Source organism: Saimiri boliviensis, chromosome 12 (assembly GCF_048565385.1).
Source record: "Saimiri boliviensis isolate mSaiBol1 chromosome 12, mSaiBol1.pri, whole genome shotgun sequence".
Lineage (NCBI taxonomy): Eukaryota > Metazoa > Chordata > Mammalia > Primates > Cebidae > Saimiri > Saimiri boliviensis.
This window is the reverse complement of record NC_133460.1, coordinates 74533503-74821860: the sequence shown is the minus strand read 5'-3', so window position 1 is coordinate 74821860 and position 288358 is coordinate 74533503. Positions and strand designations below refer to the sequence as shown.

At 38.4% G+C, this 288358-nt stretch overlaps 2 protein-coding genes and 2 long non-coding RNA genes across 10 annotated transcripts; 2 read left to right on the top strand and 2 right to left on the bottom strand.

The window, feature by feature from the left end:
- Positions 1–96249: 96249 nt before the first annotated feature.
- KIF20B (kinesin family member 20B) lies at positions 96250–167187 on the bottom strand. Of its 7 annotated transcripts, none has more exons than XM_074382557.1 (34): positions 167079–167187; positions 163968–164115; positions 158839–158925; positions 158631–158747; positions 158037–158175; positions 157018–157202; positions 153991–154027; positions 152888–153115; positions 151863–151974; positions 150922–150993; positions 150390–150536; positions 148624–148786; positions 147795–148082; positions 143420–143559; positions 142371–142509; positions 140690–140918; positions 139455–139495; positions 137099–137218; positions 132390–132540; positions 126467–127697; positions 125989–126127; positions 121175–121294; positions 119460–119520; positions 114758–114883; positions 113522–113646; positions 111637–111792; positions 107323–107499; positions 105625–105735; positions 103428–103625; positions 102278–102346; positions 100833–100934; positions 100338–100488; positions 97939–98081; positions 96250–96496 (listed from the first exon to the last, which is right to left on the bottom strand). In XM_074382557.1, the coding sequence occupies exons 2-34, from the start codon at positions 164112–164114 to the stop codon at positions 96419–96421; spliced, it is 5529 nt and encodes a 1842-aa protein (XP_074238658.1). In that variant the 5' UTR covers position 164115; positions 167079–167187; the 3' UTR covers positions 96250–96418. The 7 variants fall into 7 exon arrangements, with proteins under 7 accessions (XP_074238658.1, XP_074238657.1, XP_074238662.1 ...); XM_074382556.1 differs by having other exon boundaries at positions 167071–167174; XM_074382561.1 differs by having other exon boundaries at positions 140690–140798; positions 167071–167174.
- Positions 167188–167281: 94 nt separating this feature from the next.
- LOC104650497 (uncharacterized) lies at positions 167282–215052 on the top strand. Its single transcript, XR_744123.3, has 4 exons — positions 167282–167624; positions 179882–180147; positions 182250–182352; positions 200112–215052. It is a non-coding gene; the product is annotated as an uncharacterized LOC104650497 (long non-coding RNA).
- A 5637-nt stretch (positions 215053–220689) lies between these two features.
- On the top strand, positions 220690–287935 carry PANK1 (pantothenate kinase 1). The gene is given in 8 exon segments (XM_003922409.4): positions 220690–221275; positions 221278–221722; positions 256758–257110; positions 270300–270553; positions 276019–276195; positions 276689–276812; positions 281987–282112; positions 286458–287935. Coding segments are annotated over 8 exon segments (2055 nt in total). The 5' UTR covers positions 220690–220759; the 3' UTR covers positions 286518–287935.
- LOC141580624 (uncharacterized) lies at positions 269662–277949 on the bottom strand. The gene is made up of 3 exons (XR_012512884.1): positions 277813–277949; positions 273354–273412; positions 269662–269944 (listed from the first exon to the last, which is right to left on the bottom strand). It is a non-coding gene; the product is annotated as an uncharacterized LOC141580624 (long non-coding RNA).
- Positions 287936–288358: the final 423 nt, after the last annotated feature.

Here is a 288358-nt window from a genome sequence, read left to right as displayed (position 1 = left end):
TCTTTTCCTAGACACACACACATACATACACACAAAGGCATACATACACAAACACTGACTTTCCTCCTATATAAAATATTTCCACCTCCAACTCCTGACTTGACATTGCATGGATCTCCACCCCCAGTTCCAGCCTTCTAAGCTGTCACAGCAAGAAGGAAACTTGTTTAAACAGAATCAAATCAGATAGAAATTGTCACTCCAATGAGACTGACTCATTGACACAGCCCTCTGAATGCATTTTCGTGCCTTTGACTCTACCATAAAAGTAGAAATAAAAGGGGGTAAGAAAGCTACAAGGAATAGATAAATGAAGCTCAAAACCGATTTGGGCTGAACTCTGGATCAGTCGAATTTGTGGTGATGCTGCTTCTGAATGTATGTTTGCCATGCAAACCATCAGACTGGCGAAGCACTGGTTCTTCATTTCATCTGACGGAGGAAAATGCACTAGTTTCCTAATTATTACCACAAACATTGTAGAGATTTATTCTTTTCAAATTCTGGAGGCCAGATGTCCAAAATTAAAGTTTCATCAGGACCACGCTCTCCCCAGAGGCTCCAGGGGAGAGTCCTTCCTTGCCTCTTCCAGCTTCTGGTGCCTCCTGCTGTTCCTTGGCTTGTGGCTGCACTACTCAACTTTCTGCCTCCACCTTCAAATGACCTTCTTCCCTCGGTCCCTTTGTCTTCTCTTTTTCTGTCATAATGACAATGTCATTGGATTTAGGGCTCACCCAGTGGACAGAAGGATATTTATTGCGGGGCTGGGCCTGTATGGGTCCAGCTCTGGGAAGGCTGAGTACAGCGTGAAGATTGAGCTCAAGCGGCTTGGAGTGGTTCTGGCCCAGAACCTGACCAAGTTCATGTCGGATGGATCCAGTAACACTTTCCCAGTCTGGTTTGAACACCCAGTCCAGGCTCACCCTAAATCCAGGACGATCTCATCACAATATTCTGACCTTAATTACATCTGCAAAGACTATTTCCAAATAAAGTCACATTCACAGGCATGTGGCGTAAAGGTTAAGACTGGAACATGTCTTTCAGGACCTAAACCCTACAGAATGCATTTTCTACTAAACCCTACAGAATGTATTCTCACCTGACCAGATCCTCCACTTTGTCTTTGAGACAACACAAGAAAGATTACACCAAAGACACTTAAATCCCCCAAATAATCTGAGAGAGAGGATACCTCAGTCTCTTGAGAATGACCCTGTAAAAAGCACACTGTAAACAGTGCCTGTGCTGTTTTTAAGCTTCTCTAGCAGCCTGAGGCACAGAGCACGGTGCTAGAAACAGATGGCAGCATTTCTCTTAAATTTTCTATAGTAAACAGAGAGGACTGGGAGAGATGAAGATTGAACAAACAGATTATAAAGACTTCTTCCCATTTACTAGCTGCTGCACCTCCACTCAAACCCTGCATAAATCACCTTAACAGACAGACCAAGGTAGAGTACCTAGCAGGTAAATATATGACAAGTGAATGCATAAATTAATAAACAAATTAATGATTTTTATAAAGCCCTGAGATTTTTTTTCTTTTTCTTTCTTTCTTTTTTTTAAGACAAGGTCACACTCTGTTTCCCAAGCTGGAGTACAGTGGCACAATCATGGCTTGCTGTGCCCTTGACTTTCCAGGCTCAAGCGATCCTCCCACTTCAACCTCCTGAGTAGCTAGGACTACAGGCATGTGCCACCATGCTTTGCTAATGTTTTTTTGTTTTTTGCAGAGATAAGGTATCACTGCCCAGGCTGGTCTCAAACTCCTGGGCACAAACTCCTACCTTGGGTTCCCAAAGTGCTGGGATTAAAAACGTGAGCCACCACGTCCAGACCTGAAATTTTCTGATACATAATTTATACCCAAAAGAAGTGACCAAGAAGATTATGCTATCTCGTTTCACTAGTATTTATTTTTTTAAATGCCTACTTTGCCTCATACCCTGATGTTGGGACTAAATTAAGAAACACACGAATATGGGAGCTTAGTTCAATAATGATGGTAGTAATTAACTGATTAGCAACATCAGTTAATATTCATTAAGCCTTCCCATGGGCCAGGTGCTGTGCTTAATGTGTGGCCACCATCAAAAACATTATGGTTGGCCAGGTACGGTGGCTTTTGCCTGTAATCTCAGCTACTAAAAAGGCTGAGGCAAGAGAAGTGCTTGAGGCCAGGAGTTCAAGATCAGCCTGGGCAACAGAGCAAGACCTCATCTCCACATACAAAAAAATAAGAAGAGCAACAAGATCTAGTAGTAGGCCTAACTATAATTTCAAAATAGCAAGAAGAATAAGTATTTAGAGAAACTTGTAAGAACTGTGATGTAATGTGAATATATTTAAGATTTCTATTACTGACAAAGTAATGGGTTCTGCTCAAACTATGGGGTCTGCTGCTACATGAATAATGGAAGGAAATGCTAAATTTCAGCCTGAAGTTAATGAAAATAGAGATGCAATTTTCATTCCCTTTCAAGTTCACAGACTGCCTGAATTTTCTCCATGGATCCCTTGTCCATAGTCCCTTTGATCTGAATATAAACTAAGCCAAGCTTCCCTTTTAGTGTTAGATAATGTTTTTTAAATAACCTGTTCTTTAAAAATGTCAAGAGTACTAGAGAATCACTAGCAGTCAGATCATTTTCTTGTCACCTTAAAACCAAGGTCAATGTTTAGGAGGCAGCTACTAGACAGGTCTTCTCACTGTTGGTCCTGTACACTGGAGTGGTGGTTGTCCACTGATATGTGCTGAGCTATCTTATCCCCAGGGGGTCCTGGGAGACACTAGTCCAGTGACATACTCTGCTCTGTGGTCAAGGAAACTTAGGAGACATCAACTCTGCCTTTTAGAAATTTACAATGCAAATTAGCATAGTAAAGGTTCTGAGAGGTACTACAAAGCAGTTAACCCAAACGTGGTCTGACCACAGAACCACCTTCTTTCTTTTTTCCACTGTCTAACTCAGGCGTCTAACACAGGGGGCCAGTTCACTGTCCCTCAGACTGTTGGAAGGGCGCCACATACTGTGCTCCTCTCACTGACCACCAGTGAAAGAGGTGCCCCTTCCTGAAGTGCGGGGGGGGGGCCAGATAAATGGCCTCAGGGGGCCGCAGGCCATAGTTTGGGGACGCCTGGTCTAACTACTAGTTTCATTGTAGAGAATTCACCTTGGGAAACATTTGTTTGAATAGTGTTAAAAGTACCACAAAACAACTCCCCAACCGACCAAAATAAACCAGCTCCAAATTAAACAAACCCATAGGCTTTTCCTAGAACAAATCCAGAGCAAGCTCTAGATGAAAAAGGGAAACTATGCACCAGGGTAGTTTATGTTACGCTCAGCAATGCATGCACTCAGTTTAACAAAAACCATGCTTCTCCTATTTGCCATGAAGGAGGTCCTATGATCATGTTCTACCTACTGAGTAAATATCCTTCCTGTAATCACCACCAAACCCTAACAATCACAGCAGGTCAATATGACTTTAGTGATCTGATTTATTAATTAGTACTCTTGTTTAAAGTAACAGAACCCACTGTAGTGATCCTAAGCATAAAGGCAATGCATTAGAAGGTAAAAGGTCATCTCACAAACCCAGATGGAATGTAAAAGTCACTTTAGGAAGGTAATGACCCCAGGGATTGCACTACTTGTAGGGCTTGGCTCTCAGCCTCTCTCCCTCCCTCTCCCTTCTCCAATTCCCCTTCCTCCTCCCTCCTTCCTTCTGCCTCCTTTTCACCCGCCTCCTGTCACCCTCTCTTTCCCCCTTCTTTGTCTTCATGTTTCATTCTCTAACTAGCATGCTTTTGCTCTAACACAAGTGCACATACTCTCCCCCACCTTCACTGAATTGCTTCTTCAGTGAATTCCATAGTGTTGACTGGCTTTCTCTGATTTTGCATATGGCACAAAACAAACAAACAAACAAAAAATCATGGCTACCACAAGCTCCTGAGTTACCAGCACAACCACAAAGGAGACTGAATTCTGCCTGGTCCAGCTTGGGTCAGGTGGCTTCCCTGGCCTGCCAGGAGCCATCTCTATGATATAGTGAAGATCAGATTCCACAAACAGAGAAGGGGGTATGAAAGACAGACAACCAGCATCGATGACATCTAGAAAACTACTTAAACAGACTTGCTCAGTTCATCACACATGTTATTAATTCCATTACTGTTAATAACTTAAATTCTTCCTTCAGGCTGGAATATAATAAATATATGTGGCAAAATGTGCTCACTCCCCCTTCTCAACTAAACAACTGGACAAAGGCATCCTAGAAACAATTAAAATCAGCAAGATAAAAGAAAGAATTACTCAACATAATGGTTAATAATTAATAATCATCCCATCCACACACTAGGATTCCACCTTTATTGTTAATGAGCTAAGGATTCAAGGATTACATATTTTCTGTGTGTCTTTTTAAAATTTCTTTACAAGCGTTCAATAATTATTCTCAAATTACCCTTCAATATGAGAAAGAGGCTACAGGGAAGATCCTTATTCTCTCATAAGCATTCACATCATGATCCCAATACACCCCAGACTCGCCTCTGCCACTATCCCACATCCATCTGTGTTCCAGCCACACAGGATGCCTTGCCCTTCCCAAGCTATGGAACATTGTTTACCCGAAATTCAAATTGAACTGAGTGTTCTCTATTTTTACTTACTAAATCTGGCAACCCTATGCAGATCACACTCTGCCCTCAAAGATCCCTGAGCTTGTCACACTGCTTCTTTCATTTAGGATGCCGTCCACCAGTCCCCTCCCCTAGGTAAACTGAGTCTCCAAAAAGGGGAGGTGCAGAGTTTAGGGGAATGAAATGGCAATAGAGTACAGCACACATAAGTCTTGTCTTGTTAAGCTTAAGTTTCTCTGTGTGTGTGTGTGTGTGTGTGTGTGTGTGTGTGTGTGTGCTTGTGGGGGGTGCACACGCATGCATGCACACATGCTGATTTCAACGTAAAATGTATTTCTTATGGTTAAGTTATGGTTAAAGTAAAATGAAAGCCACTGCCTCTGAGCAACCTCAGGACCAGCTATAATTCTGTTTTTATTTCTTGTGATCTCCAAGCATTTCCTTCCAACACTTTCAATGGCTCCTCATTTCATACATGCTAGGTCTTCCATAATCTGTCCCCAACCTCTTCCCCTCTCATCCCACAGCTAACTCCATTACACAAACCATCCACCTCAGATAAATGGTCTGCTGCCTGCCCACCCCTGCCCTGAATGTATGACACATACTCTACTTCATGGTGTTTGCCTTCTCCCACAGTCACCCCACCATCCCTTCCTCCCCAGTGGCCTCTCTTCTCTCTCTTCTCCTAAGGCCCACACTTACTTAAAGTTCAAGTTATGTTTGTGTAACCTTAACCAAGTCACTTCCCATCTGAGCACTGGGTCTTTGTTGACAGAAAGAGAGAACTGGAGAAGAGATCTGGAAAGATGACCAAATAAGAACAGCTCTGGTCTGCAGCTCCCAGCGAGACCAACGCAGAATGTGGGTGATTTCTGCATTTCCAACTGCAGTACCCAGTTCATCTCACTGGGACTGGTTAGACAGTGGGTGCAGCCCACGGACGGTGAGCAGAAGCAGGGTGAGGTGTCACTACACCTGAGAAGTGCAATGGGTGGGGGACCTCCCTCCCCTAGCCAAGGGAAGCTATAAGGGACTGCACCATAAGGGACTGTGCTATCCAGCCCCGATACTACACTTTCCCCACAGTTTTTGCAACCTGCAGACCAGGAGATTCCCTGGTATGCCTACATCAGCAGGGTCCTGCGTTTCAAGCACAAAACTGGACAACTATTTGGGGAGACACTGAGCTAGCTGCAGGAGGTGTTTGGGTTTTTTTGTTCGTTTTTGTTTTTTTTCATACCACAGTGGCTCCCGGAATGCCAATGAGACAGAACTGTTTACTCCCCTGGAACGGGGGCTGAAGCCAAGGAGCCAAGTGGTCTTGCTCAGCAGGTCTCACCCCCATGGAGCCCAGCAAGCTAAGATCCAATGGCTTGAAATTCTCACTGCCAGCACAGCAGTCTGAAGTCAACCTGGGATGCTCAAGTTTGGTGGGTGGAGGGGTGTCTGCCATTACTGAGGCTTGTGTGGGCTGTTTCCCCCTCACGGTGTAAAAAAGCTGCCAGGAAGTTTGGACAGTGCAGAACTTACTGCAAAGCAGCAAAGTTGCTGTGGCCAGACTGCCTCTATAGATTCCTCCTCACTGGGCAGAGCATCTCTAAAACAAAGGCAGCAGCTCCAGTCAGGGGCTTACAGATTAAACTCCCATTTCACTGGGACAGAGCACCTGGGGGAAGGGGCAGCTGTGGGCTCAGCTTCAACAGACTTAAACATTCCTGTCTGCCAGCTCTGAAGAGAGCAGGACAGCACTCGAGCTCTGCTAAGAGACAGACTGCCTCCTCAGGTGGGCCCCTGACCCCCGTGCCTCCTAACTAGGAGATATCTCCCAGCAGGGGTCAACAGACAACTCATACAGGAAAGCTCCAGCTTCATCTGGTGGGTGCCCTCTGGGGTGAAACTTCCAGAGGAAAGAGCAGGCAGCAATCTTCGCTGTTCTGCAAACTCTGCTGGTGATATCCAGGCAAACAGGGTCTGAAGTGGAACTCCAGCAAACTCCATCAGACCTGCAGAAGACGGGCCTAACTGCTAGAAGGAAAACTAAAAACCAGAAATTAATAACATCAACATCAACAAAAAGGATGCCCACACAAGAACCCCATCCAAAGGTCATCACCATCAAAGATCAAAGGTAGATAAATCCAGGAAGATGCGGAAAAGCTAGCGCAAAAATGCTGAAAATTCCAAAAAGCAGAAAGCCTCTTCTCCTCCAAAGGATCACAACTTTGTACCAGCAAGGGCACAAAACTGGATGGAGAATGAGTTTGACAAATTGACAGAAGTAGGCTTCAGAAGGTGGGTAATATCAAACTCTTGCAAGCTCAAGGAGCATGTTCTAACTCAATGAAAAGAAGCTAAGAACCTTGAAAAAAGGTTACAGCAACTGCTAACTAGAATAACCAGTTTAGAGAACATATGTGACCTGATGGAGCTGAAAAAACACAGCACAAGAACTTTATGAACTCACACAAGTATCAATAACCAAATCAGTAAAGTGGAAGAAAGGATATCAGAGATTGAAGATCAACTTAATGAAATAAAGCATGAAGACAAGATTAGAGAAAAAAGAATGGAAAAGAATGAACAAAGCCTCCGAGAGGTATGGGACTATGTGAAAAGACCAAATCCATGTTTGATTGGTGTACCTGAAAGTGATGGGAGAATGGAACCAAGCTGGAAAACACACTTCAAGATATTATCCAGGAGAACTTCCCCAACCTGGAAAGACAAACCAACATTCAAATTCAGGAAATACAGAGAACACCACTAAGATACTCCTCAAGAAGAGCTACACTAAGACACATAATTGTAAAGATTCACCAAGGTTGAAATGAAGGAAAAAATGTTAAGGGCAGCCAAAGAAAAAGGTCAGGTCACCAACAAAGGGAATCCCATCAGACTAACACTGGATATCTCTGCAAAAACCCTACAAGCCAGAAGAGAATGGGGGGTCAATATTCAACATTCTTTAACAAAAAGAATCTTCAACCCAGAATTTCATATCCAGCCAAACTAAGCTTCGTAAGTGAAGGAGAAATAAAACCCTAACAGACTAGCATATGCTGACAGCATATGCTGAGTCACCACCAGGCCTGCCTTACAAGAGCTCCTGAAGGAAGCACTAAATATGAAAAGGAAAAACCAGTACCAGCCAACTGCAAAAACATACCAAAATATGAAGACTAACAACACTATGGAGAAATTAGATAAACTAATGTGCAAAATAACCAGCTATCATCACGATGACAGGATCAAATTCACACATAACAATATTAACCTTAAATGTCAATGGGCTAAATCCCCCAATTATAAGACACAGACTGACAAATTGGATAAAGAGTCAAGACTCATCAGTGTGCTGTATTTTGGAGACCCATCAAACATGCAAAGACACACATAGGCTCAAAATAAAGGGATTGAGGAATCTTTACCAAGAAAATGGAAAGCAAAAAAGCAGGGGTTGCGGTCCTAGTCTCTGATAATACAGACTTTAAACAACAAAGATCAAAAAGGACAAAGAAAGGCATTACATAATAGTAAAGGGATCAATGAAGAGCTAACTATCCTAAATATATATGCACCCAATACAGGAGCACCCAAATTCAAAGAGCAAATTCTTAAGAGATCTACAAAGGGACTTAGACTCCCACACAATAATAGTGGAAGACTTTGACATTCCACTGTCAATATTAAACAGAAAATTAACAAGGATATTCAGGACTTGATCTCAGCTCTGGACCAAGCAGACCTAATAGACATCTGCAGATTTCTCCATCCCAAATCCACAGAATCTACATTCTTCTCAGGACCACATGGCACTTATTCTAAAATCAACCACATAATGGAAGTAACACACTCCTCCACAAATGCAAAAGAATGGAAATCATAACAAACAGTCTCTCAGACCACAGTGCAATCAAATTAGAACTTAGGATTAAGAAACTCACTAAAACCACACAACTACATGGAAACTGAACAACCTGCTCCTGAATGACTACTGCGTAAATAATGAAATTAAGGTAGAAATAAATAAGTTCTTTGAAACCAAAGACACAACATACCAGAATTTCTGAGACCCAGCTAAAGCAGTGTTTAGGGAGAAATTTATAGCACTAAATGCCCAATTCAGAAAGTGGGGAAAATCTAAAATCAACATGTTAACATCACAATTAAAAGAACTAGAGAAATAAGAGCAAACACATTCAAAGGCTAGCAGAAGACAAGAAATAACTAAGATCAGAGGAGAACTGAATGAGACAGAGACATGAAACACCTTTCAAAAAATAAATGAACTCAGAAGCTGGTTCTTTTTTTGTTTGTTTGTTTGTTTGTTTGTTTGTTTATTGCATTTTAGGTTTGGGGGTACATGTGAAGAACATGCAAGATTGTTGCATAGGTACACACATGGCAGTGTGCTTTGCTGCCTTCCGTCCCCTCACCTGTATCTGTCATTTCTCCCCATGCTATCTCTTCCCACCTCCCCACCCCCCCATCCCTCCCCCATTTCCCCCCAACGGACCCCAGTGTGTAGTGCTCCCCTCCCTGTGTCCATGTGTTCTCATTGTTCAACACCCGCCTATGAGTGAGAATATACAGCGTTTGATTTTCTGCTCTTGTGTCAGTTTGCTGAGAATGATGGTTTCCAGGTTCATCCATGTCCCTACAAAGGACGTGAACTCATCGTTTTTGATGGCTGCGTAATATTCCATGGTGTATATGTACCACATTTTCCCTATCCAGTCTATCATCGTTGGGCATTTGGGTTGGTTCCAGGTCTTTGCTATTGTAAACAGTGAGAAGCTGGTTTTTTAAAAGATCAACAACATAGGTAGACCGCTAGCCACAATAATGAAGAAGAAAGGAGAGAAAAAGCAAATAGACACAATGAAAAATGATAAAAGGAATATCACCATTGATCCCACAGAAATACAAACCACCATCAGAGAATACTATAAACACCTCTATGCAAATGAACTAGAAAATCTAGAAGAAATGAATAAATTCCTGGACACATACACCCTCTCATGACTAAACCAGGAAGAAGTCAAAGCCTTGAGTAGGCCAATAACAAGTTCTGAAATTGAGGCAGTAATTAGTAGCTTACCAAGAAAAAAAAAACCCAGAACCAGATGGATTCACAGCCAAATTCCACCAGAGGTACAAAGAATAGCTGGTACCATTCCTTCTGAAGTTATTCCAAACAATAGAAAAAGAGGGACTCATCCCTAACCCATTTTATGAGGCCAGCATCATCCTGATACCATAACCTGGCAGAGACACAACAAAAAAAGAAAATTTCAAGCCGATGTCCCTGATGAACATCGATGCAAAATTCTTCAATAAAATACCAGCAAACCAAATCCAGCAGCACATCAAAAAACTTTTCCAACACGATAAAGTTGGCTTCATCCCTGGGATGCAAGGCTGGTTTAACATATGCAAATCAATAAATGTAATCCCTCACATAAACAGAACCAATGACAAAAACCACATGATTATCTCAATAGATGCAGAGAAGGCCTTTGATAAAATTCAACACTCAATAAACTATGTACTGATGGGATGTACCTCAAAATAATAAGAGCTATTTATGACAAACCCATAGCCAATATCAGACTGAATGGGCAAAAGCTGAAAGCAATCCCTTTGAAAACCAGCATAAGACAAGGATGCCCTCTCTCACTCCTCCTATTCAACATACTACTGGAAGTTCTGGCCAGGGCAATCAGGCAAGAGAAAGAAATAAAGTGTATTCAAATAGGAAAAGAGGAAGTCAAATTGTCTTTGTTTGCAGACAACATGACTGTAATCTTAGAAAACCCTATTGTCTCAGTCCAAAAACTCCTTAAGCTAATAAGCAACTTCAACAGTCTCAGGATACAAAATCAATGTGCAAAAATCACAAGCATTTTTATACACCAATAAAAGACAAACAGAAAGCCAAATCGTGAGTGAACTTCCATTCAAAATTGCTACAAAGAGACTAAAATACCTAGGAATACAACTTACAAGGGATGTGAAGGACCTCTTCAAGGAGAACTACAAACCACTGCTCAAGGAAATAAGAGAGAACACAAAAAATGGAAAAACATTCCATGCTCATGGATAGAAAGATTCAATATCATGAAAATGGCCATACTGCCCCAAATAATTTATAGATTCAATGCTATCCCCATCAAGCTACCATTGACTTTCTTCACAGAATTAGAAAAAAAACTACTTGAAATTTCATATGGAACCAAAAAAGAGCCTGTACAGCCAAAACAATCACAAGCAAAAAGAACAAAGCTGGAGGCATCATGCTACCTGATTTCAAACTACACTACCAGGCTACAATAACCAAAACAGCATGATACTGGTACTAAAACAGATATATAGACCAACGGACCAGAACAGAAGCCTCAGAAATAACACTACACATCTACAGCCATCTAATCTTTGACAAACCTTCCAAAAACATGCAATAGGGAAAGGATTCCCTATTTAATAAATGCTGGGAAAGCTGGCTAGCCACATGCAGAAAACAAATTGAACCCCTTCCTTACCCCTTATACAAAAATTAATTCAAGATGGATTAAAGACTTAAACATAAACCTAAAACTGTAAAAACTCTAGAAGAAAACCTAGGCAATACCATTCAGGACATAGGCATGGGCAGAAACTTCAAGATTAAAACACCAAAAGCAATTACAACAAAAGCCAAAATTGACAAATAGGATCTTATTACACTAAAGAGCTTCTCCACAGCAAAAGAAACTATCATGAGTGAATAGGTAACCTACAGAATGGGAGAAAAACTTTGCAATCTATCTATCTGACAAAGGGCTAATATCCAGAAATTACAAGAAACTTAAACAAATTTACAAGAAAAAAACAAACAACCCCATTAAAAAGTGGGCAAAGGATATGAACAGACACTTCTCAAAAGAAGACATTTATGTGGCCAACAAACATGTGAAAAAAAGCTCATCATCACTGATCATTAGAGAAATACAGACCAAAATCACAATGAGATACGATCTCATGACAGAATGGCAATCATTAAAAAGTCAGGACACAGACGCTTAAGTGGATGTGATGAAATAGGAATGCTTTTACACTGTTGGTGGGAGTGCAAATTAGTTCAACCATTATGGAAGACAGTGTGGCGATTCCTTAAGGATCTAGAAACAGAAATATCATTTGACCCAGAAATCCCATTACTGGGTATGTAGCCAAAGGATTATAAATCATTCTACTATAAAGACACATGCACATCAATGTTTATTGCAGCACTGTTCACAATAGCAAAGACTTGGAACCAAACCAAATGCCCACCAGTGATAGACTGGATAAAGAAAATGTGGCACATATACACCATGGAATACTATACAGCCATAAAAAAGAATGAATTCATGTCCTTTGCAGAGAAATGGATGAAGCTAAAAACCACTATTCTCAGCAAAGTAAGCCAGAAACAGGAAACCAAATACATGTTCTCACTCATAAGTGGGAGTTGAACAGTGAGAAAGCATGGACATAGGGAGGGGAATATCACACATGGGACCTGTCAGTGGCGGGGGTAAAGGGGAAGGAATAGCATTAGGACAAATACCTAATGCATGTGGAGCTTAAAACCTAGATAACGGGTTGATGGGTGTAGCAAACCACCACGGCAAATTTATACTTATATAACAAACCTCACATCCTACACATGTATCCCAGAACTTAAGGTATAATAAAAAAAAAAAAGGAATTAAAATTTTAAAATTTTTAAAAATTAAAAAAAAGAAAGAACTGGTTGGAAAGCTAATATGGTTTGGCTGTGTCCCCACAAAATTTCAATGTGAATTGTATTTCCCAGAATTCCCATGTGTTGTGGGAGGGACCCAGGGGCAGGTAATTGAATCATAGGGGCTAGTCTTTCCCTATGATATTCTCATAACAGTGAATAAGCCTCATGAGATCTAATAGGTTTATCAGGGGTTTCTACTTTTCCTTATTCCTCATTTTTCTCTTGCCACCATCACGTAAAAAGTGTCTTTTGCCTCCCATCATGATTTTGAGGCATCATGAGAGAATATGCTTTCTCTCAAACCACAGTGAATAATAAACCCAACTTATTCAACTACAAATGTGTTGCCAGTGGTCTTTGGCAAGAAGGCATTGACACCTGGCTCATGGTAAGTACGTACCCAATGTTTACTGTGAATAGCACTAAGATTTTTGTATCACCAGATGATTTCTTGCTGTTCAGGTGATGAAAATTGTCTAAAATTGCGTGCTGAGTGCTGTTTAGAAAGCACAGTGAGAAGTTGTTTACATAGACATTCCAGGTTATGTATGTCAGATTTGCACAGAATATCAGGCCAACTGCAACCTAAAAGTTATTTTAATTGGCTATGGTGTGTTCTCATAGTTACACAAATATCTCAAAATGCTAACCACACTGCTTTGTGACTGATGTCAATAAATGATAGACAACTAAAACAACCTTTTTTTTTGTTTGTTTTTTTTGAAACTGCTTTGAAGCATTTTGGAGAGAGATGCAGTACAAATGCATTTCAAAATAAAAGTGCATTTCAAAACAATAATTACTTCCTGGTCATGTCCAATTCCATTAGTCATGACTAAAAGTGGCTTGCTTAGCATTAGTGTTCAATGTTAAACAAATTAATGTAAATCCAGGCAGCAAATGTGTTGTTTTCCCAAAAACCCCTGCATGTTCTTCATAAATGCTGAAAATCAGCCTATACATAAAAGGATGAATTCAGAGTAGGCTACCTTAAAATATGCCACTTTGGCATAAGAATTATTTTGCACTGAGGGCTATTAAAAAACATAGACACAAGAAAAACTCTCTGCCTTCCCCTTCTCTAACAAGAAGTGCAGGGCAATATTTACTCCTTAGAGACAAGGAATCTGTATAACAAACCATGTTAACTAGCCCTCATATTCCCTTAATTTCCCCCAAGTTTGCCTTCCCATAATTTGCCACTCCTAGACATTCAAAGTCCCTTTTCCTTTGTCTTGTCACTTCTCTACAAAATTATTATAAAAATTATTACATAGCTAAAATGCTCTATAAACCTGAGGCTCTAGTCACCTCTTTGAGTTACTCATCTCTGAGTATTGTCAAGTGTATGTATGATGCACATGTTAATAAACTTCTGTTTGTTTTTCTCTTGTTAGTCACTCTTTTATTAGTCTAATTAACGGGGCTTCAGCCAATAAGTCTAAGATGTATAAAGAAAACAAGAATTTTTTTCTTCCTGTACATAGCAGATGCATAATCTACTCTAAGAGTAGATATAGGAATTCTATAGGGATTCTAAATTCATTGCAATATCTCCCCTCCCTCTGATAGTATAGTACATAGCAGTGTTCTAATATATAGATAGATGTAATCTAAAAATCTTGTACTAAATATTAAGTGTCTACCACACAAATATTTGATCTTCACAGATACTCAGCAAGGCACATATGAGGAAACTAAAATTAAGTAACATTTCTGTTATGGACTGAATTGTGTTCTTCTAAAATTCATATGCTAAACTCCTAACTTCCCAGTCTGACTATATTTGGAGATGAGGCCTTTAGATGTGTAATTAAGGTTAAATGAGATTGTAAGGGTAGAGCCCTAATCCTATGAGACTAGTATTCTTAACAAAGTGAAAGAGACACTATAAATCTCTCCCTCTTTCTCTCCACATACACACAAAAGTAAATCATATAAGGACACAATGAGAAGGTGGCCCTCTGCAAGCCAGGAAGAGAGGCCTCACTAGAAACCAACCCTGACAGCATTCTGACCTCAAGCTTTCAGCCTCCAGATCTGTGAGAAAATAAACTTCTGTAGTGTAACCCATTTTCCATTTAGAAAAAAAAAAAATTCTAGTTTGCTGCCAGCACTCATTTAATTTTACATAAACATGCTCTTTGAGGCTGAAGCAAATCTGACTGATTTTCAATGTGAAAATAAAATAGAAAAACTGTTACTGAAGTTATTTCTAAACATAACTTGTCTCTAATTCTAATGCAACAGAAACGTATATGATGATTAGTATTTAATAATTTCTTTTCATGCGGTAAATTTCAAAGCAAGGAACAACATGGAAAACATAGAATGCTACATTTTCTAGTATTTGGCATTTTCAGCCATCAAGAATTACCATATTTTGTAAATGAAAATACCACTGCTATAACCAGAATGCCATTAATAGAATGATTTATTTTGTTTCCAAAGTCAATATACTAGAGCAATGCGAAAATATAATAAAAGCAAGATATTGCATGGTAATATTTGGGGGTAAGATTAGGACTGTAATCTGTGAGTTATCTTGGGGTAAATGCTGCAGCTGCAAGTGTCACCAGTGAGTATTCTTGAATGGGAAATGTGATATTTCTGTCACTACAGACTGAGAAAAATAATACAATTTCCAAATTCAGAAAGATAATAAATAAAGATGGGATTTGAAATAAATCTCTAGATACCAAGTCTAGAATACTAACACACCACACAAAAGTTTTTACTGTCAATTTGAACATGACTTTAGACTAAATTCTGCATTTTTCAGGAGCTCAGAAAGGTAAAATGAACTATTTCCTTTTTGTATGTATGCAACACCTATACAATGGTTTGCTATCTGTTGTTTTGACATATTTTTTTCCATTAGAAGTGATTAAGACTGGTTGCTGTAGCTTGAGTTACACAGTGTCATGACATGCCTTATCACTTTTCCTTTGCATTTCTTTTAACTTCATCCAGTGGCAGTTGCCTGAAGTTGGAAGCAGAAGTTCAGACCAGGCAAACTCCACCTGGTCATTAGAATCCACCCTGCATTCTCCATTACTTTCATTTTAGCTATTACAGATAGCAACAACCAAAGCACTGTATATTTCTTTTTCTTTGTTTTCATTTTCTTATGCATCAGTGAGCCAATTTCCTGAGACTTGAATCCATCATTCCTAAATTCCATTGGTAACTTTTACTTTCAGTAACTGATTATAGCACAGCTGCTGTTTTATACCACAGATGACCTCATGGCCATACAGGAATTAAAAGTTTGTTAACCCCTACCCTCTCATCCTTCTTCTTCCAAAACCATGTTTCAGTGAATAGAGGTTGTTTTAGCAAGTCCCACTCCTGACACCAACTACTTGGATTTAGCCCAATGTGAGGTGCTGTGGACTTAATGTGTCCCCTCAAGATTCATATGTTGAAACTTAATCTGCAATGTGATGGAATTAAGAGGTGGGAGCTTTGGGAGGTGGTTGGCTCATGAGAGCAGAGTCCTTGTGAATGGATTGGTGCCCTTATAAAAGAGGCCTGAGGGAGCTTGTTTGACCTTTCCACTACGTAAGGACGCAGAAGGCACCATTTTTGAAGCAAGCTCTCAACAGATACCAAATCTGGAGCCTTAATCTTGGACTTCCCAGCCTCAAGAACTGTGGAAAATAATTGTTTATAAGCTATTTGGTTTATAGTATTTTGTCATAGCATCCTAAATGAACTAAGACATGAGGTTTGAGGGTTTAGTTCTTCAGCTTCAAATCTCCCCAAAGCTTCTACATCACCCATAAGAAGCTGGAGTTCAACTAAAAAATTAGAGGGCATAGTGTCAGGACCACTCTCACTTCTAACACTAATTACAAGTTGAAAGAGTCCTAAAACCATTTCTCAGTTTTATAATTCACTCAAATAACTCATAAAACTCATTTAAAGCTATTATACTCCCAGTTATGATTTACTACTGAGAAAGGATACAGATCGAAATTAATCAAAAGAAGAAACACATAAGGCAGAGTCTAGGAAAGCTCCAAATTGAAAGCTTCTATTGCCCTTAGAATATATTACCCTCCAATGGAATGCATGTGACGGTATCCATACAAGATAATATGTATGAAATGTGGCCAACCAAAAAAGTACCACTAATATTTAATGGCTATACTTTTTATGGGAGCTTCATCTGAAAGTATGATGGAGTGATTCATTGACTACCTATGTGGATAAACTCAGCATTCAATCTTCCTTTACCGGAAAGGTAGGGCTGATATCACATGGCCCAAGGGGCCCACCATTAGTCACCTTATTAGCATAAACCATCATATGTGGCCCAGGAAGACCAGTATAAATAACAAAGACATTCCTAGCACTCAGAAAATTCCAAGGGTTTAGAGGCTACTTTCCAAGAACCAGGGACAAAGGCCAGATTTCTCTTAAGAATAATACTTTATTATGCAGTTTTTTGCTCTGCTTTACACCTCACAAATATGTCTTAGAAAAGCAGTTAAAATGTAAAAAAAAAAAAAAAAAAAAATTACATTAAGAGTGTACCTGCTGCCAGGCACTAAACATATATTTTGTCTAATTCTCAAAATAACCGTGAAAAAGTTGGTATTATTCATCCCAAAAAGTTGCCTAAAATTCCAAAGAGGGAAACAAACAGATTTGACCATGTTTGTACAGGACACCTCTTGAGCTGTAACATGTATTATTTCACAGTAAGCAGGTCTATGCAAACCTACCCCAAAGCTGAGGAAACTGAGAGGCCAAAGAAAGAGGCTGACGAATCCAGTTTCTTAGAAAGAAATATTTAATAGGAAGTTACAAACAGAACTAATCATGTCTGTGTCTCAGGTGGTGGTAAGACAATACGGTGGATCCCTGCATCATTACCGGTAAGACCCAGGCCTTTCATACCATGGAGGAAGGATGGTTCATAAAGCATGTATAGGACAACTGAAGTACAAAAACATCAAAGTTGTTTCGACCCAAGGGTCAGATTTATGGTAAATATTTGCTATTACACACGAACAGTAGGTAAACTGGAAATCTTAGAGGCCTTCCCAGAAGAGGGACTAATCAGAAATCACCATGTTGAATTAGAATCTAAAGATGGACTTTCTTTAGCCTCCTCATTCATGTTGCCAAGTGCAGTCATCCATTCATTCTACAAAAGTTTATGCTTATATGTACCAGTAACTGTTCCAAGTGCTAGAAATACAGCAAGGAACAAACAGACAAAAATCGTTGCCCACATGGAGTGGGTAGTATCTCTAATGGAAGAGAGAGTCAGAAAAAAAGCAAATGGATATTTTTCAAGATGGCTGACTAGACACATTGAATACCAGTTGTCCTCAGAAAGAAGATCAGATCTACAGGTGATTGATCATGTTCCAAGTGGAAAGCTGAGAGTACCGAAGCCTGTCAGAGAGCCCATGGGAAGAAGCTAGGGCACAGAAACTTGGGGTCCTGCAGAAAGAGAAGTTAGAGGTACTTCATTACACTCACCCCTGCAACAGACTGCTGACCAAACTATCAGAAAGCCCTTCTGCCCTCACTAGCCTGGGCAATGCTGCTGATGGCAATTTAGGAAAAGCAAGAGTCAGCTCATGCACTCACCTCCAAACTGAACTGAGGCACTAGGCACCATATTGGTTGTGCACCCATTGTGGGCTACTGCCCAACCTGGGGAATCTCAGCCATGTGTCATTGCATCCCCAGATCCCTTGCAAATATACCCTAGAATGCACTGTGACTTTGGCAACCACAGGGGACCAGCAGGACTCTGGGGAGCTGCAGGGGCCTTGGAGACTTAGCTTTCAGCATGGGCAGCATTTAGGGGAAAGGAGAACATAGCCTGCCAAAGCATCCTTCAGAAAACAACAAAATGCAAATATAGTGCCAATCTCTGAAGCAGGGAGAATCTGTTCTGTCTCATCAGAATGGTGGTGTGATGGATAATACTGAGTGTCAACTTGATTGAAGGATGCATAGTATTGTTCCAGGGTATGTCTGTGAGGGTGTTGTCAAAGATTAACATTTGAGTCAGTGGACTGGGAAAGGCAGACCCACCATCAATCTGGGTGGGCACAATCTAATCAGCTGCCAGAATAAAAAGAAGACAGAAGAACGTGAAAAGACTAGACTGGTTGAGTCTTCTGTCCTCTTTCTCCTGTGGTGGATGCTTCCTGCCCTCAAACATCAGACTTCAAGTTCTTCAAGTTTGGGACTCTTGGACCTTCAACCACAGACTAACGGTGGCACCACTGGCTTCACTACTTTTGAGGTTTTGGGACTTGAACTGGTTTCCTTGCTCCTCATCTTGCAGACAGCCTATTGTGAGACTTTGTCTTATGATCTTGTGAGTCAATACTCCTTAATAAACTCCCGTTTATATACGCATCTATCCTATTAGTTCTGTTCCTCTACAGAACCCTTACTAATGCAGGTGGCACTGGTGACCAGGAACTGATGTGGAGAGAGGGTTATCTCCCACTCCAGTCCACTGCTGCAGAAGCAGCCCAGGCTTTTCCCATTGAGGGCTGCCGTAAGTACACTTGGAGAGAGCTTTTTCAGCACTTTTCATGACAGCTGCATACCCCTAAAAGTGTGTCTGCCACCATCTGGGATTGCAGAAAGGGTGAAGCTTATCTCCCCCATCCCTAGGTTGAGCAATAGTGCCCCTGCAACAGAATGCAGATCAGCCACAGAGCTTTCTGTTTTGGGATGGGGGAAGAAGTTCTGGCCCAAGGCCATTTCTGTGGCAGCTGCCAGAGGGGAATTTTCTGCAAATCTCAGTCAAATTGTAGCCTAAGATAAAGGACAGTGTCTACCTGAACTAAAAGTCATAAGCTCTGCAACAGGAGTGAGACAGAGAAGCAGATCCTGTTCCTGACTTCCCAGGATGAGAAGCTGGTGCAGACCCCTCCCCTTCCCAGATTTCCGCACATTCTATCATGAGCTCCCTCTGACCTCCACCCACTTCTATCAGGGTGGCTGCTTCCACTCCTCATTAGAATACCCAAGGTCAAGTCAGCTCTTACTTTTAATTGCTACCTTCTGGGCTGGAGACTGATCTGCACCACAAAATTTAAAAACCTGCTGACAGAAGGGCATAGTGCTAGAGTACAAGATAAGATTCTGACACCTCCATACTCAGCCTCACAGATGATAGTGAGTCAGCTCATATGGCCAATACATTAATACAACAAGCAGCATTTGAGAAAGCTACCACATAAAAGATATCTGTAACCCAGGAGCCTTGGCTCCTTGAACTCACCCATAAATGAAGCCAAGCGATCATGCACAACATACAGTCATGCCCTCAAGGAAGAAAAGAATTTAAAATATTGAGTCCTAGTCAAATGATAGCAAATTCGAAAAATAATAATAATAAGTGAAAGCTCCTTCAGAAGAGCAGCAATCAGAGCAAAGACTCTGGCAGTACAAAAAGACAGATTGTTTTTATACCCCCAAAGGATCATATAAGCTCTCTGACAGTAGATCCTAACCAAAACAAAAATACTGCAATGAAAGAAAAATAATTCAAAATATGAATTGTAAGGAAGCTCAAAGAGATCCAAGAGAAATTTGAAAACCAACACAAAGAAACCAGAAAAACAATTCAGAATCTGAATGTTAAAATGATATATTTTTAAAAAGAAACACAACTTCTAGAAATAAAAAATTGGTTGAAGGAATTTCAAAATACAGATGAAAATTTAACAGAAGATGAGAATGAGCAGAAGAAAGAATTTCAGAGCTTGAAGACTGGTCTTTCAAATTAACTTGGTAAGTTAAATTAATTAATGGACAAGGCCTTTGAGAAATATGGGAATACATAAAGCAACCAAACCTATGACTTATTCCTGAGAAAGAAGAAAAAGTAAGAAATTTGGAAAATGTATTTGAGGGAATAAACCAGGAATATTTCTATCATCTTGCTAGACGTGAAGACATTCAGATAGAAGAAAATTCAGAAAATACCTAGAAGATACTGTATAAGAAAAATATCACCAAGGCATATAGTCATCAGACTATCCAAAATAAAAGTGAAAGAAAAATCTTAAAGGCAGCTAGAGAGAAGCCCTAAATCTCCTATAAAGGAAATTCCATCAAACTAACAGTGAACTTATAAGCAGAAACCTTACAAGCCAAAAAAGATTGGGAGTATTTTTATTAGCCTTCATAAAGAAAAAATATTTCCAGTCAAGAATTTTATATTCTGCCAAACTAAGCTTCAAAATGAAGGAGAAATGAAGTCTTTTCCAGACAAGCAAACATCAAGGGAATGTGTCACCACTAGACCAGTCAGTTGCTCAAAGTTCTAAACACGAAAATGAAAGGACAATACTCACCACCATAAAAGCACATCTAAGTACAATGCTCACAGATCTTATAAAGCAATTACATAATTGAGACTACAAAGCAACCATAGCTAACAATACTATAACAGGAACAAAACCTTGCATGTCAATATTAACCTCGAATGCAAATGGCCTAAATGCTCCAGTTAAAAGATATAGGCTGTTAAAAATTGGATCTAAAAATAAGACCAAACATCTGCCGCCTACGAAAGACCCATCTAACTGGTAAAGACAACTACAGACCCAAAGTAATTGGGTGGAAAAATATATGTCACATAAATGGAAAATAAAAATGAGCAGGGGTAGCTATTCTTATATCAAATGAAACAGATTTTAAACCAGCAACAGTTAAAAGTGATAAAGGGCATTATATAATTACAAAGGGAAAATTCAACTAGATTTAACTATTCCAAATGTATATGCACCCAGATTCATAAGACAAATACTATTAGACCTAAGAAAAGAGAGTGACATCAGACCATTAATAGTGGGAGACTTACTGACAGCAGGAGACAGATCATCATACCAGAAAATCAAAAAAGTAATTCTGGACTGAAATTAGACTCTAGACCAAATGGACCTGATAAACATTTACAGAATGTTCTACCCAACAACTACAAAATATTCATTTTTCTCAACTGCATATGGAACATTCTCCAAAACTGACCACATGCTTGGCCATAAAGCAGGTCTCCACAAATTCAAATAAACTGAAATCACATCAAGTATCTCCTCAGACCACAGTATAATAAAATTAGAAATGAATACCAAGGGAATATCTCAAAACATACCAATACATGGAAATTAAATAATTTGCTCCTGAATTACTTTTGGATAAACAATGAAATTAAGACAGAAATCAAATAATTTTTGAAATGAGTGAAAATACAGACACAACATACTAAAACCTCTGGAGTACAGCAGAAGTAGTGCTAAAAGTAAAGTTTATAGTGTTAAATGTCTACATCAAAAGGATAGAAAGATCTCAGATTAACAACCTAACATTGCACTTCAAGGAACTAAAACAATAAGAACAAACCAAAACCCAAAGCTAGCAGAAGAAAAGAAATAACAAAAACCAGAGCAGAACTATGAGATTGAGACAAAAAAAAAGAGAGAGAGAGAGAGAGAAATCAAATAAGCACAATCAGAAATGATAAAGGTGGCATTAGATCTGATACCACAGAAATACAAAAGATCATCAGAGACTACTATGAACATCTCTGCACACAAACTAGAAAACCTACAGAAAACGGATAAATTCCTGGAAACACACAACCTCCTAGGATTGAATCAGAAAGAACAAATTCTGAACAGATCAATAGCAAGTAATGAAATTCAATCAGTAATAATTTTTTTAAAATTCCAACCAAAACAAAAAGCCCAAGACCAGATGGATTCACAGTTCAATTTTACCAGACATGAAAAGAACTGGTGCCAATCTTACTGAAATTATTTCAAAAAATCAAGAGGAAGAAATCCTCCCTAACTTATTTTATAAAACCAGTATCGCTCTGATACCAAAATCAGACAAGGATGCAACAAAAAAAGAAAACTATAGGTCAATATCCCTGATGAATATAGATACAAAAATCCTTAACAAAATACTAGCAAACTGAATCCAAAAGCACATCAAAAAGATAATACAGAATGATCAATTGGTTTTATTACAGGGATGCAGGGATGGTTGAACATGCACAAATCAATAAATGTGATTCACCATATAAAGAGAATTAAGAACAAAAAACATAAATCATCTCAATAAATGTAGAAAAGGCATCTGATAAAAATCCAGCATCACTTGATGATAAAACTAGACACTGGAGGAATATACTCCAAATAATAAAAGTCACACACATTACAAACCCACAGCCAACATCATATTTAAAGGAGAAAAGCCAAAAGCATTTACCCTATGAATTAAAACCAAACAAGCTTGTCTAATCTCACCTCTATTCAACATAGTACTGGAAGATCAAGCCAGAACATTCAGTCAAGAGAAATAAATAAAAGGCAAACTTAAAATATATATATATAAGATTATCTCTTTTCACTGATAACATGATCTTCTACCTAGAAAACCCTAAAGATTCCTTGAAAAGGTGCCTAGACATAATAAATGACTTTGGTAAAGTTTAGTAAAGTTTCTGGATTCAAAATCAATGTATAAAAATCAGTAGCACTTTTATACCCTAATAACACTCAAGCTGAAAACCAAATCAAGAACTCAATTCCATTTATAATAGCTACATATAATAAAATTAAAATTAAATACCTAGGAATGCATTTAACCAGAGAGGTTAAAGACCTCTACAAGGAGAAATACAATACCAATAAAAGAAATCATAGATGACACAAAGGGAAAAACATCCCATCTGGGCACAGTGGCTCACACTAGTAATCCCAACACCTTTGGAGGCCAAGACAGGAGGATTCCTTGAGCCCAAGAGGTTGAAACCAGCCTGGACAACATAAAGAGACCTTATTTCTACAAAAATAAAAATAAAAAATAGCCAGCCATAGTGGCTTACAATTGCAGTCCCAGCTATTTAGGAGGCTGAGGCAGGAGGATTGCTTGAGCCTGGGAGGGTAAAGTTAACAAAGTGAGACTCTGTTTCAAAAAAAAAGGAATAAAGAAAACCTTCCATGCTCATGGAGTAGGAAGAATTAGTATCATTTAAATGACAGTAATGCCCAAAGCAATCTACAGATTTAATACAGTTCCTAGCAAATTACCAATGTTATTTTTCACAGAAAAAGAAAAAACAATTCTAACACTCAAACGGAACCAGAAAAAAGACAGATTAGCAAAGCAATTCTAAGCGGAAAAAAAAAAAGCTGGAAGTATCACATTACCTGACTTCAAATCATACTACAAGACTATAGTGACCAAAACAGCATGGTACTAGTTTAAAAATAGACATATAGATCAATGGAACAAAATACAGAACCAAAAATAAAGCCACATACCCACAACCAACTGACCTTTGACAAAGGAAACAAAAACAATGGGAAAAGGATACCCTATTCAATAAATGGGAAAACTGGCTAGCCATATGCAAAAGAATAAAATTGGACCCCCATCTCTCATTATGTATAAAAATTAACTCAAAATGAATTAAAAACTTAAATGTAAGACTTGGAACTAAAAAAATCCTAAAAGAAAACCTAGAAAATACTCTTCCAGACATTGGCCTAGGCAAAGAATGTATGACTAAGGCCTCAAAAGCAAATTCTACCAAAACAAAAACAGATAAATAGGTTTAATTAAACTAAAAAGCTTCTACACAGAAAAAAAAAAAGAATAAAAAGATAACCCAAAGAACAGGAGAAAATATTTATAAATTATGGCTCCAACAAAGGATTAATATCTAGACTCTACAAGAAACTCAGACCCCTCAACAAGAAAATGACTCTATTAAAAAGTGAGCAAAAGACAAGAACATACACTTCTCAAAAAAGGACATACAAACAACCAACAAGTATATGAAAAAATGTTCAACATCACTAATCATCAGAGAAATGCAAATTAAAACCACAATGAGACATCATCTTACATCTTTTTTTTTTTTTTTTTTTTTTTTTTTTTGAGACGGAGTTTCGCTCTTGTTACCCAGGCTGGAGTGCAATGGCACGATCTCGGCTCACTGCAACCTCCGCCTCCTGGGTTCAAGCAATTCTCCTGCCTCAGCCTCCTGAGTAGCTGGGATTACAGGCACGTGCCACCATGCCCAGCTAATGTTTTGTATTTTTAGTAGAGATGGGGTTTCACCATGTTGACCAGGATGGTCTCGATCTCTCGACCTCGTGATCCACCCGCCTCGGCCTCCCAAAGTGCTGGGATTACAGGCTTGAGCCACCGCGCCCGGCCTATCATCTTACATCTTATATGAGTCAAATGACTATTATTCAAAAGTCAAAAAACAGCAGATGTTGGTGTGGATGTGGAGAAAAGAACATTTATACACTGTGGTTGAGAAAGCAAATTAGTATAACCTCTATGGAAAATGGTATGAAGATTTCTCAAAGAACTAAACATGTAACTACCATTTGACCCAGTAATTCCACTACTGAGTATTCACCCAAAAGAAATTACATAAAAAAGATAACTGTACTTGTATGTTTATCACAGCATTTTTCACAATAGCAAAGTCATGGAATCAACCTAAGTGTCCATCAACAGACTGGATGAAGAAAATGTGGTACATATACACCATGGAATATAATGCAGTCGTAAAAAAATAAATAAAATCATGCCTTTTGCAGCAGCATGGGTGGAGCTGGAGGCCATTATCCTAAGAGAAGTAACTCAGAAACAAAAAGTAAAATATCACATGTTCTCACTTATTAGCTGGAGCTAAACAATGAGCACATATGGACATAAATGTAGAAATAATAGACACTGAGACTACAAAAGCAGGGAGAGTGGGAGAGAGGTGAGGGTTGAAAAGTTCTCTATTTGAGTGATGGGTACATTAGAAGTCCAAACCTCACCATTATGCAACATATCCATGTAATAAACCTGCACATGTACCCTCTAAACCTAAAATAAAAATATTTTTAAAACTTAAGACAAATTTAATAAGTAAAATATACAGTATTTTGCATGGTGATATTGCTATACAAAAAAGTAAAGTGACATGTACACCTCGTTTACATTTTTATTCAAACATATTAACTGTAACAAGACATCTTTGAGATAACTGGGAAATTTGAATATGGACTGGTCTTACACAGTACTATTAATTTGTTAGATTTGATGATGGCATAGTGTCTGTGTTTTAAAAAAGATATTTATCTTAAAGTTGAATACTTAAGTATTTATGGGCAAGGCTGCAAAATATTGATAATTATTGGTGTCAGATGATAGATGCCTGAAGAAGGGGCTTTATACTAATATCCTACGTATTTATATTTCTCATTTTGTGTATGTGGACCCCTGGAAAATAACAAACATTCCAGGCATAAGATGGAGATAGCGCAGAGCCCTGGAGTAGGAATATGGCTGGCATGTTCAAGGAATAGAACTCAAGTGGCTAGAAAAGGATGATCCATGGGTAAAATAGCAGGAAGTGGCATCAGAGAGTTAACAGGGATGAGTAAGGAAAGAAGAAATACAGGGACATATCAAATAAAAAATACTTAAAATATTTAAAGAATACCCACAAACCAGTAAAAAAAAATGCCGGCCATCCAACAGAAACATGGGCAAAATGTTGAAAAGGCACAACACAGAAAAAAATATGTCCAATAAGCATAAGAAAAGGTACTTTATTTTATTAGCCACTGGAAAATGCAAATTAAAACCACAATGCTATACCAGTACACACCTACAGACAAGTTAAAATTAAAAGGCAGGCAATATTAGGTATTCATATTGGTGGGTGAGTAAATCGGTGCAAACTGCAATGTCTACTAAAACTAAAAATATGCACACCTTATTAAGACAGCAATTCTATTTCTAGGTATAAGTAGCCAACAGAAAGCCATGTATATGCTCACCAAAAGACCTAAATGTTTACAGTAACACTATTCTTAGCATCCAACACTGAGAACTACCCAAATGCCCAATAACAGTAAAAATGATAAACAGGCCGGGCACGGTGGCTCAAGCCTGTAATCCCAGCACTTTGGGAGGCTGAGGCAGGTGGATCACGAGGTCAAGAGATCGAGACCATCCTGGTCAACGTGGTGAAACCCCGTCTCTACTAAAAATACAAAAAATTAGCTGGGCATGGTGGTGTGTGCCTGTAATCCCAGCTACTCAGGAGGCTGAGGCAGGAGAATTGCCTGAACCCAGGAGGCCGAGGTTGCGGTGAGCAGAGATCGCGCCATTGCACTCCAGCCTGGGCAACAAGAGCGAAACTCCGTCTCAAAAAAAAAAAAAAAAAAAAAGGATAAACAAATTGTGATACAGTCACAAATGGGCATTTAGGATAAACAATATAGAAGAATCTCATGAACACTGAGTGAATGAAGCAGACACAAAGGATTCAGTACTGTGTGCTTCCATTTATGTAAAGTTCAAAAACGAGTGAAACTATGCTGTCATAATATACAATAGTGGTTATCACTGCAGAGAAAGTGACTGAAAGCGGGGTTGGGAGGCTTGTTGGGATGTGTAATGGCCTGTTTCTTATTCTGGAGGCTAGTTAGATGAGTTCAATTTGTAAACAGTCACCAAGCTGTAGGATGACAATTTGTACACTTTTCTGTATCTATACTTCAATAAAGCATTTTAAAAAATCATGTAAGAGCATCTTGGTTTCCTCCCTGAGGTGCCAGTGACATATCCAGTACCTTGAAGTCCCCATCCCATGCTGAGTGAAATGTACTTTCTCAACTCACAGCTGCAATCTCTACATTTAAAGGTACTGAAACTGACATCGTGGGTTCTCTGGCTCATGGAAGGGGTAAATCTACTACAAAGAAACTAGACAAAACTTTAAATAATATGATAAAAGCTATCTTCCCCTCAATGTTATAGAGTTAATAATGTACCTTATTGTGTAAACACTGATAACTATAACCCACATAAAAAGCTCTTTGGGGTCCTCAATAATTTTTTTAAAGAGTTCTTGAGACCAAAATGTGAGAACACCACGTGAATTAATCCCAGCCTTGTTACTAGGAACCATTGTTTTGGAATTCCAAGATGTATGTAAGTCTCTGACTTGGCTGAGGTTGCCAGTCCTAGTTCTTTATTCTTTTCACTCAATTTTTCCTTATCAGTTTGTTGCTTTTTCTAACATTTTATCCAGCATTGTTTTGATTCCATTATAGAAATCCATTCCTCAGGTGAACTATGCAAGTGATTTTCTTTTCAAGTGATTTGAACCAAACTTCTCACTAGCTTTTCCCAAATTTAAACCAACCTAAAAACCTTGACTCCAAATCCGGCACTAAGTCCCACATGCCACAGGGTCTCTCAGCCATCTCTACTAAGGAGGGACCTTTACTGGCAGCTAGGATCCTTGAGACCATCATCAAGGACAACCTGGCTAAGGTGAGGTTGGCCCAGGTCATCTTGACTGGGAAAGCAACAGCTGTGAAGCTCATTGATGAGACTCAGCAGATCTCCTCCAGCCTGCAGACACTATTCACAAAATAGGAATCATGAAGGCTCAGATCACTCCAACACAGTGAAATAGTTTCAGTGATCGATATGGAGGAATCTCTCTGCCTCATCATGAAGCACACTAGCAAGGAGAGGAATTTGCTTTAGTCCTCTTTTTCTTTCCTGCTCATGGCAGCAGGAAAGAAAAAGAGGACTAAAGCAAATTCCACCAAAATTTCCTGCTGCCATGAGCAGGAAAGAAAAGAGGACTAAAGCAAATCCCACCAAAAGTGTCTGCTGTACAAGCTGTCACCAGAAACGTATTGTCCACAGAGATTTAAAGGCAGAAAACACGCACTTGGATGTTAACAGAAACATCAAGACTGCAAATTCTGGTTTCAGTTACAAATTCGGCTTTTACAAACTGGATACATTCTGTGGCAGTCACCTCTGGTCAGCAGATCCTGCCTTTGATGGACAGAATTTCAAGGAGCTGTAGGAGGGATACTGAGTAGAATATACTCCCTTCTACATGTCCACTGAGTATAAACACCTACTCAAAACATTTATCCTTCTCAATCCCAGCAGGAGAGGCCCTTTAAAGCACATCATGACGGATCCATGAATGATTATGAAGCATGAACACCAGGAACTTAAGTCCCAGACCACCGCCATACTGAATCACGCTGTCCGTGGGTTACAGACAGGAAGATCCAGGACTCCCTGAGAAGTATGATGAAGCAGTCATCACCTACCTGCTCCTGGGTCCCAAGAGATGCGAACTGCAAGGTTATCCCATCACCTGAAATCACCCTCAGCTGATCTGACCCACAGCGGTGCACCTTCCCCATCCCAGGACGTACAGCTCTGGTCTCTGCTGGCCCCAAGCAGCAGTGTTTCAGCAACCTGCCTTTCCCATCTCTCACGACCTAAGAAGGCTCAGAGGAGCCACAAAGACCCTGAGCAGGATAAGGAGACAGGACAGAAAGGCAGAACACAACACTGCGCCCGCCAGCCCCGTACTCGCTTGGAGGGGACAAAACCCACCCCCGGCCCTGAACAGTGACCTTTCCACCAACACCAAAAAAGAACAGGAATTCCTCACTCGGGGCAAAAGCCAGTTTGGTCAGAACTCCATCTTCCAGAATGGCAACACCAGCCTCACGGCGCTGGGCCTTGTATAGTTTGAAAGGTTTACTAATTTTTGTCTTTTAAAGAGCCCATAATATCTTCAACTCACCTAAGCAAGGCCTTCTGGACTCCTGCTTCTCGCCGCTACCCGTCGTCTCCGTCTCCTTGCAGCCCAACCAGGCCTCGTGCCGCACCTCACAGAGAGCAGCTGGCGGGGGGCGCCCGCCGACTCAGCCCCCCAGAGTGCTCCTGAGGCCTCTCTTGATCCAGGTCATCAGCGGAGGGGGCAAAGCAGAGCTCCGGCCGGGACCAGGTAGCGAGGCCAGGCAGCCCCGGCCAGGTACCACCCCGGAAATGTGGCCCAGCGGGGTGACCCCAGCCTCTCCCTCCGGCAAACGCCGAGGCCAGCAGGGGGCCGGGAGCTTCTTCACCAAGTTCAGGTTCCAGTTCACAGATTGGACTCTTAGCTGCGGGTTTGCCCGAAGGAACTTGAAAACGAAGACAGGGCAGGACACTCCGACATCCCGTGGGGAAGCACAGACAGTGATTTTAAAATGGCTTTCCAGGGGCGCAGCCGCGCTCCCTGCCCTGGAGGCGGAGGCTGGAGGCCGCGAGTGCGCGGAGCCCCCGCGGAGCTGCGGGCGAGGCGCGCGCGAAGGAGGCGGCTCCAGCGGCCTCTCCACCTGGTCCCCCGACGCGCAGGTCCAGCAGCTCCTCGGCCTCCACGGAAGTCGCCGCCCGGTCACCACCGCCTGGGGGCCCAGAGGGTCCGCCGCTCGCACGCGGACCTCCGCGTCCCGGCCCCGCGCGTCTCCCAGAGTCCTTCTCCCCTCACGCGCCAGTCTCCACCTCCGCTTCCGCCTTCCCCCGCGGCAAAATAGATGAGTAGGAAGAGAAGGAACAGGTGTTGAGAGCGCCCGCTCCCCGCCATTTCTCCTCCCATTCCTGCCCCTTAGTTGCGTGTATCTGGGCTCCAGCGAGTTCACAGCAGCGACTACCCCCACCCCACCCCGCTGTCTCTCACCTCTGTCTTTCTGGCCTTCCCTTCCTGACGGTGTCACCCCTCCAAGGGCGGAGTACAAGCAGAGCAAAGTGGCTCCCGTCTGCTAACTCCACACGGTCATGGGAGTGGATGGTTACGGGGACTTGGCTGGTGGTAGCCCCTGAATCTCTCAATTTATTTATCTGCTGTTACTGTTCTTGAGAAACCAGGGTCCAGACCAAGGGATTCCCCTCCCCCGGCTCTGCCTGCTTTCAGCTCGGAGGGGTCCAGGAGAAAATGGCTTGGCTCTTGAAGGGGACAGGGGCTGGGGTACCCTTGCAAGTGGCCCCTCCCTGCCTAGCATCACCTCTTGAACTTGGGTTCCCCTAGGGATCAAAGGCAAATTAAAGAGAACAGGTTTTCTCGGAGGGAGTGGGTACCACGTACAGCCTTTAGGCTTCTATAAGGACTTTTAAACTGAGAGAATGAGGTTTTCACAGAGAATTGACATCATCTGATTATGGTTTAACAATATTCCTGTGTTTGATAAAGTGTTTACAGAAACAAGGACAGGAGTAGGCAGACACCAGGAAATATGGCCATGGTCCAGGTGACATCATGGTGCCCTGGACCAGGGTTGTGGAAGCAAGTGTGGGTGTAGGACCCTGTGGCTGAAGGCTGGTGCCTGCTGAATTCACTTTCTGAGGCCAGTAGGACTCTCTCTGCCTACCAGGCTCAGTATGGCCTTACTTTCTGTTCTCTGCCTTCCAGACCCCCTTCTTCAGCTGATACCAGAAGATTCAGGTAGCCGAGGCTGAAGAGAGTAATATGAGATTTAAGTTAATAAATACAGAGCTAAAGGAGAGATGACACAGTGAAAGAGAAGGTCATCCATTCACGGATCTCAGCTGCAAGCAACAGAAGCCAACTCAGGTTAATTTCAATGGGAAAGGAGTTTATGATAATAATATTGGGTGGATTACATTACCAGCATGTATGAAGAGCCAGGTTCTATGAAACACAGGCTCACTAAGACATCCCACAACTCATCTAATGTGGACATCCCTACCAGCACTAGCAAGCAAAAGGCTCTACAGCCTTCACCACCAACCACCAACCCCTCCACTACTGCACTCTGACACTGCCCCTAGCTCTGCTGTCACACCTCCACTAGGAATTCAGTCTGAATGGAGGTTCCCAGTCCTTGCTTCTTTGAGTCACTGGCTCCTGCTTCCATGCCTGAATCTGATTCGTGGCATGTATCTCACTTGGCCATGTCCTAGCTGCAAGGGAGTCTAGGCAAGCAAGAGTTTGGCATTTTCATCTCCCATTGGGTGAGGCAGTCTGTCCTGCCCACTATGGCTAATAATATTGAGGAAGATTCCAAAAAACACTGGATTTCAGATGCTAAGCAGACCTAAAAATTCACAAATGTCCATAAGAAAATGTAAATTAGATTGGGACCAGTGAAGGTCCTGTAACATTGCTAGATTGATCACCTTCTGTGACTGTGACCTACAGTACCAGAAAGAAATTACAAAAATATGAAAATGTTCCATTTTGTGAGTGATTTAGACTTCTGAGAAAACTCAATAATTAATATTATTTGGGTATTTGTTTAAATATTATTGTCAACATGGTAAAATTTTTATAAAACATTTGTGTGATGTATTTTATCTATATATGTAGGTATAGATATATATGTATGGATAGATACATGATAGATAAGACACTCAGACACTAACAATATTGTTATACCATTTGACACAGACTTTGATCCAGTGATAACTAGAGGTAAATAAACTCTTGGAATTTCCAGGTATTGAAACAAATAAATTACCTTTCATGTTTCAGTTAGTTTGAGATGAATTTCTGTGTCATTTGTACCCAATAGAGTCTGAAATAAAAAATATATATTTAAATATTATTGGTACTTAACATTTATTTATTCTATTTGTTTAGATTTATTAAATGGACTTACATGAGAGTTTTTTGTTTAGTATCAGAAGTAAATGAGGTAACAAAAACTGAAATGATTGTAGATTTATTTTTAAACTTTTATGTCTAAGCTATGACAAATTTTTATATTTTAAGTTTTCCATATATATAGTTTTGCTTTTGTTTTTGTTTTTTTTGAGACACAGTCTTGCTCTATCACCCAGGCTAGAGTACAATGGCATGATCTCGGCTCACTGCAACCTCTGCCTCCCCAGTTCAAGTAATTCTCATGCCTCAGCCTCCAAGGAGCTAGGATTACAGGTGTGTGCCACCACATCCAGCTAATTTTTGTATTTTTAGTAGAGACAGCGTTTCACCATGTTGGTCAGGTTGATCTTGAACTCCTGGCCTCTAGCGATCTGCCCACCTAGGCCTCCCAAAGTGCTGGGATTACAAGTGTGAATCACTGTACCCCACCATAAATTTTCCTTATTTGTAAGGTTTAGTTTTTCCAGATGTGTGTAGGTAGGACATAATCATGCTTTACAAAAAGACGAAATGTTCTGCTGGATTTTGCAAAATTATTTTGAAGTTCTAAGCAAGACAGGTTTTATTTGTTCCTGGAAAGGTAATTGTTTTGACATAGATTAATATCATTGTGTGAAGAAAGAATATATTTTAAAACTTAAGATACTTATATGTGAGGAAAAGGAGTAAGGAAGATAAGTTTGTGATTAAATAAATGTAGTAATAGCATAAAATTAAGGCTCAACTAGTCATCAGACTCTAGGGATAACGCCATCTTATTCTTAATATAAACACAACACACACACATTTAGTTACTTTGACCTAAGGATTCTAGAGCACTAAAATAGTATATAAAAATGTATATAAGTCTGGGCATGGTGGCTCACACCTGTAATCCCAGCACTTTGGGAGGCCAAGGCGTGTGGATCACTTGAGGTCAGGAGTTTGAGACCAGCCAGGCCAACATCAAGATACCTTGCCTCTACTAAAGATACAAAAACTAGTTAGGCAGGGTAGTGTGTGTGTGATTCTAGTTACTAGGAGGCTGAAGCATGAGAATTGCCTGAACCCAGGAGGCAGAGGTTGCAGTGAGCAGAGATCAGGCCACACTGCACTCCAGTCTGGATGACAGTGAGACTCCATCTCAAAAAAATAAAAAAAAAATGTGTACAATAACGTTATGAGACACATTCCACTGATCATCAAAAAATGAACATGGACATATACCTTTACTCCCTCCTATAACTCACTATTAGGATCCTAAAGATATTAATTTAAAAGGTCAAACCACAGAATGAATAGAAGTGGCAAAGAGACAATAGCAGTACAATTTTGGAAGCAACAATGCAGATGTTTTAGTGATCATTTTTAACAAACATGAGAAAGCCAAAACCTAAGCCAACAGTGGCAGAAGTATAAACAGAGTAGTTTCTGCTATAAATCCCTCAAAAGCCCTGAACTGGAGGTGGCATGTACCTGGTGGTAGAACAGGTAGGATGAAAAATTGGGGAACTAACTGGAAGTCTCAATACTTAGAAGCCCATATCCACTCCTCACTGGCGGCAAACTGGTTTATTCTCCAGAAACATCAATTCAGCAAAGCTCTGGACTTTAGGGCCAGGGTTACCCTGAAGGCAGTAAGACTGTTCTGAAAACAAGGGAACAAGTGACAGTGTATATTACAAACCATGAGACTCTTTGGCCCCCCCGTCAACTAGGATCCCAGAATATTGATGGTTAATTTAGGGTGCATCATTCAGGCTTAGTTTACTTTCTTCTTTCTGTATGTTTTGTATTCTTTAATATGAGCACATATCATGTACACTGTTAAAAAAATTTAGGAGGCGAATAATTTCCAACCCATAATTCTATATCTAGCCAAACTATCTGTTGTGCTACTGCACAATACAAAGGATTATTGAGCTGCAGATAAAGAAGAAGCAGATGCAGAGATGCTCTCTGCCCTCCCTCTATTTGCCTAAAAGCAGGACATACAAAACAAAAAATATTCTGCCTCACTTCTACCAGGGAGACCAAAAGTTAACCATAGAAGACTACTTTAAACCTTTATCACCTGGAGATGATACCAGAGGAATCTCCATTAACGATCTTTACTAGCTAGCCTTTATTTGCCATGCATTTGCCTTCCCACAAGTTGCCACTCCTAAAGTCCTTTTCCTTCACCTCTCCAAAAATTTGCTGTTTGTTATTGAAGATGCTACATAAGCCAGAATTCAAATACAATACTGAGAACTTCTTATTCCCTGGGTGTCTCCCATGTATGTATGAAATACACATGTTGATAAACTTCTGTTTTTCTTTTGTTGATCTGTCTTGTGTTACAGAAGTTCATTTCAAGTAAGAACTTACTAAAGAAAATAATGATTAGTCTTCTTCTATACAACCAATTATGAGAGTAGATTGAATATTTATCTCACATGCAAGTCCCCATATTTACCTCCAGATACCCTAGATCAGAGCCTTCTGAAAGATACACTCCATCAAAATGAAGAAATCGTACCAGAAAGAAGACAACACAGGATCCCAAAAATAGGGGATCCAATATATGAGAGAAACAAATGGAATTGTCAGGATAACAGTAACGAAACATCTCAGAGCCTGCAGAATAAGTAGTCCAGACTGGAAAAAGAGAAGAGAGGGATTCAGAAGCTAAGAATGCCTTCCTCAGGGCCAACTCATCCATTAGGCTTAGTAGGCATAGTGCTGAGGGTCCATGATGCTCTTAGGAACTTACAAAAATGTTGTCATTTTAATTTCCTTTAAAATTAGGAGAGAAAAGTAATATAATTAACAGTGACTACATGATAATGAATGTAGCCTGGATTATATTTAGGTTTATACCAATGTGGCTATAAAATAATTTTTATTTTTTATGGGGGAAGGAGCTCATGAAGGCAATTTACCTAGGACCATGACCTCCAGGAAGAAAAGGAAAATAAAAGAAATTGGATAGTTTCATTTGAACATATCAAAAGGTACTTAATTAAGACTTCTCAGAATTTGGCAGAATGAATTGGTAATAACTAAGAAAACTAAAGAAAAGACGATGCGTAGTCAAGGAAAATAAAAAGGGTCTACAAAAAAGAGCTAAACCTAATATACTACCAGTTCATCTGTGAATAATATTTACACTGTCAAAATAAACACTAAACACTGATAAAATTTTTTAAAATATAATATTGCAAGAATAAGAAGATGAAAAAAGAAGATACACGCCCAGTTGTAAAACAGCCAACTCCTCATCTTCTATAGAAGAAAGGCAATAGATAGGAACCAAACTGAAAAATCAAGAAATAGTATGAGAGGCATATTATAGGCTTGTGAAAGTAAATAATAGGAAAAAAAAGTTAACGGAAACAAAAGTTGTTGCCTTTGGAGATTAAGGATCTGGGGATGGAGAAGAGTGGATAATGGTGTAATTTGCATTATATGACATATAACTTTCTGACTTTGTGAACAAGATCATAGGTTACCTTAATGAAATTTACAATTAAAGAACTTTAAGGATTGTTGAGAGTTAATATACTTAAATGAAGAATTTTGTACTTTTCTAAGGGTTTATTTATTACGTGTTTTTACATTTAAGAAGTGTGAAAAAATATTGAATTGCATGGTAGACTACTTAGATACCATGAAAGATGTGCTCATGGGACATTAAGGAGATTGAGTAGACTGTGAGGCCAAAGTGAAATTCCTGATGAAAGTGAACAGGGAAATACTTCAAAAGAGAAGAATGACTGAAAATGAGGAAAGTGAAAAATGCTAAAACTAGTTAAACAGAAGTGTCAGAAACAGTCAATATATCATAGCCAGTATGGAAGAATATAATATACATTATATATGTGAGCTTTTCATCAGAAGATATGAGGGAAGAGTTAAACAACAGAATAAAACCATCATATTTTATTAATAAATATTATGAGCTGCTAAAATGGCATATATTTGGTGGATTTTAGTATATAAAAAGCCTCAAGGTATTTAAAAATCTGTTTCCAGAAAATTATCCCAAAAAGTCAAAATATACCTTTCATAGTTCTTTTAAATCCCTAATAACTTGTCAGCCACATACTCACACCACAATGCCGTATACTAATCTGTAGATGGTTGAGCTGCATGATTTTTGAAAAGAGAATAAAAGTAAATGAAAACGATACTCTTAGGTAAAACAAAAAGAAAACATTTCTCTCAGACCATTTAAAATGTAGGTAGTATAAGAGAATCAGGGTTTTTAAAGAAGTCACTTTTCAGAAGAAAGGAAATAAAATTTTGCTGACCATAGCGTATTTACGAAAACAAAATCCAAGCAAAGAAGGGAAGCGTTATGATGAAGACTGAATGAGCCTCACAATGAGCAGTGAAGTATAAGCCAACACTTTTCAGCCCACTGAAGAGTCCTGCCTACAGAACTCAAGGCAATTTTAGACTTCCTATGGACTGGCATAAGTTTAGGGGTGAAGGAAATGACTCAAACGCTGCCCAAAATACATTTTTAAAAGCTTTTTCCCTGATAAACTTTTTAAACCAGACAATGAAAGCAAGTTGCTCGTGTGCCCTCTTTCTCAAGTGACACCCTCATATTTGAGAATCTAAGTGCTGGATAAATAATAAGGGCTATCAATTATTGGGGGCTTTAATAATTCTTCCAATATTTAATGAGTGTCTCCTGAGTGCCAGGTACTGGGACTACAGTAGTAAACTAAATAGATGGCTACCTCCACAGAGTTTATAGTCTAAGGATTAAAAAATTAGACCTTGCACAATAGTGGGAGGAGACAGGGAAGTAAGGCCCAGGTTGGAAAGTCGAGAATAAAAGGAAAGTCTCTACTCACCTCTCCTGAAGTAGACAAGTGAAGGAAAAGTCACAACTTACATGTAGAGAACTGGGCACATCTAGTTGCAAGAGTGAGACCACAACAGGAGCTAGTGAAGAAGTACATGGAAGGCTGTTGACTCCGCATTGACTGTAGGCGCTGTTGGTCAGCAGGGCAGGCAGAGAAGGACCAGGCGGAGTCAAGACAGAGGCAGGCAAGGACAAGCTACAGCCCACAAGCAGTACACCTGCGCCTGTCTCCTTCTCCACCAGCTACACAGGGTAAGGGTTGCTCTTTCACTTCTGCTTCCCAAATCTGGCATAGATACATCTTTTGGCCAACTCTAATGTGGAGCCATAAAGGAAATGAAGTTCTAGCTTAAGCCAGTTGACACAATACAAAACCAGCAGGGTTCGTCCCTTGTAAAATTGGCAGCCAAGAGCACCTCTTTTAACCATATTTAACTTTCAGTAGCAAAATCTTGCTTCCATCTAAGGTGCAAGTAACCCTGCTACAACTAAAAACACCCGAATCCGCTCTCAGATGAGGATATGAAGTCCCATAGGACCTACAGCATAGGTCACTTTATCTGTCTTTAGGGAAAATGCATTCTTTTTCTAGCTGAGTCACACTGCCCTTTTAATATCCTGAGATATATGCTGAACTATAATACTATTAACACATTTTATGCTCAATAGTAGAATGGATGCAGAAGGAGGAAGAAAAAGAATCAGTATTTATTTGCAAGGCAGGCACCCAAAACAAAAACCAATCCTTCTTTAATATTTAAACGGTTTCTGCCTTTGCAGGCGACGTTTGGTAACGTTTGATACGTTTAATAACGTATCAAAATCTTAACAACTGTGGTGTGCAAACGCGTGGCTGCTGGGGTGGGGGGGGCCTCTCTGCCCTCCTCCCCACTCTCTTCTGTGCTTCATGGGATCGGAAGGTCCTCGTGCCCCTGGCTTCGACTCTCCAGCTCCTGGGACTTTGGGCCGAGGAGCTTGGCCCAGCTGTGGAAGGCATTAAAGCACCAGGAGAGACTTTTGCATAATGACCTCCAACCTTTACTTTGAGGACTTTACCACAGTAAAATTACCATGGCTGTGTAGCTTATATCGTTTTTTTTTTGTAAATGAAAATAGCCTAATTATGTAACAGTAGGAGGGTTGTTGAGTAAATTATTGTTAACTCCAAATGACAGAATGATACGTGAAACCATTAAAAATAATTTGTTAAAGAATAAATGACTTAGAAAGACTGTTATTACTAAGTGGGAATAAAAGCAGAAACCTAAATGATAATGCTCAGTACAAGCTCATTTCTGTAAAATGATGTATTTTACAGAGGAGAATAAAGGTTAACTTTATTATACCTACTTAATAACAGGACGCTATTAATAATAAATAAGTTGAATTTACAGAAAGAAATTTACTGTAACAAAAAACAAAAGGATAAACAGGAAAATATTTGGAAAACAGATAATCTCATATATAACCAATTCCTTCAAATCAATAAGAAAATAATCCAATAGCAAAAATGAGGACATGTTTAGAAAAAGAAACAAAACGTTTTTAAACATGTGAAGTGTTTATTTCATTCATACTAAGAAAAAGCAAATTAAAACAAAAATCTAATATTTTAACTATCAGAAAGCTCAACACATTGAGTTAGCAAGAATGAAGAGAAATAGGCACTCTGCTATATCATCAGTGGGAGTATAAATTGCTGAAACTTCTATAAAAAAAATAGGCAAACCAAAATTTTAAATAATGTGCCAACAATTTTACTTAAAAGTATAGACATTCATTGCAGCATTTTTCATAATCTGAAAAAAAAAAACAGAAACAAATGTACAGATGGGAACCGGTTAAATAAATTATGGCAAAGCCATACAATGAAATATTCTGTGATGATTAAAAATAATAAGGCACTTCATGCAATTATATGGAAAGATCTCCAAGATATACTAAGGATTTTAGGGATATAATGGTATAATTGAACCCTACCATTTTTGTAAAAATAAAGTATGTGTGTATACATACATATCGGATACTCACACTCACATTCCTATATGGGCATAGAATATCTCTGAAATGGCACAACAGCAGCAACAAAAATGATAAATTGCTTCCTCTATAATTTTGAGGAAGCTCCCAACAGCTAATTGATTTTTTTTCTTTGCCCTAAACTGGCTCCTTCTTTCATTTTTCTTTTTTTCATTTCCAAAAAGCTACTACCATTAATTGTCTCAGAAAAGTAGAAATGTGATTTGTTCCTTCTCTTGTCCTCACCTGCCCCCATTAAATCAATCATCAAATCCTGCTAACTTTACTTTCAAAACATATCTCAAATTTGTCTACCTTTAATTGCAGATGTTGGCTGTTTCTCATAGTTTTTTGTTCATTTCAACCTTAGTCATAGAACACCTGATTTTCAACTAGACCTGTAGTATCCTAGAGTAACCATTTTATTTTCGCTCTTCCCTTGCAATCACATGGGGGCATGCAACTGAGTGCTTTCCAATGAGCTGTAACTGCAAGCATCACATATAATTTCTAGAAATTCTCTTACAGGGAAAGGGTGTATCTTTTTTCCTCCCTCCCTCACTCACGTTGTCTGGGATTAAAATAACATGACTGCGGCCGGGCGCGGTGGCTCACGCCTGTAATCCCAGCACTTTGGGAGGCCGAGGCGGGTGGATCACGAGGTCAAGAGATCGAGACCATCCTGGTCAACACGGTGAAACCCTGTCTCTACTAAAAATACAAAAAATTAGCTGGGCATGGTGGCACATGCCTGTAATCCCAGCTACTCAGGAGGCTGAGGCAGGAGAATTGCCTGAACCCGGGAGGCAGAGGTTGCGGTGAGCTGAGATCGTGCCATTGCACTCCAGCCTGGGTAAAAAGAGCAAAACTCCGTCTCAAAAAAAAAACATGACTGCAATTAAAGCAGCCACCTTCAATGAGGAAGTGGAAGTCATAAAGATGGAAGAAATCCGGTCCCTAAGAATGGTGGAGCCACCAAGCAAATTCTAAGCTATGTACAGATTTCAATTATGTGAGAAAGGAATAAAATCTATCTGTCCAAGCCGCTGTAATTTGGAGTTTTCAGTTACAGTTACTCCAAATCCCAAAAGATAAAATATCTCTGCATTTCAACAGCCAACACCTGACCCAACCCCAGCCGATTTCACCTGAATGGCTGCAATAGCTTCTTTTTTTTTTTTTTTTTTATTGCATTTTAGGTTTTGGGGTACATGTGATGAACATGCAAGATTGTTGCATAGGTAAACACATGGCAGTGTGCTTTGCTTCCTTCCGTCCCCTCACCTGTATCTGTCATTTCTCCCCATGCTATCTCTTCCCACCTCCCTGCAATAGCTTCTTAACTGTTCTCTCCACATCCCACCTTGACCTCTCCCTCTATTTAAGTCTCCACGTCTCAATAAGGACATCTTTGTAATATATATATGTGTATATACATATAAACATATGTATATACATACATATATATGTATATACATATATATGTATATGTATGTATATATGTATGTATATACATATATACATATATGTTTATATATGTATATACACATATATATTTGTGTACATATATGTGTATATATATATAAAACAAAGGAAGGATGTGACTATATATATGTACATATATGTATGTATATATGTACTATATATAGTCACATCCTTCCTTTGCTATATATATGTATATGTTATATATGTATATATGTACATGTACATATATACATATATGTATATGTGTACTATATATGTACATGTATATGTATATATGTATATGTGTGTGTATACATGTATACGTGTGTCTGTATATATACATATATGTGTATGTACATATATAAGACAAAGGAAGGATCTGACGATATATACATATTGTCAAATTCTTCCTTTGTTTACAACCCTTTGAGAAATTCCCATTCGTTTTAGAGTAAGTTCAAATTCTCAGCATAGCCTATTCAATCTCACATTGTCTGTCCCCTAAAACATCAGCTCATCCCTTCCCCCATCACTCACTGGCCTCTAATCACATTGAAGTTTTACATATCCTGTGCCCTCTACTGTTTAAATCACCTTAAATCTTCTGTCCTCAGTCCCTACTGCCTAACTAACTCCACTAATCAAATCTTTTGGTCTCTGATAAAATATAACTTCCTCAGGAATTACAGTCAAGAACCATGACTATACTTTCTCATGACATCTTGGACTATGCCTTATAGTCCTTATTTCCACCTACATGATTATTTGTGAAGTTATTCCTTTAATGTAGAGATTTCAAATGGTATGTCAGACTATTTTGCCTACAGATGCATTCCATGAACCACACAATATTTCTTTTGAAAAACTTCAATCAGTTCATTCTCTTTTTGGTTTGTCATGCTTCCCATCAATTCATGCCATTTCACAAACTTAGGTCCCTTTCCTATCTCTTGCATGCCTTTGAACCTTTGGCTTGCCTCCTCTACTAAGCTAGAGGCTCCGTGAGAGAAAGGATGGTGCCTGTCTTCCTCATCACTCTATGTGCACTGTCTAACATCCTTAAGACTTATCAAGGTGCTCTGGAAATCCTTGCCTAAGGAATAAAGCCAGTGAATGAGCTGCTCTTATTGCCATTATTAGCAACCTTTTTCTACCTTTGGTTTTATTTTTAATACTGGATACCATAAGTAGATAAGAGTGGGGAAGTATCCATTTGGTAACTATTTCACATCAAATTTTGAACAAATTTAGCACAAGACTCTGAACCTTGAGGCAAACTTTCACTTTTTTTTCTACTGGACTAAATAGAAAGTAAATTCACATAGTTACACTTCTGAATTTTGAGAAGATTACAAAAATATTTTATCCGGGCCATTCTATTTCTATTCCCTAGGAGTTAGGCACCTCACTGACAGTGCCCCCAATTCTCTAAAGGCTTTTTAGCTCGAGCTTTAAAAAATGAAATGTAACTTTTTAAAAACGAATCTGTCCTCCCTGGTGGCAACTCCAAAAAATAAACCCAGATCACACTGCCTAAAAGTCTTATGACAGCAAACATGGTACTTAGTACAAAACAGGAATTTTTAATTTGTCAAATATAAAAAAATGAAGATACAAAACATGTCTCTGTATTTTCCATATATTTTATATTGCATGTTGTCTTATCCTTCAAAGTGACAGAAGTTTGAGGCTTTGCATTTATTTTCTAAAGCTGTTGACCTTCTATATTTTGACAGAAAGTATGAAGGTTGAATTACTTCTAAAAATTCCAGGTTCTCCACTCTTACATTCATAGCAAATTTACATTGACTTGAAAAGTTTTCAATACACCTAAAAACACATTTTTTGTAGGTTTTCCTCACTTGGTGAAGACCGCAATTTTGTTAATACCTCTGAAGCATTTCAGAGTTACCCAAACTCTAGATGAAAATTCTACAGTCTTTTCTAAAATTTTTACCTCACCTGTACTGAGAGAAAGAGATCAGTTTAAATTTACAATGGACTACAAGTAGACTCCTTTTAAAAACACCTGGATGAAAAACGTTTCCTTAAGCAAAACAGTAAGAATTTTCATTTACTGCTATTAAAACAGTAAATCTACTAATGTTGACTAAAGTTGATCATAAATTTGACAGAACTGATGTCAGGATTGTTGTTATTTTTCCACCAATATAATATTTACCAAGTATAAAACCTAAGTTTCAGACCACCAGTTTTGTTCTGTTTGTTCAAATAACCAAATGGCTTGGTGCAACATTACATATTTTTCTATTTTTCTTCCTCTCTTTTCTACTCCTCATACTTTGTTGAATTGATTTGAAGAATGAAAGCAATCAAATTCTGTAACTTTGGCTCTTGTCTTTAAAATATCTCCACTGGCTTTTCCTTCAACTCATTGGAAAAATGAATCACATCATCTAAAAGTTATGAATTATGTGCGACCATGGAGATACTAATAAATACTATTTTATTCTTACTATTAGTTTTGTCTGAATTTTTATAACTGATCACTTTTATATTAATAATTTTATTCATCATCTTAATAAACAATATTTGTTATGATTTTAAAGCATTATTATTTAAATACATTTACTATTTTTAAATGTTCATACCATCCAGGACCTGTATCTCCACTTACCACTGCTCATTTCTTTTTTTTTTTTGAGATGGAGTTTTGCTCTTGTTACCCAGGCTGGAGTGCAATGGCGCGATCTCGGCTCGCTGCAACCTCCGCCTCCTGGGTTCAGGCAATTCTCCTGCCTCAGCCTCCTGAGTAGCTGGGATTACAGGCACGCACCACCATGCCCAGCTAATTTTTTGTATTTTTAGTAGAGACAGGGTTTCACCATGTTGGCCAGGATGGTCTCGATCTCTTGACCTCGTGATCCACCCGCCTCGGCCTCCCAAAGTGCTGGGATTACAGGCGTGAGCCACTGCGCCCGGCCTACCACTGCTCATTTCAAGGTCCTGAGGTAGTTCTTAAAATTTAGAAAACACTTTAACACCAGAATCTTAGGCAATGGTATTGAAACACTGAGTTCCCCACACCTCGGAAGTCAGGCAAAGTCCCAGATCAAATGCCATTCTGAGCGAAGTTTTCACATACAAAAAGAATGTGTTGGTAGAACTGTCTTCCCAATAGCCCATTGCCATGATAATCTACCAAACAAAATAGGATCAAAGAAAATACTTTTAATGCTTTCTTGTTCCAAGGCCTTGGCTTGCCATTGTCTTCTTAATAGACTATTAGCAAGTTCTTAGTGCCCTGTGCCAAACATCAAAAATTCAGATAAACTCAGGTTTATGTGTCATACAAGAAAAGTCACATTCTTCCATTTTCCACCTTCAACCAGGGAATCCATGCAGCCATATTCTAGCTATTCTGGGAGTCCCCTGAGCAGCCAGGACAGAAGCATAGCCCAGCCTCCCTAAAGCTATGTCAGGCCCTGTATGATTAGTCTCATTGCTCCTCAATAAAAGCAATTTCTATGTTTCAAGAGTAAGTCAAAGAAGCATTTAATGGCAATGCAAACACTGCATTTTCCAATACTGGGTTAAATTCTTTTTTGTTTTACAATCAGTAATTTACTTACTTCACCTATCTACCTATCACAATACTTAATCCACTGTCTCGTAATTCCTTGTTTGATCATCTGATGCTCTGGCTAGCCTGTGAGCTGGGGGTCCAGGAGAGGGTGTGCCTTGCTCAGTGCTTTACATCTGCAGCCCAGCATAAGGCCTGATGGCAAAAGCACAAAGCACAAGTGATCAAATAAATATTCTATTATAATTGATTACTTGAAACGGTGAAAAACAAAATTCACCAGGCAATTAAGGAGATGATTTTATTGAGGCTGTTGCAATGAGGAGAATGTCCATTTTGTGAAAGAAAGGGAAGGGGTTCTGAGCTTTTATGGAGTTAGGTAAACAAAGAAGCCATCCTTGAATCATGAGGAGGAATAGAGACAGGTCCTACCTTGGCAAGATTTGAAGGCAAAGTGTTCTTTGTCAGTTAGCTATTTCCAGGATACAAAAGAATGGGAAATTTTTTTTTTTTTTTTTTTTTTTTTTTTTTTTTTTTTTGAGACGGAGTTTCGCTCTTGTTACCCAGGCTGGAGTGCAATGGCGCGATCTCAGCTCACCGCAACCTCCGCCTCCTGGGCTCAGGCAATTCTCCTGCCTCAGCCTCCTAAGTAGCTGGGATTACAGGCACGCACCACCATGCCCAGCTAACTTTTTGTATTTTTAGTAGAGACGGGGTTTCACCTTGTTGACCAGGATGGTCTCGATCTCTCGACCTCGTGATCCACCCGCCTCGGCCTCCCAAAGTGCTGGGATTACAGGCTTGAGCCACCGCGCCCGGCCGGGAAAAATTCTTAACAGCTGCTGCTTTCCAGAAAGACAAGGCTCAGATAAAGTTCAGCATTATCCAAATGAAATATATAAAGCATATAACACAGAGATTAAGACCACATGATAGCATGATAGGCACTTATAACTGGCAAAAATTGGTTAGAATAAACAAAAAAGGCAACCTTTTCCTGGACACCATCACTAGAAGTTTCCTGGTGGCAGCTGCTCCCAGGAGTGTCTGAGATCCTTGCCTGCTTCTCACTCTAGGCTGCTCGCTAGGTTCCCAAATGTCGAGGACCCTCACTTGTCTCCCCCCATCAATCACTCTTACCGCCTACTTCTCAGGTCCTGTCCCTCGGAGGCTTCTTGGTTATCTAGCACAGTGCCTAAAGTGTCCTGCACAGTAGGTGCTCTCTAAACATACAAATTATATGAATTTACTTATATATTTAGTTATATAAATTTTAATTACCTGAGTTTAATTTAATAAACATGTAAATTATATGAATTTAATTTAATTATATTAATTTAATGAATGCATGGCCAAGAGCTAAAGTTTTAGAAAATCTAATGTCATACTGATTTTTATGGTTTTCTGTATTCATAGAGAAAACAATTATATTTGTGAATCTTTATGACCACAGATTTACTCCACCCTGCAGTCTTTCCCCTGTGTTATATTTTAGAATAATCCTTTTAAAATATTTTGAATTTTTCTGTTCTAAATGCATTACATTGCACATGTCCACACTGAGGAGGTCCACATCAGCGGGGCATGATGGCTCATGCCTGTAATTCCAGCACTTTGGGAGGCCAAGGCAGGTGGATCACCTGAGGTCAGGAGTTCAAGAGCAGCCTGGCCAACATGGAGAAACCCCATCTCTACTAAAAATACAAAAATTAGCTAGGCATGGTGGCAGGCACCTGTATTTCCAGCTACTCAGGAGGCTGAGGCAGGAGAATCACTTGAACCCAGGGGATGGAAGCTGCAATGAGCCAAGACCACACCATTGCACTCTAGCTTGGGTGACAGAGTGAAACTCCTCAAAGAAAAAAAAGTCCGTGTCTACTGCTTTCCTACCTGTTAGCACAGCCTCCTAAATTTTCCCTGCATTGGTACTCATCCACTTTGCTTTTCCATATCCAGAGTAGTTCAGCATTAGCTGTAGAGTTTGGAGATTTCACTGTGTGAACCCTTCTCTGGATCATTTATAAATGTTTTAAATAAGATTGAGCCAGACCAATCCCTGAGGAACCCCACTGTGTTTACCCTTTTCCTTCCAAACAAATGTGCATTTCTATTATTCACTTTGTTTCCTGTCTTTAAGCCAGTTCTAAATCTGTGACAAAATACCTTTACCCATCCTATTGTGACAACAATTGCCATTAAGCAATACTTTAGAGGTCTCACAAAGAACAAAATGTCACTGGGGAGACAGAGGCACTTTGTAGTGTGCTGATGTGACACTATCCTCCTCACAGTGTCATTCAAGAACCACTTCACACAAAAGTTAACGATTGTCCCCATAGAAATTCAGGCATAATAGATGATCAACAGATCTGGCATTCAACACAGTATTTCAAACCCAAGTTTCAACAAGAGCATTTATTTCAAATAATGTCAGCTTTTAGTTTAGTAGATGAGGTTTCAGAATTCTGCAGACTTCAACATGAAGATATCTTCATTTAAGAATGTTGCCTCTTTTGGAGTGAGGTTTCATAAGTTGTTTTATAGAAACCTTGGAGGGCTCTGTATGAACTTACAACTTTTATATACATGAATGGAAACAAACACTCTGGCTCAATTTGTACCTGTGCTAAATTTGGTATTAATTCTTCATTAATCACTAAGGAATACTCAAGAGCTACTCTTGTACAGTCCCTTTTCTGCTAACTCCACTGTGATGGAAACTTCTCAGACTATAATGCAATTATCTGTTCAGACTTCTTTTTTTTTTGAAACAAGGTCTCACTCTCACCCAGGCTGAAGTGCAGTAATGTGATCTCGGCTTACTGCTACCTCCACCTCCCAGGTTCAAGTGATTTTCCTGCCTCACCCTCCGAAGTAGCTGGGACTACAGGCACACACCACTATAGCTGGCTAATTTTTGTATTTTTAGTAGAGACAGGGTTTCGCCATGTTAGCCAGGCTGGTTTTGAACTGGCCTCATGTGATCCCCTTCCTCAGCCTCCCAAAGTGCTGGGATTACAGGCATGAGCTACTACACCCAGAACACACATTTTTCTTTTTTTTTTTTTCTTTTACTTTTTTTTTTTAAGAGACAGGATCTGTCACCCTGGTTGCCAAGCTAGAGTACTGTGGTGTGATCATTGCTCATTGCAGCCTGGATCTCCTAGGCTCAAGTGATCCTCCCAGCTCAGCCTGCCAAGTAGCTGGACTATAGGCATGGGCCACCATACCTGGCTGGTTCTTGTATTTGTTTTAGTAGAGATGGAGTCTCACTGTGTTGCCCAGGCTGGTCTCAAATTCCTGGGCTCAAGTTATCCTTCTGCCTTAGCCTCCCAAAGTGCTGGGATTACAGGCATGAACCACCACCCATGGCCTGTTTATATAATTCTTAACAACCAGAATAAGACTTTTTTTATTATAGGAATCACAGTGTATTTATCTCTATGTCACTAGAGCCTGACTAGTAGGTACTTACCACATATTTGAAAAATGTGTGAATGAATTAGTGTATAAATGAATGAACAAATAAAACACGCAGCACTCTTCTCCATCCCCAGTGTAACCACCCCACTTGAAATAGGAGCCATGAAATGATATATGTTAAAAAGATTTAGGTGTTCTGGAAAAAAATAGAAAACAAAAAGAGACTGAAGATAGGGTGTTGATAAGGTTTGGCTGTTTCCTCACTCAAATCTCATCTTGAATTGTAGCTTCTATTATTTCCACATGTTGTGAGAGGGATCCAGTGGAAGGTAATGCAATCATGGGGGCAGGTCTTCCCCACATTGTTCTCATGACAGTGAATAAGTCTCATGAGAGCTGATGGTGTTATAAAGAGGAGTTCCTCTGCACATATTCTCTCTCTTCTGTGCTGCCATGTAAAATATGCTGTTCATCTTCTGCATGATTGTGAGGCCTCCTCAGCCACATGGAACTGTGAGTAAAATAAACCTCTTCCCTTTATAAATTAACCAGTCTCTGGTATTTCTTTATTAGCAGCATGAGAACAGACTAATACAGTAAACTGGTACCAGGTAGTGGGACACTGCTGTAAAGATACCCAAAAATGTGGGAGTGACTTTGGAACTGAGTAACAGGCAGAGGTTGGAACAGTTTGGAGGGCTCAAAAGAAAACAGGAAAATGCAGGAAAGTTTGCAACTTCCTAGAGGCTTGTTGAATGGATTTTACCAAAATGCTGATAATGATGTAGACAATGAAATCCAGGTTGAGGTGGTTTCAGATGGAGATGAGGAACTTGTTGGGAACAGAAGTAAAGGTGACTCTTGCTATGTTTTAGCAAAGAGATTGGTGGAATTTTGCCCCTGCCCTAGAGATCTGTGGAACTTTGAACTTAGGAGAGATAATGTAGGGTGTCTGGAGGAAGAAATTGCTAAACAGCAAAGCATTCAAGAGGTGACTTGGGTGCTGTTAAAAGCATTCAGTTTTTTTTGTTTGTTTGTTTTTTGTTTTGAGACGGAGTTTTGCTCTTGTTACCCACGCTGGAGGGCAATGGCGCAATCTCAGCTCACCGCAACCTCCGCCTCCTGGGTTCAGGCAATTCTCCTGCCTCAGCCTCCTGATTAGCTGGGATTACAGGCACGCGCCACCATTCCCAGCTAATTTTTTTTGTATTTTCTTTAGTAGAGACGGGGTTTCACCATGTTGACCAGGATGATCTCGATCTCTTTACCTCGTGATCCACCCACCTCGGCCTCCCAAAGTGCTGGGATTACAGGGTTGAGCCACCGTGCCCAGCCAAAAGTATTCAGTTTTAAAAGAAAAACAGCATAAAAGTTTGGAAAATTTGTAGCCTGATGATTTAACAGAAAAAAAAAATGTATATATATATATATATACACACACACACACACACTATACACTGAGGAAATATTCAAGCCAGCTGCAGAAATTTGCATAAGTAAAGAGAAGCCAAATGTTAATCGTTAGACAATGGGGAAAATGTCTCCAGGGCATGTCAGACATCTTTGTTGGCAGCCCCTCCCATCAAAAGTCCAGAGGCCTAGGAGGAAAAAAATGGTTTCATGGGCCAGGCCAAATACACCCCTGCTGTGTGCAGACTAGGGACTTGGTACCCTTCATCCAAGCTGCTCTAGCCATGGCTATAGGGGCCAAGACACAGCTTGGGCCATGGCTTCAGAGGTACAAGCCCCAAGCCTTGGCAGCTACCATTTGGTATTGAGCCTGTGGGTGCATGGAAGTCAAGAAATGAGATTTGAGAACCTCCACCTAGATTTCAGAGGATGTATGGAAATGCCTGTATGCCAGGGCAGAAGTTTACTGCAGGATGGGGCCCTCAAGGAGAACCTTTGCTAGGGCAGTGCAGAGGTAAATGTGGGGTTGGAGTCTCCACACAATGTCCCCACTGCAGCACTGACTAGTGGAGCTGTGAGAAGAGGGCCATGGTCCTCCAGAGGCAAGAATGGTATATCCATCAACAGCTTGCACTGTGCCCTGGGAAAAGTTGTAGATAATGCCAACTCGTGAAAGCAGCTGGGAGGGAGGCTATATCCTGCAAAGGCACAAGGGCAGAGCTGCCCAAGACTATGGGAGTCCACCTCTTGCATCAGCATGATCTGGATATGAGACATGGAGTCAGAGAAGATCATTTTGGAGCTTTAAGATTTGACTGCCCTGCTGTATTTTAGACTTGCATGGGGACTGTAGCCCCTTTGTTTCAGCCAGTTTTTCTTATTTGGAAAAATAAGGGGAAGAAGCAGGAGGCCAGTGTAGCTGGGAGAGAGATGGGGACACTAGGAGAAGATGAGGTCAGGGAGGTTAAGGAGAGCAATGGGGATGGGTGGCAGTGGACCATTGTAAGCACTTTGGCTTTTACTTTTAGTATGATTGAATTTAAAACAGAGAAACAACATGCTCTGATTTATATTTTAAAAGATCACTCTGGCTACTGTGTTCAGAAAACGTTATGGAGTTTTGAGTGGCGAGCCTAGGGGAGAACAGTTAGGAAGCTGTTGTCTCCTAACCCATGTGAGAGATAATTGCAGCTTAGCAGTGGAGAAGTGATGGGAAGTGATCAGATTCTTCAGCATTTCCTAGCAGCTTAGCAGTGGAGAAGTGATGGGAAGTGATCAGATTCTTCAGCATTTCCTAGTGAATTAGATGAGAGGTGTGAAAGAAAGAGTAGAGTCAAGGAAGACTCTAGAATTGAGGACTTGGCAAAGAAGCAGTTTTTCTTTATCTGGGGCTAGGGTTGGGGAGCAGGAGGTAGAATCAGAAATTCAGCTTTGGACATATTGTACCTGAGAAAGCTATGAGACATCGGAGGGGAGATGTGTACCAGGGAGTTGGTTATATGTGTCACGATTCAGGAAAGACATTGGTGCTGGAAATATAAATCCTATAGACAAATGGTGTTTATTAAAGGCATAAGGTAAACTGAAATCCCCAAGTGGAGTGAGCAAGCAAGGAGAGGACCAAGTACCAAGGACAGGGCCCAGGGCCCTCCAGCAACAGGACAGAGGAGAAGATGGGCCAAGTAAGCTGACAAAGAAGTGACTGTGAGGGAGACAAAAAGAGGCATGCAAATTTCAAGTAGAGAAAGTACTAAGAGGAGGGAACCATCAGTTTCCAAATGCAAATGGGTCAAATAAGATAAGATGAAGCACTGACAGTTGGATTTGGCAACATAAAAGTTATCTCACACTCACTGAAGACTAGCAGGCCCTCACAAACTACATTCTTCCCCTGGGTATCTGCTTAATGCAGTTGAATTCTTAATTAGTGACACTTTGGGCATTTACTCAGTGTCTTCTGTGTGGGTCAAGCAGCAAGCTAAGCTCTGGAGACTCAAAGATCGTGAACATGGTTTCTAACCTCAGAGATCTGGTCTCGTGTTGACTGCAACTACTAGGTTACAACGTAGAGGCGTGTAGAAGCCACCGTGGCTCCATGTGGCACAGAGAAAAAGCAGTCTGTGTCTTCTGGAGTCAGATTAGCCTGAGTTTGAATTTCAGATCTACTGCTTACTGGCTGGGTAAACTCAGACAAACTGACCCTCCTGAGGCTGCGTTCTCACCCAAAATATCACATCATCTCAGAGCATTCCGGAGTTATTTAACGGAGATGCATGTAAGCACTGGGAAGATGCCTGACACACAGGACATAAACAATAAGTGTGGTCATTCCTACTATAGAGAATGAGCGCTGCACTAAAGATGCCTGGGGAAAAAAGAGACCAACCCTCGCGTTATAACCATGCCTATGGAAGTGTTGAAAATGTCATGAGGAAAGTGACATCTGAGCTGGGTCATGAAGGATAAGTAAAAGTTTGCCAGGCAGAGGAAAACAAGTTGTTCCAGAGAGGGCTTTCCTGAGCAGAGCATGTTGTTTTGATAAATCTTGCCAAGTCTGGCCCCTCGAACAGCTTTTGACAGTGTCCCTGGAGTTCAGAAAGAACCCCCACTTCAGGGATCAAGAGCGCTAGGACAGGGCTGGCCACAGTGATTCATGCCTATAATCCCAGCACTTTAGGAGGCCAAGGCAGGAGGATCACCTGAGGCCAGGAGTTTTGAGACCAGCCTGGACAACACAGGGAGACCCCTTCTCTGCAGAAAAATTTAAAAATAAGCCAGGCATGGTGGTGCGCTAGCTACTCCTGAGGCCGAGGTGGTTGGATCGCTTGAGCCCAGGAGTTCAAGGCTGCACAGTGAATGACAATTGCACCACTACACTCCAGCCTGGGTGACAAAAAAAATAAAGAGAGAGAGAGAAAGCTATGACAGCACAGGCCTCTTCACATACTCCTCTGACAATGCAGGAAACACACCCAGTGGCCAAAGAGGAGGGGAAAGTTCAAGCAACTTTTGAAAGGAAAGAGAATAGTGTCAACCTGGCCAGGAACAACTCCCAGGGAAGGGAGGGTCAGTGTCCATGTGTAGTCTAAGTGCACAGCATCCCCTTGAGCCCTTCAGCCCTGTAGAGGGTATGGTCCCTGGGGTTGAGCAGAACAGCAGCCCTGCAGAGGACTACTCACTGCCTCCACATATCAGAAAAGCCAAGAAAGACATGGGCTCTTACCCAAGAAGTGCTGTAACCCAGACCATGAATCTCCTGAACAGTAGATTCAAGGAGCTTGAGAATCGCTTTGGAGAAGCCACTGACTCTCCACCACTAGGTGCTGAGCATCATTCATGGGCCTATAGGTACAAAGGTAAGTACAAGGAAGTTACTCATAGGAGAGAAAAGAAGTAGACTGGATGCACAAGCATGTGGGCAAAAGTGGGATGTTTTAGATTTCTCTAGGTTGAAGGTAAATTTTCAGTAAGAGAATACTGCAAAAGTGTTTAAAAACCATCTTCTGTTACTCCCTTCAAACATTTCCCCTTCCAACTGCCGTGAAGTAACCACCCTTGTGGAGCTCTTTCCCGACTTTGCCTCCATTTTATTCACTGATTTGTTTTTTAGTGGACTGTGCTAGATGAGAAAGCTATACCAGAAGAATGAGCTACCTTTAGTAGAACTTCAAGCATTCATGGTTTGTCTGTGGCTGGAAATTTTTGAAAAGGGATTGTCCCAATATATCCCAGTGAAGGAAATCAGACTATTTCACCTCAAAATATACTTCTATGGCATATTTTTAGATGGCTAGTCAGAGAGGTTGCATACCACAGGAATAGCTTTGAAAAGCTGTCCTGTTCAAAGGATCTGCAGAGAAAATCTGCATTAGTGAAACAAACAGCAGATGCAAAACAGACTTTCTCTGAGGCCCCTTTCCTCTGCCTTATCTAGATCTAGTGAAGATTACCTCAGAAGGTCTGACACTTTCAAAGGTCTGAGAGAGAAACAGTGGCTCTGTCTATTCTGTCTGAAGGCAGCTCCAAGAATATAAAAGAGATTTTTATCTGCATAGCAAGACAGCTTCGGCTTGCCACACTCTCCTCCCTCACTCTCCCATAGCCCAGGATAAAGAACATGATGAATGTTAGTTCAGGGGCAGAAAGGAAACTTCCCCTTTGCCCTGTGAAGTTTCTCTGAAAATCACTGACAAATGGAGATTAATGGGAGAAAAGTTATACTATTATTTGATTATAATTGTATGTGACACAATAGCCTTCAGAAAGAAAAACAAAAGATACAAAGTCACTTTCCATTTTTATGCTTAGGTTGGACAAAGCATAGACACCATGTAGAAATTATGATTGAACAAAAAGAGTGTGATCTAATACTAGAAAACTGAGCAGGGAAACCCAGCAAGGCCGTCTGTTTAGATTCTTCATGGCCTCTGTGCACAACATTCCTTCCTTATGGATGTGGGGTAGAACCCTTTCTGGAATGGGGATCTTATGACCCTCAGGCAAACAAGGTAAGTCAGATGTTTTCTCTATGCAAGTTTTGACACAAAAAGACAGGGAGGAAGTTAGAGTAACATTTTTACGTTTTATGGCTGGCTTTGGGGACAAAGGATTCTGGTTTCTATGACCCACCTTAGGGAAGAGGAATTCTAGTTTTTATGGCTAGCCTCTGGGGAAAATGAGAGGCCAGAGAAAGGTGGGCAGGAGATCAGAGAGAGCTGTTTCTGAGGTCTTCGTTTTGGGGTATTTTCTTTCTTTCTTTTTTTTTTTTTAAGATGGGTTTCACCATGTTGGTCAGGCTGGTCTTGAACCCCCGACCTCAGGTGATCCCCCTGCCTTGGCCTCCAAAGTGCTTGGATTACAGGCATGAGCTTATTTTCTGAGACCCTACATCAGCAATGGTTTTTCGCTAGTGAAATAAATGGTCTTCAAGATGTGTGCCTTGGCTAAAAGGGCTCTTTCTGTTCTTTGCACAAGTAGGATAAAACCAAAAATCTGGCATGAGTCTGTATCATTTGGAATGTGCCCCATACTTGACTGCAGACAGAACAGCTACTGATTCAGGGGATTCTTGCTGTCACTATTCAACTATAAAGTTAGCTGAATCCACACATTTACAGTCAATTTGTTTTAGATAAAGGTGCCAGGAACACACAATGAGGAAAAGACCGTCTCTTCAATAAATGATGTTGGGACAACTGGATAGCCACATGCCGAAGAATAAAATTAGACCCTTATCTCACACCATATAGAAAAATCAACTCAAAATGGATTGCAGACTCAAACATAAGACCTAAAATTGTAAAACTACTGGAAGAAAACATAGGCACAAACCTCCAAGACATTGGTTTGGCAGTGATTTTTTGGTTATGACCCTAAAAACACAGGCAACCATAGTGAAAATTGACAGGATTTCATCAAAGTAAAATGCTTCTGCACAGCCAAAGAAACAGTCAAGAGCATGATGGGACAACCTATGGAATGGCAGAAAAAAATTGCAAACCATATATCTGATAAGGGGTCAATATCCGAAATATATAAGGAACTCAATTCAACAGCAAGGAAACAAACTGGTTAAAAGTGGGTAAAGAAACTAAATAAACATTTCTTACAGAAAGACATACAAATGTCCAATGGCCGATGGTATATGAAAAGGTGCTCAACATCATTAATCAGGAAAACACAGTAAAATATGACCTCACACCTGTTAGTATGTTTAATATCAGTAAGACAAAAGATAACAAGTACTGGTGAAGATATGGAGAAAAGGCAACCCTTTGTGCTATTGGTGGGAATGTAATTGATACAGCAATTATGGAAAATAGTATGGAAGTTCCTCAAAAAATTAAAAATAGTACTAATATGATCCAACAATCCCACTGCTGGGTATATATCCATGGAATACGAAATCAATACATCAGAGAGATATCTATACTCCCACGGTCATTGCAGCACTATTCATAATAGCCAAGATATAGATTCAACCTAAATGTCCATTAATGAACAAATGGATAAAGAAAATGTGGCACATATACACAATGGAATACTATTCCACTGTTAAAAAGAAAGAAATCTACTAATTTGTAACAATGTGGGTGAACCTGAGGACATTATGTTAAGTGAAATAAGCTAGGAATAGAAAGACAAATACCACATTATCTCACTTACATGTGGAGTCTAAAAACGAATCAGACAACAGAATGGTGGTTACTGAGGGAAGGGAGGGTTTGATTGCAGACGTGTTAGTTGAAGGGTACAAAATTTCAGATAGGAGGAATAAGCTCAAGAAATCTATCATACATATGGTGACTATAGTTAATAACAATGTATTAGATTCTTGAGAATTGCTAAGAGTAGATTTAAGTATTCTCATCATTAAAAAAATGATGTCTGTGAGGTAATGCATATGTTAATTAGCATTAAACATCCCACGACATATGCATGTTTCAAAATGTTATATTGTACATAATAAATATACATAATTTTTTGTATTCAAAAAAGAACTATGAGAGTTACAAATAAAAATAAACTAATTTTTAGAAAAATAACATTAGCTACATATTTCCACAATTTCCTCTCACAGACCTTGCATACCAGGTATAACCAGAGAACCTCAAAGATCAGATCTGATCATCTGGGGAGCTGCTTGCTACTAAATATCACTATGTATGGCAGAATCTGACCTGAAACTTGCTTCTATTATAATCTAGCAGAAAGTTGTGAGCAGAAGGCCCATAACATTCACCAGCCTCTAATCCTTAGAGATAACTGACATTTCCCAAAAACTACCTAATGGTCATACTTGAGCAAATTAGCTTGGATCATTTCACAAGACCTGCCTCCATGATGCAGATTGAGGGTCACAATCTTGAAGATCTCTTCAGCTACAACATTCCACAACATTTCAGTTTACCTAAAATGTGTACAGCATCTACCTCTTATGCCTGGAAGCAGTTATATAACCACGAAAGTGCTCCTGGTCTTTTAATCTTCATTTTAGTGTTGATCTTTTCCACCAACAGGAGATAAAGAAATCACCAGGGTTTTTTCCAAAGCCAGCAATCCCTATTTTCAAAGGTGCTATTAAGTATTTACAGCATAATTGATGTTAGCAATCACTGGAACCCAACAATAAGGCCCTGGGGAGAGTGAAGTGGATTTGTACTCTCCCTCCCTGTCCAAGGAGGCTTCCCTCAGATCATGCCACCTGGGGAGGTATTGTTTGATGCATGAAGCTGCTCCACTCCTTTTCTCCTTACTTGTCTAGATTGAAAGCCTCTTAGTGACAGCTCCTGCTGCTCTTTAAATGGAGGGTCCTTTCTCCTGCAGCAGGAGTTCTGGCACTGGGGGAGAAAACCAACTGGAGACCAGGAAATGGGATTTTAAACTCTCTTTGGGTACCTGGCACTGACAGGTAGAGATGCCTGCATGAACTGCTGGTTCTGTTTCCATGGATACATGAAACAGTTTGGACAAACAATGCCAGCATTAAGCAGCACTTCCCCAGATGACAGGCTATCTCTCTGATTTAACGAGGAATTCTAAATTCAGTTCTAACCAGTATTTTATTGGGCCAAGCATTTTGCTGTTACGAATATAAACATGAATGAAACGGACATAGTCCTTGCCCTCAGGAAACTCCAGTCTAGCAGATCGCAGTGTATTCTGAAAAGAAACATCCAAAGTACAATAAGATAAGCCAAGCAGATTTTACCATGCCTCAAAGGTGTTAAATGGAAAACCTAAAAGATAAATAAGAGTAATAGAGAGAGAGAGAGAGAGAGAGAGAGAGAGAGAGAGAGAGAGATAGATAGATAGATAATTAGGTACATATACATATACTGAAGATATTTTTTCTTCAAAAAAAAATCTGACTGGGCTGAATAATCAAAAACATTTGAGGTTCACCATCCTAGAGCAAATAATTTCACATTAGAGTCACCCTAGATGCTTTTTAAAAGAACAGATTCCCAGTCTTCTCCTCTAACAATCATGTTTGGTAAACTGGGGTGAGTTAGAGAAAATTATTTAATGAACACTGCAGGTAATTTTAATGAGTACTGCTCAGCACATCAGTTCCTTAGAGGGTAATTTATTTACTCGGCCACCAGTTCCAAGAGAGGTCTTTGATCCTAGTCCACGTTTAAACTTAAGATGGGGAGTGAATTTTGTTTGTTTAAATGTTTTTGTGGCATTTGAATATTTTGCTTATTGGTTATTGAAAGTGGCCTAAGTGCTGGGCGCGGTGGCTCACGCCTGTAATCCCAGCACTTTGGGAGGCTGAGGCAGGTGGATCACGAGGTCAAGAGATCGAGACCATCCTGGTCAACATGGTGAAACTCCGCCTCTACTAAAAATACAAAAAATTAGCTGGACATGGTGGCGCGTGCCTGTAATCCCAGCTACTCAGGAGGCTGAGGCAGGAGAATTGCCTGAACCCAGGAGGCGGAGGTTGCAGTGAGCCGAGATTGTGCCATTGCACTCCAGCCTGGGTAACAAGAGCGAAACTCCATCTCAAAAAAAAAAGAAAAGAAAAAGAAAAAGAAAGTGGCCTAAGTGACCTATCTATCTTCTAGATTTCTCCAATAATCGAGGAATTCCACTTTGTGACTCTGAGGATCCACTTCTGCTATCTAAACTCCTACCTGGACTTCCTTCGGCTTTGTCCCTGGCTTGTAGCTCCATGGTTCAAAGTTGTGTCTTCCTCTACAATTTGTCTTGGCCCTTTTCAGTAGGGCAGCCAAATGTCCCAGGTGGTCTGAAACAGAGATTTACTGCAACTTGGAACTTTCAATGCTAACTCCAGGAAAACTCCAGGTGGACCAGAATGAGCCTGTCATCCTAGCAAGAAGCGTGGCTTTCAATAAACAACTGCATTTGAAGTGTTAGAATGGTGGGTCAGGGCCAAAACCAAGAAATGTTAATCCTTCCTAGAGGTCTGGTTTCTTCTACTCAATCATTTCTAAGCCTTCTTTGTTTTCATCCATTCAACTTCCACCCACATCCATGGAAAAAAGAACAGTAACAAGGCTATTAACTAGAATTTGAAACTCTCTTGTCAATTTAGCTGACTGACTGCAGAGACTTAGAAATGCTAAGTTATACATGACCCTAATATTGTTTGGGGGTAGAGAATAATTATTAAACAGTGTCCACATTCCTAAGTGTTGTCCATCAACTCAATCAGATCTTTCTCTTTCTGGCTTTAGATAATTAAGAATAATGTGTCTTCAGTCTTGTGGCTTGAAAACTTGTACCTGATCCAAATCCTGCAAAGAACTTATCTGTTCCTTGTAATTTGTGGTATAGCAAGTATTTTTTAAAAGGTTATGTGTGAAATCTCTTTCCCTCCAAGTTGAGTCCAATTCCCCATTCTTGATGGTTTCCTAGTGGGAAAGTGTTACTTTCTGCTCAGAGAAGAAGAAATAAACCAATATTCATTGAGAACCATCTGTGTGTTAGGACCTGTCATAGCTATTTTAAAAGCCCAATCTCCCTTCCTCCTCAAATCAAACCTAGAAATAAGGCATGTACAATTCCCTTTTACAAATGAGGAACTCAATGCAGAGCATTCAAGGCTACACAGTTAGAAGATGTGGAGCAAAGCTCCAACCAACAGAAACAGTCTGCACTGTCTGAGCAACAGCTTCTCCTTCCCTGGGCATGCTCTGAGTCTCCCCATAGGGTCCCAGCACCTTGCTCATGTTCAGCTTAATTAACAAAAAGCAGGAAAGGGGATATATTTGTAAAACCCAATCTCAGTCATGGGAACTTCCAGGATCTCTCACTTCCTCTGAGCAGCATCTGGATTCTTAAGACAGCTGGACAGCATGCAGGCACTCTCCCCACTTTGTCTCCCAGAAGCAGCTCATTTTTATCCTGCTGGTTCCTGACTCTGGCAGGGACTCAGTACTACCTTTTTCATGGGTGATCTTCCTCTCACCAATACCAAGCTCCTCTCAGCAGTCCCAGTTGCCCTCCTCACTATTTCAGCTGCCGGACATTTCTAGGGGGTTCTGAAATGTTTCCTCTGCACCTGAGGTCAGTTCTTTAAAGAGTCCCCCACCCACCATTCCCCTGCTTTTGATAAATAAGGCCTAAGAAGAAAGGGTGCTTCTTTATAAAATGACTGATGTATGGAGAAGTAGGTTGGTCTGCCTGCAGTTCTCAGGCTACATATTGTTCACCGGGGTCTTAGAGCTTACTCAGGAATTAGTCTATACCAACCCACAAAACACCACATCCAGAAGCTTTCCCTAGTTTTTCTGTATAGCAGACTTTTGGTCCTCCAACTCTGAAACTTAGGGTTTACTCACATCGCCTCTAAGGAGCTCATTCTCCTCCAGCCAAACTCAAATACCAACTAAGGAACCTGGAAAAAGTCCCCATATCCACTTGCAATGTTGCTTATTCCTCTTCCCCATAAAGCTAAAGTATACCACAAATGGCATTTCCAAGAGAAGCTCTGTATGTCCTCTTACTATCACCAGGAAAAAGCCTAAATATATATATATGTTTAAGTACGGGTCTCTGTCGCCCAGGCTGAGTGCAGTGGTGTGATCCTGGCTTACCACAGCTTTCACCTCAGGTTCAGGTGATCCTCCCACTTCACGCTCCTGAGCAGCTGGAACCATGAGCACACATCACCAAATCTGGCTTATTTTTTAAATTTTTTGTCAAGACAAGGTCTCACTATGTTGCCCAGGCTGGACTCAAAACTCCTGGGCTCAAGGGATCCACCCACCTCGACCTTCCAAAGTGCTGAGATTACAGACACCAGCCACTGTGCCCGGCCAAAAAAAATGAAATTTTAATTATAACCATGATTACAATAAAAATAAAATGTAAGTACAAGCCCTTTATTTCAACAGTCTCTTTTCAGTGCAGGCTAGGTCCTGGACGCTATAATCTTATGGGTAGCAGAGATTTTCAGATTTTTGTATTGTGAGGGCCATGGAGAAAAACATCAGAAAACATCTCCATTGGCAAAGTAGAGAAACAAGTAATTTGGACCTCCTGTTTTTGTATAGCTTACTCTCTGTGACAACATATTAAGGTTGGAGGCTAGGTGTCAAACCTAATCTAATTATTAACTTAAACATTGTTCAAATTTCTAAAATGCATCCCAGCCTCTCCTCTTCCCAAAATAAGGAAAAACTGTGACATCAACTTACATCTGCTGTAAATTATCTGCTGTTCTTTTTAACTTGGGCATATTTTATTCAAGCTGATTGCTTGTGTTAGCAGAAGATGCCTGGAAGTATATTTGACCTATAAGTTGCTTCCTGAGCTACATCATCTGCTGTCTTTGACAGCAGTGTCTTATTTCAGATAGCATCCAATTAAGAGCAAAGCCTAACTTCCTGAACCTACCTCAAATCACTCACAAATCCAATACCTATAAGTCCACTCTACAACATTTCTTCCCTCTGCCATGTTTCTCCATGGTGTTCATTCTCCCTCACTGTAAGTCAATAAACCCAGTTCTTTTTGGCTGCACTTGTGCTCCTGATGGCTGCCCACTGAGGGCACTGATAGAGTGAATGAGTAAATAAATTTCAGAAACAACTCCACTGCTCAATAACACTAAGTCCTTGAATAAATCACCTTTCTATAAAAGAAATCACTTTCCTTTCTTGGGCACCATTTATCATCCAAAAAATAGAATAGCAGATGTGACTTGGATAATCATAAATAGTCTATGCAAGCATAACATTCACTTTATTTTTATAAATATTTTGATTTCTCTTTTACAAGTACTCATGCATTCTTAGCAATGACAAAACAAATATAAGCCAATCTGGAAAACTCTCCAGCCTAGTAATTCTCCTTCTATCATTTCAGATTTAAATGTCATTTTTTTCAGTATTGTCATCATTGTTATCAGTCACCATGTAGTCCCAAGTTTGCCACTGACCCACCTGAGTCCTAACCATCTGTCTATAAACTTCCAGGGAAATTTATACTTGACCGCAGTGCCACAAGTCTATGATCTTACAGAGAAAAATCCAAACATCTGGAGGAACGGAGGTGATAGGGCATTATTCATCAGACTTTTGGTTGATCCTCTGCTAATTGCCTCTCACTCAACAAGGTGTCATGGATGACCCTCTTATCAAAGTCAGAGTAGCCCGGCTTGTCCCAAGGACAGCACAGGCTTCTGGCAGTGGTAACAAGACAAGACAGTCCCCACTATCCCTCAGGGACTGGCAAGTTCATGTGTCTCCACTTAGCTGCAGTGGAGACACAGTTGTTCCCTTTTCTCCCTCTTGCATCTTCTCAGGTGCACCCTTCAGCATCCCTCCATGCTCAGTACTCACGAGGTTCCAGATGCCAAGCAGAATCAACCCAAACCTCCATATTCATGCACAACCTCGTGGCAGGTTCCCTTGGGCCCCTTTCCAGGTCCAGGTCCCCTGACCCCCTCAGAAAACGGAAAAAGAGAGATACTAGGGGCCGTGCTCACCTCAGAAGGCCCCTTGCTTCCTCCTGGCACTCTTTATATCTTCTTTTCCAGCCAGGAGAAAAGATGAACCAGCTCAATCTCCCTCAGGCATCGTTTCCTGCAGCTCTCACAAGGAACCCCTGAGATAATGAGGTAGAATCCTAGGTTTTCACAGAGTCCATTTTGAAAATCCAGTTTCTTCTTCCACTGAAGAATTTTTACATCGTAACATAAAATGAGCCTTGAGACTTCCTGAAGTGACACTGATCAGTGCCCAGCTTTCTTCTCACAGCCAGGGACAGGAACTAGCCTCCTCATGAGGCTTGATGTGGAGTCAACTCCATGTGGGAGCATCACTGGCAATGTGGAGCTGAGGTGTGTGTTTGAGTGGGATTGGGGCTGTGTAAATAGCAACAATCATCACATAGACATTTTCTCAGTCTCTTCTCCTTCCTTTAACTCTGTCTGTGATTGTGTGAGTCTCTGTGGAGAGTATGGGGGTGTGCGTGGTTGTAGGGGGTGTGAATGTGAGTGGATGTGGGTGTGTAATCAGTCACACAATGATTGAAGAGGTTTCACCCTCCATGAAGCTCTGTGATTAGGGAACTTTTTCATCCTCCTATGCTCTTGAGAGACTGAGTAACAGTAACATAGGAGAGAGAATGGAATGAGCAGCTCTTCTTTCCTTTCACCTATAGAATTGAAAAAATGAGTCATATTCATCAAGTAAAATCTGCTAGCACAGCTGTGGTTTAGAAGTGAGAAAAGTGGGATTGCCATGGAGATAAAGCAGGTCGTAGATGGTTAACAGGGAGAGAACAAAGAATTGACTAATTTTGGCATGAGAAACATTGAACAAAACAGAGTGAAATCTGACTATAATAGTGGGTTTATAAATGCATGTAAATATTTTCTCTATTAATTCACCCTAAGGGGAAAAGCACTGATATTTGTTAATCTGTGGCTCCAGTGGTGTTCAGTGTGGCGTTGTTTTTAATAGGGAAAACCTGGGAAACTTAGATGAACAGAAACTGTGGCAGGGTAAATAAATTATAGTACATCTCTATGATGGAAGAGTACATAGTTGTTAAAGATATTGTGGGAATACATGTAATAAAATGGAAAGAATCACTATTTACGGTTAAATGAAAATGCAAGCTGCAAACCGGTATGTACATTTGCTTCTATTTCTGTTGAAGGAAAAAATATATATCGAGGTATAGGAAAAGTTTCAAGGATATACCTTAAATGTTTGACTTCTCTTCTGCCTTCCTGGTGAGGTAGGATTGCAGATTACTTTCTTTTACTTTTTAAAAAATGGATATATTTTAAAATTTCTATAATTAACATTTTATAATACCTGAAAAAACAAAATTTTTAAAATTTTTTTAGCTCCATTGAGGTATAATTGGAAAATAAAAATTATACATAAGTATACAATTCGATGTTTTGGTACACATAGTGAAAAGTTTACTATAATCAAGCTAATTAACATATTCATCAGCTCACATAGTTACCTTTCTCCATTTGTTCTGGTGAAAACAATTATCTACTCTCTTAGAAAATTTCAAGGACACAATACACTATTTTGAACTATAGTCGCCACACCATATATAGATCTTTAGAATTTATTCATCCTGCATATCTGAAATTTTGTACTTTGACCAACACTTCCCCATTTGCCTCTGCCCCATCCCCTGCCCTTATAAGCCACCATTCTACTCCCTAATTGTAAGAGTTCAACTTTTTTAGATTTCACATATAAGTGAGATCATATGATATTTGTCTTTTTGTGTCTGGCTTATTTCATTTAGTATAATGTCCTTCAAGTTCACCCATGTTGTCACAAATGACACGATTTTCTTCCTGATTAAGAATGAAAATATTCTTAATAAATAGCATGTGTATATGTGCGTATACATATACAGGTATATCTTGTATCATTGTACACTGCTTTATTGTGCTTCACAGACACTGCATTTTTTACAAATTGAAGATTTGTGGCAACCATGAATTGAGCAAATTTATTGGCAACATTTTTCAAGCAGCATATACTCACTTCATGTCTCTGTGTCACATTTTGGCAATTCATATGACATTTCAAACCTTTTCATTATTATATCTGTTTTGATATAATACCACAGATCAATGATCTTTGATGTTACTGTTGCTTTTATTTTGGGGTGAAAAGAACCCCATCCACATAAGATGGTGAAGTTAATAAATAGTGTATGCTTTCTGACTGTTCCACCAACTGGCCATTCCTCCATCTCTCTCCCTCTCCTCAGACCTCTCTATTCCCTAAGATATCTCAACATTGAAATTAGGCCAATTAATAAAACTACAATGGCCTCTAAGTGTTCAAGTAGAAGGGAGAGACACGCATCTCTCACTTTAAATCAAAAGGTAGAAATGATTAAGCTTAGTGAGGAAGGCATGTCAAAAGTCCAGATAGGCCAAAATAGAAATCTCTTGGGCAAAACAGTTAGCTTAACTTGTGAACGTAAAGGAAAAATTGTTGAAGGAAATTAAAAGTGCTTCTCTAGTGAACACACAAATAAGAAAGTGAAACAGCCTTGTTGCACATGTGGAGAAAGCTTTAGTGTTCTAGATAGATCAAACCAGCCAAGCGTGGTGGCTCACACCTGTAATCCCAGCACTTTGGGAGTCCAAGGCTGGTGGGTCGCAAGATCAGGAGTTCAAGGCCATCCTAGCCAACATGGTGAAACCCCATTTCTACTAAAAATACAAAAATTGGCCAGGTGTGGTGGTGCATATCTGTAGTCCCAGCTTCTCGGGAGGCTGAGGTAGGAGAATCATTTGAACTCAGAAGGTGGAGATTGTAGTGAGCCAAGACTGCACTGTACTCCAGCCTGGGCAACAGGGAAAGATTCCATCTCAAAAATACATATATATTTTTTAATTAGGGTATACACATTGTTTTTTTGACGTAATACTGCTTTATATTTAATAGACTACAATATAGTTAAACAGAACTTTTATAAGCACTGGGAAAATGAAAAAATTGTATAACATTTTTATTGCGATATTCACTTTCTCGTGATGGTTTGAAACCAGACCTGCAATATCTCTAACGTATGCCTATGTGTGTGTGTGTATATATATTTTTATATACATATGTATACACATATATACAATAAAATTCAGAATTTTTCAGCCATTATTCCTTTGAACAATTTTTTTTCCTTTCTCTTCACCTTCTAGGACTCCCTTAATACTCATGTTGGTTCACCTGATGGTACCCCATAAGTCTCTTTAGCTTTCTTCACTCTGTCTTTTTTTCTTTTTGCTCCTCTGGCTGTATAATTTCAAACAACCTGTCTTGTTCACTAATTATTTCTTCTGCTTGATCAAGTCTGCTTTTGAACTTCTCCAGTGAATTTTTAGTTCAGTCATTGTTCTCTTTAGCTACATAATTTGTTTGGTTCTTTTGTATTGTTTCTATCTTTCTTGCTGAACTTCTTGTTTTGTTCATTACTTGTTTTCCTGATTTCATTTAGTTGTTTATCTTATAACTCTTATAGGAGTTATAAGTTCTCTTATAACTCACTGTTCTTCTTTAAGTATTTTTGAATTTTTTATCAGATAATTCACAGCTCTCCATTTATCTTGAGTTGGTTACTAGAGACTTACTCTGTTCCTTTAATTGTCATATTTTCCTGATTCTTCACATTTCTTATAGGTTTGCATTGTTGTCTAAATATTTGAAGAAGCAAATACTTCTTTCAGTCTTTATGGACAAATTTTGAGTGGGAGAGAGCTTTACCAGTTCACAGTGTTTAATATGAAGTAGCATAGAGACTGACCACTCAGGGAGTGCATTGCAAGACTAAAGCAAGGGTCTTTTCATTCCCTTCCCTCCCAACTACAGGAAAAGCCTCGTTTCTGGCTTTCCCCAATAAACAGAGTAGTTCTGGCTTCAAGGGATGCCAGTCACTTTTGTTAGTTACTAATTGTCCCAGGAGGCTGAGATCTGTCAGTTATTCGGGCCTTGTTATGAGGTGAGATGGAAATCAGCTCCACAGAGGACACCCTGAGATGCTGCAGATAGACCCCCCTCACTTCCTTCTCTTCTTTGTGTAGGAAAAATGTCAGTTCTGTGCCTATTCCCAATCTCAAAGAGCAGTATCAGATGTAAAGGAGTCACTCTCTCAGGGAACCAAGCTCTACAGATCATCCACTGCTTACTACGATGCAAAATGAAAACTGGCCTTCCAGGGGGTGTTCTGAGAGGCCAGAAGGCCAAACAGCTCACCCTCCAAACAAATCCCCTACTCCCACAGGAGAAATCTTTGGCTGAAGTATCTTCTCAGTGTTTAGCTAAGCCAGTTTGCAGAAGGAACTGATGTGTGTAAAATGAAATTGCTCTTCTTACCAAGATAAATGTTACTGCTCTCTGTTTATGCTCCTGTGGAGTGCTTCTACTTTTTAATTGGGTTCTGAATTTCAAGGTATTTTTGTATCAACATCATTCTTTTATCAGTGTTTCTGTGGAGGAATGTGAGGTTCAGCTTCCTATGCTATCATCTGTCTGACATCTTCAGAAAAATGTTTTTTAAAAAACCAAAAGAGAATGAAAAATAACTGGTCTTTTAAAGCTGTGTTGCCGTTTGTTCAAATGTGCACTTCAGAATTGTCAGTGGCAGGAACACAAAGACAAAGCAGTGGGTTCAAACAGCTTTGCTATGAGCCTAGGGGTTCCTAAAGAGAACTTATGCTAAGTCATGTAAAATATTAAAGGGAAGGATAAAAGAAAATGCAATAAGGTAGGTGTTAAACAACAAGAGCTCAGACAAGAAGTTTGGCATGGCAGAAAAAGAAGAAAGGAGAATATATGGGGACTCCTGCAGAGCAAGAAATGGCAGGCCTGGTAACAGCCTCAGTATGTGAATGGGTGAAAACAAGAGTGATGCTTAACATTACCTCTTGGCCTACAGACCTGAAGGCATACCACACTATTGAAGGAGACTGGGATGCAGTAATGAGTTTTTGAGAAAAACTTGTTATGACTTCATCACACTAAAATTGAACAAAGACAGGGCTTCTAATAAAGAGAAATGTCCTATATCACCAAGACAGATGCAGAGATAAAAAGAAGAAGTAGAGGAATTGTCTGCTTATAAGTTTTAGGAAAAAAATCTGAAAGGAAGTAAGGTTTCAGTGAGAACAAACGCAAAGAAACAGGAATTGTGAGCGGGACCAATGTTCAGGCGTATATTTTATAAAGCTGTGGGCAGAAAATACCCATGACATAGTGAACCTCATAAAATAGCAGATAAAATTACTTGCACACAAATTTTAGCTCACTTACTAAATTAAGAGGTCATCCTAAAAATTTCTATTAATATTCTCCCTTCAAAGTGCATAGTATATTACCTTGTCTTTAGAGATTGCTCAACAAACGTCTGTTGAGGAATAAATGAAGATAGTTAATAAGTCCATTTTATCCTTCCTAAATGCCACCTTTATTGTTAACAATACTTTTCTTTCCTTATCTCTCCAGCCTTTTCTACTGTAAGTAGGAAAGAACAGGCTATGACTACTCACAAACTAGATGATTTCTCCCTATGAAATGAATTCACGTGGATTCACAGACTGTTACAGGTAGAAGGAATTTTAGAAATCATCAAATCTAGGAGTTTTGGGGTTGTGCTCCACTATTCCACCTTGTGGGTGGGGAAGGCTCTATACTCAGCTTCAATAAGTAACTCAGCTCTTATCTATTTTATATATTGGTCTTTCTAGTAAAATTTTATTTGCTCAAAGCTTTTCAAGCTAAGCAAAATCTAAAAATGATTGAATCTGAAACTCTCACTGCTATAAAGAGATAGCAGCCAAGAGATGCATAGCTGTAACTAAAAAAAGGTTTTCTAGATTTAAAAAAAAAAAAAAAAACAGTATTTATTCCTAACACATCAAGCAGCCCCTAATTTGGGATATGTTTTTTCAAATGAATTCTATGAAGAGTTGCCAGATAAAACACCAGATGTCCAATTAAATTTGAATTTCAGATAAACAACAAAAAATGTTTCATATAGGTATGTCTCAAATACAGCTGCACTCATCCCACTGTCCAAACACCTGGGTCCATAAACACTCCATCTTAGAAGTTGTAGCTTCTGTGCTTTCAGTGTATTGCTATCCAGAGACTATTTCTCAACTCTCAGTTTGAACTGTAAAAACTAAGCCCATAAATCATACTCTCGGAATGTGCTATAAAAGCCATCATTACAATAATCCTGACCACATATTAGGGTAAAATGAGGGATTTCCTTTTGAAATTGGAAGGCATAACTAATCAGTGTTACCCAAAATATAATACCCTGCACATGTTCACAATTTAGTGGATCTGGTGGATGTGCTGCCCCTTTGGGGCTGATGAGAATATGTGTCTGTTTAAGGAAGCTGTAACATCTGTGCTGTTAATTTTTGGTGCCAACTGGACAATCAAACCATAAATCATCCATTGCTTTCTTGTCATAGGCATCAAACTACTTTTCTTTGCAAGTAAACTATCTCTTCACTTCCAATTCCATTCAATAACGGGCTTCACTACAAATTCCATTTGCCCAGCACAGTGTTGGACATAGAGATAAAACGAGGTTCCCCTCCTGAATGTGTACACATTCAGAAAAGGAGACAAATGTGAAATATACAAATATAGGGTAATGTGCTGTTCTGTGCAAGAGACACACGAAGAGAGAAGAAAAGGCACACAAACAATACCTTTAAGGGTAAATAAGCTTTATCTCACATAAATGGCAATACAGATATAATAAGCAAATGACATAATAAGCAAATTGATATAATAAGCAAATTGCAATGAGAAGGGGAAAATGGAAAATGTGTGTGTATGTGTGTGTGTGTGTGTCCACACACACACATTCATGAAGTTTCAGCAAGGTCTGAGACCCTAGCTCTTTTTGTAACAAGTTGTTTGGCATGAGGCCCAATCAGAAGGGCCCTTTGCAACTGGACTCAAGGAACACAAAAAGGTCAACTTGTTTTTGCAATTGTCTGTTGTTTTTCAATAACTAATGTATTAGAATAGATTGAAATAGAGATTTCTCCGAAACAGTGCTAGATGAATGCCTCAAGGGGCTCACACAACCTGTTCCAGGGTTTGGTGACCATTGTTTGTGTCCACATTCAATTAAGCTCAAATTTAATATTTAACTTTTTTTCCACATGGGCTGAGTGCTATCATGGGGTCAATAAGAACCACTATGAGCATAGAAAACACATGTGAGACAGAAGCAAACTGGAAGTTAAACCAAAATGAAAGAAGAAAGTGAGGCCGGGCGCGGTGGCTCACGTCTGTAATCCCAACACTTTGGGAGGCTGAGGCAGGTAGATCACGAGGTCAAGAGATCGAGACCATCCTGGTCAACACGGTGAAACCCCGTCTCTACTAAAAATACAAAAATTAGCTGGGCATGGTGGCACACGCCTGTAGTCCCAGCTACTCGGGAGGCTGAGGCAGGAGAATTGCTTGAACCCAGGAGAGGGAGGTTGCAGTGAGCTGAGATTGTGCCATTGCACTCCAGCCTGGGTAACGAGCGAAACTCTGTCTCAAAAAAAAAGGAAAGAAGAAAGTGGATCTACTGGGACAGAACAGAATGATCAAAAGCTCAGAATCATGAAATGCCATAACGTGCTCAAGAACTATGAATAAGTTGATGTTGCTCAAATGTCAAGTTCAAGAGGAAGAAGAAAACATCAACTAAGCTAAAAATCTAGAGTAACTTTATAACATAAAACACAAAATCACCAGAAAACCAGGAAAGTGAGATGGTTCTTTTCTTTATAAATTACCCAGTTTCAGATATTCCCTTATAGCAGTGCAAAGCACTAAGATAGTTTGGATATAAAAATTTGTGACAGGACCAGGAATGTCATTTTGGGAGGCTGAGGCAGGCATATCACTTGAGATCAGGAGTTCAATACCAGCCTGGCCAATATGGTGAAACTCTGTCTTTCCTAAGAATACAAAAATTAGCTGGGCATGGTGGCACATGCTTATAATTCCAGCTACTTAGGGGACTGAGGTGGGAGGATCGCTTGAACCCAGTAGGCAGAGGCTGCAGTGAGCTGAGATCACATCACTGCACTCCAGCTTGGGTGACAGAGTGAGACTTCGTCTCAAAACAAAAACAAAAACAAAAACAAAAACAAAAACAAAAAAATTGACGAAGCAGTATGGAAAAGGATGGGGGTTGGGGTAAAGGAAAGAGGGGAAAGTGTATGAAGCTTGGCATCAAAGAGTAATGCATGGCCCATGTAGAAGTTGATGGCAGTCTTAACTAAGATAATGAGGAAAGGAAAAAAAAGATAGGTTTGAAAAATATTTAGGAGGTCAAATAGGCAAGATGTGGTGGTTGGTTTTATGTGGCTGCTAAGAGACAGAAAGGAAAGAATGACCCCCAGTTTTCTAGTACGGGTGACTAGGTAGATAAAAATTCTGCCAAATTAAACATGAAGTTTCCCTGTTGACACTCAGCTCAGGTCTGTTCCTTCATCATCAAAAATCGAAATAAGTTAATATTTGTTTGCTTACTTGTTTAGTGGCAGTCTACTTCTCTAGACAAAAAATATGGTGAGTAGAATTGTGCCTGGTATTGCTCACCTTGTAACCCCAGTACTAGCACAGTGAGTGGCACAGAGTAGGCACTCAACAAATAGTTGTCAAAAATACAGAATGAGAAACGTAATGTACAGGAAGTAAAGATACTTAATTGAGTTTATTTGCAGACATGGTGAATTAGAAGTAACTGTAAAAATCCAGGTGGAGGCCGGGCGCGGTGGCTCAAGCCTGTAATCCCAGCACTTTGGGAGGCTGAGGTGGGTGGATCACAAGGTCAAGAGATCCAGACCATCCTGGTCAACCTGGTGAAACCCCGCCTCTACTAAAAATACAAAAAATTTAGCTGGGCATGGTGGCACATGCCTGTAATCCCAGCTGCTCAGGAGGCTGAGGCGGGAGAATTGCCTGAACCTAGGAGGCAGAGGCTGCGGTGAGCTGAGATCGTGCCATTGCACTCCAGCCTGGGTAACAACAGCGAAACTCCGTCTCAAAAAAAAAAAAAAAAAAAAAAAAAATCCAGGTGGAGATAACCAGGAGGAAGCTGGAACATTTGGGAAGATTAGGTTTATGCTATAGTTTAGATAGCTGACTTCTCCAAACTTCATGTTGAAATTTGATCCCAAATATTGGAAGAGGGGCCTAATGGGAGGTTTTTGGATCAGGATCCCTCATGAATGTCTTGCTGTCTGTCCTCATAGTAATGAGTGGGTTCTAGTGCTAGTTCTATTAGTTCCTAGCAGAGCTGGTTGTTAAAAGGAGTCTAGCACCTCCCCACTCTCTCTCTCTTGCTTCCTTTTTCACCATGTGATCTCTGCACAAAGAAGCTCCCCTTCACTTTCTGCCTTGATGGAAGAAGGCTGAAGCCCTTACCAGAAGTAGATGCTGGTATATGCTTCTTGTACAGACTGCAGAACCACAAGCCAAGTAAAGCTCTTTCCTTTATAAATGATCTAGTCTCAGATATTCTTCTATAGCAACGCAGACAGACTAAGACAGTTTAGAAATAAAAATCTGAAAATTATACAGCACATAATTAAAAGCACAAAATTAAGAAGTGTGGCAGAAACAGACCCCCAATAAAATTCAACATTTAATGAGATTTACTTCCTTGTAATTCTCAGTCAATCACTTGCCTTATCCAAGTAAACCATTACTGTCCCCTATGCTGCTCACAAGACTGGCATATTACATGGCCCCAGGGGACACATTTCTATGTTTTGCTCCAGGGAAGGCCAACCTTTGTCCTTATGACCTTCCAAGGCAGCATCATGTGTCTATAAATGTATTACAAGTAATAGCAAAAACTGCAATTACTTTTGCACCAACCTAATACTTTCCACCAGTTGCCCATTCGGTTCTCTCCAGTTCTTTAAACAGCTTGTGAATTCATAGTAATCCTCTCCCATGAAATCCTCCTGCTGTGGACCATGGAAGAGCAACTATTCCTGAATATGCTCACCATCAAATAACGAATTACCAATCTGCTTTTCAAAATGTGGAACTCTTACTCTTTCTCAGTTCTTTTTCTAATTAGATACCTTTATTTATTGTTTTCCCTTAAGATCAAATTTGGCCTTTCACAATGCAAACACCTTGTTGTCTGTTGCTATCTCATTTATTGTTTCTAGTGACGTGTTTGCTCTGACCTGGTGCCGACCCTGAAGAAATCACAGGCCATGTCAAGTAGAACAACAGACAGCCTAGATTTTCTAACAGAGTTCTGATGATAATATTCACCCCACAATCAGATGTTATGTTAAACTACACCTTTGGCTCAGGAAATGTTGTTAGGGCAGGAGCACTGGCAGATTGCCTGGTATTGACAATTAGGCACTTAATACGTGCTTTTTAGAAATAACAACAAAGAAGCTTGAGCTTCTGAAGTCTTAGCCTTGTCTAAAGCCCACAGGGCTTCTTTAGAAAGGATAATGTCTAAAGGCAACATTATAAATATATTTATGGTCTATATGCCAATATAGTAACTTCTCAGTGATAGATCAGTTAGGAAAAAAATTTATCTGACAACGATAGGAAACCTGATCAACAGTTGCTTTTCCCCTCATAGGAAGTGCAAAGATAAGCAGTCCCCTATCAGCATAGCAGCTGCTCAGAGTTGCTATAAAAGAAGAACCAGGCTGCTCTCGCCTATCTGTTCTGCCCTCCTTAGTTACACCGGTTTTTGTCCTCACACCTGTCATCCATGGACAGTGGTGGCTGCTCCATTCCCAAGTTTCATGTCCTCAGGAAGATGGTAGCAAGAGGTAGGGGGTGGAAGAACAAGGGAAATAGACATTTCTTGTACTGAGGTATTGTCATTTTATTCAGGAAGGGAAGCCCTCCTTAGTGATTTCACTTACATCTCATTGACCATCTCTTCCTACAAGGGAACAGAGAGATGGAGTTTGTAGCTTTTACAGCTTCTATGACAGAGCTAGACAAGTGAGATGGGAGAAATGAGACTGGGAGCTGCCAATCAAGTACTTCAGACCTAAGAATAAATCGAAAACACATTATTGTATCTGCATATTTCTTAAAATCCTTTGAGCAACACATCTTACCCTAATTTACTTGTGCTGATGTTAATTTTCATTTGCATAATTCTTAGAGTTGACCTTATTTTAAAATTTTCCACTCTAAAATATATGAACATGATTACCCTTCTCTATTTTTTATCTATGGTCTATTTTATCAAAGTAAACTAGGAAAATCTTTGAAAATATTTGTACATCCTAATTCAGGTAACTGGACGAATAAAATGTATTTTTGGCCACATGCTATTTTTAAATTAGTTCCTGGAATTTTCCCCAGTGGTGGTAAGAATTTATTTGGTTGGCAAGCCACAATACCAAAGATAATTTTACCTATGTTCCCATATTTTTGACCTGTTTGGTATATTACATAAAGGAGTTGCAGATGTTAATGCCAGAGAATGGGTTTTGTCTGGGGTCTTTTTCATTGAGAAGTGCTTTGTCTCCATCTGGTGGACAATCATAACTTCTCAATGTTAGCAGTTAACGGATGCTTTTCAGCCTGGAGGCACATTGGGATTAGAGGGGTACTTGTAAACAATACCTAGCTCCTCCCCACACCAATTCAATTAGAATACGTAGAATAGAATCAGGGTTAGTATTTTTTAAAAAAGATTTGTAGGCAACTTTATTGTGTAAATAAGATTAAGAACTATTGAGTTAGAAAAAGTTCCAGATCAGTGACGAATACTGGATAAAACATTCCTCGTATAATACTTCCATAAAGTAAAAAGAGCAATCTATATAGGTAAATCTATATCATCTTCCAAAGATCCTTTTACATCTTCCACAGCAGCAATCACCAGTGAGCAGCTAGCAATATAAGAAATCTAAAATCTAACTCCAAGTTGCTTCCTGTGCAACTCTCCCTATAACGAGGCAGAATGTGCTGCCAGAGACATACAAACACACACACAGACTTGTCCCTGGATCAAACTGTCAAATACAATCCACCCTTCATGTCCTAAGCTTCTACATCCACAGATCCAACCAACCACAACCAAAAATACTTTTTAAATAAACAACGTAAATTTTAAAACAACACAGCACAACTATACATCACATTTATATTGTATTTGTATTGTAAGTAATCTAGAGATGAATTAAAGTATATGGGGGGATGTGTGTAGGTCATGTGCAAATACTTGAGCATCCACAGGTTTTGGTGTTTGCTGGAGTCCTGGAACCAATGCACCGAGGATACCAAGGATACTGCAGTTTCCATCTGATTTTGATACTTGATGTGTTTACGGGCAACTCTCTTATGCATATTAACCCTCCTTTCTTCCCATGAATGCCAATACTTGCCAAAGAGCATGGGTCCCTCAAGTACCTTGGGTGCCCACTCAGGCCCCATTTTTTTTCCTCCATCTTGTCATCATTAAAATTGACTTTGCCAGGATCTGCTTCTTTCCGAGCTTACCTTTCTAAAAAAATCATCACATATGGCTCTATAGGACTCATAAATGTAGCTTGGATACTTGAGTCCAATGGGACAACTTTAAGTGGAACACAATATCACTCTTTTTAATAAAGAAAAAACTTTAATGATTCACTATTGGATAATTACTCTTAGCAATGGGTATACAGTACCATTTAGCAATGGCTTAGCCACCCCTTCCTGTTGGACAAAAGCCTATAGAGAGAGACCAGGCAGGAATTACAGACAAGGTCTTTCTACTTGCTTTGACAAAAATGCCAAAGGATTATGAAAAGTGGCAGCAGGCTGGGTGTGGTGGCTCATGCCTGAAATCCCAGACCTTTGGGAGGCCGAGGCGGGAAGATTGCTTGAGCCCAGGAGTTCAAGGCCAGCTTGGGCAGCATAACAAGATCCTGTCTCTTAAAATTTTTTTAAAAATCAAAAAATAATAAAAAAAGGAAAGTGCATTCAAAAAAAAATCATCACAGATTTACTTAATATTCACTTGTCAAACCCACAGTTGATAATCTTTAGGGAAAATACATTCAAGGCACATATACAATTGTAGAAGTTATTATGTATGTAGCATGGAAGGTCCATTTTATTATTTTTTACATATTCTGGAAGACATAAACAGACTGAAAAAGATCGTTATCCTTTTTAAAACTTTCTCAAACCAATTGCGATGGATAATGGCTCAGTCTTTATCAAGATATAGTAGTCACCCTACTTATCCTTGGTTCCACTTTCTGTAGGTTTAGTAACCCGTAGCAAACCACAGTTTAATATGGTCTGAAAATATTAAATGGAAAATTCTAGAAATGAACAATTTATAAGTTTTAAGTTGTGCCCCATTTGAATAGTGTGTTGAAATCCTACACTATCCAACCCAGGATGTGAATCATCCATACTGTGAACACTTCCCACTAATTCCTTAGTAGCCTTCTGGATTATCAGATTGACCATCAGTTATCACAGTGCTTAATTAATAACAGCCCCAAAGTGCAAGAGTAACGATGCTTGCATATTGTTATAACTGTTCTACTTTACTATTATTAATCTCTTACTGTGCCTAATTTATAAATTAAACTTTATCATTGGTATGTTTATACAGGAAAAACATAATATACATAGGATTTGGTATCTGCAATTTCAGGCATCCATTAGAGGTCTTGGAATTTATCCCTCAAGGGTAAGAAAGGACTATTGAATAGCAGGAAAGCAACCACAGGTAATATGTAAGTGGATGGGCATGTCTGTGGCTTAATAAACAGACCCCTGGTCTACTGGATCATTGGTTAAAGATAAGTACCTTGTCTTAAAATCTTTTCAAGTGTTTCAAAACACTTGAGAAAACATTTAAAATCTATTTTTCTTCTTTCCATTAAAAATTTCAAAAATGAGTTTTAACTTTAGCTGACCAATAACCAATATACATATTATATCTCAAGTATGACTTTTTGGTGTTTTGATATTCGTAGTCAATTTTTTATGAACATTTTTAATAGCATATTGAAAAAGGTCTTCTAAAGTCATGGTAAGAATTTATATTTTTCATAAAGAATCAATGTCTGTCAAGAATAAGAGTAGTAAAATTACCTAATTTAGGACTGAAACACCTGTTTTATTTTCCCAATCTAAGCAAAATTTCCTTGCTGTTAGAGTTGTCACTAGCAACAATTCTTTTTTTTAATTGTTTTTGTTATTTATAACATGTAGTTAAAAGTATTCATAGATACATAGTTTACAAAACGAAAAATCCTCAGAAGATCTTAACTTTTAGAAAATGCATTTTCCAACAATATTGGGAAATGTGGAGGATCATGTATTACTGTTATAAATGAGGCAATATAGGAAATAAAAACACAAAACTGACATCTTGGTTCTGCATCAGTTTCTCTGACAAACTCTCAAAATAGATACTCTTTAGTAGAAAATGAATGTTTTATAACATTGAGAAACACATATGGGCTAAAATGGGCTTAACATACCAATGACGGACACACAAATTCAAGCCCTTTGTGTGACATAGACACGAATATCGATTAAAGAAATGACAATTTTTAAAATTGTCATCTAAGGGCAAGAAGACTCCCAGAATAAATAGTGTATAGAGTGATGACACAAGTGGGCTAAGTCTTTTTTTTGTTGTTGTTGTTTTTTATGGAAGACTTAAAAATCTCTGTTTTGCCCATTAGTCCTGTAAGTACTTCATAGGAAATAAACATACCCCCAACCCAGTAACACTGTCACAGCTCATAAAACCAGCTTCAGAAATCAACAGTTACAAAAGCCATTCTGAGTAAGAAAGCATTCCAGTTCCAACTTGGTCAATGAGTCACTTTTAGTCTGAAGGCGTTCCAAGTTGCACTGCCCCAGCCGCAGTGAGGGGACCCACCCATGACCTGTGTGCCTGTGCTTCCTTCCACCTTGCCACCCAGTTGGACATGGGGCAGGGCCTCGGGTAGCTCCCAACACTGTCTGGGACAACAAACACAACTCCTTCCTTGCATATTTGGTCAGTGTTTGTAGTGCAACTGAATGGGGACCTCCAGCCACCCGTGGCCCCCTCGGGCACTGGCTCCTCTTCCCTCTTTTTAAGTCACAGTAGTAGTCTGGGGCAGGCGAGAGCAGGCAGAGACACCAAGAGGAGCAGAGGTAGAAAGGAAGGGCAGAGTGGGGGAAGGAATGACGCTGCAGGATGACTTCTGCACACCGGCAGCTGGCAGGGCCCTCCTGTCACCCCCAGCATGGGAATGTGTCATATGGGCGTGGGCTAAGTCTAAGGATAAAATTTTTGCTCTTAAACTACATACCACTAGGACATATACCACCTAACTACTACTGTTTCACAGGACTAGCAACCATCAATCATCTTCTTGCTAATTGGTATACAAACTGAACAGAAATCACATATCTGAAACTCAGTCTCTAAATCTGTCTCCAGAACTTAATCATGCTGAGTCAATACCATGAGGTCCACTTGTTATTTTATGTGGATTTATGCCCTTAATCTACATGGAATGTATAACAAGAGAAAATTTTAAATGTGTTTTAGAACCAAAATACTAAAGTAACAAAGCTTTTAGCTAACTACAGCCAAAAAAGCAATCGTTTTTATTGTATGTACTATAAATTGGAAAAGGCTATGCTAGTGCAAGCCTTAGGTTCAGGAAGTCAAAATGGACACCAAGTCCTCTGTAGGCTGAGCAAGTCAGCAGACAGCTATTCTCCTTTCAATGCCTCAGTACACAGGTGCCACCATCTCAATGCAAGAGCTCAGAAAATAAGCTGCAAGGTCAGAAGGGCTCTACTCTTCAGGCTGAAGTGACATGTAAATGATGCATCATTCCACTCAGAAATTACTAGCCAGGACACTAGAAAAAGAAATGACAGACAGGAGGCAGAACTAACTTGCAGCTCCCACTCAGACAGAGCAGTGTGTGGAGACTCACGTAATAAACTTTTGCTCCAAGAACTATCACAGGTACATACCAGGAAAGCTGAGATGATCCACAGTTCCTTTGAAGGAAGCAGACTGCTGCTGCAGGTACCTGGAGACAGCCAAAAAACTGTGAATTATCAAAGTGGAAAGGATTGTCTGCCCAAAACACACAACCTCACTGGGGAACCTGAAGGTCCAAATCACAGAAGAAGGATTTGACCTTACCTGGAGCTGAGAAAAATTTAGAGAGCCAAGTAAAATACAAGTGTAGATGAAGCAGCAGAAAGAGCACTGTGGGCACTCTTGGTTCCCAGGGAAGCCATTTCTGACTTCGTCTCACAGGAGTCCTTGGGGAGGGCTGCCAGAGGAACTGGGAAAAGACCACAGGGAGAAGGAAACGTCCAATTGAACTTTGTAACCATTTTGACAAAACACAAAGTTTCCTGGACAGAACATGGGGAAGGGGATTAATAGGGAGTGTAGACACAGCACAGAAGCTGTACAGGTGGGGAAGCACAAAACCTGAAAGCCCTGCTTGCTTTCTCAGCTGGGAGGCAGGTAGTCTCGGGCAAGTTCTCAGCCCCATTCACCCACTGCCTGGAAATAAACTCAGTGCTATTGAGAGGGCACAGTAGGAGTGAGACTAGCTTTTTGGGCTATATGGGAGCTGTGTGAGGCCTGTAACTGCTGGTTTTCTCCCACTTCCCTGGAGACCTGCATGACACAGCAAAGACAGCCATAATACTCCTGGAAACGTAACTCCATTGGCCTGAGAACCACACCCACATACCCCACAGCAGCCACAGCAAGTCCCACCCAAGGAGAGTCTGAGCTCAGACACACCTAACCTTGTCCCAACCTGATGGTCTTTCTCTACTTACCTTAGTAGCTGAAGACAAAGGTCATAATCTACTGGGAGCTCTATGGCCCCACCCACTACCCGATCCTTCCTATACTAACAGAACTGATGCTCTCTTGAAAGTGTCACCTCCTGGCTGGAGACCAACCAACACAAAACTAGCACAATAAACAAAACTACAATCAAGAACTCTGTCACAGAGTCCACTTCACTCCTCTGCCACTCCACGAGAGCAGGTGCTGATACTCATGGTTGAGAGACTTGAAGATGGTTTACATCACAGGATGTTGTAAAGACACTTCCCAGTAGCATCCTGGAGACCAGTAGCTCTGCTAGGTGGTTAGATCCAGAGAGGAATAACAACCATGGCAGTTTGGCTTTCAGGAAACCAAATCACGAGGGGAAGGGGAAGAGCACCACATCAAGGGAGCACCCCTGTGAGACAAAAGAATCTGAACAGCAGCCCTAGAGCCCCAGATCTTCCCTCTGACATAGCCTACTCAAAGAAGAAGCCAGAAAAAACAATCCTGGTAATATGACAAAACAAAGTTAACACTCCCAAAAAGATCACACTAGCTCACCAGCAATGAATCCAAACCAAGAAGAAATCTCTGAATTGCCAGAAAAAGAATTCAGAAGGTCAATTTTTTTTTTTTTTTTTTTTTTTTTTTTGAGACGGAGTTTCGCTCTTGTTACCCAGGCTGGAGTGCAATGGCGCGATCTCGGCTCACCGCAACCTCCGCCTCCTGGGTTCAGGCAATTCTCCTGCCTCAGCCTCCTGAGTAGCTGGGATTACAGGCACGTGCCACCATGCCCAGCTAATTTTTTATATTTTTAGTAGAGACGGGGTTTCACCATGTTGACCAGGATGGTCTCAATCTCTCGACCTCGTGATCCACCCGCCTCGGCCTCCCAAAGTGCTGGGATTACAGGCGTGAGCCACCGTGCCTGGTCTAGAAGGTCAATTATTAAGCCAATCAAGGAAGCACCAAAGAAAGGTGATGTCAAACTTAATGAAATTTTTCTAAAAAGGTGTAAGATATGAAAAGAAAAAAACTTCAGTGAAAAAGAATAAATAAAAGACAATCACAACTTCTGAAAATAAAGGACACACTTAGAGAAATGCATGCACTGAAAAGTCTCAGCAACAGAATAAAAAAATAGAAGAAAAAATTTTAGACCTTGAAAACAAGGCTTTTGAATTAACCCAGTCTAAAAAAGACAAAGAAAAAAAGAATAAAAAACAAAAGCAAAACCTCCAAGAAGTTTGAGATTATGCTAAACAACCAAATCTAAGAATAATTGGTGTTCCTGAGAAAGAAGAGAAATCTAGACGTTTAGAAAACATATTTAAGAAAACAATCAAGGAAAACTTCCCTGGTCATGCTAGAGATTTAGACATGTAATACAAGAAGTTCAAAAAACACCTGGGAAATTAATTGCAAAAAGATCATCACCTAGGCACATACTCATCAGGTTATCTCAAGTCAAGACAAAGGAAACTTTCTTAAGAGCTATGAGGTAAAAGCATCGGGTAACCTAAAATGGAAAATCTATCATATTAACAGCAGATGTATCAGCAGAAACCCTACAAACTAGAGGGGACTAGGATCCTACCTTTAGCCTCCTAAAACAAAATAATTATCAGCCAGGGATTTTGTATTCAGCAAAACTAAGCTATTAAGCTTCACAAATGAAAAAAAAGATAGTCTTCTTCAGACAAATGCTGAGTGAATTCACCACTACTAAGCCACCACTATAAGAACTGGTAAAAGGAGTTCTAAGTCTTGAAACACATTTCACAATACACCAAAATAGAATCTCCTTAAAGCATAAATATCACAGGATGTATAAAACAAAAACACAATGAAAAAATAAAAATGTATTCAGGTAACAAATAGCATGATGAACAGAATAGTACATATCTCAATACTAACACTGCATGTAAATAACATAAATGCTCCACTTAAAAGACACAAACTGGAAGAATGAAAAAGAATTCAACAACCAAGTATCTGCTATGATCAAGAGACTCATCTAACATATAAGGACTCATGTAAACTTAAGCTAAAGGGGTGGAAAAAGGATATTTCATGCAAATGAACACCAAAAACAAGGAAGGGCAGCTATTCTTATATTAGACAAAACTAACTTTAAAGAAACAACAGTAAAAAAAAGAAATAAAAAATAAATTTTAAAAAAGAGACATTATATAATGATTTAAAAAAACTCAGGCCGGGCACAGTGACTCACGCCTATAATCCCAGCACTTTGGGAGGCCAAGGCAGGTAGATCATGAGGTCAAGAGATCGAGACCATCCTGGTCAATGTGGTGAAACCCCGTCTCTGCTAAAAATACAAAAAGTTAGCTGGGCATGGTGGCACACGCCTGTAGTCCCAGCTACTCGGGAAGCTGAGGCAGGAGAATTGCTTGAACCCAGGAGATGACAGAGGTTGCGGTGAGCTGAGATCGCAGCATTGCACTCCAGCCTGGGTAACAAGAATGAAACTCTGTCTCAAAAAAAAAAAAGAAAAAGAAAGAAAGAAAGAAAGAAAAGAAAAAACTCATCCAACAGGAAAATATCACAATTCTAAATATAGGTGCACCTAATATTGGAGCTCCCAAATTTATAAAAACAATTACTACTAGACCTATGAAATGAGACAGCAACACAATAATAGTGGGGGACTTTAATACTCCACTGACAGCAACAGACAGGTCATCGAAACAAAAAGTTTAATAAAGAAACAATGAATTTAAATTATACCTTAGAACAAATGGACTTAACAGATATTTATAGGACACACTACCCAGCGACTATAGAATATACATTCTATGCATCAGCACATGTAAGATTAATTCTTCGAGATAGACCTTATGATAAGCCATAAAACAAGTCTCAATAAATTTAAGAAAACTGAAAATTATATCAAGTACTCTCTCATATCACAGTGAAATAAAATTGAAAATCTACTCCAAAGAACCCTCAAAACCACGGAGATACATTGAAATTAAATAATCTGCTCCTGAATGATCAGTAGGTCAACAATGAAATCAAGATGGAAACTTTAAGATTATTTGAATTGAACTGTAATAGTGACAAAACCGATCAAAAACCCTGGGATATAGCAAAGATGGTGTTAAGAGGAAAGTTTATAGCCTTAAATGCCTACATCAAAAAGCCTGAAAGGGCACAAATAGACAATCTAAGGTCAGCCCTCAAAGAACCAGAGAAACAAGAACAAATCAAACTCAAACCCAGCAGAAGAAAAGAAATAATAAAGATCAGAGCAGAACTAAATGAAATTGAAACAACAAGAAAAATACAAAAGATAACGGAAACAAAATGCTGGTTCTTTAAAAAGATAAATAAAATTGACAGACCATTGGCAAGATTAACCAAGAAGAGAGAAAATCCAAATAAGCTCAATTAGAAATGAAATGGGAGATAGTACAACTGATACCACAGAAATACTAAAGATAATTCAAGGCTACTATGAACATCTTTATGCATATAAACTAGAAAACTTAGAGGAGATAGACACATTCCTGGAAATATGCAACTCTCCTAGATAAAACCAGGAAGAAACGGAAACTGAACAGACTAATAACAAGCAGCTAGATTGAAATGGTAAGAAAAAAATTGCTAACAACAAAAGTCCAGGACCAGACAGAGTCACGGCTAAATTCTATCAGACATTCAAAGAAGAATCCTATTGACATTATTCCATGAGATAAAGAAAAAGAGAATCCTTCCTAAATCATTCTATGAAGCCAGTATCATCCTAATGCCAAAACCAGGAAAGGACGTAACAAAAAAAGAAAACTACAGACAAATATCCCTGATCAACATAGATGCTAAAATCCTTAACAAAATGCTAACTAACTAAATCCAACAGCATATCAAAAAGGTAATCCACCATGATCAAATGGGTTTCATACCAGGGATGGAGGGATGGCTTAACATATGCAAGTCAATACATGTGATACACCACATAAACAGAATTAAAAACAAAAATCACAGGATCATCTCAATAGATGGAGAAAATGCATTTGACAAAATCCAGCATCCCTTTACCCACAGTAAAATCAGCATCCAACGATTATACTTTAAGGTAATAAAAGCCATGTATGACAAACCCACAGCCAACATTATACTGAATGGGGAAAAGCTGAAAGCATTGCCCCTGAGATCTGTAACAAGGATATCCATTTTGAACACTTCTATTCAACATGGTACTGGAAGTCCTAGCCAGAGCAATCAGACAAGAGAAAGGAATAAAGGGCATCCAAATTGGTAGTGAGGAATTCAAATTGTGGCTGTTTGCTGATTATATTATTGTATACCTAGAAAACCCTAAAGACTCCTCCAAAAAGCTCCAAGAACTGAGAAGTGAATTCAGCAAAGTTTCAAGACACAAAATTAATGTATACAAATCAGTAGTTCTGCTATACAACAACAGTGATCAAGCTGAGAATCAAATAAAAAACTCAATCCCTTTCACAATAGATTAAAAAAAAAAAAAAAAAAAGAACAGCTTAGAAATATACCTAATCAAGGAAGTGAAAGATTTCTACAAGGAAAACTACAAACATTGCTGAAAGAAAAAATCATAGACAACACAAACAAATGAAAATACATCCCATGCTCATGGATGGGTAGAATCAATGCTGTGAAAATGACATACTGTCAAAAGCAATCTACAAATTCAATGCAATTCTCATCAAAATACCACCATCACTCTTCACTGGAAAATACTATGCTAAATTTGATATGGAACCAAAAAAGAGCCCACATAGCCAAAGCAGGACTAAGCAAAAAAGAACAAATCTGGAAGCATCACATTACCTAACTTCAAACCATACTATCAGGCCATAGTCACCAAAACAGCATGGTACTTGTCTGAAAATAAGCACATAGACCAACGGACCAGAAGAGAGAACCCAAATATTTACAGCCAACTGATCTTTGACAAAGCAAACAAAGACATAAAGTGGGGGCCAGTTGCCGTGGCTCAAGCCTGTAATCCCAGCACTTTGGGAAGCCAAGGCGGGTGGATCACGAGGTCAAGAGATTGAGACCATCCTGGTCAACATGGTGAAACCCCGTCTCTACTAAAAATACAAAAAATTAGCTGGGCATGGTGGCGCGTGCCTGTAATTCCAGCTACTCAGGAGGCTGAGGCAGGAGAATTGCCTGAACCCAGGAGGCGGAGGTTGCGGTGAGCCGAGATCGCGCCATTGCACTCCAGCCTGGGTAACAAGAGCGAAACTCCGTCTCAAAAAAAAAAAAAAAAAAAAAAGACATAAAGTGAGGAAAGGACACCCTTTTCAACAAATGGTGCTGGGATAATTGGCAAGCCACATGTAGAAGAATAAAACTAGATCCGAATCTCTCACCTTATATAAAAATGAACAGCAGATGGAACAGAGACTTAAATATAAGACCTGAAACCATACAAATTCTAGAAGATAACATTGGAAAAACCCTTCTAGACACTGGCCTAGGCAAAGACGTCATGGCCAAGAACCCAAAAGCAAATGCAACGAAAACAAATAGATGAGACTTAATTAAGCTAAAAGGCTTCTGCACAGCAAAAGAAACAAGCAGCAGAGTAAACAGAAAACCCATGGAGTTGGAGAAGACTTTTACAATTTACACATCCAATGAATAAATAATATCCAGACATATCAGCAAGAAAAAAAATCCCATCGAATAGAAGGCTAAAAGCACAATTCTCAATTGCAAAATAATGGATCAGATCCAACCCAAATGCCCATTCTTGCTTTGGCTATGTGGGCTCAACAAGTGGATAGAGAAACTGTGGTATGATGGAATACTACTCAGCAATAAAAAGGAATGAATTAACAGCATTCACAGCAACCTGGATGAGATTGGAGACCATTATTCTAAGTGAAATAACTCAGGAATAGAAAACCAGACATTGTATATTCTCACTGATATGTGGGAGCTAAGCTATGAGGACTCAAAGGCATAAGAATAATAAAATGTACTTTGGGGATTTGGAGGAAAGGGTGGGACTGGGGTGAGGAACAAAAGACTACAAATAGGCTGCAGTATGTACTGCTCAGGTGATGGGTGCTCTAAAATCTCACAAATCATCACTAAAGAACTTATTCTTAATACCAAACACCACCTGTAACCCAACAACCTATAAAAAATAAAATTTTAAAGAAAGAATAAAAAATATTTGCCTTGTTATCTACTCCCCCTACCCCAAAAATGTGGGCTAAGTACATGAATAAACAACTCTCAAAAGAAGATATACAAATGGGTAACAAACATATTTAAAATGCTCAACATCACTGATTATCAGGGAAATGCAAATCAAAACCACAATGCAATACCACCTTACTCCTGCAAGAATGGCCATAACCTAAAAACAAAAAAATAAGTGATGTTGATATGGATGCAGTGGGAAGGGAACACTTTCTCACTGCTGGTGGGAATGTAAACTAGTACAACCACTATAGAAAACAGTGTGGAGATTCATTAAAGAACTAAAAGTAGAACTACCATTTGGTTCAGCAATCCCACTACTGTGAAACCCTGAGGAAAACAAGTCACTATATGAAAAGGACACATGCACACGTTTACAGGAGCACAATTCACAACTGCAAAAATATGTAACCATCAACCAATGAGTAAACCATGCAATTAAATGTCCATCAACCAATGAGTAAAGAAAATGTAGTATATAATGGACTACTACTCAGTCACAAAAAGGAATGAAACGATGGCATATGCAGCAACCTGAATGGAGCTGGAGACCATTATTCTAAGTATGTAGCTCAGGAATGGAAAACCAAACACCTTATGTTCTCATTCATAAGTGGGAGCTAAGCTATGAGGATACAAAGGCATAAGAGTGACACAATGGATTTTAGGGATTCAGGGAAAGGATAGGAGGGGGGTGAGGGATATAAGAAAACACATTGGGTACAGTGTACAGTACTCAAGTGATGGATGCACCAAAATCACGTAAATCACCACTAAAGAACTTATTCATGTAACCAAACGCCACCGGTTTGCCTAAAACATACTGAAATTAAGATAATAATAACTTTTTTTAAAAAAGTCAAAATGAGGGAAACAGGCTTAAGGAAAGACTAAATTTTTTAGTGAGTTCAATGTTTGGGGAAACCAGAAACTTTAACGTGTATGCAAAACTCTGACAGAGGCCAAATATTTTTTCAAAAGTGTAAGTCATCTATAATAAATTAAGGACTTTGAGGAATCAAATCAACCAGTAAAAAAAAATTCCCAAGGAATGTCCTATTTGGTCACTCTTTGGGATTTGGCCAAAGCAACCTAGATGCTACGTATAAGCATATTGCAGCCTATATGCTTTATAAAATACATGGAGAGGAAGAAAAATGCCCATTTTGATTAAACTGCAATTGCTGCCATTACAGCTGTAGTGATGGCTGGAAGCAGAGATGAAGTAATTAATACCTGAAGAACTTCTATCTGGATCCAAAATAGTGAAGGGAAGATCAAGATTAGGAAGGCCAGGCAGTCAGGAGGTGAAATGCAATTTCAAGTAGATTAGGTTAACCAGGACATCTCATTTATTGTTCCCCCTTTGGGCTGTGATAATAGAAAGACTCAGGTCAGTGAGAATATTCAGTATATTGGACTGTGACTTTATAAAAACCAAGTGATGAACAAACTTCCTGAAAAACCACTGGGTTAAAACATAATTTAACATGCCCACCAATAAATCATATTTTCCTGAATTTCTTTGGAGTTATTTCCTTGACTTTAATATTCTTAATCTATCTTGCATACTACTGAAGACTAAAAAATCACAATCAAAGAAGAATTCAGTAGCCATATCCTATTTCCATTTTAAGAGATAAAATAAACGGCTTTCTTCTTTGCTTTTAGATAGTACTTATCATCAATTTATGGTAAGCATTTGCTATATGACTTGTAATCACATAAAGGCGTATAACCTTCTGTAAGAAAAAAATAAAATTTTAAATTCATAAAACAGAAATTGATTCTTCTATTTTAAATTTATTTCCTTTACAAAAAGGCTTTACAACAGTTCCTCTAATGATCTTCCCTACAGCATTTAGAATTAATTCAACTTATACACCATTTCCAGTATCATCTATTGAGGAAGAATAGGGCCTGGAACCTAAGGTCAATTCACACAGACTTCCTAGAACTAAATCAAAAATAAAATCCCAAGCTTCCACACCCAAGTAACAAAAGGACCAGAAGCTACTCCCTTTGCAACACCCACTACTTCTTCTGTGAAGCAGATGAAAAATTCAAAGTATCTCTGATTGGTATCCTTCTGCAACCAACCAGGCTTGTGGCTGGCCAAGTCTTCATCTGATTGGGTATAACTTTGTAACTTCACTTCATGCTCACTCTCCACAACCAATCAGACATTTGCATACAGTGTAACTTTGTCACTTCACCTCTGATTGGTCCCCTCCCTCAATCAATCAGACTGATTGTGGGCCACTACTTCATTTACACAGTGTTCACCAAGTAACCAAAGGGAAACCTCTAGAGGGTATTTAAACCCCAGAAAATTCTGTAACTGGGCTCTTGAGCAGCTTGCTTGGGCCTGCTTGCATCCTATGGAATGTACTTTTGTTTTCAATAACTCTCTGCTTTTGTTGTTTCATTCTTTCCTTGCTTTGTTTTTGTGTTTTGTCCAATTCTTTGGCCGGTAACACTATGGAATTTCAAACTGTCCCAAAATCTGCTTCTCATAAAGTAGAATTATTAAAACTTGTATTCTCAAGTGAACTTTAATAAAATGCTTCAATTATAAACTGTATTTCTAACTCACCATCTTATAGTTCTTTGTCAAAAGATGTGTCTAAAAGCTTATCCACAATATGATCTTTTTATAATAAAGAAAATGTTAACTCTATAGCAAGGGGCAAAAAACACGTGCTAGAAGCCAGATTAATTTACTCTGTAATGCCAGTTTTCTTTTTCTTTCTTTTTTTTTTGAGATGGAGTTTTGCTCGTTACCCAGGCTGGAGTGCAATGGCGCGATCTCGGCTCACCTCAACCTCCGCCTCCCGGGTTCAGGCAATTCTCCTGCCTCAGCCTCCTGAGTAGCTGGGATTACAGGCACGTGCCACCATGCCCAGCTAATTTTTTGTATTTTTATTTTCACTATGTGGACCAGGATGGTCTTGATCTCTTGACCTCGTGATCCACCCACCTCGGCCTCCCAAAGTGCTGGGATTACAGGCTTGAGCCACCGCGCCCGGCCAATGCCAGTTTTCTAAATTTAGCTATTCTAGTCTCCAAGGGACAATACCGTGTATATGTGGGTCTTTGTGTGCGTCAGAGAGAGACAGAGAGAGAATATTGCCTTTTCCAGCTTTCTACTGAGGTAAATTTCATAATAAAATTCACTCAATTCAAAAGGATAGCTTGATTTTTATTAACATAAAAAACAATCAAACTATAGAATCTATAAAGTATAGATCTATTTCCATAAAGGTTCTCATGTCCTTTGATTCCACATCCTGACTCTAGCCTCCAGGAAATCACTAATCTTCCTTTTCTTCCTATAGTTTTTCCTCTCCTTATGGCTTTAATTTGCATTTCCCTGATAACCAATGACTTCCCATATCTTTTCATATGCATTCTGACTATTGCCTGTATCTTTTTTTTTTTTTTTTTTGAGATGGAGTTTAGCTCTTGTTACCCAGGCTGGAGTGCAATGGTGCGATCTCGGCTCACCGCAACCTCCGCCTCCTGGGTTCAAGCAATTCTCTTGCCTCAGCCTCCTGAGTAGCTGGGATTACAGGCACGCGCCACCATGCCCAGCTAATTTTTTGTATTTTTAGTAGAGATGGGGTTTCACCATGTTGAGCAGGATGATCTCGATCTCTTGACCTCACGATCCACCCACCTCGGCCTCCCAAAGTACTGGGATTACAGGCATGAGCCACCGCGCCCAGCCCGGCAATAATTCTTGAGGTTTCTGCTTTACCTTGTGGGTTTTTTTTGGTCTTTTACTGGTGTTTTTTTAAACCAATAACTCAATACACCTTAATTGTATGACCTTGCAGAATTAAGTAAACATTATGGCTCTTGGTTTTCTCATCTGTAAAATGAAGAAAATGTATTTCTAATGTCCCTCCAGGTCTAAATTATCTTTCTTTTCTGTCATTGTTTTGGCTTCTAGATGCTCTCTCTTCTTCCTAATTTTCTATGTCTAATCTTCTGTGTCCTGAAAAAAATCAGAATGCCAACTGTATTATTAAAAAATAAAAGACAAAAGGTGTTAGAGCAAGATGGCAGAATAGAAAGCTCCACCAATAGACCCCTGACAAGGACACCAAGTTAACAACTATCATCTATCTACACAGAAAAAACACCTTCATTAGAACCAAAAATCAGGTGAGAACTCATAAGTGGTTTTAACTTCATATAGCTCAGAGGCACTAAAGAGACACACACACACAAACAACAACAACAACAAAAAAAACAGTCCCGAATCACCTATGCCACCCTCCCCTCATCCCCAGCAGCAGCATGGTATTGACGGCTTCTCTGGGCAACTGAGGAAGAAGACAGAAAATTATGAGGCACTGAACTCAGTGATGTCCTGTTACAGCAGAAAGAAAAGCTGAGTCAAAGCTCAGCTGACACCCACCCACAGAGAAAGCAATTAAGCCAGCCCTAACCAGAGGGGAACCACCAAAATCAGCAGTCAGAACTTGAGTTCCTGCAAACTTCACCAATGCCAGCTACAGGACTCTGTGTCTCCAACTAAACTTGAAAGGCAGTCTAGGCCATAAGGACAGCAACTCCTGGGACAGTCTTAGTGCTGAATTAGGCCCAATAACAGTGGACAGGAGGGGCACACGACATCTGAGGCAGTCAAGGGGATGTTAGCATAACCCCTCCGCCAACACCAGGCTACACAGCTCATGGCTCCAAGAGACCCCTTCCTGCCACTTGAGGAGAAGTGAGAAAAGAGTGAGGAGGACTTTGTCTTGCATCTTGGATATCAGCTCAGCAACAGCAAGATAGGGCCCTAGTCAGAGTCATGAGACCCCCATTCCAGGTCCTCCCTCCCAGAAGACATTTCTACACACATTCCAAGACAGAAGAGTACCCAATGCCTTCAAGGAAAGAAAACTATCCTGCCAGCATTCCTCACCTGCTAACTGAAGAGCCTTTGGGCCCTAATAACTAGAGCAATACCAAGATACTACAAGAAGGCCTTGGGTGAATCTCTTGAGACTTGCTGGCTTCAAGCTAGACTCAGCACATAACCAGCTGCGGTTGCTATGGGGTAAAACTTCTGCCTGAGAAAGCACAGGGAAATGTAAAGGAGACTTTGTCTTGCACCTTAGATACCAGCACAGACACAGTGGGGTAAGAGCACCAAGTGGATGGACTCTCAGGGTCCCCAATTCTAGGACTTGACTCTTGGATGAAATTTCTGGAACTCCTCTGGGCCAGGGGAGCCCACTGCCCTCAAGGGTGGACAGCAGGCCAGGCAGCATTTAAGACAAGCTGACTCAAGAGGCCCTAAACCTTAAGGGAATATCTGTGGTACTCTGGTAGTACTCCTTGTGATGGGGGTCGGGGGTGGCTACAGGGTGAGGCTCCTCTCCCTTTGGAAAGGGGATGAAAGAATGAGAAAGACTGTGTCGTGTAGTTTGAAAGCTGGCTCAGCCACAATACAACAGAACACCAGGTAAATTTCTAAGGTTTTTGACTCTAGTCACTGACTCCCAGACAACACTTCTGGACCCATCCAGGGTTTAGGGGCCCTCACCGCCTTCAAGGGAAGGACACAGGCCTGGCTGGCTTTGCCACTTGATGATTGTAGAGGCCTGGAGTCTTGAGTGAAAATAGGCAGTAGCCAAGGACAAGTTACAGCAGGCCTTGGGCAAGACCCAGTGCTGTGCTGGCTTCAGGTATGACCCAGTGCAATCACGGTGGTGGTGGCCACGGGAGTGCTTGTGTCACTCCACTCTCAGCTGTAAGGGGATCCAAATAGAGAGGAAAAAAAAGGAACAAGAATCTCTGCCTAGTATTCCAAAGAATTCTTCCAGGGCTTGCCCAAGACCAGCATGGCTGTACTCCTATAAGCCTGGAAGAACCACAGTGTTATTGGGCTTCGGGTGTCCCCTAAAGTAGATACAGCTTAGATCACAACACCCAAGTCCTTTCAAATATCTGAAAAGCATTCACAAAGAAGGACAGCTAAAAATGATCCCAGACAGTGAAGACTACAATAAACACCTAACTCTCCAAGGCCCAGACACCAAAGAACATCGCTAGCATCAACACCATCTAGGAAAACATGACCTCACCAAATGAACTAAGTAAGACACCAGGGACTAATCCTAGAGAAATAGAGATATGTGACCTTTCAGACAGAGAATTCAAAATAGCTGTGTTGAGGAAACTCAAAGAAATTCCAGATAACACAGGGAAGAAATTCAGATAAATTCTGTAAGATAAATTTAACGAAAGGATTAAAATCATTTAAAAAAAATCAAGCAGAAATTCTGAAGCTGAAAAATTGGCACAGTGAAGAATGCATCCGAGTCCTTTAATAGCAGAACTGATCGAGCAGAAGAATTAGTGAGCTTGAGGACAAACATGTAAAATATAGTCAGAGGAGACAGAAAGAAGAATAAAAAAACAATGAAGCATGACAACAGGATCTAGAAAACAGCCTCAAAAGGACAAATGCAAGAGTTATTGGCCTTAAAGAAGAGGCAGAGGGGTAGAAATTCAAAGGGATAATAAAAGAGAACTTCCCAAACCTAGAGAAAAATATCAATATCCAAGTCCAAGAAGGTTATAGAACACCAAGCAGATTTAACTCAAAGAAGACTACCTCAAGGCATTTAATAAACTTCCAAAGGTCAAGGATAGAGAAAGGACTCTAAAAGCAGCAAGGAAAAATAAACAAATACACAAGGAGCTCCAATATGTCCGGCAGTAGACTTTTCAGTGGAAACCATACAAGCCAGGAGAGAGTGGCAAGACATACTTAAAGTGCTGAAAGGAAAATACTTTTATCCTAGGATAGTATAGCCAATGAAAATATCCTTTCACACATGAAGAAGAAATAATGACTTTCCCAGACAAGCAAAAGCTGAGGGATTTCATCAATACCAGACTTGTCCAAGAAGAAATGCTAAAAGGAGTAAGAAAAAAAGGGCACTGAGAAATAAACAATCACCTGAAGAAACAAATTTCACTGCTAGTAGTAAGTACACAGAAAAACATTTAATATTATGTAATTCTGTACCCATGGTGTGTAAACTACTCTTAATTATTAAGTAGAAAGGCTAAATGACAAACCAATAAAAAATAACTACAACTCAAAACATAGTACAATAGGATACAAACAGAAACAACAAAAAGTTAATAGGCAGGTGTATGAACTTAAAAAGTGGAGTTCTTATTCATTTTACTTGTTTATGTAAAAAATTAATGTTGTTATCAGGTTAAAATGATGGGTTATCAGATAGTATCTGCAAGCTTCATGGTAACCTCAAACCAAAAAAAAACATAAAATGGAGACAGAAAAAATAAAAAGCAAGAAACTAAATATTATCACTAGAGAAAATCACCTTCACTAGAAAAGGTCAGGAAGGAAAGACCGACCACAAAAACAACAAAATGATAATACTGAGTCCTTACTTATCAATAACATTAAACATAAATAAACTCTCCAATCTAAAGACACAGACTGACTGAATGGATGAAAAAACAATACCCATTGATATGTTACCTACAAGAAACACACTTTGCCTATAAAGACACATACAGACTGAAACAAGGAGATGGAAAAACATATTCCATTCCAACGGAAACCATAAAAGCAGGAATCACTACACTTATATCAGACTAAATTGAAAAAATAACTATAAAAAAAGACAAATAAGGTCATTATATAATAAAAAAGGGATCAACTAAACAAGAGGATATAACAATGGTAAATATATATGAAACCCACACTGGAACATCAGATACATAAAGCAAATATCATTAGAAGTAAAGAGAGAGGCCTCAGTACAATAATAATCGGAGACTTCGACACCCCACTTGCAGCATTGGACAGATCTTCACAGAAAATAAAAAAAGAAAAATCAAACTTAATCTGTACTACAGACCACATGGATCTAATATTAAACAGATATTTACAGAACATTTCATTCAAGAGTTGCAGGATACATTTTTATCCTCAGCACATGGAGCATTCTCAAAGATAAGGCCACATTTTAGCTCACAAAATAAGTCAACATACTCAAAAAAACTGAAATATCATCAAACATCCTCTCTCACCACAATGGAATAAAACTAGAAATTAATAATAAAGAGAAATTTTTGAAACTATAAAAATACATAGAAATCAATATGCTCCTGAATGACCAATGGGTCAGTAAAGAAATTAAGAAAGAAACTGAACAATTTCTTGAAACAAATGATAATAGAAATACAACATAGCAAAACCTAAGGGATATAGAAAAATCAGTACTCACTGAAAATTTTTAGCTGTAAGTGCCTATATCAACAAAGAGGAAAAACTTCAAATAAATAATCTAACAATTCACCTTAAAGAATTAGAAAAGCAAGAGCAAGCTAAACCCAAAATTAATAGAAGGAATAATAAAGATCAGAGCAGAAATAAACAAAATTGAAATTAAAAAAATACAATCAATGAAATAAAAAGTTGATTTTTGAAAAGTTAAACAAAATTGGCAAACCTGTAGCCAGATTAAGAAAAAAAGAAAGAGAACTCAAACAAAATAAAAAACGAAAAAGGAGACATTACAACTGATACCACAGAAAGGTATCAGTTGTAATGATACCTTTCTTAGAGGCTACTATGAGCAACTATATGACAATTAATTGGAAAATCTAGAATAAATGGACAAAATTCCTAGATACACACAACCTACCAAGATTGAATTAGGAAGAAATGCAAAATCTGAAAAGGCCAAAAAGTAACAAGATCAAAGTTGTAATAAAAAAGTCTGCCAGTAATGAAAAGCCCAGGACCCAATGGATTCACAGCTGAATTCTACCAAACATTTAGGAACTAATATCAATCTTATTCAAACTATTCTAAAATATAGAGAAGGAGGGAATACTTCCAAATACATTGTACAAAGCCACTATTACCTGATACCAAAAACGGACAAAGATACACCAAAAAGAAAACTGCAGGCCAAGGTCTCTGATGAATATTGATCCAAAAATCCTCAACAAACTACTAGCAAACTGAATTCAACAATACATTAGAAAGATCATTCATGATTAAGTGGGATTCTTCGCTGAGCTGCAAGGATGGTTCAACACACACGAATCAATGAATGTGCTACATCTTATCAACAGAATGAAAAATAAAAACCCTATGATCATTTCAATTGATGCTGAAAGGGCATTTGATAAAATTCCACATCCCTTCTTGATAAAAACCCTCAAAAAGCTGGGTATAGATGAAACATACTTCAACATAATAAAAGTCATATATGACAGACCCACAGCTAGTATCATACTGAATGGGGAAAAACTGAAAGCCTTTTCTCTAAAATCTGGAACACAAGGATGCCCACTTTCTCCACAGCTATTCAACCTAGTACTGGAAGTCCTAGTTAGAACAATCAGAGAAGAAAAAGATATAAAGGGCATCCTTGCAAAGAAAGAAGCCAAACTATCCTTGTTTGCTGATGATATAATCTTGTATTTGAAAAAATGTAGAGACTACAAGAAAATAATTAGAACTGATAAATTTAGTAAAGTTGCAGAGTACAAAATCAACATACAAAAATCAGTAGCGTTTCTATATGCCAACAGGGAATAATTTGAAAAAGAAATTTAAAAAGTAATCTTTTACAACAGCTATACATAAAATTAAATACCTAAAAATTAACCAAAGAAGTGAAAGATATCTATAAAGAAAACTGAAACACTGATGAAGAAAATTGAAGAGAACCCCAAAATATGGAAAAATATTCCATGTTTATGGATTGAACAAATCAATATTGTTAAAATGTCCACACTACCCAAAGCTATCTACAGTTACAATGCAAACCCTATCAAAATATCAATTATATTCTTCACAGAAATAGAAAAAAAAAAATCTTACAATTTACATGAACCCACTAAAAACCCAGAACAGCCAAAACTATCCTAAGCTAAAAGGACAAAACTGAAGGAATCATATTACCTTGACTCCAAACTATACCACAGAGCTATAGTAACGAAAACAGCATGTTAGTGACATAAAAGCAGATAAAAAGACCAATAGGATAGTATAAAGAACCCAGAAGAAAATCCATACAACTGCAGCGAACTCATTTTTGACAAAGGTGCCAAAAACTTACAACAAGGAAAAGACAGTCTTTTAATAAACAGTGCTGAGCAATTTGGATATCCTCATGCAAAAGATGAAACTAGACCCCTATCTCTTGTCATACACACACAAAAAAACGAATTAAAATGGATTAAAGATGTAGATCTAAGACCTCATGCTATAAAACTACAAGAAATCACTGAGGAAAAACTCCAGAACATTGGCCTAGGCAAAGACTTCTAGAGCAAAATCCCATGAGCACAGCAAATCAAAGCAAAAATGGACAAATGGGATCACCTCAAGTTTAAAGCTTCTGCACTGCAAGAAACACAATTAACAAAGTGAAGAAACAACCCACAGAATGAGAGAAAAGATTTGCAAACTATCCCTCTAACAAGGGATTAATAACCAGAACATGTAAGGAGCTCAAATTCTATAGGAAAACATTTAATAAACTGACTTAAAAAAAATGGACAAAAGATTTGGATAGACATTTCTCAAAAGAAGACATAAAAATGGTAAATAGGCATATGAAAAGGTGATCAACGTCACAGATCATCAGAGAAATGCTAATCAAAACTATAATAAGATATCAATCCACCCTAGTTAAAATGGCTTACATCCAAAAAGTAGGCAATAATAAATGCTGATGAAGATATGGAGAAAAGGGCCACTTGTACACTGTTGGTAGGAATGTAAATTAGTACATCCACTATGAAGAACCACTTGGAGGTTCCTCAAAAAACTAAAAATTGAGCTACCATATGGTCCAGGAATCTCACTGCTGGGTATGTACCCAAAAGAAAGGAAATAGAAGAGATATCTGCACTCCTATGTTTGTTACAGCACTGTTTACCATAGCTAAGATTTGGAAGCAATCTAAATGTCCATCAACAGATGACTGGATTAAAAAAATGGGGGACATAAATATTTAGCCGTAAAAAAGAATGAGATCCTATCATCTGCAACAACATAGACAAAACTGGAGATTATTATGTTAATAAGCCAGGCACAGGAAGACAAAGACTGCACATTCTCATTTATTTGTGGGATCTAAAAATAAAATCAACTGACTTCATGAACATACAGAATAGAAGAACGGTTACTAGTGGCTGGTAAGGGTACTCGGGATTGTAGGGGGAGGTGAAGATGGTTAATGAGTACAAAAACAAAACAAAAAGAATGAGTATGACCTACTATTTGATAACACAACAGGGTGACTATAATCAATTATAACTTACTTGTATATTTTTTAATGATTTAAACACACTGGGGTCTGTTGGGGGGAAATAGGGGAGGGACAGCGGGGGGTGGGGAGTTGGGAGGAATGGCATGGGGAGAAATGCCAGATACAGGTGAGGGGGAGGAAGGCAGCAAATCACACTGCCACGTGTATACCTATGCAACAGTCTTGCATGTTCTTCACATGTACCCCCAAACCTAAAATGCAATTAAAAAAAATAAAATAAAATAAAATGTAATTGGATTATTTGTAATTCAAAGGAAAAATGCTTGAGGGGATGGATACCTCATTCTCCATGATGTACTTATTTCACATTACAGTCCTGTGTCAAAATATCTCATGTACCCCGTAAATATCTACATGTACTATGTACCTACAATATTTTTACAAAATAAACAGACATTCTAATTAATAACTTGAGATCTTTTCTAAATAATGTATATACATGTTTTGTGATCTGTACACACTTAATCTCCAAATCCTAGCTATAATCCAAACAGATATGTAAAATTAGTTGTGTATCATAACAAAGTAAGAAAAATTCAGAAGACATTGTTAAATATAAGTAAACCAAATACCTGACCTAGTACATCCTGTGTTGCAAAATAAATGAGAATAACAGCCTCTTTCCTAGGATCTTCATTGAACCAATGCCTGAGATAGTAGGGAAATACAGTTTGAAAGAAGCTATTATTAAAAAGACTTATAAAAACACATAAATGTTGACTTATTTATTGAATTAAAATTATATTATGTATAAAACTGCAATCTATATGCAGAGCAATTTAATGTATCATAATATATACAATTATCTTGACAAAGTCTGGATGCAAGTTCCAATGATTATGACTAAAAAATTTACATTAAACATTTTCCATAAGTGATTCATTTGGCTGTTTTCGCTCGAAGTCGTCGTTTGAGAATCTGGTGATCACTCTCCTTCATTTTCTGGTCCATTAAAATCTGAAATTAATCATTTCATAGTTTTTTCAAAGTTTGTAAGTGAAAATAACAACAAAAGCTTGTCTATAATGAATAAGACATGTTCATGTGCTTAATAACTAAAATGATACATTAGAAAATTTTTTAACTCTTACTACAGATACACCGTCTTCCACAAAAATTTCTTTAAAAAATAGACTTTGTGAAAAATTTTCACTATCAAATTCTAGAATTAAAATAACCTAGAATCTACTGAATGTGAGGCAGATACAGCTTAAAATAATTACTAAAATATTTGGAGACAAGTGCCTCAAACAATTTTTAAGAAATGATCTTTCACGGCAACAAATGTGTAACTTAGAAAGTAGAAAGCACATTATATAGCAACTAAGAAAACAATATTCAGTCAAGGGAAGAAATTATATACTAATCAGACAGATGCTCAAAAGTGAGTGATGGAATGGTACTTAACAACAGCATACCCTAATTTACCCTAACTCTTCACCTTTTGCATTCAAATGTCAATCTCATATATTTCTGAAAGCTACTGTTGAAAAAGCTTTCTCCTGATTTTTCTTCGCCACTTCCAATTTTTTTTACATTTCTTTTAATTACATTTTTACCTTCACTTTCATCCACTAAGCAAATGCAAGCACGACAGAAAATTAGAACTTTCTCTGTGACAGCACAGACTGTTCTGAGTCAGAATGAGTCACAGAGTCAGGGTGATAACTAGTCACTTCTTAATAGACCCTCAGAGGCTTAGGGGAAAGGTGGGAGGAAATGGCTAAATGTCAATTTTATATTTTTACCAGGAACGCTTGGGCCCAGATTTGTACAACTCTTGTGATTTAAAAAATAAATATAAAAAGATTTTGGAGGCCAACAAGTTGCTAAATGGTGACAATTCCATTATTGGAAATAAATTCCTCTGATGAATTGTTTTAAATTCAAATGAATGATACTTGTATACATTAATACAGTATTTATATTTAATTAGTATAAACTTAACCACACGTGAGACCAAAAGCATGACCTTTAAAGCATATGTTTTAAGAGATCTAATCTAAAGGACTGATATTTAAAACCACTGTAAAAAATTAAAAAGAACATGAACAGTTTTTTTTTTTTTTTTGAGATGGAGTTTCACTCTTGTTACCCAGGCTGGAGTGCAATGGCGCGATCTCGGCTCACCGCAACCTCCACCTCCCAGGTTCAGGCAATTCTCCTGCCTCAGCCTCCTGAGTAGCTGGGATTACAGGCATGCACCACCATGCCCAGCTAATTTTTTGTATTTTTAGTAGAGACGGGGGTTTCACCATGTGGACCAGGATGGTCTTGATCTCTTGACCTCGTGATCCACCTGCCTCGGCCTCCCAAAGTGCTGGGATTACAGGCTTGAGCCACTGCACCCGGCTGAACATGAACAGTTTACATTGATGAAAACGGAAATACTAGCTTACCACTTGGCCTGATATATCAATAGGAGATGAAATTTCATTTGTGTATAATTTCCGTTTGGCTCGTTTTGGTTGAGACACATTTTCTTTACTTGCTTCTACATTTGAGAGCTTTGAAGAGCTCATTGTTTCAATTATCTTCTTTGCTGTAAGATATAAATGTTAATTAGCTCCTGAAATAAATAATTTTCTAACTGCAAAGGTGATTTGAAATCCTTAATGAAGAATGAGCATAAGGAAACTAAAAATACTGCAATATATATATGGTGAAAGCACATAAATAGATAATTCACAAAGAAAAAAGTAAACGTCAAAAAAATTGAAATAATGATCAAGAGCAAAAAATAGCAAATAAATAAAATATCATTTGATTAATATTCAATGTAGTTAAAAAAAACTCAGGCATCTTTAACGACTTGGAAGATGTTTATGCTATGTTAAATAAAAGAGCAGGATATATACATAGTGGATCATGCAGCATTAAAAATAAGGTGGTAGATGATCTAGTTCAATGATCACACATAAAGTTATGCACAATGAGTACTGAGTGAAAATACTTTGTAAACTCTTTAGAGTCCACACACACATGGACAGAAACCAAACTGTTAACAATTGGTTGCTTTTAGAGAGTAGAATAGAAATCTTTAAATTCCTATGTACATTGCTGTTTTTTATTTTAATAGAAAATATATTTCCATCTGGGAAAATTCCTGGATAGAAATTCACATACGTGTAGTATCAACTATATTTTTTAAAAAATAGAAAAAACATTTAAGGAAATAGACTCAATTGAGAGACTACTTGTTAAGGGCTGGGCTGAGCTTGAACAAGCTGACAGTCTAGTATCAGAGTAGCCAATTAAGACAACAAGCCAAAGTGAAAGTAACAATCTAGTTTTTTAACCACTTATAGCAACTGCATATGCAAGAAGCTAAACCTGAGAAAGGACCAGCTCCTAACTCTTCCATCGTCCACCACTGAATAATACAGACCAGCATAGAAGAGGTGGTCATTTTACTATCCAGATAGCCCCAAACAGAAGGCTCTTGCAGTTTTATAGACCTCAGGGCTCGAGGTTGTGGGTAGCTATCCGTGGAAAAGTACCGAGTTACAGTAGAGAAAAGTGACTTCAAGGCTTCCCCTCCCGTTCCCCTCCATAAGAAGGCCTCCACCAAAGGCCTCAATAAAGAGGCTCTGAATGGAGGTACTCAGGCTAAATACGAGTAAGAGCATGACTAGCTTCATGGGGCTGGATCACTGAATATAACTCCCTTAAAAGATTATAACACATTGGCTATGTATCAAGTCTGATGCAGAAAGGGAGGCTCATCACGTAAGTCTGTAATTGCCTATGGTACAGCCTAAAAAAAATAAAACTTTAAAAATCATATATATGTTGGTACTCAGTAATATTCCTCACTCTGGTCTCCAATTCATCCTATTGCTGTCACTCATCACTCAGGTAACCTCACAAAAACCTGTTCCTCCACCTCACCCCTAAGACAGTCCTTCCACATTCCACATGCCAGATGCATCTTGCTGCCTGTAATTGCATTAACATTTCCTACATTTTTCTGATACTCTACCTGTGTTGAAACCCTTCCTTCTGCATATGAGCAGACACATATGTGTGTATATCTTATTATATACATAGGTATCAATACGTCCACATTATATTATAAAGAAAAAAGCACTAAGCATACTGTTTTTGCAGCTAAACTCAACAGGTATTTATGAAAATACATGTTTTTGACATATTATACATAAATAGGTAATGTTTACATATGCACAGAAAAAAAAAAACTAGAAGGATATATACCATAATACTAACACTGGCAAGCCTGTCCAACCCACCTTACTTTGTTGTTTCTGTTCTGTTTTGTTTTGTTTTAGGCTTTTAGCAGCCTGAAGCCATGGTTTTTAGTTTGTCTCTAGTGATAAGCAGAAAACGAGATGAGGAAGGGAATTTCCTGGCCCAACCAAAAATAGAAACTAAGAACCCATGACTGTATTCTCACCTTTGGACAGCTAGAGGGTGTAATCCTGCCCACATTCAATACACAGGGTAAATCCCATCTCTCCCATAAAATATTCTCAAAGCCCCCTTATCAGAGTAGCTCTTTTCCTTGCAATACTATCATACCTTTGCTTGTACCCGTATTACTATATTAAGCAGCCTGCTCTGGATCAATTACTGAAATATAAGCTTTTCTCCTCTAATGCATAGTGAACACCTAGATCTATCATCCTTTTAAATGTTTCTTCCCACAGTACCTAGTATAGGACAATGCCTGTTTGAAGTATAATATTCACTGAACAGTCATTGAATTTATATATCAATTAGGTATTAGAATGTACCCTACATCTAACAGAAAAGGTCATTTAATTAATTTTCCGCAAACCTTTTGATTGAAGAATTGCCGGAGAATGTTGCAAGAAGTCTCCAAATTTCTGTAGTGTTCCTTCTTTTTTGTTAGCGGCCAGGTTTACACCAATTATGGATGCCTGACTCCGTAAAGAATATGTTTTCTTAGATGATGGACGTGTGGAAACCTAAAAAAACAAACATTTTTTGTTATTGTTAATGAGAAGAGTTAGAAGGAAATAGTTATGGATACAGTTGAATTAAAGAGGCTGGAGACAGATTATGAATTCTCAGGTAGGAAACTTGGGATTAAGTACATAAGAAAAGGGATAAAAGGGCCGGAGAATGGCAAAAAGAGTTTTGGCAGGGAGATTGTTAAAGTCAGAAGTAAACACATGAAGCAGCTGCTACTGGCCAAATGCTAATTTCAACTGAATCAGACATAAAGGAAAGAGAAGATAAATGAGTTATAATTGAACACAACTAGATTTCTGGATAATTGCTACAATTTTGGAAAAATTAAAAGACAAACCTTTTGTTCCTTTTTGACAGAAGAATTTCTATCCTCTGAAACAGGAAATTTCAAATTAGTTTTAGGTGTAGTATTCTTCTTATTTTCACATTTCACCAAATCCTAAAAATAATGAATTTCAGCACCAGTTAATTTCTTGACAATATTTTCTTCCTCTAGACTCAAAAAAGAAAATATGTAAAAAGCTATATTATCACTTAAAATAGTGATTCTTAACCAGGGGCAATTTTGAACTTAGAGGACAATGGCAATGTTTGAAGATATTTTGTCATTGCCAGAAAGAAGGGGTATTATTGGCCAGAGTGGGTAGAGGGCAGGAATGCTGTTAAATATCCCTACAATGCACAGGACAGCCATTAAAAAGAGTATATAGCCCAAAATGTCAACTGTGCTAGAGTTGAGAAACTCTGACTGAAGGTATGAATTTTTCACACATATCACAAGTAATGAAATTACGTAAGTTAAATGAAAAACATGGAAGGAATACTATCTTATTTGAAACTGAGCTTTAAAATACAGGATAGCAATACACCTCCCTAATGCCTAACTCCCAAACAATACAAGCATCTATGTCTAAGTCCTCTCACTGACTGACATTTGACAATATCAAAAATAAAATAAAAATAAAACTTCATATAACCACAGGTAAAATGTGAAAAAAATTAAAATATTATCTTTCTTCTCTACTACATGGGTATGGCATCTTACTCTTCTTTTCCCCACATAACCTCAAATAGTACAAAGTCCTTTACAGATATACTCACTGAATTGAACTGCTGCAAATTCTAGTTGTACCAAAGATTATAAGCATAAAAGGGGAAAAAAAGGACAAGAAGAGAAGCAGAGAAAATATCATGAATGAACCTCAGAATCCGAGTTAGAAAGCGGAAGTTATAAGGGCCATGAGAAGCAGACGCCATGACAGGGGGAAAATAGATGGTAATCATGGGAAGCAAGCGAAAAGAGACCATGAGGTTACCTCCACACACAGTCATCAGTAAGAAGCTCTTTGCAGACTTCACTGGATTAGAATATAGCATTGCATAAATGATTTTCATGAGGGCCCATGTACTTAGTTTATTACAGCAGTAAAGATCTAGCAAAATCAGTTAAAAATTTTGAAGTTTCTATGTGATGTATCTACAACAATCTGTCAATCTTTTCTGAAATATACATGATGGACATACGCCAATAGTAAAATTAATAAAATATTTATATTTTAGCCTTCTTGAGAACCATGCTGCTTTTCCTTCTTCCTTGAAAAAAAAATGGATCAAGAAAAAGCCAACTAGATGGCGAAACTCAGTGTTTTAATGGTATTTTAAAAAATTAAATAAATATAAAACAAAAGTTAACTAGTAAGACTATACAAAACAATCTCTAAAGGTGTTACATGTGTAGAAGAAAAACTATGCTAAATAATATTCACTCAGCAAATTTATTACCTGACAGAGAACTTCAGGAGTATGGTTAATACTATTTCTGCTCTTCCACCAGCTTGAAAATAAACTACTCTTTAAAGAAGTAAAAGAAAGTTGAAGAAAAGTTATTGTGCTAGAGAGTTTGTAATTAGTTTTAAGCTTAGAACAAGTGACTTTAAAAATAAATATTACTATTTATTATGTATCTGCCACTTGCAGAGCAAAAGCTAAGCATTTTTAAACATGTTAATCCACTGCTTCAAAAAGGAGAAAACAGGATCAGAAACCTCATCTGACTTGCCAAATTTCCACAGCTAGGACATAGTAGACTTGGCAACCCCACAATCAAGTAACTGCGGTATGAAGAAGTAAATAGTTTTTAGCCTAACACTCCATAGAGATCCAAATTTTAACACGGGCTGATGAAAAAAGAATTTCTCTTTTAAAACTGGCTATGATCACAAAGATTAAAATTTTAGTTAAATGACAAAGATTATACCCAAGCAAGTTAGCCATTTCAGCTTATCTGATTTCTATATCAACCTTTTTTCTCTTCCATTACAGGGAAAGTGACTTAAGTATGAACAGGACTGGTATACTGAAATAGCTCTCCAGTAAAATCCACCATCATTTGATGTATTATGGTTTAATTGAAGCAAGAGACAAGTTATATATTTTAATATACATAGCTTTTTATCTAAAGACCACTAAACCACAATAATATTCTTTAATTTTTTGAGATCAAGTCTTGCTCTATCATCCAGGCTGAAGTACAGGGATGCCATCTCATCTCATTGCAATCTCTACTTCTTGGGATCAAGTGATTCTCCTGCCTCAGCCTCCTGAGTATCTGGGATTACAGGTGTGCACCATCATGCCTGGCTAACTTTTGTATTTTTAGTAGAGACAGGATATCACCACGTTGACCAGGCTGGTCTTGACCTCAAGTGATCCACCAGCCCCAGCCTTCCAAAGTGCTGGGATTACAGGCATAAGTCACCATTCCCAGCCCACAGTGATAGTCTTAAAGGGTATAAAATATGCCATAAATTGTGATTTTGGTCTCTAACAGCAGTGCCTATGAACAGGAAGACAATATAGCAGAATTTAACTATATACTACAACAGCTTTATAATAAGATTTGTTTGTTAAATTTACTAAACCCCAGTTTTACCTCTTCCATTTCATTACTCTTCCTCTTCCGAGCCTTGGAAATCTTAATTGTCACTGGTGTGGTACAACCAGGGTGTTTCACTGCCATTTTGTTTGGCTGTAATGGTGTAAATTGAATCTCTAACTCAGGTTTTGGAAATCGAGTGCTTTGATCATTTTCTGCTGACACTTCACAAGAGTCAAGGACTACAGATCCATCCTACAACAGAATTTAAAAGTAAAAAATATTATTTGTAGAGTATCCACTTATAAACTACAAAGAATTAATTCTCTCAAATGCCTATTCAAGACATTGCATTGGGAAAGACAAAAAGTGTGATGGGTCACACCAAGGACAAAAGATTGAGTTATGATCTACTCTCTTCAGACTCTTAACATGGTATGCTATAATTAGGGGCAACTTAGATATTGGTATTTCCCAAACTTGTATGATCATAACAATTACTTACAGAATTTGTTTAAAAGACTCCTAGACCTACCCCAATCTCCTCCCTTGGAGATTTCTAGTAAATCAGAAATCTCCAAGGGAGGAGGCTGGGATTTTTGACAAACACCCTGCTTATACTAAAGTAGGCTGCAAATACTCTGCTACTCTTCCCATGAGAGTCTCTCATTCCCCTCTATTTGAATTTGGGCTCTATAGCCAATAGGATGTGGTAGAAATAACATTATGGTCCTCTAAGGCGCAATCATAAGAAGCATTATAATTTCTGTCCTGTCCTCTTAGAACACTTTCAGGACACTCTCCCTCAAAATGCCCCATCTCAAACCAGACACTATGCTGTGATATATCCATTCCACAGGCAGAGGCCACAAATTAAGTCCAGTGGAATACCCAGAATCAACTAACAGTTAAGCGAATTAATCATTTTGTACTTTCAGCCTAGTTATCAATTATATGAAGGCAAGAACAATACAAAGTAGCATAAAAATATGATTCCCCAAGCTGTGGAAAATACAGTAATTGCCAGAATTAGAAAATTGGAACCAGGAGGTTTTAAGATAACATAAATTTATGAAGAAAGAAATGTTCCATTATATGTGTTTGTCCAATCAAAAATTAAGCCTTGTTTATGGATCAACTTCAAACTTTTCTGTGAACTCTATGATTTGTATTAGTCCCCAAGGTCAGTGCTAATTATTTGAAACTTCTAAGAACTGTCAAGGAAAAGCCAAGAGAAAAGGAATGGCTCATGTTATTTTCCCAGATTAAAATGCCCTTCTCAGTTAGGCATGGTAGCACACGTCTATGGTCCCAGCTACTCAGGAGGCTGAGCCAGGAGGACTGCTTGAGCCCAGGAGTTCAAGTCCAGCTGCCAGAGAAACACAGTGAAACCCTACTAAAAAAAAAAAAAAAAAAAAAAAAAAAAAAAAAAAAAAAAAAAGACTTTTTCTTCCCATTGTCTGCTTAACAAGCTTTTATTCATAAGACACAATACGATATCATCTTTCACAACCACTAGAGCAAAATTCATTTTAACTTTTTCAGTGTTCCTTATAGTACTTACTTTGTATTTCTATTATAACGCATAGCCCATAAAGTAAAATCAAACAAGTCGGTCACTTATATATCTACCTTACTAGATTCTTTACTCTTTGAGGATGGCAATCATGTCTTATTAATCTTTATATCCTCAGTGCTTAGAATGGTTCCCAACACTGAATGCTCCCAATGAATGAGTTTTAAAAAGAAATTCAAAAGTAATTTTATCTTCAAAAATTTTAAGTAACATAGAATTTTTATCTAGTTCATTTCCAATCTGAGAAACTCTGTAGTATCCAAAGTTATTCACAGAACCCCAAACCTCATGAGTTGTTATTGAAGACTGGTGACAAAGCTATCAAATGGATACAATTCCAAAAAAATACTATTTAATACAATGCTTATTCAAGCAACCTTTAATGAGAGCAAGTTATCTCTATTTTATCTTTTGTAGGATTTCCTATTTCTAACCATCAAGTCTGTTTATATTAACAGATCTATGGCTTTTAAGATGAGATTAACATCATTTGGGGATATGATCTCCCAAAAGGATTTCACCTCTCCTCAAAAGCCCCTAGTTTCACACAGCATAGAGCACACATAGCTACTTGTACAGTAAGACATCTTCAACAATTGATTACTCCTGCAAATGTTATTTAGTAATTAATAGTGGATAAAGAGAATAAATTAGTGTACTGTGCTGCCAAATACCTACCTCTACTTCACTTCTTGACATTTCAAAATTTGTTGATTGAGGCTCACTTTGAAGTTTGTCAGGATCTGCTGAACTAATATGTCTGGGCTTGATATCCATGATTTGTGTTTCCTAAAGTAAGGAAATATTAAAGCAACGGGGCATTGTAACCTGAAAATATATTGAAACACTTCACATAAAGAATATAAAATCAAGATTTGTGTAAAACTAAATAGTGGAAGTAAGTAAAGACATCTTTAATGACCACCTGGCCCTCCTATTTCTCTTTCATCCTCAGAGACTCAGTAAAGGTTGGGTCACTTTCTAGTTATTGACTCTGATCTAAGGAGAAATTTGAAAGATTGCTTGCAACTTCCAAGTGTTCTGCATACATTCTCTTGCTTTAATTTCATTGTAACTCTCCAGGAATGTATGGCAAGAATCATTATTCCTACTTTCCAGATGAGGAAATAGAGAACTACACATGTTAAATGGCATGGTCATGCTCAGTATCCCAACAGTTGCTTTTGATAACACAATTTTGAAAAACTAGAGGCTTCTCAGGAATGCAACTATAGCACTAGAGTATAAAGGGCCATAATGAAAACTAAATCTTTTCTTGCAGCACATTCTTCATCCCATTTTCCCAGTCATAAAGTAAGTTCTATTTCAAAACTCTCCTTACGCAATGTATAAAGAAATATCAGATTACATTTTTAAACTTAATAAATTCTAACACAGACCTCCTCATCACAGCCAACAAAATCAAAAGTCAAGTAAACTTCTTATGTCACTTCCTCATTACTGCCAAATAAGAAAGACTCTATTGAATTCATAAAAGGGAAAATAACTAACATGTATTGATTTCCACTGGAGTAAGAACTGTACTACTTGTTTTACAATCTTCATTAAGTCCACAACTTGTTAGAAAAATACTATTACCTGTTTTAGATAAAGATCAGAAATGTTAAGTGATTTTTCTCAAAGGTCCCAAAATGACAGAGACAGTGGTTGATACCTAGTTTTTCTGACTTTCTAGTCTATATTAAACAACACAGTACTACCATTTTTTAAAGCAGGTAATCTCTCTTAGAATCATAGTCTTTTGATGTGACACACACATACATATTTTTCCTATCGTCTGAAGGCTTTGGAGTAGCAGATTTTTAAATACAGATTATTTATTCTGGAAAGACTAGCTTCAGATGTACCCAGATCCTATTTACTGGGAAGCAGCTATCTGTAAAAGGCAATTTTCTTCTCTTTCAGGATTTCCAATCCCTAGGTAATATAAAAGTAACAGCTGAATGACTCATGGTGTCTCTCTACCATTAGGTTTACTTTCATAGTAATTTTTATCTTTATAAAATAAGGATGGGCCCAAGTGTTCAAATTTACCAAGAGTTCATACTGAATCACATTTTCATATCTTAAAGCTATATTAAGGGCTAAACCATAAACTGCTGATTTTCTAATTACTGTACCTGAGAGATATAACCCAAATATTGGAGAAAATGCTACATCTCAGTCATTGATTGACAAATCAATCTTAATGATAAACTTCAAAACTCAAAATCATGAGAAATCTCCACATTTTAAATACTCTTGATTTCTTTCTGGTCTATTCAGACTTAGACCTTTTTAATCCCTTAAGAGTTGGTCAATTAAGTAATTACTATGTTCAATTAAAAAGGCATAGAAAAAAAAGACTCTACTGACTATTTTAGAAGTCTCTGATATGATCCTTTTTAATTGTTCAATTTCATTATCTTTCTGTATGTTACTGGATATCAGTGCCTTTAGCTGTATTTCTAAAGCTGCAACCAGTTGGTCTCGTTCTTCTCGCCACTTTTGAAGGTCACTATCTTTCTCTGCCAGCTGTGCTGTCAGTATTTCCTAACCAGAAAATAAAACAAAACATTAAAATAAAGCTTGACATATTATGAATGTAAGAATGTTTAGAAATTATTACATGTAACACCATAAATATAGCTCCAAACAAGATACGACAAATTAAGTAGTCTAGATAAAATATTTAATTATAAAACAAAATACCTATCATTTTATACATTAAATGTCTACATTTTTTTAATCCATATCCCATCTCTTTCCAAAAATCAGCCTAATGGTAACTTCTTTCAATACACAATTACACCTATTGCTTTCAAACTAGTATCAACATTTCTGCCAATATTTGGGAAACTAGAAGGTAAAATTATAGCAATAGCAATAAACAATAGAAAAATAAAAACAGAAAACAAGACCATTTATAATGGGTTCAAAAATCATGAAATACTGATAAAGAAAACATGTAAAACCTAAACATGAAAAACCATAAAATATTCTTGAAAGAGATTAAAGAACACCTAAATAAATGGACAGATTGGTCTGTGTTCAATGACCAAAACACTAAATATTGTTAAGATGTCTCCCTCAAATAGATCTATAGAGTAAAAGCAATTTTAATCAAAATTCAGGTATGTGCGAATATGTGTAGAAATAAAAAACCTGACTCTAAAAATTATATGGAAATGCAAATCATCTAGAATACTCAAAATTATTTTGAAAATGAAGAACAAAATGAAACAATTAACTATGTAATTTCAAGCTAGCACAATAATCAAGACAGTGTGTAAAGACAGATACAGTAATCAATGGAACAAAAGAGAAAATCTACAATGTATGCTAAACTGACCTACAAAAGTGGTAAAAAAAAAAATTAATGAAAAGAAGGACAATCTTTCCAATAAATGGTGTTGAAACAACTGAATAACCAAATTAAAAAAAAACACACACACATACACCCAACCCTACTCTTACATCACATGCAAAATTAACCCTTGGGCAAATGATTTACGACAAAAGTGGCAGAGCAGTGAGTAAGAAATAATCTTTTCAATAAATATTTCCAGGTCAATTGGTAATACACATTAAAACAAACATAAAGAGCTCTGACCCCTATCTCACACCAACACAAAAATCAATTCTAGTATCTAAATATGAAAGACAAAACTTCAAAGCTTCCAGAAAATAATATAAGACAGCATCTCCAAGTCCTTGGGCTTCATTAAAAAAAAAAAAAAGATAAAATTATCTATAATACTGTAAAAGTATCTATAATAATTGTAATATCTACAATATCTACAATAATGATTTATAAAACTTCTACCCATAAAAAGGCAGTAAGAAAGAAAAAGCAAACTAGAGATAGAAAGAAGGTACTTGTAACACACTACAAAAAGGGCTTCTATCCAGAAAAGTATAAAGAATTCCTACAAATAAGAAGCTAGACAATCAATCCAACAGAGAAACAGGTAACGGAACCTGTACAGGCATAGTCAATAAACAAATGAAACAATCTTCAACCTCATTAGTAATTAGGGAAAAGCACATTAAAACCATTTTAAAAACTGACAATATCGGCCGGGCGTGGTGGCTCAAGCCTGTAATCCCAGCACTTTGGGAGGCCAAGGCGGGTGGATCACGAGGTCGAGAGATCGAGACCATCCTGGTCAACAAGGTGAAACCCCGTCTCTACTAAAAATACAAAAAAAAAATTAGCTGGGCATGGTGGCACGTGCCTGTAATCCCAGCTACTCAGGAGGCTAAGGCAGGAGAATTGCCTGAACCCAGGAGGCGGAGGTTGCGGTGAGCCGAGATTGCGCCATTGCACTCCAGCCTGGGTAACAAGAGCGAAACTCCGTCTCAAAAAAAAAAAAAAAAAAAAAAAAAAAAAAAAAGACAATATCATCTTTTGGTGGGACTATATAGCTATTGCAATACTAGTTGGAGTATAAATGGGTACAACTGCTTTGAAAATCAGTGCAGCATTCTACTAGAATTTCACATATATATACCCTATCATTTAGTAGTTGTCTTACACGTATACATACAACAGAAATACATGCACATGTGCACCAAAAGAATTGTATAAAAATGTATTAAAAAAAAAAACAGAAAACAATCCAAATATCTTAAACATTAACATAAATTAACAGTGGTATATTCATACACTTAAATATGCTGCAATGAAAGTGGACTAACTCCAGATACTGCATGGAAACATGGATAATTCTCATGAACATAAAATAGTGAATGAAAAGAAGTCAGGTACAAATGTATTCATATATTTCAATTTACATAAAACCCCAAAACAGACAAAACTGAAATGTAAAACTAAAGAACAAATTAGTTATTACCACTAGAAAAGAGGCAGAAGTAGGAGCTTCTAGGGTGCAGCAGTGTTCTACTTCTTGAAATAGGTATTAGTTAAGTGGGTGCTGGCTTTACAGTAACTCATGAAACTATGTTCTATTTACTTTCCATGTTATATGTTACAATTTTACAACAAAAATTAACACTGCATCAAAACCGTGTTTCTTAAATATGACAAACACATACAAAACCTAAGTATATTATAAAGAAACATATGAGAGAAAACAGTAAACTAGCTTTCCCCAGGATTAAAAATTCAAAGTGGGTTTACATGCTGGTATTGCTGCCAAAGAAACCAGTGATTTGGAACTGGAGCAACTGTGACAGCCTTCTGTTTTAATTTTACTTCTTGCCTCTAACTACTGGTCAGGAAGGTTGGGTGATAGGTATACAGGATTTCTCTGTACTCGTTCTGTAACTTTTCTGTAAATAAAATGATTTCAAAATAAAAAAGTCAACTTTTTTTTACAGGAGCAAAGAAAGTTTATTTACACCAGGTGACATGAGGACAGAGCACTCAACGGTAGTCCCTCTAACTTCAGAAATGACAGATACTTCAACCAAAGGCTTGATTTCTAGAGTAGAATCCATGTATGGTCTGGAGTTTAGCAAGGATGCTGTAAAGTTTAGCTCACAAACGTCTCATTTTTAATAAAAATTGGCCAACTCTGACCAATGTTCAATGTTCAACGCAGCTTTAAAGTTAGGGGGGAAAAGTGGGTAAACCATCCTTATCTTATTGAAAATTAACATTCCAGGTCAGGTACAATGCATAGTGGCTCATACTCACAATCCCAACACTTTGGGAAGCTGAGGTAGGAGGACTGCTTGAAGCCAGGAGTTTGAGACCAGCCTGGGCAACACAGCAAGTCTCCATCCCAACAAAAAAATAAAAGATTTAGTTGTGTGTGATGGTGTGTGCCTGTAGTCCCAGTTACTTGGGAGGCTGAGGTAGAAAGACTGCTTGTATCCCAGAGTTTGAGGATGCAGTGAGCCATGACTGCTCCACTGCATTCTAGCCTGGGTGACAGAGCAAGACCTTGTCTCTTTAAAAAAAAAAGGAAGGAAGGAAGGGAGGGAGGGAGGGAGGGAGGGAGGGGAGGGGAGTGGGAAACAGGACAGGGCAGGAGGGAATCTTCCAGTTTTTATAGGAAAGTTTAACTGTTTTCAGTCAAATGTCATTTAAAAAGGAAATGCCAACAGAAAACAATATGATACTGCCAAGTTACTATTTTTATAGACACTGGTTTTTCATTTTAAAATTATTTGTTGCACAATAGCTTTCCTATGATTAATGATAACGTTTAGCTTTTTACCAATTGCCAACATTGCATGTCAAACAGACCAAGTGCCAATTAGAAAAAAGAACACACTAAGATAAAATTGTTACAAGAGCTACAGCTAGTAAATGTAAAACTGAGGGTCTTTTCTACTATGTGTATTGCCTTTTAGAAACTATTTAAGTGACTTTATGTGATAAAATGTACACAGTATTAGGAATCTACAGCTCAAAAGACAAAGTTTTAAAATGTAGTAGGGAATACTCCATAATGGTCAAAAGGAAGAGATTTTTAACTTCAATATCTAGATAGTAAGAGGCAATGAGATATTTTCCGAACAAGCTAAATGGATAGAAACAAGTTAAAACAGGAACATTACTGAATGTCAAGATAAACTGGGACAGAAAAGTTATCTTATAAGACAACTTGCCTTTATAAAACCAAAAACAAAACCATGAAGAAACTGGTAATTCCAGAAATATATTTAACACATCAAGGAAAGCAAGTGAAATACATCAAAGATACAATTGTTACCAACCACTTGATTCTGTTGCTTTAAACAACGCTCCCTGTCTTCAGCATATTTTTTCATCTCTTTATTTCGCATATGCTGTGCTTCTTTCGCTTGAGTAATAAGCATCATTTTTTCTTCTAACCATTTCTTTCTATCAGCATTATATTTCTGTTCAGACTCCTACATATATAAATGGTATAAATTATCACATGCCTACAAAGTAATCAATACATGTTTTTATAACATTTTCATACTATCCATTACTTTTCCCCTCTATAAAAACTTTAAGTATTTCACTTTAATGAAAAGATCAACGTTTCAGATTATTTAAAAAAAAAAATAAAATTAGCTGGTTTGCTTTCCTAAATTGTATTTCCTTTATAAACTTTATTTTGCTATGAAGTCCTTTTATCAGGGAGCTTAAGAAAAAATAAACAATTTAAATTTCCAAAACACTTAAATTGACTCAAATCTTCCTAAATGCCAAAAAGATAAAAAAGACTTGGTTTGTGGTGGTCATTTCTAACTGGATGGTTCTAAAAATAAAATATTCCTGGGCCTCCAAGATGCCAAATAAAAACTAAGCTGTGCAACAAGACAAACATTTATTAAAAGACTATCTAGAAAAGCTGGACAGAAAATACCGTTGATCAATAATTTTCAAACTGGTACTACAGATTCTTTGGGTTTAGAAGCATATAATAATATATATAAAAAGTCCAAGTAGAACTTCATTTGAAATAAAAACAATACTATCACTTAAAAGACTCCTAAAATCACTGTACTACAAAGTATGGCAGTCCATTCCAGGATTACAAAGTTTATAATCTACACTAATGTGATTACATCATCTTAGAACAATGCAAAATACACAAATACTTTGTTTTGTTTTGTTTTAAGACGGGGGTTTCACCATGTTAGTCAGCCTGGTCTTGAACTCCCAACCTCAGGTGATCTGCCCACCTTGGCCTCCAAAGTGCTTGGATTACAGGTGTGAGCCACCATGCCTGGCCACACAAATACTTTCTAATGCAAACTTTCTCAATATGGTTGATACAGCTTTTTCATAATTAATAATGTATTTATTTTGTTCTAGCTGCTTTTGGAATTTCAAAATGAAAAGGGTAAATTCTAGAATATATAATATGTAATAACAAAAAAAAGTATATTTTTGCATTTGTTTTTGGCATATGATTCATACACAGCCTGAATTTTTTTTTTTTAAATTTAGATGCACCCAATCTCCCAAAACCATTATGATGTTTCCTTCAGCTACTGTTATGAATGCCACTTCTAATAAAATGTACAAAATACAGTATTTGGTAAATCCCATTAAAAAAAAGTTTCTCCTATATGTTGTATGCTAAAGCTGAATAGAATAGAATATCCTTTATATTCTATACTATATACAGAAATTAGAATTATATTCTTCACACACAAAATAGAGTATCTTCTACATAGTATGGTTTTATATGTATTTCAGTGTTCCAATATACAACTCTATTCCAATTTAGTAATTAAACTTCGAAGAAATTATTTACAGTAATCAAAATAATTCTCCTGATGGTCATTTTCTCCACAGCAGTATTTGATGAGTAAGAAGTTTAAGGAGTAAAAAACTGAGCACGAAGACATTAGAAGTGTTGGTTTAAGAATTAAATATGTAAAATATAAAACTGAGGACCCAATCACTGTATTTCATTAGCACTTAATAGGCTATATCTTGGAATTTCTTCCCCATGTCATTTTAATGTGCACTGAAAAGTTATATTTACATATTAACATTTGCCAGGTATTATTTCACTCTTATCTAAGTTAATTATAAAATATAAAATACTGAATTATCCTCTTATTAGAAATACAATGAAGACAGATACATACATACATAAAAACATACATAAAGTGATACCTGTAATTCATCTTGAAGATTACTTAGCTTTCTAAGTACATCTGTATTGTCCTCATGTTCTTTATTTGACCTCTGCTTGGTTTTCATTTCCAAATCTTTGCATTTTTCCTTCCATTTTTCCAATTCTGATTTGAAGACATAAAATTATTTTTTAAAGCATATGCAAAAGTTATACCATGTAGAGACACACTTGACAAGGGCTAAAGAAACAAATCAGTAGAACCCAGATAAAGAACACAGACCAAAATAGACCTGAGGCTATTCTGTAGTTGAACTTTTAGGAGTTCTTACTAAATTCTTAGCGAAGAACTATAGTGACCTCTCAGGAACCCAAATGAATAGTGTTCATAGTATAGTATAATAAATTCACTGTCAACCTTATTAATTATATAGGAAACTTCATGCAGTTCTCAAAAAAAAGGTTTTTCATGTCCATGTAAGTGGCTAGAAAAATATGAAGTCACACAGACTCACTGTCCTCATCCTCATCACAATTTCATCCACCAAAATACAATTATTGAGTTTTAAGGCTTACAAAGCACTCATATTTTTTCATCTCAGTTGATCTTGATAAGAATAATGTACAATATGAATCTTCAAGTCAGATAATTTTTAAAAATGAATAATGTGCAATAGTATATATGGCATTATCATCATCAACCACATTTTCCAGATGAGGAAAATTATGTTCAGTAAGCACAAGTACTCTGCCAAGGTTATATATAAAATGGCACAGACCATTTTCTAATTCTAAATTTCTTGCCCTTTCTAAAAAAATCACTTTATTATTAGTAACGCATAACTTTATTAGTAGTAAATGTTATGTTTTTCCATATACTCTAGAAAAACTCTGACAGTATTCTGAAAGCAATTAAATCGAAATATTTATTGAGATCAACATTCAAGATAATGCCAAAACTCTGACAAAGGTGAAACTCAGTTGAAAGCTTTCTCTTAACATCCAGGGAACATTGCAAGTTACGATCCATAACTTGCAATTTTTAATTCGTAAGTTATCATGGCCCTTAATCCTTTACTACATATAATTTTACTGAGATAAAACCATTTTTATCACAATGGAAAATGAAAAGTAATAGGACATTCAAAAAACACCAAATGCTTTTCCATTATGAACCACTGTAAATTCGTACTACTTTAACAAGGAAAGATCTAGGATTTTTTTTTTTTTTTTAATGAAAAAGTACCATTAGAGAAATGTAAGTAATCTTGTTTTACCTGTGGCCAGCCTTTCAACTTCCTCTAATTTAGCCTCAAGCACTTGATCTTGTTCTACCTGAGTTTGTTCCTGTTCTTCTAGTGTCATTCGCATGTCTTCAATTATTTTCTCTTTAACATTTAGCTCTAAAAATTGGGGGAGAACATTTTAGAAATTAATAGTCTCTAGATACCCAATTTTTCTTAAGTTCTTCTAAAATTAAAATACATTTTTATTAACTATAATAGAATATTAGTTCCGTATAGGCAGAAACTTCATCTTATTCATTACTATATCCTTGATGTCTACAGCAGTGCTGGTATATATGACATACTAAATATATATTTGGTATAAAGATGCCTTGGATGCTTGGATGATTGCAAAAGTGGATTAATGGAAGAAAGTTTTTTCAGATAAAGTTAACAATTTCTAATACAACTCAACTATTCCAATAAAACTAAATTATTACTATAAACATAGATCTTAGGATTTAGGGGAAAAACATTATTTTTAAAAATACTTATTCAGTGTTAAATATTCTCAAACCAAAACTAAAACCTTTACCACCTAAAACTAAAAAAGCTCAAGCCCAACTTGAACTGATTTTTCAATCTCAAATAATTACTTTCTAGAAAAATATTCAAAGTCAAATATTTATTTCTATTTAAAATTTTTATTTAAAACCAGCTCCTCAAAAATGCCTTTTGGAAAGCTATTATTACCAGCCTTACTAAAATTCTTTCTGGCCCTTGAAGAATGACTACAGCAATTACTTGTGAGCAACTCTATATTAACCCTGTCTGTAAGAAATGGAAAAGACAGAAGATCAGTTTGTTCCCTCTAGTGATGGCACATAGTAGCAGGGTTCATTCAGAGAACTCTTACCAACTAAAGGTGATAAAGCTATAAATGCGTAGCTCAATCTCAGGCTGCTTTTAGTAACACAAATGCCCAAAGATGGCTGCCTCAAAGTGCACATAAAGCAAATGTAAAATAAACTAAACAGTAAGAGAAAACTGTATGAGCAGTTTTTAGTATTTGTCCATTGATGCAGGTTTCCAGGTATGCTAGTAAAACAGAATTCCTCCTAAGATTAAAGTTATCTTCGTATCAACATATAAATCTTTTCTTTCAAAAAGTACGATTTTAAAATATATTCATATTACACAATTAATTATAATTTTATTCAAAGAATTCCCTCCCTCTTACACTTTGCATTTTGACTCTAAACTGAGGACTAGAAGAATCACAAATCTAGTTATCAATTAAGAAATTTCCAGAACACCAATGATAACCTCACTAAAACTAGAGCAGTAAAGGAAAAAAGAGAATTATCTAATCAGTCTTTGCCTACAGTAATTTATATTTTATTTCAGAAAAGAACCCCAAAATACACAACCAATAAAATGGAAAATAAAGCAAAGAAGCTTGAGATAGGTATCTCATCATAGCTATCAAAAGATATATCTAAGGATAGCTATGAGCTATCATAGCTAAGTAAATGGCTATCAAATGAACAAGTAATCAAGTGCTTCGCATTCAGCATTTGCTCACCATCCCCAAGAAAATAAAAAATTTAAGTTTAGCCAAAAACTTGCATATACATGTTCGTAAAAGGCAAAACTGGAAACAACCCAAATGTCTATCAACTGATACATAAATATGTAGAGTATTATCCAGCCATAACAAGGAATAAAGTACTGAAATATACACAATATGGAGGAAATTTGGAAACATTATAAGTAAAAGAGTCAAACACAAAAGGTCACATATTGCGTGAACTGATCTAACGCGAAATATCCATAATAGGCAAATTCATATAGACAGAAAGTAGATTAGAGGCCAATCAGGGCTGGAGGAAAGGGGTGAATGGGGTATGATTGCAATGAGTACGGGGTTTCTTTTTGAAGTGGCAAAAATGTTCACTTTTGTCACTTTACATTACTATAAACAAATAGTAATTAGATATTGTTGATGGATGCACAATTCTGTGAGTAGAAAGCAAAGCCCACTAAACTGTACACTTTTAAAAGGTAAATTTTATGTTATTTTTATTAGATCTACATTGTTTAATAATTCAATATTAAAGATAGGTAAGTGAAAGGCATTCAGGAAACAAACAGAAATTTAGGAGGCAGGGAAAGCCTTAAGAGTTGAAGACATAGTTTTGTTTGTTGTTTATAGGGAAATGTTTCATACACAACTAAAATCATAGGAGCATTTTTTCTCTAAGGGAGAAAATGAAGAAATAAAAGATGATGATATCTTAATCAGGGAAGTTGCCAGAGTAACTGAGACTCACTCTGAGACAAAGGTGGTAAATAGTACAGAATAGATTATAAAAGCTGAGACAACAGAATTTCAAAAGGTGGGAGGAGCTATACCCCTTTGTATTTAGAAAAAGTACACTACAAAAAATACTACTTTATAAACATAACTGAGGAAAAGAAGAGTGTACAATAACATCAAAATAATAAAAAAATAAAAAGCAGGGATTGCAAAATGCTGGTAGATATTAAAATATGTAGGTTACAGGTGACTTAGAAGCAAAGAAAGATGGAAGTCAGATTAAAGTAGTCATGGTGGGCCTATGCCACTTCTCCATATTAGGCAAAAAAAAAAATCCAAAATTTAAATATGATAAAAACTATAGGACATTCTAGTCCAAGGGTAGACTTTTTCAGAATATCTAAGATGTGTCCACATTCACCAACAGGGACAAAGAAGCCAAAGTAAAGGGGAATCCTAAAAGATAAATATGAACTATCTCCTATGAAATAGGAGATATTAAGGTAACAAGGCCTAAGAAAGGCAGAAGAAAATAGTACTGTGTGCAGACATACAGTTTTACATCCAAGTTATCCATCCAAGTTAACCCCACCAATGTACAAGTCATCTAAATAAGTAATAATCTGGTCATCTTACCCTTTCTTTCGTTGCCTAAGTACAAATAACATGGATTAGTAAAGAGTCTTGAGACTTAAGACTGAAACAGACCTGGGTTTAAATCCTAGCTCTCTCACTCACAGAACAAAGAAATTAAGGAGTAATAAAGAGGAGAAGAGTCTGCATAATTTTAATAAAAGAAATATGTTCGTCTATAAAAGTAATTTTGTATCCAGGCGCAGTGGCTCACGCCTGTATTCCCAGCACTCTGGGAAGCTGAGGTGGGCAGATCACCTGAGGTCAGGAGTTCGAGACCAGCCTGGCCAAATGGCAAAACTTTGTCTCTACTAAAAATACAAAAATTAGCCAGGCGTGGTGGCAGGTGCTTGTAATCCCAGCTAGCTACTCGGGAGGCTGAGGCAGGAGAATTGCTTGAACCAGGAAGGCAGAGGTTGCAGTAAGCTGAGAACACACTACTGCACTCCAGCCTGGGCAACAAGAGCGAAATCGTCTCAAAAAAAAGAAAAAAAAAAGGAAGTAATTTTGTAATATTTCAAACAATAAATCAATATAATCTGAGTAGGAAAAGCATAATTCATAATTCAGCACCTAGGATTTGAATCTAAATTAAGTGGCTTTTAAAATCTTTTTTAAAATCCTGTTTTTTAATTTAAAGATATTTTATTTGAAGTATATTCTTTACACAATTGTGTCCAGAAATCTATGCCATTCATTGTGATCTATATAAAACTTTGACTGGCTTTATTTTTCACAAAATACCGGCCATTACAATAAATCAATGTTGCTTTGACTGAGTATTTGTTTTATTTTTCTAAGAACAGGGTTTAAGTTAATAAACTATTCATCAGAATCACTACTTTTCTCTTTTAATAAGGCTACATCTTATGTTGCCTTTACTTCACTTCAGAATTTTCAAAGAAAAATGTTAAACAATTGTTATTGCAACTACCTATTCTGTAATCGGTTTAGTACTGGAAGTGGTACAGGAGGTGGGCAGGGAAGTGCTGGTTACAAAAAGGCAGGGTCCCTGGTGAGGGCTTCACCCTCAGGCCTGTGCCCACAGACATACGTGAGGAGAGGCACTCCTATTTTCACACCCAAATGTTGCATTTCCCAAGACCACCCTGGCACTCCTGTTTTCAGACCCAAATGTTGCATTTCCCAAGACCACGCTCCCATCCTGTGCCTAGAAAAACTCCAAGACCCTAGCAGGCACACACACAAGCAGCTGGATGACTAGAGGAACATACCAGCAGAAGAACACACTGGCAGATACCAGCAGATGCTGGCAGGCCATCTACTGTGAGACAACACAGAATTCAGTTGGGATTGGTCAGAGGCGAGTCCAGCCACCCAGGATAAGGACCATCTTCATCTTTCCGCTCTATTCCTTTTTGGCTCCCCATTCATCTGCAGAGAGCTAACTCCACTCAATAAAACCTTGCACTCATTCTCCAAGCCCACATGTGATCTGATTTTTCCAGTACACTAGAGTAAGCACCCCGTGATACAGAAAGTCCTCTGTCCTTGCAGTAAGGCAGAAGGTCTAATTGAGCTGATTAACACAAGCCGCCTATGGATGGCTAAACTGAAAGAACACACTGTAACACCCGCTCACTGGGGCTTCAGGAGGTTTAAACACTCACCCATAGACGCAGCAGTAGGGTAGGAGTCCACACTCAAGACCTGCCGTCTACATGCTCCCCGGGTTTCAGTTGCAGGGCACCAAAGAAGCAAGCCATACCCCTATCACATGCCCTGCAAGTGGGGATAAGGGAACTTTTCCCATTTCAGAAGTACAGACTTGTTACTGACCTTTGCATGCTCTCTCATACTGTTGTATAGCTTCTTCCACTTTCTGATTATTTAACTGCTCCTACAAATTGAAAGAATATGAATTAAATACAAATTAACTTAAAAACACAATATTTAACAGTGGATCTTGAAAACAGGGCTCAATATTAAGTTTCAAACCAGTCTCCTATAAAGCTGGCATATCAGCTGGTACCAGTCTTAAGCTTCCAAGTTTCTTTCATCTTGGAGAAAAGAGTAGGGTGAGAGCAGGGGAAAGATGTAGAGGGTAAAAAAAATTATACTTTTAATCTAAGTTATGACCCAGTTATTTTACTTAACATTTTAGGTAAATGTTTTCTCACAAACCACAAAAAGCAGAAATAAGGGAAAATCAAGTTCTATGTATTTAACGTAGAAGGTACAAGAAAAACCATTAAAAAGTTCCTCATTGATAGACTCAAAATGCAGGAAAAAAGAGCTCTCCACCCCTTTTACCTAGAAAGTAGTTGTAAGATTTGGATTTTTTTTTAAAAAAAGCTTTTTAAGAGGCAAGATTAAATTATGAGGACCAGATAGCCTACACTTCTAGTTTTAACTTATCATATAATCCAAACCTCACCCCCAATCTCATCTGATGTCACTACTGTTCCTCACTTTGTAAGTCTTAAGAGTGAATCACTGCAGAACATGAAGCTCTTGAATTCTATTGTTATAGAATGCTTTATTATGATTACATTCAGTTAAGAATTAAAATCATATATTTATACCTGAATATTAGTTTTGCTTCATTTAAAAGTAAACATGAAAATAATAAAACAAATCTATCTTTTTTTATTGTTGCCTCATCCATTTGGTTGATACCAAGCAAAAAATAAACATATACAATAAAGGGATTTTGACGTTTTAAGTATCATTTTTGAAAGGAATTTGTAAGACCTGGACTACTTTTTGTTACTTTGCATTTTATTTCAAAATAATTTTAGCTTTAATTTAGCTTTGCAAGAGTTCCAAAGACAGCTGTATCACCTCGACTCAGCTTCCCCTAATGTTAACATATTACACTCCCATGGTACATTTATCCAAAAAAATCAAGAAATTAATATTGGTATACCACTATTAATTACACTGCAGACTTTGCCACTGTTTACCAGTTTTTCCACTGCTGTCCCTTTTCCACTCCAGGATCCCATCCAGAATATAACACCACCTTTAGTCATCATACCTCTTTAGTCTCCTCCAATCTCTGCTAGTTCCTCAGTCTTTACTTGTCTTTAATGACCCTGACACTTTATACTTCATACCGGTCAAGCACTATGTAGAACATTAGCAATTTGAGTTTATCTGAAGTTTTCTCGTGAAGAGACTGAGGTTATAAATTTAGGGAAAGAATACCAAAGAGGGAAAGCGCCCTTCTGGTCACATCAAACCAGGAAGCACATAGCATCAATATGACTTACTAATGGTAATGTTATTCTTAAACCCTTGGTTAAAGTGGCATCTGCCAGGTTTCTTCACTATAAAGTTATTATTATTTTTTCTTTTCCATATTTGTTAGAGTCACTACTGGCCGACTTAATTTTACCTTATTTCTTCTTTTCTGCCTATTTAATTTTAAATAACTTATTTCTAGATCCTAGAAAGTCAAAACAGAATGTTATTAAAACAAACTTGTACATTTTGTGTACACTAAAATATACTAAGAGAATGCACTTTAATCATCTTTTAAAACTGTTTACCTTGAGTTGCTGAATGGTTCGCTGTTTCATATCTATTTCCTGAGAACACTGGTTTTTCTTTTTCTCTAGTTCATTAATTTTAATCCTCAGTAATTTCTCCTCATCACGCATTATAGATACCTAGAAAGTAATATTTATAAAACAAATGCAATATTTTAAAAATACTAACTGCTTTTTGTTGTTTAAAATTCATGGCCACCATGTTCAAAGATTCACATCCTTTAAAGTCTAAAAGAAAAATGGTAAGACTCTAATATACTACAAATCAAACATACTATAGTTTCAAATTATTAGCAAATGTTTTAACACTCTAATGAAGAATGTATATGAAAAACTCGATTTCTTATTCCATTATCTTAAGAATCTCAAACTTTGTAAGTTCTCTCAAAAAAGGATCATCATAACATCTGTATGAAATAGCAAAATAATTACCATGGAAAAATCAATAAAGATATTCTGAGAAAAAAATACTGATTCAAATTTCCGAAGTTTACTGAGTAATATAATCTAGTAATACAAGAAATACTTTAAAAACTAATAATGACACGCAGGGAAGAAAATGAAACAATCACAATGTCAAAAGATACCCATGCAAGTGAGGGTCAATTGATTTCTGCTGTTGCCAGTAACCTAATTCCATAAACATAGAGAAATCAGAGGTACTATGAATATATAATTCCTCACTCAAAAAACTAATATAGGTACATCCTTATACTATTTTCCATCATACCAATCCTCTCTAGAACCTTTTAGTACATCTTGTCAGGATTTCCAGAGGGAAGTTATCTGACTGGCAGCAGAGCCTTTTCTTCTAGAACTTTGTGGAGCTTTACTGCCAAAACTCCATATTCACACCTGCTAGAGAGCTCAAAAACTGAAGGAAATTAAATGAACAGATGCCCTATAAAAAGCATGGAGATGTCCTTACTGTAATAATTCAGAGTGGTATAGTTTCAGAGGATTCTTACATTGTTTTAAGCTTTATATTCCAATATGACATACATGATAATGATCTATTCATGTTTACTTATTTTGTTTAAAAATATGAGGCTTCAAGTAATAAACACCATCTTCATCAACTATATAACTGACAATAACAGAGGCTATGTGTTACACAAAGATGCATGTGAGAAATGCCTCAGTTTCCATCATGGCTCTAGCACTTACTGTTGAGTGAATTTAGACAAGTCATATAGTAGCTCCCCCTTAACAACAGGGGACATGTTTCAAGATCCCCAGTGGATACCTGAAACACTGGACAGTACTTCAAGATTCCCAGTGGATAGTACTAAATCCAAATGCCATCAATTGAAACACATTTCTGTTCACATCCTCCACCCACAAATTTAATGCCTTTTCCATCTTAGCTAAGCAATTATCATGAATTGTGGCCATAACTTTTGCAGTGAGGTGCACCAACAAAACTAGCATAAATTTCTTTTTCCTTCTTCACAATTTCATAGATGGAAGATTTGTTCTTACCACAGATACTAGCAACCTCAGATTACAGTATTTTTTTCTTTATTAAGAACTTTTACCTTTTCATTTAAGGGAAGCCCTTTACAACAACTGTTTGGCTTATTTGAATTGCCAGCATAACTACTTTTGTATGTTGGGGCCGTTATTAAGTAAAATAAAAGTTACTTGAGCACAAACACTGTCCCTGATACCATAACAGGTGATCTGATAATTGAGATGACTAAGTGATTAATAGGTAGCACAAACAATGTGGATATACTAGACAAAGGGATAAGTCCAACTCTAGGCAGGACAGGACAAGATAGCCCAAGCTTTCAACACACTACTCAGAATGACCTGCAATTTAGTTGTTTATTCCTAGAATTTCTATTTAGTATTTTCAGCCCACGGTTACCCACAGGTAACTGAAACCACAGAAAGCAAAACTGCTGGTAAAGGGAAACTACTGTGTCTCTCAATGTTTGTTTTCTTTATCAACAAAATGGAGATTAAAAACAGTGTCTAGGCCGGGCCCAGTGGCTCACGCCTGTAATCCCAGCACTTTGGGAGGCTGAGGCAGGCGGGTCTCGAGGTCGAGATCGAGACCATTCTGGCCAACATGGTGAAACCCTGTCTCTACTAAAAATACAAAATTAGCCGGGCATGGTGGCACGTGCCTGTGGTCCCAGCTACTCGGGAGGCTGAGGCGGAAGAATCACTTGAACCCAGGAGGTGGAGGTTGCAGTGAACCGAGATTGCGCCACTGCACTCCAGCCTGACGACAGAGCAAGACTCTGTCTCAGAAACAAAACAACAACAACAACAACAACAACAAAACAGTGTCTATATCCAATATCATGTGAGAATTAAATAAGATAATATGTCAACTCAGTATAGTAGCTGGCCTAGACTAAGTTGCTACAATTATTATTATCTGCCTTAAAACTACACATTTGAGAAATAGAACACACTCTTAATACCCATCACTAGAGTAATGTTAAATAGTCATCTATACAGAGGGGGATCCTCAGCCTCCTGGCCACAGACCAGTACTGGTCCATGGCTTGTTAGGAACTGGGCCACACAGCAGGAGGTGAGTGGTAGGCAAGGGACTGAAGCTTCATCTGTATTTACGGCCACTCCCCATAGCTCACATCACTGCCTAAGCTCTGCCTCCTGTCGGATCAACAGAGGCATTAGATTCTTGGGAATCCTACTGTGAACTCTGCATGTGATGAACCTAGAATGCACATTCCTTATGAGAATCTAATGCCTGCTGATCTGTCACTGTCTCCCATCACCCCAGATGGGACCATCTACTTGCAGGAAAACCACCTCAGGACTCCGACTGATTCTACATTATGGTGAGTTGTATAACTGTTTCATTATATATTACAATGAAATAATAATATAAATAAAGTGCATAATAACTGTTAACATGTTTGAATCATTCTTAAAGCAGCCCCCACCCTGTCCATGGAAAAACTGTCTTCCATGAAACCAGTCGCTGGTACCAAAAAGGCTAGGGACCCCTGATCTATACAATAAAACATGACTTGAAAGGAGATAGCTCTATAAGTAGCAATACAAAAAGATCTTAAAAAAATACAATAAATTAAAAAGTAGCCAAGGCTTGGTGGCACACCTATAGTTCCAGCTACTAGGAAGGCTGAGACGGGAGGATTGAGCCCAGGGGTTCAAGGTTACAGTGAGCTACATGATCACACCACTGCACTCCAGATTGGGTGACAGAGTAAGACCTTGTCTCAAAATAAATAAAATAAATAAACTTAGAAAAACAGCCCCCTTTTAATCACACCTGAATTTATGCTAATAAAATAGCTTTGAGTGGAGGCTCCTTTGAAATAGCTTAAAGGTGGGGCTAATCACCAAAAGAGCAAAAATGATTAGAGAGTGGAAATGTCAATCCACCCACAGACCTCTATGAAAGACAGGAGGGCTGGAGATTGACTTATAAAAACTATTGTACAGTGAGATTCAGTGTCCCACTTGGTGAGCACATTGAGGTCTTGGGAGGGTGGTACACCCAGAGAGGGCATGGAAGCTCTGCACCACCCTCCATCCCCCATGTATCCCTCATCCTGTGTATCCCTTCTATTTGTCTGTTCTTGGGTTGTATCCTTTATAATAAATGAGTAAATGTTAAAAAAAAAATACAGCATAAAGAAAAACTACACTTAAAAAAGAACAGCACAATTAAAATATGAACAAATGACTTCACAGAGCAGAAAGTGGGACAGACAAATAGCAAAAGTATGATTAGAAGCTGAACTTCATTAGCAATCAAAAGAATACAAATTAAAACTACCATATAAGATAACCCTTCATATCATCTCAGCCAGTAATTCCCTTCCTAGTATATAAACTTTTGCACATGTGTACCAAGAGCACATAGAGGATATTCGTATGATTTCTATGGGCAAAAAAATAATAAATAATCTAGATGGTCATCAACAAGAGACTAAATAAATTGTAGTACGTCATACAACAGAGCTACTATACAAAGCTACTATACAGAGGTGAAAATGATCAATTATGACTATATAAAATCAATCTCAGAAATATGTGAAAAATAGAAGTCTGAGAAGAACAAACTTTAGATTTTAAAAACAAATATGGTTAAATTATATTTTTAAAAGTTTAGATAAACACAACATTCAGTGTAGTCACTTTTATAGAGGTAGAAATAGCACTTGTGGTATTAATATTTGTCAGACCTTACACATTTAAGCATTCTTTAGTAACTATCTCAAAGTGAAAAAAAAAAGTGTTCCAACCTTTAGAGAAAGTCTAAGTATGACAGCAAATGATGTGGTCATAAAAGTAAAAGGGAAAGAGGGATAAATGCAGAGCAAAAAAGAAACTGGTAACATTTGATGCCATGAAGGTAAATATGACAGCTGGAAGAAGTGGGAAGGACTTTTTTCTCACTGAGTACATCTTACTATATTTCAAATTTGGAATGAGATTGCATTCCCTATTTGAAAATTAAAGTATAATAAAAACTAAAAAAAAGTCATACTGTACATTCTCCTAAGCACTATCTGCAAACAAAAGGTGCTTTCCATTTTGTAAGGACTTACATTTAGCAATTCTTAGAGAAGAAAGAGGCTAATCTTTCACAAGGCACATATCTTTCTTCATGTTGGACATTCATCAGCTTATGTAAATTGGCTAAACTTTCTCTCGTGAAGTAACTGTTCTCATAATTTTAAGAAAAATTATGAAGTGGATAAATGTTCTGTTCAATTCTAAGATTAATGTCTAAGCTTGCTATATAAAGAAAACAATCTTAATCATATGAAACTGGCCACATAACTTTTCAAATAACCTACCTCTTTCTGTACTTGTTCAATCTGCTTTTTGGCATCAGTCAGTTTCTCTTTCAGCTCAGCATAATCTTCTTCCTTCCTCTGAAGATCTGCTTTCAGATTCTGGGTAAGAGCAGAGCTTGAAGAGAGTTCCTCTTTCAATCTAAAAAACATAAACCACTTTTCTATGGTAATGCACCATTAGCCACTTAGAATCATACATGTGAAATGGCAACAATCTTTACAAAATTACATCTTTTCACAAATTTGGAATATCCAAATTATGAAGGAGTTCTTCAGAGAGGATTTCAAATGCTTTTTATAAACACATCTTTTCATATAACCTATGGCTCCAAAGATTTATATGGACAAAGTTCAAGTTCTTCACTCATCATACATGCTGTGCTTTAGCAGATTAAGTATGACCATATAATTGTTTAAAAGCTACATAGCAAAATGAATGCTGTGTATTTTAAAATATTTTGAATAACATTTAGCTTACTTTTCTGTTTCTTGCCTGTTGATTTCTTTTTCTTCTTCTTTTAATTGAAGTAAATACTTCACATCTTGCAAATCATTTGTTAATTGTGTGATTTCTTCTTTCAATTTGACTTCCTTTACACTTAAATCTTCGGTGTTTTTGATAGAATCCTGAAGATGTGCTTGCAATTCCTTCATATTTCTTTCTAGCTTTAAGATGACAGATTCCTTTTCCAAAATGTCTTGTTCTAACTTGGCTGAACGACTACATTCATCTTTCTGAGTCTCTAAGATTGTTTCAAGTTCCTTTATTTTTGCCTTATAGCAATTAACAGTCTGTGTAAGTTCTGAAAGTGCTCTCTTTTCTTTAACTACATGCTGTATTTGAACATCAAGACTAGCATTTTTTTCTTGCAATTCTTCTTTCAGCTGCTGTATAAGAGTTTCTTTTTCTTTTAGTAGGTCATCTTGGTTTTGATACTCCTCCTCAGCTATTTTTAGACTACTGTTTTCAACCTTATAGCCTTTTACTTCTGCCTGCAATTTTTCAATTTGTTGTTCCAGTTCCTGAATCTCATGACTTTTTTTGGAGGAGGCCTTCACAATCTCCTTACATTCTTCCCAAATAGCTTCAATACTAGAGTGGAAAGAACTTTCCCTACTGGGTTCCTGAATTCTGTATTCTTTAACTTGCTTACTTACCAAATATGCATTACCTAAAAGGTGTAACTGTGTGTTCGGCAAATTATCCTCCCCAGAACCATTTGACAGATCCCTGAGATTGGGCAAATCTATGTTTGAGATCTGAGAAATTGAATCAAGAGTACGTAGTTCATCTATTTTCGTGTGCATTAATTTTATCTGTGAAACATTATTTGTAATGCTTCTTGTAGCAGTTTCTATCTCCTTTGACAATTTCATGACCTTTTCCTCCAGTTCTTTATTTTTACTTTTCTGCACGTGTAATTCTGCAACTGCACTGTCATAATTTGACTGAATTTGTTGGACCTCTTTACTTAAATTGTTTTTTTCAGAAAGAGAAAGTTCCTGTTGCAAACAAACAATCTGTTTATTTACTTCTGCTTTTTCTTCCTTTTCATTTTTAAGTTGATTCTCAATATTGAGTAAAAGTCCTTTCAGTCCTTCATTATCTTCTTGTAAAACTCTAATGTCTTCATCTTCTGTAATGTTCTGTTGTATTTCTTCACTTTTCTTTTGGTCTTCAGTGATAGCTGAACTAACATGGATAGATCCTTTAAAAATAAGAAAAGTGTTATTAATCTAGCAAACCTTAATAAAACCAAAAAGTCACCATACCATATAAGCCAATATTCAAACATACAAAACATGTAAAAGTAAACTTCTAATTAAAATGAAGTAAGCTATTGAGGAAAAAAAAAAACAAACAGGTTACAAAACATGTGTAGGAGCCCATTCATGTAAAAATTATTCTTTTACAAGGTAATACAGACAAAGTTAGCAAAGGAAAAAGCTGTTGAGAAATAAAAACAAGTTACATAACATGGTATAAGCTCATTTATGTAAAAATTATTATTTTGCAAGGTAATACAAAGTTAGGAAAGAAAGTACCCCAAAATGATGGCAGCTACCTAACTCTAAGTAGCATTACCAGTTATTTCTAATTTTCTAACTTTCCATATTATTTAAATTTTTTACCACAAATCTTTATTATCATTTTAATATAAGACAGAGGGGAGAAGATGACAATGAGAAACCCTAGGCAGACATGCCATATCCTAAGTAACGGTTTTAAACTACAATTATATTGTGGATTTTACTATGTTAGTGATAGGCAAACTGAATACCTTAAATTTTCCTAGCTAAAATTAGAAGGGAAATGGTTAAAACTCTGGGAATTCATATAGTACAGCCTAACTAGCTGGATAACCACCAATAGACTGCTTCATACTATGGCTATTTCCTCAAATGTGAAATGGAAATAATCATACCACCTGTCTCAGAGTTGTGAAGATCAAGATGACAAATGAGTTTACAACACTGTGCATTGGATAGATTTAACCATTAATAGAACCTAAAAATCTATACAGAAGGATTCAATTAATTGAAAACGCTTAAGTTTGCTTTTTTCAGGCTTAATATCTGTATTTCCAGAATAAGGATATCCCTACTTCACCAACTTACTCTACAGAATAATGCCAAGAGGCTAAAATGAATTAATACATAATGTAAGTCAAATGACTTTGTAAATGTTAGATACATATAAGAACTTTAACCATTATAATCAATAAAGATTAAATTATACTCCGAACAGATACACTATTAGCTAAAATTTAACTCCTAAGTTCACGCTGACAAATAAACTCACCCCATATATATTATTATATTCTATTATGCTTTCCTCGTAGGTTCTATGACTAAATCTTAAAATATAATTCTCAATTTTCTAGATCGATAAATTTATACCTACATATCTTTTTATTTTTCATACAATTTCCATTAAGGGTCAGATGGGTGCCTCAGATCCTAGAAATCTTACTTCAAAATAGGCAAGTATCTCTTTTAGAATTTTTTTCCTGGTTTGTTATACTTCATGGTTTGATGTTTATATAACGTTTATAAGTGGACTTTGTAACACTGTTCTGGTACAATTTGCATGTGAATTTTCTACACGACATTCCTCTAATACAATCAATTTCATATGTTCTCATAATCCCCATTCACTCTCTCATTGACCAGTTTTCTGTTGAATTCACCTGTATTTTTACGTGTTATCCTCAACAAGTATGTAAGAATCAAATTGCACATGCTTTTAGAGATCCCAGATAGAATATGAAGTACGAGGGTTACCAATTTGTAAGAGCAGTAGACAATTATAAGGTAGGTTTGGCTTGAAATCCTTGTAGTTAAGAAACCTACTTTGAGTTGGTATCTAATTGACTCTGAAAAGTATATTATACGGTTTTCTTTTCAATGAGCCCCGAATATTATCCTATGCATCTTAGCTCTTTATATTTTATTGAAATATGTTTGTCTCTCTCATCTACTAGATTTTAAACTCCCTGATGGCATACTCCGTATATCTCACTCATCATAAACAATAAACCTAAATAAAATGTAGTATTTTTGAGACTTAACTATACCACACATATGTTCTTATTTTCTATCTCTAAGACATCACTGTAGAGAAAATAATCTTTATAATTTTTGCAATAGTAATTTATTCTGCTTCTAGATATATGTAAGTTCATGAATCTGACAAATTCCAGTTATATTAATTTGGCTACTTTATGGTAACTTTGTTTAAAATTTTAATGTTCTCTCTTTAAACATTCAAAAACATTTATTTACATAACAGTGATTTTCTAGTTTTATTGGGAGGAATTATCCAGCGATCTTATTAAAATGCAGATTCCTAGCACGAAATACTAAAAATACTCATTGGTAAGTCTGAAATGTATTTTACATGCAACATTTTGAGAGTTAGTGTTCTGGGCTATTATTTTTGAAAATTTCTAGAAGTTGACAGTGACTTCTATAATACCTTTGGGAGCTTAACGTATCAGTTTGTTGCATTACAAAGCCCCTAAGTGACAGCACTGCTGCATGTAATTGTTCCTTAAGAGTCAAATGTTAAACCTCTTGTAGTTGTGAGATTCAAACCCTAAGTGTTATCTCACAGGCTCTTGTGCATCCTAGTTGTGAGATGATAGTAGCCCGTAGGATTCACATGCAATTAATCTGTTCAATGAAGAAGGCAGCATTTTTTAGATCATTAAAAAGCTCTTTAAATTGAAATCTGCCATGCCATACACCAATGAATTTCTATTTTCCTATATACTAATCACAGTTGAAACTATGAGCAAAATAAAGGAAAAGCCAAAACATTTATGAAGGGTCCTTCAGGTACTACTATAAAGTGGAGAAGAAAATACTTATGTGATTGTTTGTTCTCAGTTTTTTTAATACTGTGAACTCCCTGCTTTTTTTTTTAAGATGGAGTTTCATTCTCGTTGACCTGGCTGTAGTGCAATGTGCGATCTCAGCTCACTGCAATCTCTGCCTTCCAGATTCAAGAAATTATCCTGCCTCATCTTCCCTAGTAGCCGGGATTACATGCATGCACTACCACACCATGCTAAATTTTTGTATTTTTAGTAGAGATAGGGTTTCAACATGTTGGTCAGGCTGGTCTCGAACTCCTGACCTCAGGAGATCCACCCACCTCAGCCTCCCAAAGTGCTAGGATTATAGCTGTGAGACACTGCGCCTGGCCTATAACCCCTTTTGGTAAATTAAAATCCCCTAGCTCTCTCAAGATACTGATTTGTCCCCAATGAGAATATGCCCCTACCCAAGAATCACTATATAATATGGACTCTTACCTCCCTATCCTATCTAGAATTTATCTAGTTTTACCTTCAGTACTGTTTACACAAAAAACAACCATTATTTGTAAGTCTTCATTTTTCAAATGCAATCCATGTTCTTTTTTGTTTCACTCAATCGTCTAAATTTGTTCTTGGGAATGTCTAATTATGCAATCTCATTATAGGATTATAAGGCATATTTTCTTCAATACAGATTAATTCTACAAACTCACTGGACAAGGTTTTATTATCTATAATTTACACTGTCTCTCTAGCCTCAAAGAGGAAGGGGTAAAATATGGCATTATCTCTGCTGTATTTTCTTAAAAGCTCCTGAGTTTATTTTTGAAGCTTTCCTTACGTTTGCAGTTTACATTTTCCTAATTTATTTCCTCAGTATTTTCAGTTTATTCTAAAGAGTCCACCTCCTCTAGTTTTATTGGGAGGAATTATCCAGCGATCTTATTAAAATGCAGATTCCTAGCACCAAATACTAAAGATACTCATTTGTTAAGTATGAAATGTATTTTTACATGCAACATTTTGAGAGTTAGTGTTCTGGGCTATTATTTTTGAAAATTCCTAGAAGTTGACAGTAACTTCTGTAATACCTTTGGGATCTTAACGTATCAGTTTGTTGCATTACAAAGCCCCTAAGTGACAGCACTGCTGCATGTAATTGTTCCTTAAGAGCCAAATGTCAAACATCTTGTAGTTGTGAGATTCAACCGTAAGTGTTAGCCTGCCTCTCACAGGCTCTTGTGCATCCTAGTTGTGAGATGATAGTAGCCCGTAGGATTCACATGCAATGAAACTGTTCAATGAAGAAGGCAGCATTTTTTAGATCATTAAAAAGCTCTTTAAATTGAAATCTGCCATGCCATACACCAGTGAATTTCTATTTTCCTATTAACTAGTCACAGTTGAAACTATGAGCAAAATAAAGGAAAAGCCAAAACATTTATGAAAGGTCCTTCAGGTACTACTATAAAGTGAAGAAGAAGGTCTGCCTTCTTCTTTATATTTATAAACCTTTATATCTAAACCTTTCAAAGGTTTGCCCTTCTTTATATTTACAACAAACTTGCCCATTTACTTTTAAAGATTTTTTTAAAAAATAATCTTCAACATGTATTATTTTTCATCAGACTGTCTCCTGGTATCACAAACACGGCATGCATACATTTATTATTAGTAATATTAAGTTCACTGTCTTACTGTAAAATATCCTTTCTCCAAATGAATAAAGAATGCAAAATAAGGAAACAAAATAATGTGCAGGGATTTGGGCAGAAAATACTATATTTATGAAATGAAAGGAATGAGTTTTAACTATTATAAGCACAGAAACTATCATATAGACATGCAAAATAAACAATAAAAGCACAATTTCTAAAAACATATTTATTAAAATAAAAGCTTTAACTGTGCCCATCCCTAAACAGTTCATAACTTTCCAGAATAAAAATTCGTAACATTTAGATTTTCTCAAGACTTTTCCTCAGGCAAATGAATGTCCCTCTATTTGGATTTTTCTATTTACTGGTTTAGAAATTAGCTTTCTTAAGTGCCTGCTGCTGGCAGCTGAAGTAGTACCTTTCTTTGCTGGTGGTTCATATTGTTGAGTTTCATTCTCATTCACTCTTTTTCTTTCTGAACAGGTTTTAGTTTTGTTGTCCTTAGGCACTTCAAGTGTTTCATTACAAATCAATTTATTGTTTATTATTAAAGATGTATCAGGCTTGTCCTAAAGCAAAATAAGTTAAAAATAATTCACATATAGAAAGCTACAAAAAATGTACAAACCATATAAATTACTTTTCAATAGTGTACCACAAAAAATTTTTCAAATTTGTTGAGACATTTTCTAAGTTATTTCTTAAGTTGTGTCCTAAAATAACTGATGGCTCTAGCAAATAAGTAACATTTGGGGATAACTGGAGAATCCTAAGAACACAAATCTCTGAAGACATATCAGAAATATACTTTGAAAAGAAAAATATGAGACTCAACTATTTATTTTGTAGCCAAAGCCTCTTAAAGATTAATATTGTCGGCCGGGCGCGGTGGCTCAAGCCTGTAATCCCAGCACTTTGGGAGGCCAAGGTGGGTGAATCACGAGGTCAAGAGATCGAGACTATCCCGGTCAACATGGTGAAACCCCGTCTCTACTAAAAATACAAGAAATCAGCTGGGCATGGTGGCGCGTGCCTGTAATCCCAGCTACTCAGGAGGCTGAGGCAGGAGAATTGCCTGAACTCAGGAGGCGGAGGTTGCGGTGAGCCGAGATCACGCCATTGCACTCCAGCCTGGGTAACAAGAGCGAAATGCCGTCTCAAAAAAAAAAAAAAAAAAGATTAATATTGTCTTAAACATTAACAATTTTCAGAAAAATAGTTTTGACCTTAGCTTTAAGTCTATACATATTCAAAGAGGCAGTCTATAGACAGCTTTAAAACTGAGCTTCTAGGGCGTGGTGGCTAACACTTGTAATCCCAGCACTTTGGGAGGCCGAGGTGGGTGGATCACGAGGTCAAGAGATCGAGATCATCCTGGTCAACATGGTGAAATCCCGTCTCTACTAAAAATACAAAAATTAGCTGGGCATGGTGGCACATGCCTGTAGTCCCAGCTACTCAGGAGGCTGAGGCAGAAGAATTGCTTGAACCCGGGAGCCAGAAGTTGCGGTGAGCAGAGATCGCGCCACTGCACTCCAGCCTGGGTAACAAGAGCGACACTCCGTCTCCAAAAAAAAAAAAAAACAACTGAGCTTCTACACATTTCACTTAGACTTTTTTTTTTTAAAGTAAAGACTGCTTCCCTTAAAAAGGCTAGTAGCAACCAAGAACAGGGGCTCATGCCTGTAATCCCAGCACTTTGGGAGGCTGAGGCAGGAGGATTACTTGAGCCCAGGAGTTTGAGACCAGCCTGGGCAACACAGTGAGACCCCAGCTCTACAAAATATTAAAATGCCAGGTGTTGTGGCCTATGCCTGTAGTCCCAGCTACTCAGAAGGCTAAGGAAGGATCTCTTGAGCCTAGGAATTCAAGGCTGCAGTGAGCCACGGTCACATTACTGTACTTGAGCTTGGACAACAGAATGATGAGACCCTACCTCTAAAAAGAAAGAAATGGGGTGGGGGGGAGGTTGGACGGGGAAGACTTCCAAAAAGACGGTATAATACAGACTTAGAAGAAGGGTACAACTCAGCATTTAAGTGTATGTCTATAGAGTAATCAAAAGCATGGTAAAGGCAGAAACTTCTGGCAATCAATTTGAAAAAACAAAGTATATGATAAAACAAAGAGTGCCAAAGTGCCACCTACATCAGCAAACATTACCAAAAGATACACATAAAATTAATTTTTTAAAGTCATAAAGTAATGGGTTAAGAAAAAAAGCAAAGTTTTTTCCAGCTATCCCTAAACAAAGGATGTGATAAAGAATAATCTCCATGCTTTTTCACAATTAGTACCTTAGCGTCATTGATAAACGACAAAATCATGCAACAGGCAGATCACACCTGACACAGCTCCATAACAAGGCCAAGTTGTTCCTTCCCTGACCCTTAGTACCTATCAGAATGACCCAGTCATTTTTCCCCGCTTCAAAATATACAATCCTCACCAAAAATCTATCCTTCAGAAGTCAGTTATGGAAAGGAGGGTTTTCTGCTCCCAGGGTATGCTTGGGTAGAAAAAAAAGAATTCAAACTAAATTTTTTCATTATTGGAAAAAGAGTTTGCACTCAAGACAAGATCTGGAACTTGTTGACACTACATTAAATGTTAATCAGCACAATTAAGTAAGTTCCAAACTACTTTGCATTTGTTTTATGTATTTAAGTGAACAATTTAAATTTAGCACACTGTATTAAGTTAGCTGATAAAACAAGGTCTAGAATCCATAAAGTTTATTTATAGGCAAAGACTAACTAAATTACAAATATTGCTTTTTTACTATCATTTCCCTAAACATTGCTAATATATTATGGTTTGCAAACATACTACAGAAACAAATATAATACCATGTGAAATTTCCAACTATTTTGACTTTGTGGAAATGATCTGTCTCTGACTTTCCTTTTTGTTTTTATTTACCAAATCAAAGATCAGACTTAAAGAGAGCAAAAAGCATGTGATGACTAACCAAATAAAAGTTCTGAGGGCTGGAGGCCCAGCAGTTAAGTTACTGCCCCAAGTCTCAGAAGTCTTACGTGCCCTTACTTCGCAAATCAATTTCCTCTTCCTTCATCTCTACCACTAGTACCCTAAATCGAAGTCCTCATCAACTATTAGCTGAACTGTTCCAAGAAGTAGCTAACTGGTCTCTCTGCCTGTAGTCTAATTCCATCTCAAACCTATCCTCCAAGTTTTCAAAAATATCTACTCAAATTAAAAACTCCTCTTTGCTATTTCTCTGCTTAAAATGACTCCCCACTGCCTCCCCAAACTCTTTAATGCAGTTAAAGCCTTTCATCTTATCCTATTTTACTACTCCTAGCCTCATTTCTCACCTCTCCTTGCTTCAAACTTTCTTCCTGAACAACAAATTGTTTGTATTTTCCTGCACTGACTGAAAGATCTTTCATTTCCATGACTGTGCACTCTGATCCTGGTACACGGAAGGCCAGGGTATCTTCTTGTCCCTTGTGACAACCACTGTCCCCTTCCTCTACTTTCAAATGGCTAGATTTTACTCACCCTTTAAGGCTCAACTTAATCATTATCATCTCCACACAATATTTCCTAAGTACCCTCCTACTCTCAGCTTCCTGCACACACTGACTACCATTGAACATTGCATTATAACTATATGTTGTTTTTCTTCTTATCGAGGGATTGTTAGGGGAGTAGATTTTATTAATCTGTAAAATTCCAACAATCTAGCACAGTACCTGGCACACACTGGACACTCTCTAAGTGTTTCTTGCTCCTCCATCTTATTAATTACTACTTATTTATTAAATAGTTAATTATCAACATATTAAATATTAGGATATTTCTCCCAGTTCAGGTACAGAAAAGCCAGATTAAATAATGTATCTAATAATATCAAAAGAAAGGCCTGCTACAGGATATTAGACATCATGCTCTTCTAAAATGCTTCTCATTTACCCCTGCGATATCAAAAGCCCATCTAAAGTTCACATGATTCAGGGAATATTGATAGGTACTAGAGTTGACTATCAAGATACAAAGGAAACCCAACAGTCACTTTTTATAAGATACCACGCCTACTTCTTTTGGTCACAGCAAAGACGTGAAAAAGCACCTTTCAACAAAGCAACACGGTTAGCTCTAAGTATACTTAGCCTACTACATTATTACCATATATTTTACCATTTCCATATAAAAAAATTTGAAGGAGTTTACCCCCAAAAAAGAAAACCAAAAGCCATTTTTTTTTTTTTTTTTTTTTTGAGACAGAGTTTCGCTTTTGTTACCCAGGCTGGAGTGCAATGGCGCGATCTCGGCTCACCGCAACCTCCGCCTCCTGGGTTCAAGCAATTCTCCTGCCTCAGCCTCCTGAGTAGCTGGGATTACAGGCACGCGCCACCATGCCCAGCTAATTTTTTGTATTTTTAGTAGAGACGGGGTTTCACCATGTTGACCAGGATGGTCTCGATCTCTTGACCTCGTGATCCACCCGCCTCGGCCTCCCAAAGTCCTGGGATTACAGGCTTGAGCCACCGCGCCCGGCCGAAAAGCCATTTTTTAAAAAAAGGATTAAAAGACAAGCTGATCATTCTAAGCTGAACTGAATATGAAAGTATCTAAATTTGTATGAAAGACAAAAAACTCTTGGTCTTTACATGTAACAATTCATAATAAAACTTTTTAGAAAAAAAATCCTTGCTACTAAGCATAAAACAATAGCAATAATACATATAGTAAAAACAAGCTTCTAAAGAAAACCCACATTTTACTGAGTTTCATATTATAGTTCCCTGAAACATTATAATGTAGTTATCTAAATACATCTAAATTCCTTTCTCCTCAAAGCTCCTCTCCCAACTAGCTGAGGCTTAAACTTCCGAAGGCAACATATTCTTCTGCCTTTCGTGTGCAAAGCACTGCCAGAATAGTCTATGGAAACGTATGTTCAAAGAAGTCAAACACCCTCTTCTAAGTTCTCAAAAATTCACATTTGCATAATAGTAAATTGAGTTCAATGTTGCATAAGCAATTGAACATTCTCAGTAAATTAGTCTTAGTTGCATAAGCCATTTTAAATTATTTCCTTTAAAGCAAAACATATCCTTTTATATCTTATTTATTAATAACACAAAGTTAAATTCTTACATTGCATTTAAATCCATCTTCCATATACAACTTTAGGTTCCGAAATTTATTGATAGTATCTTCTTTTTGATCAATTATATTTATCAATTCTTGAATTCTTTGATTCTGCATAATTATTTTCTTTGGAAAGAAGAAAAAATAATGTTCCATGGATATACTTTGAGATAACTAAAATGCAAACAGGATTAATAATGCAAAGTTTGATAATTCCTCCAAATTTTAAGGTTAAATAAAGAATCAGTGGCAACACGCTATGCACAGCATGATCTTATTTTTGCCTTTAAAAAAATTATATATATAGGCCAGGTACGGTGGCTCACATCTGTAATACCAGCACTTTAGGAGGCCAGGTCGGGCAAATCATTTGAGGTCAGGGGTTCGAGACCAGCCTGGCCAACATGGTGAAACTCCATCTGTACCAAAAATTAAAAAAAAAAATTGGCCGGGCATCGTAATTCCAGCTACTGGGAGGCTGAGGCAGGAGAATTGCTTGAACCCAGGAGGCAGAGGGTGCAGTGAGCCAAGACAGTGTCACTGCACTCCAGGCTGGGTGACTGAGCAAGACTCCATCTCAATTAAAAAAAAAAAAAAAAAAAATTACATATGTATCTATATCTATCTCTCTATAGATAGACAGAAAGAGAGAGAGAGCTGGCCGGGCGCGGTGGCTCAAGCCTGTAATCCCAGCACTCTGGGAGGCCAAGGCGGGTGGATCACGAAGTCGAGAGATCGAGACCATCCTGGTCAACATGGTGAAACCCCGTCTCTACTAAAAATACAAAAAATCAGCTGGGCGTGGTGGCACATGCCTCTAATCCCAGCTACTCAGGAGGCTGAGGCAGGAGAATTGCTTGAACCCAGGAGGCGGAGGTTGCGGTGAGCCGAGATAGTGCCACTGCACTCCAGCCTGGGTAACAAGAGCGAAACTCCGTCTCAAAAAATAAATAAATAAAATAAATAAAATAAAATAAAGAGAGAGAGAGAGAGAGAGAGAGAAATAAAAGAGAAGTTATATAGCATATAAGAGGAATCTGGAGCAAGACTGCCTGGGCTCGAATTCTAGCTTCTGTACCTTTTAATATGTCATCCTGGGCCACATACAGTGGCTCACGCCTATAATCCCAGCACTTTGTGAGGCCAAGGTGGGCAGATCACCTGAGGTCAGGAATTCAAGACCAGCCTGGCCAACATGGTGAAACCTAGTCTACTAAAAATACAAAAATTAACCAGGCGTGGTTGCAGCCACCTGTAATCCCAGCTACTCAGGAGGCTGAGGCAGGAGAAGCGCTTGAACATGTGAGGCGTAGGTTGCAGGGAGCCAAGATCATACCACTGCACTCCAGCCTGAGCAACAGAGCTAGACTCCATCTCAAAAAAAAAAAAGCCCTATGTCACCCTGGGCAAGTTATTTAATGTCTCTGTAAAAAATAGGAAATAATAACAGCATCCACATCATAAAGTTGCTCTAACATTTAAATGAGTTAATTAAAACCATTTAAAAGAGTGTCTAGTAAATGTTAAGTGTTCTATAAATATAAATACATATATAAAGTAACAGTCTAAAGAGCTTCCAAGCAACTTGGTTCTGTTTTGTTTTAAATTTAGGAGAAATATTATGGGAATCTTTTTATTTTCTATTTTATATCCCTTAATATAATTAAATAGGTACAACTAGTGTCTGCTATTTTCTTTTTCTTTTTCTTTTTTTTTTTTGAGACGGAGTTTCACTCTTGTTACCCAGGCTGGAGTGCAATGGCGCAATCTCGGCTCACCGCAACCTCCGCCTTCTGGGTTCAGGCAATTCTCCTGCCTCAGCCTCCTGAGTAGCTGGGATTACAGGCACACACCACCATGCCCAGCTAACTTTTTGTATTTTTAGTAGAGACGGGGTTTTACCATGTTGACTGGGATGGTCTCGATATCTTGACCTTGTGATCCACCTGCCTTGGCCTCCCAAAGTGCTGGGATTACAGGCTTGAGCCACCGTGCCCAGCCTGTCTGCTATTTTCATAAGCAGAAAAATACAAGATAGGAATTGTCTAAACAGTTATGCAATTTTAGTTAGTTCTTTAATTCTTTAAATACTGGATACTAAGATACCAAGATCTTGAATTATTTATATCTGATCATATTTTAAAATATTAAGCTTTTTGAAAGGATAAATGTAAGTTAAAATAAGGAGACCAAAGCCAGAAAAGAAGAGAAAAAATAACAGAAGAAAACAAATCCCCCATGCATACCAAGAGACAACTATATTACTGTTTCTTTACTTATTTTTTAAAATAAACATATCTGGTCATCATTCATATCCCTTTGTTAATACCTTATTAAGTCAAAATAAAGCTTAAAGCATTACCTTATTAGATGTCTCAAGCTCTTGAATCAATGAATCTGATTCTGAAAAAGTAAAGAATATTGAAAGTAAATATCTAAGCATCTAAAAATACGTATCACTGAATAACTATGAAACATACGCTGCTATAGTAACACTTTACTGTTACGTTCAATAAAAAGGATTTTGATGGCACTAGAAGCACACCCTATTCATTTTTTAAAATCTGCTAATTCAACCACAACAGGGTAATGTTTCAGAAAAAAGCCACTCTTAAAACTTAGGATGAAAATAGGTGGCATATGCTAAATAGTAAAGAACGGGCATAACATCAGAGAAGAAAAGAAGCTAGTGCCTTTTTAGTACATTTCATAATGCAAAGGCACCACTTACGTGTGATTTTCTACCCATCTTGTTTCACACAAGAAAGGGCAGAGACCAGAGCAGTTATTGCGACTAATTCTTAAAATGCAGATATTATAAATAATTCTGTATCTGTATATAAAATGCTCTCAGCATGGTGGCACATGCCTGTAGTCAAAGCTACTCAGGAGACTGAGGTGAAAGGATCACTTGAGCCCAGGAAGTGGAAACTGCAGTTTTCATGATCATGCCTCTGCACTCGAGCCTGGATGACAGAGTGAGACCCTGTCTTAAAAAAAAAAGGAAGAAAGAAAAAAAGAGAAAAAAAAAATCCTCCTAGTTAGACTGAAGCATCAATCTAACAAACTGCTTTAAACCACTCCACAGTAGTTACTCTACCCCAAGAGTTAACCTTCTAAACTGCAAGAGTTCATAAAGAATATAGAAAAGGACAGGCACAGAATGGTTCATGCCTGCAATCCCAGCACTTTGGGAGGGTGAGGCTGGGAGGATCACTTGAGCCCAGGAGTAGAAGGCTGCAGTGAGCTGTGGTGCCACCACTTCACTCAACGAGACACTGTCATTTAAAAAAAAATAATAATAATATGTAACAAAATTTACAGCTTTCCTTATAAAGTTAATACTTGGTTTAATTTTTTGTTGTTGAGAAGCTCATTTTCTAACAATATTGGTACAAAATAAATGAAGGTCAAAAAACATTTTTAGTAATAAATTACTACAAAGTCATAAAAATGGTAAAATATTAAAATACATTACCTAGATGAAAGAATTTTCTGGTCAGTATGGTAAATGAGCTACATAAATCTCTTATACTTACCAAGAGTATTTTTTATGTGTTTACAATAACTAAATAGAGGTAAAATATATCCACTTACCATTTTCTCTCTTTTTTAGCTTTTCTTTGGTTTTGCTTAATTCTTCTTTGGTTTTAGCTAATTCAGCTTTAATTTGATTAAACTTTAGTTCTAAGCAAGCAATAGCTTCCTGGGGGTCAGCAAGAGATGCAATATATAAGTGAGCAATTTCAGCCTGTTTCTTAATATCAGCGACATTATCTTGAAGAGAATCAATAATATCTTCAAATCCTACATAATTATGTGCTTCCTAAAAATAGCAAAAACCACATGCCAAATATTAACTGTAGATTTCGCCCTTTACATGTGGTACCATCTAATTTAGACAGTTTTTTTAAAAAAGCAAAAATTCACCACTTGAAATTCTTTAAAATAAATTATATAAAAGCATCTCCAATTTCGAAAACAGTGTTCTATTATTTATTTCCTGTTGTATAGACCATGAGGCCTATTTTCTCATAAAAACAATGTTACAAACTGTGACAAGTCATTATAGAACAATTATTATTATCTAGTTCAGGTATAGTTTCAATTACATAATGAGGCTTAAAAGGCTTTGTTGGGATAGTGCATGAAACAAACCTCCATTTTCACAACTCAGTCAATCCCAAAGCATGTCAAGGATATATAACGTTTGACAGAAGTCTGGACATCACTGTCACAGACCCCCGAGCTGAGTGATTAAAAAACAAAAATAAGGCCGGGCGCGGTGGCTCAAGTCTGTAATCCCAGCACTTTGGGAGGCCGAGGCAGGTGGATCACGAGGTCAAGAGATGGAGACCATCCTGGTCAACATAGTGAAACCCCATCTCGACTAAAAATACAAAAAATTAGCTGGGCATGGTGGCGCGTGCCTGTAATCCCAGCTACTCAGGAGGCTGAGGCAGGAGAATTGCCTGAACCCAGGAGGCGGAGGTTGCGGTGAGCCGAGATTGCGCCATTGCACTCCAGCCTGGGTAACAAGAGCGAAACTCCATCTCAGAAAAAAAAAACGAAAAACAAAAAAAAAAACTCCCCTGAAAAACTGTGATTAATTTCAGCTTCAGTGGAAGCAGCAGAAAAAGGTAATTTTCCTTACATTACAAATAGAGAATAAGCTGAGCACAGTGGCGTGCACCTGTAATCTCAGCCACTTGGGAGGGTAAGGCAGGAGGACTGCTTGAAGCCAGGAATTCAAGATCAGCCTGGGCAACACATTGAGACCCTATCTCTAAAACTATAATAAATAAATAAATAAATAAATAGACAAAATTTTAAAAGAGTAGGAAATGGTAGTTGTCCACTAAGGGCAACCATTTTACATATAAACATTTTTGTTTTAATCAGAACAGCAAGTAAATGACCTCTTAGGTCTCCCATACCTTTAAAATATTTTTTATTTTAAAATGTTATGCAAGACAAATCTGAGGGGGTTATTCTATAATCATGCAAAAAAGAATCTATCTGCTGACAATACAATGTTTCAAGCAATACCAAAATAAGATAAAAATATAACAGAGATATAAATTTTTCAAAGACCAACCACTATATTTAAATTCTTTTTGCTTAGATTCCTAACAAAACATGCTTAATTATAATAAAGTTACAACACTAAGCATCGTTTTAATTCTAAATTGCCTGATATTTCTCATCATTGATGTGGTACACTAAACTCTGGAACCAAAATCTCACTGGATATATTTAAATATTTCCATTAACAAACCTGAGTTTCAACTTTCATGGCACAAACATCTTTTGCTGGTTCTTCTTGAGGGTCACATTTACCAACCAAATCCTTGAAGATAGCCAAACGACGTTCAGCATTTTCTTCTAATATCTCTCGTTCTTGAAGCAGTGTTTCCCTTCATAATACAAATTAAGTCCATTAAAAAACAGAAAAGAAACTACTTTGTATTTTTGTTTTAAACATCTAAGATTAATTATATTATAGATTAAAAGAAAATTTAGGCCAGTCGCGGTGGCTCACACCTGTAATCCCAGCACTTTGGGAGGCTGAGGCGGGTAGATCACTTCAGGCCAGGAGTTTGAAACCAGCCGGGCCAACATGGTGAAACCCTGTCTCTACTAAAAACACAAAAATTAGCCGGGTATGGTGGTGCGTGCCTGAAATCCCAGCTACTCAGATGGTAAGGCAGGAGAGGCTAAGGCAGAAGAATGGCAAAATCCCAGGAGGTGGAGGTTGCAGTGAGTTGAGATCGCACCCCTGCATTCCAGCCTGGGTGACAGAGCAAGACTCCAACTCAAAAAATAAAAATTAAGGCTAAAATTTTAAAAGGAAAGAAAGAAAATTTACATAACCATGCATGGGATTAGTAACAGCTATATCATTTTTTTTTTCTCTCTGAGACAATCTCACTCTGTCACCCAAGCAGGAATGCAGTGGCATAATCTCAGCTTACTGCAATCTGCACCTTCCAAGTTCAAGAGATTCTCATGCTTCAGCCTCCCAAGAAGCTGGGACTTCAGGCACATGCCAGCACACAACTAATTTTTCTATTTTTAGTAGAGGTGGGGGTTAACTGTGTTGACTAAGCTGGTCTTAACCTCCTGACCATCTGCGTAGGCCTCCCAAAATGCTGGGATTATAGGCATGAGCCACCACACCAGATCAGTAACAACTATTTTCGAGCTTATATAAAAAGATCGTAATTCAGAAGACACCTAATATAAAAACAAGTAAGTTAAGTCAAATAAACTTAAAAAGTAAATAAAATCCTCAATTTTTACCTGGACATGAAAGAAATAACTTACTTAAAGTCTGCTTCCCGTTGAGCCCAATATTGAGTAAACTCCTGTGTAACTTCTTCTCGAATTTTAAATTCCAATGTTAACTTTTCCTTCTTTTCATTTATCAGCTTTTTTTTCAAGTCTTCTATTAAGTCCAACAGTTTCTGTAACATGTGTAAAAAAATTCTTATAAAAGAATAAATATATCCCAAGAGAAATACCATCCAACTGTTCAAAAAATTAAACTTTTCATTTAGTCAATTATAACTATGTATCCTTTTAATAGTGACAATGTTTTCTCTGCAAAAATTATACATTTGCAGAGACTCATTAATCTGAAAAATCAGGTTGGCCTCTCCACTTTTTAGAAATAGACCTTTGGTAACTGAAATGTCTCACTGTGTAGCTATACTAAGAAATAAGTAAAGTATAATTTGAGCATTTATTATCTATCAAGAACGACTCTGGGGAGTTCCATATTTGTTTCATTTAATCCACACAACTTTCTGTGAGCTTGGCATCATCCATATTTCATAGGTGGGGAACATAAGGATCCGATCTTTGGTAAATGCTGAAAGTTTAGTTTAAAAGTGGCCTCTAAAAGTCTAAAGCCCAAGGATTGTATACAGCAGAAAAACTGCTAAGAACACCCACTAATCAATCTGTCAAAGAAAGATGTTACATAAACTTATCTTATTAGGCTCTTATAACTATCCAGATGTCAGCAGCAATTCTGTAGCGTTTGAAACACATAATCATGAAAAATGTACAATATATAAAGCAATAAATAAAACACTTAACATGACCAGTATACATTCATAACATATATTGTAGCATTACAAAAACAGCTTCATAATCTTTTTAATGTTTCTAATTAAAGCTACTCAACAAATTAAACAAGAAACTCTAAGCTACAGATCTTCCAAACTTTATATTTGAAAACAATTCTATGGGCAGCCTGACTTTGAAACTCTGCCTCTAAGAATTTATATTAAAGAAATAATTATAAATGACCCGAACCCATATTCTGGCTATATGAACATTGATCACAGTACTGTTGTTCTGTGGTAGTAGTTGTGTTTAAATAAAGAAAAAGTGAATCCAACTCAACCAAACTTAAGAGATTGGTTCAATTATGGTACTATCATACAGTAAACCATCGTAATCAATAATGATAACCTATATTAATAATTCAAACTTTTGTTTTTTTTTTTGAGACAGAGTCTTGCTCTGTTGCCCAGGCTGAAGTGCAATGGTACAATCTCAGCTCACCGCAGCCTCTGCCCCGCCACATTCCAGCGATTCTCCTGCCCTAGCCTCCTAGGCAGCTAGGATTACAGGAGCCCGCCACCACGCCTGGCTAATTTTTGTATTTTTAGTAGAGACAGGGTTTCACCATGTAGGCCAGGCTGGTCTCACACTCCTGATGATCTGCCTGCCTCGGCCTCACAAAGTGCTGGGATTGCAGGCATGAGCTACCATGCCTGGCCAACCTATATTAATAATTCATACCTTTCACAATTTATTTTTATATAAAGAATACCAGGATACAAAAGAGTAATATGTAATAAAAATCCATTAACATTGAGTGGTAGATTTGAGAGATCTTTATATTTAAATTTTCTTTTTCACTCTCTATATAAAACTACTTTAATAATTTTAAACTACTACACACTTTTCTGTGTAAAACAATAAATAATAATTACTAAAGGAAAAATCAGAATGAATGTGGAAAAACCTTGGGAATTTAATAGTTTTCAATAATTAGGTTTTATCATTGTTAGCATCTGATTAAGTTGTTGCTGAAAACTATTCAGGCTATCATAGCCAAATAAATTTAAGTATATGTATGCTAATATCAAGGTATTTTTAATGGTTTTTGAAAGTCCCAAACCTCTCATTAAAATGTGAATAAAGGGCTGGGCATAGTGGCTCACATCTGTAATCCCAGCGCTTTGCAAGGCAGGAGGATTGCCTGAGCTCAAGAGTTCAAGATCAGCCTGGGCAATAGAGCAAGACCTCATCTCTACAAAAAAATTTTAAAAATTAGTTAGGGGTGGTAGCATGCGTCTGCAGTCCCAGCTACTCAGGAAGCTAAGGCAAGAGGATCACTGGAGCCCAGAATTTCCAAGTAGCAGTGAGCCAATGACTATACTATCGCACTCCAGCCTAGGAGACAGAGCAAGACTTTATCTCTAAAAGAAAAAAAATAAAACAAAGCATGCAACACCTAATCACGTTGATTTTTAAATGTCAAATATTAGACAACACCTTGATGAATTTCCTTAAAATATCTAGTCAATGTTATAAGATATGCATTTACACTATATAATCCATTGCAAACTTTAGCATTAAATATTTTTCTCTAGTAATTTCAGAAATTTTACTAACCAATATTATATAAAAATTTCAAGTTTGAGATGAAAAAAAGTAAAACTGGGCTTTTTAGTTTGTCTGTTTTTAAGACAAGGTTCACTCTGGTACCCAGGCCAGAGTGCAGTGACGCAGTTATGTCTTACTGGTGCCTAGAAATCCTGGGCTCAACCAATCTTTCCACTGCAGCCTCCCAAGTATCTGGGACTACACGTATGCATCACCATGGGCTAATTGTTTTATTTTTTGTAGAAATGGGGTATCACTATGTTGCTCAGGCTGGTTTCAAACTCCTGGGCTCAAGCAATCCTCCTACCTCAGCTTCCCAAAGTGCTGGAATTACAGGTGTGAACCAGTACACCAGTCAATCTAGACTATTAATGACTCCCTTTTGTCACTGCAGGCGGTACTATTTAATGCATTACAAAAGCCAAAGTTATTACTCTTACTTAGTGAGCAGATAAACTGAGACTTGTACTACATCTGAAGCTATCATTCTTGTTTCCAAACATATGTTCAGTTATCACTTTCAGGGACATGAAAGTTAATTATTAAAATGAGTATTTAACCCAATATATCATTCATCTACTTGTACTTTTACAATTCAAAAGAGTACTGTGATATGTGATATGTCAACACCATTAAAGCAAACCCATGAACACAGGTCTACTAGTGTTCCTCAGACACTGGTAAGAGGACTCCATGTATACTCACAGAGTTATGGCCAATTAAAGAGGGGAATGGGTGGTCAAGTGCAGTGGCTCACACCTGTAATCCCAACACTTTGGGAGGCCGAGGCAGGCAAATTATGAGGTCAGGAGTTTTGAGATCAGCCTGGACAAAATGGTGAAACCCGTCTCTACTAAAACACACAAAAAAATTAGCTGGGCACGGTGGCGCGCACCTATAATCCCAGCTACTCGGGAAACTGAAGCAGGAGAATCGCTTGAACCAGCGAGGCAGAGGTTGCAGTGAGCTGAGATCGTGCCATTGCACTCCAGCCTGGGCAACAGGGTAAGACTCCATCTCAAATATATATATACATATAAATTGTAATTGGACAGAGGCTAAAATAACAACTGTTAAATCTTATTTATTTGTCATAAAAACAAGATGACAAACAATTTCTGTTTTTGAAGATATGGGATCATAGGTACTTGATAGATATTTTTAGCACTTGTACTTGAGATTGCAAACTAAAAGTCTAATGGAATACAAAAAATCACTTTGAAAAAGGATACTCACATGGTCTATAAGTACCACCCCATAGATAGTATGCTTTTAAAATAAAGATTTGAAATACCGTATCTTAACCAAGTGAACAAAACTTAGCATCTCTAAGAATGGAAAAATCAGACATCATGTGGCTCTTGGTGTGATTCGATGGGAAATTCACAACTTAACCTACATAAAATACTTTCTTAATGTATTAAACCTAAATCATGAAGAAATAATCAGACAAATCTAGACTGTAGGTATTCTATGAGAAAACTAGCATCCACTTTTCAAAAATATCAATGCTAGATCAGAAATGACTGAAGAAACACAAGAATCAAAAGCAATGCGTTAACTCTGGCTGTTGACAAAAACAAAGTGGCTATAAAGAACACATTGGGAACACTGGAGAAATTTGAATACAAACAGTATATGAGGATATAGTAGTGTATCAGTGTTAAATTTCTTGAATAAGAAAATTTCATGGTCTTATTATTATGACAAAATGTCCATATTCTTAAAAAATATATGTTCAAATAGTTGTAAGTTATCATTATGTCTGGATCTTATTTTCACATAGTACAGGTCAAAAACTGTGTATCTGCATACTTATAAAATGGTAACTGGGGAATCCAGGTGAAGAGGAAATGAGTATTTTGTCTTTCTATAGGTTTGAAATTTTTCAAAATATAAAGTTAAACACAAAAACTTCACTGTATTGTTGAAAAAAACTGACAAGGAGAGCCATAAGATTTAATCTTAACTTCAGAATAAAAAGACAAGCATAGAAGTATGAGATCTTAATACATACTCTGTTCTCCTCATGGCTAATGAATGCCTTATTTTCCTCTAATGTTTTATCTAGATCTTCATTAATGAGTTCGCTTTCCATATTTTTAGTTTCTTCAGCGTTTTCTAGCTCCTCAATCAAATCCTCATCTTCCACCAAATCTTCTAGACTATTTTCCCATGAAATGGTGGCTCTTTTTACAGTTGATATTTTATTATCTGAATTACTGTCTAGTGATACATCTTGAGACGATTTGACAGATCCAAATAATTTCTCTTGAGAGGAATTTAAAGTGTCTGGAACACAAACCTGTTAAAATAGTCAACGTGACTTTTAAAACAGAAAAGACAAGAACTGTCCACTAGAAAATGATTATTTAAAAAATGTAAGTCAAAAAAACCTCAGCATTACAGGAAAAACTATTCAAACAAACATAACAGGAACTAGCATCCCTAAATGAACATTCTGATAGGAAAAAAGCTACTTACATATGTAAACTAGAGGAAAAATCTATCTTCCTGGGCTAAGTTCTTAGTATTAATCTTTGCAGAGGGTTTCCAATTACCTAGGAGTACTAAATGAACCAGATGAATGGCAAAAACACAATTTATTCCAAAAATACTCATTAATTTTTAACTGATGTTTGTTATTAACTCATTACTAAAGGTCATTTTAATCCTAGCATGGGCAACCTTCAATCCTTTCTCATGTCTTCTTACTTGGTCAAATACTTACATTTTTAATTTTCAGTTGTCTCCTAGGCTTACTGTACTAAGTACAAAATATTTATTTCAAGAAAAACTGTTAATATTCTAATAATAATAAGAGGCTTAATAAAATACTTATTTACTTTTTGTGCAATGGCTGAGAACTTCAATACATTGAGTGTTTCATCATAGGCTAAATAACACTGGCTGATGTTGACAATCATACATATTTTTCCTTTACCATTAAAAAAACTTTGAAAATAGTGAGTCAGTTTACTTTCCCGGAAAGGCACATGCTGTTGAAACCTATGAAAAAAATTTTCAAAAAACATTGTCAGTTAAAACAAATCTTATGAAGTCAGAGTACTGACAAATTTTACAAAGAAATAATTAATCCACCTATCATGAAATTAAACTTTACATTAGTGATTAGTTCCAAATGTAATAGTCCTTCTCAGTTTTATTTTTTCTTGTTTGTTTTTACTTCTGTTTTGAGACAGGGTTTAGCTTGGTTACCCAGACTGGAGTACAGTGGCACAATCATAGCTCACTGCAGCCTCAACCTCCTAGGCTCAAGCGATCCTCTTGCCTCTGCCTCCAGCATAGCTGAGACTGTGGGTGTCTGCCACCACATCTGGTTAATTTTTTTATTTTTATTTTTAGTAGAGGTGAGGCTGGTCTTGAACTCCTGGGCTCAAGCAATCCTCTTGCCTTGGCCTCCAAAAGTGTTGGGATTACAGGCATAAACTACCATGCCTGGCTGTTTGTTTTAACTGCTGCTACTTACTAACAATAACCCACTATGTAAAATACAAAGAAAATCATATTTAACTATACTGGGTTATGTTCCCTAGTATAGAGCAACTGTCAAGAGATGTCCTGAGGCCGGGCACGGTGGCTTAAGCCTGTAACCCCAGCACTTTGGGAGGCCGAGGCGGGTGGATCACGAGGTCAAGAGATCGAGACCATCCTGGTCAACATGGTGAAACCCCGTCTCTACTAAAAATACAAAAATTAGCTGGGCATGGTGGCGTGTGCCTGTAATCCCAGCTACTCAGGAGACTGAGGCAGGAGAATTGCCTGAGCCCAGGAGGCGGAGGTTGCGGTGAGCCGAGATCGTGCCATTGCACTCCAGCCTGGGTAACAAGAGCGAAACTCCGTCTCAAAAAAAAAAAACAAAAAAAGAGAGATGTCCTGAAACACCTTAACTAGAAATGATGAAGGCTGATTTTTATTTACTCAGTCTAAAATGCTAATTAATGCAAAAATCTATTGCATCTAGGACCACACACAATGCATTAATAAAGTGGTTTTAGCCGGGCGCGGTGGCTCAAACCTGTAATCCCAGCACTTTGGGAGGCCGAGGCGGGTGGATCACGAGGTCAAGAGATGGAGACCATCTTGGTCAACATGGTGAAACCCCGTCTCTACTAAAAATACAAAAAATTAGCTGGGCATGGTGGCGTGTGCCTGTAATCCCAGCTACTCAGGAGGCTAAGGCAGGAGAATTGCCTGAACTCAGGAGGCGGAGGTTGCGGTGAGCCGAGATCGCGCCATTGCACTCCAGACTGGGTAACAAGAGCGAAACTCCGTCCCAAAAAATAAAATAAAATAAAATAAAATAAAGTGGTTTTAGATACTAAACCAGCATTAGAAGCTTCTCACTTATAGTGTCTGCTGGTATATATTTGCCATGGAAAATACTGACTTTTCTTGAAGAGTTATTGGCATCAACCGACATTCCTATCATTTTCTTTAATCCAACCCCTCTTAAGTACTTTAATCACAATCCATACACAGTCATAAGATACAGGTTAAAAATCAAAAAATAACTTCCTAAAAACAAAGAAGTTGAAAGTTTAAATACTATAATATTTAATATGCTAGTAACACTTTCAGAAACACTTACTTTGACTTTTCACTATTCTTCAAGACATTGATACACTTTCCCAGAGTCAATAAAGAAGTGTTGATATTTCCAGTTTCTCTTAACCTTTCACCTTCATTCTGTGTCTTCATGCTTCGTTCTGAACCAGCGAGATCACATAAAGATAATCTGAATTAACAACAACAACAAAATTACTTTAAAAGTTCTTCAGAACAGTTATGAATAATTACCATTTAAAGAATACTTGTTCGGGCGTGGTGGCTCATGCCTGTAATCCCAGGACTTTGGGAGGCCGAAGCGGGTGGATTACATGGTCAGAGTTTCAGACCAGCCTGGCCAGCACAGTGAAACCCTGCCTCTACCAAAAATAGAAAAATTAGCCAGGCATGGTTTCACACGCCTGTAATCCCAGCTGCTCGGGTAGGAGAATCACTTGAACCCAGGAAACGGAGGTTTCAGGGAGCTGAAATTGTGCCACTGCACTCCAGCCAGGGCGACACAGCAAGACGCCATCTCAAAAACAAAAACAAACAAAAAAGAATATTCAACTTACTCACTGACTCGAATTACACGAGACACTTCAGAATCTTCAATCTGTAATATTCTAATAGTGAATATGCTGTGGCTGAAATACAAAGATCAAATATTATCTTTACATTTTTAAATTCCGCATTCTAAATAGGAAAGGCAAATATCCAAACCAACCTTATTTTTACCCTAGTATTAACTGCAGTCCACCATTGCATTTTCCAACTAGCTGCTAGATATTTCAACCCAGTGTTCTGTCACCTACATATCCAAATGCCTAAAATCATATCTTTTGCCTAGCCCTAAATCCCTCAAAAATTATCTCCTGACAGTCCAACTTCTAATAACATCATTTATAATAAAGTCACAATTTGTTTGAAATAATATTAGTTAAAATGTTATTATGTACAGCTAGCTAACATTCTGAAAATATGCCTAAAGCAAAGCATACATTTGACCTATAGATCCGTATCTTTTATTGTCCCGTGCCCAACTATTGGAATAGGGCTCTTTCTCTCTTAAGAAAAAGCCTGTTTAATTATCTCATTGCTTAAACTGATTTCCTTTGCCTCTCACCTTCCAATCCCATCAAAAACATCTTTCCTTAACCCCTTGAGATTATAGCCTCACCCAGTATATATATAGTATTCACGAGATAAGTGAGAAAGATCCAGAGAAAAGGCCACCATTATTAGCAACTCCAAAAATACTAAGCTTAGATACTGACATAAAGAGTAAAAATACCTGAGAGACTTCCTATAAATTAATAAACCTACTGTCAGGATAGAAAACAGTATTGATAAATGTGTTTAGTGCTATTTAGTTTGCAAAATGTTGTTTATGCCGTATGAATTTATTTAACATGAGCGAACTTACTGCCCACTTCAATCTAAAATTAGCTGTATTTAAATTAACATAGAATACCATGGGTGACAGGAGTTTACTCTTACAGAGTTTATTCTTTACCTTCTACTGGAAGCATTATTCAATTTTGTGAAGGCAACACTCTGGTGCTTTATTCCTAGTTTTAAAAGTCTATAGGCTTCTTTGGAATCAAATACTTGAATCCATTGTAGATCTTTAAAAAATAAAGAGGATTATATATTAATTTATTGAAACAAAGAATGTGTTCTACAGTGTAATCTCTTTCAAAGTCTTTCCTAGTGACATATAATGAAATCTTTCTTCTAACAACACATCCTAGCGAGAGTCAATTCAGCTATTTCAGGATATACGAGAGGAGATTATAACAATGTTCTAGTATTTAAATTACACAAACACACGAAGTAAATGTTTTTCAACAGAATCTGCCAAAGGGAAAATTAAATACGGTAACAATTCCTTAGAATTACACACTAGGGGAAAAAAGAAGAGGCAAAATACAGTACAGATTAAACCTATAAAACTACCTAGCTATTAAACGCTCAAGATTGCAACTTATTAGTGAATCATAAAATCGAATCTATTGAATCATGACCAGTATTTTTATTTTGTTTGTTTGCTTTTTTTTTGGAGACAGGGTCTCACTCTGTTGCCAGCCAAGAGTTCAAAGGCATGACCATAGCTCTCTACAGCCTCGATCTCTTAGACTCAAGCGATCCTCCTGCCTCAGCCTCCTGAGTAGCTGGGACTACAGATGCATGCTACCAAACGAGGCTAATTTTTGCATTTTTTATACAGATGGTGTTTTGCCATGTTGCCCAAGCTGGTTTCAAACTCCTGAGCTAAAGTGATCCACCCATCTCAGCCTCCCAAAGTCCTGGGATTACAGATGTGAACCACTGCATCTGGCCAGCATTTTATAGAAATGACACACAATATAGAAAATATCACAGCGCATTCCTTGCAGTAAAAGTATAATTAACGAAACTTCTGAGTTGTAAATATTCCATGTGCATATGTGTACATGTATGTACATGCTTTCCTATAGCTATCACAAAGCCCAGGAAGGGAACTTTGAAGCAATGAAATAAAAATATTCATTAGTATACCTTTTATAAAAGAATAGCCCTTTACATCTTGGGAAAGGCGCAGCATCTTTCTCTTTTGGAACTTAGACGATACAGGAACAAACAAGTCATAAATACACTCATTGTAAATTTCAAAAAAAGAAACCCACACAGAAAATTTTATATTATTAGCCATATTCAAACGAGCTTGTTCACAATCTTTTATGGATTCTTCAAATTCTGAGATATTCAAAGAGTTTGTTAAATTTCCTACAAAAAAAAAGAAAAAACAACAATCACCTTAGTAAGCAACTGACTAAAAATGTGACCAAAGTATAGATCAACTCCCAGACTTGAAAAACCAAGTATGCTTGATCTTTTGACCATCTATGTTCAACATTTTTTGGAACAAAGGAAGATGTAAGTAATATTTGGATTAACCAAAGTTAGACTACTTCTTATCCTTCCTTTCTTTTTGAATATATGTTAATGAACCAAATAGAAATTAAACGTAAAAGACAAAGAAAAACAAGAGTGTCTCTCAAATTCAATAGTAAAATTGTAACCAGTAAAAGGATATCCACCATATTTAGTACAAACAAAACATTACAATGACTGACATTTCATATAAATATGTATCATTTTCCTGGTATTACCAACTATGTCATTTACAGAAATTAAATTCTTAGTAATCACAGAAGAGGTCTACAAAAAACAAATAAATAAATACAATTTAAAAAAATTTTTTTTCTTTTTTGAGACGGAGTCTTGCTCTGTCGCCAGGCTGGAATGCAGTGGCGTGATCTCAGCTCACTGCAACCTTCACCTCCCAGGTTCAAGCAATTTTCCCACCTCAGCCTCCACAGTAGCTGGGACTCTAGGTGCACACCACCACACCTAGCTAATTTTTATATTTTTAGTAGAGATGGAGTTTCACCATTCTGGCAAGGATGGTCTCGACCTCCTGACCTTGTGATCCACCCGCCTCGGCCTCCCAAAGCGCTGGGATTACAGGCATGAGCCACCACGCCTGGCCTAAAAACTTTTTAATAATAAAAATAAAACATCAGAAGTGATTTAAAAATTAAAAGAAATGTACTTCATATAATCAACATAGCAAAAATTAGTGAGCAAGGAAATCTTACCATAAAGAGTCTCATTACTGTCATTATGCAAAGTAACCTAAAAAAGAAAGATTGATTTAAAAAATTTACAAAATTTTCTGTTAAGATATTAATTACCTATCCAAATAAGTCACCACCAAATCACAATCTTTCACTCACTCAATTAAATGAATTTTTCCTAAACTTAATTTTTCCTAGTTAAATACTAGCTTGATGGAAAAATACAGAGAACTATGAAAAAGAATTTATCATGTATAATCCCTGCCACTCTGGTTACTATTAATATTTTAATATATTCCCCTTCTATTCTTTTCCCCATTCTTACATTGTAAGCTTTTTATCCCCATAATAAAAAATTGTTTATAACATTTGATGGCTATGTAACAGATGTGAAATGACTGAATTATTCTCTTATTATTAAACATCTAAATTATTTACCAAGTTTTGCCAGCAACAACACTATGACAAACATCTTTATGTATTTTCTTCTGCATTCTAATTATTTCTTTAGAAATAGAAATAAACCCATTTCCTTAGAATATACAACAAAAACTGAATTGGTGGATGAAAAGACATAAAATATTTTAAAGTTCTCATTCTTAACACAGTATTGGCAAACTGCTTTCTAGAACCATTTACAATGTATGAAAGTGCATTATCTCATTCTTTTAACACTTAAATAATTTCATAGGTGAAATAATATTTTGTTTTAACTGGATAATTTGTTAGAACTTTTTTTTTTTTTTTTTTGAGACAAGAGTCTTGCTCTGTTGCCCAGGCTGAAATGCACTGGCACAATCTCGGCTCACTGCAACCTCCACCTCCCGGGTTCAAGTGATTCTCTTGCCTCAGCCTTCCAAGCAGCTGGGACTACAAGTGTGAGCCACCACGCCCAGCTAATTTTTTGTATTTTTAGTAGAGACAGGGTTTCACTATGTCGGCCAGGCTGGTGTCAAACTACTGGCCTCAAGTGATCCGCCTGCCTCAGCCTCCCAACATTCTGGGATTACAGGTATAAGCCTCCGTGTCCAGCAAAAAAAATTTTTCATTATTAATGATTTTAATTTCATCTATGAATTGGCTATGCAGTTATCCACCAATCTCCATAAATTTTGTTAAAATACTATTTTACTTTCAGAGACCACAGTCATAGATTCAGTTTTGAACTCCACTGGTAACATCTTTTTATTGCTCTTTTTTTTTTTTTTTTTTTTTGAGACACAGTCGCCAGGTGCCAGGCTACTTTACTTTCAGAGACCACAGTCATAGATTCAACTTTGAACTTCACTGGTAACACCTTTTCATTGCTTTAAAACCCTGGTTTCTAAATGTTTTACAAAAGAAAAATTCGCATTAATAGGTTAAAAATATTTATAAAAACTATTAGTAGTTTTTAATAGCCTTGAATAATGTCTGAAAACATAATACAATATCCAGAAAGCACAAAAGGAATAAACAAAAAGGATAACTTCATCTTTAAAAGTTGATATGGTACCACCTTATATAAAATAACACTTCCTCACAGTATATTACCTATTTATTTATTGTCAGTCTCTATGAAGGCAGTACCATTTGTCCTCAAAACTGAAAATATTGCCTGGAAAAATAACAGGTGACAATCAAATTTGTTGAGTAGATGAATACTGAAAAACACAATGGGCCAGGCTTGGCAGCTCATGGAATCTCAACACTTTGGAAGGCCAAGGGAGGAGAATCTCTTGAGTCCAAGAGTTCAAGTCCAGCCTGGGCAACATAGCAAGACCCAATCTCTAAAAAAAAAAAAAATCAAAATAGCCAGGAGTGGTGTCATACACCCATAATTCCAGCTACTCAGAAGAGGTTGAGGCAGGAGAACCACTTATGCCCAGGAGTTCAAGACAGCAATAAGCTACGATCATATCACTATACCCCAGCCTGGATGATAAAGCAAGATCCTGTCTCTAAAAACTAAAAAAAGGAAGAAGAAAAAAAAAAAAAGAAAACCACAATGAGGGCTGGGGAAGAGCAAACAATAAGCCAGAAAATTTGCAACCCATAAACTAATGCATTAATAATGTATTAATTTTTTTAAATAAATTTTAACAAATCAGTAAAAAGAAAAAATGGCAAACAATACTAGAGAAATGGACAAAGAACGTATGTGACAATTCACAGGAAAAAATTCTAAGATGTACTAATAACCTAATTTATAATTAAGGAAATATAAAGTAACTCAAGTGAACCATTTTTCACCTATCAAACCAGACATTATTAAATATCCAATTTTGACCTGAGTTTGGGAAAATTAGCAGCAAATATATTTGCAATGGAATGTTTCTTCACTGAAACACTGTTCAAAATAGTAGAACACAGGAACAACATAAATGTCCATCAGTGAAGACTTAGTTTTAAAAGCTGATTTAAAATTAAAACAAACAAGTTAAACACATAACTTAACAGATAAAAGACACATAATTTAAAGTAGGAAGAGATTTAAGATACACTAAATGAAAGACCAAGTCATAGAATGTTAAGTATAGTAAGATCTCTTGTTAAAAAAAAATAAATAAATAACTATATCCTACATATAAAGACAAAGATAGGAAGTATAAACATCATGTGTATGACCATGCGTGTGTATATACAGATAGACAGCTCTGTGTATGGATTTTATATATATAGAGAGAAAAGGTCCAAAAAAGATACTTTACAATCTACTAATGATTTTTTTCTTTAGGAATGAAATTAAAGGAAACTTTACCTTTTTTTTCTCACATTCCCTAGTTTAACTTTTGGGTATACATTACTTTCACAATTAAAAAACAAAAATTTTAAAAATCATACATAAAAAGTACGGAGTTGGCTCTACAATTATCAAAAAAGATTTCAGAACCATTTACATTTGTATTGTTTAAACATTCTTGCTGTTTTTATAACAAAATAATCGAAAAAATAATAACAAAAAACACTACCATCACAAAACAGATTCCAATATATGGTGAAACAATCTAAAGGGTTTATAAGAAGTCAGGAATTATACATATTTTACATACTAAAATATTTCCATACCTCTTTAATTTGCCGTAGCAATGTACTTTTGCTAGCAATTTCTTCTTTCTCTTGTTCTGATGATAACCGTAAGTATTCTCTGGATCTATGTGGTTTAAAATTCATCTTTGTATACAGTCTTTCCTGAAGACTATCAAATAATACATTCAAAGTTCGAGGCAAAATGCCAATATTTTCTTCTGTGCCTATAAAAGGAATTTTTGTGTTATAGTCTCTCAGTCTAGTAGGAAAGAAGAAACTTTCTTTGTCTATTAAAGCTCCTTTTATACTACCAATAGGCAAGAGTCAACAACTAAAACAAAAATGAGAGAAGTTGAGGATTACTCAATTTTTCATCACTTTGGCATTCACTGTATTACCGACATTTTACTATTATTCTGATGTAAAATCTGAAATTTTACATTCAGATAATGCAACTATATTAAGATTTGTAATCACTCATAATCACAAACCACAAAAGTAAAATGAAATGTGAAATGTCTTCCTGGTCATCTATGCTTAATTATCTATATCACATCAATACTTTTTCTGGATTTTTATCATCATCTAAATCTCTATCAATGGGTAAAGTATTTTTACAAATGAATTAAATAAATCTGAATTAAAAGTCAACAGCAAGGCCAGGCATGGTGGCTCTTGCCTGTAATCCGAGCACTTCGGGAGGCCAAGGCAAGTGGATTACCTGAGGTCAAGAGTTTGAGACCAGCTGGCCAAAATGGTGAAACACCATCTCTACAGTCCCAGCTACTTGGGAAACTGAGAAGCTGAGGCAGGAGGATTGCTGGAACCCGCCAGTTGAGGCTGCAGTGAGACTGCACGCCAGCCTGGGTGACAGAGTGAGACCCCATCTCAAAAAACAAAAAAAACAGCCAACAGCAATACATAATCAATATGCTAGTACCATTAAAAATACAGAAAATACTTACTAGATAATGGCAACATAACTACATGCATGTATTATAAAAATACTGAATGACTATTATGGCTTCCTTATCCAACCAAAATATAACAATATTTACCTTGAAATGTATATGTTTTTCCTGAATTGGTTAGCCCATAAGTAAAAATAAGACGACTTTGTCCTTTCAAGAGGTCTTTTATTGGCTGCATAATGCAACCCTGAAAGAATTCCTTCTGTGTAGTTGCTGGACCAAAAACCTAAGTAAGCATTTTTAAAACAACTGTTTTTAGAAAATTCAAGTTAACATTAACAGTGTGCTCCACCCCATCACTACTTTTTAAAAACGTTTTAAGAGTCATTCTTAAAACAGGTGCCACATCCCCACTCCCACAAATACACTTGATAGTTTTACTACTAGAAAGTTTTCAAGATAGAAATCTACCAAGGAATCAAGTATTCACCTGAGTTTTGAAAAGAATATTTCTTAAAAATATATTAATAATATTTTTAAGAACACTACAGTGATCTCTTTACACCCAATTATATATTTCCAGACCTGAGATTTGAGTCTTATCTTTAAGGAAAAAATACTAAAACCTAAACTCTAAGTTGCATAAGCAAAAAAATATATAGTTCATTATATACAATTATATAGCAATTTACCCTAAGCCATGTCTTCTTCTCTTTACAACAAAAAAAACTTCAGTTTTACCTTGGAAAAACTGAATTTCTGTGCCATCTGCCCCGAGCTTTTCTCACTTAAACGACCAAGAATGTTTTGAGGCTCTTTCAGCACAACCGTCTGTGAATCCAGAATATGCACACAGCCCTAGAATGCATACCCCCAATAAATAAGAACTAGTATTTTGCCAATTTATATGAAAGTAAAATATTAAAATTTGATTAAATTCAACACAAACCTCAGACTCATGTTCTTTTTCTGACTGTGTAAATGGTCTTATCCGAAGACAAACGTGGAGATAATCTTTAGATTCGAAACTGTTTGCCTTAAAAAATAAAGGAGAACAAAATTTTGTTTTTGAAAGATACGGCTTTTCAGAGACCATCTTTCCTTAACATGGCTAGTTTTTACATAATAAATGGAGATCGCAAATAATTTCTAAGCAGTCACTATTCCGCTTTCAATCATGTTAGAAAAACAACAAATCTATTTAAATAAAAACAAAATACACTACAAAAGATTAAATTTCCTCCATCTTCTGTATTTATATGTGAAGTTTATAATAAGCCTTTTTTCCACAAAAGCCTAATTAATGAGGCCCTAAGTCACTGGAAAATATAACTCTAGAATAAATCAAAAGTAACTAGAATATTCTATTATCCAAATGCTCAATTACATGAGGCATTCAGAATTTTTTTACTATGTACCATTCTCCTAGTTACTTTTTCTAAGGAAGAAATGTGTTTAGTTTATTTTTAAATATAATTTTAAAGAAATGTTTTAGTTTTTTTAAAAAAGATAAAAAGGAAACAACTACTTGACAAACACAACTTACCAAAACAGACATAACTAGAAAATCTGAATAACCCAACTTCTATTAAGCAAATTCAATCAATTTTCAAACAAAATGATGCCGCAAATAAATAAATAAATAAATAATCAATCCAGGCCCTGGTAATTTAACAGTAAATTGTATCAAACATTTAAGAAAATAATCATACAAATTGTACATAAACTCTTTAAGAAAACACATTTAGATAAATATACCTTAACTAACTCTGAGTTTGCCATAACTTGAAGAACACAACTGAAAAAGATACCCTCAGGAAAAATTAGAAAACAAAGTATCACATTAAGATATATGCAAAATTTCCCACACAAAATACTAGCCAATATATAAAACAGGATAATACATCTGACCAAGAATGGTTTATCCTAGGAATATAAGGTCGGTTTAGCATTCAAACAAAATCAACCCAGGCAATTAACCATATTAAAAGAATAAATGAAGAGAAACTTTTATCTCTACAAATGGAAAAACAGGATTTGACAAAATTCAACATCCATATGTAATAAAAATTCTTAGCAAAGTGAAATGAATGCAAACTTCCTCATCCTGATAAAGGGCACTTAAAAGATCTATAGCTAACAACCTTCTTATTAGAAATGATGCAATCTAAGATGAGTAGCAATGTAAGTACTAAGAAAAGGCTTTCTGCTTCCCCATTTCTAGTAACATTGTATTAAAGTTTCTAGGCATGAAGCGGGAAAGAGGATGGGGGAAGAAAAAAGGAGAGGTAAGGGAAAGAAAATAAAAAAGGGAAGAGAAAAAAAGGGAAAGAAAGGTAAAAGTGAAGGGAAGGAGGGAAAGGGAGAAAAGGGGAGGGTAAAGATTAGGAAAAGAAATATGGAAGAATAAAGGGAAATGAAAAGACAGAAGTCATCCAAATTGAAAAGGAAAAAATAAAATTGTCTTTATTTAGAAACAACATGAACATATGTACACAAAATCCAACAAATCGACAAAAAAACTAATGTATACTAACAGATGCTAATCACAGGTTACTTAGAGGTGTGATGGGAAGGAGGACTTACAAGGAGCCTCAAGGAAACCTTTGAGGGTGACGGATATACCCACTGTCTTGATTGTGGTGACAGTTATACAAGTGCATGCCTATGTCAAAACTTGTCAAACTGCATAGTTTGAAATATATGCAGTTTTTCATTATGCTTAAAGCCACTAAAAATATTATTCACAATAGCATCAAATAACGTTTATAAATATATTTGACAAAAGTCATGACAGTCCTCTACATTGACAAGTATAAAAATAAAATACTGCTGAGACATTAAAGACCTAAATAAAATGAGGAAGAATACCATGTTCATAGATTAAGACTCAATATTGTCAAGATGTCAATTCTCTCCAAATTGATCCACAGATTTAATTCAAAGTCAAAAATCCCAAGATGCTGTCTTGTAGAAACTGGTAAGCTGATTCTAAAATTGATGAATATGCAAAGGACCTATAAAAGCCAAAATTTTCCTAGAAAAAAAAGCAAAGTTGGAGAATTCATACTACCTAATTTCAAAAGTCATTATAAAGCTACAAAAATAGAGTGTTGGGCTGGGCACGGTGGCTCAAGCCTGTAATCCCAGCGCTTTGGGAGGCCGAGGCGGGTGGATAACGAGGTCAAGAGATCGAGACCATCCTGGTCAACATGGTGAAACCCCGTCTCTACTAAAATTACAAAAAATTAGCTGGGCATGGTTGCGTGTGCCTGTAATCCCAGCTACTCAGGAAGCTGAGGCAGGAGAATTGCCTAAACCCAGGAGGCGGAGGTTGGGATGAGCCGAGATCACGCCATTGCACTCCAGCCTGGGTAACAAGAGCGAAACTCCGTCTCAAAAAAAAAAAAAAAAAAAAAAAAATAGAGTGTTGTATTGGAATAAGGACAAATAGGTCAATGGAAGAGAACAAAATCCACATAGATCCTCATAGAGAAATAGATCCACATATACACAGTCATTTGACTGTCAATAAAGTCACCAAAATAATGGGGAAAGGGAAGTCTTTTCAATATAAAATGCTGAAATAACTACATCTATCTAGTTAAAAAAAAATGTATGGAGGCTGAAAAAAACAAAAGGAAAAAGTTAATCTGGGTCCCTATAGCAACTGCACACAGACCGTTCAAAATGAATCACAGATATAACTACTCAAATAAAAACTGTAAAATTTCTAGAAAAAGTAAGACAAAAACTTTGGAGAAGGCAAAGGTTTCTTAACAAGAACACACCAAAAAAATTCACCAAAAAATAGGTAAATTCAATGCCTTTAAATTTTAAAATCAAGACAGTATTAATCTGATAAATGATTTCTATCTAGAATACATAAAGATTTCTCACAAAACACTAATGAAACAACCTAATTTAAATGGAGAAAAGGTCTGAAGAGATACTTTAAAAAAGAAAGTAGAAAAATGTCCAAGAAATAACTTGAAGAAGTGCTCACTAGAGACGGGCAAACTAAAACCACAACAGGATACCATTACATGCTCACTAAAAATAAAGATTTACATTATCAAGTGTTGGCAAAGCGGTTAAAGCACTGGAACCTACAGACATTGCTGGTGCTGGGACAGCCACTTTGAAAACCAATTTAGTAGTTACTTACACTGTAAAGTTAAACTTACAGTTTCTCCTCTTAGGTATTTACCAAAGAAAAAAACACAAGTCCACGAAAAAGCACATCAATGTTCAGAGTGGCATTATTTGTAATGGCCTTAAACTGTAAACTACCTAAATGTCCATCAAATGGTAAATGGAAATGTGGCTTATCTGCGCAACAGACAACTACTTAGCAATAAAAAGGAAAAAACTACTGTTATATGATCCATGATAAATCTCAAAAACATTATGCCAACTCAGGAGTCAGTAAATTTTATGTGCAAAGAGCCAGACAGCTAGTATTTTAGGCTCTAGAGACCCTATAGCCTCTGTCATAACTACTCAACTCTACTGTTACAGTGCCACAGCAGATGTATTAAATAAGTAAACCAATAACTATGGTTGTGATGCAATAAAACTTTTATTTATGGACAGTGATGTTTGAAATTCATATAACTTTTATGTTATAGAACATGAATCCTATTTTGATTTTTCTTTTACTATTTAAAAATATAAAAACCCTTCTTAGCTTGTATATAAGTATAAAAACAGGCAATACAAAAACCATTGTTTACCAACCCCTGCATTAGAAGGAGGCAGATACAAACAGCTACATGACATATAATTCCATTTATATGTCAAGAGACACTTACCAGAATTCCCTCCTTTCTTTCTTCCCTCTTTCTTACTTTATTTATTTATGATTTAGTAAGTTGAAGTTTAAAAGGGCTTGACACAACAGGTATTAAATAAGAACTGTTATTTTATTATAATCCTAAATCCCCTTTCCTCTTCCATCATTCTTTATAAATGGGTTAGTTATCTTTAAGGCACCAAAAATTAGCATAAAATGTAACAAACAAATTATGAATGGATTGAAAGGTAAATGTATAAAGTCTACAAAGACACATAAGCAAACATTACACTCATAGTAAGTAGGGTGGCAGAAGGATTCTTCTTCTTAGTCTAAACACTACTAAGTTTTTCTAGTTTTAAAAAATCTACGTAATTTTCAAAATGAAGGTCCACAATTCCTAGAGGCATAGTGGAATGTTTCACATCTTTGGCAAAATCACAGCAATACTTGACCTACAAGGAACACCAAGAACTTTAGCTGGAGGAGTTCAGTTTCAACATGAGATCACACCATCTCTTTTATCTCTTTTGATGGTGTCGACTCTCCGCCAAACTGGATCTCTCAGTGGCTGCTGTGATAAAGAGGAAGTATTACATGAAAACAACAAAGAACAAGAAATGTGGGTGGTAGTATCTAATCTGATTCTAAGGTTTGAGAAATTGTCCAGTGTGCAAAAGGCATACATATCCCATTAGTAAGGAACTGTAGTTATCAGAAAATGAAATGTTAAATTTTTTGGCCAGATGCAGTGGAACACACCTGTAATCAGCACTTTGGGAGGCTGAGACAGGAAGATCACTTAAGCCCAGGAGGTGGAGACAAACCCAGGCAACATAGTGAGATCTTGCCTCTACAAAAAATTTTCAAAAATTAGCCAGGTGTTGTAGAGCACACCTATAGTCCCAGCTACTCAGGAGGCTGAGGAAGGAGGATTGCTTGAGCCTGGGAGACTGAGGCTGCAGTGAGTCATGAGTACAACACTGCATTCTAGCCTGGGTGACAAAGCAACATCTTGTCTTCAAAAATGAAAAAAAAAAATTTTTTTTTCTTAAGCTTGTGTCATATGGCTACCAGGTTAGCACAGATACTTGTTGTTTAGATCTACTACTTGAAAAGGAACTGTTATATATTCATTTTGGTGTAGGACTCCATGAAAAAGTACTGAGATACAAGGTTGCCTTAAACCCAGAAAGTCTGAGAATCTCTGTTCCAGTCATATGCATACGCAAATATTTCCATTCAGTCATGATAATCAACACAATACTTTTCCTTGTACTTACCTCAGCATTTGGAGCAACTAAGGAAAATTCATGAGACAGATCAAGCTTAATGCCATCAAAATTTATTTCTGAAGGCCTTGCAATTGGGTCAGCACTAAAAACATAAGATGGTCGAGATACTCCCTCTTGATTAAAATTAGATTCCATTCTGCAAGAATAACAGCAACTTCTTTAACAACCTTAATAAGTCAGCATGTAAGCCACCCATACTTTTAAAAGTTTAGCCCACTGCTTCCCTCCAAATAACTAGATTTTAGAAAAGAAAACCATTACATTGCTTCATTTGTAACACAATGGCCTACAGAAAAGACAAAAGATCAAATTATATTTACATTCTCTGTATCTAATAATTCTAAACACAGCCTACTATTTTCATAGGATATCCATTCAAAGAGGTTTCATGAGTACAGGTAATCTGTAAAGATGGTATAAAATGTTTACTCTTTCCCTGAAATCCTCCCAAAACTCAAAGGAGATCACAGAGTAAATTATAACCTTATGTTATCTACTTAGTGACTCCTGTAGAATGTTACTTACAGACTTTCTTTTAGCATTTAAAAGTTAGATTCAGTTATCTGAAAAATTACTTTCAATTTCGAATTCAAGTAAAAAGTTAAACAATATATGTAAACACATTCAAAACAATACCTGACACATCACAGGTTTTAAGTTAAATAGGAATAATGCATCAGCAAATTACTACAATTGAATTACTAAACTCAAAGGTAAACTTAAAGATAATCTTAACTGAAAAATACTAACATTCTAGTATTTACTGAGAATCTACTAGGTGTACAGTTCTAGGGAGAGGGGGAAGACTCTTTGCTGTTTTTTGACAAGATTATAAAACATCCAGATCGGTGACTACCAAACTAAGATTCGTAGTTCAAGAAAGTAGTAATAATCACCACCCACAGGTATTATATAAAATGGACCAAAGATGGCCCTTATATAATGGACCCATATTGTATATTTCTTCACAGTTGGTAGGGACCTTCGCTCAAAAGCCCACTGGATCAAGGACCACAAATGTTTAAAACAAAAACTTAAAAGCCTGCTGGGGTGCCAAATTCTAATTCTGAAGCATTCCTCTGCTTTCAGTACAGCCCAAAATAAGTATATTTTTAGACATTTAGAGCCTGCTAGGTTTGAATGCTCCATGAAATTGCACCCAACATTCGCCAGACATACAAAACCTGGGACTATCAAGGCCACTGCTGCCCTTGAGAGTTCTATGATCCAGAGACTCTCCACTGTGCAACACCACTTAGACATTTAAGCCCCTCTATGATTCTTTTCTGTACCTCGGCCCATCCCCCTTTCCCTCTTTCCCTTTTGGATGGTGGCCCCTCACCCTGGTCTAGAAAAGGTCCCATACTGAGAGGGATTTCCTTTGCCTATAATCCTGTCAAAGCCCTGCCTAAATAAAGTTCCTTGTTTACTCCTGCCACCTTGCTATCATCTTTTTCCTTGATCAGGTGGAAATTCACAAACTTATCACAAGAACATGGTTGGATTTTTTTCCCCTCAACTGCAAAAGGACTAAGGAAAGCACTGATCTAGATCACGGCTGGGGGCGGGGAGGTTTGCAAAATGCTAAAGTACCAGCTTGACATTTTGACATTTCATGCCACAAAGTTCATGGAAATTCCCAGAAAATTAAAAACCATCTGTGGCTTCAAATAATAATTTTTGGTTTAAAGAAAATTGTTGATAAATCTTTTAAATTGCTGAATTAAAAAGAACATTCCTATGTATTAAAAGCAGTTATAATAAAGAAGTATTTGTTCATACGTTCATTTTTCAATGAACAAACTATTTCTTAGCATTTCTAAAACTGTTGAGATATACGGTAACTTCTTGCAATTTTAAATGACTTCTACTTATACATGGGCTTCCCAACTAAACTGGTAACTTGTTGATGCCAAGAACCTTGTCTTATACCATTCTGTATCCCCTACAACAAATTCAATGACTTGACTATGACTTAAAATAATGGTTATAAAGAAAATACTCTCTACAAAAAAAAAAAAAAAAAAAAAATCCTAGTCTGTAATATTATCTTTTGCGACAGCAGACTTCAAGAACTCATTTCTCATTTCATTTCTGCTCTGACTGGAAAACTGCATCTTTATTTATCTTCTCTCCAACAAGAATCCACAATTGGAGACTTTGGTGAAAAATAGCAGAATCTGCCACTGAATGAGGTTTCTGAATGTGATCCACAACACACAGCCTCAAAAGTAGTCTTCACAACTAAGTGATGAATATTTTATGCTATTTTGCAATTTAAAATCTGGAGTCGTGGACCTGTAATAAAATACATACACTGTTACACTACCTAACCCATAAGGCATGAACTTGTGTCAACCAGTACTTTAGCAAGGAATATCAGAGAACTGTGCCAGACAGGCATCACTGAACCAGGGAGTGAATCGAAATGGAGAAAGCCTTCTAAACTGGGGGTCACAGCAGTCACTGTGCCACAAACTCTTCAGCCTGGCACTGCAAAACCCTAGAAGGGCAAGCCCCAAGCACCAGGAGTCTGGAAATAAGTGCACAGAGGCCACCACAGGGCTTCCCCCGCAAAAAAAGGCCGTTGTTACCGACCAGCCGAACAAACTGCCCTCCTCAGAGCTTCAGAAAACTAGATGCGGCAAAAGAGGCCTGTTTCTCAACAACAGAAGCAACAATACTAATGACTGCAAACATTTAGGACTATTGTGTGCCAGCACTAACAACTTTACACATTACCATTTCATCTTCAAGAAAGCCGAAAGAAGTAGATACTTTATTGCCGCCTTTTAACCAATTAAGAAAAACTAAGGTACAGAGAGACATTAAATTAATTGTCTTGCGTCACTCAGCTAATAAGCAGTGGAGGCGAGATTTAAATCCTAACCGAACTAGTATGACTCAGTCCTTGCTGCGTACCCGGTGTTCCCGTCGGTCCGCAACCCAGTTCCTGAGAGTAATCCCACGGGGGTACGAGGTTACTGTCGGAAGATGTCCACGCTGCTAAAGCCGTTTCCCCATCTTAGGCCCCATATATGCGCAGTCACCCACCTCCTCTCCACCCCTCGCTTCTTCCCCGCCAGTTCACCTCATCACCTGCAAAAGTCGCCTGTCTAGCCCGACCCGCGAGCAGCACGGAGAGGATACCGTTTTCAAATTCAAACAATGGCGGCCACGGCACCGCACTGAACGCTGGGAGTGGGTGGGGCTTCGGAGCGCCGCCCGAGAGCCCAGCCCGCTCGCGCGGCGGGCTTTCCAGTGGCTCCGGGAAGAAGCTTTCGAATACGGGGCGGGTCCTGAAACGCGGGCAGCCAATGGGCGAAGGAAGTCTCGATTGCCGACAAGCTCGGCTCGCCGAGCTAATGGGTCGCTTTCTCGCGGCTGTTACTAAGTACCGCACTGTTGACTGACACACGGATCTCTGATTTTGTGTCGAGGCAATGAAGATATGACAAAGGCCGGAGGTGAGGCCGCTGCCACGGCACTTAGTCCTGCGACTCCCCTACGGACGGGCTGAGGTGGCCGGCTAGCCACTTCCCAGTCCTGTCCCTACGGGGCCAAAAAAGGCCCCGCATCCCGGGATCCCGAGGGTCGCTTCCCTCGCTGCGTCCCCGTTTTGCGGCTGCCGGTCTAAAAATTGATGTAAGTAAGCTTATGAATGCAAGATGCTAAAACAAACATTAACTGAAAGGTTGTCAGAGCAGAGGATGTTAGTATCTCAAAGAATCACCATACCGGTCATTGCTTATTATAAAGGGAAAATACAATTTTACAGTGAAGACATTTATTAGACATACCTTAATCAAGTGAAGATACTTAACATCACTAATGTTACCTAATACTATTTGTGCTAGAAATTTTTTTTTTTTTTTTTTGAGACGGAGTTTCGCTCTTGTTACCCAGGCTGGAGTGCAATGGCACGATCTCGGCTCACCGCAACCTCCGCCTCCTGGGTTCAGGCAATTCTCCTGCCTCAGCCTCCTGAGTAGCTGGGATTACAGGCACGCGCCACCATGCCCAGCTAATTTTTTGTATTTTAGTAGAGACGGGGTTTCACCATGTTGACCAGGATGGTCTCGATCTCTTGACCTCGTGATCCACCCGCCTCGGCCTCCCAGAGTGCTGGGATTACAGGCTTGAGCCACCGTGCCCGGCTTGTGCTAGAAATTTTTGACATGATTTTAATCATGAAGAAACAATCAGGAAAAAAAGCAGTGTAGAATATTCTACAAAACAGGCCTAGGCTCTTCCTCAGAAGTGTCAGGGTCATGACAGGAAAAAGAAAAAACCCAAGTGGAGGGTTGCTTTTGTCGAGAGGCAAAAGAAACCAAATGAAATTTGTGAATCTTGGTTGGTTCATAGATGTTTACTTTTGTTTCCTTTTTTTTTTTGAGACTGAGTTTTGCTCTTGTCGTTCAGTTGGAGTGCAATGGTGCAATCTCGGCTCACTGCAACCTCCGCCTCCTAGTTTCAAGCCATTCTCCTGCCTTAGCCTCCCAAGTAGCTGGGATTACGAGTGGCTGCCACCACCCTCAACTAATTTTTTTTTGTACTCTTAGTAGAGATGGGGTTTTACCACGTTGGCCAGGCTGGTTTCGAACTGCTGACCTCAGGTGATCCACCCGCCTTGGCCTCCCAAAGTGCTGGGATAACAAGTGTGAGACACCACGCCCGATCAGAATTTTTTTTTTTTTTAAAGTAACTGGGGAAAGATGTTTGTAGACAATTGGGGAAATTCAAATATGAACTATATATTAGTTGATACTGAATCAGTTTTAAATTGATTGTACATGAGAATGAATCTGTGATCAAGTGGAAGAATGCCTTTGTTTTTGGAAGGAGCTTGCTGAAGTAATTAGCAGCAGTGTTACAGTGTTTGCAGCTTACCTTCAAAAGATATGGAAAAAAATAAAATACAGAAAGCAAATGTGGCAAAATATTAGTAACTGGTGAATCTAGGTGAAGGGTATAATGGTGTATGTCGTACCAATCTTACAACTTTTTAAAATAACTTTGAGATTTTCTAAAATAAAAAGAGGAGGGGGAAAAAAGCAATAAAGTTCTGATCTTCATGACCTCCCAGGCCCTGCACAATCAGGGCTGAGCTCACTCCCCACTAACTGTGCAGTGAGTTGATCTGCTCTGGATACCTCAAACACCAGCTTCTTTCCTGCATGTATGAACCTTTGCACAATTTGTTCCCTCTACCTGAATTCTCTCTTCCCCATTCAACATGTGGCACTTCCCTTCATCCTTTAAATTACATCTAAAATAGTACCTTCTTAAAGAAGACTTTCCTGACTACTGTATGGCAAGTGAGCCCTCTTTTTTTGTTTGCTGGTTCAATTTCATTTTTATACTTTTTACAACTAGCAATTGTTGTTGTTCCCCTAACCCCTAAAATGTAAGTTCTGTGAGTATAGGAACTGTATTTTGCTTTGTCACTAATGTATACTCAGTGACTCTATAAACACAAGACAAGCAAATCAATATTTGTTGAACAATGAATGAAGGCTGATACGGCTGGATAGAAACCATGGGGAGGAGTAGAGGAGAGTGATTTTAGAGGCATGGGCCAAGGCCAGACCCTGTAAGTCTTAGCCAAGTTACTGACTTGAGTATTATGAAATGCTTACTGGATAACCGGTTTTAAGCATGGGCATGGTACATCCAATGTCCATCTATCTTTTGAAAAGGTTAATCTCTTGGAGAAAGTAAAGGCAGTCAAGGAGGAGGCTACTGAACCAGTCAGGAGACTGTTGCAAGAGATCCCAGCAAAAGATAATGTGGACTTGGGAGATGGCAGAAGAGCTGCAGAAAAGTGTCCAGATTTCAGAAATATTTTTTCCTACATTTTTCATTTCAGCACCAGCCACTGGGTTTTCCCGTAGAGATGCAGAGCCAGCTTGTCTGGGAAGTGCTTAAGATTTAGTGCCTATTCCAAAGAATTCCATCTGTGCCCTTGAAATGAATATTAACATAAAATGAAAAATTTAGTAAGTTATATCAAGCTGATTTTCTGCCCTAGCCACAGTCTCAACTGTTACTAATAGCTAACTTTCTATATACAAGCTAGTATTCTTAGCATTTTATACTCATTTAATCCTAACAGTATCTCTGTGAGGTAATTTGTTGTTGTTATCCCCAATTAATAGAAGAGAAAACTGAGGCATGGAGCTAGTAAAAAAATAGTAAAGGTATCTACTAAATAGAAGTGTTGAAGATTAAAGCAGGTAATAGTGTATTTATAAAAATATCTGGCACATGTTAAATAATAACTTGCTTAAATTTATATAACTAATAAACAGGGAGACTGGAATTTGAATCTGGATGATCTGGCCCCAGAGTATGTGCGTTCTTTTGCCTCTCAAAGTTTGGATCCAACACCCTTGGAGTTAAGGAAAAAAACTAAGTGCATAACTGCTACTGCAAAGCCATCTTCGAAAGCAAGACTAACACAGCTCACTTTTCAACCCCCAAAATAATACTTTTGAATATGTATTAATTACAAAGGTTTAAATAACAAGTCTAACAAAAATGTATCAACCACCCACTAAGTGTCAGATGTCTCTACCCTTAAAAGGCCTTCCATCCAAAGCAGCCCTTCTCCACCTGGGATTTTTAAGAGACAATCCCTAATGCCTTTCAGCACCCATTGTTTGTAATGTATTAACTTCTAGAATAGCACTAGTTCTGCACCATCCTGAGAAAACAGTCAAATAATTTTTTTATCCCCTGTGGTTCATATGGGGAAATCCATATGCAAAGAATTTCAAAACATGACAAATGCTGTAATAGAAATGAATAAGGAAAAATGGAGCAGAGTGAACATAGCTTAAAAGTAGTGGCTGCGAAGTCAGACAGACTTGAAATTGAGTATAAGCCCAGCACTTATAGGGCTCATAAAATTGTTGTAAGGATTAAAAATAGCATTTGTAAGTTATTTAGTATTATCCTGGCACATAGTAGGTTTTATAATGGTAGTAATATTTATTAAATCTGTTTATTAAGTCACTAGAATACAAACCGTCTTGGTTCTCTATAGTCCCCACATTTAAAACCGTGCCTTGCACACAAGTACTCAATAAATACTTTTTGATGTAATAAGGGATGTCTACTAGGGAAGATTTTTTAATGTAGCATGTAGGCTGAAGAAAATATTGGGATTTGCTAGTGAATTGCAAGAGGAGGCCACTCCACGCCATGGAAAGCTATGAAACAATGACAAAAAGGACAAGAGTTCATGAAAGATTCCCAAAACTAAATACCTATTTCAGCATGACTGTGAACATATGGCAGGACATAAAAAAAATAGGCAGAGGCTAGATCATAAGGGGCCCTGTAACGTGCTAAAGAAGAGCTAGAATTATATTCTGTAAGGCCTAGGTTTTGCCCAGCAGAGTTATGGAAGGAAGAGTGTAGTAAGAGAAGAAACAAGATAGATTGAGTCTATGTCTATAATACCAAAATCTTACAAAGTGAAAGTCAAGAAATTACACAACAGGATGTAGAAGTTTAAGCATATCATTTCAGTGTGCAAAGGTAACCAGAACAAGAAAAAATATAAGTAACTCTCTAAAGCTAAGTGTTTATCTGTCTTTGTAGGAAGTAAATAGATATCTGTTATTGATACATAAAGAAATAACATTAGGAGGAGCATATCATTTAAAGGTGGGTATAGTAATTGCCAGAAATATTAAAAATAAATTACAAGAATAGTTGCCTCTGGAAAGCAGGCCTGGAGATGTAAAAGGATGAGATTCTTTTATTATAGTTTTGAATTTGTAATAAACTTTTTTTTTTTTTTTAATTTGTCCTGACTAGGCTTAGTGGCTCATGCCTGTAATCCCAGCATTTTGAAAGCTGAGGTAGTAGGATTGCTTGAGCCCAGGAGTTCAAGACCAGCCTGGAAAACATGGCAAAGCCACATCTCTACCAAAAATGCAGAAGTTAGCAGGGCGTTGTGGTATGCACTTGTAGTCCCAACTACTTGGGAGGCTGAGGTGGGATGATGGTTTGAGCCTGGGAGATGAAGGTTGCAGTGAGCCAAGATCATTTCATTGCACTCCAGCCTGGGCAACATAGAGCATGTCTCAAAAAAATAAAAATTTAATGTGTCAGAAAAAAAAGCATTTCCAGTTAATCATTTACTGTGTATTAGGCTATGATATACCATTTCCTCCATAGTGAGTGAATCTGACAGATTTTTCTGGCTTGTAATTTGCATGTAGAAAGTTTTCCCAAATGTAAGTTATGGTGGTGTTTTTTCTTCAGAGCCAGCTTGACTAGCTTTAGCCTCAGGAAAAAGGCAGTAAAAAAAAAAAAAGTTAGCTGTAAGACAGCCTCAAACAGGTCCTTTAGGAGTTATTCTAGAAGAAGGCATTGTTATCATAGGAGAAGATAGCTTCAATTGTGTTACTGCCCCTGAAAACCTTCCAGTGGAACAAGATATGAATGTGGAAGACAGTGATATTGATGATCTTAGCCCTGTGTAGGCCTAGGCCAATGTGTGGACATCTTAGTTTTTAATAAAAATATGTATATATTTTTAAGTAAAAAAAAAATCAAAAAGCCCAAAAGGGAAACACTGTGGGGCTGGGCTGCACAACAGTCACACAGTGCACTTTTTTGCAGGGATAGCCCCCCAAGGCTAGTAGGTGACCCAATGTCCAACTAGCCCACTCTGTAGCCAGCCCATCCCCAGAAGTTCTATTCCTTGGTGAGGAGTGTTCCCACAACTTCCAGGTCCCCAAACCAAACCTAGCATCAGGTCATGACCCCAGCTGTGAGATCCCCCGCAACCAACCTAACCAATGACTTTAATTGTACCAAATTGCCATTTATTGTCAGTTTCTATTTGACTTAGTCAGAAATCTAAGGTTTTTCTTACCTGAACAGGCAAAGAAATGGGTAGCCCCCTGCAGCAATAATCATTCATTACAACTGCTATCAATTACCTTTAATGCTGGATGTAACTGTTGGCTAGACATGGTGGCTCACACCTGTAATCCCAGCTGAGGCGAGAGGATTGCTTGATGTCTGAAGTTCAAGACTACCCTGGAGGACATAGGAAGACCCTGTCTCCACAAAAAATTTTCAAAATTAGCCAGATGTGGTAGTGTGCTTGTAATCTTAGCTATTCGGGAGGCTGAAATGGGAGCCCAGAAGTTTAATGTTACAGTGAGCTGTGATTATGCCACTGCACTTCATCCTGGGAAACAGAATGAGATCCTGTCTCTAAAAGAAAAAATTGTAGCCCTTGCCAGTGACTCTTTAGTTACCACAAACCCAATGTCAAGTGTTTTCTTATAGTATAAGGTAAACCTTGGTACCCACAAAAGCCCACGATATTAGGGAGTTCAATGTAAAAGAACAGAACTTTAGACCCACCTACTACTCTTGGGGCTCCATAAAGAAGACAGAAGACTCCAAAGAGGGCCTATGGCATCTTTTTATGTTCCTCAAGGAGTTGCAAACCTAGAAGTTTCCTCTAGGTCACTTTATGTGCTAGGCAGAATTCTGATGTTTCTTCTTAGTAATTTTGTATCCACTAACTGTCGAATTGAGGTGGTATGGGCTTCAAGGAGAAGATATCTATGATTAAAGAGAAGTAGATGGAAAATCAAAAGTGACAAAAGGAAATAGGGACAGCAATAAATGGAAGAAGTCTTAGAAGAGCCAGAATGTGGAGATCTTAAGCTTCCCCAAAAAGGCCAGTGAACTTTTACATTTTTCTCAACAAAAATTATATCAATAAGAAAAGAAGCAAACAGGGATCAAACATATAATTATATGTAAAGACAGTTTCAGTGAAGTGAAAAAAGAAAATTCTATGAAAGAAATAAGATACAGAAGAGAATAGAGAAGCCTTTAAAATGTATATGTGTGTGTGTGTATTATTTATATATATATAATCTGAATATCAGCTCTTAATTAAGCTGACTTCTGATCATAGAACTCTTTAAAAATTGTTGTTGTTGTTTTTGTTGTTGTTTCTCAAATCTTTTGTTGTCAGATTTCAGCTAGGACAAACAGCAAATATTCCTGGCTTTAAAATATTTTTTTTATTTTAAAATAAAGGTACCTACCAAGTGACTCAGAACCAAAACCAAAGCCTTTTGTGGCTTAACTAAGTACACATGAGGCCTTTCTAAAGCAGTACAAAGATGCAGTCCTCTCAGGATCCAAAGCCTCCCCCAACAACAGCTGGAAGAAATAAAGATTTAGATAACACCTTCAGATGCGGCAGCAGTTGGTATGTTAGCTTTTTATGGGGGTCTCCAGCTTTTCAGTTAGCTGCTTGCACAAACATGCCCAACAACCTATGCTCCTGATAGGTGACAAGCCAAACAAAGTTCTTAGGTCACAAAATGAGACAAACAGGAAAATAGCTGTCCATGGGAGGGAAAAGAACCAATAACAAATGGTTACCCCAAAATCAGATTTACACAAGAATCACAATCCACACAAATGAGTTTCTCCTGCCAAACCGAATTTGGAAAGGAAGGGATAAGGAGAACTTTTTATCTTCCATTCTCAACCAGGCATTACAGCTAAAGGTCTCATAGAACTGACCTTGGTAAAAATTCTTACCCTTTTTTTTTTTTTTTGCTGACTTCTTGTTAGTCATCCCAGGACCTCATTTGCAGGCTCCAGAGTGAGTCAGGTGTCTCAGCTATCACATCTTCGTCACCAGAACTATAGGGGCAGAAAGTGGTCAATCCCTTTTCTCCCCATCACAAAGGTTCATCATGGCCAACAAAAGTAAGGCATGACAAATTTATTATGTATGCACTTGTACACAGGAGTTAGGTAAAACATGAAAACTCAAGAATTAAGAGCCAGATAAATGAATACCCTCTTCACTGGGGAGAGGGAAGTAGAGGGGTATAGGAGTAAATTATTGTCAGGGGAAATGAATGGACCCAAGAGACAAAAATTAACTTGTAAGTGATTCTCTTTGAAATTTGAATGATCTTGAGAGTCAGACATTTTCTTGTTTTTTTTTTTTTTTTTTTAAAAGGCTATCAGAAGTGATTGCATTTCTTAGCCTTCTTTTCTGTGATAAATAGTGAGAGGATAAGTAAGGAGGGGAAGGAAGGCAATCTTACTCCTCTTTTGGGGGTTAGTTTCTAGGTATATAAGGAAACTTTAGAGAACAGCCTTAACCTGTGCTTTGAGAGAGACAAGGTTGAAGAGTGGAGGGACGGAAGGCTAGAGAGACCTTGAGGCTACTGCTTTAATTCAGCACATCAAAGTGCCATATTTGGGGGTATCAGTTTCTGAGCCCCAACAATTCCAAAGATATTAGGAGTTGTATGCCAGGAAACAAAACAAATGCCAAATACATATTTCACCATATCTGAACTGGGCAACCAGGAGATTTTTACTCCTTGAGATAATACACCGTAAGATTGTGGATAAGTGAGGATATGCCTTTCTTAAGTGGGAGAAAGAAGCCAGGCACAGTGGCTCACGCCTGTAATCCCAGCACTTTGGGAGGCCAAGGCAGGTGAATCACGAGGTCAGGAGATGGAGACCATCCTGGTCAACATGGTGAAACCTCATCTCTACTAAAAATACAAAAAATTAGCTGAGCGTGGTGATGGATGTCCATAATCCCAGCTACATGGGAGGCTGAGGCAGGAGAATGGTTTGAATCCAGGAGTCAAAGGTTGCAGTGAGCTGAGATTGCGTCATTGTTCTTCAGCCTCGTGACAGAGCAAGACTCAAAAGAAGAAAAAAAAACAGGAGAAAGGATTATAGTGAAGCGAGAGGAATACAAAATGTTTGCTCAAGGCAAAGGAAAGAGTATGTTGAAATAAGAGGGGAAAGTATGTAGGGCCTTATACTCAAATAGATGGGTGGATTCTGGACTCTTGCATTCAGGAGTTTCTAATACTGGGCAAGGGTGAGGCAACTCTTTCTAAGTCTAATACTTCTTAAATATTAGCTTCTCTATGTGCCAGCCTGACCCACAGAATATACCCAATAAACTGTAGCTCTTATTGCAATGTAATAGGAAGGACTAATGTAGAAAAATAATATGAGAGTGATATAACCCCACCAAACAAAATATGATCTCTTCCTTTCCTCAGGGAGAGAATCCTCACTGGATTTTATTGACCTAAAGGGGAAAAAAATGGAAGCAAACATCATAAGTAAAGTATTTATTTGAGCTAAGTTTGAGGACTGTAACTCAAAAGCATACCTGAATTATGCTCCAATGAGTAGCAGTAACAAGTGAGTTTAAAGGAAAAGAAAAGGTAGTTCTTAAGTTGTTCTCCAATAATTTATATTAAAATAGCATGCACTAATGATTGACTATACATTGTTGTTTGGTATCATAAAGTCCAGGAACATGAAGATAATGGATGATACAGCTAGTCAGGAACAAAATGCCTTTAAACAGTTTCCCTCCTAAATAGAGGGGGTCAGGTAATGCTGAAGTCTCACACTCATTTTTCTCTCGGCCTGATAAGTTTTGCATACTTCACATAGGTCAACTGCTCTATTTTTCTTTCCTCCATATTATACATTTCTCATATTTACTGTAATTTTTTTTCTTCCCAACTTGTTTTTTAGGCTCAAGGGGTACATGTGCAGGTTTCTTTCATGAGTAAATTGGCGTGTCATGGGTGTTTGTTGTATAGTAATGGTATCAACCAAGTATTCCAAATCATACCCAATTATTTACTAGAATTGAAACTCTTCTGAATTACACTGTTAATGAAAAAGAGTCAAATCCTGGAAAATATTTGAAGGGATCTATTATGAGCCAAATATGAGTGACCAAGGCCTGAGGCACAGCCTCAAAATATCCTGAGAACATGTGCCTAAGGTGGTTGGGTTACAACTTGATTTTATACATTTTAGAGGGGCAGAAGTTACAGGCAGACATCAATACATGTAAGGTGTCCATTGGTCCCACCTGAAAGGGTAGAACAACTCAAACTGGGAGCTGGCAGTGCAGGGAGGCTTCCAGGTCATAGGTGGATTCCAACAGTTTCTAATTGACAATAGATTGGAAGAGTTCAATTATTATCTAAAGACCTGGAATCAATGGAAAGGAATGTCTGGGTTACGTTGTGGAGACCAAGGTTCTTATTATGCAGATGAAGATTCCAAGTAGCATGCTTCAGAGAGAATAAATGGCAAATGTCTCTTATCAGACTTAAAAAGGTATTATGTAAGACCTTTAGTTAGTCTCTCCTGGATCAGGAAAATATCTGGAAAAGAAAAAGGATTTTCTATAGAATCCTTTCCCCCACAAGAGACAGCTTTGCAGAGCCATTTCAAAATATCAAAGAAATATATTTTGGGGTAAAATACTTCAATTTCTTTCAGGACCTGCTGTCACATGATTCTATACTGGAGTCACATGTATATTTTTTTGGTTATCTTACTGCTACGAAGAGTCTCTTTTGTCAGTCTTAAGATCTCCGTTTTAACGTTAACACTGATTAGTTGTGCCTTAATTCTGACAGGAGGGGGAATAATGAGGTATGCCCACCCACCACCCCTTCCCATCATGGCCTGAACTAGTTTTTCAGGTTTACTTTGGAATGCCCTTGGCCAAGAGAGGGATCCATTCAGTCAGTTGGGGGATCTAGAGTTTTATTTTTTGTTTTATAGAACTGTGCTTTACTCATTTTTCTAACAGTACAACCAAAGGACTGCTCTTAAACCCAATAGAAATAGAAAGACTTAGAAGTGCTTTCATAATCTTCAGGCATTTGTAGCAGTTCATATTAGACATTTGAGGAAGATCTAAAGAAATATGGGGAAGATAAGAATGAGGAAGAAAGGGCCGGACGCGGTGGCTCACACCTGTAATCCCAGCACTTTGGGAGGCCGAGGAGGGTGGATCATGAGGTCAAGAGATCGAGACCATCTTGGCCAACATGGTGAAACCCCGTCTCTACTAAAAATACAAAAAAAATTAGCCGGATATGGTGGCACATGCCTGTAATCCCAGCTACTTGGGAGGCTGAGACAGGAGAATTGCCTGAACCCAGGAGGCGGAGGTTGCAGTAAGCCGAGAATGTGCCATTGCACTCCAGCCTGGGCAACAAGAGCAAAACTCCATCTCAAAAAAAAAAAAAAAAAAAAAAAAAAGAATAAGGAAGAAAAGCTGGCCTTCCAATAGGAACTTATAAAAGAATACATGAAATAAGGCTCAAACCACAGAACCTTAAAAGTCATTACAAATTCTAATGAATTCTTTCTAAATTATAAATTAAAAGAAACATTTTGTTAGAATGTCTAAAATGTGTTTTACTTCTGAACTTGATTAACAATTCTGAGTCACAGTTGGAATGTACAATTTTCAGAACAGTTTAGAAACACTCAAGCAAAATGCCTTTGTTTTTTTGAGACGGAGTCTCTGTCACCCAGGCTGGAGCGTATGGCACAATCTTGGCTCACTGCAATCTCTGTCTCCTGGGTTCAAGCAATTCTCTTGCCTCAGCCTCCTGAGTAGCTGAGATTACAGGCACATGCCACCATGCCCAGCTAATTTTTGTATTTTTAGTAGAGACGGGTTTCACCATGTTAGTCAGGCTGCTCTCAAACTCTTGACCTTGTGATCCGCCCGCCTTGGCCTCCCAAAGTGCTGGGATTATAGGCGTGACCACTGCACCCAGCACAAAAAAAGCCTTTTAAATGAGTCGGTATTTATGGCAAACTTGTGGGAGTGTTTGGGACATTTGCAGTGAGCGCTTTCATTTTTCCTGATTTGCTCATTGTGAAGCAATAAGTAACCAGGCAGTAAGTACCAAACAGTTCATTTGGTATAAAAAGAAAAATCTATATTCAATAACTATAAATTTAGGAACTCTAACCTCTTGCCACAGCATCTCCATGTGATTCAGCATTGAGGCTCAGCTACTGACTGTGTCAATCAAATGGCCAAGAGTATCAGGTTCTTGTGCTAAAAATATTTCAACTCAAATCATCTTGACAGACAATACCAGAAAAACAAACATTTTTCTGTCTAGTAAAGTGATCAAATTTTAGGAGACTAACTATAAGCAGAAAAGACAAGTAATAGCTGCATAACCTTGAGCAAGGTACTAACTGAGCCTCAGTCTTTTCATCATTAAAATGATATTTTTAATGCAGGTCTATAGTCTCTACTCTGCAATTCCAAAACATAATAAAAAACAAAAACACTGTGACATGCAAAAGTGTTTTTATAAGTTTGGCACCAGGATTATATGGCAAAAAACAAAACAAAACAAAAAACCAACTGTAAACAAATATGAAGCCTCTACTGTCTCAGCACTTTTATCTGTCACACATGCCTCTCTGATGTGCTGACATTTTCTGACCTGAGGACTAATTCCATGGAAAATGTCAAAAAGAGCTAAAGATATACCTATGGGTAACAGTGAGAAGAAAATGAAGCATCTGTCTTTATCAATAGCTCACAAAGTGGAGTTATTGCAGATCAGTTGTGCAATAGAACTGTGTTTTATAAAATAGAACTTTTTGTTTTATAAGAACTGTGCTTGATGGTGGTATGTCTAAGGTGTCTTACTGAAGAATATGGTGTGGGAACCACAACAGTATATGATTTAAAGAAACAAAGGGCTGGGCACAGTGACTCACACCTGTAATCCCAGTGCTTTGGGAGGCCAAGGCACGTGGATCACTTGAGGTCAGGAGTTCAAGACCAGCCTGCCATGGTGAAACCCTGTCTCTACTAAAAATACAAAAATTAGCCAGGTGTGGAGGTTCGTGCCTGTAATCCCAGCTACTTGGGAGGCTAAGGCAGGAGAATCGCTTGAACCCAGGAGGTGGAGGCTGCAGTGAGCCAAGATCACACCACTGTACTGCAGCCTGGGTGACAGAGTGAGATGGTCTTAGTGAACCAAGATCATACTATTTCATTCCAGCCTGGCGACAGTGAGACCCTGTCAAAAAAAAAAGGAAGCAGACAAGTTGTTGAAATTATATAGTGACAGCGATAACCAAGAACTAATGAAAAACAGAAAAACATTGCATAGAGCCAAAAATGAAGATCTTTACTGTGTGTTCATTCAATGAATTTGACAACAAAGAAGTAAAGACACATCACTGATGGGTTTGTTGGTCATGAAACAAGCTAGAATATTCCATGAAGAACTGGAACAACCTCTTCAAGATGCTCAGGCAATCAGAGGTAATGAACATTCATTGCATGTATATGTAATATAGGTTAGTTTTCATCAGTATAAGTTTTTAAATTTTACTTAAAATTTCCTTAGAAATAAGAAGTTTTTCCACAAGTGCCAAAATACATTAAAAGCTTATGGTATGTGTGATCTATATTTATCCTGCTATTTCATTTACCAGTAAACTTATTTATTTAAAAATTTTTTTACCAATAAATTTACTAATATATTTTTGTAAATAAATTGCAATATTATTATAGTTTTGTTTCACTTCATGTGAATTTTCTTATATTTATTTGCAGAAATAGTAAGATTAATGTGTTTCATTACATAGTACAGTTCTCTACCCATTTGGAATGTTACAAAATATGCAATTTATATACTATATTTCAAAGGATTCCAATTTCTTCCTGAATTCCAAAAAATTCTCATTTCCAAGCATATCTGGTCCCCAGAGTTATAAATAAGAGATTATAGACCTGTGATTCTTTTTTGTTGTGAATGATCCAGTGAAATGATCAATGTAAAATGTCTGGCACAAAGTAAATGCCCATTAAGTGTAGTTGTTATTATTAATATTCTATTACTCTACTTTTAAAATTTAAGACAAACTCTTTCTGACATTGAAGTTAGCAAGTTGACATAGCATAGGTAATGATAAGCATTCTTCAAGTTTTATTATTCTAAGAGATGCTATGGCAAGGTGCTGCTGGTAAAGTGTGTTAGAGTATCTCCCAAATCTTCATCCAAGAATGGAAACATTTTGAAAATCAGAGGATAGAAAATGTTATGCTACATCAAATTAAACTGCATGTTGATAAAATATGAACACATCTAGCTAGCCCTTATTTTATTACTCAAACAAACATAATATTTTTTTATCTGCTGTTACTATTCCCTCAGCTCCCCATGCCACAAGCACCACACAAAGAATAATCGAATCTCTCTTGTGAGTAAAGATTGGTTTTTAACCCTCTTTATATAACTTTAGCTACTGTTGTAAGATCTTAAACATAGCTGCATACATAAAATTGGTATTTTGTTTTGTAAACAAAGCTGTTATTAGCCTAATGAATGTGAATTGATTCCTGTAGCCTGGTCTTCTTTGTTTTGTTTTATTTTTCGTAATGTTTGTTCATTTACATATAAGATGTGTTGCTTTTCTCTCATTATAAAAGGCATGTGTCATTCTTGTAGAAAATGTGTAAAATATAACAATTTATAAAGAAGAAAATAAATTCATCCTTAATGCTACAACCAGTGATATAATCACTCTTAACATTTGTTTACTTTCAAAGCCATCTATTATATTAAACTGTCAGCCTTACAATGGCAGAAACCATGTCCATTCATTCCTGTTCTCCACCCTGTCCTTGCCATCTTACCATAGTAGGCATATAACACATTTTTTTTTTTTTGAGACGGAGTCTCGCTCTTGTTACCCAGGCTGGAGTGCAATGGCGCGATCTCGGCTCACCGCAACCTCCACCTCCCAGGTTCAGGCAATTCTCCTGCCTCAGCCTCCTGAGTAGCTGGGATTACAGGCACATGCCACCATGTCCAGCTAATTTTTTGTATTTTTAGTAGAGATGGGGTTTCACCATGTTGACCAGGATGGTCTCGATCTCTTGACCTCGTGATCCACCCACTTTCGCCTCCCAAAGTGCTGGGATTACAGGCTTGAGCCACCGTGCCTGGCTATATAACACATTTAAAGAAAACACACACTCACACACTTAAGGATCAAACTATATTCACAGCGTTTTTTGGCCACATTACTTTTATTTAACACTGTATTGTGAGCATTTTCCATATGAATTCTATTTTATTTGACAAAGCCAGATTTTCTACACTGCATTTAGCTTATCCTCTTTTATTCTGGGACTTTCTACTCACAGGTCCAAGGGTAAGCATTATCCTGCAGTCCTTCTGCCAGAGTACCTTCCTTCTCTATTGTTCTCACCATTTTTCCATCATAGTTGCCCCTCTTATTTCCCATTAGCTCATGCTGCAGCTTTCTGCCCACTACTCTTACCAGGTATAGAAACCTTCACCATCATGTAAATTCATATATGACCTGACTGGTGATTGGCTCCCCTTCTCTATACAGCATATTTCTTCAATTGGGGTGAGCTAAACTTGCACAGAAGAGACTTGACTTGGAAAGTAGAGAGAATCCCAGAGGGGAGAGAAACAGCAGCAACTCCATCTTGGTAAGTAGGAAAGTGGAGGGTGGGTCCTTTGTCCACAATATTATCCATTCCATTCTTTTAGGATCAGTCATAGAAATAAGTCTCATTCAATTGGACGATGCCTGGAGTCACTATGCTGACTTGGAAATCTCAGCTAGGCACATGATTAACAGTCTTCCCCACTGATACCTAAACTAAAATGAAGCACTGGTCACCAGGTGATACTAAACCTTGTATCATGAGCCAAACCCTAGGAACTGGCCTCAGGTCATTGAATTTTTGAACATCACTTACCATGTTGTATCAGGCTTTATCTGTAATTTGTGCAAAATTCTAATGATGGATGATGTTCTTTCTCTTCTCCAAACTAATATGATTTACATTAGCTGTTCATTTCTTTAACCTAGGGATAGGAGTCATCCATAGTGTGAATTCCAGTTGCTTGGTAGTGGCTGCCTAAAATGCATGTCTGAAAATTTGGAGCCATGTTTTGGCTTAGTGTGTGGTGGTTATTTGTTGACATCTGCCATTGGTACAGAAAGTAGAAATGGCAGAACATATGCCATCCGTCCCTTGTGGGGGCCTTAAATTTTCCTGTTTACCTTTGGTTCAGACCTTTTGCTTTGCTCAGTTAGTGTAATTTATAAATGAATGATCTCACAATCTCATATTCTTATTCTGCATTATATTGCTCCATCCATGGACAAGGACTCCTTTTCCTTGACATACATGCAACCCATTTGTATGTGTATATTGGTCATAGTGAAAAGGCTGTGGTGATGGAAAGGGTTCTTTCACATAAACCAGACATTTAACTTTGGACACTCCTGTCTTTAAAAGTCCTTCAAATGAAATAAATCCTCTGATATTGAATTGGAATCTAATATATTAATATGAACTCATAATTTTTATATTTTTAGAGACAGAGTTTCACTGTCACCCAGGCTGGAGTGCAGTGGCATGATGATAGCTCACTGCAGCCTCAAATTCCTGGGCTCAAGCAAGCCTCCCACCTCAGCCTCTAAAGCTGGGACTACAGGTGCATGCCACCACACCTGGCTAATTTTTTTTTTTTCTTTTAGAGACAGGGTCTCACTATGTGCCCAGGCTGTTCTCAAACTCTTGACCTTAAGAGATCCTGCCACTTCTGCCTCCAGAAATTCTGGGATTACAGGCATGAGCCACTGTACCTGGCAACTCATCGTTTTTAGTACATATACATGGTTAGATACAGAAATAGAGAAACATGTACACATAGGGGTTATTATATAGGCATATATGCCTAGTGATAGGGCCTAAAAGCAATGATATTCCAGTAATAATAAGCTCACCTAGTACCCAGATTTGATTTTTAAATACTATTCTTAAATAAAACAACCAGGGTTCCTTCAAGAAGTTGTTGGTCCCAGGCATGTCAGGGAAAGTACAAGATGAGCCTGGAATATTTCATAGTGCCAGAAAGTAAGGAAATGCTTTAACACCAGGTAAGATTTGCCAAAGGTACATAGGCATCAAGCTAAAGAATCTCCAAAAGACCAAAGCTGGAACAATTTGAACAACAAGCTAAATAATAACTATATTGACCATAGTGGATTATAACCCACATGGTAAAATAAATATTCCTGTCACCATATATTTAAGTAATTGATTAAATAAGTAAGTGGGAAAGAAGGGACAGCTTTTTCTTAGAGTAGAATTCTGTGGTGGCTAAAGCAACTCCATCTTGGATGATACTCCACCATGCTGACTTCTGATTAACCCCTGTTCTGGGAGGGCCTCTAAGATTTCTAGTTTATCTGTTATTTTTGTATAAGAGCAGGCACTTACCTTAAATCCTGACCTTAGGCTAAATAACCTTGATGTTATCATACTTCAATTATTCTACATATCCTTTCTGAACTACCCCTCCTTTATGGTATATAAGACCTGGGTCTTGGCCGTAATGATGTGAGACCCACCATCTCATCTTGTGCCCATTCTGTTCGTTTAATGTTTCTTTCTAAGAAACTGGATGTTTTATTAAATGTTTCCTTCTAAAAAGAAATTGGATTTGTCAGCATCTTTCTTTGGCCTCTCAGCTTCCTCAGACTTTGGGGCATGTTTGCTCAGATCTGCCCACTGCAGAAAAAAAGCCAACTAATAAAGATAGAATGATAGAGAGAAATAGAAAATCACCACTAAGCAAACACTAAAATGATAATTCTAGCAGAAAAGATATATAGATGGAATAGATTGATGCTAAAATCTGTGAAAGTTTGAGTTAAAACAGACTGAACAGTCTCAATGCATCTTCTCCAGACATTGATTTACTATCCAGAGAAAAATAATAATATTACAGTGGAGAAACTCAGCAAAAAGCTCCTTAGTCAAGTGGTAGGTCAACATCACTAGTAATACAACAATAATGAATCCCATTATATGATGCATCTATCCCATTACATGAGGATACAGTATCATTTCTGTGGTATTCTTGCCAAAAATGCATAAACTCAATCCAATCAGAAGAAAACTTGCTGGGCACAATTGTGCATGCCTGTAATTCCAGTCTTTGGGAGGCTGAGGCAGGAGGATCACTTGAGGCCAAGAGTTTGAGACCAGCCTGAGCAATGTGGCAAGAATTCATCTCTACTAAAAATAAAAATAATTAGGGCATGATAGCACCTTCCTGTACTCTCAGCTACTCAGGAGGCTGAAGTGGGAGGGTCACGAGCAGCAATTCAAGGTTATAGTGAGCTATAATCACATCACTGCACCCATCCCAGGTGACAGAGCGAGACCCTGTCTGTAAAAAATTACCAATTTGAGGGACATTGAATAAATAACTGATCAATACTCTTCAGAAGTATCAAGGTCATGAAAGAGCAGGAAAGACTAAGAAACTATTACAGTCTACAGGAGTCTGAGACAAAATAACAACTCAATACAATGTGGGATTCTGTATAGGATTCTGGAACAGAAAAGGGACACTGATGGAAAAACTGACAAAATTCAAATTAGAGGTTTAGTATAATAAGTAATATTATACCAATGTGGATTTCCTAGTTCTAATAATAGTACTGTGATTTATGTAATGTGTTAACATTTAGGGAAGCTGTGTGAGAGGTGTATGGAAAACCCACTATATTATTTTTGCATCTTTTTCATCAGCTTAAAGTTTGTTCATAGTAAAAAGTTAAATGATGTTTTGAAAATAAACAGCCTTTCAGCCACCTCATCTGAAGGGAATGCCTCCTTCCTAGCCACCATTTCCTGCAGGTTCAGACTCTAGCTATGATATGCAAGCTCATCTCATTCCACAGCTCTCAACCTCCAGCCTTCCCCAGGGTCATCCTTCTCAATTTATTATGCAGAATGACTTGTGTCTCCACCACTAACTGGGGGCCTACCTTTGTACACAAAAACTCGTTAATATGTTGAAACACGGAGTGGTGTAGTCCAGGTCTTTCCTTTAGCAGCCCAGAGGAACTGGCAGAGGTTTCATAATTTGGGGCTTTTCTTTCTCCATTTCCCAGATCTTGAGAAGAGAAGATCAGAATAAAGATTGATTTCCTCATTCATGTGAATTTTGTCACAACCGCCATCTTTGGAAATCAGATGTTACTATGGCCAGTTTAGGCTTAAATAACACTTCTGTTTTCTCTATGTTACATTCCTAAGGTTCTTAGGATCCTATGAGTCTATTTAGTTGTTTTCTTGAAATGATGGCATATCTTAAAAGCCTCCTTTTTTTTTTTTTTTGTTAAGTAACCAATTTTTGTTTGGCTTTGTTTTCTTTTGAGGGTATTAGGATTCTTCTCTCTAGTTTTCTCAAAGTTTACCATGAAATGTCAAGGTATGATCTGGAGTCTTTCAATTTGTGTTTCTATTTATTTTAAATAGCTCATGGGCCCTTTCACTGGCAGTTTTATTTCTTTGATTAATAATATTTTATTCTGTTATTCTTTGTATATTCCCTCTCTTATCCATTCCCACCATTCTCTCCTTCTGGAACTCCTCTACAATTTTCCTCAAATGTGTGGTGATTCTTTGTTGTGTCCTTAGGTTTATATTTTTAGTTACCTGCTAATCTGCCTGTCTGTCTGGGAGTACTTGTGTTCTGCTTCCTGTGGTTACAGAGGCGAGGTAGGAGATACCACCAAACTAAGGGGGTCATTAGCTCATCTTCTGGGCATGGGAACCCCTACTTTCTTTTGGTGGTACACATGCCCATTGAGTACTCCCTGCTTGTAATGTGCAAGTATTCTCATTTACCGGAACTGCTTTTGCTGCTTCCTGCATAGCACAAGTGAAAGGATGAAGGGAGGAATGTCTGATTGTTCCTACTATTGTAACATTACAAAAATCACACTGAATATTGATTTAGGACTGCCTCTTGGTCCCCATATCTGCTTTCCCCAAGCTTAGAGCAATACTGAAGGCTGTCTCGTAATTTACAGGTGCCCTCCTCACGAAATTGGGGCAGTAGTTCCCTCCTCCAGTGTTATCCCAATTCCTTCTGTCTTTCTGCAGTTCCCCCAGAATGTTTGGTGCATTTAGAGCCATTTGTCTAAGTCGGCATGACTTTCAAATATCACATATCTATGTGTATATATGTATACATATAGCGTTTGGGTCAGGAAAGGAAGAAGACTGGACAAATATGCATTTGTTTATATTATCATCTTGATCTAATATTTCTGTAGAAGTTTTAAAATATTTTTAACAGATATACTTCTTTTCAAACAAAATGTATTCTTACAATAAAGTAAAATAGGGAAAATAAAATATTAAGAAAATCACAAGAGAAAATATATTTACTATTTATTAAGTGGATCATCATAAAAGTCTTCATCCTCATCGTCTTTACATTGAGTAGGCTGAAGGAGGAGGAGGAGGAGAGGTTGGTCTTGCTATCTCAGGGGTGGCAGAGGTGGAAGAAAATCGTTGTATAAGTGGACCCAAACAATTCAAACTCATGTTGTTTAAGCATCCACTGTATATCTTTTTGAATAATAATTTTCATATTTCCAAGTAGAAGGCTAATTTTAATACTGTTTCAAACAACCGAGAAGCTCATTTTGTTCTAAATTATCTTTTGCAATATAATATGAATTTGTTATTACTCAGAAATAAAATTTTAAATAGCAAAAGGAGTTAAGTCGCTGAGAAAACAGAGCCACTTAATTTTACATCTGTCTTTATTTTTATGTTTACAGTAGTATTTTTATATTGACCTCAACTAATAAAAACATATTAAAAATAAAAAATGCAGGATGGAGGTGGTGGTGTGGATCCTCTGAACAGCCAAAAGAGAAGTAATAAAGTTGAGGTTTTCATAAGTAATACCTTTGGACTCACAGTATTTTGTTTACCCCAGTTAATTTTTTTGTCTCAGTAAACATTTTAGATGTGTTGTTGGGTAGAAAAAAGAAAAAGCAAAGGTAGAAAAAATAACTCCAAAGATCTGCCACCCAAAGACTACCACTGCTAACATTTTGATCTATTAAATCTATTTCTTTTGGAGTGTTTTCCTATATATATTTTCAAATTTTGACTATTGTTAATGTCTGTTCTTTTTTTTTCTTTTTGAGACGGAGTCCATTTACTTTTAGTTCAGACATAATTTTAGTAAGTAAACAAGTCAACTAGGAGATAAGTTTTAACTTTTAACTTTTTATTTTGAAATGATTTCAGACTTATAAAAAAGATGCAAAAACAGGGCTGGGCGCGGTGGCTCAAGCCTGTAATCCCAGCACTTTGGGAGGCCGAGGCGGGTGGATCACAAGGTCAAGAGATCGAGACCATCCTGGTCAACATGGTGAAACCCTGTCTCTACTAAAAATACAAAAAAATTAGCTGGGCATGGTGGTGCGTGCCTGTAATCCCAGCTACTCAGGAGGCTGAGGCAGGAGAATTGCCTGAACCCAGGAGGCGGAGGTTGCGGTGAGCCGAGATTGCGCCATTGCACTCCAGCCTGGGTAACAAGAGCGAAACTCCGTCTCAAAAAAAAAAAAAAAAAAAAAAAAAAGATGCAAAAACAAAACTGTCAGCAAAAAAAGCATAAAACAGTTCTCATATATTTTTCACCCTACATAATAGTAGTACAATTATAAAAACCAGGAAATTAACTTTGATATCATACTATTAACTAATATACAGGCCTTACTCAAATTTTACTAATTGTCACACTAATGTTCTTTTTATGGACCTAGATACAATCTATACATTGCACTTAATGGTCACATTTTCTTAGTTTCTTTCAGTCTGAGACATTCCCTCATTTTTTTCTTTGCCTTTCATGACATTGACCCTTCAAGAGAGAACTAGCTAGTTGTTTTGTAGAATGTCCCTTAAAGTGGGTATGTCTGGTATTCGCATCATTAAATTCAGATTATGCATTTTCCATAAGAATACCACATTATGAGTCAGCTGGGCAAGGTGGCTCACGCCTGTAATCCAAGCACTTTGGAGGCCAAGGCGGGCGGATCACCTGAGGTCGGGAGTTCAAGACCAGCCTGACCAACATGGTGAAACCCTATCTTAAAAAAAAAAAAAAAAAAAAAAGAATACCACATTATGTAATGCGGTGCCCTACTTAGTGCATCATTTCTGGAATCACATGATGTTGGTATGTCTCATTACTAGTGATGTTAACTTTGATTACTTGGTTATGGTGATGTGTGCCTGATTTCTCCACAATAAAGTTACTCTTATTCTCTTTGTAATTAGTAAGTATCATGTATGGAGATACTTTGAAAATATGCATATATCCTGTTTCTCATCATATTTTTCCCACTAATTTTAGAATTCACTAATGATTCTTATCTACGACAATTATTATTGTGGTAGTGGTCAAATGATGAGACCAAGATTTGAAATGTAGAATAAAGTGTGGAAAGAGTCCCCAGAAGTAGGTGCTAGACATCTTGCAAGCTGATGGTATAATATGGTGACCAAGAGCAGGAGTTTTGCTATCAGACAGATCCAAATTCAAGTATTAGCTCCACTGTGTAGTAGCTATGTAATCTTAAGTGGATTAATTTCTCTGAGCATCAGTTCCCTATTTGTAGGGTAGGGACTATAACTATATTATGGAGTTTTCATGATGAATGTAATGAATATAAAATACTTTGCATAATGTCTGGCATATAGTAAATTCTCAGTAAATTTTAGTTACTAGAATATGAAAATGATTGTTATTATTGTAGAAATCTTCCAGATAAAGAAAACCCAAAAGTTACTTACTTAGCATACTTTTGTAAAAAAAAAAAATCGTTTCTCTTTTTAAAAAAAAATTTAACTTTTTGTGATGATTACAAGAAACCAGATTGAATGTGCATGCACGCACACATATACACACACACTATATGCCCAGTGTTTTGGGTATTATGACAAGGGAGAGAGACTAGCTGAGATAAAAGTCAACATATATATAATATTTTGGATTATTGAGCCCTGTGACAGATACTGCTGGTTGTTTTTGTTTTTCACCCTGTAACCATTCTCCCATTGATAGTATTAAAACTCTGCCATATAGGTGAATGGAAATATCCCCAGCTAAAAATAAAAATAAAAATCTTAATTTCCCAAGTTCCCTTGCAACCATGGTGGTTAGTATGGCTGGTAAGCAGAAGTCTACTAGATGTGACTTCTAAGAAAGCTATTGAATTTTGTTAAGGGAAGCACACTCACCTAACATATGTCATTTAACCTTCATTCTTCTCTCTTCTTCCTGCCTAGAACTCAGAAGCAATGCTTGTAGATACAACAGCCACCTTCTTATCAAAGAGCTGAAAGTCTCACGCTAAAGATAGCAGAGCAGGAAGATAAAAGCTGGCTGATTCCTTGAGCAGCCATTAATTCTCTTTTTATAAGTGAGGAAACTGAGGATCAGAGACGTTAATTGTCTCTGGTCAGTTACTACTTAAACAATGGAGCTGGGGTTCAAATCCAAGTGTATATGATTTCAAAGTTATTTATTTTTTACTGTATTTCAAAGTTTATTAAAGGGATGAACCTCTTTAGAACCCTTTCTCCCCACATTTACAGATTGTGATGGCAAAGCAACCTGTGATGGATAAAACAAAGTATCCAATGTCTTTGACTCAGAACTACAAATATTTCTTACATGTACTCTTTATTAACAATTCCAGCCTAACAAAAATAACCATGCAGTTGTCTGTCACTCATCTTCTATTGATGCTAGTAAAAAAGGGCGTCAATGATAAGCAACTCATGATGAGTGTCACCAACAAGTAGTTGCCACCCAAAGAACACATAGAAGAAAATGGCCTAAGAGAGAGGTCACAAACAAAGGGATAAAAAATTTGTTTTGATTGATTACCATGTATGTTTACTAATTTGCTTGAGCTCATATAAATATCACTAATAATTGAGGTTTCTTGCTGCTCTTTTAAAACTCTGGACCAAGGCCTGGCGCAGTGTCTCATACCTGTAATCTCAGCACTTTGGGAGGTCGAGGCAGGCAGATCACCTGAGGTCAGGACTTTGAGAGCAGCCTGGCCAACATGGTGAAACCCCGTCTATACTAAAAATACTACAAATTAGCCGGTGGTAGTGGCAGGTGCTCTGTAATCCCAGCTACTGAGGGGGCTGAGACAGGAGGATTGCTTGAACCCAGGAGGTGGAGGTTGCAGTGAGCCAAGATCGCATCACTGCACTCCAGCCTTGCAACAGAGTATGACTCTGTCTCAAAACAAAAACAACAACAACAACAAAAACCTCTGGACCTGAATTCTTATGTGGCAACAATTAACCAGAGCCTCCCAGTACACCATCCCATTCCATACTCCTTCTCTGACTCAGAGTATTTATTTCCAACTATCATGATATTTGTTCTATTGTTTTTCTTGTAATAGAAAAATATTCGATCTCTATCATATTTGATCTCTATCTAAAATAAAAATAGATGGATAGAGCTGCCTGAATATACCTGGCCCACTAAGATATTTTCAGCTACCTGCCAGAAAGCACAGAATTTGAACAGATACTCAGATGTGTGCTTCCTAAATCTGTTTGGAGAACAATTCCTCCACATCATTCACAGACTCCCATTTCACATACCTTACTTCAGCAAGCCTCCGCAGCAACTACTGAAGTGAGTAATATCATTCTCATTGGGATCAGAGAGGTTAGCTGATTTTTCTGAGATACTGTTCTTTTGTAATAGCTATGTTGTTAGAGTTTAGCTATTTTGTTGATTTGTGAAACTGTTATCTCTGAATGTCTGTTTTGGGAAAACAGGAATGAGTAGGATAGGTAGACTAATGGACCTTTGTCTCACCTACCTTGGGACCTAACATTATTACTTCTTCATTACCTTCTTCCTTTCTTATAAAGTTAGCTAACATTGTTGAACACTATGTACCAGGTGCTGTATTAATTGCTTTACTTGCCTTGATTAATTTAGTCATCATGATAACACTCTGAAGTATGTTGAAGGATAGGTTTTTTAAGAGGAATCATGATTGACACACAAATATAAAATGAGCACATCTATGATTTTATATCAACGACTAAATCAGTACAATATTATAATCAGTTAAAATGAGGATCCAAAGAGGAGACAAATAAAGTAACCCATCAGGAATGCTACAATACATTTACTTTATAGGTGCAAAACTGATAGCCACAAGACAATAATCATTCCAACGTCTGCCTCTCAGATTCAAGTGATTCTCATGCCTCAGCCTCCAGTAGCTGGGATTACAGGCATACCACTAGTTCTTTGTGGGTTTTTTTGTTTTGTTTTGTTTTAGAGATGAGATCTCTCAGTCTGTTGCCCAGGCTGGTCTCTAACACCTAGATTTAAGGGATCCACCCACCTAAGCTTCCTGAGTAGCTGAGATTACAGGCTCCGACCACCACAATTTGTTCCTTTGAATAAGAGTTATTTGTATTACTCTGTGTTTTGCAATTTATAGAGTCATAAAGTAGCTCAAAGAAAATAAAATGCAGCGAAAATCCGTAAGCATAAGCTAGATAGGACATTCCCTAATCTTTCTTTGTTCTATTTCAAAGTATTTCACAAATTTTCCTGAGTACTTTCATTGTTATTCCCCTTTTACAAGTGAGGAAATTGTTAAGTAAATTTTCCAAGGTCCTATAACCAGTAAGTGGTAGAAATATATGTGAACACAATTCTAACTGAATCTGGAAAAATAATTCAGTTTATTGAATCAGTTTTCCTCTTGAATTTATTTTTGTGCTTAAAAATTCAATTCAAAGCAAGTGTAGATAAGAAAAAAAACATTTGTTTTCCTACAATTTTAGAAATTGTTCATTGGCTGGGGCCCTACAAATTAGACTGACAAAAGACAGATTAACAAAATAAAAACAAACAGGAATTTATTAACAAATTTATGTATTAACATTCATCAGTGATGAGTAACTCAAAGGGGTGGTTAGAACTAAGTGCTTATCTAGCATCTTCATAAAAGAACAATAAATCTATAGAGAAGTGACAAGACAAAGCAAAGGGCTTGTAGTTCCTAGGGGAACAAATTGTGCAAAAGTGAATATATGGGAAAGCTAATGAAAGATAAATGTTGTTGTAGCAAGGTTTGTTATATAGCTTTCTCTGGTGCCATTCTGGGCTGGTAAGAGTCTAGAGATTGGTGATTAAGTATATCCTGCCCTTTGTAGAGAGGGTCAGGGCAGAAAGCTTTCTTGTCTGCTTTTTCTCAACTGTCTATGGCTTAAAATGAATCCCTATGCCAGCGTGGCATATTTTCGGTGGCATTCTCTCTCTAGACATTATAAACTGGCAACCTGAATTCAGGCCAAGGAAATTTTTTTTTTTTTACCTGCACAATGTTTAAGTAGTATAAATTAGTTAGGAACTTTTATCAATACCTATTGCTGTACAACAAATTACCTATAAACTTAGTGGCTTCATCAGCCTGGTAACATAGCAAGACCCTGTCTCTACAAAAAATAAAATAATACCCAGGTGTGGTGGCACACACTTGTGGTCCCAAGTACTTGTGGGGCTGAGGTGGGAGGATCACTTGAGCCTGGGAGGTGAGAGGCTGCAGTGAGGTATGAACATACCACCACACTCCAGCCTGGGTAAGAAAGCCAAGATGCTGTCTCCAAAAAAATAATATTATAAACAAAAATTTAAAACTTAGTGGTTTAAAACAACAATAAAAATTGATTATCTCACAGTGTCTTAGCTGGGTGGTGCTGGCTCAGGGTGTCCCATGAGGTTGCAGATGTGATATTGGCTGGGAACTAAATAATACAGCAAATCTGTGCATGAGATTGCCTTGGGTTCCAGTTTTGGCTATGCCACTTACTAGCCATGTGACCTTAATACAAGTACCTTAACCGTCTTAAGCCCTTAATTTTCTCATTTGTAAAATGGGGATAATAGTAGAAGTCACCTTGTAAGACTGTTGTGAGCATTAAACAAAATAACATCATTAAATACATAATATAGTGTGTTGCAGACAGAAAGCATACAGTATATATTTTCATTGTTCACAGAGGTTCTACTCTGTACAACGATTTGTTTTAGTTATTTCCTTATACGCCTCACAGGTAGGGAGGGTACTCGTGTTTTTCTTCAACTTAGAAATCAGGAAACTGGCTGGGCACAATGGCCTATGTTTGTAATCCCAGCACTTTGGGAGGCCAAGGTGGGTGGATCACTTGAGGCCAGGAGTTCCAGACCAGCCTGACCAACATGGCAAAACCCCCTCTCTACTAAAAAAAAAACAAAAATTAGCCAGGTGTGGTGGTGCATGCTTGTAATCCCAGCTACTTGGGAGGCTCAGCAGGAGAATCTCTTGAACCTGGGAGGCAGAGGTTGCAGTGAGCTGAAATCACACCACTGCACTTTAGCCAGGGTGCTCGGTGACAAAGTGAGACTGTCTAAATAAAAAAAAGGAAGGAAATCAGGAAACTACATCTCAGGGCAGTTAATGTATTTGCCGAAAGCACCCACTTTTTAAGTGACTAAGGTAATGCATGTCATCTGCACCAAGCCTAGAGTTCTTGCCATTTGTGTCAGTCAAGGATCAGGAAGTAGAGACCACTGCAGATATTAATACATTGAATTATGTGCAAACAATTCCATTTATTAAGGTGGGGGAATTCTGCTTTCAACATTTTGACTAACTAGAAGCAATGTGTGGACACTGCCACTCCACATCAACTAGATCCCAGATACAACTGGGATTGTATCTTCACTGTGTGAAGAATTTCTTATCTCAAGAAAGGTTGGAAAGGTCTCTAGCAATGCTCCTAAGTTAACAAATGAAAGCTGAGCCCAGAGCAGGTAGGGGGCAGCAACTGAGATATCTAGCAGTGGAGTTTTGACAGAGTGAGGTCATAAAATTCATTTTAGAAATTATTTGACATGATCTTATAATATTGAACTTTCTCATATCTTCGGATACAGCAGCTGCACTCCTGTATACAGAAAGTCACTTTTGCACAGGCATAGTAGAACCTATTTCCAATAATGTTCACAGAAGCATTGTTCCTAACACAATACTGGGAGAAATGCTGATTAACTGTATATTAGGGTAAGAATTGTGGTTTGTTTGTATAATAGAATATTATACTGCAGTGAAAAATGAATGAATTTTAGCTATATGCAACACCATGAATACAAGAATGGATCTGAATTATAGTGAATGAAAAAGACAAATCTCAAAAGATGGCATAGTATGATACCATCTTTGTAAAGTACAAAAACAAAATTTAAACAACAGTTACTTTAGGAATATATACATATGAGATAAAACTGGGGAATAAAAGGAAGGGAACTCAACATTGTGCTTATCTTTGAGATGGAGCAGGAAGGTAAGTTGAAGGAAGAGTGCATAGATAGGACATAGATAAGTTATTGGCCATGTTTTGATTATTGCCTTCAAGGTGGGTTCATGGATGTTAATTATGGCTATTAATTGCCTCATTATAAACACATAAATAAAAATAAGTAGAAGTAGGAAATAAAAATATATATGTATTATTAGAAGGACTGAAAGACTGGGCTCTCAGTGGAGTTTCCAGAAATCACTTCTAGTACCCTTACCTAACTGGCCACATGGGGGATTCCTACATGGGAGGCCAAGGCAACTGAATTCAAGAACACTCCATTGTGTCTGTGAGCTAAATATTGGAAATCACAAAGCCACTGCAATTGCCACTAAAGCTTGATACCCAGAAAGTTGAAAAATGTACACTGGGGGTTGTGCTGCAGAAAAAAATTGCTCCTTTTTATAATGCATTTACCAGTAGAAAGCAGCCAGAGGGTAGGAAAATGGCCTTTGCTTCATTTCCTACCTCCAGATTTTTTTTGGGTAATTGGTAGAACCAAATTAGCAGACCCAACTTAGCACCCAGAATTCTAGCTGCAAGGAGTCAGAAATAAGTTTTAGCTTCTCAGCCTTGGAAGTATAGAAATGCATACCAGAAAGGTGAAATGGAAATTGAGCAAGCCACTTAATAGTATCTGTGGACGAGACAATGCTGTTTTCATCAAACCTATTTCATTTTCTTCTTGGACAGAAAATTAAATTTCCCATTCCCCCATGATGTTAGTAATGCCATATGATAGACTCTAGCACGTATACAGAAGTGATACGCTACTCACAGGCCTGGTTCCTGAAACATGCCATGTGATCATGTTCTCTTCCTCTCCCACCTGCTGGCTGCAAGTTGGAGAACCTTGGGGGTCATGCACTAAAGATGATGGGGCCTCTGTTAGCTTAGTCTCTGCTTGACTGAAGGGAGGAGAGTTCCCTCTCTCCCCTTACCCCTACATTGGACAGTGGAGTGAGAACTGAACTTTATGTGTGTATTGTGTTAAGCCACTGAGATCTGGAGACTGTTTTTATACAACTAGCACTACTATTATGACTAAAACCACAAATGGGACCTTGAAGTAGGTTGTTCCTAAAACAAAAACCTAAAATAGATGGCACTAGCTTAGCATACCAGTTGTGGGAAGAAAGGAAACTAATGCCAGAGGCAGAAAAGGTGGCAATCCATGCTATGCAGCAGCAAAACATTTGCCAAAAATTCTCGCTTATAGTAACTTAATAGACAGGCCATATGTTTACTGATCTGTCAGCTCCAAGAGAAGCAGCTGGAAAGAACCAGATTGTTGGTGTACATTGGCCACTACTGGCTGGCAAGTATAGGCAGTGTACAAGGAGAAATGAAAGAAAATAAAAAAATTACATAAATTTGGAGTCTTAAACTACTACTTCTAGATCCTAAATAGAAGGAAATAAGATAGGGCAAACTCTGAGAAACAAAGGCCTGCTAGGTCACTGCCTTATGGCAAAGATCACATTAAAATTGTGGCCTTCCCACTCAGTCCTAACAGAATCAAGGTGGCTGCCAATAGGTAGGCCACCTCTTGGGAGAGGCATGGGAAAAAAGACATAAAGAATATGAAGAGCTATGTCAGGAAAATATTTGGGATGTTGTTTGTGGCACAGGATCTGTCTAGAAAGAAGTCAGTGAGAAGCCTGTTAAGTTTCTGAGGAAATTTTATTTCCAAAGAAAACATAAGTCTGGGAAAAAGAATAGTCAAGGCATAAAACAACAACCACCCTTGGGCTCTCAGCTTTACATGAGAAGGAAGCCAACTCCAAAATCTACATAGCCTAGAGACAGCTTACTCACTATCACCCACTTCAGATATCACCACAGAGGATAATGGCAATTAAGAGAATTCCCAATGAGTGGAGCCAGAGAATCACAGAAAAATGGGCAAATAATTTCTGCCATAGAACAGAAACAGTCCAAGTAAATTTCCTAATGCTTCTTGGTCAGGGAAACTTCGCAATGCTTACCAGACTGCTCTAGACAAGTGATGGCTTTGTGTCTTTGATCTTTCACCTTTCCAGATGAGACACTGCAGTTTTTTGTCTCTGCTTACCTTTGTATATTTGGCAATGGGAACGGAGCAGGAGGTAGAAAGCTCTTCTTTTTAGTTTATAAATTACTCAATGAGAAAGAACCACATCTATACTAGATGGACGTGAGTCCCAGGGCTTTTAGCTGAACACAATGCCTGGGAATAATCTCCAGGGGAGTGTGGTGGGGGAGTATACTCTGTTTATGAGAGGAAGAATAAAATAAAAATTTATTGACCAAAAGGGCCAACTGTGGTAGAGACTGGCCATATGTTTTCCAAAATCATTTCTTTTTCCTTTTGGGCACATAGTTAAAACTACATTTCTCAGCCTCTCCTACAATTAGGGGCCATGTGACTGAGTTCTGGCCAACTAGATGTCAACACATAAGGTCCCTAAATAACTGCATGGTACAGAAACCCTCAGCTGACCACATTGAACAGTTTGTGAGCAACTAATAAATCTCTTACTATATTAATTTAACATGAAAGATTATATAAGACAAAATGAGCAGCTAAATACTTATTTGACAGTCAGACCTATAAAAGTCTTATTTCAGCTGTTAGATGTGATTGTAGGCCAGCCTATTTGAAAAATACATTTTCATTTTCTAACAGTTGCATTTCTGACACAAATATACCCACTCATATTAGAATAATGAATATCATATCTAAATGTACCTAAGGGTTGGACCAGAAAGAGATGCCAAGTAAAATGGTTAAAACCTTAAAACTATTTTCAGGTACAGTCCTAGGTTTAATCCTGATATTTGGATCTGTGCCTCCACCCAAATGTCATATGGAATTGTAATTCCCAATGTTAGAGGTGGGGCCTGATGGGACGTGACTGGATCATGGAGGTGGATCCTTCATGAATGGTTCAGCATCATCACCTTGGTGTTGCTGTCATGACAGTGAGTTCTCATGATATCTGGTTGTTTGAAAGGGTTTAGTACCTCCCCCTTCTCTCTTTTCCTCCTGCTCTGGCCATGTGAAGTGGTGGCTCTCCCTTCACTTTCTGCTGTGACTGTAAGTTCCCTGAGGCTTCCCCAGAAGCTGATGCCACCATGCTTCCTGTACAGCCTGTGAAACCATGAATCAGTTAAACTTCTTTTCTTTATAAATTACCCAGTCTCATTGTTCAACACCTGCCTATGAGTGAGAACATGCGGTATTTGATTTTCTGCTCTTGTGTCAGTTTGCTGAGAATGATGGTTTCCAGGTTCATCCATGTCCCTACAAAGGACGCAAACTCATCATTTTTGATGGCTGCATAATATTCCATGGTGTATATGTACCACATTTTCCCTATCCAGTCTATCATTGATGGGCATTTGGGTTGGCTCCAGGTCTTTGCTATTGTAAACAGTGCTGCAATGAACATTCGTGTGCATGTGTCCTTATAGTAGAATGATTTATAATCCTTTGGATATATACCCAGTAATGGGATTGCTGGGTCAAATGGGATTTCTATTTTTAGGTCATTGAGGAATCGCTACACTGTCGTCCACAATGGTTGAATTAATTGGGAGGGGAGCACTACACGCTGGGGTCCACTGGGGGGAAATGGGGGAGGGACGGGGAGGTGGGGAGGTGGGAAGAGATAGCATGGGGAGAAATGACAGATACAGGTGAGGGGAAGGAAGGCAGCAAACCACACTGCCATGTGTGTACCTATGCAACAATCTTGCATGTTCTTCACATGTACCCCCAAACCTAAAATGCAATTAAAAAAAAATTCATTTGTGTATGTGAAAAAAAAAAAAGAATTGCTTATTTGTCTGGCCCACTCAGAAACTAAGAGCTAGGTTAACACTGAGTTCTTCTTCTTAAAATATGTTCCTTTGGCTGGGTATGGTGGCTCACGCCTGTAATCCCAACACTTTGGGAGGCTGAGGCGGGTGGATCATGAGGTCAGGAGATCGAGACCATCCTGGCCAACATGGTGAAACCTTGTTTCTACTAAAAATACAAAAAAAAAAAAATTAGCTGGGAGTGGTGGCACACACCTGTAGTCCCAGCTACTCAGGAGGCTGAGGCAGGAGAATTGCTTGAACCCAGGAGGTGGAGATTGCAGTGAGCCCAGATCGCACCACTGCAGTACAGCCTGGGTAACAGTGTGAGACTCTGTCTCAAAAAAAAAAAAATGTTCCTAAAAAAAAAATAATAATAAATAAATAAATTACCCAGCCTCAGGTATTTCTTTATAGCAGTGTGAGAACAGACTAATAAACATCCCAATTCAACAGTATAAATGGTCTATCATTCAAAGTCCAGCCAGGAAAAGAGAAACCACCCTGGGTATTCAGGGGACAGAGAATGTGATGTAGGAAGAAGCAGACAAGCTAATCAGATGACAGTGAGGCAACCCAGACATTAGCAACACCAGGAAGCCACCACCATGGTCTGGCAAGGCAAGAGGTAAAGTTGGTATAACCACAGCCCAGGAGTTAGGAAGGCAGAGTCAAAGCAGACATGTCCTGTAGGTGCTAGAGACTTCAGAAGAGGGGCAGTAGCTGTAGGAGATGCTATCCAAGGCAGTGAGGGAAGGAGAGAAAAACTTTGCTGTTCTCCCACCAGTGAATCTCAGTGGCTAAAGCCAACTGGAAGACAGCTGGCACTGAACCCTGAGAAACACAGCCTACAGGAGTCAGCCCTCCTCCCTTATAGAGCAGGGTACAGTGAGTGGGCAAAGGGTCTGAGCATACATCAGCTTAGGATCAGCAGAAACTGGTAAAGATAGAAAGACATTCTGTTAAGTAATGTCAAAACTCAAGTGTTAGAGCAACTTAAAAGAGCCTTACAATCAAAAGTCGGGTATATCACATTTTTCTTGCATTTTAGAGGTCCTGTTCTAGTTTGGAGATTTAGTGTGTATCACTTTTTTTCATTTTTCTTCTAGGTCATAGAAGAGCCAGCATGGGGAAACTTCTTTATTCTGCTGTCCAAATATAAAATCTATACAGAAATAGCTCCTTTGTCCCTTAATCTTAGTAAGCAAATTTGATTAGGCATTTGAAAGCTACAGAGGTGCAAGGTGGGAGAAATTCTGCCTCTGCTATTTGGCAGCTCTGTGACATTGGGCAAACCAGTCTTAGTACATTTATTTTCCTTTTATCCAAAATGAACATAATAATACCTTCTTACTTACCTTACTGGGTTACTGGAATGATCACAGTGTTTGGTTGGTTGGTTGTTTCAAGGAGGTAATAATATATGTGAGAATAAATGGTATATGGAAAAGCATTAAATAATAGTGCCGAAACATTATGCATATTAACATGCCTTTAAATCTGTTTCCGTATCATTCCATCATTTATTTTGGGGATCAGTTTTACTGAGATACAATTAATGTGTTAATATAAGTGTACAGCTCAATGAGTTTTGACAAACGTATACAGATATATAACTGCTACCACATCATGATATGGAATATACCAATGCCCCCCCAATTTCCTCATGCACTTTTGCATTTTTATACTTTAAGAGTCAACATATACCCAAGAGTGATTAAAACATACCTTCCAAAAACTTGTACATAAATATTCTTAGCAGCATTATGTATGATAGCCCCAAAGTGGAAACAACCCAAATAACCGTCAACTGATAAATGGATAAATAAAGTGTATATCCATGCAGTGGAATATATTTCAGCCATGAAAGGAATGAAGTACCAATGTCTGCTACAGTATGGATGAGCCTTGAAAACATATGTTAAGTAAAAGAAGCTAGTCACAAAAGACCACACAATGTATGACTCCATTTTTATGAAAGGTCTATATGAGGCAAATCTATAGAGACATTAAGTAGTGTTTGCCTCATATTGGGGGTAGGGGATAATGATGAATGACTGCTAATAGATATGGAATTTCTTTTGAGAGTTATGAAAATGTTCTAAAATTGATTGTGGTGATGGTTGCAAAACTCTGTAAATATAAACCATTGAATTATACCATTTAGATATGTGAATTATATGTTACATGGATTATACCTCCATTAAGCTGTTAATTTATAAAGTTAAAGAATTAAAGGGCCGGGTGCGGTGGCTCAAGCCTGTAATCCCAGCACTTTGGGAGGCCGAGGCGGGTGGATCACGAGGTCAAGAGATCGAGACCATCCTGGTCAACATGGTGAAACCCCGTCTCTACTAAAAATACAAAAAATTAGCTGGGCATGGTTGCACGTGCCTGTAATCCCAGCTACTCAGGAGGCTGAGGCAGGAGAATTGCCTGAACCCAGGAGGCGGAGGTTGTGGTGAGCCGAGATCGCGCCATTGCACTCCAGCCTGGGTAACAAGAGCGAAACTCTGTCTCAAAAAAAAAAAAAAAAAGTATTAAAGAAAATCTAAAAGAAAGGCAAAATTTCAAACCCAATTTCATTCTAATTTGCTATATTTGTTTTCAAAGTTATATAAGAGTCATGAAGATTTTCATCTATAATCTTAATATCCTAAGAATCAAACTATTTTGATTATTTTTTGTCCCTTCCTCACTTCATCTTTGAATATGTTTGCTTGGTTTGTAGTGATAATGGTACAAACATGATTAGGGTGCTTTCATCAGTAATATTAGATCATGAATATTTTCCCAAAGTGTTACAAAGCCTTTATAATAATCATTTTAGAGATCATATGACATTCCCTCTAACTTAACCACTTTCCTCCATCTGCTCAGGCACCCAAGCCAGAAACCTGAGCTATACCTAAGTATCTCCTGCCACTGATTTAGTTCAGAACAACATACTCTCTCACCTAGATTACTGCAAATGTTTCCTTACTGGTCCCCTTGCTTTTTGGTGGTCTTCTATCAATCTATCAAGCAGCATGCAGCAGCTAGACATCATATAGCAACCAGGCCTAAAATATGTTTCTTCTGTGACTCCCAACCAACTACCCAGTAGAGGCCAAACCACTCCTAATGGTTCACACAGCCCTTCAGATCTGGGCTCTTGCCTACACTTCCAGACTCATCACTGTCCTCCCCATCCCCTCCCCAGTGCACATTTCCTGTTTTCCCTGAAAAGTACACAGTGTAGTGCATACTACTTAAACTCCTACTTACCCTTTAACATTCAGTGTAAACATCACCTCCTATGGGAAGCATATCTTCTCCTCCACAGAAAAAGGGAGGTCCTCCCACATCCACACTCCTAGATACCTTTATACATGTCACCATTTTGTTCTGGACTTCCCATGCATGCTCCATGCTTATCTTTCTCAGCAGAGTAGAAATTATGGTCTATTCAACTTGTTATTTCCAGCACTTCAGCATCTAGCAAATAGTAGGTTCCAGTAAATGTTATTTCAAAAATTTAATAACTACTGCTAATTCAGCACTATTTTCCAGCAGTGTTCATATTATTTCTCACATGTTATCTTACTTAGTCTTCTAAACATTCTCATAAGGTAGATACTATCATCATCACTATTTTAAAGATGAGGAAACTGAGGCACAGGTTAAATAAATTGCCCCAAGTCATCACACAGGTAGGAAGTGAGTGGCACAATCAGGATTTGAACTCATGCAGTATGATTCTAACTCTGGAGTTCATGTTCATAATCACTACACTACATAAAAAATCTTGAATGTATGACCCATTATCTTATTGCCTAATACATAGGCTACTTGTACTTTCTCTCTCTCTCTCCCTCTGACCACCCCACCTTTCTTCTTTTGAATTTTTAAAATTTGGCTTAAGGTAAATTCCCTTGAGTAGAATTTAAAGATGTATCACAAGATGAGGACATTTTTCTGGATCTTCATATGTCCAATGACAACTTTACCTAACAAAATACAGTGCATGCCAAAGGAGTGAAAGTTTCAAGGCCATAAGCCATCCCAGGCTGGTATGACATGATTGGGCAAGTTGGATCAAGAACTCTGAAACAGCTGCAAAACTAGTGCAAGAAGGTGCAGACTGCTGTGAACCAGCAGTTGGCCTAGCTTCACAATAGTTTTTAATTTAATTTTAAGATAAAAGAATGGAAAGCACTCCTATGTTGCTGCTTCTTAAAAATGCCCAAATACTGATTCAGTGGCTAAACTGCAGCACCAGTTTTCACAATAACATTTTTTAATGCTATAAAGTAGGTTAATCTAAACAGTATGACTACACATTTATGAAGCTAGCCACCATGTAAGTCTGGCTATCCTGAAATTGCTATGCTATGAGAAAGCCTACGCTACCTGAGCAGAGATATCATATGGAGAGAATGATGACCAGCTAGCCTAAGCTGCCCAGCCATTTCAACCTAGATGCCAGGCATGGAAATGACGAAGCCACCTTATACATTTCAGCTTCCGTAGATATGATGTGGAGAAAACTGAGAAACCCAACTGATAGTCAGAATTAAGGCCTTAGTATTTGCCTAAGTTCATTTGGATTGCTATAACAAAATACCATAGACTAGGTGGCTTACAAACTCCAGAAATTTATTTCTCACAGTTCTGGAGGCTGAAAGTTAAAAATCAGGTTGCCAGCATAATCAGGTTTTGATGAGAGCCCTCTTCTTTCTAAGCTGCAGATTGCTGACTTCTCCCTGTGTCCTCACATGGTGGAAGGAGCTGGATCTCTCTGGGGCTTCTTTTATAAGGACACTAATCCTATTCACAAGGGCTCCACCCTTATGACTTAATCACCTCCCAAATGTTCCATATCCTAATACCATCATGTTGGGGGTTAAGATTCAAACGTGAATTTTGGGGGTCACAGACATTCAAACCATAGCAGATATGTGGTCCCAGTTGAACCTTTCCAACCATTTATGTCCTTTTGAGCCATCTCAGTCATCCTAGTCATCATGAAGCAGACATGAGCTATTCTTTCTGAGCCCTATTTAAACTCCAGACCCATAAAGTAGGGATTGTACTAAATGTGGTTTGATACCACTAAAAAAAAAAATAAACCTTTAAAATAAACTCTTTTTTTCACCATGTAATTTTTTTAAAACCCAATATTTAAATGAGAAACAATGGCTGAAAATAAGTTCTCCTCCTACCCTAGCTACAGAATTGGCTACCATGTCATAAAGCAGTTGTTCACCACTGGCATTGACTTTGATCCAGTCATGTGTGTGACCTCTGCAGAGCAACAGCAAGGATGGCAGCTGAAGGCTTATCCTGGCAGAGTTTTCTTCAGCTGCTTCAACCCAGAGGACCACAAGTGATCTATGAAAGCTGGTGCTTCTCCAACTGCCAGAGGGTGCTCTAGCCATTCAGAGGGTTTGCCTGACACCCCAAACTACCTCAGCCTGTCTGGGATGGTGATGAAAGCTCTGGCTCTAATAGTAGCTTACTCAGGGTTCAAATCCCACCTCCATCACCTAAATTAGTTGCATAATTCCAGGCAATTTACTTAGCATTTTAAAATAATGATAGAGTGCCTGTAGTCCCAGCTATTTGACATGGTGAGGCAGAAGGATCACTCTGGCTGAGGAGTTCAAGGCTGCAGTGGACTAGGATGGCACCACTGCACCCCAGTCTGAGCAATGGAGTAAGACACTGTCTCTATAAAAAAAAATTTAAAGAAAAATAATGATAGCTAATGTTTACTGAGTATCTCACAAATGATTTTATATTCCTTACCACTATCCTCAAATGGTCACTCAATACTCACAGAAATTAGCTACTTTTTTTTTGAGACAGGGTTTCTCCCTGTCACCTAGGCTGGAAGTGCAAGAGTGGAATCTCAGCTCACTGCAACCTCCACCTCCCAGGTTCAGGCAATTCTCCTGCCTCAGCCTCCCAAGTAGCTGGGATTATAGGCGTCCACCACCATGCCCAGCTTTTTTTTTTTGTTTTTTTTTTTTTTCTGTATTTTTAGTAGAGATGGGGTTTCACAATGTTGGCCAGGCTAGTCTTGAACTCCTGACAGGTAATTCATCTGCATTGGCCTCCCAAAGTGTTGGGATTACAGGCGTGAGCCACTGCACCCAGATAGATTTCCCACTATTTCGTACTCTTCCTCTTCCTCCCCTATATTCTCTTTCCCCTCACTCTAGGCTGATTTCCTTCGTATTCAATGATAAAAGAGAAAAACCTTATCTTTCAGTCACCAAATCTGGACTTCTACCTGCATTTGCATCTACTCCTCCTTTCCTATATCAACAATGGAAGAAGTGCCCTTCCTCCTATTAAAGACCAGTCCTTCCATTTGTGCTAGATCACATACCTTTCACCATCTTCACTGGTTCATTCTATCAGCATTCAAATAGGCTCCACTCTTTCTCATCCTTGAAAACCTCACCTTGACCCCCCAGTCTCCCTCCATCTTCTTCCTCTCTCTGCTCCCTTCATAGCAGATTCTCAAGAAAGCCTCTATACATGCCATTTCCACTTCATCACCTGTTTACTCTTCAGTTCACTCAGATTTGGAATCCAGCTCTACCACTCCTCTGAAATTGTTCTCATCAAAGTCATCAATGACTTCTGATTGCCAATTGCAATGTCCCCTTTACTGTTTCTCATTTTATTCTACTTCTCAGCAGCACAAGATTCACTTGAACTCTTTACAACACTCCTTTGTTAACTTCTGTGACACCATACTCTGCTAATTTTTCTTCCCCTTCGTAAGTTTCCATCCTCAGTCCCCTTTCTCAATGCAATGTGTAAATGTTTATGTCACTCACGACTTGATCCTGGGTCCTTTTTTCTTCTGTACCTACACATTTCCCTAGGTGATCCTATACTACACAAGATTTAAATACAGTATTATGCTGATGGCTTCCAAATATGCATTGATTGTTCAGGCCTCTCTTACTATCTCCGGTTTCACATAATTAATTGTCTAATTGACAGTCACTGGGATATTCAATTGACACTTGATGGTTACTTTTTCTAATTATATTTTGTTGCTAAAACCTGACAACAAGAAATCATCCTCGACTTTTCCATTTTCTTAATCTTCCGCATTCATTTAATAATTTGTTAATTTTACTTCCAAAATAGATTTCAAAACTGTTTACTTCTGTCCACCCCCTATCCTCTCTCCTCTGAATAGCTGCCTCCTCTCTGGTCTCTCCATGCTTTCCCTTTGGCTCCTGCCCCAGTCCATTCTCTATGGAGCAGACAGAGTTATTTTTCTAAACATAAATAAATCAATTCCTGTCATCTGTCTACTTCATAACTGTCAGCAGTTTCTTGTGATGCTATGGATAAAATCCAAATTCATACCATGGACCACAGTGTCCCAAGCCTTCAAGCCTCTGCCTAAACCTTAACCTGATCTCACCCCACTCATCTCTCTGATGCTTCATGCACGTTCCCAATTTCTTCCTGTCCAAAAGCCTTTTGACTGTGGTGTCATCTAGCTTGCTTTACACCTTGATAGCTCCTTTTCATATTTTGGGTCTTAGCTGTATCAGTGATGAACAGCCTTGCCTGCAAATAAAATAAACCCCATCTAAAGTGGCTTAAACATCGGAAAGTTTGTCTCTTACAATAAAATTTCCAGAAGTAGGCATCATAGGGCTGACACAGCAGCTCCATGAGACCACAGGGACTTAGCTTCTTCTACCTTTCAGTTCTATCATCCTTCATATACTGACCTCATGTCTTAGTCTATTTTCTGGTGGTATAACAGAATACCACAGACTGGATAATTTATAAAGTAAAGAAATGTATTTCTCACAGTTCCAGAGACTGGGAAGTCCAAGAGCATACACCAGCATCTGGTGAGGGTCTTTGTGCTGTGTTATAACATGGCAGAAAGGCAAATAAGCACAGGAGATAGAGTGAGCAGGAGGGGCAGACTCTCTTTTATGATAACCCTCTCTCATAACTAAGTACTTCCATGATAATATTAATCCATTCATGAGAGCAGTAGACCCCATCTCCCAACACTGTTGCATTGGGGATTAAGCTTTCAACACATAAACTTTTAGGGGATGCAGTCAAATTATTATATAGTCTTATATGTCTGATTTCATACTTGCTGCCTCATGATCACAAGATGGCTGCAGCACTGTTAAAGCAGAAGCAGGAGAGCAGAGGGGTAAAGCCCACTTTTTAATTTAACTTTGTATTACGCAGGATTTCAAATATAAAGAATAGAATAGTATAGACAGCTCCCTCTATCCTCATTATTATGAAGGAAAATCTAGTTATTTTATCTTCTATCATTGTTTTCCAAAGTGTTTTACTATGTATTCTAAAAGATAAAGCTTTCCCTTTTTCAACATAACCACAATACTATTATCACACAAAAAATAGCAATTCCTGGCCAGGCGCAATGGCTCATGCTTCTAATCCCAGCACTCTGAGAGGCTGAGGTGTTTGGATCACCTGAAGTCAGGAGTTTGAGACCAGTCTGACCAATATGGTGAAACCCCAGCTCTACTAAAAATACAAAAACTACCTGGACATGGTGGTGCATGCTGGTAGTCCCAGATACTTGGGAGGCTGAGGCAAGAGAATTGCTTGAACCCAGGAAGTTGCAGTGAGCAGAGATAGGTGCCACTGCACTCCAGCCTAGGTGACAGAATGAGACTTCATCTCAAAAAAAAAAAAAAAAAAAGGAAATTCCTTAATGTCATCAAATTTCCAATTATTCCATAATTCAAATTTCTAATTATTCAATAAAAGCAATTTTTTTTTTACAGTTTAAAGTATCCAAACACTTGCAAATAAGATACTTACAGTTGACACATCCTTGAAGTTCCCTTTAATCCATAGGATCCCTCTTCATCTCTCTCCCTTTCCTCTTAACTTATTTTTTGAAGAAACTAGGTCATTTGTCCTATAGCATTTCCCACAACCTGGATTTTTCTGATTGCATCCCTAAGGTGTCCTCTATATGTCTTGTAAGTTAATAGTTGGATCTACAAGTTTGATTAGATTCAGATATTTTATTGTTCCTTTTTTCTTCTTGGCAAAAATACTTCGTAGGAGATATTATCTGCTATCCAGAAGTGCCTAATGAGTGGTTGTCTCTCTTTTTGTTACATTAACAGCTTTTGATGATTAATGTCTAAATCTATTAATTCCTTATGTTATAAAATGATAATGTTTTAAGTCTATTACTCCTTCTTCATTTGTTAGCAGGAATACTTTTATAAAGAGAAACTTTCCCATTCTATTTTTAAGTTACCCAATAGGTACAAACAATAAAGGAAAGATTAATACTTGATATTTTCCCTTAGTTTACCAGTTTTCAAAATAGTGAATTGATTCATTAGCATCCTCTAGCAGTAACCAATCAGGCTTTTAAAACATTATCTTGGCCCGGCACAGTGGCTCACACCTGTAGTCCCGGTACTTTTGGAGGCCTAGGTGGGTAGAACAGAGGTAAGGAGTTCGAGACTAGCCTGGCCAATATGGTGAAACCCCATCTCTACTAAAGATACAAAAAGTTAGCCAGGTGTGGTGGTGGGCACCTGTAATCCCAGTTACTCAGGACGCTGAGGCAGGAGAATCCCTTGAACCCAAGAGGTAGAGGTTGCAGTGAGCCAAGATCGCACCATTGCACTCCAGCCTGGGCGACAGGGCAGGACTCCAAAAATAATTGTGTTTATATATCTTGGTGAACTCACTGACTTAAACATATCTGATGTGTTTTAATGCATTGTAGTTATTAGCCTTACTGATACTCAAATAGTCCAATTTTGGCCATTGGGAGTGTCCTCAAGTTGATTTACAGTTCCTTTTTATGAGAAAAACCCAAAACTTTCCAGAAACTTAACTTGGACAGTTTCTCATCTCACTGGCCTGAGTTATGTCAGTTGGCCTCCCTGAGCTGGAATATGGCAGTGGATGGAGTTTGGATCATTCATGATCTCCTCAAAGAGGTTTCCCCTGATGCCTCACCTAAAGAATGCACCCCCCTATTATTCTGCAGAACACTACCCTGTTTATTTCCTTTATACTACTTTATCATAAACTGTAGTTACTGTATTTATTAAGGGTCTGACTCCCTCACTTGATTGTAAGCTTCATATTTTCCCTAGCACAACATTTTCAGGTGCTCAAAAAAATAATAAATATATGTGAAATTAATAAAACAAATGAAGTAGATACCATTTTATTTCTATTGTATGTATGACTGTCCACAATCCAATATAGTATCCATTATTTACATGTTACTATTTAAATTTAAATGTAACTAAAATAAAAAATAAAAAATCCAGTTTATTACTCTCATTAGCCATATTTCAAGTACTTGAAAGCTATGTGTGGCTAGTGACTATCACATTGCACAGTGTAGATACAATGCATTTCCGCCATCACAGAGTACTATTGGATGATGCTGGAGAGAAGAAACTGGCTATGAGATAAATCAACTTAATCAAGGTCACAGCTACTAAGAAAAGGAGCTGGATTCAAGCCTGTCTCTGAGTGACTTCAGAAATAGAAGTTATAACTGTTGTTACTACTTGATTAGTTCTGCTTTCAATTTCAGTCTCTAGGAAAATTTATAGGGGGATTCAAGCTTCACTATCACATAGGGTAACTGACTGTCTCAGCTTGCCTGGGCTGAGGAAATTCCCAGGTTGCAGAAAAGTCTCAACAAACCTTGCTACCTAATTATCAAAATCTTTATTGAGATTTGTGACAGGTAAATACATGGGTTCACTCAACTCCATTTCAACCATCTCAATATGCCCTATTGCATGCTAGAAGTGCGAAAGTTAAAGTCTTTTCCCAGATTTCCTCACAGATTTGGCCTTGTACATGGGTTAGCTCTGCCAAGCAGATGCATTTGAGCAACATCTGGAAGGCCTGATGGAGGAAGAGGCTGCACTTCTGTTTTGTCTGGCAGGCAGTGCAGTGGCAGCAGAGGTCTCAGTGTCCTGTCCTTAATGTCATGGACTTGGAGAGGCAGAATATGGGGCATGTGTTTTGCATGTGTAGATTCAACCTGAGATGGTCAGTCCTGAAGCCAGCAAAAGGAGCAGTGACTCCCTGTTCTTGTTTTATGAATGTAACACAAGTAGCTACTCCCTTAGTAAAATGATTCTGCCGTGGAAAGAATACTACCCAAGAGAGTCATTACTGGGACCCAAGCAAGTAATGGCTATTCCTTTAGCTTTTCCAGCGATTTTTACTCATCCAATTTCTTATAGTAATTCATTTTATGCTAATACAAATTAAAGTGTTGAGATATCATGATATAGTAAGAAATGTATATTTGGTTTCTTCTCCCAGTTCTTGACACAGAGCTCTTAATCCCTTGGAATTTCCCAGGTGATAGGATTGTCTTTTGTTGTATTGTGGCAAGTCTTGGTGGACTCCTGGATGGGGACCGGTCACCAGAGAGACTAAGCCATAATTAGAAGCTTTGAAGTTTCCACCTCACCCCCCATCCTTTGGGAAGGGCTGGAGATTGAGTTAATTGATCATATCTACATGATGAAGCCTCCATACAAATCCCTGCACTTAGGGGGGTTTGGTGAGCTTCCAGGTTGCTGAACATGTAGAGATGTCTAGAGGGTAGTAAACCTGGTGAGGTCACGGGAGCTTTGTTTTCCTTCCCACATACTTTGCCCAGTGTATCTCTTCATCTGGCTGTTCATCTGTATTCTTTATAATATCCTTTAAAATGACTGGTAAGTATAAGTAAAGTCCTTTCCTGGGTTTTGGATGAGTAGAAAGCCATCCTAGCAATTAGACCTAAGGAAGGAATCATGAGAACCTTAATTTGTAGCTGGTTGGCCAGAAGTACAAGTCACAACCTGGGAGTTGTGATTGGCATTTGAAGTGGGGGGCAATCTTGTGGGCCTGAGCCCTTAATCTATAGGATCTGATGTTATCTTCAGGTAACTAGTATAAGAACTGATTTGTAGGACACCCAGTTGGTGTCCACTGGAGAACTGCTTGGTGAGTGAGGAAAACTCCCCACATGTATTAGTCACATGTGGTGTTAGGTATGAGAGGACATACCCTCTGTGATAGACTCAGGATAGGGCCAGACATCAGAAAAATCAAGTGATTAAAGAATTAGAGGGTTGGAAATTTCAGCCTCACCCACCAACCTCCAGAAAAGGGGTGGGAGGCTAGAAATTAAGTTCTCTGAAACTCTTGAATAATGCAATTTGATGAACTCCAAGGTTGCTGAATATATAAAGGTGCTGGGAGGGTAGTTGCCTATCCATGCCCTGCTCTATGTATGTATTAGTTCATTCTTGCAGTGTTCTAAGGAAATACTCCTTAGGTATGATCAAAAGGGACCATTATGAATATCAAAACACTCTTTTTTTCCCCACACTCCAGGAAATTTTGAATGTTTTAGGATCTCTGACAGGAATTGGGACAAAGACCAAATATATTTTGTTTTATACAACAGTAAGTTCTGGAGAGATCCAGACCTCTGTTCAAATGTCAGTGACACTATTATCCACTGTGTGAACCTGAATAAGCTAATGAGCCTCTCTAAGCTCCAGTTCCCTAATCTGGAATACAAGGACACAGTACCCAATTCACATGGATATTGTGACGATTATAAAAAGATGATATTTATAGTGTGCTTAGTACAGTATATGGCACATGAGGACTTAATACATGTTAGATAATATGACTATTATAATTTTGCTGAACGCAGCTCCATTCCTGAAATTATGCCCAATACTTGGGGTCATTCTGATTATAGTCTATCGAATTTCTAGGCACCCATGCTCCATCCCCCTCCATATCATAATTAGTAGGTGCTCAAAAACTATTAGCGATTGACAGGAAGTTTATTCATGTGGGGTGCTTTTCACTCTTGCACACACAGTTATCATCAGTAGTGGCAGCTGTTGATGCTATATTTTTCCCTCTTTGTTGACCAAAATAAAACAAAACAAAAAATAGACAACAAGAGTATTTTGGGTATGTGTTTAAAGAAAGTACTCCGTCACGGGAGAGAAGGAATAGTAAAGGGAAAGGGATTATTCTCATGTGGTCAATATGAGAAAGCACAAGGGCTTGGCTTCAGCTTGCCCTCATTAGAGCATTCTTTCATACATTCCCACAGACCATAAAACCCATACCACTACCTCGCTGATGCTATACCTGCTAACCCCAAGGCTTTAGTCATACAACGAATATAGCCATTCTTCTGGCTCTCATAATGTTTAGCCATATGTTTTACTTACAGAATTTCAGAAACTGGCTTTAGGGGATCCAAAATCAAACCAAGGTTGCAGACTGTCCTACCTTGGAAGAAATGCTGAAAATTTGATTTATAGCCTTTTTGCCGCTGCCAGACAACCAGTTGGCCCATTACTCAGGAAAACCATGGCAACCAGATATGCTGACATGCATACCCTACCCCTCACATGCTTTGCCCAGCCCAGCCTGCATATCTTAACCCTACTGTCAATTCCAGCACTTGTCTCACAAAAATCCCTACCAGCTCCTTTTCAGAGAGTCACCAGAGGGTCCTTCTGCCTCTGTTGTCTCCCTTGCACTCAAGCACAGACCCCAAGATAAAAGCCTTGTCTGAGAAATCTGCTTGGCCCTTTGTTAATTTTTATTGCACAGAGAGCCTGTGGTCTGTAACAAATTATTATGAAAGACTGATGACTAGGCAAACTGACCTAAACCTTCTCCAGTGGTTTGTTCCAGTGAATCATTTTCCTTACACTTGATTTGTCCCACTGAGAGAGACAGGTTCAATTCATTCCTTTTTTTTTTTGAGACGGAGTTTCGCTCTTGTTACCCAGGCTGGAGTGCAATGGCGCGATCTCGGCTCACCGCAACCTCCACCTCCTGGGTTCAGGCAATTCTCCTGCCTCAGCCTCCTGAGTAGCTGGGATTATAGGCACGCGCCACCATGCCCAGCTAATTTTTTGTATTTTTAGTAGAGATGGGGTTTCACCATGTTGACCAGGATGGTCTCGATCTCGCGACCTTGTGATCCACCCGCCTCGGCCTCCCAAAGTGCTGGGATTACAGGCTTGAGCCACCATGCCCGGCCTCATTCCTTTAATCAATAAGTATTTATGAATTACCTACAATATTTACGATATGACAGACACTGTGAATACCTCTTCTACATTGACTCCAACCTTAGTTAAGTTCTATTGAACATTCAGAACTCAGTTTAAATACCAGTTCCTCTGCCAAAACTTATATCTAGGCCAGGTCAGCCTGGTATGTACTCTCATGGTACCAGGGGTCTTATATTTTATGCATTTTGAAGTATGCAGTAATGTCTTTGCTTTTTTGGTGTGCTTAAGTCCTATCTTGTTTGTAATGTGGATGAGGGCAGAGACTTTGCTTTTGCTCAAGATTGTAACTCTGGTACTTGTTACCTAACTAAGCAAGAGGCTCTGATGAATGAGTTATCAGAATCTCACTATAACACTACTCACCAAAGTATTTTTTGTTTTTGGTAACCTCTGACTGCCTGAGGCAGCTACAGAAATTACAGTGATGAAAATCTGTACCTGATGGGTAGTCTTTTGTATGAGGTAACCCCATGGTGAATCTCTGGGGAAGTTATAAACACCAATGACAAAAAAAGCAAAAATGAAAAAAGACAAAAAGAAGTCTATCCTGGGTCAATATTGTTCTGGTAGTCAACATTCTAATAATTCTTTTAAAACTATGTCTTGACGTGCCTTTTTTCCATGCTTACACCATAGCTAATGTGTTTAAGCAGATAAAGACTTGGGCATGTTTGACTTTATTTTTACTTTAGCAAATAATTAGAATTTCTACAGTGAAAACATGCAGTGATGCCATGGTAGAGAGGTTTTATCAGTGTGTCTTCAGCAAATAACAATAAATTACAAGTCTGATTAAAGTTTTTTAAAACTAGGTTACAAACCCACACTGCAGACTTCCTCCTTTAATTGAGAAAAAACTATGAACCAAAAATAAAATTCTAAGCCCCTCAGCTGACTGAGTGGACCTCCATTGGGCAAGGGGATTCAAAAGAAACACCTAAAAAACTAGTTCAGGCCATGATGGGAAGGAGGGGCTGAAACATGCCTTATTATACCCGCCTTTCTTTTGAATTTAGACACAACTGACCAGTACTGAAATTAAAACAGGGATCTTAATACTGACAAGACAGACTCTTTGTAGCAATAAGACAACAGATTCCAATCTGACTCTGGTATAACATTACATGACATCTAGTGGGCCCTGAAGGAAATCAAATTATTTTACCCCAAAATATATTTCTTTACATATTTTGAAATGGCCCAGCAGAGCTGTCACCTATGGGGGAAAGCTTTATGTTCTATAAAGAGTCCCTTATTAGGTGTTTTCCAGAGAGTCTGTTTTTAAGGTCCAATAAGAGACATTCACAGCTATTCTCTCTGAAGCCTAGAGGCTTCATGTACATGACAAGAACCCTGGCTTCACAATGCATCCCTTTACCTTAACTTAAGCAGACATCAACTCTTAAGGCAGAGCTTAACTCTCTCAACAAACTGCCAATCAGAAAATTTTGGGGCAGGGTGCGGTAGCTCACGCCTGTAATCCCAGCACTTTGGGAGGCCAAGGCAGGTGGATCACGAGGTCAGGGATTGAGACCATCCTAGCCAACATGGTGAAATCCTGTCTCCACTAAAAATACAAAAATTAGCTGGGTGTGGTGGCCTGCGCCTGTAATCACAGCTACTCGGGAGGCTGAGGCAGGGCAGTCGTTTAAACCAAGGAGTTGGAGGTTGTGGTGAGCTGAGATCACACCGTTGCACTGCAGCCTGGCCACAGAGCGAGACACCATCTCAAAAAAAAAAAAAAAAAAAAATATCTTTGAATCCACTTATGACCTGTTAGAGAAGCTCCTGCTTCTAGATGTTCCACTTTCTGGGCCAAATCAATGTATACCTTGCATGTATTGATTTATGTCTTTGTAACATCTGAGTCACTAAAATGTATAAAATGAAGCTGTACCCCCACCCCTAAGGACCATTGCCCATGACACAGCCTCGGGAGGTCCTCAGAACCTCCCGAGGCTGTGTTATGGGCAATGGTCCTTAACCTTGACAAAATAATCTAAAATTGATTGAGACTTGTCTCAGATACTTTTTGGTTTACAAAACCTTTCCCAGAATCCCCCAGGCTTTCCCTCATATTTCACTGGCCAGACAGCTCCTAAGTCAATCACAAACTTAGGCCAGTCAGAACTGCTCTCCTGAGTCTGGGCCCACTTCCCTAGGGAGTTTTACTATCTATGGTCAACACAAACTGGGACCTCTGAGCCAGGAACTAGGAACCTACTTTGAAGATAATCCCTATTGTGTGTTCTTCTACTCTGCAGCCTCAGCTTCTTCACCTCTACAATGGGGGGAAATTGCATCTTTCATTGATTCCACACACACTTTTTCAGCTCTCATTTTGTGTCCAGTACTGTGTTGAGTCCTGGGGATTCAAAGATTCCCTACTTCTTGTTTGTGAAGCTGAGACCTATCAGAAGTGCTTCAGGGGCCAGGTATTTAAATTTATACACCTAAGTGTATAAATTTATCCTACTTGCTTTTTAATTTAAAACATACACACAGCTGGTCAAAAAGAACACCTCTTGCTGGAGGGAGATGGGGGATTTGGTTTCTTGTTTGCAGATCCTTGAGGATCCCCCGCCGAATAAATTGCAATGAAACGTGTTAAGTGTAGCATTAGGCTGAGATAGGCAAAGAGTGATATGGCTTACACCAGAGTGGCACCGACCCAGCCTGGGAGTGATGCAGCCCAGGATGGAAGGGCGATCTGCTTAGATCTGCATGTTGAAACCACATCCCCAGCTGCCCAACCTGGAAACACAGAAACAGCCCAGCCATACCTCTCCTTTACCCTCCCACTGACCAAGTCCTATAGATTCTATTCTTAAATAATTCTTAAATCCACCCAGTGCTCTTATGCCAGCTGCTGTGTTCTTTACTCAGTCCCTTAATCACTTCTTACCTGGTTCTTTCCTGTAGTCTTCTTGGTCTCCCTGACTAGGAATCTTCTTCCCCAATCTCTTTTCCAGGCTGCTGCTGAGGATCCTCCCACAGTGCAAATCTAGACATTTTTAAGCTGCCTAAAACTCTTCAATAGTTTCCCATGGCCCTCAGGTAAAGTCCAAACTCTTTCCTATGGAATAGAAAGCAATTTGAGATTTGGATCCCATTCAATTGAAACCACCTTTGCAAATTACAACAGTGAGAAAATTAAGACAGTGAAAGAGATCTGATCTAACCAACAGCCATCTTGCCTTTACCCTCCAAACTGCATTTAATCATTCCTGGGCTTGGGCCAAGCTAACTTTAGGAGACATTTAGTTTATAGTTTAAATGATAGTAGCCCTTCCCCAAAACTAAACTGTCTTTGCAGGTTAGGCAAATAAGAGGAGCCTGAATTCTGCTAAAGTGTAGACATGATTACCGGTTATTATTCCAGAAGTCACAAGATTTACAACTTTCACAAATATTCCTACAGATATCATCACTATTGTAGAACCTAAGATTAGCCTTTTGAGATGTCTTTTCAGGGTTTTGCATTTTTGACAACCAGTGGTTCCATCTGGACCTGCCAACCCATCCTGTGGCCTCTCCAAGAAGCAGACTCAGCACACATGCAGGAGGACCACTTTCCACACTCCTACGATTGCATTCCAAACCACTCAGCAGCACTCCATTCTCTGGATTGCCAAACTATTATTGGAAAACCCTAGCCTCTGAATTTTCAGGGAGACTGATTTGAGTAATAAAACCTCAGTCTCCTGTTCAGCTGGCTCTGAGTTAATTAAACTCTTTCTCTTTTGCAATTCCCATCTTGATAAATCGGCTGCATCTGGGCAGCAGGTAAAATGAGCCTTTTGGTTAGTTACATAAACTTTTCAGCCATTATTGCTCACCTTCTTCCTTCTCAAGCTGCTCTTCAGCCTTACAGAACCCCTGGCAGTTTCCCAAAAATGCCAGGTTGTTTCAAATGCACCCACAGAGTCTTGGCTCCTTCAGTTCTGGGTGGATTCTTTTAAACCTTCCCTCCATATTCACCTGAAGAAAGGCCAATATTATTCAAAATTCAGTTTAAGGGTCATTTCCTTCCTGAACCCTCTTTTAGCTTCCACCTCAGCACCATTCCCTGACAATCTCCCTCCCCTGACTCTGTCATTGCTTACTCTCTGGAGTCTTTTGGAGTTACCTCCTGCAGCATAGATGGCATACTTTGCTTCCTTCATTGTTTCTATCATCTGCATCATATCCTCTATTTTTGAAAAAGTTATTATTTAAATTTTAAAAATATTTATTATCATCTTCATTATCATCATCACCTGTTGATGAATCACTCTGTGGATCTGGGCCCAGAATCTGTGCTTACAAAATTTCCTGGGATGCCAGTTACACTGGGAGTAGTGTAACATTGATGTTAACATCAAGTGTAACATGGAAGTAACAGGTATTCATTTTTTGCAAAATACCTTGAACTTTATAAGATATGCATACTTTTCTGTATGTATGTTAGTTGTAATACAAAGTTAAAAAGGAAAAATTTCCTAGGTTATTCTTACATAACACTGATGCTGGAGAATCTTTGACTTTTCTCTCTCTACTGAATTGTAAGCCCTTTGAGGGCAGTGAAGCAATCTACTTTATCTTTGTATTCCCAGCATCTGTTTTAGTGCCTACAGAATAGTACACACAATAAAAGATTAATAAATAAGACCCAAGGGAGTGCACTGGTTTGTGGGTTCCCTTCTCCCTCACTTTCTTCCAAACATTTGTTGCACGCCCCTCCTGGAGCACATGACAACTTACACCTCAAAGTTACACCTCCTATACACACCCCTGAATAAACCTGTGAGATGCCACCTAGCTTCTTCCCTACTACACGCTGGGTGTAACTGATCCAAGCACCAGCCTGACAAGGGTAGGAAAAAGGAAGCAGGTGAAGGACATTCTGTCCCAGTACCAGTACTTTTGCTCTGCCTGGGTCTGAGCCACCTGGCTCAAGCCTTCCTCACTAGGCCTGGGAATTCAGCTGGAAAAAATATGTCCTTGGAGATACTGCAATGCTAAAGCTTCTATTTGCATCTCTGATGTAAGTTGCTTCCTAAGCCACTCAGCTCAATTATGTGGGAATTTGAAAATAAAATATTTGAATATTTAGGAGTGGCTGGTGAATTTTTAGCAAATTTATAGTAGAAAGTGAGGGGGACTCTGTGTGAAATATCATCTAAGTAAGGGGTATCCAAACTTTTGGCTTCCATGGGCTACATGGTAAGAAGAATTGTCTTGGGCCACACATAAAACACACTAACACTAATGATAGCTGATGAGCTTTAAAAAAAGTCACAAAAAAATCTCATAATGTTTATGAATTTGTGTTGGGCCATATTCAAAGTTGCCCTGAGCTACATGCAGTCTGTGGGCCATGGGCTAGACAAGCTTGACATAAGTCATTTATCCAGTCACAAATAATTACCAAGAGCTTCCTGGGGGTTGAGTGATGAACAAGTCATCTGCCTTAAAGAAGCTTACAGTGCAGTGGGGTGAGATGGGCAATCAAATAATAATAATATCTAACTTTTTCTAGCACTTACAGTGTGCTGGACACTTTACATATGTTAACCTTAAATAATGAGATTTAGAGAATACGATTAAGTATGAAGTTTGGTGCAAAGCTTGAGGATAGACACCTGGAAACACTAACTGCAAATGAGTGGGATCAGTGCTCCAAAGTGGAGAAGTTAAGATTTCACTTACACAGGCAGAGATAGAGACATTCCAGTAGAATTACATTTTCCATACAAGACCAGTGCATATGCCACAGTAATTTGACTGGTTACAGACTGCTGCATTCTGAGGCAAATTATTACTCTGTGAGGAGAAGCAATGATCCGAGGGATTCGTATCTCTGGCCCTGCTCGGTCTTCCTATTTACAAGGAAAAAAGGCAAGGCTGGGAATGGTGGCTCATGCCTATAATCCCAATACTTTGCGAGGCCAAGGTGGGAGGATAGCTTGAGTGCAGGAGTTTGAGTCTACAGTGAGCTCTGATTGTGCCACTGTACTCCAGCCTGGGGGAAGGAGTAAGACCCTGTCTCAGTAATAATTTTAAAAAGCAGAAGCTGTAGCTGCAGAACTACATTTCTCTGAAGTCTCACAATAAACTAAAGTTTCAACAGCTTGAAGTTTTGTTTAATTTTACACATCTGTTATTCATTTCATCATTCTAACAACTCAGAGATGTCCTATTATTATTCTCAACTTACAAATGAGGGAACAGATGCATTGTATAGTTACAAATTGATAAAGAGTCATAAAGGGAGAACAAGGAGTAGGAAGAGGATATGGCAGGGAGACCTAATGCAGCCCTAAGGGTCAGGGAAAATTTCTCTAAATAGGAGAAGTTGAAGAGGAGATCTAAGAGGTGAGTTGCAGTCTAGTAGACAAAAAAAAAAAAGATCTTAGGGAAGAGAACCGCAGGCAATGGAAACAGCAGAATGATGTTTAAGGAATTGAAGGCAGCACCGGGAGCCTCCAAAGGCAGGAAAGGTAGGCAGGGGCCAGATCACCTGGGCTTTTTTCTCTGTCTTTAAATAGCATGTAAGGTTAGGGAAGCCAGGAGAGTCGAGATTTAGGGTTTAGTTCTACCTTTGCTCTTAATAACCTCAGTCATCTGTCTGCAGCTCAGTTTCCTGATGTGAAAAAAGTGTGCAAGAGTGGATGGGACCAGAATGCTTCAGTGGCCCCCGTGGTTCTCAAGCTCTGATTCTAGGTAAGACTCTGCTGGAAAGAACTGCCAGATGCAAGCCCTGGATGCTGCTGAATGCACTGAAGCTGAGAGGCCCAGCAACCCAGTAGCCAGCCAGCACTTGCCAGGCTCTGACTCCTCTGTAGATTATGTACATGGAGATTAAATCACGGAGAATATCACAAAATAAATCACACAGTAAGTATGGCTGTAAGCATGGTTTGTTCCCCTCCGTCAAAACAAAGGGTGAACTGCTAATCATAACAGCGTAATAAGGATACTAATTGCCTTTCTGAGCATTTACTGTGTGCCAGGTTACCAGATACTTTTAGATTTTCTCACAACAGCCCCCTGTTATGGAAAGGAAAGTGAGGCCTCAAGAAATTGCATAACTTTGGGAATATACTCACCACTCAAATTAGTCCCTGCACTCTGAACATGGACAGTCCTGTCTCCTATTGCCAAAAGTGTTACCTTGAGCAATAACGTTCTCTGGGTTTGCTAAGTGGCTGAGTTGGAATTTGAACCCAGTGCTAACTCCAAAGCTCATAGTGTTGGTCACCATGTGATGCCACCTTCCCTTCTTAAAAAAGAGGCAGCTCCTTACTCTATAAATAACATGACATTGTCTTTTGCAGTCCTTTCTGGGTGAGGAAAGTGCTTTTTATAGCATGGAATTGCTCCTGTTTACTTGGTCTCCTTCAGCACAGATTATTATTGCCTACAGTTTTGTCCTTCACTGTCCTTACACTGTATTCCTAGGTTTCCTCCCTGCAAAAGACAACTCCATGAGACCACATGGTGTTTGTATGTGTGTGTGTGTGTGTGTGTGCGCCAGCAAAGAAATTTCACTCCCCTCCCTCCCCAAGTCTGCCTACTTTTCTATAAATAATTGTTCTCCTCCCTCCTCTCAGGCCTCTGAGTAGTTTGGTCACTTAACGCACATGCACACACGCGCGCGCGCAAGCACACACTCACAAAGCGGGGAGGGCAACGCGAATGACCTTGCAAAGGTATCTTGCCGACTGGGGACAGGATTAGCAAACCTGAAACCTCTGCAAATACTTGTCTTCCTCCCGCATTCCTCCCGAAGCGGTTCGCTCCTCTCGCTGTCTCCCAGTCCCCTCTCGGTTTTGCTCCGCCATACAAAGCACAACCCGCCCATCTCCTCTCCGCAAGCCCAGAGAACTTCATTCCCCATGTTGAAACTCGTTGGTGGCGGTGGCGGGCAGGACTGGGCATGCTCAGTGGCGGGGACTAGTCTGGGAGGCGAGGAAGCCGCGTTTGAAGTCGCGCAGCCCGGGGTTCGGGGAAAGGCGGGTGGAGGGAGCCCCGGCTGGGAGTGCGCGGGGATCCCCGATTCCGCGCCCGCGACTGGCGTGCTCCAGGCCGGCGCCGTGGGGCCAGCGCGCGGGGGGCAGGGCGCGAAGGTGGGGGAGTCCGAGGGAGGAGGGGAGGAGCGGAGGAGCGCCGGGTTCGCCATCCACAGGCGCCGGCTCTGCGGCTGCTGAATCGGAAGCCGCAGGGAGGATCCGGGGAAATAAAGACGCCCGAGAATGACCTCTAGCGAAGCCGCCTGATCCGGGGCCTGCGCGCAGCCCTGCCAGCCCCCGGCATGGGCGACCGCGGCGGGCAGCCGGAGCGCTCGGCCCCGTACTCCCCAGGGGCCCCGGTGGGCACCAGCACTGCCGCTGTGAACGGGCTACTGCACAACGGCTTCCATCCACCGCCAATCCAGCCGCCGCTCGTCTGCAGCCGGGGTCCCGTGGGCGGCAGCGACGCGGTGTCCCCGCGCCTCCCGCTCCTGCCAGAGCTCCAGCCACAGCCACTGCTCCCTCAGCACGACTCCCCGGCCAAGAAATGCCGGCTGCGGAGGAGGATGGACTCGGGGAGAAAGAACAGGCCGCGTAAGTCCGGCTGGGAGGGGAGCGCGGGCGCTAGGCAGATGCAGCGTGCGGGGCCCGGGACTGGGGAGCGGCTGGGGCAAGCGCCACCGCACGCCCCGTGCGCCCCAGCGCTTGCGGCCGAGGGACTGCACAGAGGGGGTTCCCTGAACTGATTCTTTTCCCAGGGGGCATCAAGCACTAAAGGGCGTTGCCTGAGCCTGCCCTTTTGCTCGCTCCTGTCCATAGAATGGGCGGATTGGACACCGAGTTTGAGCGGGTCCCTAGGTGAAGGATCTATAATAGCGAACGCCCTGTCAGCCCTTCTAATTGGTGGCTGGGAAAATGCATGTGTGTGAACATTTGCTGGGATCCAGGAGTGAGGATAAAGCGCGCTGCACAGCCGAGCGTGCTCTCTCCTTTCAGCCCCTCTCTCTCCTCTGAGCGCGTCCTGCTGGGACTGCCTGCCCTTTGAATCACTGAGTAGCCGGCAGCGTCTCTGGTCTACTGGAGAGCGCAAGTCTGGAGGCGTGGAGTTTAACAACCCCCGAAAATCACAGCCTATTAGACGCGGTTTTTTCACAGCCAATGAAAGGGGTTTTTGAGAGGGACATACCCACTGATGCCATGTGGGCCGGAACTATGTGGACCAATGAGAATTGGAGGTGGATTTTTTTTTTCAAAGAGGGAGGAGGTTGAGTTGGAGGTTTGTAATTGTAATGTACAGAAAGCCGAAGTGCATTATTTCACAATCTAAAGCTTGTATATATAATGTAATTTGCAAAGTGTACCTCCCCGGCAGGACATTGTGGGATGTAAATTTGTAGGTCGAGTTTACAGCTGGTTTTTCTAAGCTGAACCTCTCATTCAACTGGTTACTTCTTTGTGGGTGCATTTAATGAAGCTTGTAAATGGCAAAAAGCAAAGTAAGTAGAATGAATGCTAATAAATGACTGCATTTGAACACTCACCTTTTGCATAGAGGTTATGTTCTTTGATATAGGGAAATTGTTAAGTAAGTTTTGGATTTCTGTAAAAGTTTGATGATTGGCAAATAACACCTTCACATTTTCCTGTTTCTCTTTATGTGTCTTTTTGACTTTTAGCCTTTCTGCATTGGATTAAGGTTTCTAAGACGTTGGAAACCACTTTGATATGACTGTTTGTGACTCTGATACTTGTATTTTGTAGGTCTGAAATGCTAAGATTTTGTGTGGAACTTTGAAGCCAAACAGCAGATTTGGCTACGGTTGTAAGGTGTAAGGTTGTAATCTAGTACCTGAATTTTTATTTGCTTTTGTTTTTCATGCTTGTTAGAAAATAACTTTCATTAATATTAATATTTTAAAAGTCAGGACTTAATATTGGTTACTTGTGATTTATAAGCCTGTTTTACTTATTTTGAAGCTGCATTTCAGTTATTTCTCTGATCTACATTAACAGATTGTACTAGGGTTTGCAATGAAAATAGCTAAAATATATTGAAAGGGACCTTCTAGCTTAATCTTCTATGTTTAATTGAGGCTATAACACCTCTTTTTTATTTTTTTATTTTTTATTATTATATATATTTTTTTGAGACGGAGTTTCGCTCATTACCCAGGCTGGAGTGCAATGGCGCAATCTCGGCTCACCGCAACCTCCGCCTCCTGGGCTCAGGCAATTCTCCTGCCTCAGCCTCCTGAGTAGCTGGGATTACAGGCACGCGCCACCATGCCCAGCTAGTTTTTTGTATTTTTAGTAGAGACGGGGTTTCACCATGTTGACCAGGATGGTCTCGATCTCTCGACCTCGTGATCCACCCTCCTCGGCCTCCCAAAGTGCTGGGATTACAGGCTTGAGCCACCGCGCCCGGCCTAACACCTCTTGAAATAACTTCTGAGGAATTGAAAATACACCCTCTAAGAATATCTTGAAGACAGAAAAACTAATCTGAGCCTTAACTTGGGCTTGAAAACCCATGAAAAAAGCGGTTCATCAAAATTGGATTTACACTATTTGCCATGTTTTCTTCCCTCAGATTTGAACATCCATTTCTGAAATAAATTTTACTGTTCCTAGGAGTCACATCTGGCCTTCTCACTACCAAAATTTCATAGTTAAAGTGGTTTAACTTAATATCTTTTTGCCTTGCCTGTTGACATTCACATATCTTGATATAAAACAATATTGCCTAATCAGTTGATATTTGGTTACTCTAAGAGGAATTAGATACTGTAAGAGGAACATTAGGTACTCTATGAGTATTTATATACTCTAAGCTTATCCTATTTGCTGATGACTGACAGATTTTACATGAGCAATTTTTGCAAAAAGTTGGGTGCTTTGAATGTAAACTTGAAAATGTCCCAGTGGTGAAACATCAAGCTGGACAAATAATTATTTCCTCCTTGTCAGTTATAACAATTCGGCCTCTGTCCAAACCAGATGCGTGTTAAGACAGCCAGTATTAACACTTGTAAATGCACCTCGAATGCATCTGTGAGTAGATACGTTTCTATTTTGTAATATTGTAGGTAAAGGGCAATACACATTAAAAATACTTCATGTTTGAAAATAATGGATGGAACAGATCAGTATTTTTAGCTTATTTAAAACATTTTAATCTGACCTCTCAGTGCAGAGACTATTTACCATCCTGCAATCTAAAATCAGTTCAGTGGCAGGATAATTTTGCTAAACCAGGGAAGGAGAATATTGTCCACTTTTTTCATCTGAAGTGCTGTCATCTCACTCTACTTATCCTTGGAAGGCTTTTCTTAGACTGTCTACTTAGTATCAGGCTTCCTTAGACACTTTACCCACCTCTGGTACATAGCAGCAGTCTGATCTTAACCAAGTCACTAGGTCTCATCTTGAACTGCTGGAGCTGGGTTAAGTGATCTCCAAATGCTGTTTCCTGTACTTTCAGAATTCTATGACACTTCAGAGCTGACAGTTCTTCTTACTAGATGACACTAATTATCTGCTCTGCCGTTGACTTAACATGTAATTATGAATGGATTTTTTTGCCTTGTGCTGATTTTATCACGTGTGTTGTATGTGTTACTTGTCTCGCAAATTAAATTGAATGTCTGATTATAGACGATACTTTTTATCTCATATGCCTTGCACCTTGGGTACAAGGATATATGACTGATGTCACGGAAAAAGGTACAAGTAACCCTATCACCGTCTCATTGAGGAAGCCATTTCCACCTCCACAACAGACTTTGACAAAAGTCCTTCAGTGGCGTTTCCATAAGGTATCAATAGGGAGATTCCTTTGGTCTGCTCCTTGGCCTTGGTGCGCTGATTCTTTGACACACACTTAAGTAGCACCTTATAAGGTCACCTCATTTACCAAATATTTTGAAACTAATGATAGTTCTAAGATGCTGTGAATGCTGTGTTGTAAATGGTGTGCTCACTCAAGGGCTTGATTCCCAGCTGGATGATCTTAGTCAGTTACTTTACCTTTATGTTTCAGTTTCACATCAGTAAAATGGAGATAATCTTACTACCTTGTGGAGTTGATATGAAGATTAAATGAGATAATATATATAAAGAATCCTGTTTGGTACATAGCACTTATTTATAAATAGCAGCTGTCTTCATCACCAACACACTAAACGTTGTCCACCATTAATCCGTAGGACAAGGCAATTGAGCTGGCACATACAACCTCAGGCTGACTTTCTTCGTTTTAAAAAAAATACAGGCCAGGTGCAGTGGCTCATGCCTGTAATCCTAGCACTTTGGGAGGCCAAGGCAGGAGGATCTCTTGAGCCCAGAAGTTCCAAGATCAGACTGAGCAACATAGGGAGACCACATCTCTACAAAAACTAAAAAAGTTTAGCTGGGCATGATGGCATATGCCTGTGGTACCAGCCACTCAGGAGGCTGAGGCAGGAGGATTGCTTAAACTCTCAAGGTTAAGGCTGCAGTGAACCATGATTGCACACTGCCCTCCAGCCTGGGCCACAGAGCAAGACCCTGTCTTTAAATGAATAAACAAACAAACAAATACAGGCCTAGGACAAGAAAGACCAAAGAGTTATATTTGATCTGCTATAATATTATTCCTATCCCACAATTCTTTGTTTCTTTTCCTTTTTTTCTTCCTTCCTTTTTTTTTCTTATTCTTTTTTACACTGAATATATCTAAAAATATTGGATAGCACAAAAATATATAGGAAGAAAGCAGGAAAAAGTACCTGTGATCCCACCACTTAGAGAAAACAACTGTTTAAAATGTGCCGTATTTTAATGGTAATTTTGGGTCACACTAAGATAAGATTTTGATAACTTTTTTATTAAAAATTTTGGTATAAGCATTTTCTCATGGCATGTAAACATCATTCTTAATGGTTGTATTATATTTCTGATATTCCATTATGTAGATATTCCAAAATTTGTTTAATCTATCTCTTGCAGCTTTAGACTACACGCGGGGTTTTATATCACAAAGCACGCACACGCAAACACAAACTTTGAATCACTAATTCAAACATTGTAGTCTTGATTAGAACTTGGAGTATTTTGCTGTATTGGAAAGCAGAGTGTGGCAGCAACAACTTTGTATATACCTCTTCCTCCCTAAAGTTATTTTCAGTAATATTGGTGAATGTATACTTTTTAGAGGAAGAGCATAAGTGACACAAAGTAGTATATAGTTGTTGTCTTGAAAATCTAGATATTTTAGATACCAAGAACACTATTTTAGAAAAGCCGTAACACTGGTGAAGAAAGAAGAATGCAAAGGAAATAATTGAGTCACTGAACACTACACTGCTGAAAGGCAAACATGTGAGTATCATCTGAAGAGCTCATGTGCTATCCTATTCCATCACATTGTGTGGCAACAGGCAGGAATATTGAGTTACATGCAGTCGGTCTTCTAGTCGGTGGTTCTGACCTCTCAGATCATCCAGATAGCAGAAAATGAGTGAGAGTTCATTATGCACATTGTGTATGGGTTGGTACAGACTGAAAAAACCCCAATCTGTTACCAGTTTTAGCCATCATTGTGTAAGTATAAGGCTTTGATTTTCTAAATATTGGGATGCTTAGCTTTGGCACTTGGACGTTACATTACACTTGAATTGGGCTAATTGGAAAAACCAGTGTAAAAAGATAAACAAAAATTGTCTGGTTGTATCTGCATAGATTATGGATGCATACAGTATTTTTAACAATTTTAACATAATCAATACTTCTAGATAGATGAGAGACATTGCCAATTCAAAAACAAAAGACTGAAATGGAAAGCAGGGGCACACTCTAGCATTGCTACCTTCTAGGGCATGGTCAGGTTCCCAGGTTTGTCAATTAAGCTATGAATTGTACAATACACATTTGAATTGATGATTAATAATTTAAGGCCCAAGTGTCCAGTGTCTAACTGGTTAAGGATCAGGATTCTATCAAACATAACGAACACTGCTTTTCCTCCAAAAGACCAGTAAGTGAATTTCAACATGAATATAATGCAAAGCATATTTTATTTGTCATGGTGACCAAAGACAGAAATAGTGTTGTTGATTCTTGACATGTGAGACATTTAATAAGTGACTAAAACAAAACCCATCATGGTTTTGGAGACAGTATAAGTAGGGAAACAAAGGAATATTGGTTTTAACTGACAGGTTGTTTGTGTGTATGTCATAGCCTGCATTTTAATATTTTATGTATGTATATGTTAAGTATGAACAAATTATGAAAATTAATAGGGGTTTGACTTCTAATATATTTAATTACATATGCTTTAGCTTTAATAGATAAGCCAGTATTCATCTTGGGATCTTGGGATGACAGGTATTTAGTGTACCCACTATGGCGTACAGAATTTCTGAGTAGACCTTTTCTCTAGATAGTGCAGCTGTCAAGCTTGGTATCTCATTACTTAATTTATGACACCTTTTAAATGCTTAGAGTTGGGTAGTCGTGTGTGTGTGTGTGTGTGTGTGTGTGTGTGTGTGTGTGTGTGTGTTTGTATTCTCTCCTTGAGGGTGTATTTGAGAGTAGCAGATGATTCAAAGGGCAAAGAAATACTATTTTTAAAGAGAGTTACCTCAAAATAGTGACCTGAACCTCTAACAGATTTCTCTACAGTTAGAGAAGAAGACGGAAAAAGTCATTGACAATAGCTTTGACTTACCAAGTAATGAAAGTAGCTATTATTGAGTGACATCTCTGTGTCTGTTGTTCTGCTTTTACAGAACAACATGTGCTTTTACAAAAGCATGCAATTCCCACTTCTACTCTCCATTTTAAAGATGAGGAAAGAGAGGCTCAAAGAAGTAAAGCAACCTGTCCAAAGACCTGTAATCAGTGAAGGGCCAAATTGTAACCCAAGTCTGTCTTCCTTGCCAGCTGGCTTTGTTTTCCACCACAATAAGCCTATTATTTATCTTGCGGAAAGACAATGTGTTCTGTAAAGCTTTCGGAAAAGATGGGTGTATGTAATCTGTTCACTTTTGGAAAAACGCTCATCCATGTGTCCGTGGAGGTAACAGTAGCCAACATTAAGGAGCACTTACTATGTGCTAGGCACTAAATTAGATACATGGATTATTTATCAAATACTCCCAGCAGACTGTGAGCTGAGTACCATCATTATCCTCCTTCTACAAATGAAGAAACTGAGGGCTCAGGACTCAGAGTAAAACTATTTGAATTCAGATTTTGACTCTGCTGGACAGGGCCCTAGTGGATTCCATGAAGCAAGTATGGGTAGGGTTCTGTAGTGGAAAGAGCTTTGTTGCCACCAGACCTGGATTCAGATCTTCATTTCCTGCTTACTAGCAATGAAGCCTTAGTGAGATTCTTACTTCATCAAAGCTCACTGTTTTTTTTTGTTTGTTTGTTTGTTTGTTTGTTTTTTGAGACGGAGTTTCGCTCTTGTTACCCAGGCTGGAGTGCAATGGCGCGATCTCGGCTCACCGCAACCTCCGCCTCCTGGGTTCAGGCAATTCTCCTGCCTCAGCCTCCTGAGTAGCTGGGATTACAGGCACGTGCCACCATGCCCAGCTGATTTTTTGTATTTTTAGTAGAGACAGGGTTTCACCATGTTGACCAGGATGGTCTTGATCTCTTGACCTCGTGATCCGCCCGCCTCAGCCTCCCAAAGTGCTGGGATTACAGGCTTGAGCCACCGTGCCCAGCCAGCTCACTGTTGAATAAAGATAATGGTGTCCATCTTATCAGTTCCAGTAAGAACCAAATGTGGAAAACGTATGTAAAGTGTAGTACCGTGCCTGGACCCTAGTACCTGCATAGTAAAAGATATCTTTTTTTTTTTTTTTTTTTTTTGAGATGGAGTTTCGCTCTTGTTACCCAGGCTGGAGTGCAATGGCGCGATCTCAGCTCACCGCAACCTCCACCTCCTGGGTTCAGGCAATTCTCCTGCCTCAGCCTCCTGAGTAGCTGGGATTACAGGCATGCACCACCATACCCAGCTAATTTTTTGTATTTTTAGTAGAGACGGGGTTTCACCATGTTGACCAGGATGGTCTCGATCTCTGGACCTCATGATCCACCCGCCTCGGCCTCCCAAAGTGCTGGGGTTACAGGCTTGAGCCACCGTGCCCGGCTTGATATCTTACTATTTACCATGGTTTGAATGTGTCCTCCAGAACCCATGTGTTGGAAATGTAATCTCCCATGCAACAGTGTTAGGAGGTGGGGCTTAATGGAGGATGTTTAGGTCTCAAGGGCTCTACCCTCATGTATAGGTTAATGCCAATTGTAAAAGGACTTCAGGCTGCAAGTTCAATGTCTTGCTCTTTCTCAAGCATACTCTTTTGCACTTCTGCCATGGGATGATGCAGCAAGAAGGCCCTCACCAGATGGAGCCCCTCGATCTTGGACTTCCCAGCCTCCAGAACTGTAAGCCAATACATTTCTGTTCATTATAAATTACCCAGTCACAGATATTCTGTTATAGCAACACAAACTGGACTAAGACAGAAAACTGGTACTGAGAAATGAGGCTGTTGCTATAACAAATACCTGAAAATGTGAAAGTGGTTTTGGAACTGGATAACAGGTGGAGGCTGGAAGAATTTGGGGAAGCAGGCTATGAAAAGCCTGCATTGCTATGAACAGAGCATTAAATGTGGTTCTGGTGAAGCCTGAGAAGAAGAAGAGCGCTGTAGTAAAAGTCTAAATCTGTTTGGAGATTACTTACATGATTGTGACGAGAATGTTGGTAGAAGTAAGGACAATAAAGGCAATTCTGATGAGAGCTCAGATAGAAAAGAGGAGTAAGGTATTGGAAACTGGAGTAAAGACCAGCCTTGTTACGAAGTGGCAAAGAATTTGGCTGAATTGTGTCTATACCTTAGGGCAGGCGTCCCCAGACTTTTTACACAGGGGACCAGTTCACTGTCCCTCAGACCCTTGGAGGGCCACCACATACTGTGCTCCTCTCGCCACCAATGAAAGAGGTGCCCCTTCCTGAAGTGCAGTGGGGGGCCGAATAAATGGCCTTAGGGGGCCACATGCGGCCTGCGGGCCGTAGTTTGGGGATGCCTGCCCTATGGCTTTATGGAAGCCATAATATAAGAGCAATAACTACTATCTTTGATGGAAGAAATTTCTAAGCAAAATATTAAAGGAGCTGCAAGGCTTCTTTTAACTGCATACAGGAAAATAAGAGAGAAATTATTTAATATTAAAATTTATAATTTAAAAGGAAACAGAATTTAAGGATTTGAAGGATTCTCATCCTGGCAGTGTGGTAGAGAATGAAAGAACATTTTCAGGAGAGAAGACCAAGGATGTGGGCAAGCAACCAGTTGATACAGAGATTGATTAGTAGAGATAGAAGGAAGCCAGGGGCTGTTCATCAGGACAATGGAAGAATGACTCTGAAGGCATTTTGGAAATTACTGGTGCTGTCCCTCCCATCACAGGCACAGAGTGCCATGACCTGGGAGAAGGAAATACAGTCATGCCCCACATATAGACCTTTTCACCAAGGAAAGACCACATATACAGACATAGTCCTATAAGATTATAACAGAGTGGAAAATTCTTACTGCCCAGTAATATCATAACTATTGTAACATCATAACTCAATGCGTTATTCATCTGTTTTTGATGATGATGGTATAAACCTACTGGCTGTCAGTCATATAAAAGTATAGCATGTGGCCGGGCACAGTGGCTCACACCTGTAATCCAGTACTTTTGGAGACCAAGGCGGGCGAATCACAAGGTCAAGGATCAAAACCATCCTGACCAACATGGTGAAACCCTGTCTCTACTAAAAATACACAAATTAGCAGGGCGTGGTGGTCCTAGCTACTTGGGAGGCTGAGACAGGAAAACTGCTTGAACCTGGGAGGTGGAGGTTGCAGTGAACCAAGATCACGCCTTTGCATTCCAGCCTGGTGACAGAGCGAGACTGTCTCAAGAAAAAATAGTATAGAGAGAGCATTTACAGTTGTGTATAATATATAATACCTTCTATTGGGACAAGGTGTGGAGGTGGAAGATAGGGATATTGATGACCTTGACTCTATGTGGACCTAGGTTAATGTGTGCATATGTGTCTTCATTTTTAACAAATAAGTTTAAAAAGTAAAAAAATTAAAAATTTAAAAAATAGAAAAAAGCTTATAGAATGAGGATATAAAGAAAGAAAATATATTTGTACACCTCGACAATGTGTGTGTTTTAAGCCAAGTGTTATTACAAAAGAGTCAAAAACTTTTAAAAATTAGAAAGTTTATAAAGTAAAAAAGTTATGGTAAGCTAAGTATAATTGGTTACTGAAGAAATAAATTTCTTTTATAAATGTAGTGTAGCCTAAGTGAGCAATGCTTGTAAAGTGTACAGTGTGTGTAGTGATGTCTTAGGCCTTCGCATTTGCTCACTACTCACTCGCTCACCAGAGCAACTTTCAGTCCTGGAAGCTCCTGTATGTGCCCTGTACAGGCATACCATTTTTTGTCTTTTATGCTGTATATTTACTCTACCTTTTCTGTGTTTGAGTATGTTTGGATACATAAATACTAACTATTGTGTTACAACTGCCTACAATACTCATCACAGTAACATGCTGTACAAGTTTACAGCTTAGGAGTAATAGGGTTTACCTATAGCCTAGGTCTGTAGCAGGCTATACCATCTAGGGTTGTGTAAGTACACTGTATGCTGTTTATACAATGACAACATTGCCTAATGATACTTTCCTCTGAAAATATCCCTGTCATTAAGTGATGTGTGACTATATATCAAAAGAGAGACCTAGTGTGCCCTCTGGATCTTGGGGGTTCACTGCTCAGGGCTGCCTGAAGTCTCTGCTCTCCACATTTCAATACAGTGTTTCTTGCTCACCCTAAGGGCAAGCAAGAAGGGTGGCTCAAGGGTGCTCTGTTGTGCCTCAGGCCACAGCTTTGGAATGTGCAAACAGCAAATCTTTGTGGCATCCATGTGATGTTAAGTCTACAGACACGCAGAGTATAAGAATTGTGGAAGCAGGCTGGGTGTGGTGGCTCACACCTGTAGCTCCCAGCACTTTGGGAGGCCAAGGCGCACCAATCACAAGGTCAGGAGACTGAGACCATCCTGCAACATGGTGAAACCCTGTCTTCACAAAAAGTTAGCCAGGCGTGGTGGCATGTGCCTGTAGTCCCAGCTACTCAGGAAGCTGAGGCAGGAGAATCTCTTGAACCTGGGAGGCGAAGATTGCAGTGAGCTGAGATCACACTACGGCACTCTAGCCTGGGCAACGGAGTGAGACTCTATCTGAAAAACAACAACAACAACAACAACAACAACAAAAGGAATTGTGTAGAGGCATGGCTTTCTCCAGCTAGATTTCAAAGGATGTCATAGACAGCCTCAGGGCCCAGGCGGAGACCTGCTGCAGGGGTGGAGCCAACAGAGAGCTCCTACTAGGGCAATGAACAGCATAACTTTGGGATCAGAGCTACTGCAGAAAGTCTCCTAGAGCAATGCCTACTAAAGCCTAAGGAGTGGGGTCACACCAACACCCCAGAACTGTGGAACTATCAGCATGAAACACCAGTCTGAAGAGCCACAGATGCCTGACTCCAAACTGTGAGAGCTGCTGCATGGGTAGCACCAAGCAAAGCTGTAGGGGCAGGCCTGCCTACTTGAGGCCTTGGGGGCCCAACTGTGCCTCCAGTGTGCCCAGATAGTAGGACGTGGAGTGAAGGAAGATTACTCTGGAGCCATAAGATTTAGTGTTGTTTGCCCTGTTGGGTTTCGGACTGAAGACTATCCCTTTCTTCTTGCCATTTCTCTCTTTTGGAATGGGAATGTCTATTCTGTGCCTATTCTACCATTGTATTTTGGAAGTAAGTCACTTGTTTGATTTCACAGGCTTACAGCTGGAGGGAAGGGTGCCTCCAGATGAATCCTGCCTTGAATCTCATCCATATCTGATTCAGATGAACTCTGTACTTTGAAATTCTGAGCTGATGCTGTGAAGTTATGACTTTTGGGACTATTGCACGAAGTGAATATTATGTTTTACGGGAGAAGAACATGGATTTGGGGAGCCGAGGTGGAATGCTGTGGTTTAAATGTATCCCCCAGAAAGCATGTGTTGAAAATCCCCAGTGGAACAGTGTTGGGAGATGAGGCCTAATGGGAGGCATTTAGATCATGAGGGCTCCATCCCTACGAATGATTAATGCCATTATGAAAGGGCTTGAGGCTGTGAGTTCACTCTCTTGCTCTCTTGTGCACACCTGCTCTTTTGCCCTTTCATGCTTCCATCATAGGATGATGCAGCAAGAAGGTCCTTGCCATATGCAGCCCCTCATCTTGGCCTTACTAACTTCTAGAATTGTGAGCCAGATAAATTTCTGTTCATTACAAATTACCTAGTGTTCTGTTACAGCAGCACAAAATAGACCAAGACACTATTAATACTAGCTTTATTTATACTATTAGAGGACATTTTCTCTCTCTCTCTCTCTCTCTCTCTCTCTCTATATATATATATATATATATATATATATATATATATATTTACTAAATGATCAACTGTATAGACATTTAATATTACTTTCATTTCTGTTTTTTAATTACAGAGGCTTTTGAAACTCTGAAATAACAGGATTTCCACAAACTCATCTTGCCCTGACTGGGAATCTTTTGGAGATTGGATTTCAGAGTAGTCTCCATCCTGATCTGATATCACCTCCTCAATAGAAGCTTCCCTGATACCCTCTGATTTTCTAGAAGCAGGACACATGTCCTGTGTCACAAGTCTTGACCTCATTATCATAGATTGCCTCATTGCTACTCCTGAGACCAAGTATAGCATACTCTGTCTGAGAGTGATGCTGGCAACTTGGTGAATAAGAGGACTGTGGAATTTATTTGATTGCTAATCTTGTGTCAGGATATAGTTATGTTTTAAAAGGGAGATGTCCTCCTTTGCTCTTAACTGTTTGATATCTCAGCCTTTGAGTGAGGCAGTTATATGCAAAGGAGATGAGAAGAATAAGAAAAGCGAGTATTTTCCTTTTTAAAAGCTGCATGAATTGAACAAGACTTCAGAATTCAGAACAGCTACATCCAGTTCTTGGGTCATTTTTTTTTAACCCATTCTCTGAGAATTGAAAAAATGCCCTTGCAATGATTTGCAAGACTCTAGAATCTTCCTCTGGCATATGATGAATGAGATGAATGTTTCCCAGTGCTTGCCTTCAGCCCCAGCACATGCACCTTCTAGTATTCTTGGCCTTGATCCTACACTGAATCTGAGGCTGCAAGGACTGCAGATAGAGGCTTAGGGCAGGCTGGACCTGTGTGAACCTCTGTGAGTTGTGGCTACCCTGGGCAGCCAGTTACTTGAATCCCTCTTGGGCTTCTGGACAAACAACTCTGTTATAGCCCTAGGCAGACAGTCAGAGGGGAAAGAGTTAGGAATGGATTTGTTGACTTCGAGCCTGACATGAGTTAGCAGTATGATAAGGCTTCCAGCAAAATGTAAGCGCTCAATAAATGTCAGCTATTATTATTGGGGTGGTGTTAGATGTTCTTCCTTATACTGACTTATAATCTGCCTCCCCATAACCTCTCTACCCTGTGGTTTTTGACAATTCAGTATATCTAATTCATCTTCTATGTAATAGCACATGAGATAAAGATAGCTATGTTATCTTGACTCTTTCTTTGGGTTCTCCTCTTTGATGAATGCCTGCCAGATTCTACTCATGTGATTCAGATTGTATTGGGTTGCTGATAAGTATTTAAGCAAGATTGGAGAATCTTAATCTTGGGGTTGTCATAAAGGAGATCAAGTAAGTATTGACCTGGGTGGCCTTGAACTCTGAGATTTAATGATTCTCATTGGACCCACAGGGTCTAACCAATTTTTAATTTATTTGGGTTAGGCACTGTGCTAGACTCTGCATGTGATACTTGGTTTCATTTGAACTCTGCATGTGACTCTAAGCTACAGTGTAACCTGAAGCCAGCTATGTGGGTGGATTTCACTCAGATGCTGTAATAGCTCCAGAAATCACTAAACTCTGTGTGAGTCTGGACCTGAACATTAGTGGAGCCTGTTTACTATTCATACTCCTCCAACTACCTATGTTCGATTAAAAAATAATAATTAAAGGGATGTTATGTTTTTAGGATGTTCTATACTAGAAAGTTGGTATACATTTTACTAAGGAGATAATCACATCTTCTTACCTTTTATGGAAGGTCTTATCATTTTTTTTTTTTTTTTTTTTTTTTTGAGACAGAGTTTTGCTCTTGTTACCCAGGCTGGAGTGCAATGGTGCAATCTCAGCTCACCGCAACCTCCACCTCCTGGGTTCAGGCAATTCTCCTGCCTCAGCCTCCTGAGTAGCTGGGATTACAGGCACGTGCCACCTTGCCCAGCTAATTTTTTGTATTTTTAGTAGAGACGAGGTTTCACCATGTTGACCAGGATGGTCCCGATCTCTTGACCTCGTTATCCACCCGCCTCGGCCTCCCAAAGTGCTGGGATTACAGGCTTGAGCCACCGCGCCCGGCCTAGATCTTATCATTTTTTATGGAAGGCTTTACTTTATGAAAGGGTCCAAAAATTATTTGTTCTTTGGGGTGACCACATAATATTTCCTCAACACTTTTGAAGAGTGGTGGGGGTACCATTAATTATGCCATGACCACAGGCACAGCGTTGTGGTAAAGCCAACTTATACAGACTATGGGAGTTGTTTATACACATGACTTTCCAACTCTGCATTTCAATATCCTTATGCTGATAGCTTGAAATTGGCCATGATGGATATATGTACATCATGGAAACTGGCAAACACTGAAAATCAGGGCTTTATTTTCAGAGAACCAGCTGTTAAACATTTACCAGTACACAATGACTGGGACACAGTTCACAGAAGAGACTCAGAGAAAAGTCCCAGCGGGCATCAGTAATACCAGTTGAATTATTGAAGCATTTGAGGTAGAGAAGGGGAGTAAAGGTCAACATGTCCTTTGCTAAGTAGGACAATGTCAGAAGATGAGAAGTTTGATGAGGGAGGCTTATTTTCAGGAAACTACATGTTCTACAAATACTTCAGGGGTCACTATGGTTGGTATGAGAATAGAATTTCTTTAGAATCACATCGTTATTTTCTTCCCTTTCTCCCACCTAAATTCCTACTGTAAATGTAGTTGGGCTCAGTGCTGGATTACCCAGCAGGTAGACCAAGCAGGCGTTAACTGTTCCATCAATGCTAGGAGAAGAAAATAATACATGTGCTTTCATGTGAATGGATATATATAGACATGTATGCACTAAAGTATTAGTCATAGGAAAATTATAAATTTGGACTTATTCCATAATTCATTTTTGGTTTTGTTTTTTTAATAACCAATTGTTTTGAGTTACTTGTTCATGGTGGGTTGGGGAATACCGTTTATTTTTTTCTCTTAAATAGGTATAAACCTGTCCCCATTTGAGCCTTGTACCTTTCTAGGGTGATTTATAATTTATTTATTGCTGCTGAAATGTCAGGGTGAAGTTGCCAGAATATTTTCATCTTGTGTTCCTGGTTAGAATGAGCAGATTGAAGTTTGTTCCAGCAAAAGTAAAAGCAGTCTGAGTATTTGGTTCCATAAGTAGGATCTATATGGCAAAAAAAGAAACTTCCCCAGTTTAAACTCATCTGGTTTTTACTCCAAAGGTCATTGTGCCCTACATGTCCTCTTTTTGACCTGAGTGAGCATTTTGGAAACGGGATTTTAAAAACTTTTTCTGCATTTTAAACATTATACAAAACTAGGGAATATAGCATAATGAGCTGCCAGGTACTTATCACTCAGCTTCTATAATTATCAAATCATGTCCAATTTTATTTTATTTATTACACACCAGTCTCCTCTCCTCCAAACTGGATAATATTGAAGCAAATCCCAGAAGTCATATAAGTTCAGTATTAAATGTTTTTGTCTTTATTTCCAAAAGAAAAGAACTCTTAAAAAAAAAAAAAAACACGATCTGTTATTTGCTGAAAAAGTTAGCAGTATATTATATTCATTGAGACTATAGTGTTTTATGATGCACAATTAGATAAATTTAGTTACCTAACCACAATTAAAATTGTTACATCTCATTTGTAGTTGGATAAATGAAAACCTGATTTGTGTTGCCCCTGGAGAATTCTTTCATTTGCCTATACCTGCTTACTGTTTATTTATTATTCATTTTTTTAACCATTTCTTCATGGTCTCAGATTTGAAACCTCATTCTTGGAATGAAATAGTCCTGTGCCAAAGATATAGATTGAGAACTAAAGAACAGTATTAAAAGAATTCCATCCTTCTCCTTTTTTCTGAAGCCATTTGGGTGGGGCCAACGGGAGCAGGCAAGCTAGCTCTCCTGAAGACAATTAGGATGTAGGACTGGCCTCAGGCCTAGGAATCTGGAGTTGCTGAATTCGGGATTGAATCAAGGATTTACAGAAGAGTTATTGCTAAAATTTGCGATTTCATGCAATCTTTAGACCTATGACCCTGTATTTTAATTTAGCCACAAGAACAAAGAAAAAGATGCTGAATCAGTATCATTCAATTTATTGAACATTCCTGGGATCAAACTAGTTAAATACAAGTGAATTCCTGTCCGTGTAAACTGTGGAAATGGTTTCCTTTTGTCAGCTTTATGAAAATGTGCTTCAGATGCATTTTATACATCGCTGCCTTCTTTGAGAAAGGAATATCATTTAACATATTCTAATAATTTAGGGACATCATTAATATCAACTTTCATACTGGTTTGTAATATGGGAAAGTCTTAGGTAATGATTACAAGTGTTTGGATTTGTTCATTCATGGATATTTGTTGTGCAACTGCTATATCCAGCGTGTAACTTTAAAAGATGTTTGTTTAGAGATGTGACTTTGCAGTGTTGCCCAAGCTAATCTCCAACTCTTGGGCTTAAGCAATCTTCCTGCCTCAGCCACCTGAGTAGCTGAGAGTACAGGGATGTGCCAGCAGCTTGCATGTAACTATTAGAGGGTCCAAATGTTTAATTCAAAAATTAAAAAAAATTTTTTAACTATTGAAAAGCTTTAATTTAAAAGCACATTAGAGATCACCTGATATTTGGGGGAGTTCTCTGAGCCTCAGTTTTGTAATCTGTAAACAGGAATAGTGCCAACTTCATTGGGTTATGAGAACTAAATTAAATAATGCATCGACAGCTGCCAGCACAGTGCCTAGCGCATAGTATGGCCTAAATGTTAATTGATGTAATGCTGCTGTTGCTGCTGCTGCTGCTTCTGCTGCTGGGTTAACTCATTATTTAGAGACATATTGGAATAAATTTCTTCTGAATTTTTATAAATAAATCATTGATTGACAAGTTCGTAGCTCTAAAGTCTCAAAGTTTGACCTGTATATATCTGTCCACATAAGATTGCACAAGGTAATATACCACTTCAGCACACATGTACCAGACTCCATTAAATTTTAGTCGAGGCTTAGACATATTTTCTTGGCAAACTCTCTTACCGTGGCTTAGGTCAGTTATGTAACAAGTAAATGGGTAACCTGTCAAGTCCAGGTAATGCTGTCTTAGAGTTTTAGCACTAATGAAAAGGTTTGGATGTTTTTTGTTTGATTTTTATATGTGTTGCAACCAAAGTAAGGCGTTGTTAGATATTTTTAGTATTCAGCTTCTTGTGAAACATTTTCAGTAAATCTTTTCAAGCTACTGAATCAGTTTTGATTCAAGAAATCCCTGAGATGGCAAGGGAAGCTGTTCAAAAGAACAGTTACAATTTGCAGCTGCTCTCTCTGAATCAAACTTTTCTTCAAATTATGTAATCCAAATAAATTACAGAAATAAATGGGTGAAATTCATGAAACTGCAGCTATCATCTATGACATTTTCTAGCCTTTATGTTGATCAAGCATCATTGTTCTCATTAATTAACTTTACATTAGATGTGACATGATTTGTAAAATGAGACAATGCAAATAAGATGTTGCCTTTATCTCTTTCATATTTGGGGTTCAGAGTTAAGATGGAACTTTTAAAAGTTCCAACACTAAAGAATTTGAAAAGGCCGGGCATGGTGGCTCAAGCCTGTAATCCCAGCATTTTGGGAGGCCGAGGCGGGTGGATCACGAGGTCAAGATATCGAGACCATCCTGGTCAACATGGAGAAACCCCATCTCTACTAAAAATACAAAAAATTAGCTGGGCATGGTGGTGCGTGCCTGTAATCCCAGCTACTCAGGAGGCTGAGGCAGGAGAATTGCCTGAACCCGGGAGGCGGAGGTTGCGGTGAGCCGAGATCGCGCCTTTGCACTCCAGCCTGGGTAACAAGAGCAAAACTCCATCTCAAAAAAAAAAAAAAAGAATTTGAAAAATCTCACTCTTAGTGATACGGAACAATACTATGCCCCAAACTAGCCCCAGGCAAATAAAATATTTTGAATGTTCATATTTATATTTTATAAAGTTTTAATCCCTTTTCTCAATAAGATGTTACGTCTAGCTGTGCCTTTGATAAAAATTGTTATAGTTTAAAAAAAAATTCAGTTCTAACTACAATGCCTATAAATTCTGGCAGCGTGCCAATGATAACCCCAAAGGCAGCTGAGAGCTGGAAGGAAGCAAACACTTCTGAGCAACCAAAATCAGTGTTGGGAAGTAGTTAAAGTCAGAGATGCTCATGCATCTTACACTTGAGAGTACTTCCTGTGCTCTCTGTCAGAATCTATGTACTCTTTTAATTTTATTTTTTAAATTGGCAAATAATTGTACATGCAGTTTTAACAGACTTGCTTTTCTGGTTTCTCTGCATTCAGGCACAGCGGGTTCTGGATAGATATATTGCAGTAACACTGACAGCAGTGAGAAATTAACAGCTTTAGACACAGGAAACTATAATAGAGACAAAAGTTGATTCAAACCATAGCAGCCTAGGAAGCACAAGTTTATATGATTCCTGAGGATATCAGTGTATAGTGGGCACAATAATTGATTCTCATTTGACTGTGAATCATCAAGAAGACCTCAAATTTCATTCAGTCTGTTTCGTTTAAGAATATGGGAAAGTGGGTTGTGCATTTTACTAAGATTATCTTCAAGAACTGGTACAATTGGCATTTATATTTTAAAAATTTATCTTGAAATGAGATAATTAAGATATAATTCACATACACCATATGATTCATCCATTTAGAGTATGCAATTCTGTGGGTTTTTTTTTTTTTTTTTGAGACGGAGTTTCGCTCTTGTTACCCAGGCTGGAGTGCAATGGCGCAATCTCGGCTCACCGCAACCTCTGCCTCCCGGGTTCAGGCAATTCTCCTGCCTCAGCCTCCTGAGTAGGTGGGATTACAGGCACGCACCACCATGCCAAGCTAATTTTTTGTATTTTTAGTAGAGACAGGGTTTCACCATGTTGACCAGGATGGTCTCGATCTCTTGACCTCGTGATCCACCCGCCTCGGCCTCCCAAAGTGCTGGGATTACAGGCTTGAGACACTGTGCCCGGCCAATTCTGTGGTTTTTAGTGTATTCATAGAGATGTGCAACTATCACAATTAACTTTAGAATATTTCATCCCCTTCTAGAAAAGTATTAACAGTCACTCCCCTTTTTCCCCATAATCCCCAACCCTAGGCAACTAATCTGTTTTCTGTCTCTAGAGATTTGCTTATTCTAGACATTTCAAATAAGTGAAATCATATCACAGATGATCTTTTCTGATTGGCAGCTTTTACTTAGCATAGTGTTTTCAGGATTTATCCGTGTTGTAGTATGTATCAGTATTTTGTCCCTTTTTGTTGCCAGATAATATTTCTTTGGGTGGATTCATCACATTACTTATTCATGTTCATCAGTTAATGAATATTTGGGTTTTTACTGCTTTTTGGCTATTGTGAATAATGCATCTATGAACATTCATGCAAGGTTTTTGTGTGGACATAAGTTTTCATTTCTCTTAGGTGTATATACCTAGTACTGGAATGCTAGGCCATTTAGTAACTCTATGTTGTTTTTTTTTTGTTTTGTTTTGTTTTGTTTTGTTTTGTTTTGTTTTGTTTTTTGAGACGGAGTTTCACCCTTGTTACCCAGGCTGGAGTGCAATGGCGCGATCTCGGCTCACCGCAACCTCCGCCTCCTGGGTTCAGGCAATTCTCCTGCCTCAGCCTCCTGAGTAGCTGGGATTACAGGCACGCGCCACCATGCCCAGCTAATTTTTTGCACTTTTAGTAGAGACGGGGTTTCACCATGTTGACCAGGATGGTCTCGATCTCTCGACCTCGTGATCCACCCGCCTCGGCCTCCCAAAGTGCTGGGATTACAGGCTTGAGCCACCGCGCCCGGCTAGTAACTCTATGTTTAACCTCTTGCAGAACTGCCGGTTTTCCAAAGTGACCGTACTATTTAGCATTCCCTCTAGCAGTTTTAAAAAAATTATAACCATCTTAATGGGGTTTAAGTGGTATCTCATTGTGGTTTTGATGTGCATTTCCCTAATAGCCAATGATGTTGAGCATCTTTTCATTTGCCTGTTATGGGCTGGAGCTCTTATATCCTTCAACTCTAACATCTTATTATTTTAAACTTTATATACATTTTAGTCTCATATCTAGTGAAATTATAAGTTTCTTGGATGGCTAGAGAATGTCAGACTTGACTTTGTGATAGTTACTGTGCTTAGGAGGGTGCCCTACATAGAGCTACCATTAGTAAATATTAAAGGATTGTTTTAATTAAGTCATGTCTGATTTTAGGATAATGTGGATTTCATTCACAACAGAGTTTGTACTCCTTCTTTCCAGACTGTTCTTAATTAATGACCAGTTTCTGTGGACTAGAATGTAAGTGCCAAGGGGGCTGGCTCATTGCCATATCCTGACTGTTTAGCAGAGTGCCTCACACTGTCTATGAACAAAATAAATATCTGTTCAATCAGTGAATGAATAAGCCTGGATGATTTTTCCTCAGTATCCGTTGTATTCGTTTCAGGACCCCCATGGGTACTAAAATCCTCAGATGCTCAAGTCCCTTGTATAAAATGGTGTAGTATTTGCATGTAATCTATGCACATTGTCCCATATACTTCAAATCATCTCTAGATGATTTAATACCTAATACAATGCCTACACATCACTTTATTCACATGGATTCTTTATAGCACCAGAGTGTGGCAAATTTAAGTTTTGCTTTTTAGAACTTTGTGGATTTTTTAAAAAAATATTTTCAGTCTGCAGTTGGTTGAATCCTTGAGTGAAGCCACATGTATGAAGGAGTGACTGTAGTTGGTCTCCGATTATTTAAAGTAGGTGCTTATTTTAGCTTGCATTGCCATGTGAGCAGCTGGCATACCTTTCTTCAGTCCCCCATCCCTCAGCTCAACTTCAAAGATTTGCCAGACTTTCGTTCATAGTCAAGAAATAAATGGCAAAGGCCATCTCTGGAAGACCTCTCTCTGCCTGGGTGTGCCATCCAGCAATGCTGTTCTTCCTGAAGCCTCTTTAGTTAACCACGCTCTGGTATTAAATTGTTAATAGTATCGCTAGAGTATGCAAGCATGCTCTGGTGGCTTGTCAAGACAGAAAGCTAAATCTCTTGGTGGTTTAAATGGGGATTTGTTTAAGCAGGTAATAAGATTACCATCTTGAGCCTTAGTGCTGGGTATTAGGAGGTTGAAGGAGCCATTCCTGGGTGGATGCTATGCTCAGCTCTGGTTGCTACAAAATGATGACATTGGAGATAGCCACACAGATAAGTGGTGGTCATGTCCCATGGCACACCTGCATGGTCAAAACAGTAGAGTCTTGTTTTTTGTCCAGGAACTATATTTCTGTTGAAGAAAGTGGCATAATTAAAGCTGAGGACCACGTGGAAAGCTGACGTTCATCTTCTATTGCCTCTAGATTGGGCAGAACTGGCAGCTTCTTGGTGAGAAATGGGAGTGATGACTACAGCTGTCTGTAAATGTATTTTCCTACCTCCTCTGGACAGCCTGAGAATGCAACTGGAATGGGAAATAAATTTCATCTGCCTACCATTTTCTCTCCTTAACACCTGAATACACAGCTTGACTGTAGGCATGAAGAGGAGAAGATGAGCTCACAGATCCTTAGAGTGACCCTCCTCTTTCTCTGTGATTTTCTTGGAAGGGTAGCATTGAGAAGTTTCAGGACCTTGGGAAAGAAACCACACTTACTGAGCTACTCAAGGACTTAAGGAAGAGACTGAAGGGAAAAAAAATTTATTAACCTCATGGATTTAAACATTTTTGGGTCTCCTCATCTCTAGCTTCATCTTATCCCTGCTTCCTCCTGGCCCAGATCCACGCTAAGAATACACTTAGTGGTGCTACCAGAATGGCACCTAAGGACATGGCTTTCTTTGCCCCTGCAAGAGCTTTTTTTTTTTTTTTTTTTTTTTTTTTTTTTTTAAATCTTAACCTAAAAAAAATTTAAAAGCAACATAGCTTTCATGTTGATGTTTCTATTTGTTGTTCTAATTTCACGTGGTTGTCTGTGTCAAGGTCAGCCACGTGGGTTGCAAATCAAAGAATGTCTGTCTGCATGACCTAAATACATGAGTGCTGTTGCCAGAGCTAACCTCTTTATGGAGAAATGCATACTTACTTTTAAGATGGCAGTCAGGGGCAGAGAGGAGCCCATCCAGAATATTTAATTATATGTGGAATGTTTCAAAACCACAGTCATGGGGTTTAGTCATGGCTGGATAATACCTAGTACTTTAAAAGCTGTATTTAAAATTTGAAAATTACCTATGGCACTCATGTTATAAATTGTCCATAAATAATTTCATTAAGCAATTAGATGTGTCTGGGAATGGAAACATCTGCCAGTTGGTGGCTGTGCCTTGCCCTCAGCTGTCTGCCTCAGAGTTCTGCCCTCATAGTTTCAAGCAAGAGCCATTTCTTCAAACTCCAATTTGTCACTTTTAAAACATAGCCCAAGCTGGGCACAGTGGCTCACACTTGTAATTCCAGCACTTTGGGAGGCTTGGGAGGAAGAATCACTTGAGCCCAGGAGTTCAAGAGCTGCCTGGGCAACATGGCAAAACCCCATCTCTACCAAAAAATTTTTAAATTACCTGGAAGTGGTAGTGCACAACTGTAGTCCTACTATTCAGGATGCTGAAGTGGGAGGTTCACTTGAGCCTGGGAAGTCGAGGCTGCAGTGAGCTGTGACCACACCACTGCCTTCCAGCCTGGGCAACAGAGGAAGGCCCCATCTCAAAAAAACAAAGAAACGTAGTCCAACTATTTACAGTATTCATTCTGATTCAACTAAAAGAAGTAGTTCTGAACTTGACTAGTGAGAATTACAGGAGCACCCTGTTGAAATCGTCTTCTGGGACATGACTCCTATCCCACTGAATGAGAATCTCTAGGTGATGTCCCGGGAGTCTATATTTTTAACAAGTGCCTTAGGTGATTTTTAGGATTAGGCAAATTTGAGAAACCATGTGGTTATATGTGGCCAGTCATTTAAAAATATATATATAATTAAAACTTTGACTTTAAAATTTAGTTGCACTACATACTAAATTTAAAGTTGCTTTATGGAAATGGGATTGTAAACAAGTCACAGAGACCAGGTTCACATTGCAGATGCAAAGTGGATGGTGGTATGACATCATGTCAGTTTTAACCTGAAGATGAGTGTGGAGCAAAATGTAGAGAATATGTTTTATGGGCCCAGGCACTTTTGCCTTTATGGGCCCCTTACTCCATAAAAAACAAATAAAAATTTTATTTTATTATTGTTGGTATAAAGATGAATGTATTAATATTATATAGTAAATTATCTTTTCCTTGACCTAAAAGTTCACATATTTTCTTCTGATTTTAAAATTAAGCTATTTTCATGGGTGCCTAAAAGTATTGCAGGTCCTAGCCACTGTGCCTCTTCAGCCTAACAGATGGGTTAACCCTGAGCAGCAGTGGTGATGAAATCCAGACTTGAGTCTCTATGTGGCTGAGGATTATACTTCTACATGCCTTGGAAGTTCTGAAAGGAATTCTTGCTGTTCTCTTTTTCCCTCTCAAATATTAGAATATGATCAGCCCTTGCCTGGGTGAGAGGAGAAAGCTGATAGGAATCTGGGGCTGTGCCAGTAGAAGAAAGATTATTGTAACACAAAGTTGTAACAGTACACTTTCCCACAGCGACTCCATCCCACAAACATACATGCGTCCTCTTCAGTGTATTTTCAATTGCCAAATTTAACACACAGTTTTTGCCCTGGCATTGTGCAGGTGAGTGAATCAGCCTCTTTCCACCCTGAGGGAAAAAAACCTCATGGTAGCAAGCGTCTAACAGGTTGAACAACTTTGCTCTTGGGAATTGGGCTTACATCTGCCATGATGGCTTGTGTTCAGTGGATTTTGATAATTGGTTTGATATGAGTAGGGTGTTGCATGAGAAGAGAAGGAACTGTTGAGGTAGGGAATGAAGACATACTATTTTCTCTGGGCAGGACCACAGATCTGCTACCTGTTCACTGAAGTAAAGTTAAAATAATTTTGTTTTCTTTTGTATTACAGAGAAGTTTTTAAGTAAGAATTTAAAAATAACTCTGATAATGAAGTTCAAATGTGTTGATTATAAAAAAAAAAAAAATGGGAAAGTGTCAGAAAAGCCAGAAGAAGTAAAAAACCATCACCCAAATCCGTGATCCAGCTATTAACATTTTGGCCTAAAGTTTCTACTCTTTTTGTGTGTCCAAATAGCCATTTAATTTTTAGACAAAATTATAACTGCATGAAATGTACCATTTAATCCCTGCCTGTTTCACTTAGTGATAATTAACATTTGTCTCACATCATTAAATGGTGTCCTACAAAGTGATCTTGTGCTATCCTTTGTGTTAATGAATAATTATTTGTTTAATCAGTCCTCTGTTGTTGGACAATAAGTTAATTTTCTTATTATAAATACAACTTCAAACATTTTCAATATTTTTTAGAGCTAAATTTTTGGATGTGCACATAACTTCTTTTAGGGTAAAATACAACCAATGTATCAAAGGGTATAGGAATGTAGAGCTTTTTAATATATGTTTCCAAATAAACCCATAGAAAGATTCTACCAGTTTACATTCTCAGTGGTGGTATATGAACTTGTACTCTTGCCAACACTGCATAATTACCTTATACCTAAAATTCATTTAAGGAAACCTGGTATGGATTAATTTGAAAGAAACCATGACTCAAATTTCTTTGCAAAGAGTAATGTTCAACAGATTGCTTTGTGTGCAATAATTATGGGTTTCTTTAGCATTGGGGAAACACTGCTATTAAATTTTACATTCGCTACTTTCTTCAAGGTCCTTAAATAGTTATCAGGTTTTCAGCTCTCTGTTTCATGCTACTAAAAGTATGGTTTTGGAGGTCTTTGTGTATGTATATTTAGGATGATAGAATATGAGAACTAGACAGGACTTTAGCGATAAGTTAATCTACCTCCATTTAAAGACTAGTAAATGGGCTGGGTGCAGTGGCTCTTGCCTGTAATACCAGCACTTTGGGAGGCCAAGGCAAATGGATCACTTGAGGTCAGGATTTAAGACCAGCCTGGGCAACATGGCAAAATCCCATCTCTACTAAAACTGCAAAAATTAGCCTAGCATGGTGGCACACCCCTGTAATCCCAACTACTAAGGAGGCTGAGACAGGAGAATTGCTTGAACACAGGAGGTTGAGGTTGCAGTGAGCCAAGATTGCACCACAGCATGCCAGTCTGGGCAACAGAGCGAGACTCTATTCCCCAAAAGGTAAAAACAAGAGTGGTAAATGGCTCACGTAAGAAACTTGCCCACACTGACTGTTGGGACATTCTCAGTTGTAAGTGACAAACACCTAACCTCAGACCAGCCTACCAAAATGGGGATTTATTGGCTCATGAAACTGAAAATGGGCTCAGATACCTGTTGTGATGAACCTTGGACAATTCTTTGATCTTTTTAAGTCTCAGTTTTCTTATTTGTAAACAGGATGTTGGACTCAACCTAAGGTTCCTTCTACCTCTTAACATTAAATGTTTCTGTGAATATATTATCAAAGAACTGTATTATGCTATCAACCAATTTGCACATAGTAAAAGGAAGATTAGTCCTCAGAGTTAGGACATTTTTAGAGATAATTTATTACCCATTTGGATTTAACAAAGAATTTTTTTTAACTTGTGGACGTCCTTAGGCAACTTGAACATAATTAATATTTAGTGTAAAATATCTTTGAAGTGCTTTAAAGCATTTTTTCTGTTGATTACATGGTCCTTAAACATCTTTTTCCCCCTGTTGGTTTGCTTAACAAATCTTTACAAATATTGGAAAGAGAAATTTCAGTCCTGCTGCTCCCTATTCACAGTAATTACACCTAACTCCAACTTGGTGGAACCTTGAAAGAATTGTTACTCTCTATGGCAGCAACTGGCTACTGAGTCAGATCCATGCCCACAGAAGCTCATCTTGAGCCCTCAGGTGCCTGATTTACATTCAGGAAGACATTGGCATTAGGGAATCTCACCAGGAACACTTGTGCCTCACCAGGAACACTCACTGGGAATGCTTGTGCCTCACCAGGAGTACTTTTTAAAGCTCTGCAGCTGGTTATAGAGAAACTCAGATTTCACTTTCAGTTTATACTGTGAAACCAAGAGGAGGTCAATTTTCTTATGCCAAGCTCCCTTAGCTTTTTTTTTTTTTTTTTTTTTTGAGACGGAGTTTCGCTCTTGTTACCCAGGCTGGAGGGCAATGGCGCAATCTCGGCTCACCGCAACCTCCGCCTCCTGGGTTCAGGCAATTCTCCTGCCTCAGCCTCCTGAGTAGCTGGGATTACAGGCACACGCCACCATGCCCAGCTAATGTTTTGTATTTTTAGTAGAGATGGGGTTTCACCATGTTGACCAGGATGGTGTCGATCTCTTGACCTGGTGATCCACCTGCCTCAGCCTCCCAAAGTGCTGGGATTACAGGCTTGAGATACCGTGCCCGGCCGCTCCCTTAGCTTTTTAAAATTGCTTCCTCAATTGATAGGAGACCTCTTTTTTTTTTTTTTTTTTTTTTTGAAGAGGTGGAGTTTCACCATGTTGGCCAGGCTGGTCTCGAACTCCTGACCTCAGGTGATCCACCAACCTCAGCCTCCCAAAGTGCTGGTATTAGAGGCGTGAGCCACTGCACCCAGCCAATTGATAAGAAATCTTTTTGATTTTTTTCACTTCATGTCTTTGCCCATTTAGATTATTTGGAGTTCACTGTGTACCCTTGATAGCTACTGCAGGAAGCATATATGACCCCCAGGGACTATTCTAGAATTCTGAAAAAAAAGCTTTCAAGAAATAGGCTTTGTTTTAAAACATCAACTACCAATAAAGTTTTAAAATGTTTTTGCCACAGTATTTGGAATGCAGATTTAGTTCACAGTTTTAACTACTAAATCTTGGTTTGTATTTTGAGAAATATTTAGACAGAAATAAATATAACAGGACCTATATACCTTTTTATTAACACTCAGCTACCACATGTTTATCTGTGATAATGACAGTTTCTATATCTAGTTTTGCCAGAGAGGGAGTTTTTTCAGCTTTAAAAATAGCCAAAGATTCTGACGTAGTGATATATTAGTCAGTATAGGCAAGGTTATTCCGCAGTAACAAATAATCCTTGAATCCCTGTGGCTTAAAACAACAAAAGTTTATGTCTTACAGCACGATTTCATTGAGAGGTGGCTAGAAGCTCCATTCTGATTTATCTTTGAGACCCAGATGTAGAGCATTTGTCTTAAATTTTGCTGGTTAAGGTAACAAAGAATCTGGAAGGATCTCGTACTCTTGCCTGAAGGTGACACCCGTCATTTCCATTCACAACTTACCAGCTAGGTTAGGAACATTGCCCAGCTCACATATAAAATGGCCAAGAATTGCATTCTGACCCCAGGGGCTTGGAAGGAGGAGACCAGAAATATTTGTCCAGCTGCACTAGTGACACAGTTTGCTCTTCTGGTTACCAGATATTTGTCTCACTCTCCCTCTTACAGGCAAAATACATTCATTCCTTCCCCAAAGGAGACTGCCCCAAAGTCTCACCCAGCACAGTATCTGGATGATGCCTAATTTAGGCTCTTACTCAGGAGGTGATATAAAGTCATTTCTACATCAACTCTGGATGTGGTTCCTCTTGATCTCGAGGCTTCCAAAATAAAAGTGGCAAATTATCTGGTCTTCACATTGTATATTAGTATTTAATTGTGAAACAAAGATAGGAAAACTCAATACTGCATTACCATTCAGAAAGTGGGTGAATGGGAGATACCCAGCAGTCACTGGTTCTAAGTCATTCTAAAATGCTGAAGCAATTCTGAGTTTCCTCTGGGCCCCCTGCCTTGCAGATGGAGAAGGGTCCTTTACGGTCCTGATACTTTTCCCTGGAAAGGCCTTCCCAGTCCGTTGTTCTCTTCAGCCCTTGACTCCACCCCTTGGGAGTTAATCTTCTTTCCCCCAGTAGACTCTTTGATTGCATCTAAAATGAACATTGAAAAATAATATGTCCGTGTTAGAGGCTGAGCAGCCTTCTTGGCTGCATCCGGACTTTAGAGAGTTGGGGGCTCCAGAGGTTTTTTTAGGTCTTGAACAGTTTTCCCAGCTGTTTTAGGTGTGAGATAGCAGTTTCTTTGGCAGTACAATTATTTTTCAAAAGAAAATTGGTTTCTCATCTATTTTATTCCAATTTTATTTCTATATGCCAAGAGCCAAGCCCTCAATTCCTTCTAGGCATACTTGTATTTGCTTATGCCTTTGAGTTTTTGCTTCCTTGCCTTTATTTATTGACTTAATGGCTTTGTTGAGAGAGCTCCAAGTTTAGCATCTTTTTCCTTAAGCTATTTTAATTGAAAGAATTAACCAAGAAGCCGCAAAGTCAACTAAATCTTTATTGGACACATCTTAACCCTTTCAGAGTGTTAACAGAGGGTGTGGTAGCCATTCTATCTGTTGGGAAAGAAGCAGCTGCTTTTTCAGCCATACAAGTGCAACTTTTTTTTTTTTTTTTGAGCCAGAGTTTCGCTCTTGTTGCCAAGGCTGGAGTGCAATGGCGCATTCTCGGCTCACCACAACCTCCGCCTCCTGGGTTCAAGCAATTCACCTGTCTCAGCCTCCCAAGTAGCTGGGATTACAGGCATGTGCCACCACGTCCGGGTAATTTTTTTTTGTATTTTTAGTAGAGACGGGGTTTCACCATGTTGGCAACTTAATGGACTCTATTTCCTTTTCTTTCATCTGTAAACCAGTCAATTATGAGCTCCTCTCTCTCTTTTTTTAATTACATCTTCTAAAATGCAGCCAATAGTAATCCGTACATGCTATCTTAGACTTTCAAACTCTTTCACTAGATCTGCTCATTCTTTTGGTGTAGTATCTACCTTCTAAGTTATCATACATGACCATTTTACCAAATACTCTGCCAGTCTCCAGAATCCATTTCCTCACTTCCTGCTGCCTGGCTTGTAAGCCACTGCCACATTTTGTTGTTGTTAAAGCAGCGCTCCACTTTATCAGTCAAAATAGGCCAGGTTCTTTTGCAGTAACAAACAACATCTAAATCTCAGTGGTTTAAAAACACAAAGGTTTATTTTGTGCTCATGCTCTATGTTCATTGTGGGTTAGCTGTGTCCTCACTTCAGGACGTATGCTGACAGATCAGCCACTGTCTGGAATGCTTCCATCACTATAGCAGAGGGAAAACTCTGGAGAGTCTAGTGCCTGGAATTAAATGCTCTGGCCTGGAAATAATGTATCTATCAACTTTGTCCACCACTAAAAAAGTTTTCCTTCAACATTGTTTTTGAGTTCCTATCCAGTAAGATACTTTTTTTTTTTTCCCTAAGGGATGGATTTTCGCTATGCTGTCCACGCCAGAGTGCAGCGGCGCTATTCGTAGGTATAGCATAGTACACTACAATCTTTAACTCCTGGGTTCAAGAGATCCTCCTGCCTCAGCTGCTTGAGAAGCTGGGACTGCAGGCAAACAGCTCTCCTTTTGAGACATGTAAATATAATTGATTCTTATAACTATGTAGTATTCCATCATATAAATATAGCATATTTTCTTTACATATTGATGAACATTTAGATTGTTACCATTTTTATTATTACAAATCACTGCAGTGAACATTTTTGTGTATGTCTCTTCATGCACATATACAGAAATTTCTCTAGGAATTAGTTCCTTTTATTCTTTAAAATATGTTTATCAGAGGTAGATGTACAGCCATTTTATCTGTAGCACTTTGTTTTATGAACATCAGTTTCTGGCTTATACCCACCTCACCACAGTGAAAACCATTTTGAATGAGTGGATCAGTTTATTTGTTTTTAAAAGTCTTCTTGTGAAGTTTGAGCCTGATTTCCTGCTGTACGTTGTCAATGAATACTCTAGAAATTTTTAAAAATGACATCTGGTTTAAGGAGGAGTAAAGGGTGAATATGAACTTCCTATATCTGAAACCAACATCACTCCTTTGGCAAACACAGATTAAGCTCTTATTAGTAGTTCAGCTGAACTGATCAAAGCATCTGGGTATCCTGGCTTAAAGAAAACATGAGTCATGGATCATAGCTGCACTAGGTTGCTCTTCCTTCCCCTTCTGTCTCTATCCAAAGCTTGTGCGTGGAAAGCTCAGGTTTAGGCAGATCTAGATATCAGGAAGGTGCACAAAATTGTACATTTAATATAAGGCAGTGTCCTGAAAAAGCACTAAATGTGACTAGAAGAGCATTAGATTTTTCATGAAGGTAAGAAATAAGCATAGGTAAAGAAAAGCAATTTCTATTGCCACTTAAATTAATACTGTAGTTCCTTTGGGAGGCCAAAGTGGGTGGATCACTTGAGTCCAGGAGTTAAAGACCAGCTTGGGCAACATGGCAAAACCTCAGAGACAAGATAATTCTTATCTCTCTTACCTTAACCCAAACCACTGATACATTTACCTGAATTTCAGAACTCTACACTTTTTCTAATTGTTTTGTTGAGTTGCCAAGGAAAACTTTGAAATAGCTTCAAAATGAGCAAGAGATGAGGCAGGAAGAAGGAAACAGGGTTCTGAATAAATTATAAAATGTTCAGGTGTCACCTATAGTGTTTTTAAAGGTGAGACCTCTTTTCAGTTACCTGTATTTACCAACATCCAACCACATAAAAGGTTATGTAAGGGCTCTTCCTTTCAGAAGTCTGATAGTATCTGTAACTGGGTAAATTCTGCATTTCTGGTACAGAACTAGATTGTTTTCTGGGGTTTACAGAGCTTGTTCAGTTCTTGTGCTGATGTATCTCCTGTTTTCCATTACTGTGGAATTCTATTTTTTTTTTCTCCATGTACTGAAAGCTTTAAGCATTAGGTGTGAAATTTTCTCCATTCCTATTACTGGATTTCTAGCCACCACCTATACAACCTGCTCATTCTGCCACCCCTATCAAGATTAACAACTGGGGGCCTTCTGTCCCTTTCTGCAGGCTCATATAATCACCAACATACTAGAAATCGTGCTTCCTACCTTCGTTCTCTTCTCCCTTCCTTCCTTCCTCCCTTCCTCTCCCTAAACCAAATAGGCTCAAAAAGTTATGTAGACTTCTAGGCACATCTTGCTTTTCTTATTAACAGAAGATTGGGGAAATATTTCTAGCCTGCTGGAATAGATTTCACTCTCTTTTATTTTTCCTTTTTTTTTTGAGATGAGGGTCTCACTCTGTCACCCAGGCTGAAGTGCAGTGGTGCAATATTGGCTCACTGTAACCTCCAATCTCGGCTCGCTGTAACCTCTGTCTCCCCGGATCATTCAGTCCTCCCACCTCAGCCTCCCAGGTAGCTGGGACTAAAGGCATGCACCACCATGCCTGGCTAATATTTTTTTTAATTGCACTTTTGGTTCTGAGGTACATGTGCAGATCATGCAGGATTGCTGCATAGGTACATACATGGCAAGGTGGTTTGCTGCCTCCATCCCTCCTGGCTGGCTAATTTTTGTATTTTGGTAGAGATTGGGTTTCATTACGTTGCCGAGGCAGGTCTCGAACTCCTGTACTCAAGTGATCTGCTTGCTTTGGCTTCCAAAAGTGCTAGGATTACAGGTGTGAGCCACCACACCTGGCCTCACTCTCTTTTTAATAGCTGTCTAAAAAGCTACAGTTTGGAAGTCATACATTTTATTGAACAGTTTCCCTGTTAAAGGGCACTCATCTTGTTTCCCATTTGCCTTACTTTTGTTTTTGTTTTTTAATTTGGGCACTGCAGGGAACATTCTTATGCCTATCCTTGAATACTTGTGCTTTTTTTATGGCCTAGGAGAGGGCTTTGCTGAGTTAAAAATGCATGTGTACTTTTAATTTTAATAGATGTTCTCAAAATACTTCCAAGCAATGTTCCAAAATACCCTTTCTCCATCCTCCAGTGTAGGCATCTTCCCTGCTCTGATGAGAATGATTGCAGCTGCAGCACTGGTTGCATAGCTGAGGCACTTGTTAACGTGCCATAGTATATTTTCAGGGAGTTTAAAACTCCACTGAAAAAGACTGATCAGATTTTATGGCTGGGGGTACTTGCAATTTTTCTTTTGTATTTTTTTTTTTTCAAGACAGAGTCTCACTCTGTTGCCCCAGCTGGAGTGCAGTGGCGTGATCTTGGCTCACTGCAACCTCCGCCTTGGGTTCAAGTGATTCTCCTGCCTCAGCCTCCCAAGTAGCTGGGACTACAGGCACATACTGCCATGCCCAGCAAATTTTTTTGTATTTTAGTAGAGACAGGGTTTCACCATGTTGCCCAGGCTGGTCTCCAACTCCTGACCTTGTGATTTGTCCACCTTACCCTCCCAAAGTGCTGGGATTACAGGTATGAGCCACCACACCTTCTTTTGTATTTCTTAAGAAATTCATGGAAAGTTGATAGCAGGGAAGAAATTGGAGATCATTTTAATGCAATCAATTCCATTTACAGATAAGGAAATTAAAATCCAAAGAGGTGGAAGGAGTAACAGTGAGCTACTTACTATCTGTTGCTTCAAGGAAGCAGATGTTCTGAATCCCAATCTGGGGCTTTACCTATTAAAAAATGCTGGCCTCCTACACTCTGGCCCATGCTAACAGTGAGTTTTGGAGAATGAACCAACAGACTTCATCTCTTAGCTGAATCAGCAAATGGGGATGACCAGCTTCCAGGTTTTGATCTCCTGCTAGGACAAGCCAACTCCCCAAACTCTACTGGTTGCAGAATGTGCTTTGTAAACTTCTGCAAAGATAACATGACATTTGTTAACTTGGTCTTTTCAGTGAAATTTGTTGCTCTTAATCTTTTAAGGGCACTGAAATTTTTTTTTTTTTTTTTTTTTTTTTTAAATAATGCTAGGTTTCCTGCTCAACAAGTGAGAAGCAGCTATCTCGGATCATAACCAAAATAACAATAATGAGGCACAGGAGGGAAGATTTTGTTTACAGAAACTGTTTCCTGCTAGGCACTCCTACCTAGCCCTCCTGAATTGAAATCTAAGTACTAATAAGAGTGCTTAGAAAAAAAAGACCTTCTGTAGGGGCCACTGATGTTTCTGGCAATGTGGCAATTTGACAAGAGTTCATATGGATGTTTCTATGGCTGAAATAAAAGAAAGTTGGAAGGAAGCCATTTTTGCACCTGAGTCTTTAAACTCAAAGGTTTTTTTTTTGTTTGTTTTTGTTTAGTTTGTTTGTTTTCAGATGGAGACTTGCTATGTCTCCAGGCTGGAGTGCAGTGGCGCAGTTTCCGCTCACTGCATCCTCTGCCTCCCAGGTTCAAGTGATTCTCCTGCCTTAGCCTCCCGAGCAGCTGGGACTACAGGTGCAAGCCACCACACCCAGCTAATTTTTTTTTCTTTTCTTTTTTTTTTTTTTTTTTTGGTATTTTTAGTAGAGACTGGATTTCACCATGTTGGCCAGGATAGTCTCTATCTCTTGACCTCGTGATCCACCCACCTTGGCCTCCCAAAGTGCTACAATTACAGATGTGAGCCACCACGCCTGGCCTAAACTCAATTTTAATATATACAGTTTCAGGTTTCCCTATGGATTCTATGAGGGAAATAAAAAGGAAGACTCTAACCTTTGGTTTCCATTTGGGTTTGCTCTGTGTTCATCGCAGAGCATTTGACAGTATGGCATTAACTATCCAGGCTGTCTCTATATAATGTCAGACTGTTTAGGTAGCTCTCCTCTGTTCATGTCAGCTCTTAACAATAAAGAGCTTTTGGCCGGGTGTAATGGCTCACACCTGTAATCACAGCACTTTGGGAGGCCAAGGGAGGCGGGTGGATTATAAGGTCAAGATATCAAGACCATCCTGGCCAATATAGTAAAACCCCATGTCTACTAAAATACAAAAATTAGCTGGGCGTGGTGGCATGCACCTGTAGTCCCAGCTACTTGAGAGGCTGAGGCAGGAGAATTGCTTGAATTCAGGAGACAGAGGTTGCAGTGAGACGAGATCGGGCTACTGTACTCCAGTCTGCCGCCTGGTGACAGACTGAGACTGTCTCAAAAATAATAATAATAATAAATAAAGAGCTTTTATAACAATAAAAATCCTCACACTGGAAATTCATTTTCATGTGTAGATAACCGTCAGAAGCACATTAAGTATGCATTCACCTAGAGGCAGGCCTTTGTGGTTCAGACCTCGCCTTGGTTCCTCTGGTTTAGTAGTTCCCAAGCCTGTGGAGTGGAACTACTAGGGAAATTTAAAAAAACATTCATGCCTGGATGCCATGCCTGAATTAAACAGAATATGTGCAAGAGGAAGCCAGAAGTTGAGTATTAAAAGCCTCCCAGCTGATTTTAAAAGGCAGCCAGGTTGAGAATTTGTGGGCAGGCTATTTGGGATAGAGAGGATGTCTCTGTTTAATGCAGAAAGAAATCAGATATAACATGAGTTATTCTTTTTAGGATTTCATATCTGCTCATCATCTCTCATAGTCTACTTTCTCTCTCTTTCCCCTTTCTATGTATTATATAGATTAAAACAGTGGAATTGCATCTTATAAAGTCAGTTCATAAAGCAAAAATTGAGCCATTGAAAAGCACCCTAGGTTACAGACCAACATCCCATCTCTTGGTACATCCAGGCTTGGTAAGTTTTTCCTTTAGGACTGAAGCAGATCAGTTTCTTTGGTGAAGATTCTGATAAAACAGCAATTGGGAGCCAGGATGTAAGCAAAAATGCGTATCTATCTTTAAATATTAGAATAATATTCAGCTTGATGAGATACTCAGGCCCTAGGAAACATGTGGGAATTGAGACTGGTTTAGGGAACTGCAGAATCCTATTTCTCATCACACTCAATTCTGAGTGGAGTGCAGTGGTGTGTGAGCAGAGCCATGGGCACTTTTTCAGTTGTGAAATTTTCTCTGTCTGTGCCTCTTTTTAGGCACATATAGTTGAATTCAAATAAACTGTCAAATGCACAGGTAGATATGACACCACTGTATTTGCTTATTTAATATTCAAAAACTGAACACTTCTGTGCACACATAGCACTCAGCAGCACTCTTTTCTTTCTGTCCTTTAGCATTCCCATGGTTTGGCATGGACATCGGTGGAACACTGGTTAAATTGGTCTACTTCGAACCAAAGGATATTACAGCCGAAGAGGAGCAAGAGGAAGTGGAGAACCTAAAGAGCATCCGGAAGTATTTGACTTCTAATACTGCTTATGGGAAAACCGGGATCCGAGATGTCCACCTGGAACTGAAAAACCTGACCATGTGTGGACGCAAAGGGAACCTGCACTTCATCCGCTTTCCCAGCTGTGCCATGCACAGGTTCATTCAGATGGGCAGCGAGAAGAACTTCTCTAGCCTTCACACCACCCTCTGTGCCACGGGAGGCGGGGCTTTCAAGTTCGAAAAGGACTTCAGAATGGTAGGTCAGCTTTGTCTTTGTTAAAACAGCAAAATCTCTCACATGTCCATCATCATGGCCACTCATACCTAAGAACCAGACAACTAGCCTTGGGACTTTGGACAAGCTTATGTCACCTCTCTATGCCTTAGTTTTCTCACCTATATGAGAATAAAACCAGCTCCTACCTCATAGGGTTGTTACATGTTGGATTAAATGAGATAATGTGTACCTGGCACGTCGTAAGTGCTCAATATAGTTATCATCATCGTCATTTCTGTTACAATTATTGCTGTATAATATGCTAAAGACAAGATGCTAAAATCCCTTCTGAAGTATTTCAGTAAGAATTGTCCACAGACTCACTGTATAATCGTGATACCAATTTTATGCATATACAGAGATCCATGGGAAGGCTTTCTATGAATCCTACCAAAGATGATTACTTCTATCTACCCGTTTGCTCTCGTGTCTTTTTTCAGCATTTGAATGCCATTCAGAAGTTTTACTCATCAACAAAAATGAAATATTTAATACTATTTATCAGTAAATTCCTTCATTAATGAATACCTTTTAGGGAGTATAGTTCTAAATAATAGGGATAATGCTGTACCCTGACTGGGAGTATATACCAACTGTGCGTGGCTCATTTAGATTTAACAACTGAAGCTAAATGGGAGATATGAATAAGTAACATGCGGTCCAACATTCCTCCTAATTTAGCATTCCCTTAACATCTGTGCATTCCAATTTCTTCATTTTCTACAGTCAATACAATAATCTCTGTACTGTGTAGTCTTTTTTAATAGAATAAAGTGAGAAGAAAATGAAACAACAGATGTGGCTATATCTTGGAAAGGAAAGGGACCCAGATAAGCAAAAGTGATTGAACATAGAAGAAGGAAGGGTTGGGAGATTTTAGGATTAGTCTTACTACAAAGTTGAACATATAGTAAGTCATAAAATACATATTCTCAAAGCCTGTAATACAACTTACCGGCATTTTGTGCAGAACTAATGTAATCCAGTCTTGATATAAAGTCTGTCATTAATGAATACATTAATGAATCAGTGCACATTCATGGTATTTAATAAAGCTATAAATGCACATTTTTCTTGTGCCATCAAAAGTAGCCCCATTTACCTCACTGATTATAGTAAGTTTCTATAAGAGCTGGCAACAGGACAGGCATGGTGGCTTACCATGCCTGTAATCCCAGCACTTTGGGAGGCAGAGGTGGGTGGATCACCTGAGGTCAGGAGTTTGAGACCAGCCTGGCCAACATGGTGAAACCCTGTCTTAAAAAAAAAAAAAAAAAAAAAAGAGCTGGCAACAGAGTCCTAGAATAGTATCCTAAGTGAAAATAATTATCTTCAGGTTTTGTTTTTTTTCTTCTATGTCCCCTCCTACTACCCAGCAGTAGAGTTTGACTTGCCACTTACTTAAATGACCCATGGAATCTTTACCTCACCAAAAGGGTTGATGATGATCAAAGAGTTTTGAAAATGAGAAGTTCGAGATCCATGGGTTTGAAAACTAAGTTGAAGTTTATAATGGAAAAAGCATTGAACCTTCATTCTAGTCCTGTTTCTACATTTCATCAGCTGGGGACTGGGCAAGACCTGTCCCTCCTCTGGGCCTCATTTTGTCATTTGCAGAGAGATGAGAGTGAGGTGAGAGATGAAAGAAAGTCTCTAGGACTTCAGAAGTGACAGTGACCTCTGGAGATGAGAAAGTATAGATTCTTCTGCTATATAGATAAGAAACTAAAGCTGCCAGAGAAGATCAAAAGCTTCCAGCAGTACCACCTAGGTAAGAGCTGGGGCTTGGACTCAATTCTGATTCAGAAGGAAATGCTGATCCACTCTCATTGCTCTGAGCCCCTCAGGTCCCTCAAGGACACCCTATCTGAAGTGAACCAAGGTGACCCAGAGGATTTATGTAACCTCTGTCAATGCCTCCATCTCTCCCCTGGGGTAATATATGCCCTGGGATAAAGTTGCTCAATATGTGTTGGCCATGAGCAGGTGTATTTCTCAAGATTCTAAGCTGAGAAAAGTCATATCTCATTACTACCAAGATAAAGAGGCCCCTCCTCCTGTGGACAAGCTGTTGGAGCCTAAATAATAGACTGGAGCAGGGAGCAAATCTGTAGCATTTGCTAAACAGCCTGACCAGGTTGGGCATCCATCTGTGAAAGAAGAGTCTATGGACTGCCTTCTGTATCCAGGCTGAATCTCAGCCAAAGTGAAGACAGAATTGAAAAAGACAGATCTCCTCCTATAGCCCGTTTGACATTATGTCAGTGATGTGCCTGAATCTTTCCAAAGTTTATGAGGATGAATAGGTATTATCATCCTCCTTCCTAAGCATTCATTCAGTCACTCAACAAATACTTTTTTGTGCACTTTCAATGTGCACAAAATGATGAACACAATAAAGCCCCTGCTTACCATGGGCTTGTATTCTAGTGGAGGAAGACAGTCAATAATCAAATTAAAAAGTGAATATAAAGCTGAGTGCAGTGACTCACGCTTATAATCCAAGCACTTTGGGAGACTGAGGCGGGTGGATTGCTTGAGGCCAGAAATTTGACACTAGCCTAGCCAACATGGTGTAACCCTGTCTTTACTAAAAATACAAAAATCAGCCAGGTGTGATGGCATATGCCTGTAATCCAAGCTACTCAGGAGGCTGAGGAACGAGAATCACTTGAACCAGGGAGGCCGAGATTGCAGTGAGCCAAGGTCGTGCCATTGCACTCCAGCCTGGGCAACAGAGTGAGACTCTGTCTCGAAGAAAAAAGAAGTGAACATAGAATATGTCAGATGGTGATAATTGCTTTGAATGGAGGTGGGAAAGCAGGACAAGGAAGATAGGGAGTGCTGGCAGGGTCTTTGTGTGATTAGGTAAAGTTGGAGCAGAGACCTGAAGAAGAAAGAGCAAATCATGCAAAGAAAGAATGTGTTAGGCAGATGGAGCAGTGAGTGCTAAGGCCCTTAGTGTCCTAATCATCTAAGCTGTTCTCATTTCTAGACTAGAAAATCAAAGATGCTAACTTAATTGTAAAGGATCAGTATATACTACTATATATATTAAACAGTTTGACAAATCATACAGCAGTGCATCTCTGTATCTATAAAGTCCTATTATTGTTATTATATAAAAATCACTGTTTTTGGTATAACATAACTTTCCAGATAAGAGTTTGAAAAATCCATTTGTGTGATTTAAATTGTATAAGAAAGAACGATAAACCATGAGTCAATCATTAGACCCTGTGTAGAATACTCTCAATTGAACAGACCTGCACTTTGTTCTCCTTTTTCTTTCCTTCTTTTTTTCTTCCCACCATTCTCCCCTCCTTATTTCCTTTCTTTTCTTTTCTAACATTTTAGGATCACTGTCAAAACCAAATTTTTGAATGGCAAAAATTAGCCTTCAAAATCAATGATTTTTCAAAGTGGAACACAAAAGAAAATCTTAGCCTAACTTCACGTACACTAAGATGTTGATAAGCCAGTGAGGAATTCCCACTCTTTAAAAAGTGGCTTTCAAGGTGGGGAACTCTGTATGGCTGTTCACCAAGGCTCTGTAGCTTTCAGTGAATTTTGTGTTTTTCCCAATGTCTATGTTCTGTAGATTTTACTTTAAATAACCAAGCAGAATATTTTATGTACTGGTTCTAGTAATTTTTTATTCACAACTACACATCCTAACTTCAACAACCGTATTCTCAAGAATACAAGGTATTTTTGACATTAGAAAATTTATTTTTAAAAAGTCATCCATTCTGCCCATATTCATTACAACACAGGCATACCTTGTTGCATTGCCCTTTGCTTTATGATGCTTCATTTTTTGCATTTCACAGATACTGCATTTTTTAAAATAAATTGAAGGTTTATGGCAACCCTGCACAAACAAGTCTAGTGGCACCATTTTTTCAATGGCATGTACTCACATTCATCTATGCCACATTTAGGTAATTCTTGCTATATTTCAAACTTTTAAATTATTATTGCATCTGTTATGGTGATCTGTGTGATCAGGGATCTGTGATGCCACTATTATAATTGTTTTGGGGCACCACATTATGCCCATACAAGATGGCAAACTTAATTGATAAATGTTATGTGTGTTCTGACTGCTCCACTGACTGGTTGTCCCCTTATCTGTCTCCCTACCTCAGCCCTCCCTAATTCCCTGAGACACGGTAATATTGAAATTAAGCCAATTAATAGTCCCACTGTTGCCCTAATTGGCCTCTAAATATCCAGTGAAAGGAAGAGTTCCGTGTCTCACACTTTAAATCAAAAGCTAGAAATCATTACGCTTCGTGGAAAAGGCAGGCTGAAAACTGAGACAGACCGAAGCCTAGGCCTCTTGTTCCAAATAGGCAAATTATGAATGCAAAGGAAAGTTCTTGAAGGAAATTTAAAGTGCTACTCCAATGAACACAAATAATAGGAAAGAAAAACAGATTTACGGCTGATACAGACTTTTAGTCATCTGGATTAAAGATTAAACCAGCCATAACATTCCCCTAAACCAAAGTCTGATTCAGAGCAACGCCCCAACTCTTCAATGCTTCAGAGTCTGAGAGAGGTGAGGAAGGTGCAGAGGAAAAGTTGAAAGGCAGACGGGGTCCTGTGGCTCATGCCTGTAATCCCATCACTTTGGGAGGCTAAGGTGGGTGGAACTCTTGAACCCAGAAGTTCGAGACCAACCTGGACAACATAGGGAAACCCCATCTCTATACAAAAATTAGCCAGATGTGGTGGTGCACCCCTGTCATCCCAGCAACTGAGGAGGCTGAGATAGGAGGATTGCTTGAGCCCAGGAGGCAGAGGTTGCAGTGAGCTATGATTGTGTCCCTGCACTCCAGCCTGGGTGACAGAGTGATACCCTGTCTTAAAAAACATGAAAAGTGGGAGGGTAGCAGAGGTTGTTGGTTTGTGAGGTTTAAGGAAAGAAACTATGTCCATAACATAAAAGTGCAAGGTAAAATACTAAGTGCAATGTAGAAGCTGCAGCAAGCCAGTCAGGAAATACAGTTAAAATCACTGATGAAGGTGACTGCATTAAACAACAGATTTCCAATGTAGATGAAGCAGCCTCATACTGTTTTGGAAGAAGAGGCCACCTAGGACTTTCATAGCAGAGAAGAGAAGTCAATGTCTGGCTTCAAAGCTTAAAGGGCCAGGGTAACTCTCTTGTTAAGTGCAGCTGGTGACTTGAAGTTGGAGCCAATGCTTATTGACCATTCTGAAAATCCTAGGGCCCTTAAGAATTATGCTAAATGGACTCTGCCTGTGCTTTATGAATGTAACAATAAGGTATGGGTGATAGTACATCTGTAGCATGGTTTACTGAATATTTAAGCCCACTATTTAGACCTACTACTCAGCAAAAAAATTCTTTTCAAAATTTTACTGCTCATTGACAATGCATCAGTCACCCAGGAATTCTAATGGAGATGTAAAAGGAGATTGTTTTCATGCCTATTAATACAAAATCCATTCTGCAGCCCATAAATCAAGGAATAATTTCAAGATTCAAGTTTTATTATTTAAGAAATACTTTTTTTTTTAAGAAATAATTTTCATAGCCTATAGCTGCCATAGATAATGATTCCTTTGATGGATATGGGCAAAGTCAATTAAAAACCTCTGGAAAGGATTCATTATTCGAGATGCCACTAAGAACATTTGAGATTCAAGATGGGAAGTAAAATAGCATGGAGTTTGGAAGAAGTGAATTTCAGCCTCAGGGACAGAGTTCAAGATGTCAGATATGACAGAACTAGCAAGAGAACTAGAATTAGAAGTGGAGCCTGAAGATATGACCGAATTGCTACAATCTCATGATAAAACTTGAATGAATGAAGAGTTGCCTCTTACAGATGAGCAAAAAAAATGGTTTTTTGAGATGAAATCTCCTCCTGGTGAAGATGCTGTGAACATTGTTGAAATGACAACACATGATTTAGAATATTACATAAACTTATTTGATAAAGCAATGGCAGGGTTTGAGAGGATGGACTTCAGTTTTTAAAGAAGTTCAACAGTGGGTAAAATGCCATCAAACAGAATCCCATGCTATGGAGATATCTTTTGTGAAAAGAAGAGTCAACCAATGCAGCAAACTTCATTTTTTTCTTATTTTAAGAACTTTCCACAATCACCCCAACCCTCAGCAAACCCTTCTTTGATTAGTCAACAGCTCTTAACATTGAGGCAAGACCCTCCACCAGCAAAAATATTACTAATCTGAAGACTCATATGATTAGCATTTTTAGCAATATTTTAAAATTCAGGCATGTACCTTGTTTTTTTAGACATAATGCTATTGCATACTTGATAGACTATAGTATAGTGTAAACAACGTTGTTGTTGTCGTTGTTGTTGTTTTGAGATGGAGTTTCACTCTGTTGCCCAGGCTGGAGTGCAGTGGTACGATCTTGACTCATTGTAGCATCTGCCTCCTGGGTTCAAGTGATTCTCCTACCTCAACCTCCCAAGTAGCTGACATTACAGGCACACTGTGACCACGCCCAGCTAATTTTTGTGTTTTTAATAGAAACAGGGGTCTCACCATGTTGGCCAGGCTTGTATTGAACTCCTGACCTCAAGTGATCTGCCTGCCTCAGCCTCCCAAAGTGCTGGGATTACAGGCCTGAGCCATCACGCCTGGCAGTATAAACAACTTTTATATGTACTAAGAAACTAAAGGACTCACGTGACTTGCTTGATTGCAGCATTCACTTTACTGAGGTCGTCTGGAACTCAACCTGCAATATCCTGGAAGTGTGCATGTAGACACTTGTGAGTTTTGTCCAGTCCAAAGCTAACATTGATTACAAGTCAGAAGTCACTCTTTTAGTTACTTCAAAAGTAAAAAACAATTACCTACCCTTTGAACAAGTAGGATATAACAACAGTCTTATTCGATTGACATGAAATTTAGGGCAGCAGAAAAGATTTTCTAATTGCTTTCATCACATCATTTTTCAACATGTGAGGACTTAAGAACTGGCTTTCCTTATGCCAGAAATCTCCAAGGGACCAGTCTTAAAAAGTGTATCATGGTGGAAAAGTCATGAGGAGCGGGTAGGATACCTGCGGATCTGTGGAATATCTAAACCTAAGAGCATCATTTACGAACACTTGTTACCTTGGTCCCTGTTAATCTGAGGACTGATTTGTGATATTGCAGGAGAATAAGATTTGATAGACACTATCATTCTCAATTTCATTCTGGTTTGAGACTTTTGACCATTCATAGATGGTACCTTTCATCATTTGATGGAGAGAGGAAAAAGCTATCTTTGAGGTTTTGTTATATTTCTCAGTCACAGGGGAAGTTTGAAATTCATTTCTCTCATCTCTGTGTTAGGTCTCCTTTGTGAAAAGAAAAGAACCCTGAGTGTAATTTGTAATTCAGAGTCAACCATTTTATATGCAAATTGTTCTTGGTTTAGTAAGATAACCTTTTCTGTCACTTCCAATTTGATTTATGGAGCCAGTGTCAGCAAAAGCACCTTGGAAGTGTAAAGTATCATACGGATAAATATTTTACTTATTTCCTAAATACCATTTGGTGACTCATTTCTCAACTATAGGTGAGTGATGTAGCTGATCCTGGGTAGATCCATAGAATGCTCCCAGTGTAGATGTGGAACCTCTTGGGATAGTTTTTACCAAATTTCTTTAGTTAGCTATTGAGTTATTTTTGAAAGATTGAGCTATAGCTCATAGGAGGCCCTCTTAATTGTATCCTGAGCACGCATGTGTTTAAGAACCATCTCTTTCTTGTCTTTTTATCCTCTTTTCTTTCCCCTTCCCTTCCCTTCCGACAGGGTCTCACTCCAGGTTGGAGGCAGAGGTGCAATCATGGCTTACCGCAGCCTCGACTTCTTAGGCTCAAGAGACTCTCCCACCTCAGCCTCCTGAGTAGCTAGGACCACAGGCATGTGCCATGATGCCTGGCTAATTAAAAAAAAATTTTTTTTTTTTCTTTTTTTCTTTTTGTAGAGACAGGGTCTCACTATGTTGCCCAAGCTGGTACTGAACACTTGGGCTTAAGCAGTCCTCCTGCCTTGGCCTCACAAAGTGTTGCTATTACAGGTGTGAGCTACTATGCCCAGCCTATATTTTTTTCTAATATTAGCATATAGGGAATTACTGAATGCCCTCTAAAAATTAGTCTTCAGTTTGGAAATGATGTTTCTAAATACATTTGAGCTTGGATAAGAAAATCTGCATTATTTTCTTTCTCATGGGTATACTAAATATAGCTCATGTATATAGTACTTTAAAGTTTCCAAAACACTTTCCACAACCATCTCATCTGATTCTTGAAAACAGCCATATTTGCTACAGGGAGGGAGAGTATGTGACTTTATTGACATCTGTACTAGGCTGTGGAAATAGACTCATTCCCAACTCTAGCTCCAAATACTATGCTTCTCCTTCGATAGCAGTGGTTCTCAAACTGTGGTCCCAGGACCAGCAGCATCAGCATCACCTGGGATTTTGCTAGAAATGCAATGAGAAATTCTGGGATTGGGCCCCAGCAACCTGCATTTTAATAAACCTTCCAGATGATTCTGATGCACTTAAAGTTTGAGAACCCCACTGTATCCCTACTTGCTTGAGTAACTTTGGTACTAGAAATAACAGAGCTATTTTTCAGAGTTGTAGTTTGAAAATTTTCTCTGCTTTACCTCTTCCCCTACTTGTTAGTCTTGGGAACACAAGTAGGTAACTTAACCTACTGACCCACAGTGATGCATTTTATCTGCGAAATAGGTAATAGTAATAGCTTCCTTGCCTCAAGTCCAACAGATGAGCTCTGTACAGTCTTTGATTAGCTTCCATTATTTACACAGAGTTTGAGTCTTACAGCAAGCTTAGTTTTGTTGTTTTCAAGTTTGAGGAGTGGCTTAAATTTAACCTACTGATTTAGAAACTGGCAGAACTCATACTCTCCAAAAGTGCTAAGGAGAGTTATAAGCAGAGGGATACTAGAGCCAGCACCTACTGGCTTAAAAGAGTCCATGTATGAACCTCTTCCCAATTATGTGTATTGACATCACATTGCAGGCTTGAAATTGGTCATGGTTGGGGAAGATTATACCATGGAAATTAGTAAATGCTGTAAACTAGGGCTTTTAGTTTCAGAGAGCTGATTGTTAAACATTTACCAGTATATCTTAGTTACAAAGTATGTTTAAATGAGCTGAAGCTTCATCTGCATGTTTGCTAGATCTGATAGTTCAGATTTGTGATCATTATAGGATCAGCATTAGGTTATATATGTAGATAAAATTGGTAGTAAGGGAGTTAGATTCAGCCCAGAGACATGTTTTGTTGGTCTGATATATATTGATATGTGTGTGTGTGTGTGTGTGTGTGTATATATATACACATATATATATGTATATACCACGATAGATCAGGAATGCAATATATATATTTTTAATGTTAAAGTAGCTGTCAGCACTAAAAATTGGAAGATTTAACATAAAAATCTGGTGGATTTCTAGCTCTTGAAAAATAGGGTGACTTGGTAACACTGGGTGCCCACCATCGCATGGCAATAGTGGGCTGCAGGTAAATTTTAAATAGGTGCAGTTTGACTTGTTTGCTACAGTCCTTGTCATTCTGTGACTATCTCTAATCAAGGCCTTTGCTCCCTTGTTTTCTCACTGTCTCCTTTAGGCATCTGAGTCTGGCCCATGATGTAAGGAAAACTAAGCCCCGAGAAAGAGTGTTTCTCACCAGCTGAAATCTCAACATACTGTTTTAAGCTTTCCACAAAGTTAATTCAGTTGTACTAGTGGACTGCAAAGTTTGATAATTAATTTCCAACTTGTCCTAAATTTCAAATGGCCTGTTTGAAAATCCAAGTAGCAATAGGACTCACTGCCTGCACTTGGTAGCCTGTCATTTTTCCCAGATGGTAAAAACTTTTGAGGGAGGTCTCCGTAGGTCTCAGTGAAAATGATGCCTATCTTTGTTTTCCTTTGTGGGGATGCATGACCTTAAGCTTCGGAGATATCTGTCCTTCAGTGAAATGTGTAGAAGAGATGTTTGTTTGCTACCAGCACTTTATTAAAAAGTGATTTTTAAGGAAAAGGTGAAATGATGGTGTTTCTTTTCAGATCAAAGTGGTACGTGCTTGGATTATTTGCTTTGACAGGTTTTTCTTTTTCCCTAGTAGTTACGGGAGGTTCAGGAGGACAGACTTTGTGTTTGTGATGTTGGCTCTGGAATTGGCTGTCAATATTGTTGATGAACCTCTGATTAATTTTTAAACAGGTTAACCTATGATTCCAAGACTGGTTGATGAAATTACTACTTCTCAATTAGGGTCATCCAGGAGATAACTTTCCCTGTTCCACGTAATAAATGTTTATTAGGCAATTATTATGTGCAGGCCTTTGAGCATAGTACTAAGGGGCAGCCAGAGACCTAGAAAACAAGCCAGAATGTGACCTGTGCTGTAAGTGCAATGGAAGGCTGTGGAATCAGGGAGGACAGAGGAAATAGCGTTTGCACTGCTATGCCCTGCTATAGTCTTTCAGGTCTCCAGATAGTTTTATACCTGTAATTTTGCTTTTTAAAACATGTATAATTGGACCGGGCGCGGTGGCTCAAGCCTGTAATCCCAGCACTTTGGGAGGCCGAGGCGGGTGGATCACGAGGTCAAGAGATCGAGACCATCCTGGTCAACATGGTGAAACCCCGTCTCTACTAAAAATACAAAAAATTAGCTGGGCATGGTGGCGCGTGCCTGTAATCCCAGCTACTCAGGAGGCTGAGGCAGGAGAATCACCTGAACCCAGGAGGCAGAGGTTGCGGTGAGCCGAGATCGCACCATTGCACTCCAGCGTGGGTAACAAGAGCAAAACTCCGTCTCAAAAAAAAAAAAAAAAAAAAAACCATGTATAATTACATACATCTCATCCAGAAGTTTCACTTGCTAAAAAAAGAAATGTGTAGAACCATTTATGAGGTAGATTTACTTGGCACCATGGGTCATTTAGAATGTTTATTTCAAGAATAATCAAAAATATTTCCATTATCTGGTTGGTAACCTCTTCTAAGTAATTCTGTTCTACAGGTATAGAAACGGAGGATTTTGTTAAATAGGAAATTCAAATGAGTGTCATGAAGTCAAAGATTTTGTTTTACCTCTTTTTCTTGTTTGTTTAGACAGAATCTCCATGTGTTGCCCAGGCTGGAGGACAGTGGCACGATCATGGCTCACTTTAGCCTTGACCTCCCAAGCCCAAGTGATCCTCCCACTTCATCCTCCCAAGCAGCTAGGACTGTCAGCAAGTACCCCATGCCTGGTTAATTTTTTTTTTTTTTTTTGGTAGAGATGAGGTCTCCCTGTATTGCCCAGGTTTGCCTCAAAATCTGTGGTTTAAGTGATCCTCTCACCTCGGCCCCCAAAAATGCTGAGATTACAGGTGTGAACCACCACGCCCTAGCTTGTTTTAACTCTTTACTTTTATAATGAAGATAATATCTTTTTGACAAAATATCTAAGTCTAGTACTTGTGTAGGCTGTTTCCAGACTCCAGAAGCAGTACCCATGATGACAATGTAGACACCAGAAGTACAGCAAGTCATTGGGAGATATTTACTAGTTGTGTCACCTAGGGAGAGTTATTTAAGTTTTCTGAATCTTAACTGTAGAATAAGGTTGATAGTACCTACTTTTTGGGTTTTAGGGAGAATTAAATAATCTGCTACAAGGGTTTGGCATGTAGTAAACAGTAAATAGTTGCTGTTATATTTTTTAAGAGTTTTTAAAAATTTATATTGGATCTTTTAAATTATCTTCATTTGTTCAGTTTCATGTTGGTGTTAGATTTTTTTTTTCTTTCTTTCTTTCCTTTGTCCATGGAAAACGATCGGGAATCCAGACCTCTAGACCAGTAGTAATACATTTGAAGATCATAAATTAAACTTTTGAAAATGCAAAATGGCTACCAGACCCTAAGCCTAGCCCTCAGCCAGCTTATTCCCCTTTACCTTTTTGCCCCTGTACGTTTTTGTCTCAGGAACATAATAGGACACTCTGGGACCGCCCCACACATTAAGAAAAGGGCCAACATTTTTTGGACGTTTTGTATTTGTCAAGACCTATGTAAGCACTTTACATATATTATTAGGTAATCTTCACAGCAACACTGTGCAATGAGTGTTATTATTATCGTCCCCATTTTACACATGAGGGCACTGAGGTTTGAGAAGTTAAGTAACTTGTCTCAAATTCTTTAGTTAAGTAAATTTTAGAGCTAGAATTCAAAGCCAGCTCTAACTCCAGAGCCCAAGCATGGGAAAAGGGTAGTTGGGCTTTGTGGGCTCAATGGTGATTCACCCCAGTTCCCAGTCCCTTGGGACTTCATGCTCTACCAAGGAAGTATAGCATTTTTGTTGCTTTCTGAATATTCTCAGTCTGCTCACCCTGTGGGAGCACCTCTTTCTTTGTGGCATCCCGTATTTGATTCCTGTGGCTGCTATAACAAATTACCACAAACTTAACGGTTCAAACAACAGAAATTTATTCGCTCATGGTTCTTGATGCCAGAAGTTCAAATTCAAAGCATTGGCAGGACTGTAATTGCTTCAGAGGATCTTGGGGAGATGCCATTCCTTGCCCCTTCCAGCTTCTGGTGGCTGTCAGCATTCATTGGCCTGTAGTGCAGCACTCCAGTGTCTGCCTTTGTCTTCACGTGGCCTTCTCCTCTGCATCTTTTGCATGCTTGCCGTTGGACTCAGTGCCTACCCCAGTAATCCAGGATGGTCACTTCATCTCAAGATACTTAATTAGATCTGCAAAGATTATTTTTCCAAATAAAATCACATTCACAAGTGCCAAGAATTAGGACATAGTGCCATCTTTCAGGGACCACCATTTCAACCCATGACATATGCGGATGGGTGCATTTCAAGCAACCAGGCAAGCTCTTGTCCTTTAGCATGCTCTGTGGGCAGGTGTGACATCTAGCCAAGGCTACTTTTCCAGTGCAGTGGCTGATTATCTGCAAGATTTTACAACTTGTTTTAAGGGTGTCTACATGCTTTTAATGTGAATGACCCCATCTTAAATACAACTAAAACCTCAGGGGCTTCCCTTGACGTTGTCGCCTATCTCACAAGGTTTTTTGTTGTTGTTGTTTTGTTTTAGATTGCTGACCTGCAGCTGCATAAACTGGATGAACTGGACTGTCTGATTCAGGGCCTGCTTTATGTCGACTCTGTTGGCTTCAACGGCAAGCCAGAATGTTACTATTTTGAAAATCCCACAAATCCTGAATTGTGTCAAAAAAAGCCGTACTGCCTTGATAACCCATACCCTATGTTGCTGGTTAACATGGGCTCAGGTGTCAGCATTCTAGCTGTGTACTCCAAGGACAACTATAAAAGAGTTACAGGGACCAGGTAAACATGTTTCCACTTGTGCTTAAACCCAGACTTCTTTCTTGATGACCAGTTTATAGTAAAAGTTTATTTATATTGAATACATTTTTAAAAGAAGTATCTGGGCTTCCTTGACCAACCAAAAAGAATTTATTGAATGGTATGTTAAAGTGGTATGTGGGTGATTTATATAAATGTTAATAAAACACAGTCCTTGCCTTGATAGAAACTTCGGACAGGTTGAAAGAAGAAGGATTGCACACACCAGAAATTTGCCAACATGGTGGTGTACATTAAGTGCCAGATGATTGGCAGGGACAGTAGAATTCAGATAGAAGGATACTTGGGATGATCAGAGGCAACTTCAGAAGAAACCTTCTTTTGGACCCTCCTTGATGCCTAGCTCAGAAAGACTTGCTTGAAATAATACGCCATTCCAATCAGCAAACTAAACAAGGTCTACAAAGAATGCTTTTTTACCCTCAGGCAAATGCTCCACCTGAAAACTGGCATAGTCAACATACCTCCTAGGAAATTTTGGAGTGGAGTAGACAGGGAAACAGCCCTGTGGCCACAGTGGGGCACAGAGGCTTGTTTTTTAGTGTACACACCCCAAGGCCCATGTTAAGAGCCAAGGGGCTCAGCTTCCTGTTAATGGGAATTCAACATGGGAAAAGCATCTGAGGTCAGATTTGTCTGAGACATCCCAGTGTAAACAAAACTAAACAGATTTTCCTTAATTTTTGGAGGAGGATTTGGTATGAAGCTTGGTATTGCTTTGGTATGAAGCTTGGTATGAAGCTTTGGTATGAAGATTTGGTATTGCTTTTGCAGTGCATTTCCATGACTTGTGATAAATAAGTGGTTGCCCACTGGGGAGGGGGACGATTTCACAGTCTCCCCACCCCAGGACATGTTTGACATCTTTTTCTCTTTGGTTGTTACAACTGGAGATGGAGTGCTACTGGCATCTAGTGGGTAGAAGTCAAAGATGATGTTAAAATCCTGTAGTACATAAGGCAACAGAAAATTATCAAGCCCCAAATGTCAGTAATGCTGCTGCTGAGAAACCCTGGCATGCATGCACGCACGTGCAAGCACACACACACACACACACACACACACACACACACACACACATTCTTACTGAAGCCTACTTGTGTCCAGAGTATAGGCTTTGTTGTGTAAGTTAATTGTTACGAAGTATACATTTTCTCACTGAAAATATAGAAGCTTGCTTGCTCACGCAATTAACAAAACTGACTCCATGGTCTCATGAGGACTGTCAGGACTATCAGAGACATAAATGTTTCAGCTGAGCTGGTTTATGTTAGAGAGTGATTTTATAAATGTATAAGTTTTAAGAAACTACAGACTTCCTCCCAGAAGGAGTAATTGAATTGGTAAAGTTAGTCCCAAGGTAAGAAGCTATACATTGTTCACAATTAGAGATATTCACAGTTTTATTGATTAACAGTTAATAATTTCATGAATTACATCACAGGTACACATTCTTAAACATGGAGGCTCCACAGATCTGGGTCATCTTAAATAGTTGTGAAGAAGCTAACTGCGGTTGCGGTGTTTGGCTTCTATTACGTGTTTAATGACATCTGTAAATATCAGTAAATGCCTATTAATGTCCAGTATTCTCCTGTCATCAACAAATTCTGTCTGCATGTTCAGGCTTCCCTATAAACTGTCTTCAATCTGTAGTTTTGGAAAGGTACTACCGAAGCCTGCAGTTTAATAGAGAACCCTTTCAGGGGCTACCATGAGACGGAGGGTGGGGGAGGAATGAAATATCAAGTCTATGGCGCTGTGATCCTGATCCAGAGTTGTTTTGCCAAAGGCTTCTTTTGATTCCAGTTAGAAAACCTCTGACAAACGATTACGCTTAGCAGTGAAGTTAGTAACTACAGTTAGTATGAGTGTGTAAAACACACTTTGGGAACCACTGTTCTAAACAAATGGCTTAGCTTTAAGTTTTGCTACTCCTAGTGTGAACTGGTAGGTGACACCCCAGGTTTTTAATTATTGTCTTACACCTGATTTTCCCATTAAACATTAAAAATGTTTATTTTTAAGAAGCCACACAGGATGTCAGTTTTCTTTTAAACATGGTTTCAAATGGTGTATTTCAGTATTATGTATAATTTTGTTGCATCCCAGATTTGGTAGCAACATTTTTTTCCTAGTGATAGAACTACAATTTTATTATAGAAGTCAATGGAAAAGATAGTATTTGACAGGTAACATTAGACTGTGTAGTCTGTTAAAAGAGGAATACAACTAATTTTGAAACTTTGGTGAAAGTAGCAGTACATCTCATCTCATCATTTTGGAATCTGTTTTAAGGGCATGAGCACTAAATTGAAGGTTTCTTCTACTATTTCTTAAAATCCCCCACTAGGATGTTGTTTCTTTGTTTTGTTTTATTTTTAAATGTTATTCTACAGCTTTTTCTTGCATTGTTTTTGTCTCTGATATGCTGAGGGTTTTACTGTATGCCTACTGAAACAGATGTATCTGATTGTGAGCAAGGAATCACTTAATTAAATAATGGTTAGCAGGTTGAGGATATTAATAAAGTGCTGGGAGACATTTGGCTCTTCTGCGACCGTGCATTCTTTCCTCCTATCTGCAGTGCACTTGCTGTGCAAATGCATGCTCGCTTTACCTCATTTGCTCCAATTCTTTATATGGAGTTGTCTGTCATTTTCCAGTCATACATACTGCACTTGCCCTTTTTCATTTATACCAACATATCAGCCAATGGGTTACCTTCTTTCTAAGTCAGCCAGTGTCTTCAGTTGCCTACCTTTGGAGTGGGTTGTTGAATGCCTTGATTAATACAAATCCTTAATGTCCAGAGAAAGGCTATTAGTGGAGATAAAAGATATTTATTTAGAAGCAAGAAATAGGAGCAAAGATGTCTTTCTAAAAATACACGGGGAGAAAAAAGACAAATCCAAATAGCACATAAACCAAAACATGGTCCCACACTAGCTTTGTAGGTAGGCTGAAACCAGTAATGTAGAATGACATGCTGCATCAAATGTAAATAAAGATAAATTTTCTTAGAGGAAATCCAAAGTTTCTACTGTGACTAACTTGTAAAGGTAATAAGGTACATGGAGCTCTTCTTTTACTCATGGAATTGCACCTACAGTTTAGGTAGCTGCTACTGGTGGTGCCTAAGTACATAATTTTCCATGAAAATCCGTAATTTCAATCATATATATGTATATATTTATGTATGTTATGTGTATGTGTGTATGTGTGTGTGTATACACACACACACACACTTTTTTTTTTTTTTTTTGAGGCGGAGTTTCGCTCTTGTTACCCAGGCTGGAGTGCAATGGCGCAGTCTCAGCTCACTGCAACCTCCGCCTCCTGGGTTCAGGCAATTCTCCTGCCTCAACCTCCTGAGTAGCTGGGATTACAGGCACGCACCACCATGCCCAGCTAATTTTTTGTATTTTTAGTATAAACGGGGTTTCACCATGTTGACCAGGATGGTCTCGATCTCTTGACCTCGTGATTCACCCGCCTCGGCCTCCCAAAGTGCTGGGATTATAGGCGTGAGCCACCGCGCCTGGCCCACATATGTATTTTTTTAAGATGGAGTCCTGCTCTGTCACCCAGGCTAGAGTACAGTGGTGCAATCTTGGCTCACTACAACCTCCACCAGGGTTCAGGTGATCCCCTCACCTCAGCCTCCTGAGTAGCTGGGATTACAGTTGTGCACCACCACACCTGGCTAATTTTTGTATTTTTAGTAGAGACGGGTTTTTGCATGTTGGCCAGGCTGGTCTCGAACCCCTGATCTCAGGCGATCCACCCACCTTGGTCTCCTAATGTGCTGGGATGACAGGCGTGAGCCACCATGCCTGGCCTCGAATATACTTTTCTTTTTTTTTTTTTTTTTGGCCAAGTATACTTTTATACAAATGACAGTTTAAGAATATTACACATAGTTTCACTTTGTTATTTTATTTTATTTTATTTTTTTGAGACAGAGTCTCGGTCTTTCACCCAGGCTGGAGTGCAGTGGTGCTATCCCAGCTTACTGTGACCTCCACCTCCTGGGTTCAAGTATTCTCCTTCCTCAGTTTCCCCATTATCTGGGATTATAGGTGTGGGCCACCACACCTGGCTAATTTTTATATTTTTAATAGAGATGGAGTTTCACCATGTTGGCCAGGCTGGTCTCGAACTCCTGACCTCAAGTAACTCACCCATCTCAGCATCCGGAAGTGCTGGGAATACAGGTGTGAGCCACCACACCCAGCCAGTTTTGCTTTAGATGCATCTTCAAGAACTATGTACCTATCTACAGTTTTGTACCTTCTTATTAACTGTTATTGACAGTATTAAACATAACCTTAATCCCAAATTGATTTTATTCTTAGAAGTAAAAGCCAGTGCTCAAACACAAATTGAATTTCCAAAGCTAGTAGTTCTTTGGGGCTTCAGAACAGATGGATATGAACAGCTCTTCTTCATTTACTTTTCTCCATGGTAAAGAAGGAGGAAAACCTAGGTCTATTAACTAGGAATGAGTGCTTATTTTCCTGCTGGAAGTTCACTAGTATTAGCTTTTCTATGAATCTGCTTTTCTTTCCATTAAGCAACTTTGATATTAATACACAATTGAGTTCATTCTTGGCTACTGTAATTACTTTCTAATTTCGTCTAGCCTATTTTAGAGGAACTTTCCCCGTAAACAAGTGAAAGCTTTTTAAATGTAGCCCAACCATTGGAACCACTTTATGACCTTTGTTACTATTTTTTACTATTAAGTGGTAAGTAATATATTAAAAACCTTCTGAAGAGTCTTCTAGAAAAAAAATCAGTATCATATCCGTGGTTCCCTTCTAGAAATATTCAAGGAGGTTAAATGAGATTACCTCTGGCAGAGAGGCAAGGTCAGGCAAAAGATAGCTTTTAAGGCTGTTAAGGCTGACCACTCCTGGCACAATCATGGGTCCGTTTTGTCATCAGAGGGTTTGGCTTCATAGCTGTGAACCATGCTTTATGTACACACGAATTCTTTTTCTAGGTATTTATATTCAGCTGCATATGGCTTTTTAGTAGGAGTTATTTCTTGGTTATTTGCTGCTTTCAGACCACCCAAATAGAAGAGATCATGATTTGGCCCCATTTCATAGGTGGGAAGGCTGATCAAAACACTCAGGTTAGTGGCTAGTTGAAGGTCTCACAACAGAAATCAGTGAGAGTCTTTCTTTGGTTTTGTTCTCAAATTTAGGGGCAAATTTTCCTTGATGTTTGTTTTTAGTCTCTGCCCTCTTTTCATATCCAGTCTACCCTAAAGCTCTGTTGTACCCTAGCACTTTAATTCAAGTGCCCCTTTGTTCATCTGTTTTTATTCACCCATATTAATAGTCTTGACATAGTTGGGGACTTGGATGGGCATATCTTAAAGTAAAATTTAAAAATAAACCTTATTGTTCCTTCAGTCTTGGAGGTGGAACATTCCTAGGCCTATGTTGCTTGCTGACTGGTTGTGAGACCTTTGAAGAAGCTCTGGAAATGGCAGCTAAAGGCGACAGCACCAATGTTGATAAGCTGGTGAAGGACATTTACGGAGGAGACTATGAACGATTTGGCCTTCAAGGATCTGCTGTAGCATCAAGGTAGAGATTAAGTAGCTAGGAGCAGTAGTGATTAAACACAAGGCAGCCTGTCCACCCTGGCCATTCACTAAGTTATGTTTTAAAATGTCAATCCACCAGCCTGGTGCAAATACCTATTGTATCAGAGCTCAGATTTGATCTCCTGCCCTTGAAGCACTGAGATGTTTAGCTCTTGATACTTATTCTTAAAATAAGGCAACTTTGAAAGAAGGTTCTAGAAAACTGCAATAGTTTCACCTGTTCCATTCTTGTCCAGATATCTAGAGGCATTAATTTTTTTTTCCCCCATCAATGGACATGCTATTTTGTCCCTGTTAAGAAAAGGGCAGTCAGCCATGCATACTGCAATCCTGTCTGCTTATAAACCATGGTTGCAAAATCAGATCACTTGAGTTTGAACAGTTGCTCATAGAGCCTTCCACAATACTTTGGTGGAAGGATGGGCCCTGCCCGAGGCTGATTTTGAACACTCTCACTAATATTTCCAACATAGCTTTGGCAACATGATGAGTAAAGAAAAGCGAGATTCCATCAGCAAGGAAGACCTCGCCCGGGCCACATTGGTCACCATCACCAACAACATTGGCTCCATTGCTCGGATGTGTGCGTTGAATGAGGTAAGGCCTTACTCAACCTGGGGAAAGCCATGTGTCATTCATACACATCATCTTGGCAGTGCAATGCCTGTTGACTCTAAAACAACTACATGTCCTTAGGAAGGCTTCCCTTTACTATAGTCAAACCTTACAGAACAGGAGGGGTATGTGTTGGGGGAGGGAGAGAATATGTGTTTTATTTTTAAGAAGGCACTGGATGATAACAAATGATAAACCATCCAACTGTGAAAACGTGATACCATTACAACCCATGTCTCTCTAACCATCATTGTTGCCATGTGCCCACTGAAATGTGAGAAAAAGTCCTGAGCATCCTTGCACATAACTGCAGGTAAAGTGCTCGACTTGCAATATTCGATATTCTCTCTGCTTTCAGCTTCTTTACAGTGTTGCCTTGTGGCATGGAGTTCAAGCAGCATTGTACAGGGCTATCAAAGCACAGAGAGCTTGCTACAGCCAAGGCCAGCCAGAGCCCCAGGCACAAGAAGGGGTGGAGCTGGTGACAAAGTTTTGTTAACATGTTTTGAAGCAATGCAAAGCTCCATTGGAAAACATTGAAACTTTTCTAAAATAGAAAGTGTGTGAAGTAGAACTCTTCACACTGAGGTGTGTTAGAAAGACAAGAAAGAGGAGTTAGGGCATGGAATAGGTCATAGGAGAGTATTAAAGAACCGTAGTAGATCTGTAATAGAGTTTTTATAAATGTAACTTTTAACAGAGATATGACATACATATAGAAAAAGGCTTACATTATAAGCTTACAATTTAATTTACACAAACAGACCCCTGCATAGCCATCACTCAGATCAAGAAATAAAATAGGTACTCAGAAACCCCCTTGAGCCCCCTCCCAGTTGAATATTGGAATGTCAGTGTCTGAGGCAGTCTTTACAATAGATGGGAACTAGCCCTGCCTCTGAGTTCTGGGGTGACAAAAAACTCACTCTTCTTGCATAACACTGAACAGAGTATGTTAGTGGTCTATAGATCAGGGACATACCTTTTTGGAAGCCCTCAGTTCAGACGGAGTTTAAATGGGAGGCTGAGAAAAAAAGCATTCCAGAGATGTTTTTTCAAAGTCCACTTGAGTCATGGGACTCAACATAACAGAGTTTATTTCTTGACATTAACCTTTAAAGGGTGTTTTTCCAAGTAGCAAAACAAACCCTAAGACCAATATATGTGTAGTTGGCTGTACTAATAGGCTCTCAAAGGTCAGCTCGTCCCCTGCCCTACAGAGCAATACATGCCCTTTCCCCTGCTTCCCATGGAGCTGGCTTCTTGCGCCTTTGGCTGGAGTGAGTCAGCAAGTCTTTTCACAGGTATTAGAATCCCTTTGGGAGAGAATGACTGACTTTATTTTTCACTTTTGATTTGAATTTCAATGTTATTGATTGGTGGTGTATAACAAAAGTGCTGAATTGAAAATGTAGCCATGTTATACACTGGTTTGAGCAACTATTTTATGTTTCCATGAGGCCGAATGAGTGAAGGGAATCACTAGTTACCTTGGGGCCAAGGCTCCATCAGAGGGTGTCCGGTCAGTGCAGACTACCAGTGGATGCACCAGCAACTGGCAGTGTTGCGTTTCCCCATAAGAGCAGCCACCAAGTCCCTCAGTCCTTGCTTTGCTCTCTGCAGTCACTGATTTGAGAACCTGTGATTTCAGCCATTTCACTGAGGGACACCACATTTACCAAATCTAACATTTTGTCATTATTCTTGAGATGCTATGAAATGCTTCTCCATCAACTTTAAATTTTCTGATTCATATTTTTGAATAGATAATACAAACACGTAATACAGACTTCTAAGACATTAGAAGGATACACAAGGAAGTAAGTTACCATTTCCACTTCCGTCTTTCAGTGTTAACCTCACTAGAGGGTGCCACTGGTTTCGGTTTTTTTTTTGTTTTATTTTTATTGTATGTACTACAATATATCTTTTGTTTATATTATATGTAATGTAGGATACATTTATCTTTACAAAGGTAGCAAACTCTATATAACATTCTTTTTGCAAAATGACAGCTTTATTGAGATATAATTATATGCTATACAATTCACCCTCTGTATACTATTCTACACCTTGCTTTGTTTATCAGCTTTTTATTAAGAAAATTCATAGGCTGGGCATGGTGGCTCACGCCTGTAATCCCAGCACTTTGGGAGGCCAAGGCGGATGGATCAACTGAGGTCAGGAGTTCCAGACCAGTTTGGCCAACATGGTGAAACTCCGTCTCTATTAAAAAAAAAAAAAAAAAAAAAAAGCCGGGCGCGGTGGCTCAAGCCTGTAATCCCAGCACTTTGGGAGGCCGAGGCGGGTGGATCACGAGGTCAAGAGATCGAGACCATCCTGGTCAACATGGTGAAACCCCGTCTCTACTAAAAATACAAAACATTAGCTGGGCATGGTGGCACGTGCCTGTAATTTCAGCTACCTGGAGGCTGAGGCAGGAGAATTGCCTGAACCCAGGAGGCGGAGGTTGCGGTGAGCCGAGATCGCGCCATTGCACTCCAGCCTGGGTAACAAGGGTGAAACTCCGTCTCAAAAAAAAAAAAAAAAAAAAAGAAGAAGATGAAGAAAATTCATCAACATATGTAAAAGAAAGAGAACAGTATAAAGAACCTCCATTTATCCATCAGTGCAGATTCTGCGATCATAAAGGCTTCACAATGCATGCTTTATCTCTCTCTATTTTCTTCCTCCTCCCTCTGGTCCTCTCTTCTCCATCTTCCCTCTTCTTGGCTAAAATACTAGAAAGCAAATCCCAGATGTTATATCAATCTACCCTATATATTTTATTTTATTTATTTATTATTATTATTTTTTTGAGACAAAGTCTCTCTCTTGTCCCCTAAGCTGGAGTGCAATGGCGCCCCCTGGGGTCACCTGCCTCCTGGGTTCAAGAGATTCTCCTGCCTTAGCCTCCCGAGTAGCTGGGATTACAGGTGCCTCCCACCACACCTGGCTAATTTTTGTATTTTTAATAGAGAGGGGATTTTTACCATGTTGGCCTATACTATATATTTTAATAAGAACCTCTAAAAATACTGCCTTTTGCTTTTTGACATAATGCATCTTTAAATTGTTCATATCAGTGTATTTTAAATCACTTCATTTTTAATGGCCATATAGCACCTTAACGTATAAATACAGTTATTGATTTGTTCAACTTCCTAATGATATTTAGGTTTTTCCATTCTTTTATTATTTTTAAAAAATTCACAGTATATTTGTGTATAGTATATACCCACATATATATACACACATATCATTTTGCTTACATGTGAGTATATCTATAGGATAAATTCCTAGAAGGGAACTTGCTGAGTCATAGGCTATGTTGACTGTGATATTTACAGATATAAATTTCCCTCCATAAAGGTGGTTCTAATTTATATTCCTACCAAGCATGTTTATAAGGGTACAAGTTTCTCCACAAAGAAACTTTCTCTTTGATTTTTTTCAGTGTAATAGGTTAAATATTATACTTTATTTTGGTATTAACTATTAATATTATTTACTCATTAGTCTATTGGGTTGTTGGTCTTTTTTATTGATTTATAAGGACTCTTTATTAATTAGGTAACAAATCCATTTTATGTGATATGTACTGAAAATATTTTCTATTTGTTGCTTCCCATTTGGATTTGTTTGTGATGTTTTCCCCCTGAATAAATTTAACTTTTTAAAGTAAATATACCAATTCTTTTGAAATGATTTTCTTTATTATGCATTTTTAACTTCAACATTTTTTTCCAATTCTTCATGGTTTTCACTAATCTCCCTTCCCTTCCCTTTTCCCCTTTTTCCCTTTTCCCTTTTCCTTTTTCCCCTTTTCCCTTTTCCCTTTCCTTTCCTTTTTCTTTCTTTCTTTCTTTTTTTAACATCTTTGATCCACCTGGAATTTATCTGAAACATGGAATGCTCTTCCAGTTTAATGTCACTTCTACTCCTTCTGACTTTCTAGTAGGGTAATGCAGAACTGAGCTTTGAGCAAATCCTCCCTTGGTCTCTCTTGTTTTAGGAGAAAGGACAAAACTTTTCAATTTAATTAAATTTATCTTTAGTCTGAGTTTCTTAGAGTGTTACTTGCCGCCTCTTAGTTTGGGTGATTTGTGGCTAGGTTTTTTTTTTTTTTTTTTTAATGAAAATGTATTAAAAGTACCTCCACTCCTCCTCTACCCACAGAAAATTTTCAGTAGCTAATGGGTTCATGAACATTCATTGTTAAAACTTGAGGCAGTTAAAAGGTGATGGTACCAAACCCTGATTACTCTTGATAGACTAAGCAGAAAATAATACCATCTTCAAAGATTCTCTTACCTTTGATATGAGTGACCATAGCAACTGGCTCTGTGAGTGAGTGAGTGAGTAAGTGAGTGAGAGGTGAGCAGCCTCTGCATGGTAGGCAGGCTGAGCTCAGGTTCGAGCTTAAGAATACCTGGGGGAGTGGGGAGTATAATGAGTGCACTGGAGCTGGAAGCTTATGGGATTTGAAGCATGTCTGCATGAACAGGATAGGAGAGGAATGTTCATTAGTATGTGCACAGAATGCAAAGCCACATCCATGATTACAAAAAAGAAAAAAGAGTATTTTTTGTTACCATATTTTAACTTATGTGTTAACCAAACAGGATATACCACCATGTATATCCTGAGGGCAGAGACTGAGTATTCTTTCTTTCTTGTATTTCTAGGGTCCAGCACAGAGCAAACTGAGTATTATTCATTAGATGAATAAACCATACCATAGCCATTTTATTTGTGAGTTGGTTATAATAGTCTTTTATACTTAGGAGTTGGGGGATTGAGGTATTGTACATGAAAACTTAGCTGAACTTGAACTCTAGTTAAAATTTTACATATGTGTGAGTTTGGGGAGCTTAATTTCATAGCAAACCTAAGGCAGTCTCACATAAATGCAAGTAAGTCCAATATCAGTTTCTGCCCTGCCCAACTAAAATCTTAGCCTCTTGTTCTTGTAGAATGCACTATAAGGTTGGTTTAACTTCATTTTGGCAATATTGAAATAATTGCACCAAGAAAAAAAAAAAAGGAAAATTCACTCTTCAAGGTTCTGTCTAGTGACATATAGAACAGTGGGTCTTTGCCAAATGCTATTTTTATGCCATGATTCAATTGTTTCCTTTAATATCTTTTTCCAGAATATAGACAGAGTTGTGTTTGTTGGAAATTTTCTCAGAATCAATATGGTCTCCATGAAGCTGCTAGCGTATGCCATGGATTTTTGGTCCAAAGGACAACTAAAAGCTCTGTTTTTGGAACATGAGGTAGGTTGAGCTTGCATACACTTACTGTCGTATGTGGAGTATATTTTGGGTTGTCTAACATATCAGCAGGTCTCTTAGTTTTTTTAATTAGTCATCTAGAAAAGTTGCCATTTACACTTGCTTTTACACAAGGATAAGAAAAAAGTGTATATAAAATGGAAGCCTTCTTATCCAACAACCAGGATGGGTAGTTGGTTAATTTAATTTTTTTTAAAAGTCCTGGAAATGTAAGTTAGGACAACCATTATAGAAAGCTGCATGTGGTTTCAAAAAAAAAACAAACCTAAAAATAAAATTACCATATGATCCTGTAGTCCTGTGTCTGAGGATTTACCCAAAAGATTTAAAATCAGGGATGTCTGCACTCCCGTGCTGATTGCAGCACCAGTCACAATAACCAGGTTATGGAGTCATCCTAAGTGTCAATCAGCAGATGAATGGATTTTTTAGTGTTGTACATATACACAATGGAATACTATTTAGCACTTAAAAAGAAATTCTATAATTTGCAACAACATGGATGACATTGGAAAACATAATGCTAAGTGAAATAAGCCAGGCACAGAAAGACAAATGCCACATATTCTCACTTATTTGTGGAATCTAAAACAATCAAACTCATAGAAGCAGAGAGTCGAATGGTGGTTACAGAGGCTGGGGTAAAGGAAATGGGAACATACATTTCAAAATTATAAATTTCAAATGTTCTCACCAAAAAAACTAAGTATTTGAAGTGATGTGCATATTAATTATCTCACTTTAATTATTTCACATTGTATTAATAAACCATAACCTCACTTTGTATCCTATAAATATATATGGTTGTAAGTTGTCAATTTATAATAACGTTTTTTAAAAGTTTTAAAGTCAGATAAAATGAGTAATCATTTAAAAATACCTTTCTTTAATCATTTTATTTTACCATAAAATGTGTAAATGCATTTACTTACCAATCTTTTGATATGAGACCAATGCCTATTTTTGAGCATCTTTTCTGCCATTTGGAGTCATGTAGTTATCTTTCCTTCATAATCTACAATATCATGCACCTCCTTGATTTCCAGTTTGTTTCCTTAAAGTGGATTAAGAAGTTAAAGATACTTATGAAGCAAGTTAGTTGCAGAATTCTTAGTTTTTTTTCTATATTTTTTACATTGTGACATCCACCTAAATAGACAGCAATGATTTCTGACTACCTTTTTCAATATTTCTCAAGAATTTAACTGAATTGCCGGGCGCGGAGGCTCAAGCCTGTAATCCCAGCACTTTGGGAGGCCGAGATGGGTGGATCACAAGGTCGAGAGATCGAGACCATCCTGGTCAACATGGTGAAACCCCGTCTCTACTAAAGATACAAAAAATTAGCTGGGCATGGTGGCACGTGCCTGTAATCCCAGCTACTCAGGAGGCTGAGGCAGGAGAATTGCCTGAGCCCAGGAGGCGGAGGTTGCGGTGAGCCGAGATCGCGCCATTGCACTCCAGCCTGGGTAACAAGAGTGAAACTCCGTCTCAAAAAAAAAAAAAAAAGAATTTAACTGAATTTTCATGGAACTGACCATCAATTTGTGCTCTTTTTATTGGTTTAGGTGGTGTATAATTAAATTATATTATTACATTAACAGTCAACCTGTCATAAACAAATTTAAGAATAAACACAGCTGACTCTTGGCAAGTAAGCAGCTCAACTGGTGAGAACAGTAGTACTTGGGCTACTAAGAATAGCCTATTGGTCTTGAGAGGTCAGTGTACCTGACTGTTAGTGAACCTGTTTACAAAGGAAATGGAGAGTGTTAGTAAATTCAGAATCCCTTACATGGAGTTTCTACCGTAATATGAACCAAAAAGTGGGGGCCCTTCTCTCCTCCACCTCCTCTGTCGCCTCCTTTAAAATCAGTGCTGCAGTGCTATAATGAGCAATCACTTAAGGTATCTAATCTCTTGTGTATATTCCAGCAGAAAAACATTGAGAGAGCTACTATTGTCAATTTTAATTGTAAGGAATAACTACTGTTTTTAAATCAGGCTTTAGGCATTGAGTGAGGGGGAATGAGGTCCCAGAACCTCTACCCACAACTCCCAACAGCCAGAGTATCTGATTATTTATGGAGTTTCCATGTAAGGTTTTGTTTGAAAAAGAAAAAAGCATCTCAGTCTTAAAAAAATAATAATTAAAAAGGAAAAAGAAAATTCCTGTTCTAGTCCAGATAGAGTTGCCATTTTTAGCAATAAAAAACACAGGATGCCCAGTTATTTTATCTGGCATTTATCTGTGTCTTATCTGGTAACCATAAGTCCAGATCTTCTTGGCCTAATGCAGACAAGAAAGCCTGGAAACTGTCAGGGATAGAAAGTCTTCTTTCTATAACATCACATGGGAAGTTAGTTGGTGGTAAGATAAGAAATAAAATCCAACATTTTGGGGTAACTTCTATAGGTAAAAATGTAGTCACCTGTATCACCCTGTAATATTCTAAGCCTTTGTGGACTCTGGCTTTGGTTTGCTACCCTGTATCATATCTCAATCTCTATGGCCAGTGAAAACGGAGTATTCTTATAACCCTCATAATGTGTTCCTTAGAAAATTCTCTACATTCTTAAGGTCACTCTGGCTTACACATGCCTTACTAGAGAATACTATGAAGAGAGAACTTTTGAGAAGCACTGATATGGTGGTTTTCTGGTCACCTGCCCTGGCTTTAGGAGCCCTCACTCAATTTCTCATTCACTCAACTAATGTTACTGAACATCTCTTAAGAGAAGTCGTCTAGCCAGGTAGTTAATTGCCTTTTTCTGACTGTGAAATCTTAGACAATGGCTCTATCTCTCCAGCTCTGTTTTAGCATTTGTAAAATGAGCAATTATCCTATTTGTCTCATGGAGTTATTGTGAGGGGTAAATGAGTAAATCCATGTAAAGTGCTTAGAACACCTTCTAGCATTAGTGGGGCCTCAGTAAACGTGAACTGACAGCAGGAGCAGCAAAGATCCATCCACATCTTGCCTATACTAACACCTACTGCTGCAGTCCTAACTATTGAGTCCAGCAAGTGCCAGAAGAATGGAGCCTCCTGCCTTTTGGAAACAGATTGCTGTGGACTGATTATTTATGCCCTGACCAACTTCAAATTTGTATGTTGAAATCCTAATCTACAAGGTGATGGTATTGGGAGGTGGCCGTTGGGAGGTGATTAGGTCATGAGGGCTGAGCCTTCGTGAATGGGATTAGCATCCTTATGAAAAAGGTCTAAGAGAGCTCCCTTGCCCTTTCCACCACATAATCCAGCCATGTGAGATTGCAATGGGAAGACAACCATCTGAGGAATAGGTCCTCATCAGACACCTTGATCTTCGACTTCCCAGCCTCTAGAACTGTGAGAAACTAATTTTGTGTGGTTTTTGTTTTTGTTTTTGTTTTTGTTTTTGTTTTTTTTTGAGACTAAGTTTCGTTCTTGTTACCCAGGCTGGAGTGCAATGGCGCGATCTCGGCTCACCGCAACCTCTGCCTCCTGGGTTCAAGCAATTCTCCTGCCTCAGCCTCCTGAGTAGCTGGGATTACAGGCACGTGCCACCATGCCCAGCTAATGTTTTGTATTTTTAGTAGAGACGGGGTTTCACCTTGTTCACCAGTATGGTCTTGATCTCTCGATCTCGTGATCCACCCGCCTCGGCCTCCCAAAGTGCTGGGATTACAGGCTTGAGCCACCGCGCCCGGCCGAGAAACTAATTTCTATTGTTTATAAGCCATCCAGTTTATGGTACTTTGTTATATATAGCAGCCTGAACAAACTAAGACATAGTTCTCTAAACATTTATATTTTTTAATTCCTTTCATTGTCACAGATATATGGGCTTTTATTTTACAGATGGGCAAAGTGAGGCTTGGGCTAATTTAAGTGCCTTTGCAAGAGCTACTGAGGGAAGCTTAGGGTTTTCTCCCGTGAAATACAGCTTTGAAGTCAGATAGGTTTGGTGTTGAGCCCTGGTGTAAGTCCTATGACCCTGCATGGGTAATTTACTTTATTACTTTCTCATATGTGAAATAATAATCAGAATTTTAGAATGATAAAGATGAAGGTTAAATAGTTAAAATACTAACAACCCCCAGCACACACTTAGCACACATATGCCAGACACAGTTCTAAGCTCTTCCATATGTGAATTTATTTAATATATAAGTAGGTGTTCAATAAATTATAGTTGTTATTATTATCAGTCTGCCATTTTTCATGACACACAGTTTAGGTTTTAAATTTCTCTTATCTACATTAGCGGCATTCCGAGGATTATTAAAAACAATAGGTATATGGCAAAGGTTCAGAGATGATTGTTTTTTATTGTTTTCATAGGGTTATTTTGGAGCTGTTGGGGCACTGTTGGAACTGTTCAAAATGACTGATGACAAGTAGAGATGGGCAGTGGAGGAAACAGCCTCCCAAGAGGATAGAAAACTAAAAAATTGCTGCTGTAGAAGGTGAAAGTCGCTTTGGGACGGAAGCCAAGCCATTATGGCAGATGAACCTGCTGGATTTGTAAATAATTTAAAATCCTTCCAGATGATCTTTTACTCTTAGGTTTTGAGCTAATTATTCAAAATGGGGGAATATAAAAGGTTTTTTTCTGTATACTGTATTTTTTTAAAAAAATGGTGCAGCGTGGCCAAACCTACCAATTGTATGCATTAAATTTGAAAAGTTGTATGATGTTTAAGAAGGACCTGATATGTAAGCGCTGTTCATTTTTCTTCTGGGGTTTACTGATCAGTGTGATGATTTTAACTTCATTTAGTAATTACTCTAGGAGATTTTATCTTGACTCATATTTTTCATGACGTTTCATGATTTGCTGTTGGTTTCAAATGAAACTACAAATCTGGCATGTTTTACTGTGAATACTTTTGTTATTTGTTTGTTTACCCTTTTTTGTCTTGTTTTTCTGTTTTAGTTGTCTTATGAAAAAAGAGAGTCCTTTCTTCTGTTTCTGTCCTTGGATGATCTTCCTCCCCCTACCTGTAACCTTTTTTAGACATAATTGTTCATATCAAACAAGGTGCTGACCAGCTCAATACAAAGTTAAACACAAGATCTAAAGCTCTCGAAAATGCCTGTGAAGGGAAGACTGAATGTGTTAATGAATTTAATGAGTCTGGCAAAAGTTGCAAATTATATGCAAGTTTGTCTTATCCCTTATAAATGTAGTGTTTCATTGGATTTCTTTTATCTAGGTTATATTAAGTTGAAATAGTCTACGATGAAATGTCCTCATCCATGCACAGACTATGAATGGCAGCAAATCTTTGTGCAAGAAGTTTGAAACTCATTGGGGAAAGCCTCCCAGTAGATTAACTGTTCATAACAGGAGATTTAGGGTAAGTCATGGGTTGAGGTTTCAGGTAGTAATATCTATTTGTTTTGTACATGTAATATACCTAGGAACTTTATAACAAGACATCTTTAATAATGTTAATTTTTTTTTCATTTTTAATATTTTAAACTAAAAACTACTTCAATCTCAGTTTCTAAAATTAAAAATAATTTATACTGATCTATATATTTTTTCTTTTTGAAAGATTGCATTAAGACTGATGGGTAACTTTCAAATGAGGGTCACATACAAATATTGGAATGCATGAGACCCAGTGATCTTGTGTATTGAGCTTATTGTTGAAAGGGATTTTTGAAAAACAGTACAATTACTCCATGATGAATCTTCCTTTCTCTGCCTTCTGAGCACCATCTTTAATTTCCATAACTTCAAGTCTTGAAGAAGTTGATGCTAATTGAAGAATTCACTTGTCTGGTTAAAATAAAGCCTGTTTTTGTTGTGATGTTTTAGTGTATATGTTATTTTCATTTCTTAATTCTCATGTTTATAGTATCTGCTCTGTACCATGAAATGACTATGTCTTGTGTTTTTGCTACTCTACATTTGAAAATTTGAGGCTTTCCCATGAGTGTGGAATGGTCCAAAGCACTGTGTCTTCAGGTGAAGCTGTAGCCCTATGCAAAGACTTTTAAAATATAGCTTTATTGTTTCTATACAAGTGACTTCTTAATGCCAACTATCACTGCTGTATTTGGTAATTCCAAAGGAATTTCAAAATTTGGTCATCACAAATACATTTTATCAACTTCTGTCTGGCTTTAAAAAATTCAGGCAGCTAAAGTGTTCTTGACAAAGGTAAATTAAAAATCTACATATTATTTATAATTAGTGCCTTTTGATGGCCTCTTCTACTATTCCTATTCTC

Coding starts and splice junctions, on each gene's coding strand:
- KIF20B (XM_074382556.1), bottom strand. Junction 100,489..100,832: donor CTGTCAAAAAGGAACAAAAG/GTTTGTCTTTTA, acceptor TTGTTTTTTTAG/GTTTCCACACGTCCATCATC. Junction 98,082..100,337: donor GGCAATTCTTCAATCAAAAG/GTTTGCGGAAAA, acceptor TATATCTTACAG/CAAAGAAGATAATTGAAACA.